We start from the raw sequence: 288,358 nt of genomic DNA, 5'->3' as shown, positions 1-288,358 counted from the left end.
AATCCTTAAATCCTGATTTGAAACATATTGCAGGTAGAGATAATCCAGTTGCTGATATGCTTTCACGTGCCACATATATGGATGAAGAAGAATCAGAGTTTATAAATGATGCTGTTAATGCAGGTACAATAAAAATTACAGCAAGAACAACAGGTTCAACTGTTAAAACATCTTTTACATCAACAAGGAAGGATGAATCAACCAAAGAAGGATAATGGACAGCCAGTAAACAACATATTCAATGTTTTGTTATGGTTTGCTCACACTTTAAAGAAGAATATTATGCAGATGATTGGCTAAAAATTGGCCAATTTTTGAGCACTATGACAAAGAAGGAAGATTGGACTAATGAAGAGTTCAAGAGAATTAAGAGAAAAGCTATGGTTTTTTTCTTAAAGATGGTTAACTTTCGAGGCATGCAAAAAAAGGAAGGGCGCCTGTTTGTGTCTTAGAAGATCAAAAGACACAAAGACAGGTCATGCAAGAACTCCATGAAAGCCTATTGGCTGGTCATAGAGGCATATGGGGCACTTTTGCCAAAATAAAAGAGAAATTTTGGTGGCAAAACATGTATAAAGATATTGAGAATTTTGTTGAGTCTTGTCATGTTTGTCAAATGTATTCTATTGTAAAGCATAGAGATGGGCTTGAGCCTACCTATCCTTTATCCATTCACTATAGATGGGTTATTGATTTAGTAACCATGCCTACAGGAATTTGGAACATGAGATATCTAGTACTTGCTAGAGAAGATCTCACAAATCAAGTGGAAGGAAAGGCCTTGACAACAAAGTCCACTCATGCTGTTTGTAGATTTCTACTTGAAGAAGTATTTTGCAGGTATGGATGTGTTGCTAAAATAAATGTTGATAGAGTGGAATTGGATGCCCATGAGGCTTGCCATTTCTTTTCTCAATTGGGAATTAAGTTATCTCTTACTTCAACCTACAATCCTGAAGGCAACGGTAAGAGTGAAAGAGGCCATCAACCAATTCTTAAAGCCTTAGCAAAATCATGCAAAGGGAAGTTGAGGGAATGGCCTAAAATGCTACCACTTGCATTATGGGCTGATAGAACTACCCATAGTGCAGTGACAGGATATATGCCAGCTGAACTTATGTATGGACAACCACCCGTTATGCCTATTGAAGAATCCATTGTCACATGGAGTATCTTGCCTTGGGATGAGGCATGAATAGAGAAGAATTGCTGTTTTTACGCATAAGGCAACTTGAAAGAAGGCCAGAAGATGTCAAAAAAGCCATTGAAAGGCTAAAAACAACAAGACTAAAGAATAAGAAAAGGCTTGACAAGCATCATCGACTCCGTCCAAGAGCTATTCAAGAGAATGATTGGGTTCTTGTCTATGATAGCAGCCTGGACAATCAATATAGTGCTCATAAGAAGTTAGCCAAGCGATGGTTTGGACCATATGCTGTAAAAGTAGTACATAATACTGCTACTTACTCTTTGGCTGAAATTGATGGGACCATGATAAAGATTCCAATAGCTGGGAAACGAATCAAACTCTTCAAACGAAGAGAATCTTCAACTTATGAACTTGATGACTTAAATATAAGCCCTCTACTCGAAGACATGCAAGAAGAAAAAGACTTAGAGAATGAAGATGATGAAGAAGATCCTCCTTGACCTGTAATCTTATGAAATGGCACATGCCAGAGGATGTGCAGGTTAGGAGGGGGTGAATGTCAAAATGTTTACTATTCATAATATAAATCATGGGATTCTTATGAACACAGAAGAGCCTCACTAGAAGTAATATGAGAAATTTGCATACAAAACTCGGACATTGTTATCCAATATCCACCTTAGTTATACAAGTTCTTTTGTATTTAGCATATAACTTTCAGTTATACCATGTATACTTATGAAAAATAAGTCTATGGGAACCTGCAACTTGGTCATTTGGAAGAAATTGACAGTCTGCAGGATAAATCACATTAATTCAGGTACAAAAATATGGTCAGAGCCCAAGAAAGATGCCAAAAACTGCCAAAAGTCTACTAGGTCCACATGGGACCTAGATTAACAAGACTTAAGTGACCAGTAAGTGACCTAGGCTGGTCAAAAAGTGACCAGGGACTGAGCAGAGAGCAGCCCGCGTTTTTTGGTGCAAAATGCGAGCTGCACTGTCCGAGGCAAACTGGAGAGAGCTGGAGATATGGTGCATGAAATGGAGCATGCAAACTGAAGATCAACAAGCCCAACTACTGAAGATGTAAATATGGTGAGAGCTCCACTTCTCTGCCTCTTTGGTCTGACGAAAATGCATGCTGAAACAGTCTATAAAAGAGGAAAATTTGAGAGAAGAATATTCAGCCTACTCTTATGCACGACTTTTCTCATATTGTTTACCTTATTCTTGGTCCAATGAAGCCCGACTTGTACCCAAGTACTTGAGTGACTTTGGGGCAAGCAAAGGGTGAGGATATTGAAGACTTATGGGTTGTTATGGGCTAAAATAACGAGTCATAAACAGGGCAACCCACTGTTACGGCCTATTTATATGAGCAAAAATGGGATTTTTATGGTCATAATGGAAGGAAATGACCTCTTTACTCCAGGACATTGTTCATGAATGATTAGAAGTGCTTCCTCTTGAGTTTATGCACTCATTTTGAACTTGATTATCGGCTAGAATTTTTTGTTTTAAAACAGGGCTGAAGCTAAAATTATGCTTCTTCAGTTCATTTCATGTATCTTTAGCCCAAATCTTGGTTGCATTTGAGTCTATCAACAATATACTTATTCCAAAGGGTTGAAATCCATCTATGTACTTGAAATAAATGCCATTAGAACTTGCATTTGACATTCATAAATGAATTAAGAATCTGAAAATATCCTTTATGATATGATGTATGTATCCAAAGGAATCTGATGTAATCAAGATAGACTTATTCCTTCTGTTCATGTATGCTAAGTACATAGTGAAAAGGCTTGACTCTTCTTCCGTATCAAAATCATTTCTAAATCTCGGATCTTATTAAAACCCAATCTATTTTTCATTCCCGAATGTTGAATCCTAAACTCTTCTTCTGTACTAAAAGCCCCGGTGGTAGACCTTCAACTCTTAACACGACGACAACGCAGTATACATGCAAGATATTTCTTAGAAGACGACTGTGATATCAAATTTTGCATCCGCAAAGGAGAAATACTAAAAAAATCCATTTTTTAAAAAAAGAAATAAGCCTTGTAAACCCGACTTTGAGCTACGCTCATCCCGCTAACGAGATTTTGAGTGTGTGAGGTCTTTTGGAATTTTGTAGGATGTTCAATCAAACCATGGAAAATTTTATGGATGAAGGTGGCCTACCCAAACCAACAATGGAGCAAAAACTGGATTTGATTATGATGCAGCTTCAAGAGGAACGAAGAGCACGTCAAAATTCGCAAGCCCAATTGGCCAATCTACAATGATCTACCGTCGACTAAGATAGACCGCAATTTGAAAATCTTATACGATGTACGATCGATGTAACACTTGAAGCGAAATTTATTCGAAATTTTGTACTTTCAATGGGTCACGCGATGGAAATACTGTACTTGTTTTTATCAGTCAATTTGATGATTATTTCCATGAGGAACAGTATGTTGAGAAAGACAAAATCAAGTGTGTCACTAATCATCTAGTTGACCGAGCATCCCTACGATGGACTGTTGTCCATAAGAGCATTGATTGTCCTACTACTTGGGAGACTTTCCAAAAGAAAATTTTGTAGAATTTCCTTCCACCCCAATTCCACGAAAAAGCAATCAAACAATGGGATCTTCTGCAACAAAAGGATCGTGAGCCTATTTCACAATATACTGAGTGTTTTTGGAATGCTTTATTGCAACTATGAATGCTTGAAGATGTACCTAAGGCAACCCATAAACGCAAGTTTATGTCTAGCTTACTTGGACATTTTTATACGGAGGTCAACATGTTCAAGCCAACGACTCTCAAAGATGCAATTTCCTTGGCCTATGACACTGAAGAAAAAATTCGAGGACGAGAGAAGCGACCACAACAATTTCAAACTAATGGTAACTTTGGTTCAAAATAATTCAATTCAAATTATCAAAGATTCAATCAAAGTTGTTTCCTTCCATCTTCATTCCGTAAATCTTGGACATGACCACCTACTTTACCATCAAATACAAACCCAAACCCTAAGCCATTTTTCTAGCCAAATCCCAACATTCCTAAACTTCCTACTATTACCAACAATGTATCTAAAGTCAAACCCATAGTCTATTATAAATGTCATCAACCTGGACATCTAGTGGCCAATTGTTAATCCAAAAAGTCAATTATTCATATCATTTATTTGGGAGCGACAGAAGATGAAATTAACGATGAAATGTCTTATGCATGGTAAAAAAAAGACTGTTTTACATGATGATGGGAGCACACACGACTTTATTTCTGCAAAATTTATCAAAGAATTAAATTTATATACTATTTCTACACATTATTGCATTAAGGCTGCATTTTTAGGCACTAGATACAATGGAACACAAGAAGTGCATGACTTAGAAATTAAAATTGGTGATTATATTGAATGTAGAAATTTCTTAGTTGTGCCTTTGCAGTCTAGTGACATTATCTTAGGAATGCCTTTGCGTCATCAGTACAATCCTGATATAGATTATTCCACGTATTCAATGAAAATTCATTCTAATGGGAAACAAATCACATTGCATGGTATGCACACTTTTGATAATTTTCCATTGCTTAGTCATACTCAGGCTAAATGTGCATTACACAAAGGTAGAAAATCCTATTTAATATGGGTGAATGAAATCGAAGCTAAAGAAAATCAGATGCATCCTAGGCACACATAATTTCTTTCACAATTTCAAGATTGTTTTGCTGGTGACTTACCACCTAGATTACCATCTGTATGTCCCCAAGATCACAAGATAGACCTAATTCCTGGATCACAACCACCATGTAAAGCACTATATAGACATAACCAAATTGAACAGAAAGAAATTCAATCCCAAATTGAAGAATTATTAACTCAAGGACTCATTAGACCTAGTAGTTCTCCATTTGGTGCACCTATCTTATTAGTGAAGAAGAAAAATAATACCTATCGCATGTGTATTGATTATCGTGCCGTAAATAAAATCAATGTTAAGAGTAGATATCCGATTCCTAGGGTAGATGATCTTATGGACAAGCTACAAGGATCTGCATTATTTAGCAAGATAGATCTTAAATCTAGATACCATTAAGTAAGATTGGATACATATGATATATTCAAAATTGCATTTAGAACACAATTTGGATACTATGAGTTCCTGGTTATGCCTTTTGGTTTAACTAATGCACCAGCCACATTCAGTCGTATGATGAATCACATATTTTTGAAGCATCAGCATTGTGTCATTATTTTCTTTGATGACATATTGATTTTCGGTAAGAATGAGAATGAGCATTATGAATATTTATAGTTGGTTTTAAAATTATTAAAATAGAATCAATTATATACCAATCCAGAAAAGAGTGAAATTTTCCAAACACAAATTGAATATCTAGGACATATTGTTTCATCTGAAGGTATTAAAGTTGACCCTAAAAAGATAGAAGCAATTTCGAATTGGTCGATACCCAAAAATGTGCATGATTTACGTTCTTTCTTAGGTCTTGCTAGCTTTTACAGAAAATTTGTGAGAAATTTTTCATTGCTTGCATTAGCTTTGACAAAATTATTAAAGAAAGGCATTGTATATCATTGATCTGATAATCAACAAAAGTCCTTTCATTTATTGAAACATGCTTTAACTCATGCTCCTGTATTGCAATTACCTGACTTCAATAGATCATTTTTCCTAGTAGTTACTAATGCTAGTGGATCTGGAATAGGAGTAGTCTTTATGCAAGATTCTCATCCCATAGCCTACTCTAGCTGCAAACTTAAACCCTTTAAACTTAAGTATTCTACCTATGATAAGGAATTGCTAGCTGTAGTACAAGATTTACGTCAATGAAAACACTATTTAATGGGATCTGAATTCATGATTAAAACTGACCAACAAAGCATTAGAAATCTCCTTAGTCAACCACAAATATCTGACCGACACATTAAATGGACTGCTTTTATTTAAAGTTTTCATCCACTCATACAATATCAACCTGGAAAAGAGAATGTTGTTGCCGATGCTTTAAGTAGATGTCTGACTATTCATAATATTTATGTGATATCTTTTGACTCTCTTCTGCCTATGAAAGACACTTATGACCAAGATCCTACTTTTCAAGCTGATTGGAATAAACTAGTTGCAAATAATTGGATTCCCATTGATTCATTATCTTACACTGATGGATTTATGATTTATAAAAAAGATAATTTGTAACTGTTTCATTTCGAATATTTATTTTGCATGAAATTTATTGTCCTCCATACCAAGGCCATAGAGGAATTATTTCTACATTGCGTACATTGATTGAAGATTTTTATTGGCCACACATGGAATCTGATGTATCTAACTTTGTATCTGAATGCTTAATTTTTCAACGAGTTAAAATATACAATGGTAAACAATATGGTTTATTAATGCCTTCACCGATTCTAGAACGACCATGGGAACAGATTTCAATGGATTTTATCACTGTTTCGCCTAACACTAAAGCTAATCATGACATGATTTGGACTACTATGGATAGGTTTAGCAAACAAGCATATTTCATTCCATGCAAGAAAACATTAACTGTATCTCAAGCTACTTAATTGTTCTTGAAAACTATTTTCACTAGTCATGGTTTGCCAAAAGTTATTATTTCTAATCGTGATTCTAGATTCTACAATAATTTTTGTATTACTTTGTTTGCTAACTTAGGAAAAAAGATTGATTTTTCATCTACATTTCATCCTGAAACAAATGGTCAAACAGAAGCTACTAACAATACCATTTTAGATCTTTTGCGTGCATACACAATTTTAAAACCACAAACACGGGATACACATTTACATTTACTTCAGTTTACATAAAATAACACACCACATACAACTACACAGAAAGCACCATTTGAAATTATTTATGGATATAGATTACCTACACTTGTTACATCATTGTCAAACAAAGTTCAAGCTGCTAATGATATCGCTAACATGCATGCTACTATTTTTTATGAAGTTAAAGATATGATTGCCAAAGCCCAGTAATCATACATAAAACAAGCCAACAAGAAAAGAAAATCTATGAGTTTCAAAGGTGATGATTATGTTTGGTTCCGAATTGAAAAGCAAAGATTACTAAGTGTTGACAAACACCCTATTGTAAAATTAGCCCCTAGATTTTATGGACCTTTCAAGATCATTCACAAAATCAATGACAATGCATTTAAACTAGAATTACCACAACACTGGAAAATCCACAACACTTTTCATATCAGTTTATTACAACCTTTTAGAGGATAATTATACCCTATCTATGAAAACCCTCCTTTGCTAGAAGAAGAAACTGAAATCCTTGAGCCTGAAACTATTCTAGATACTGCCTTTATGACCACTAGAACTGGCTGTAGATATTCTAGATATTTGGTTAAGTTTAAAAATCATCATGTTGAAGAGGCCCAATGGATGCACGCTCGAGACCTAAGTGCTTACCCTTCACTGTTGGCTCCACATTGAGATAATAGCAATTGAGAACAACTGCTATCCCACCCCCGGGTATGATGCCAGGAGGCATATTCCATGGTGGATTCCATGAGGTTTTGCGGTGGATTCCATAAAATTTTATTTATTGCCAGGGCTCATACACAAGGTGGATTCCTTGTGTGAAAAGTCGATAGGGACACCTGTCATTTTCGGGTGTCTTGTTAATTTAATGTGCAAGTGGGTGATTCCATAGCGGGTGATTCTGCAAAATACATATTTAAATTAATAGACGTTTATAAGTTTAGAGTGCGCACTCGTAATAAATTAAGGTTAGGATTGAGTTCTAACCAATTTATTTATTTTGTAGCTGAAGACTACAAGGTATTTACTTTTGTCGATTTAATTTTATTATTTTCTAACAATTTTGAATGCTTCAATTAATGTGTAGAGCAGGCAGCGGTGGCGTTGGGAAGCATTGGACGATAGTGTGTATTCAAATTATTATCATTTTTTATGGGCGTGCATCTTAGGCGTGGTGCCAATATTTATTTTGACGTGCTTATTTATTGAAGCGCTTGACATTTATTTATTATTTTTGTATGCGCATGGGCACACGATTTAAATATTTGTATTGGACATTGTATTTGGGTACTGCTCAACTCCTTGGGCGCCCAATAGCTTTAATTCTTTAGTGGGACAAAAGCAAACACAAAAGCTAAAGCGTGCTAATTGTAAATTGGGCTATTTTTTAAGCTTGGAGATGAATAATATATCAAATACATGCTTTGTAGAGCGCTCACATAAGGCATGGGGGGAGATTATACCCAATTAGTCTCTTGCTTCATGTCGTGCAAGCTTTCTCTCTTCTTTTCTGTGCAAAAGTAGAGTTCTTTTGTTCTTGGGGACCTTCCGACACTCACTACGTGCGCATACAGCATCCGATCTGTGCACCAACTATGGTGGATGGAGCAAAAGATTAAGAGAGAGAGAAACAAGATGTGGAAACTCCAACTGTCATAATGTGTGATCAATCTTTCCTTATTCATTAATCACTAGAATAACAAAGAATGATGTGATAGTGATGGACACCCACCATTTGTAGCATATAGGTATGTCGTGTTGGAGAGGTTTTAGTCTAAAGATTGTATCCATCGAGGATTAGAGAGTGAAGAAAGTAGAGAATAAGAGATAGAAGAGAATAAAAAGAATAAATAAGAGGTACACAAGATAAAGACAAAGCTCAATGATTTAAAATACTATGTATTGATAGAGTGTGAGAAGATAAACTAAATCTTTGTTTGGGACTACTCGGAAGTAATCTCCAAGTACTAGATATCCTAGAGCTTCCCCATAGATAAAAAAATATGCACTAAATATTAGCTTTTTCTTTGCTACTCTTAGATCACAAATCTCATGGTTCGTTTGGCTTTGAGAGGGTGGTACAACCCCAAGACACCTGATTAGAATTCCCGTAGATCGCTCTTTCTTCTTCTTTCCAATCTAGAGTGCTATTTGTTGTCAAAAAACTATGATCGTGTGCCACCTAAATTTGGAAGCCCCTTCTTTTTTGCATGAGATCTTTCAAACTAGCTAAAAAGCAACTTGTTTTTTGTGTGTCACTCTATTCTAGAAGTTTAATATACCTTTTTTGGATATTTATAAGAAATAATATCCAAAATATCAAAATAGACTACACTTGGTCCAAAGATCTCGTACTTTTTAACCATCCATACTATGGACACTAACACTAATGACTAAGATCACATTGGCTCTCTAGATTCATAAGAAAGTTCAATGATGATGCGCTACGTCAGAGATTTTCACACTGTGTTCGCGTAGCGGCATGACATCCACCCCCTTTGAACCTACATATCCTTCAGTATGTACCATCAATGCAATACCCTCTTGGTTAAACACCCATAGTGTCAGAGAAAGATTGTATGTATCCAACTTGCCCAATGTTACCAACAAAAGAATTGATGTATCTAGTAATCCACTTGTTGTTCCCACTATTAGAGAAGATATATTAGATGAATTGGTTAAAGGCATGCGGAATCTTCAGGTTGAAGGTTGCGAAATTGGATGAGAAAGGATAAGAGGAAAAGGGATGGGAAAAAATCCCTAAACTAGGGAAAAGATGTATGGGTGTGATAGTCTGCAACATGAAAGGAAGGATTGTGTTGCTTATTAAGAGGTCTTGACATAAAAGCTCATCTTTTGGAAAGAATGCAAGATCCATGCACAAGAAATGGGATTGTCTCTTGCTTTGAATTTCGCAAAGTGAGATATGAAAAAGTTGTTGGAAGACTTGGCTATCCAAAATGTTTATATGGTTGTACATGCTTCTACTTTTAGTCTATAGTTGGATAGAATGCATGGCCAAGTGGTGGTTGGTTGGAAGGTTGAAATATGGACACATGCTTTGTATGCAGCTCAAAAGAGGAAAGTTCATGATAGTGAAATGTCTCATGCAGGGCAAGACATTCATGACATAATTATCTAGGAATCATTGGTAGATGCATATTCAGTGGATGCATATTTAGCAAAAGTGTAAAACACATATTGTGGGAGAGAAATGGAAGAGAGATAAAGATAATGTAGGGACATCTAAGAGAGTTACAAGAAGAAGTATGGATTATTCTAAAGCTGCAAATCATCGACCTCCTAACCATGTTATGGAAGAGGTGGGTAGAAGTAGAAACAGGATAGCAAGCAAGAGAGCATCAACTACTTTTCAAGGCATCCAAGTCATCATGAGTGCTTCTAGCAATCAACATATCGTCCACATTGAGTATTAGAGTCATAAAGCTCCCATCATCGGCCCTTGTTTATATAAACATGGATCCATATCATTGTAGGTATATCCCTGTGAATAGATGAAAGCATGAAACTTGTGGTACCATTCCTTAGGTGCCTAGTTCAGGCCATAAAGGATATTTCTCAACTTACACACTAGGTGTTTTTAAAGGTATTTCTTGCAATTTCTCTCAAAGCCCTTAAGATGTTGCATACAAATCTCACCATGCAAGTCCCCATGTAAGATCATCATATTTATATCCACTTGCTAAAAGTCTAGATCTAACTACACACAACACCAATCATAGGATAGTCATCTTGACTATAAGAGAGAAGAGTTTATGAAAGTCAATACCATACTCTTGCTTAAAATCCTTAACAACCAATCTAGTCTTATACACTATGTTGGGGTGTCCACTAGGGGTACTCTTTAACTTGTACACCCACTTCTATGGAAAAGTACACTTTTCGTTAGAAAAAGGAACCAAATCCTATGTATGATTTATTTGCAATGAGTTATAATCTACTTGCATGGCCCTCTCCCAAGCGTGATTATCACCTTTGTGCATGACCTCATCATAGGTAAGAGGCTCACCAACATCTGTCACCATAACATAATCCATGGAGAGTACAAACTAATCAAACTAACATCTATCTCCTAGTAGAACATTTTGCAAAATAGACTCTGAAGCCTATATATCTTGTTCAACATCATGATCATGGGCCACTACAACATTAGTTTTTGTAGGATATGTGGCTATGTGTACAATAACAAGAGGCTCCTCCTGAAATATTACCTTACATACCTCAACTACTTGCTTAGGCTTCTTATGTATTTTCTCTTCATGAAAAATAAGATCATGGTTTTGGATAAGCTTTTGAGCCTACAAATTTCATGGGTAATAGCCCATCTTACTTGGATCCCCATAACCAAGAAATATGTATTTCTTATTGCACTTGGTCCTTGGGAACATAACAAAAAGTCTCACAAATAAAGATAAGTAAATGATCATATGATGGAGGTTTTCCAAACTATACCTCCTCTACAACCTAATAGTCAAGAGCAATGCATGGAGATCCATTGATCAAGTGTATGGCAGTAGTAATTATCTAAGCCTAGAAATATTGTGGTAAGCCTACTTGGCAAATCGTACTACTGACTCTCTCTTCAATCATCATGTTTATATGCTTAGCCATACCATTTTAGGATGGGGTGTACAAGGTGGTCAATTGATAATTAATTCCATTCTCATCACAAAACTTTTCAAAGTCTTTAGAGACATACTCACTCCCATTGTCAAATCATAGACATTTTAGCCTATATACAAACTGATTTTCAGCAAGAGTAAGTGGCCGTTAAAAGGTAGCCAATAATTTTAAATTTTTTAAATGGGGTATGCCTAGATCTTTTGTAAGTTACCATCAATGAAAGTAACAAAAAACTTTATGCCACCTAATAGGGCATAGGTCTATAAACATCAAAATAAACAAGAGCCAAAGGCTCACCTATGCACATAATACTTGACTTTTTAGGTAAACTACATGTTTGCTTTCCATAAAAACAATGATCACAAGAATTAAACATTTATAGTTAAGGAATGAAAGGTTCTACAAATGGGTAAGCATTATTCGCTTTAATGACATGTATCCGAGGCTATGATGCTCTAATGATACATGTGGTAGCAAAACATGGTGGATAGACCCAGATACAAATAAGGGATAAAAAATACTAGATTTGGCACCTCATTCAAGGACAAGGTTCCCATGAGTAATCTTACATTAGGAACCACCAAAAGATACAAAGTAACCAGATCATCCAACTACCTAGTAGAGAGTAGGATTTTGATCAAAGCCGAAACATAGCATACATCATGCAAAGTAAAGATGTTGCCTAAAGCAAACCATAGTTGTACATCACCAGTACCAAAAATATCCAATTCCAAGTCATTACCCAATTTGAGAAATCATGTCATGCTATGATAGGAGTCGAACCAAAATCAATGAGAGATAATATGAAATGAAACCCCTAAATCAATCAATCAACATTGAGTATAGATAGATATGGGATCATCAATTACAAGACATCAAGAGAAGAAGCTGTAAGTATATAATTATCATCAGCATTAGTCTACACTATATTAATCTCTTCATTCTTGATACTAGATTTGCTAGGGGATCAATGCTGCAATCATCATGTTTTTCTTATATTTTTTCATTTTCCTTTTCCTTAGTCTTGTTATCATGCATTTTATGGAACTACGATCGAGTATAACCTTTCTTCCCACAATAATGATAAGCCAATGCAAACTTATGACCATTGGACTTATTGTGAGATTCTTCACGTGGCTAAGAATGAGATGTTTACATGACTAAGAACGAGATTTCTGTCAGTCATTTCCATGGTAGTCATTATTGATTATTGCCTCTGATTGTCAAATCATAAGAGTTACAAGAAGCATTAACATTCTTTTTGTTAAGTTCTTTATTCAATAATACACCCTCTACATCTTGAAATTCAACCCATTATAGTAGGCATATTTGCACATATAGCAATACAAAATGCGTCCAATGATTAAGATAATACAACTAGTAAGAACAATGGTGGAAGATTATTCTTGAACTCAATCCCTTGTAAACATAAGATGTCGATAATTGAATGAAAATCATTTAAGTGGATGGACACCGGTAGTGACTAGGAATGCAACGAGTACCATGATCTATCCCAATCTCAAAGTGTTAGTAAACCATACATCTAGTAGGCATAGACATCATGCATGTAGTAGGTCTCACAATGAATAAAAGAGAGCTACCAAATGCATAACTAACTGAGCAAGGATAACAAAGATCAGTACATAGCAAAGAAGTATGTATACATAATGGACATTACTTTGATGGAGACAAGGGCGCAACCAACACATGAATCAAATCAAACAACTAAAAGGTAACTACATCCAAGAAGCATCAAGAGAGAATATATATATCTCAATGAGTGCCATAGTCTGAGTGAAAGAAGCTCAAGCTTAATTGTGTAAATCCAAAGCTCTTTGCAAATAGATCATATACATGACATCCAAGCATCCATGATACATCAAGTACATAAAACCCAATAAGATCTTCAAGTGTGTAAGTGAATGACCATGGTAGCAACTCACAAAGCTCTAAGATATGTAACTAAGCTCAAATGCAAAGCTCAAGTGTCACCATAGACCTATCGTGATGCATACATAAATGATAGATATTAATACATCCAAGCGATGTACTTGTGTATCTTCAAATAAAAACATAACAGGCATAGCCATATCCTAGATAAGTGCTTACTTCTCAATATGTATAGCAATGAAATAACCTCTAAATTTGAGTTAAATTAGCACAATGCTTTCAAAAAACATTTTTAAGACATTTACAAAGATTTAGCACTGATCCCAACACTAATAGACATGAACTGAACCATAAGAAAGCTTTAGGCTTTGAGGAAAAGAGCCTTCACAATCAAATAGCTTCTTGGTTATTGTATTCTACTAGTGAAAACCCTACTAAAACTTAGCTAATATAAGGTCAAATCAATCCAATCTCACCCTTAGTACATACTCATAACTTCAATGTAAACGCCCCGAATGACGTAGTATGCTTAACAATTATGATATTCTCTTGTTTTCAAGATTTAATATAAAAGAGAATGAACACTTAAAGCTAAAAATGAAAAGTACTCACAAAATTATAGCCATGAAAATGTAAAAGTAATGGAGACAAGATTGAGGGTTGAAGATGGGCAACCCCCCCCCGAAGGAATGTATTTCTGCTCAACCCAAGTCCCTTAGGGAAGAGCTCAATTACAATCAACCTGAGAGTGAGAAAAAGGTAATTCTCACTCTCACAAGATCATGCAAAGATGTACAAACACACATGCATTATCTATTATGCAATGATAAGAACTGATTTCTTTACAGTATGAGAGAAGAAAAAGGGGAAATCAGCCTTTCTCCATCGTTGATCAGCAGTACATGGATAGGGCTTGCTTCTTGTTGCTAAAATGGAAGAAAGAGCTCAAGGAGGAGGTGTTGTAATGAATTTACAGGCTTGCTGTCCTGTAAAACAACAGTGATAGAAGAGGGAATATGGAGGAATTTGATAATGGAGAAGTGGGGGATGATGATGGGGATGGATGGGGCCAGTTTCTGGCTATCTGTGGGTGCTGTACATGAGTTTACAGCAAAGAAAAATGATGATCAATGAAGAAAAACGAGCTCTTATTTATAGGAGAGGGGAGAGCTAGTACAAAAGGGGAAAGTGGAGTAGCACAAGACAAGTGTCCAGCCACATGTCATGAGATGTGACAAGTGGTGGGACACTTGGAAACTTGTGTGACAAGTGTCTTGACACTTGTCTCTTCTCTATGGCCTTCCTTTTTGGGTTGAATACTGTCAAGAATAGAAACAACCAAATTTAGTAAGCACAGTCAGAGTACAGAACTTACTATTTTTAGAATGACATCCCTATTTTTTAGGACTAGCATTTTTAGGCTAATTCGAGGCTCCTAAAATTTAGGGACCTCCTAAAAATTAGGGATCTCCTAAAATTTAGGGACCCCCCAATATGGGTGTCATATGAAAGCTTTTTCCATGTACATCGCAAAAACAGTATCAGAATCTTCATGTGACTTTCCTATGCAAAGAAATGTGCATTTCAAGCTTTCAGCCCACACATGCACATTATACAAGCATTTCATGATCATGCCATCTTGTTGATTGTAACTGTTTGTTCTGGTGGATCTAGCCCACACTTCAAGGCATCAATCCTTTCTGTGTGCGAGTCTAACCCTGATATGCGTGAGTTCTAGTCACAGGCGCCCAATCGGGTCATATAGGTGGAAGTGTGAACTATCTTTTCTCTAACCCACCGCGTGGGTCCACCATAACCTGTGACCACTCATCAGTGGCCAGCTCCAATGCACTTTTCTTTATATCTAATTAGTGCAAAGGAAATAAATTTAATAAATCATTACATAGACAAATTAATGAAAAAGGATACAAATTCTGTCTCTATAGAGTTGTGACAGCCCTCTGGCTTTTTTTCAGCTGTCCTCAGCTAAAAAGCTTCTTGATATTGCTGTAGAATATTTGGGTAATCCTTCATGAATTTTTCATCTACCCACTGTGCATCTGTTGTGGGTAGATTCTTGAATTTTAGTAAGAATTTTCGTGTCACAAGCCCACTTCTCGTGGTTCGATCCTTGAGAAACAAAATCTTTTCAGGTTTCAAGAGTTGCTCTGTTTCTTCAACTTTTGGGGGATCTTCAGTAATGGGTTCGTTTGGTTCTGGTCCTATGTAAGGTTTTAGCAAACTTACATGAAAAGCGTTGTGTATTTTCCAATGAGCAGGAAGCTCAAGTCGATAAGAAACTTCATTTATTTTCTCAATCACTTTGAAGGGTCCAAAGTATCTACTGGAGAGCTTTGGAAAAGATAAATTTTGACCAGAACCTTGTTTGAGCCTGCTTTTATCAAACTTTAGCAAGACATATTGACCTTTTTCAAAAGCCAAAGGTCTTCTTCGTTTATCTGCTTGCTTCTTTTGTCGCTCTTGCGCAACTTTGATAGTGGCTCGAACTTGATCCATTGTTGTTTTTAAATCTCTGTTTGGCCGTCAGTTTGAGGATGAAAAGCTGAGGAGAACTTTAAAGTGGTTCCCAAATTCTCAAATAAAGCACGCCAAAAGTTACTTGTGAATTTGGAGTCTCTATCTGAAATGATCTCAGAAGGCATACCATGTAATCTGAAGATATGTTGAATGAAAAGTCTTGCAGCTTGTGCGGATTTCAATGTTTTATGACATGGAATAAAATGTGATTGTTTGCTGAATCTATCAATTATGACCCAAATCATATCATGACCTTGAGGTGTTTTTGGAATACCTGAGATGAAATCCATTGTGATAGATTCCCATGGATCTTTGGGCACTGGAAGAGGTTGCAACAATCCTGGAATCTTCTACCTATCATATTTGGATTTTTGGCATACCAGACAAGCCTCAATGAAGTTATGTGTATCTTTTCGTAATGTTGGCCAATAAAAGTAGCGCTCAATTGCACTTAGAGTGGCTGCCCTCCCTCTATGCCCTGCATAAGGGGGTTCATGACTTTCTTTAAGCACCTTTTGTCGAACAGGAAGAGTGACACAAAGGCGATTGTTCATGAGAAGGTAACCGTCCTTGATGGAATAATCTGGATGAGAACCTCCTTGCTGTAAATTTGACCAAATTGTTGCAAAATCAGTATCTTCATCATAAGTATTCTTCATCGTTTGAAAATCTTCATGATGAGCCACTGTAATAGTTGCAATGCGAGGCACTCTAGAAAGTGCATCAGCAACTACATTTTGTTTCCCTGGAGTGTACATAATTTGAAAATGAAACATAGACAAGAAATTTTCCCATCTTGCATGTTTCTCCTGCAAATGCTTTTGAGTCTTGAAATACTTCAAGCTTTGATGATCGGTTTTAATAAGGAATTCATTGCCTAAAAGATAATGTTTCCATATCTTTAAAGCATGAACCACTGCTAAGAGCTCCTTTTCATAAATGTCATACCTTTTCTCCACATCATTTAGACGGCGGCTTTCAAAGGCTACGGCATGGCCTTCTTGATTTAGCACTGCACCAATACAATCACCGCAAGCATCTGCTTCCACCACAAATGGTTTTACCAGATCTGGAATGATAAGAACAGGTCCAGAAGTAAGAGCTGTTTTCAGCCTTGTGAAGGCTGCATTCTCTTTTTCCTTCCATTGGAAAGAGATCTTCTTCTTTGTAAGGTCATGAAGTGGAGAAGCCATATGTGCAAAATGCTTGATGAAGCGGCGGTAATAAGAACATAAGCCAAGAAACGATCGCACCTCATGTACGTCACGAAGAGGAGGCCATTCTTGGATTATCCTGATCTTTTCAGGATCCATCTGAATCCCTTCAGAAGAGATGACATGCCCAAGGTAATTTATTTTATGCATGAAAAATTCACTCTTTTTACCATTTACCAAGAGTTGATTTTGTTGTAGTAATTGTAGAACAATTTCCAAGTGTTGATGATGCTCCTCTTCATTCTTGCTAAAGACAAGAATATCATCAAAGAAAGTACCGACATATTGTCGATGCTCTCTAAAGATGCGCTCCATCATTCGATTAAAGGTGGCTGGTGCATTGGTTAATCCGAAAGGAACCACCAAATAATTCAAGGAAAGAAGCCCATCTACTTCAAGAAGACAAAGCCATACCAATGAAAGGAGCCGATCAAGAAGTCCAACTACTTCTAAGAGGCAGTCCCATTCTACTTCAAGACAAAGAAAGAGATCGCGTCGAAGCTCATCCTCTTCTTCAAAGTCATCTGGCGCCTATTCTGATGGATCCTCTTCTAGTAATGAAGAGTCACACGCTTCTCGTGGAAGACCTCATCATCGTCAAAGGCGTTGACATTCTTCACTCTCGTCTCCATCTTCGTCCCCATCAAGCACTTCATCATCTTCAACCTCAAGATCCGAGCATGGACGAAGGCATAAGAAGAAGAAGAAGACTAAGTCACTATCTCAACTTGAAAAGAAGATCAAGTTCAGTATGTATGATGGTTCCCGAAATCCTGATCTTATTCTGAAGTTTATTCGTCAATTTCAAATTTTGTATGGTTGTGACAAGTATAAAGAAAAAGAAAAGATTAAGTTTGCAGCTTTACATTTAACCGACTTAGCCCATACTTGGTGGACGGGGTTGGAATATGATCATGCTGCCCCAAAATCATGGCGGTCCTTTGTTCGCCTAATACAAAGCCAATTTCTTCCTGTTCATTTCAAAAGAGATGTAAAAATGGAATGGGATCGGCTTTGGCAAAAGAAAAATGAGTCACTTGGTGACTATACCAAGAGATTTTGGGAGCTACTTTTGAAGGTCCAACATTTCAAGAAGATCAGCAGTTCGGAAAAGCTTAGGAAGTTTCAAGGAGGTTTGCATTTTAAACTTTGTACTGCTCTTAATCATTATCATTGTTCTAGTCTCAGGGAACTCATTGACCATGCTGAGACATGGGAAATGGAGGACAATGGCAACAAATCATTCCAAAATAATGATAAGAAGAGAGTAGTTGATGATGAGGAGTATTCAGCCCCAAATGAAGGACAAAAACAGTGGCAAAAGTAGCCATCAAATCAAAAGAAGATGAAGCCCTATGCACCTCCTAATGCTCCTCAATTTCGCTCCAACCTATACCCACAAGCAAAGCAACTTTCCAAAGAAGAAAAGCAACGCTTCATGAAAGAAGGAAAGTGCTTTAAATGTGGGCAAACAGGCCACATAGCGAAGCAATGTTCAAACAAGGGACAAAGCAAGGTTTTTGACAACAAGCCTAAGTTGCCAGTGAAAATCAATGCTATCAGTGATGTAGTTGCAAACACAACTCACACTCCAGAGACGCGCAAATTATTAAAAGCTTGGGGACAGTTGCAAGGTAAGCAAGCACTATTCTTGATAGATCTTGGGGCGAATGAAAATATCATTTCCTTGCAATTAGCTAAAGAGCTTGGATTAAAGAACGAAGAGATGGACACTCCGGCAGAAGTTCGCCAAGCTTTAAATGCTGATGAAGGTGACACAGTGAAGACTGTGATACCCTACATTGGCAAGCTCAAGTTTTAAATTCAAGGCTATAGTGATGAAGATACCTTCTGTATCGGAGACCTTGATGGTTGCGATGTGATTCTTGGCATGCCCTGGAATCATAGAGTAGATTCAACCATCTTCTCTCAGAAAAAGAAGGTAGAACTCACCAACAAAGGCAAGAAGTACGAGATCCAAGCTGGAGTTTCTGGAGACACCATACCTATGGTAAGCCATATGCAAGTCTCTAGAGCAATTAAGGATTGTGTTCAATGTTGTCTGCTTTATGTCACTGATGTAAAAGATAATATGAATGCTGAAAACCAAGAGCAACTTCAGCTCTTGGAAAAGTATAAAGATTGTTTTTCGGAAGATCTTCCTTATCAGCTTCCCCCAGAAAGGCCAGAAGACCATCATATTGATATTATCCCGGGCAGTTCTCCTCCTAATATAGCACCATACCGTGTGAGCCGTCCTCAACAAGAAGAAATCAGAAAGCAAGTCGTAGACCTACTCAACCGTGGGCTAATTAGGCCAAGTAGCTCACCATTTTGTTCACCGGTTCTTCTTGTTCAAAAGAAAGATGGCACATTCAGGATGTGCATTGATTATCGAGCCCTCAACAAAATCACTGTGAAGAATCGGTTTCCTATTCCCAGAATTGACGACATTTTGGATCGTCTAGGAGGCTCAAAGGTTTTCAGCCGCATTGATCTAAAGAGTGGTTATCATCAAATTAGGGTAATACCACAAGATGTACACAAAACTACTTTCCGCACTTCATACAACGAGCTCTTATTTATAGGAGAGGGGAGAGCTAGTACAAAAGGGGAAAGTGGAGTAGCACAAGACAAGTGTCCAGCCACATGTCATGAGATGTGACAAGTGGTGGGACACTTGGAAACTTGTGTGACAAGTGTCTTGACACTTGTCTCTTCTCTATGGCCTTCCTTTTTGGGTTGAATACTGTCAAGAATAGAAACAACCAAATTTAGTAAGCACAGTCAGAGTACAGAACTTACTATTTTTAGAATGACATCCCTATTTTTTAGGACTAGCATTTTTAGGCTAATTCGAGGCTCCTAAAATTTAGGGACCTCCTAAAATTTAGGGATCTCCTAAAATTTAGGGACCCCCCAATATGGGTGTCATATGAAAGCTTTTTCTGTGTACATCGCAAAAACAGTATCAGAATCTTCATGTGACTTTCCTATGCAAAGAAATGTGCATTTCAAGCTTTCAGCCCACACATGCACATTATACAAGCATTTCATGATCATGCCATCTTGTTGATTGTAACTGTTTGTTCTGGTGGATCTAGCCGACACTTCAAGGCATCAATCCTTTCTGTGTGCGAGTCTAACCCTGATATGCGTGAGTTCTAGTCATAGGCGCCCAATCGGGTCATATAGGTGGAAGTGTGAACTATCTTTTCTCTAACCCACCGCATGGGTCCACTATAACCTGTGACCACTCATCAGTGGCCAGCTCCAATGCACTTTTCTTTATATCTAATTAGTGCAAAGGAAATAAATTTAATAAATCATTACATAGACAAATTAATGAAAAAGGATACAAATTCTGTTTCTATAGAGTTGTGACATTCAAAGCATTAAGAGCATATCACATAAGCATGGTGTGAGCCATAGGCATTTAGAGATAGGCTATCATGGAGTAATATAGCAAACTTGTCTGCTTTATGGCCTGTAATGATTGATCAATGCCACATCCAATGAAGCTCAAACACTAGCTATGAGTGCTAGGAAGTTCTTAATGATCATCCAAGTGTGTTAAGAGCAACCAAAATGAGTAGTGAGCTACCAACATGAGTGAATTGTGCTATCGAGAGTACTTGAAGTAATAGCATAAACAACATGAATAGATGTTGATGGATTGGTGGTTATGTTGAGCACTATGGTGGTGATAACAATGCTCAATACACTCAAAATGATCCATTGGACAAGCCTTGATAATTTAGGAAGAAGTGAGAGATCAATGCTCACCTTGAATGGAAGAAACCATGGCTGCCATAAATCTGGAGATCATAGGTATTGTCATGGGCTAAAGTAATCATTGATGAAGCTCCTCGCTCAAGGGCTCTGATACCAATTGAAGGGAGAAGCCTAAGTAAGCATGAGCAAGAGGAAGCACTAGTGGTGTGACCTATAGCTAATGGAGAAAGAGAGCAAGCAAGAGAGAGAGACACAAGATGTGGGAGCTCCAACATCCACAATGTGTGACTAGCCTTCCCTTATTCATTAGCCAAACTTGTGATAAACAAATCCTTGCATCAACAAGCATAAGAGTTAAGGAGAAACACACATACATAAAGAAATTACAAAAAAAAACACAATATTAGTGAGTTTGGGAATCTCCCAATTCCCACTTTTTGAATACTAAAAAGGTGGCACCCGGATAACATGCCCATAAGTTTCTCAAAACCATATGATGTGACCCACCATTAGAAAGTGCTTGAAAAATGGAATCTATAGAGCTATAGGGCGCTCTATTTGGAGTTATAGTGTTCAAATTATGACAAATCCAAAGATTTGACCACATGTCCCAAACTTATGGGAAATTCCCATATTCCCCAATATGGTGTTAAAAATGACATCTTAACTTTATACCCTTACGTAGAATATTATTTGCTACTCTCTATATGGAGTGGTGCAAGCACAATGAAACACACACTTCCTAGATTGGGCCAACAAAATTATCATTACAAAAAACGTGACTACATGTGGTTCTACCTTTACAATTGGGGTACCCTTTAAAAGGGCTTCAATCAGCCATGAGAGGTATAGGGTGGTTGCATTGGCTACATATAGTGGTCGCAACTATTCTACCTACTCCAAAACTCCTCCTTGTTTCCATTCTTGGCTAGAGAGTAGGGATTTGCTTACAACAATAGAACAAAATTTCTTGCTCCTTTTTAGCTTGCTAGCAATCACTTCAAGTGTTTAATCTCAATTTTCTTCAACATCCTCTATCCTATTTATAGTACCCATAGAATTCCAAAAGAGACATGATCAAGAATGATTCTAGGAAAAACATGATGGCTACCACTTTACCAAATAAACAACTACCTAAAACCTCATTGGTAGAAAATTAATTCCGAATTATAGTCAATGGGCTCACATTGTTCTGCTGCATATGTACATTTGTTGGCTTCAAATCTTTTCCTAGGTGTTTTCTTTAAAAAATAGGTATGCCTGTAGGATTTGAAATACCATCAAGTGATAAATTACATCGATCAATTGAGCCAACTTGGAATAAATAGATCCTTACATTAACAAACATAAGAGTCAAGAAAAAAATCACATGTACAAAAAAATTACAAATAGAATGCCACTTTGAAGTTTATCCTTAGAATATATAAGCATCAATTGATGGAGATAGTATGCTTGACTCTTTAGGTGTAGAGACTAGAGATATGTGCACTAATGGACTGTCTTACAGAAAGCCATGTATGCCTCAATTATAGTTGGAATTAATTGGAGTTAGATAATTGATAGCCAATACTTACTTAGTCATGTATCCTATTAGCTAATTGGCAAGCTTCGTATTGAAATTAGTATGTAGACTTCAGATAACTAAAAGAACCTAGCCACTTTGTATCTAAACTAGATAATTTAACTAGTAAACAATAAGATAGGCAACCAACTAGATATACACACTCATGGTGGGAAGACCACCACTTACATAGCTAGGCACCTATTACCTAGCAAGCCAACCAGCTAGCTAGCCAATACATATTCTAGCTATTAAAATGTAAGCTAGTTAGTAGCTAGTTAACATTACAACAGCTAGCTAAAATGGTAGTAGCTAGCTAGAAAGATAGAAATCTAATATGATAGTAGCTACCTAACTACCTACCTTCTTTAACTAGATTAACTAGATAGGCTAGTTTGAATAGCTAGATTTTCCAACTAATTTAAGTACTGAACTTTTCTAGCAACCATGACTAGCAAACTTAGCTAACTAGCTTACGTAGTAACATATAAGCTAAGCTAGATGATTTGGCTAGCTTAGTTATATAATCTAGCTACTAAACATGTGGTTGTCTTACATGATACCATTGAGGCTAGTTACCCTGCCAATGCTATGCTAATTAGTACTTGCTAGCATAAAGCCCAATCAAACTAAAACAAATTCAGTAAGTAATCAATCACAAAACCATCAAGTAAGGTGTACCTTACTCTTGAGTTTTTTTAAATTACTACTTGGATGTGTCATCAAAGTGCCAAAAAAATATTTCTTTGCTTCTTTCGATATGTGCTTGTTGCAGCCTCCTGTAGTGCATTGGTCCCCCCCTCCAACACAACATACCAAAACAATACATATCATAAGGATTCCTACAAGGAAGCATGGATACTCCTACCATATCATGATTGGCAAACCCTTAACCACAAGTTGAGCATTTTGTAGCCTCAAATATCAACATTGTCTTATAGCCAGTTTTGGTGCAAGAGGGGTAATTGGTGTGGAGAATTATCCATAATCACTTAGATGGGTCAAGAAATGAGCTTGCCCTTTTAGCCTAACTAGCTCTTCCTTGTTATTTTTGAATTCATCCTACATAAAAGCCACTACCATATCAGGATCTGATTTGTACCTTCTTGACATGGATGTGCATGCATTGACATATTAACACTACGGGGTTGTATTTGGGCATTAGAAACATGTTGTCAAACCTTTTCATATTTGACATCCTCTTCAAGCTCACCAAGTTTCTCCTTGTGAGCTTCAATCTAGCACATGATTTTCAATCTCAATAACTAATATATTGTCATTTCTAAGGTCTCCTCAAAATTTGGTAGCTTTAATTTCCTTTAAGAGACCCTCCTTGACATACTAATTGTGCTATACTTTTTCATAAACTTATTTTGCCACCATGATTTGTTTTTGCACTAGTTGCATCCTCACCATTATCTTTTAAAAAAGGGACTCTACATTCGTTACCATAGAGTCAACATCATCTCCTACTAGCCAAGAACAACCCATGTCACATGTAGTGAACGTTAGTTCCTTTGTGTTATGTTGGTATTTGTTATTAGCATGCTCTAAGCTTGGCTCATCATGTGCAAGGCTTGGTAATAGCCATCTTCTCATTTTCTTTTCAAGTTCCCCTCATGTAGATGATATCTTCATGGCCTCCTTTGTTAATATTGCCCATACAACTCATTTCCCGGAGGCATTTCATCAACCCCAAAATGGAATGCTAATCCTTTTGCAAAGGCAATGCTCAACTCACCATTTGTAGTTTTCTCCTCCTAATAAATTTTCATGTGCAAAGCCCTCACTTCATCCTTGAGCTCATCAAGAACAAGTCTTGCTACGATCAACCCTTTCCCAAAGTGATCCTCCTTGAATATAGCAAGGCAAAGCTCTTTTAGAATATCTTTGTCTCCTCGGACTTGTCTTAAATTGGCATAGGTTTACCCCAACCATTGTTAGACCATGTATAACATGGAATTCCTCCTTCATGGTGCAAAATATAGGATGCTTGTCACTAGATGCCATTTCCTTACTCCTTTGCAAACTAGCTCGGCAATACTATAGATCACACATACATGTGTGTGTGCATGTGTGTGTGCTTGTGCATATGTGTGTGCATGTACGTGTGCATGTGCGAGAGAGAGAGAGAGCCCTATATGCAAGTTCTCCTTCACCTTTTTCTTTTGAAGCCTAATTGGAAAGTGGTAGGAGAGAAGGAAAAGCATCACCTTCACACACACACACACAGAGCATGGCTCACCAACATGGTAACCACATCATTACTACTTCATGATGACAAGTTATTCCCACATTTAAAAAGACAATTCTGTTCACCTTTTCAAAACCAAAAATCCTTTTTATAAAGCTAAAACAAGCTAGCTAGGAACTTACTCAATAGCTCACATATTACTATGCTACAACTCTCATATACATCCACATAGAATAGTTGGTTCTATCCAACAAGTTGTCCTCAACAATCAACATATGGAATAAATCAATGCTCCCAACCATGGCCATCGATTGCAGTTGATGCAAAAGTTGCATGTAGAGATAAAAATATACCCAAAATCAATCTATGCTAATAGCACATTACAAAGAAGATTATACAAGCCATTATCTATAGATATGATGGCTATAAAAAATTCTACACAAAAGGAAAAAATAGCCTATGTGGGACTAGCAATAGTGGAACGAAGGGCTAAAATGATCCCAAATAAAAAAGATATGACAAAATAGCCTACACACTACTGGCAATTTTATATTTGACTTGTAAATGTTCATCAAATCTCATCTTGATTGGAGGAAACCAAGTGGAGGACATTCATGACTCTACCCAAGAGAGTGAGTATGCCGTAGAGTTAATAGGCATATATACAAGGCCACAAATAAAAGACTTCCTAAGGAGCATAAAAAGTGCCTTGATGGTTGTAAGTCTATTCACATACATCACTAATGAAATATGATAACATGGGTCAACAAGAAGAACATTAATGAAATGATTAAAAGGGACAATTGCCCCTTATCTTAAATACAGAAAATGTTGAAACATGTAGTAGGTAAGACAACATGCAACATTTTAGACAAATCCTTAGGTTACAATCCAGTGCAAGTTTATCTAAAGGCCAAGAAGATAAAAAAGTGTGAATGTCTTGCAATAAGGAAACGTTGCCTTCTTTTCTAAGCTTTAATTGTTGCAATTGTCAACAATTTTTCAACTAATCCAAATTTAGAAACCATTGTGAAATCTCAATGCCATATGGATATGGAGTTGCATAGTAAAAAGCAAGTTATATATGATAGATTAAAGTTTTAGTTTTCTCTTATAGTTCTTTCTAACTTTCATTTTTAAAGTCGTGCTACTTTTTAGGATAACCATTGTAATAGAATTTTTAAAAAACTAGCACTTTTAATATGATTTTATGAGAACATTGTGATTTTAAAAAATTAGCCATTTTCATATGATTTTATGAGAGGCTAAATTCTGACAAATATAGGAAAAATATGACATTTTTGAGACAATATTCGAAAAGATTTCAAATGTTTCTCTTAAGATGGATTACTACCCAAAAGTTTTACAATTGTGTTTGAAAGAGAATTCAAATGATTTAAAATGAGAACATATGATTAAGAATTCCATGTATCTACACAACTTTGATATGGCAAATTATAGTCTAACATGCAAACATGTGCATGAGAGTTCATAGGAAATTTTGCACAAAATTGATCATGAGGTATGGTGTATCCCAACCACGTGCATGTCATTGTGCACCACATGTAGGCTTGCACATGTGTGCATTACTTGGACAGTCACGTTAAACCATTGGAAGTGTAAGTTCTCTTTACAAATGTAATCCAACTTCATTTCAAATTTAGTCTTAGCCTTATAATCATGTAGAGCCCTGATTGGAAATTACTTACATTGGAAGCAAACATGTTTGCACTCTCTCTTTAATAATTGATCTAACATTAAGGCTTGGTTTTGGCTCTTGTTCATGTGGACCGATGGTAAAGAACTTGCTTACATTGTTTTTACCAAATGGAATTAACCCATGGCCATGATGCAATTGTTGATTAGTTGAATGATGACCGGAGTGATGGGTGATGGTGTAGGCAGTTGTCCATTGAAGTGATATCTCTCCATGAATTATAATTCAATGTGTGACATCATAATGAACCAATCAAACCAATTACTCGGTAGTTGGGTAGATACGAATGGATGTTAAAGCTAGACCAACAATTGTCTAACGGTCGATGAACTTCAATTTCCTTGGACTAGACATGAGAAAGCTAGTCATCACTTGTCTTGCACTATTCTCCAATGAAGTGATGTCTCGCGATGAATCGAGATTGGATTGGATATGAGACATCATAATGAACCAATCAAACCAATTACTAGGCTCTTGGGTGGAGGTGAATGGATGTTAAAGCTAGAGCAGCAATTAAGATTGGATTGGATATGAGACATCATAATGAACCAATCAAACCAATTACTGGGCCCTTGGGTAGAGGTGAATGGATGTTAAAGCTGGATCAGCAATTGTGGAGAGCGTGGGCCTCCTCAAAAGGATTGATGAACTCCTTGGAGTCATGAGAAAGGCCAGTGGTCACTCGTCCTGATGAGCAAGTTGTGGTGGCCAATAGGAAGTTGACGATCAATGGAGGAGATGAGGTGGTGGAAAGAAGGGGGGTCGATGAGAAGTCGGAGGGGACCCGAGTAATCAGAGTAGCCAAACTGTTGGGCGGAGGCTCGTAGGAGGGAAGAGAGAAGGGCGTGCTGCAGGTGGGCAATGGAGATAAAGCGCTTTGTCGCGTAGCAATCCTTATAAGGACAATTATCTGCCTCTGCGCCTGATGACGATGGTAATGAATATGGTGATGATGATGAGTAAAGTAGCAACACAGGGATGCAGCCACGGTGTCGATGTTTTCTAAACGATTGGCGCATGCGATCGAATATGAGCCTGGATTTTATGATTGTTGCAGCCGCCATAGCTGCTGCTGCAAGAGCCGGTGAAGAGATGTGGAATTAGAAGGATCAAGTACTAGAAGACGGAGAGAGGCGTGTTGTCGATACGCGGGTATCTTCGATGTGGGACTATACTGTCACATGCGCTCAAATTTATATGTAGCAGCTGGGATGCACTTATAGCTGATTAGGACGTCATGTGTGAATTCATACGTGATATCGCCCTCCTTCGCAGTGCTGATTAGGACGTCATGTGTGAATTCATACCTGATATCTCCCTCCTTCGCAGTTTTCTCTTGAATTCATACGTGATATCGCCTGTTCGCAGAATGCATGATACTTTCTCTCATATTGGCTTTTGACTAATTACTGTGTGGTCGCTTTTGACCCAGGATCGTAATTGAGCGTTTTACTCTGGGTCACCTTTCATCGCTTGAGCAGCGTTATGCCACTTCCCGGACCGATTCAAGATGATGATAATAATAATAATATGAAGACTGCGCAGATGTGAAAATTCATCCCGGGACGACCTTATTTTTTGACACGGGCAACTCAAGTTTTATCATCCTTATTCGTAATTCGTGCATCAATTATAACTTTATAAGTAGAAAATCCTGACTCGTGAATCTCTCTCGAGTCCCTCACACACGTTTCACAGACTCACGGGTATGTACGTAAGCAGAGAAAAGGTCTCCTTCTTAATCAGAGTGAGCACACGTCTGCATATACGCACTGTATCTAGATTCTACCTCCCGTGCAGGTATTTGCAACTACAGGTGGCACTGCCACTGGCTTCCTCCTCTCTCTCTTTGTTGCCGATCCTACTACGCCTGGCCCAGCTTCCTAGGCAACTTCAGGTAAATATAGCAACATTCAGCTGCAGCATTCCCATCGAACCCCATCTTCATTCTCTGCTACCATCCATAGATGTTGATAGCAGAGCTCGGATTCTCTCGGCCGAGCGCCTCTAGGCAGATTCAGCTTGCAGTACATGGATGCTGCTTACCTCCGATTCAAGAATTACGGCCAGCGGCTATGCACTGGCCACATACTCATGCTTCCATGCTAGACACCATCTTCCCTTCACCGTTCCTGCTTTCTTTGTACATCTCATCCTGAACGGCTTGGCTCTTTAGTTCTAGATTGCATATGGTACTTGAATCTAGTTCTTCCTTGTTTCACCAACACTCCTATCATATATGGCATTGCTAATAAACGCCATTGTATACGTCATATAAGATATCAAATTTTAGTACTCTTGAATTGGAGTAAACAGACAATCCTCTTGTTCAGTTTAAAATAATGCGGTTAATAATATTATGAAGAAAACGAAATATTTACAAGAACTAGTGCCAACTTCAAGCTTACATAGTCTTATGCCTTAGAGAGACCCTTGACAAAAACTTGGAATACATTGTCTACCGTTTTGAAACCTTTCACAATACTGAAAATCTCACTCCTAGTCATGTCCCATCTATCCTTTGGGGAGACCTTATCATTCCTTAGCCTCCAAATTTCTTGCATAGTGACATCTCTTAGAACATTCTAGAGTTTCATTGACTACTCATCCAATGTGCTTTAGTGTCCAAAGAGAAATAGTTTGCTATTGATTCATTGACTACTCATCCACTGTGTTTTAGTGTCTAAAGAGAATTAGTTTGCTATTGATTCATTGACTCATCCAATCTGCTTTAGTATCCAAAGAGAATTAGTTTGTTATTGATTGCATCAACAAAACCAACTTTGCGAACCCATGGTTCAATATGCTTCCATAAGCTTCGACCTCTTTGAAAGACCCACATGAGGTGCTTGATAAATTCTTTCTTATACCTCCAATTAGGACAAGTGGTGAAATTCACATGAGCTTTTTCCATCTTCTTCTGTTGGAAGCTTCTTCATGACCACCTTTCATAACATGAAGTTTAGTTTCTTGGAGGGGATGGCTTGCTAAGCATTGCGAACTCTTCTTTGCCAAGTCCTATTCTTTGACATGGGGTGCCATCTTCTCAAGTATTTAGGAGCCAACAATATATGTTTCGGTTTCTTCCTTGCAAAGTCTTTTATGCTCTTACAGTACCAAAGATTCTTCCTAGTAGGAGAACTCATGTATTTACTCACATTGCCATAAAAAATCGGGTTTACTAAAGGCAATTCTTCCTTCCATTAGGAGAAATATGGACTCTCTTTTTTGCCCCTTAAGGGGTTTCTCTCACCTCTCTCTCTCTCTAAAAAGAGATTCCAAAATAATATTAGAATAAGAGATCTTCTACAATCAAGCAAATCTTGTATTTATATTTTCAAAAGATTTCACCTATTATTTTATTTTCAAATTGTAGGGTAAGGTCACTTTTTCTCAAAATCCTCATAACTAAAAAAATACCATTCTATTTTTTGTAAAAACAAAGCCAATAATTAATATACCACTCTTTAATGCCCTCATGACTTTTTAATATGCAAATATATTAAAATCATTCTCATTATTGCTTCTTAAAAAGGTGGAAGTTAAAAAACAATATAAAATTATGTACACATCATATTTTAAGATTATTTTTTACCCACAGACACCTTTTTGACTCGAGAGTTTCCTTGTAAATTTTTATTGTTTTTGGACAAGTATATATGCCTATCTCTATGCATTTCTTCATTCTCTCTCAAAGCTTTAGTTTTTGGATACACCTAGATAAAATAGGAACTCTCTTAAGTTGAGGTTTAGGGATGGTGATGCCAATACATTTAAAGAGGCAGTTGCTAAATTTCATAAGTCCATGATGGAGGCATAGACTACAAGTAGTATAACACACCATATGGTCAGTATTGTCACCATTACAAAAAAATATCATCATTTCGAATTATTTTAGGTTTCTAATTTCTCTTCTTATGCACCATATACTTGAAGCACATGGTCCATACTTTGCAAATCAAGGAATTTTGGCAGTATAGCCAACTCAAGGCATGGAACGATCTCATTGGCAAGCTCGTTGTGCTTTTCAAAAGGCAACTGATCATGGAGGTGGCATCAATGATTCCAATTTTATGAGGCAATTATTACAATGGTGGTATAGGAGATTAGAAGATATGATATGAGAAAAAAGAAAAGAAGTCCAAAAGCTCTCAAGCAGAATTTATAAGTAGGACAATATATGAAGTGAGAAAAGCAAGATATGAAAACATCATAGCTAGACAATGCCATGCAAAATGGTTGGCAACCCAAGTGAGAAATTGCAAGAAATGGAGACCTAAATAAAGATAATACTTTTGATGCATTTAGAGTCCACGAGAGAGTATAGGTACCCAGGATATGACACATCAATACTCCTACCTTTAACATGAGATGTCTTGCAAATTTTGTTTAAAATTTCGAAGGTTTGACACTATAGTTTTCAAAGTCGATTTTGAACTATGTATTTTAATTTTAAAGTTCATTTACACATAAGAAGCGAAGATGGAGGCCACACATAGCTGCGCTACATGAGATAAGGAAATTCTAGAAAAGTTCCAACTTGATTATTCCTAAGGCACCATTCTCTAGGTTCGTGCGAGAAATACTGCAAGATTTGTAGTTAGAGCATCATCACAAGTTCTTTTTAAGGAACAAGGCAAGGAATGTCAGGCGATGGTCAAGCCAAGCCTTGCTTGCTCTCCAAGAAGCAGCTGAAAGTTACTAGATTAATCTAATAGATGATTCTCAATTTTTAGCCATTCATGCCCGACGTATCACTGTTAAGCCCATAGATATGGTTCTTGTTTGTAGGATCCGCAACAACAAGGATGCATATCAGTGATCAGTTGTACATGGGCCGATGCACTATATCTTTACTGTATTTGGCGACTTGGCAATACTATATCCCATATGCGATATTCCATTTGACCCATGACTTATTTTCTGTAAACACATTCAATTTGCACTTGTGTATACTCAGTGCGGTGCACTACAAGATATAGGTCTTATACCGACGTTTAAAGCGACGAAAATACAAACAATAAAATTTGCCCCTGTCGTCGCAAAACGCGTCATTATTAACGACACCATAGCAACATCGGTATTGGTGTCACTATCAGCATCACTATTAGCGTTGCTATGCACGTCGCAAACCATCACTATCACGGATGGTGATAGTAACGCCAATATCGATGCTGATAGCGACGGTTTGCGATGTGCATAGCAATGCCAACAGCGACGCGAGCAATAAAACTTGTGACACTAATAGCGATGGTAACAGGGAAAAAAGAAATTATGACAGGGCAGCAAGCTGCCCTGCCACATATAGCACTGTGTGCTTTATGAGAGCCATACAAAATAGTTTCTGCACTACTATATACAATGCGCTTGCAAACAAAAATAATATATACTGAAATCATAAAACTGATACATGAAATAAATACATGATTGCATAAAAAGCGATTAGTACAATCATGACAGCATATCACTAATACATAGAACCTGTCTACATAGATCAGACGACTCAAAAATAAAGGTGTGTGAGCTCCAGGGATCCAATGGCGAGCTACGCATCCTCATTGCCCGAAAGCTCATCCCGCTGCAAAGGATCATTGAACGGACTCCATAGAAAAAAAAACAACATATCAGTCCACCATACAATAATGCATTCAAATATCTCATGGTAACTACAGACAAGAAAGATGAGTGAGTTACAGGGCCGCCGCGTCTATAGAATCGGTCAATCAATGCATTGAGACCGTGCTTCTCTGCATATCGAGTCTCAAGGCAAGACGGATCACGATTTGTAATGGAGTGCTGCAAAGAAAAAAAAATGCTAACTGTTAGAAACACGATTGTCAGTACAAAGAATATTTCAAAAAAATAAACAAGCAAAACAAAAGAAAAACTTACAAAGTCCTCCAAATATGTCCTGTGGCCACCACTCCCAAGATGATGGACCACTTTGGCCTCAAGTCGTGCCCTTGCCGTCTCACGCTGCTCACTCCAACGTCTTGGAGAATCTGTAGCCTCCTCCCTCAGTCGGTGCCAGTCTTCTGCATCTAACCACTCCGGCTTTGCAGCCCCACTCTTGATTACCTTGCGTGCGTCGGATCATCTATGTGACATGTATGTACGCATGCAATCCATCATCCAGCCCGTAGAGAATCTATCTACTGTGACTAGCACCGGAAACTCCTCGTGCAAGGATGCTACTACGTAGTCCTTGCTCCCCTCCGGTATATTCTTCCAACAATCCAAGACGTTGTGCCGAAAAACTTGTTCGCACAACTCTCTCATGCGAGCCATCACCCTCCTCCCCTCATCATTCATGATGATGGCTTCTGATCTACTATCGACCAGATATCCATAACCCCTAGGAGTATGCCTAAGATGGGTTCTCTCCCATCTGCGTCCACGCTCCTGGGCATATCCAGGAGACCCCTCTGCATCCTGTGTACCGACGGGGTAATCTCTCTCGGAGTGGCACCCAAAGGGGTGCCACCTTGCTGACGGCTGCACAAAAGCCGGAGTAACTGGAGTAGACGTCCCCACAGGTGTGATAAATCTTGGAGGTGACGCAGCTCCAGCTAAACGACGAGATGGAGACACCGCGTCTGTGTCTCCACAACATCCACCTAAGCTACGAGAGTGAGGAGTCCCATCTGTATCCCGTGTCGACCGCGGGCTCACTACCTTTGTATCTCTACAGCATCCCCCTGATCCCGATGCACTCCGTCCCTCTGGCCCAAGTTGTGAGTGTCAAGATCGTCTACTCGAAGCCGAAGCATCCAATTGCACTGAAGCAGATCTAGCAGAGCGCCTTGACGAAGAACGAGACAGCTCCTGCAGTTAGACGCTCAAAGTCGGGCGCATCTATCATTGCGTCTATAAGTGTATGTAAACGTGCGTGTAAATAGACGCAAATTTTACGTCTAAATATCTGCGCAAATAGACGCCAATATAGATGCGCCAGCAGACACACAATTATTTAACCACCTAAAATTGCAATTCACATAATGAAAAAACCAAAGTTAATAATTATTTAACTACCTGAAATTGATTCTTGAGCATGCATGTGTGTGCATGATAAAAACCATAGAATTAAGAATACACATTGAATCATTGAATTAAAAAAATAGAGTTAATAATTACTTTTTCATTGCTCTCTAATGAATGGCAGTTCCTACAAACAAGCTTGATATAAGTAATTAGCAGCAAGCGACAGAAACCTTACAATTAGTAGCAAGCATTGCAATATGTATCTCGTAATTTCTCTACTTGAAGATGATAAAAAATACTTCCTTTTTATTATGGAAAATTCAATGTAGCTTTAAACTTGACTATTGATTCTTGAGTATGCACATGTGCGCATGATAAAAACCATAGAATTAGGAATACACATTGAATCATTAAGCAAATTAAGTATGTTACAGTGAATGATCCATCTCATCTTCAATGAGATCAGCCCTTGCTAAACTATCTACTTCTAGGTCTATGTTACCAAGAGTTAACGAAACAAATAAGTCTATCCCACTATCAGATGTGTTGCTATATTGCTCAATAACTTCATCAATATCATCGACAATCACATTATTGTCTTCTTCTGCGTTTCCTTGAACATCCTCGCGAGGTTCATCTTGTACTATATCACGCATGTCATCCATTATGGTGTCATCATGCACATCATCATTAATTGTTGGATTGTCATCTGCTATCTCCATGTCGGTAGTATTACCATATATTGGTTTTGAACAATTAGATATAGGGATGACATACCACCATTGGTTATTGTTTACCATTGGATGATACACAACTTGTATTTGAAAAACAAAAGCAAGAAACTTAAGTACTTATTATATTGTGTATATGTATCACATGTATACATATAAAAAAATTAGCCTTTGCATATATACCTGCTCGTATTGTTGAGGTAGTACTAATGTGTCATTCTTGTTTTGGTGAAATTTTGTAGAGTCAAGGATTACAAAACCACTTGGATGACGTTTGATTGCGCAATGCTCACCATTTGTTACCACTTCTTTAAACCACTTTACATCCAGTACATATATAAAGAATCGTCTGAAGTCAAGCTTCAGAATATCTTGGATCAAGCCACAATAACCTTCCATGGTACCATTGGCATCCTCGAAGTGAGCAAGGACACCACAATCTTGGGTATTTCTCTTTTCATCTATACGTTGAGCTCGAAGATGTTTACCCTCACACCAAAGTGCATTGAATAATGTGCACTAGTAATAAAAGATAAAATATCAAACATTTCAATTATTTATATAAAATAAAACTTATAGAAACAAATTAATTGATAGTATGTCTTACCTTTGATAAGCAACCTCGTGAGTATTCCCACTCTTCTTGAGATATATTAATTTCCTCATATTTTTCCATTCTCTCCATTTCCTCATGTAACCAATCTATATCAATATGACGCGGGAGTGCATTTAGATGATCTGGAAATGAGACATTACGTCCATATCTAGTGCGAAATTCTTATATTTTGCTTTTTCTTCTTGCCCTTGCTTCATTATATAGTGTCACCCATTTGCTCATTACATCACTATTGAGCACACAAAAACTATTTAACTTACGAAGTTCTTCTTTTGTTAGCACTTTAATCATTCCTTTTCCTTGAGGTACTATAGAGGTCGTTCTCAAGTCTTCATCATCTTTCCATAGTCGTGGTTGAGAGGGATCCACTTCAGTAAGATATTCAGAGATATAAACAAGGGATGATTGCACTAACCAACCCTCAGCCATGCTTCCCTCAGGCCGTGCTTTTTGCCTCACAAAATCTTTCAAGGTTTTCATGAAGCGGCTCAAGAAAAAACATCCACCTTACATGAACTGCCCCACAAAGTGCGATCTCATCAATCAAATGCACGAGTAAATGTAATTGAGTAGTCAAAATGGATCGAGGAAAATTTTCCTCCACCAAACAAACCACCTCAATAGATAATACTCGAGCATCTTGCAATGTGTTTGGATCAATTTCCTTCGAGCTCACATATCTGTGAAGATGTATTTGAGAATTGTTCATTTTTGTGTAGAAATTCAAATATATATAATGAAAAATACAATGTATACACACCTCACAAGCTCTCCCATCTTGTGAATGATATCACGTACATCTTTGGATACACAATGGGATATGCTAGTAGGAAGTACAAACTGAATGTAAACAATATTCATAGATCAAATGATTAGTTGTGGAAAAAGTCATCATACCCCAAAGTTTACACATAGTTACTCCACTAATTACTATATTCATGGTTAGAGATACCCTTACTTGAATCATTTTGTGCCAATCGTTGGACTTCAAACAAGATAGTTGCTCCACACCTCTTTTCTTTTTCTTTATGAAGGCTCCCTTGAGACATCTCATACATCCTATGGGTGTTCGAAAGCTATATATTTGTTCCTTCACTATTTTTTCCTCGTTCTTTGACAACATCAAAGGTGCATGGGGTAGCTCAATCTTTCCTTTGGGTCCAATGCGTGGCCAGGCTCGTCTCATGCGACCAATGTTACGTAAATCCCCCCTTACATTAACAGAATCACGAGCCTCTATCAAGTGATCCCATAATGTAGATACAACATTTTTGAATCTGTGCATGGGGTCCAACAGGTGATTGACCTTGAGTTCAGTCTAGTACGAAAGACGAAAAAATATAGAGAACCTAACAAATAAAAAATATATTATGTAAACAATTCATCATGCTAAATACTTTAAAGTCAATCGAGAGAAATGCACTTCTTACCGACTCATGCCGAGTGGAGGGTGGCTGTCGGCATTAATCCATCTCTCCTTCCGATCTCGAATGGTTAGAGATTGTGAAGTCATTCCATTAGTAGCAAGAACATATTTGGGATGGTTAATAGGAAGAAATCGACGATGATTGTCGTAGATAACCTTCTTTAAACTTGCCGGCCTAGAGGAAACTAGAGAGGGACCGCAAATAGGACATGCATGATATCCTGACATGGTTAAACCTGAAAAAACAAGTGAATTAATAAAATGCAATTGATTCAAGTCTTGAATTTCAAATATAGAGTTATATACATGTACCTAAACACTCTCTGTATCCTAGAAAGTCATGCATGGTCCACAACAACATGGCCTTCAATGTGAAATCTCTAGAGGATGCAAATGCACTTGTATCTTGCACCTCAATACCTTCCCATAACATTTCTAACTCTTCAATCAAAGGCTCTAAGTAAATGTCCATGTTTTTTACCTTGTGTTTTCCAGGAATCAGAAGGGACAACATTACATGTCCCTTTTTAATTGCCATGGATGGAGGAATATTATAGTTCACCAATACCACTGGCCATACACTGTATGATGTGCTTTTGATGCCAAATGGATTGATTCCATCCATACCTAAACCAAAACTCAAATTTCTTGGCTCTTCTTTGAAAACTGGCCACAAATTATCTATATGTTGCCATACCGGTGTGTCTGTAGGGATCCTCCATTTTCCATCACTTGAACGATGACTAGTATGCCATGACATGAGCTTTCCAATAGACTTACACTTGAACATAAGTTTTATACGTGGAACAATCGAAAAATGTCGCAAAACCTTACGAGGCACATCCATTGACTTCATCTCCACTTCGTATCTTGATTTGCCACAAACAGGACACTCTCATACGAACTCATGAATCCCATGAAATAAGACACAATCATTGACACATGCATGGATCTTGACATAATCGAGGCCTCCCAGAGTTGGCAATTTGTTTCCTTTTGGAAGCATTTGTGATAATAACCTATATATATTTTCAAAAGTGAGTTAAAAAACCACCAACGTCATATATTTCTGTCTGATTTCAAAATAGAACAAGTAATATTATGATTCATAAGCCAAACGGAATTGATACCTACTTCAATAATGCATCCAAACTGACATTACTCCATCCATAAATTTTTTGCAAGTTAAGTATCTCGAGGGACACACGAAGAACGGAGTACGTACAACCTTCATACAACGAAGTAGATGATGCTACATATAGTGGATTATCTGGCTTCGTAGAGTGACCTCCCTGAACCGGTTGCGAAAATAGATGGTGTACCATGTTGTCCAAAATCTCATCCTCTACGATTTGCTGGGGCATTTCATGAGGGCTACTATCATGGTTATCAGTCTCTACTCTTCTTGAAGACTCTGCCTCCTCGCATCGACGTTTTGCAGCCTCTCGACGTCCGGGAGGGAGCATCTGAGGATGTGGCACCGCATCCTGCTCAACCACAAAAGGGAGTTTCATGTACGTTGATATATAATTATCGTAACATAGACTAGCAATCTTAGTGGTAAAAAAAAACAATGAATACCGGTGATTTTTCTTAGTCCCATTCTCCATACAAGCTGAGATGTGACATTGCAATTCGACGTGCTCAAAAAATACACCCTCGACAGCGATCACACATGCATTTAATTTTTTGTCGTAGCCATGCATCTTGATTATGAAGACGCAATGTTTCATCCTCACTTGAGGATGTGCTCATTGACTCATCAGCATGCATGCACCGCACTAGGTGATGACGACAAAATGATTAAATCTAATTCATGACAACATCAAATTAAAATATTTATCATTCATATGTTTACATAAGATCTCAATTATAAATACACAAAAATCATCATAAATACATTAAAACTTATGATAAAAATTTACTATTAAAACTTATATTAAAAACAAAAATTTATGATTAAGCCTAAATGTGCGTCTATATCCGCGTTTACATACGCATCTATATTAGCGTCTATTTCTGCGTCTATACTCACGTTTATCTGAACAATAGACGTGCATATACACGCAAAAATAGACGCACACGTCAAAATTCAAACCATACTTAAATCATTTCTTTTCAAACTATGCCTTTCCTTTCCTTTTCTACGTTTTTTGCGGTTCTGAAGCTCAAGTTTAGCCGACATGCAGTCTCTTCATGCCTCACCTCCTCATGACTCACCTCTTCTTTCATTTCAAACACACAAGAAGGGAAAAAGGAAAGCCAAGGAGAGGAAGAAAGAGAGAACAAGAGAGAGGAGAACAAGAAGAAGCAGCAAGCAAGCATCAAGAGAGGGTAACTTACCAAGGAGAGGAAGAAGGAGAAGGAAGAAGCGCCACCACCCGCCACACCAAACACCCAAGGTGAGTCTCTCTCTCTCTCTCTCTCTCTCTCTGTCTCTCTCTCTCTCTCTCTCTTTGTTTCTCTCTTTCTCTCTCTGCTCTGTCTCTGTATTTAGGATTTCTGATTCCATTATGTATTGCATTTTGTAAATCATCAATGGCGGTTGTCGGGCTAAAATCAACCGACCGAGTGCGTCTAATAGCGCATCTACATTTCAGTGTAGACGCAGATATAGATGCGAAAAGTGTTTCCTCTCATAGCATCTGAGGGTGCATCTTAGAGCGCGTGTGCTGGCACGTGTGCAGGTCAATCTATACGCGAGGATACACGCGCGTGCAGATTGACCTGGAATTTGCGTCTGACAGCACCTCTGTGCTGCATCTTAGATGTGAATATAGACGCACTAGACATAAGGTTGACTTTTGGAGCGTGTCTCAGGGCGTGTCTAACCTGCAATCTAGAGGCGGGGATACACGCGCCAGCTCTCCCAGCTCTGATAGTAAACAATATATTTTTTCAATGATGAATGTGATCAATCCCATGTTTGTGTTTATCAGTTTTCTTGTTTATGAGAAGCATTAGCATTTAAGTTTTATGCTCAATGTCTAAAGAAAGCTCTTTGAAAATGTAGGTAATATATGATTTTTTGTATGCAAATAAATTTATCTTTTTCCTGTGTTTTTTTGGTAGATGTCGTATCCTGGTTCATGTAGCAATGACCCGGATTTGGATTGCATGAATGCTACATTGGCCTCGTTTAGTAGGGGGGTCAATGCATTTTTTGGAGGTTTTCCTAGCAAGGAAGACTTCATGGGAGAGATGACTAGATACCTTGGCCGCTCTCCCACAGTGGATGAGGTGTTTAGTGTCATGTCTGGAACGCCTCTAATGTCTTTGCCTGGCACTACTTCCTAAACTCCACATGCAGGTACTCCATATGCAAGTACTCCACGTGAAGCACCTGTACGTGCATCGGCTGAAGCACAAGCATTTGCAGAAGCACGTGTGTCCAGTGAGGCAAAGGGTAGTCGACAGAGAGGGAGGAGGGAGAGTTGAGGGGGAGGACGAGGCTTGTGTGGGGGTTTCCTAGGAGGTGGCAAGCGATCACCCTCACCAATAGATCACGTAGAGGAAGTTGTACGCCACTACTATAGAGTTATAGATGCTGGTGGCATCTTTTATGATGATGAAGGAAGGGATGTAATGGCGTACATGAGGAGCGTCATGCATGTGACGTATAAAGATTGTTTCATTGTCTTCAAAAATCAGAAAAGCGGCTTGTGGCAGGAGGTGTTGAGGGCAGTCCATAGGAGGTACCCAAATCCTGAGGGTCAGTAATTCTCAGATGATTGGGGATGCATAAAAGTGAGGGATATGCTTCACAACAAAAGATCCCACCTCATGACACGGGCCAGGGACTCACTGCGGAGGCAGGAGGAGGGGCGTGGAGCCTATAGCCAACCACCTATGTGCCACCGCATAGAGTGGAAGAAAGCCAAGAAGAAAGCAACAGAGAAAGTGAAGAGTCACCAGCACGCAGAGGCACGACAGATCCAAATGGAAACCATGGGATCGTCGAATTACGGATTGGGCGGCAGAGAGTCGTGGGAGACAGAGTTTGTAAGTATATTTTGATTTCTAGTTTTTTAAAATTTATATTTCTTTCAATTCTTTATATAATTTATTTTAATATATTGTGACTCATAATTGTTTGTATATATCATAATTGTTTTGCAGACTACTATCATTGGTAGGATACCTACTCCTAGAGAGATAGGTTACCATTGAGGCCATAACCGCGCAGCCACATGGCTTCACTTCTATGAGGAGGGTCTCATCACTAAGGACCAATACAACCAGGCCATGAGGATTCGACAGCCAGAGGAGGTATGTTTTTCTTACTTTCCTATTAAAAGTATAGCTAATTATAACTTTTTCTCCACCCTGTCTATGTAAGAAACCTTGATCTTTTGTGTGTGTAGGCAAACCCGGATGTGGAGCATAGCGAGGAGGGGGATAGCAACACTAGTAGCCATGGTGGTACTAGCGGAGATGTTTCTTCTTCAGATTCGTAGAGGAGCACCATACCTCCTCATGAGGCCTTGTTTTCTTGTATATATATGATCCATCTTTGAGCCTATTGCTTGCGGCCACGCTTTACCTCGCAAGCACTTAAACTTTCCATGTAAATGCTTTTGATCTATAATGAATACATGGACTTTTATTTTCAATTCTTATGCCCGTAAGATACATTGTCTTTTTCCCAAATGTACAATCGGATGTATGGGAGGGGGAAAAAAAAACCAGAGAGCATGTGGTTGCAAACCAGAGAGCATGTGCTCTCTGTTTTTTTTTTCCAGTTCTATTTTACGGTCTATCCGCGCGTCTAAATTACAGAAATTACGTGTTTATAGGCGCGTCTACAATGCAGATTACACGCGCTTATACACGCGCTTCATAATTCAAATTTTAAAAAAAATTAATATCTTTTTAAAAAAAGATATTTTTTGTTTTCCTTTCGCGTCTACCAGTCCTTGTAAAAGCACATCTACTAGCGTGTCTATATGCGCGTGTATATGTGTGTCGATTACGCGTCTATTTATACGTGTAAATTCGTTGATACATGCGATTATAGACACGAAATGGTAGACGCACAAACACACGGGTGGATAGACGTGCCTGTAAGATTTTCTCTATATTCAAAAATCACGTCTAAAAGTGCGTCTATGAGGCCTTTTTGTTGTAGTGCTGATCTGCCATCTCTCTGAATCGGGCGATCTGGTCTAGAGACATGCGTGCGAAGATGTCCTGTAACTCCTCATCTCTCATCCCTCGACTTATCCTGAAAATGTCACTTGTACAAATAAAAAATGATATTAGAATAATCAATTTAAATCATACAAAGCACAGTAATATAAATCATTTTAAAAAAATCTCACTTAAAATGCATATCTTATGTACCCTTATAAGCGATTGGTCAACAAATTGAGTAAGTGGATGCTCCAAGTATGAAGTATCCTATGGTCCCATATTAATCTCCTAACACAACTCCGCATACATTGGAAGGTCGATAGACATGTCACTACAAAAGAATGAGTTTGCCTCGTTCTCAAAGAATTCTTGGACTCCTATATTTCCATCATTGTTAGCCAATGCTGGCTCCAAGCTTTCGACGGCCTCCACCCCTTGCAATATCGACCCCTCTATTTGCATAATATCTTCGTCTATGCTCGGAACATCTCTTTGATAATATACTCTTGTACTTCGAGGAGTTGAAGGTATAACATACCACCATCGAGGTTGTCGGGGGTTTGGATAGAAGATTACCTATTCACAAACACGTACAAGAGAGTTCAAATCATTGTGACATAAACCATGTTGTAATACAATTAGCAAGCAAATGACTCCATGCACCTGTTCACAATGGGCCGGCAACACAAAGGTGTCGCGCAAATCTGTCCATTTTTTTTCAGAATCTATTCTGAGAAATCCGGATGGACCTCATTGAACTGTTGCTCCAGCTCCTCCAAGTACCACTTTGAACCACTACAGATCGAATAGTATCATGGAGAAGCTACAGTAATCCACCGTAATAATACTTTGCAAGTTCCCAAAACACTCCATCTCATCCACAACCGTGTTTGGATACGTTGCTCGTCGCCGACTCTCTTCCTCAAACCTCGCCATGACACCACAGTCCATTGTGGAGCACATTTTGTCAATACGCTCCACGCGAAAATGCTGTCTGCGTGACCACACTGCACTATATATTTTGTACTATACATTGAAACACTCAAATTAGATGTCGCATATAAAATTTTGATACGACAGATTCTAAACCCCTCATCACCTTTGGACTACGTCCCCTCGAGAATTTCCACTCCTCCATTGAGACCTTTGTCCCTTCGCGAGATGCTGCGATCAAGGCTCCATGCAACCATCGCGTTGACATAAACCGCGGCATCTCCTCTATGCCTTGGGGATATCGAATTGATCGATGATGCGTACTACGTCGAAATTCAGCTCGCGCTTCCTCTCGATCTTGCCTAGCGATCTAGTACTTGGCGAGCCACGTCTCCATAGAGGCATGGTGCAACATACAAAAGCGATTCACCTAGTCTTCCATTGAGGAATCTATTCTTTTTTCTACCCCATTTCCAACCACCACATCTCTAGTCAGTCTATCATTGTCCTTTAGCGACCATAGCATTTCATTGTCTGGATCCACCGGTGGTAGCCATTGTGAAATATGCACTAGCACCTCAGACACCAACCAACCTTTGGCCATGCTACCTTCTAGCCGAGCTCATTGTCGTACAAAGCCTTTCAAGGTTTTCATGAAGTGCTTCAAGAAGAACATCCATTGCGTATGGACAGGTCCAGCAATCTCCACTTCATCCATAAGATGCACAAGAAGTTGGATTTGTATCGTGAGCATGCTGGTGGGCAGGTATTTCTCAAAGAGACAGACCGTCTCCATTGCTTCCCACCTCGCGGATTCAATAGAGGACATCTTAATCTACTTACGTGAGATCCATTGCACCAAAGTCCACAATCTGTAAATGGCCCCATGAATTTCTGGAGTAAGACATCCTGCGATCGCGATCGGTAGTACAAATTTCCATAAATGAGAAAGCATTATGAATAATGGCCACATTCCAAATAGCAAAATGCCCATGCTAATTACAATCCATTCGTAGTACAAACCTGACATATCCTATGCCAATCATGGGATTCTAGCCTCGATAATTGGTCGTCTTTGGAAAATGCGGACCTGAGAGAACACATCATACCCATCGGAGTGCGGATAGACTTGATTACTTGCTTCACAATGCGCTCTTCTTTAGTGGAAAAAACCCAAGGAGAGAGAGGAAGTTGCAGGGATCATCAGCACTCGACTGCAGCCAAAGCACCTCCATCTTACCTACCTCCTTTAAATCCATTTGTGCCCCTATAGTGTCTCTCTTTCCTGTGATGTGGTCCCATAACAAGCTGCCCACATTCTTGAAAATATGCATGGGATCCAACAAGTGGTTGACCTTTAAGTGGGTCCAATATGGCAACTCGTAGAAAACTGAGAACCACCGCATTCCATTTGGATGTGATTCCACGTGGACCATTTTCAGCTCGTACTAGCTTGCGACATTCATACGTGTTGGAGGTCGTCCAAGGAAACCTTCCCTGAGTTCATGATCCTCCGGCAAGAAAGCAGGTGTCCTTGATATACCATCTTCTTCATGGTTCATGACCTTCGAGAGTCTAACTCTGGCCCGCACAATGGACATGCATGATAACTTGAGGTAACCAGACCTATTCCAACACCATGACCTAGTGAATACTTGATTGAATGAGATAAAATATAGATATTACTAGCGAGGACAGAGGCCTCCTCACCTGAGCACTCTCCTAATCCCAGAAAGTCATGCATCGTCCACATGAGGATGGTTGGAATACTGGCTGACCGCCAACCATTGCGCCCGCTCATATCTTGCACAGTGACCCCCTCCTCCCACAAAATCTTAAGCTCATGGACTAATGGACGAAGATACATGTCCATATTTTTTACGTTGTAGCAGCTTGGGACGAGCAAGCTAAGGATAAGATGTCCGTTCTTCATAGAACGCCATGGAGGGATGTTGTAGTTGACAAGGACTATAGGCCCCATACTGTAAGAATTAGTTGAGCGAAGATCGAATGGGTTAACGCCATCCATTGCGAGATTGAGCGAAGATTCCTTAGCTCTCGCACAAAGCCTGGGAAGGTAGAGTCAATGTGGCTCCATGCGTGCGAATCCGCTGATATTCGTTGAACTCCATCCGTGGACCTATTCTGCGCATGCCACGTTGTCAAGCTCGCCATGCGGGACGTACGAAACATGTGGTTTATGCGGGGGATGAGCGAAAAGTGACTGAGAACTTTTTGAGGGATGGTTTGCCCTTACAAGTCCTGTCGATACCTGTGAGCACCACACTTTAGACATGTCTCCATAGTCTCATATTCTCCTCGAAATAGACAACAATCGTTGATACATGCATGGATGTTATTGTAGTCCATGCCAAGCTTCTGTAAAATATGTCGTGCATCATCACTAGACTCAGGCATGGTATTTGTAGGTGGTAATATATGATATTTCGATAACCTGAAAAAAATCATAAAACACCCTGAAAAAGCACAAATGTTTGTAATAATAGTGTCAAAAAAAAATTTCAATGAAGCGTATGTACAAGGTACTTGAACAACTCGGTCGCACTCGTATCGCTCCACCCGTATTTTGCTTGCACACTTAAAGAGTGCAAATAGTGTCTTCAGCCGAGATACTCGGCACCCATCATATAATGGTATGGATGCTTCCTCTCTAAGCAGATCAAAAGTCTCGACATCCATGGGAATCAATGCATCGATCATTGCCTCCATCTCAGGCTCCAAGATTGTAGGTAGGTCTTGAAGGTTGCCTGTCTCCTCTGGCATTGATGGTATAGATTGGCCTTGCGAGTGGTGGATTGGCTCCTACACTCCATCCATCGCACGCCCACGAACTCTTCTAATTGGCCGCAAAGGGTGCACTCCCCTTTGGCGAGACATTACCTTCCTGGATAGAAAATTTGCCAACAAGACCCAATCTTATTGTATATGGTATTCAATTAGCTTGCGAGTACAATGCATGATTGATATTAACTTCAAATTACCGTTTGTTGAAAATCCGTAATCGCCTGATCAATGATCTCAGATTGAAACTCGCCAAATTGTCGTACGTGTTCTATAGACAATCGGTGTTTTTGTCTAATTGCCAACTTGCATTGAGAGCAAGGACATGGGACACACTGATTAAGATACGCCTCGCGATCTTGAACAACAGGACCTTCTTCATTTTCCATCTTGTCTACGTTACAACAAAAAATTTAATGACTTGTAATACAATTTGGGAAAACGAGGCTCAAATGGATAGCTTTATGGAGATATATGTCAAGTTGCAAGTTGACCATAAGCTCTTGCTCGAGAGGTTTTAGCCTCTGCAAGAGGTTGAGAAGAAAATTTTGAAAAACATTGAGGTTGATATTGATGCATCCATGGTGTTGAAATCTCAACTTCAAGATATAAGAAATGCTTTACTGAGTGATATAAAAAATGCATGGGACATAGTAGTTGAGAGATTTATTGATGTTATATCTCAGCCATATACCATGGTCAAGGATTTGTTTGTCCCGGTAGATAATTATTCATTATTGTAGAAAAAAAAGGCATTGGTTCATAAGGTTCATGAGTTGGAGACTAGATGTTGTATAAGTAATCCTAGGTTCATGAATTGGAGACTAAATGTCTCGGTAGATAAGGTTCATGAGTTGGAGACTAAATGTTGTATAAGTAATCCTAGGTGCCATTGATGAATATCACTTTCCACTTTGTTTCATCATAGTTCTTTCTTAGTCTCATTTTGTTGACACCTAGGATTACTTATACAACTGCACTAGAGGGCTTTGAGTATCTTAGAGGGACTCTACTCAATGTTGCTTGTTCAGTGTGGTTTATTAAGGGATGCAAGGCCTTAAGCAAGGTATAACTATGTTCTATGTCTTAGTCTTCATGCTACTTAGTTTTCATGCTATATACTACTTAATTGCATACTAGTGGGTTTTGAGTCCTGACTATCCCACTAATACATTGGGTTGTGCCATGTGTTAGGGCTCAAATTGCATCATCTACCTTAGTACTTGTAAGCATGTAGGTGCATGAAATCAATATAAGTATCTTTTCAGTCATGACGAATGAAAGATCTTTAGGGCAGTGCCCGTATAGGGTCGATGATGCTTGATTCTACTACTCTGTTCTTGTTTCCTAGAAATTAGTCATATCTATAATAAGTTATTTATTCAAGAACGGTCGTGCTAAGAGTATTTTGATTCATAATTTTTAGGTGAGCAGTGCTTTGTAAATGATTATGATATATATCTTATGTCTACATATTAGTCCTAAAGAATTAATGTTCAATATGTATGTAAATCAATTCAAGAAGTTATATGCAGTAGTAGGAATATTTTAGGCAAAACTAGTGTTTCTGTGTTTCTATTATGATCTATTGAGGCCATAAAATAAACTAAAGAAAATAATCATCAATTAAAGAGAAATACAATAGGGAACATTCATACTCATCCCTCAAATGTTACATATATATCATAATATGCATTAATCATGCGTGTGTGTGTGTGTGTGTGTGTGTGCGTGTGCGCGTGCGTGTGCATGTGCATATACATGTGCGTGTGTGAAGCAATATCATGAAGTAGCGATATGTGTCAGCGTACACCCTAGTTATGGGATATCAAGATGTCAAGTAAATTCTATATGCTTATGTACACTTACCCATATATTCATATATTCTTTCTATTTCAACATCAACATTGATGGTATAGAAAATTTATGAGTATCATTGAGGATCTCTTAGTCTAATAATAAACCAATCTCAACAAAAAACATCTTAGTAATGTGGTTTTTTTGTCCTAGGTCCATGTATAAAAATTAATGCCATCTATGAAATCTATCTTTTATTGTAATGATTGGAAGACATCAAATGCAACAATGTAATACAAGGTTACCATGTCAAAGACAATATCAAATAGTAAAAATGTTTGTGCTTGTGTGGGGGTGTGTGTGTGTGTACCATGGTTATAAAATTTGTTCCAATCAATTATACTCATAGTCATAACCTTTGAAGAAAATATCCTATGCTCAATTTAAGGGATTCTTCTTCTATGACAACACTTTTGGGTTCATTTTGATGAAGTGCCATAATGATCATTAGCTAGGGGATCATTTTCTTTTAGTCCTTTGGTTGACTAGTTGGCATGATTACTAATTTGTTATGCCTATAAAGTTAATACAAAAACAAGGAATTATGCATATCACAATTAGATCCCCTACTTGGACATTATGAAGGATATGACCAATTTTAAGCCATCTTAAAGAGTCACCAATGTACGTGGCCCATGGTAAAGCACATTGCATACCATTATCGATAAGTCCATTATCGTGCATCTTAAATCTCCTAATTAGACTTTATAAAGTGTATGACCAATTTTTAGCCCTCTTAAGGAGTCATTGATGTAATGGTACCCATAAAAAAAGCAAAGTGCATACCATTACCATAATCATGGATATGTTATCATTCCAATGTATACACACACAGGTGGACTACATCTTGAGTAGACAAAAGCTATCCATTTGAGTAGACATACATCTCCATAAAGCTATCCATTTGAGTATACATCTCTTTCTCTTTCTCTCCCTCTCTCATTTCCTCCCCCTCTCTCTCTCTCTTTCCCTCTCTTTCTCTCTTTTCTTTTTCCTCCACCCTCTTTTGACTTTTGGATTTTTAATTATTAAATTTTAAATGCGTTTTCGGGTGTATTTTTGGTGTTTTTTGCATGTGAACCCCTCCTACTTCTGCCGGAACTGTGATTTAACCTAACAACCTTGTGTCACCCCTTCCTGCGGCCATTTTTTCTTTTTCCTGCATGTCATTCCGGCAAGCAATTCATCCAATATTGTTTTCTAATTCCCTTTTCGGGTCTATTTTTTGGGTTTTCCCCTGTGAAGGCGTCTTATCTCAGTCAGAACCATGTTTTGACGTGATAGGATTGTTAGGCCTGTGCTTCTACACATTTTTCCTTTTTCCTGCACCTCGTTCCGATGCACAGATCTTCCGATATTAATTTTCGTTTGCGTTTTGCACCCGTTTTTACGTTTTTTGCATGTGAACGCCGTGTCTTCCCCTCAGAACCCCCGTTGCCTGTTTCCTCTGTCTTCCCCCTGCCGTCTTGCACAATTTTTGTTTTTACGGTATTTCATTTCGATGCCCGGATTGGGAGATATTAAATTTTCCTTGTTTATACGTGTTTCGCGCACCTCGTCCCACGCGTGAACGTGCCCGTTTTTGATTTCACGCATTTCCACATGCCCCGGTCACGTCCGCGCGCCCCGTGTTGACGTCGCGACGCCATTCCGATCCCATCACGGTAAATTTTTTTACCCCGCCCCATGCACGCACGCGAGATGAGGGCACGCCTTTCGTTTTTCTTTTCTCTTTTTTAATTTCTTCCTTACTTTATTTCTTAATTAATTTAAACACTATTATTACCCCCCTCCCGCGTCTTTTGTAACTTCCCGGACTCCTCCTCCTCATCTCCTTTCTCCTCCTTCCTCCCTCCTCCCTCCCACCACCAATCTTTCTCTCCTCCCTACCTCCTCTCCTTCCGCCTGGGCTCCCCGCCCCCGGACGCAGACGACGTTGTCTGCCTCGTCGCCCCCCACAAGTCGTTGCCCGCCTACCAGGTCGCTGAAGCTCCCTTCGTCGGAGAAGACCAGCCCCGCCACTCTCCTCGCCGTCCCCTCCCTGCCACCCGCCCTTCACGGCAGCCTCCGCTCGTGGGCCCAGTGCCTTGCCCGCCGCCAGTCCGCTTGGTCCCTCTGCCGCCTGACACCAGCCCGTCGCCTGCCTGGCTACTAAACGCCGCCCACTGCCGCCATTCAGCCCTCTGCCGCCCGCCGCCCTACAGGCCCCATCCCCACCGCTGTGCCTAGTCTCCCTCCTCTATCCCTGCCTCGGACGCTGCGCCATTTGCCGCCCGCCTGACGTCTCCCAACCGCCGCCACCTGGAACGTGCCTCGCCCGTTGGCCGCGCCCGCCACATATCCTGTCGGGCCTCCGCTCCCTAGCCACGCCGTTCCCTTAGTTCCCACCCACCTCCCAACCCCCCATAAGCCCCCCTTCACACCCCAGTTCCCACCCACGTCCCAACCCCCCTATAAGCCCCCCTTCACACCCCAGTTCCCACCCACCTCCCAACCCCCCATAAGCCCCCCTTCACACCCCAGTTCCCACCCATCTCCCAGCCCCCCATAAGCCCCCCTTCACACCCCAGTTCCCACCCACCGCACAACCCCCCATAGGCCCCCGTTCCCCCCAGTCCCTATTACGCCCCGTACCCGACGTCGAAGACCTCCAAACCACAGAAACCCTTCTCAGCCCCCTATCACCCACAAGATGTGTGCGCGCGGAGTCGTATGTGCGTTGTTCGTGCGAGAGTCCGTTAGCGGCCGTTTACACGCGGGGATGCGCGTTCGTTTGTCCGTGCGATGGTGTGCACCAGCCAACTGTTCACACGCAGCTGACACGCAGTCCATTCCTAGGTATATATTCCCGAGTTTTTAATTTCCAAACCCGAAAAACCCTAAAATTACATTTAAATTTTCAAAACTTCATTAAAAATCAATTCAAATCCAAAAAAATATACAAAAAATTCCTAAAAAATAAAAAAAACAATTTCTAATATTTTTGCAGTCAATTGAAATATTTTTTCACACTCAAAATCTCAGAAAAATTTTCAAAAAAATTTAAAATTTAAAATTCTTTCAAAAATACATGTAAAATGAGCAAAATTTCATTAAAATTGGTAAACATACCAATTTAATTGTAAAAAAATTCATAAATATTTCATCAACTTTTTTTCTTATTTTTGGAATATTTCTTAAGTTGAAAATGCTGTGCCAATTTATTTCATTATTATTTTATGGCAAAAATGCTTCATTAAATGCTTAAATTCATGAAAAATCCTCTTTAATTCCAAACACAAGCTGAAAAGTATTGAAAAATCCAGATACCTTGGTCACACGTGGTGGATTGATGCTGAAAATCTTCAACATTTTTATATGTGTTTCATTGTCAAAATTTTACCACAACGATAAACAACAACACGAAAAAAACATTACAACAAACAAAAACACATAAAAACCAAAATACACAATCAACAATATACAACATTTAAAATTTAAAAAAAACAACAACAATATATAAGCCATCAGTCGTCCAAAAAAATTCATATACACTAATCTTGCTATGTCGTGTGTCCAATTATTTTCAGTCCGTGGTTTTCCTTTTTGGATTGCTGACCTACATTTTGGGATTGAGATGTGCGCATTCATTGCATACACATACACCCACTTCCAGGTATTTTTCCTTTTATATTTTTTATTTTTTTCGCTACCCCAAAATTCATGCTTAATTTTTAATATGAATCCTAAACACCACCATGGTACACGCGCTCATGTCAAACACATCTTTTTCTAATTAAAATCAACCCGCCATTCACTTAGCATGCGCTATGTGCACTTCAGAGATATCTTAATATTTTTAATAAAAATGAACCAGCCCTCACCAAAGTACGTGCTAGCAAAAAATCCCTCCACATCACCTTAATTTTTAATAAATGAATTTGCATTTAGAGACCTCAGTCTGGTATCAAAGTCCGGGTTGCGTTAATGCATCGCTCCAATCTAATAATTTGTAATTAAAATTTTAAGAAGGAACCATCGTTTTCTTATTATGGTTTATCACTTAATTAAAAATTCACCCATTTCTTAATAATTCATAAAATGAACCCTTCATTAAATTAATTCCCCCTCACTGCACTTATTTCCCCTTTCTAATGAACTCGCTTCGTGGGATGGGCGCGTACAAATCTATTAGTTGACACTAATGGTCAAGTTATGGTCCAGTCTTAATGTCCATTTTTTTTTGTAGTCTGATTTGTCCATGTGCTATGATTACGGATACAATGTGTAGTTTTTTTTTCTTTATTGCCTGATATGGGGATTTGGGTGTTTGCATGTTGCATTGCATGAAGCTTCCAGTCGCATATGTGTAGAGGTCATGTCCAATTTTTTCTAGGCTGTGGTTTGCTTGGGGATAGTTGGTCGAGTCATGTTTTACCACCTTGGTTGATATCTTATCCTTGGTTTTCATCTGTTGCTTTGTAGGCATTCTCTTTGTTTGTCTGTGTTTGTGGCGTGTGTGTGTAACCATCTGAATGGCACCCTCTCGTACTCCTCCCCCGATCCAGTATGTTCCTTTGGCTTTACATGATTATTCTTTGTTACTGGATTCGGACGTTGTCGCTAAAGCGGGTTTGTCCAAGTTCGTGAGCCTTTCTTTTCCACTGGTTCCAGATGATCCTACCATTTGTGACGAGCTTTTAACCTCTTACAGTAAGAGGTCTGGTCCAGTCTGTGGCACTACTATTCTTCTGACACCGAAGAGTCTAGGCAAGGCTCTTGGTCTGCCGTATCGTGGGGAGTCTATCCCTGCTGCCAGACAGTTGTTCGCCAATGATGATATTTTGAAGCTGTTGCAGAAGTAAACTCAAGATGTTCTTGATCCGAAGAAGGTCATTACCACGTCAAGAGTCGGTGTCTCCATGATTTCCAATCCCCTATGGAAACAACTATGCCAATTCCTTCAAGATAGGTTCATGCCTGCAAAATCCCCATCTCATTATCTTTCCAAGGATTTGTTTACAGCTTCACGAATGATTTTGAAAGGCATAACTATTGATCGGAGTACCTATCTCCTCTCCAAGATGGATCACCACTTTGTCCGAGCTACTTGAGGAAATGTGACTAATGTTACATTTGGGTCCTTCCTCTATATCTTCTTGCTACATGCCACCTATACACAGGAAGTTCATTTAGCTCCAATTGATCCTCTAGAAGTTCCTCCTCCGCCTCATAATGCAGATGATGATGTGATCATTGAGGATGATGGTTCTCCTCCTCCCCTTGTCATTCAGAGAAAATGTCTCAAGAGGTTGGCTGAGTCAGTGCCTATTCCTTCTCCAGTTCCAGTGACAGTTCCTGCCCAGTCTTGCAGCACCTTGCCTGCATTTCGTCAGATGCCAAATCTTTTCAAAGCCCATAGAGACGGGATGCTAGAACTTACTATTCCTTCTATTCACCGCCTGGTAACAGGAGATGCTATTCCGTTCCTGTGCAAGGATATCCAGAGTTCTATTGAACTTTCGATGACTGCCTGTATCCAGCAATTATATTCTTCATTTTATGATGAAGTTCAGCAATCTAAGGAGGAACTGAATAAGACAAGTACTGAGTTAGCCTATGCTCAGGAGAAATTCTCTGACCTTTGTATGCAAATGGAGTAGCAGAGTAAGCTCATGGATACTCAGAAAGCTGAAAATCTCTAAGTTGAAAGCTGAGTTGGCAGAAGTTAGGTCTCAAGTGGTTACTGTAACAAAGGAGAGGGATAAGTTACAGAAGGAGAGTCAAGAGATGAAGGAGGTGATAGCTGCCCAAGTAGACAAGTTTAAATCCACCACAGCTATCTTAGACCACAGAAATGCTCAAATCCAGCAACTCAAAGATTAGTTGGCTCAGTCTCGGTCTAATACACAGAGTCCTGTGCAACCAATTTCTCTTTTATCCCATGCAGACTTGGTAGCTCTTCAGAGACAGGCTACATTATGTCCCTTATTTCAGGCCAAGGTGAAAAGATTGAAATCTCGCATGGATTTATTATGGTCTTCTTTTGAGCAGTATCAAGAATATGTTCCACCAGATCATTCCTTTTTTGTCCATTATCAATAATAGAAGTTGGCCTTCTATATAAAACTTTCCACGATGGATTTACCTATTCCAGAGGATGGATGGAGTGGGGCCTGGTCATCAGATTTGTTGGTAGAAGTAGTGAGGATGGTTTTTGAAGACTCTGTCACTCCAGATACGATGCTTTTGTCCTATATGTATTTGAGGGGTGATTTACTGATTCCAGATGATGAAGATCTGGCTTGGTATGTTGGAGATGTGGTATTACAAGCTTCTTTGTATGTCCCCGACATTTGGAGTTGAGGATTAATGAGATGTTCCAGGGATATTCTTCAAAGGTGGCTGAGTGTCCTAAGTTTTCATGGCACACTATGGTTGATGCTGTCATTTTGAATCCCTGTTAGGTCAAAGCTTCAGCTCATGCCCAGAACATTAACCAACTGAGGGTCGATCTTTTAGCCTATCTCTCCAACCAACCCCCATTTGATACTTCTTTCTTTGAAGCCTATCATCGTAGATCAGCTTTAGGTCCGTCCTTACCATGCCTAACTCATTATCAACAAATGGCTCATAGGTATAATGCTTATATTTCCCTTTTTTAATCTAACCCAAAGGTCATTTTACCCCTTCTTTTCCAACCTCAAGGATCTCCTCAAATTCCTATATTTACCCATTGTTCTTTTATTGAAGATCGAGTTTTTCTACCTCCTGATCCTTGTCCTTCCCCATCCCCTGACATTCTATCAACTTTTCCTGCTTATCTTTTAACGCCTTTCTTAACCAAATCTCCTCAATTTTCAGAAAATCCATCTATAATCCATTCATCTTTAATCCATCTTTAATCCATTTCAAAGTTGTGCATGAATGTCAATGTGAGCATTGATTCCCAGCAACTGGATGTCTTGTACTTTCATGCCCTCTGTTTGCCTAGCAGATACCTTGTCTTGTTGGAAAGGATGTGCTACCTTCAATTTTTTCAGAATCCTCCCAAGACATTTGTAGATGAATCCTTGTCCATGGATCGTTTTCGAAATCACCAAGCTTTTAAAAGGGATCATCTTCATTGATACCTTTGCAATGTATTGTGGATGATTTTTAATTATAAATCTCTCTTTTTGGAGGAGTCATTTAGATGGTTGTATTGTGCGTAGTGTTTGTCTTGTGGGTTAATTTATGTGATAATATCGTGCTGGTTGCCTATTCGATTTGCTTTCGTGCGAGCTACATTTTTGGAGAATTGCGGTAATGGTATTCCTCGTTGGATAGTTGAAGATGCTGATGCAGAAGAAGAAACCTCTTATATCCTTTACAAGTTTGTTGTGATTTCCAGTTTGATGAGAAGAGTTAATGTATAAAGGGTTTTCCTTTCGTTGTATTCTTTATATTAGATATACAGGTTCTAAGTTGGGGTTGTGGTTGGATGGACTGTTTTTGAAGATTTATTGAAGATCAAAGTCGAGCTCTTGAATGAACTTGTATTCCCTTTTTCCTGGGTCATGAGGATGCTTCCTTATTAAGTGTGGGGATATGTCGAGTGTTAAAATGACCTATTTTTTGGCTGATTTTTGTTGTTTTTGAGAGCTGAATGGTTGATTTTATGAGGTGATTGATTGATTTGGAAGTGGTTTAAGAGTGTTTTGGATAGGTTGGAATGGTTTTATTAGTAGAGATGTGAAGTTTTGTTGATGTTCTGATATGTTCTGTTTGGTCCTGATAGCTTCTATTGAGCTTCTGTTTTGTTATGCTTTCTCTCTGTATGGAAGGATGGAGTATTGATTGATAGGGTTTGAGATTGTTTGAAAGCTTATTGAGTGATTTTTGATGGTTTGGAATGGTTTTGGTATGAGTTATGTGGTTCTGATACTTTCTGTTGACCTTCTGTAACTCTCTGTTGAGCTTCTGTGAGCCTCTGTAGACCTTATGTATGTGTTCTGTTGGATGAGAGTGTAGCTTGGGAAAGTTTTCTAGTCTTGGAAAGAGGTGAATACAAGTGCAAAAGAGCTAAAAGAAGTCAAAGAAGTAGCTGCTGAAGACTCAAGTAAAGACTGGAGTGAAGTGACAGTGGTGAGCTATGAAGAGTCACTGTAGTTGCTCTGGTGCCTCTTCATATCAGACATACCTCTTGGGAGGTGTATCCACAACCTAAGAAGGATTATTGAGGGATATTATGAGAGTATTGTAGTGGGGATATGATGTACTATTGATGGAGAGAGAGAGAGAGAGAGTCATAGATAGTCAAATCTATCAAAACAGTGTAATTGTATTTGAGAGATTGAGAGAGAGAACTATGAAGACATTGAAGATGAATAATATGTGATTGATTTACATTCAAAGATTGTGTATTCCTTTGTGTTCTTTGTTCTATTGATTGATTTTGTGAAGATGTTAGAGAATATGGTTGATTCTATCAAATCCGTGGGAGATATCTACTATAATGCTACGTGAAGAATTGCTGTTTTCTTTGTTTTGATGATCAAAAGAATGAAATAAAAGCTTGTTGATGTTACAAGATAGATTTTCTTGCAAGACAAATCCCTTTTCCTTGGTGTTCCTCTTGGGGCTCCATTAATGGATCGAAAAAGGAAGGAAGGAGAATGCATAACCCGCTAGTGAGGGGTTAAATCACGGAGTAGCTAGGTTTTCAACCCACTTGAAAGATATTACGAATGGGCACGAGAAGGGGCTTCGAATCCCAAGGGAGAGAAAGGGGGCTTATAGGGCCCTTAGGAGGGCCTCTCGTGTGTGGGGGCAGGAAAAGTAGGGGGTGTTATAGGAAAGGGTATGAAAGGGCTAAAAAGTGAATTTTTGCATGGGGGAAAAAGGGCCAAAGGGGGCCCTTAGGAGGGAATTGTTTTTGAGATGGGGGGGGGGGGGGGGGTATATGGAAGGGTTAATAGGACACATGAAGGGGGGCTTAGGAAGGGCTTTAGAAGCTTCCCCAAAAAGCTTCCAAAGCTTCTAGGGAGTATTGTGGAGCCACGTGGAGGGAGCCCAAGGCAATTTGATCAGTGGCAGTGGCGACATGTTGAATGGTTGGTGGCAGGGCGGCTCCTCCTCGATAGCAACGCAGCGCCCCTTCTTGCTGTATAGCAGCACACGGCATGGCGATGTCATCAATCTCTCCCTCCCTCACGATTTTTGCACCCAGAGCCTCTCTCTCTCCCTTTATGGCATTCGACAACCTCCCCTTATGCTCTCACAGCAGCACCTCCGTCGTATCTCCTCAGCCTACACACCCTCCATTTATATAGGTGGGGGGGAGGGGGATTCTCCCTCCCCTGTGTGGCATCATGCATGAGCCTCCTCCCTCCAGAGCATCCAACTAGGATGCTTAGTCATCCACCCTTCAACCTGAACTAAATCCTAAGAGGGTAATCCGAGAAGATTATTGGAAGAAATTACTACTTACGCTAAGTTTTGCCTTGATATTATTATTTTAGAAAAGAAAATATTTTTTTAAAGTTTATGTATAATGCATTCAAAAATTATGTTTGTGATTGTGAGTTAGGTACTGATCTTTCCTAAAATAACTAGGCTAAACGATGGATAATCGGGTACAGACCACCAACCAAGGTAGTATTTCGATGAGCACTGAATGCTACACGACTGAGACAGTAGTATTTGATGGTGTTAGACCTCCTCAAGACCAGCCTGGATAAAACCTCCTTCAAGGGGTTTCTTTTTGTTTTCGCATCAGTGAGCATAGACCAATAATTGCACAAAAGGTCTTATCATAGGGAAGTCTAGTTTTCACGAGGAGGTGAGAATACTAGGGGGCTCTAGTCATAAACTCCTTAGACTCTCGCAAACTGCCAACTACCCTTCGAATTCTAGGTAGTATCTTGGAAGTTCTAGTACTAGTCTATGAACTGAACTTGGAGAGAATAATACCTTCGGGTTGACATCATATCTAGCTAGAACAGAAAACATTGTAAAAAGTTATTTTTCTTAAAGGAACGATTGAGAAGGAATTACTTTACTCTATCTTCTGTCATGAAATAAAGGCATATAACAAATTTGTATTAGGAGATAATCAAAGAAGTTGTTTTTATATGTTGAATCTAAGGTGGTAGGTAATTAAGTAATTAAAAATACTCTTTTGAGGGAAGCAAGAGAATGGATCCCTGATGGATCCAAACCTATGATTGAGTGGACTCGCTAAGTCAAGACCTTTCCTAAAAAGGAAAATAATTACATTTTTTATAGATAAATGTATGACCATTAGAGATCAGGAACCCTGACTTGCATCGTTTTAGCGCTTGGGATGGGATTTTGCACCATGGACTGAAGAGATCGAAGTGCCACACTCCCCTTCGTCTCCCATTCTCTTTAGACCAAGCGTGATGCAAGTTCGTTTCAATCAGGTAAATCTATAAGAAGTGGAAACTTGAATTGCTGACACTTATAAACCATTAGTAGTTAATTCGACTCATAATAGGAACCAAAAACTCATGTCAATCCTTGTGGGAATGGTTTGAACTTCCATTGCTGTGGGGTAGACTCAAGCAAGCCTAGATAGCAAAGTGCGAGGTATTTCATCAAATCCTGAACAACATTTTCTAGGAAATCTCTTGATGGGCTACTAAGAATGTACCGACAAGGAAGCGGCTTGGGCAGACATGTTACACCTTGCCAATTAAATTCTATTTTCTTTTGTTCCAAATCCAAAGTAAATTTACAAAGAGTTTTCAACCAGTTATAGTCAATAACAATAACAATTGACTCTATATCCAAAGTGATTAAATCCCTTTTTATTGTGCTAGTAGGAGGCAATTCAATAGAAGTTCATGGGCACACTTCTTTACTAGACTCATAAGTACCATTTGCAACTTATGCACACAAGGATAATTCCAAATCAATGGGTAGCAACTTTAGCTTACTCAAGGAGTTGGTATTGATGAAGGTGTGAGTGTTACTTGTATCCATAAGAATATGTGTGATCTTTACATTAGTAATACCTTTGAGTCAAAGTGTATTTTCTCCTTTGTAGCCCATCCATATATAATGTGAAATAGCACATAAGGAAGAATGTGTAACGTGTCCTTTTAGTATCATCTAGGACATGTCTTAGCAGTCCGTCGGAAAGGATGTCTAGAAAGCTCCGCCTGGCACTCCCATAGAATGTTACGGGATTTGCGATCTAGGTCTTCCCGCATCTGCCACGTAGCGGAAGTATCCTGGCCGTTCCCACTTAGGATCGACCGGAATTAGGGTTTTCCTGACTGGTCATTAACTAACAGCAACTAGCGTCGAACCCGAGCGAACTACTTTACGCAAAAATGCCAAGTCCGAAGCAGATTCACGTTGCACTTGGTTCAAGGAGAATGGGAAACGAGAGGGATGCAAAGCTCAACCTCTCTGCCATAAGGCATAGTCCCATTCCGTTCCCCTAAAACAGCGTAAATCGGGTAAGACATAACTCTAGGTCATTGCTTTCGTTATTCATTTTGATGATCATCCCGCTGTTCTTCGAGATTTTTGAGAAAAGTTCCCGGCTAACTGGGACCACCCAATTGTAGGACGGACCCATGGCCCATCCTCCGCACTTTCCTCGGTTTGTTTTTAGTTATGTAATTATCTAACACATTGATTTGACATATAACAATCAGTTTCTTTAATTAATCCATTAAGCACTGGTTCCTTCACGTAATCTTATCACGTGACATAGAAAAACAATATCAAGCAAGTTCTTTATTAACATTTTATCATTTTATCTTTGAAATACAATGAGTTCCGCCTGTAGGCTTGTCCATAATCTGCCCGAAGGCTATCCAGTAATCTGCAGGGATTACTATTCCAAGCTTCCGCCCGTAAACTAGTATGCGGGCCTTGAGATCCAATCCCGAGTCATGTTAGCCTCTTGCGCAGGACCCGGAAGGTGAGGGATTTACGGCCAAAGCCCCCCCTGGCACCAAGAGTCCTCCTGCTCCAAGTAGAGCTCAACGGAGAGACCTCTCACGACGGGTTTGGTCCACGTTCCCGGCGCGGTCAACAACCCCCTTGGTTAGGGTTAGGCAGGCAGTCGGGGGTAACTGAAACTGCCTCTTCCTTCAGGCCTTTAACCTGAAGTATAGGTATTCATTTAATTTGTAATTCATAATTCAAACAGAGCTCTAAAATCTCTAGCAAGCACAAACATTTCCATTAATCAACCGTGTTGTTTGGTAAATTGCTAAGGAAGTGTTCTTTCTTTTTGAGTGTATCAGCACTCGTTCCCAAGGTGGCTTGTAAATTGGCAAGATCCTTTACGTTCCGGTGTAGGGCGTACCTTATTAACCCAACTTGTTCAACCCTAAAGTTCCTTAGATACTCTAGTTTCCGGTTTACAACTTTCCTTATTTAGAAGGATATCCAAAAATACGTCCTTTTGCAAGATAACTTGCGTAGGGATTTGCCATCCTTGTTGAGGGTATTTACCCTTTCTCCTTGTGCATCAATCACAAGACTAAATGGTTTCGTACTTGCTCCGCAAGTCCTGCGATGGAATAATCCGTTTTAGATCCTTTAAGCTGGCGTATGTCAGACCTAGGGTTTCTTTTTAAGAATCTCGGGGACAACCTTAGTTCTTTAACTTTACGAATTTTTTTGACCCTACAATAAGGAAAGTAGTCAAGTGCTTAGGGTATGAATATTTCTTTGGTCTTTAAATCATTTCCAAGGCATATTTTACTCTTCCGCATGGTATTTCTATGTTTAGATTGGTTTGGTTATCTTTTGAAAGGTAATATTGATCGCCTTGTCACGGTTTTGCTATCCTTGTGACAATTTACTTTTCAGTCAATACAATTCAATTTAATCTTCCTTTTTCCTTGCAGACGAACTCATACCAAATAATAATCATTTCCCTTGCTAAGATGTGCAATTAGCAATGATAACTTCCTAGTAATTTGAGCAACGAAAGAAACCTTTCATGAATTTAATCATTTACAATGATTCGTTGCGAAAAGGAATATGACTAATGGTGCAAGATACAATTTCTATACCTTTAGGATTTAACTAAAATATACTACTATAGTAAATAGATAATCTTGCTCGTAATTTATAATGCATGATGCTATTCGAAGGAAACTACTTTCTATATAATATCATTCATTCAAATAAGCTAAAATCCTTCATTACAAATAACTCGGACCAATATATCCTATCCCTAACAATTTCTCTTTGCATGATTGATTTAAAACCGAATTAAAGCCAAGAAGAAAAACCTGGTTTTGGGGTGAGATATCCACATGGATACCAGGAGATGACCCTCCCGCAGCTACACCTTGGACTTTCTTAGGTGGCATCGTAGTTCGAATGTGAGGTAGCCTTTTTCTCTTTCTTCTGGAATTCCACGTCTCTCTTTCGAGGCAAGGTGTTGTTAAAACGGTTGGTCACGAGAAGGAATGATAGGACCTGGAAAAAAGTTTATGGGTGAGTGTGGTTTTGCAACCACAAGAACCCTTGGAGAACTTTGACTTGGGGTAAAAGGTATAGAAGGCACTTCTTCTCCTTCCTTGCACTTCCTCTATTCCTTCTCTTCTCCTTCCCTACTCCTCCTTCCCTACTCCTCCTCCTCCACTCCTCTTTTTTTTTCCTCCCTTTTTATCCTTCTACCTCCCTCTATTCCTTCTCTACTCTACCTCTTTTACTCCTTTCTTACTCTTCTTTATCTTTTCCTCACCCTCTACTTCTTTCATACTACTCCTTTCTCCTTCACTCCTCCCTACTTCCCTTCCTTATATTTTACTTCCCTTCCTTATCCTCTACTTTCCTTCCCTATCTTTTATCTTTTTCCCACTCTTCCTCCTTCACTCCTTCTTTTCTTTATCTTTTCCCTACTCTTCCTCTTTTACTCCACTCCTTCTTTTCACTCCCTCTACTTTCCCTCTTTTATTCTTCCTCACGGCTACTTTTTCCTCACGGGATATCATCCGGGCTCATGATGATGGTTTGGATTTGGGGTCCAGGGGGGAAAAGAAAGAAGTAATGGGGACACGAGAAATTAAGAAAAAAGCTTAGGAGGTTTGTGAGGAAAAAAAAAAAAGAGTTATGAGGGGGGTGAAAAGGGTTAAAAGGTTATAAGGGGGGTGAAAGGGTTAAAAGGCTATAAGGGGGGTGAAAGGGGGCTTGTTTAGCCCCCTTAGAAGCTTCTAACGCTTAGGGGCCTGCAGCACATGGTGAACAGGCGCTTGACGATGGCGGCCAACCCTCCCAGAAGCAGGTGGCGTTTGGGCTCGGGGTAGATGTCGCAACGCAGCTCCCTCCTCCTTCACTCCACTCAATGGACCTCCCAGAGTCGCCATCCAATAGCCTCACAAGCTCCTCACGGCAAAATCTGATAATCCTAGCCTTTTTCCTCCCCTCCTTCTTTATCCGAGCAGCCCTCCCTCTTTAAATAGGGGAGGGGACGGAATCCTCCCCCCCTTGCCTGTCAGTCGGCATGGAGAGGGCCCTGAGCAAGCTCCAGCGAGGAGCTTGCTGGCCCCCCCTCCCCTCATTCCAAATCGATACATGCGGTGTCCGGCACAGCACACGCGCCACCATGAGGGCGGAGAAAAAAAAAATCCTAGGAGGAGGAGTAGGGAAGGAGAAGAGAAGGAATAGAGGAAGTGCAAGGAAGGAGAATAAGTGCCTTCTATACCTTTTACCCCAAGTCAAAGTTCTCCAAGGATTCTTGTGATTGCAAAACCACACTCACAGGGAAAACCACCCCTCAAAAAGTTCTCAGACACTTTTCGCTTATCCCTCGCATAAACCACATGTTTCATACATCCGGCATGGGGAGCTTGACAATGTGGCATGTGCAGAATAGATCCACGGATGGAGTTCAATGAATATCAGTGGATTCGCGCACATGGAGCCACATTGACTCTACCTTCCCATGCTTTGCCCGAGAGCCAAGGAATCTTCGGCTCGGTCTTGCAATGGATGGCGTGAATCCATTCGGTCTGTGCTCAACTTCTTACAGTGTGTGGCCTATAGTCCTTGTAAACTACAATATCCCTCCATGGCTTTCTACGAAGAAAGGACATCTCTACCTTAGCTTGCTCATCCCAGGCTGCTACAAAGTAAAAAATATGGACGTGTATCTTCGTCCATTAGTCGATGAGCTTAAGATTTTGTGGGAGGAGGGGGTCACTGTGCAAGATATGAGCAGGCCTGATGGTCAGTGGTCAGCCAATATTTGAGCCATTCTCATATGGATGATGCATGACTTTCTGGGATTGGGAGAGTGCTCAGGTGAGCAGGCCTGCGTTCTCGCTGGTAATATCTATATTTTATCTTGTTCAATCAAGTATTCACTAGGTTGTGGTGTTGGAATAGGTATAGTTACCTCAGGTTATCATGCATGTCCATTGTGCAGGCCACAGTTAGACTCTCGAAGGTCATGAACCATGAATAAGATGGTATATCAAGGACACGCTACTTTCTTGCTGGAGGATCATGAACTCAGGGAAGGTTTCCTTGGACGACCTCCAACATGTATGAACACCGCAAGCTGGTACGAGTTGAAAATGGTCCACGCGGAATCACATCCAAATGGAATGCGGCGGTTCTCAGTTTTCTACGAGTTGCCATATTGGACCCACTTACAGGTCAACCACTTGTTGGATCCTATGCATATTTTCAAGAATGTGGGCAGCTTCTTATGGGACCACATCACAAGAAAGAGAGACACTATAGGGGCACGAATGAATTTGAAGGAGGTAGGTAAGATGGAGGCGCTTTGGCCGCAGTCGAGTGCTGATGGTCGCGTGTAGCTTCATCGTGCTCCTTGGGTTTTGTTCACTAAAGAAGAGCGCATTGTGAAGCAAGTAATGAAGTCTATCTGCACTCCGATGGGTATGATGCATTCTCTCAGGTCTGCATTTTCTAAAGATGACCAATTATCAGGGCTAAAGTCCCATGACTGGCATAAGATATGTCATGTTTGTACTACGAATGAATTGTAATTAGTGTGGGCATTTTGCTATTTGGAATGTAGCCATTATTCATAATGCTTTCTCATTTGTGGCAGTTTATACTACGGATCGTGATGACAGGATGTCTTACTCCAGAAATACGCAGGGCTATTTACAGGTTGTCGACTTTGGTGCAATGGATCTCACAGAAGGAGATTAAGACGTCCTCTATTGAATCCGCGAGGCAGGGAGCAATGGAGACGGTCTATCTCTTTGAGAAATACCTGCCCACTAGCATGCTCACGATACAAATCCACCTTCTTGTGCATCTTGTTTATGAAGTGGAGATTGCTGGACTTGTCCATACGTGATGGATGTTATTCTTGGAGCAGTTGATGAAAACCCTGAAAGGATTTGTGCAACAACGAGCTCCGGCCAGAAGGTAGCATGGCCGAAGGTTGGTTGGTGTTTGAGGCGCTAGTGCATATTTCACAATGGCTACCAACGATGAAACCAGACAATGAAATGCTATGGTTGCTGAAGGACAATGATAGACTGACTGGAGATGTGGTGGTTGGAAATGGGGTAGAAAAAATAATGGATGCCTCAATGCAAGAGAAAGTGAATCGCTTTTGTATGTTGCACCATGCCTCTATGGAGACGTGGCTTGCCAAGTTCCAAATCGCTAGGCAAGATCGAGAGGAAGCGCGAGATGAATTCCAACGTAGTACGCATCATCGACCGATTCAATATCCCGAAGGCATGGAGGAGATGCCGCGATTTATGTCAACGCGATGGTTGCATGGAGCTTTGACCGCAGCGTCTCGCGAAGGGATAGAGGTCTCAATGGAGGAGTGGGAATTCTCAAGGGGATGTAGTCCAAAGGTGATGAGGGGTTTAGAATCTGTTGTATCTAAATTTTATATGCAATATCTAATTCGAGTGTTTCAATGTACAATACAAAATATATAGTGCAGCGTGGTCGCGCGGATGGCATTTTCGTGTGGAGTGTATTAAAAAAATGCGTTCCACAATGGATTGTGGTATCATGGCAAGGTTCGACCAAGAGAGCCGGCGACGAGCAATGGATCCAAACATGGTTTTGGATGAGATGGAGTATTTTGGGAACTTGCAAAGTATTGTTACGGTGGATTATCATAGCTTCTCCATGATACTATTCGATGTGCAGTGGTTCAAAGTGGTACTTAAAGGAGTTGGAGCAACAGTTCGACGAGGTCCTTCTGGATTTCGTGAAATAGATTTCGAAAAAAAATGGATGGATTTGCACGACACCTTTGTGTTGCCGGCCCATTGTGAACAGGTGTATGGACTCATTTGCTTGCTAATTGTATTACGACATGGTTTATGTTACAATGGTTTGAACTCTCTTGTACGTGTTTATGAACAGGTAATCTTCTATCCAAACCCCTGACAACCTCGATGGTGGTATGTTATACCTTCAACTCCCCGAAGTGCGAGAGTATATGATCAATCAACGTGTCTCCTAAGCTGATAGTGCTTGAGGTCATGTGATCACTGATTTTGGCTCTGTCTCGCGTCGTTACGATTGCGGCCCTTTGCTTAAAGTTGCTGGTTTGAATTACTGGTACGGCGCGAGTACGAACGTCCGCGTTTAGCGTTTGAGTCTTGTCGCGACGTATCAAGCACAAGTTGGAAAAATTTCTGAACCCACAGATTTTCTAGGCTCCAAGGTTTTGCAAGGAACTGGTAAAAGAAGAAGTCTTTCAAAAGGCTCAAGAGCTTCAACATGTGATGAGCCTGTGCATTCTGTTTCTTCTCCATGCTCTGCCACCAGTGTCAGAATGACAAGCACATCTCTAGGGAAGCAAAAGTCCGCAATGAGAGGTCTTGGAGTATCAGAGCTTACTGATGTCACTCCATCAGAGAGGCTTCTTGATTTTATCCTTCAGAATGGGATGGATCTCTCTTTCTATGGAGTTGTGAAGAATGTCTTTAATCCTGATTGGGACCTTGATAGTGTTTTGAAATCTTGTAAAAATATATTTTGGAGGACTTTTTGGAGTTTGAAAATCTAGCAGGTCCTTCTATTGAAGTTGGTACAAATGAATATGTCCATGTTCCCATTGGGTCAACAGGAAATGAAAAGTCAGTGTTTACTAAGAAGTGTGGTGCCCACTCTCTACACAGGTTTTATGCAAGAGACATATTGTGCTCCACTCATTCCAAAAACTGCATGATGATGACAAAATCAGCAGCTTTTATTGTTTTCACCCTTGTCAAATATCCTCTGAAAGCTGATGAGCAACAGTTGGAAGGAGCAAAGTGTGCTAGGTTTTGCATGTTAGATGATTTGGCAGATCAAAAGGAAACATAGGAGGTTGTAGATGCAGATTTTGAGGCTTAGTATTGCTGAGAATTTGGATGTTGCTCACTTCAAAGCTGAGACTATCATTGAGGAGAGCCAAGGAGATACAAACCCTCCAACTGATGAGAGTTCTCACCATACTGTTCCTTCTCTACCATCTATACCTTTCAAGGAAGAGTACATTTTACTGTCAGATATTCAAAAACTTTTCAATATCAGGGAAGATTATTGTCTAGCAATTATTGCAGAGGCTTCTGATGCTGCAAATGGGATAATTGACACAAAGAATGAATCAAAGGAAGAGATACTCAAACTTGATAAAGAAACTCTAGACGATAAGTTTATTGATGCTAGTGAGGCCCTCTCTCTTTGTTTTGAAAAGGCCAAAGAAGCTGATAAAGAGTTGAGTATTAGTGATGAGGACTTCGATCGCATTCAAAGCCAACTTGGGATTTCCAATTTTGAAAGAGAGGAGTCTCAATATGTTAAAGAATTGATTAACACCAATGAGACATCATCATCAATAAATTTATGGAATCCAGTTAAATTGGAGTACGATGAAAACCAAGTGGTAAGATAATTTTGAATTTGCTTTTACACATTGGTAGGTTTGCATTTCACGCTCATTCAGTATGGGTTTTATTTGCAGTTGGAGATTGCTGATACAGATAACTTCTTGGGACGTGGCAAAGGATCGAGAGCTGGTTGTAGTACATTGAAAGACATTCACTCGGCCACTACTTGGCTAGGATTGACCCTGATTCCTTTTTAGTACTTCATAGTAGTTTCTCAGAGGATGTAGTATGGCCCATACTTTGTATTAAAGCTCTTACAAGGCTTCTAGGTTTCTCAAGATTACAATATAATGCCCACAAAGTAATGTTTTTGCAAAAGACTGCAGCAATTAGGATTTTTGGCTATGGTCCAGGTTAATCTGCTTCTAGAGCAAGATACTTTTTAGCGTTCACATCCTGCACCTTGGCTACAAACCGAACTGATGTAAAATCTATAGCTGGCTACAAGAGAAAAAAAATTCTACGTTATAGAGGAAAGATTCTTGAGGAGGAAGAGAATTTGAGAGTTTTGGAAAGCTAGCTTTGTATATATTCTTTCTTATATATAAAAGTGCGACTGCTCATGTGTCATTGCCGTCTTTTATCTGCATTCTTTGAAGTTGTCGTCAAAAAAACCAATTGCATAGCTCCTCCAAAGCATTGCTTTTTGTAACTCCTCCCCCATGCCTTGTGCTTCGAAAATAACTTGTGCGTGCTTGATAGTGGGATTTTTCCATGCCTTGATTACTATAAGTTACTAAGGGGCCATGCTCCTCCACAAAGTAAGGCCCATGAATATGAAGAATATGTTGCAATACAAAGTAACACTAATTTTATACCAATTGAAAAACATGTCAAAATAAACCCATATTAAATAATTGTTACTTTACCATATAAAAAGTGATATCTTTTTCTCCCCATTCCTCTTTTATCGCCTGAATAAGATTTGTGATTGATCTTTTGAACTCTTCCGCATATGTATATGTTGTCTTATGTTGCCTGAGGAGTTTCAGAAAAACATCAAGGTGTATCCAGACCTCCATTCTAAGAAATGCAAGCCTCGGTATGCTTGCAACATTTGTTGTGGTCTCACATAGCTCTCTCCAACACTCCCAAGCCGCATTCACTTGCTTTTGAGCCTCCCATAGAGATATCGGCCAAGATATCTCTTATTTTTCCTGAAAGTATTGGATCCTTTCTCAAGTGAACTTGGCCCCCATGAAATCCCATTTTCGATAGTAATGCCTCGCATTTATCAATACACTCATCTGATAAAGCTAATGGCTTAATGGAATATGCGTAGTCAAGATGCAACCTGAGAAGCTTATGGATTATTCTAATCTCTACATGCAAAGTACAAATATGAACATTCTTAAGAGAGATTGAAAGAATGGGATCCCAGATGTCTTCTATATTTTTAAATTTACTCAAATCTATAGAGTCTCTATTTGGGGCTCTTCTTACTGGTCGCAAACTACTCCAATCTTTGGATCCAATACTTTCCATGGAATAAATGCAAGGATATTTTGCATTTGCACCATTACATATTCCAAGCATACATTTGATAGTTTTTAAATCAGCACTCATATACCATTCCACATTAAAATTACCAACCCCATCAACTACCAACATTTCGCCTTCACTTTGAGACTTAATGATATTTGGAATACCTATATGGTTGAACAACCATTTCAACATTTGATGATTTTCAATTGGTACTTGGGCTGCACCAATCCACCAAATCTCCATCTCGGATTGGATCTTATGCAATGGAGCTTGGCCCTCACCATTGCTATGGTCCAATGCCATGTTCATGAGGAAAATGCTAATTCTTTCCATCTTCTATCCCTTTCGAACCTGTGCTTCATCCAACTTCAAGGCAAACTTTAGAACACCATAACTTTCTTCTACTGTGATTTTATACATGTGAACCATTGCAATTTGCACCTTTTTTAGATCAACCCATATATTGTTAAACGCATTATAATAAAAAATTGCCTGTTTTTTTTATTTTTCATAGGACATAGACCTTTTGATGTGAATGTAATCTCCAAAAACATGTGGAATCTTGCTATTCATGGCAATTCTTGCAGTTGAAACTGCAAGGGCTCGGGGCAATCCAAATATAGTTACCCTATTGCGTTTAAGATTTTTAAACCATAATCCAAAGATAGCACGATAACCTTTTCGACTTATACCCACAGTATCACATGTCTCTACAATTTCATTTGCTTTCACTGTGTCTTTTAAGTCCTTCACTAACTCTTTGAGAGTTGGACCTCTCAAATCTGCATTTTCGAGTGACTTAAGAATCCTCAAAATATCTTTCTTATTCATGGTTTCTTCAAAAGTTTGATTCTTTCCTCATTCTCTCGGATATTGATGCCTAATATGTTAGAGACATATTTCTTTGTAAGATTTAGTCTCCTTTTCTTTGCTCTCTCACACAAGTTGGTTATATTTTTTAATGGTCTCTTCCTCTCTCTAAATCCTACTGGAGTTTCTCTCAAGCGTGTTAGCTTATCCTGCAACGACTTATTAACATTTTTCAAACCATCAATCTGACTTATCAACTCTAAAATATTTGTTTGTGTAGTTTCTAATGCTTTTTTCATTTCATGCATTTGAGCTATATATGTGTAAGATGCATAGTATAACCTCATATAGTAGCCAAGCATCCCATTGTAACCTTCTCCAACATATCTTATATAGTCATGGACATTGAAAAAAGGAGGTGGTTTACGTGTAGAAGGATCCCTGGGATAAATATTTCCATCCACCCACAAATCTATATGATTCATTCCTTGTGTTCGCAACCTGTTGGCTTCGATCTCATCTATCAATACTCGATGATGTATACTTCTCCAAGATGTGTAAATCAGATCTAGCTGAACAGTTAGCTTGTATTTACGTGTGCTTGCGCCCATGTTATTTGAAGAGGTATTGCTAGACATTCTAGCAAATGAACCGAGCAAGAATCTCACAGTGATAGGAAGCAAGTGCAACAAAAAGAATGGCAAAAGATAATAGTATGTAAAAGGAAAACGTGGGAGTAAACAAATGCGAATTTCATACAAAAATCTCAAAAACACAAAATCTCTCGAGTTTCAAGACAAAAACAGTCGAAAAGGTGACCCTTGACCTGGATTAAAAGATGAGGGCAATTAATGGCCGATCTCTTCAATGAATCAAATATTCTCTCATCAATCACATCTGGACAACCAAATTTAGAGGTTTTATTCTTCCTAAATCTCAACTAATTAGCAACTTAATCACTTTCTTACAAGTGCCATTTTTGAAGCATTTTTGGCCCTAATGACATAGACGATCCGATGCACGCAAGGCAATCAAGAGTGGGGCTGCAAAACCCGAGTGGTTAGATGCAGACGACTGGCGCAGACTGAGGGAGGAGGCTACAAATTCTCCAAGACATTGGAATCAGCAACGTGAGGCGGCGAGGGCACGACTCGAGGCCGGAGTGGTCCATCATCTTGGGAGTGGCGGCCACAGGACATATATGGGGGACTTTGTAAGTTTTTCTTTTCTTTTGCTTGTTTATTTTTTTGAAATATTCTTTGTACTGACAATCATGTTTCTAACAGTCAGCATTTTGTTTTCTTTGCAGCACTCCATTACAAATCGCGATCCCCGACTAGCCTTGAGACTCGATATGCAGAGAGGCATGGTCTCAGGGCATTGATCGACCAATTGTATAGACGCAGCGGCCTTGTAAGTCACTCATCTTTCTTGTCCATAGTTACCATGAGATATTTGAATGCATTATTGTAGGGTGGACTGATGTGTTGTTTCTTTTTTTGTAGAGTCCGTTCGATGCTCCTTTGCGGCGAGACGAGCTTTCGGGGGATGAGGATGCGTAGCTTGCCCTTGGATCCCTGGAGCTCACACACCTTTATTTTTGAGTCGCCTGATCTATGTAGACATTTTCTATGTATTAGTGATATTTTGTCATGATTGTACCAATCGCTTTTTATGCGATCATGTATTTATTTCATATATTAGTTTTATGATTTCAGTATACATTGTTTTTGTTTGCAAGCGCATTGTACACAGTAGTGTAGAAACAATTTTGTATGGCTCTCATAAAGCACACAAATTTTTTTTCCCTATTATCATCGCTATTAGCATCACAAATTTTACTGCTCGCATCGCTATGGGCGTTGTTATGCACGTCGCAAACCGTCGCTATAAGCGTCGGTATTGGCGTCGTTGTCACCGACGCTTATAGCAACGGTTTGCGACGTGCATAGCGACTCCAATACCGACGTTGATAGTGACACCAATACCGACTGTTCTATGGCATCGTTAATAACAACGCTTTTTGCGACGACGGGGGAAAATTTTGTTGTTTGTATTTTCGTCACTTTAAACATCGGTATAAATCCTATATCTTGTAGTGACATTGATATAGAATATGATGCAAGTAAATAAAACTAGTTATAAGTACATCATAAGATATATTTTCCTTAAGTTGTGAAAATCTTGTCAATATATGTCCTTGATTTTTGGTAGAGGGACACACCTTTGGAATGATTCTTGATTTTTTAAGTTATGTTTATGTTAGCAAAGCACTCCTCTAGTTTCAGCTGGAGAAACCAAATAATGTAGATATTAGATTGAATATACAATCCATTGCCAGGCTTGTATTATGAAAGACGATGGATGTGAAGTAGAGGGTATTGTTACATTAACACAAATTGTCTTGCTTGCCTCCAAAATAATTTAAAGAAGATAAGATGGATGGAAACCCTTAAGGTTTCCAAGATTTATCTCTTCTATGAGGCTAGAGTAAACTCAAACATGTTCATTGGAGGATGACAAGTCCAATTAAATCGATACGTCTATGAGGATTTTGCAAAGGTTATATTAGCTAACTGAGTCATGGTTGTAGGATGCTCCAGCTGTTGAAACTACAAGAAAGATGGATTATCTAATCTTTCCCTAAAATATAGATTTTTAAATATCCATTTTCAAAATCCTAATTACTATGTAATGGATGTATTGCAATGCCATGCCTAGGTTATAATAGGGAATCCACTTCCAAGAAGAATATGAGCTTCCGAACTACTCGAATAATGTATTCCCTTCCTATTGATGTAAAGAATTATTTTTGTCCACCCTTGTAATGAAAATTGGTTGTCTCCTTAGTAATTGGGAAGAGTGGGAAGATATTATCCGTTTGATGAAAATTTTAAACCCTAGTAGAAATAAAGTTAACTAATAGAGCTGATAAATTAAAAAAAAAATCCTTGCATTTCAAGCCATGTATATATCCGCCAAGCACTCAAACGGTGAAATAATTTTTGACTATTTTGTAATGAGTATACGGTTCTTATCTCTCTTATCAAGAATTGCAATATGGGGCGGATTGATTCATTGAAGCTAACTGCCCCAACTATATCATAGATCAATCTTAGGTAAACACAATGGATGGAGGACTCAAAGGCTCGTTGAGCTATCCTTCCTTAACAGGACCCCATTCTTCATACTAACAACCAACTAGATCACAAAATCATCACGTATGCAGAAAATAAACTAAGTTTGTCTTAGTTGATGGTATTGGCTATTTTAGAGAGTAACCCTCATCATAATGATATAGAATTACTTGTTGTAATTCATGCCTTTAAACTATGGATATGTTACATACTTGATAGTAAGCTTTCTCTAGTCATTGATCATAAAAGCCTGAAGTGGATTTTTACTCAACCAGACCTCAATATGAGACAGTGCTGATGGATTGAGATATTGTAGGAATTTGACTTTGAAGTCAAATATAGACTAAGTAAGGAGAATGTGATTGTCGATGCCCTAAGCCATAAATCATTTCTTAATACTCTAATCCTAGAGGAACCCTCTAGAGCAGGAACTCTTGCTACAATGATTTCAATGCCCAATAACCCTCTCATAGAAATGGCTAAAGAAGAAGCAATGAAGGATCCAAGCTATCAGAGAATGTTCCAAGAGATTTCCGTTAAGGATTCAAGTCCAAAAATCAAGTGTAAGTGTCAAGATTTTTCCATAAACGAGGAGCTTGCCTATTTTAAGACAATACTATGTATTCTTGCAAGCTAGGAACTAAAGAAGAAAATACTATGGGAAGCTCACGATTCTCCATTTTTAGGTCATCTTGGATATGCTAAGACTCTTAATACAGTCAAAAGAAGTTTCCATTGGGAAAGACTCAAGGGTGATGTAGTCAAGTATGTAACTCAATGCCTAAAGTGCCAACCTTCACGAAAATCACCATATGCATGGTAATCATTGCCTGTAGGTCAGAACTCACTAAGCACATTTTAAATTTAAAGTAAGAGAAAGCTTAAATCTTTAAAGTTTAAGCTTTAAAAAAGAAAGCTTATGGGAAGGTGAAGTCGACGAACATACCCCCCCCCCCTTTTTTAACGGAAAAAAAGGGCACCAAATTACTCTCCCTCCTCCCAAATTAGGAGATGTTGAAAGCACAAAGCAAAGCTTGAATTCTCCTCCTCAATTTGCGCAGAAGACTTCAACAATCTCCTCCTTTTCTCAATTAGAGGCCTAGATTGGAGCAAGATCATTTGAGAGCCAGGAGAATCAGTCATGGCATCTTTGGCAGCCTCTCTGGACCTCAAAGATAAAATCACTAGTATCAAATTGCATCTTGAAAGCTTCCAGATTACTCAATTGCCAAGATACCCTTCACAACGAGCTCCTTTTCTTGGCCACAATCCATAAACCATTGGAGGAGTAGCTTGATCAAAGAGAAGAGGCTCTTCTCAAACCAAGAGTATGGAGCAAGAGGGAGTGAGGCAAGAGGAGTGTGAGGACAAAAATTCTTGTCATGAAGACAAGGAGGATACTCTGCCAGCTCTTGGAATCGAATCCCCCATTTCTTTTACCTGCACTTCCCTATGGAATCAAGAATGTACTTGATATTTCTCAATTCCTAGTGATTGCCATTCTCCATCAACTTGATTGTGACAACTTGAAGCTCTATTGCTAAAACTCCTCTACAATTTCATGATTAAAGACCGTGGCCTCGAAGAAGAAAATTATAAAGGCCGTAGAGACACGAGCTGCCAATAATGCTATGCGTGCGACCACTACAAATGGAATGGTGAGTTTGGGATTACAAATAAAGCTACAAACACCATCAACCAAGCATTCGTCATAAATGCTCGGGTACCATATTTTGATATTAAAAGCATCTAGTAGATCATCATCCTATGGGTTGATAATGAGAAGCTGCATTTGTAGAATAGGACTTTTAAAAAAAGGTCTCCTACATAAAATTTCATAGAGAAATTCTTAACTGCAAATTTCAAGGGATAATCTGGGTTTGTACGAGATGTACCAAGGAGAAGTACAAGGAAGATATTGCACTTCCTTAAAAGACATTTTTTTATAAATTATATTGAACTAATGGAATCTCTGATGGATAAAGATGAATGCTAATTCTCAATATATATGAAAGGTCTTGACATGAAATTGTTAAAAGAATACTTTTCATGATAAAACTAACCAATATTTGTTTTTTGGAATCATCATGGGGCAAGGACCCACAAAACCCCATTGAGAAAAGACCATCATGGAAATTATTCTCAAAATTAGAATTCTTATTTAGATTCAACCTGAAATAAATCCTAAGAGGGTAATCCGAGAAGATTATTGGAAGATATTGCCACTTACGCTGAGTTTTGCCTTGATATTATTATTTTACGAAAGAAAAGATTTTTTTACAGTTTATGTAGAATGCATTTGGAAATTATGTTTGTGATTGTGAGTTAGGTACTAATTTTTCCTAAAATCACTAAGCTAAAAGATGGATAATCGGGTACAAATCGCCAACCAAGACAATATTTCGATGAGCACTAAACGCTGCATGACTAAGGCAGTATTCTTTGATGGTAACAGACCTCCTCAAGGCCAGCGTGCATAAACCCTACTCCAAGGGGTTTCTTTTTGTTTTTGCATCAGTGAGCATAGACCAATCATGGCACAAAATGCCTTATCATAGGGAACTCTAGTTTGTATGAGGATGTGAGAATACTAGGGGGCTTTAGTCATAAACTCCTTAGGCTCTCACAAACTGCCAACTACCATTCAAATTCCAGGTAGTATCCTGGAAGTTCCAATACTAGTTTAGGAATTGAACTTGAAGAGAATAATATCTTCGGGTTGACATCATATCTAGCTAGAATAGAAAACATTGTAAAAAGTTATTTTTCTTAAAGGAATGGTTGAGAAGGAATTACTTTACTTTGTCTTTGTGTCGTGAAATAAAGGCGTATAAAGAATTTGTATTAGGAGATAATCAAAGAAGTTATTTTTATATGTTGAATCTAAGGTGGTAAGTAATTAGGTAATTAAAAATACTCTTTCGAGAGAAGTAGGAGAATGGATCCCTGATGGATTCAAACCTACGATTGAGTGGACTCACTAAGTTGAGACATTTCATAAAAATGAAAAAATTTACATTTTTGATAGATAAATCTATGACCATTAGAGATCAGGAAGTCTAACTTGCATTGTTTTAGGGCCCGGGATGGGATTTTGCACCATGGACTGAATGGATCGAAGTGTCATACTCCCCTTCATCTCCCATTCTCTTTGGACCAAGTGTAATGCAAGTCTGTTTCAGTCAGGTAATTCTATAAGAAGTGGAAACTCGAATTGCTGACACTAATCAACCATTAGTAGTTAATTCGACTCATAATAGGAACCAAAAACTCATGTTGATCCTCGTGGGGACAGTTTAAACTTCCACTGTTGCGGGGTAGACTCAAGCAAGCCTAGATAGCAAAGTGCGAGGTATTTCATCAAATCCCGGACATATAACATTTTCTAGGACATCTCTTAATGGGCTACTAAGAACGTACCAACGCGAGGAAGCGGCTTGGGCGGGCATGTTACACCTTGCCAATTAAATTCTATTTTATTTTTTTCCAAATATAAAGTAAATTTACAAAGAGTTTTCAACCAATTATAGTCAATAACAACACCAATTGACTCTATATCCAAAGTGATTAAATCTGCTTTTATTGTGCTAATAGGAGGCAATTCAATAGAAGTACATGGACACACTTCTTTACTAGACTCATAAGTACCATTTGCAACTTATGCGCATAAGGATGATTCCATATCAATGGGTAGCAACTTTAGCCTAATCAAGGAGTTGGTATTGATGAAGCTATGAGTGTTGCTTGTATCCAAAAGAATATGTGTGAACTTGCCATTAATAATACCTTTGAGTCAAAGTGTATTTTCTCCTTTGTAGCCCATCCATATATCATGTGAAATAGCACAAAAGCAAGAATGAGAATCATTGGTGCCATCAGATCAAATGGAAACCCATCCATAAGATCATAAAAATCCTCATTAATGACATCCTCTTCTTCATGCATTTGCTCCACCATCAGATAAGCACAAACCTGTAGTACTTCACCATCTTGTTCCTCTTCTTCTTCAACTTCCACATCTTGAGTAGTCACCATGTTGATTCTAGAATTTTTGGCTATACACTTCAACTTATGATCTTGGGACCACTTCTCTCCACATTTAAAGCACAATCCTTTGGTGTGCATTTTCTTTACCTTGTTATGAGGAAGAAAGTTAATGTTAGAACTATTTTGGGTAAAATTTAGAGCACTTTTATGCTTGAAATTTTCCCTTTTTCCTTAGCCATAGTTTTAAATTTTGCCCCTATTTTGGAGCATAATATCCACCTTGTTTTGAAGTATAATTACTATTAATGAGTGCTTTAGGTTAAATGGAAAAAGTCTCATTTCCAACATGTCCAATTATTTTTAGATTTATTTAACCCCTTTCTGTCACTTGGCTATTTGTAACCCTTTTTTGGCACTTGACCTAGATTTTGAGTCATTATGAAAATCTTTTTGCTATTTATCATTCTCAATATATGAGCAGTACTTGGCCATGTCACCAAGCAGATTGGATAGAGTTGAAGGTGTCAAATTTTAGGATCATTCGTTATTTTTGTATTGTAAAATTTAGCTCAAACTTTATTTGTTAGAATCTTGAAAAGATAAAGGATTGATTCTTATGATTAATAATAAGTTACAATGAGCTTATGGGGCCTTAATGTCAATGGTTTTGGCTTTTGTGTTCCCCTTGGACTTTGAGTTTTCAACAAAAATTTGAGACCTTAGCTTGGGCATGTAGACATCCACCTTATTAAGTATTAAAGTTGAAGAGTATTCTACTCTTATTAATTAGATTTTGTGCCTTTGTTTTAGCTAAGATTGTAATCTCTTTGTCCACTTAGTAATTACATTTTGTGCCCATGCTTGGCAATGGGTACATCCATCATGGAATGTATTTAGGTTAAAGAATAGACTTTGAGAATTTTAAGTTTGCCCAATGGCATTGAATTAAATTTAGTAAATAATAGTTTAAAACTCTATTCTTTTGACTTTGAGAATTTTAAGTTTGTCCATCACTCTATTTTTTCAACATTCACAACCAAAAGGGTTTGTTTCTTTTCAAAAACATGAGACATAAAATTTGGACCTCGTTGTGTAAGAATTTGTACATATAATACATATATCAACCTCCTCATTATAAAAACATGATACAAAGTGATTTGTAACTCAACTTTGTTTTTTACATATTAATATGATATGCACATCAATATGATTACATCTTTTAAAGTCTATAAGTTACCCTTTTATATATAAAAAGCAAGGTTGTGCTCTCCACCTTGTATATCAATATATGTAATAAGAGTTTAGGATCACGAATCTATTGATTTTTTTTAATAAACTCATTCAATCAAGTATAATGTGAGTATCACTTTGATGAGAAAGAAGTTTGATGCAATAACTTACTTCAAATTGCCTTTCTTAAAATATTTTAGGATATACTTTTATATCATTTTGTTATTATCTTTCAGTTTGACATAAAAAACGTTACTCTAACACTATACTTGGAATCTTATCAAGCCATGTGCTTAGACCTAGGTGTAGTTTAACTTGATTCACATCAAGTCTCCTTAGAATAGGATACACTTTTACGTGTATTGAAAAATACTAAAGCACAGCATTTATGCAATTGTGCTCTCTTTCAACATTTTATTGATATCAAGATTAAGATTTGTTGTATGCTCTAAAGCTAACCTCAATCTCATAAAGTATATCATTGAGCCTATCCACAAGGCTATGCTCAACTTAAAGAGAGTTTGATTGTATTATTGAGCTTTGTCCATGCTACCAAGTATTCCTACTACATTAGTATTGCCAACCCATCATTTTTATCCAAGAATAGAGGCATAGGGGATGGTCTTTGTATTACAAGTCTTCAATATAGAAGCAATGACTCATGGCCATGAAGGAATGAATTCATCTCAATACTACATAAATATATAAGGTTAGTCTCCGGGAGCCCATACACATTATCAATGTATATACAAGCTTAGAGCTCAACCAAAACATACATCACCGATATATACATGGCTCCACTATTTTCATGTATTGATTTGGTATGATTATGAGGTGTCTTTGGGAGAGAGCTTGAGGATGTTCTCAAGCTCATACCAAACCTCTCCGATAACGAGAGAAGTTTGTTAAGATAATTTTCCCATGTCCCCTTGAGGGAATCGAACACTACAAGATACAGGCCTCATACTGATGTTGAAAGTGAAGAAAATGTTCGCAAAAAAACCCTATCGTATTAGCGTCTCCATAGAACCACAACTATTAGCGTTTCTATTGGCATTTTTATTTATGTAGTTACACAAATAACAACACAAATAGTCATGCTAATAGTGATGGTTTGCGACGCAAATTGCGATACCAATAGCGACATGTGCAGTAAATTTACAACGCTCATAGCGACGATTACAGAGAAAAAAAAATTGTGGTAGGGTAGCAAGTTTCCCTGCCACATGTAGCACTATGTGTTGTATTTACATTCTACAAATGGATTACATGTAAAGTGTACAATGGTTGTCAAAGTGAAGGTAAAATATACTTGAACCCACTAAATTGATACATAAAATAAATACAAGATTGCTTAATGAGAGTGCTCATGGAATCATGGCAAGATACAAAGGATGATAATAATATAGTGCATAGAAAATGCCTATATAAAATCACATGACCAAAAAAGAAGAGGATGTGCGCTCCACAAATCCAAGTGCGAGCTGTAGATCCCTGCCATCCAAAAGCTCGTCCCGATGCAAAGGAGCATCGAACGGACTCTACTAAAATAATGCATTTTAATTAAAAATAGTAACTATGGATGAGAAAGATGAGTGACTTACTGGGCCATCGTGTTGTTGGAGGGGCTTTTGTCGAAAGGTTGAATCCACCGGGGATTAGAGGTAGAAGAAAGTAGAGATAGAAGATGGAAGAGAAGAAAAAGAATAGATCAAAGGTAAACACGATAAAGAAAAATCACAATGAATTGAATCAATATGCATTGACAGAGCCTAAAATCCTTTGTCTTGTAGTACTCAGAAGCAATCTCCAAGCATTAGATCTCCTGGAGCCTCTTCGTAGACCAAAAACGTGCATCAAAATAATAGCTTCTTCTATGCTTCTCGGAACCCAAATCTGATAGCTCTGATGGCTTTGAAAGGGGGGTAAAACGTTGGGACACCTACTTAGGGATCTTCTATTTCACTCCTTCTTCTTCTTCCAACAAAGTGCAATTTTCACCTTGTCAATAGCGATCATGACCCGCGTGATTTCGCCAATCTTTCTTTTTTATGAAAAATCCCATAACTGGCTTTAAAAAAAACTTTCTTTTTTCATGCCATCCTAATCTAGAAGCTTTTCTAAAAATTTTGGGATTTTTACAATAAGTAATTATAAAAAACTAAAATTATCCAAAAATCTAATATTTTTGGACAATCCATGCCATGGACACTAGCACTAATGACTTAAATGTCATTCACTCTCTTAATCAATAAAAAAAATCAGATGATGATACACTCTAGAGTTTTTTACATTGTGTCCACATAGTGACACAATAGCCTGTATATAGTCTATCAATCAATGCAGTGAGACTGTGTCTCTCTGCATATCGAGTCTCTAGGCCGGTGGGATCATGGTTTTTAATGGAGTATTGCAAAGAAAACAAAATACAACTGTTAGAAACAGGATTATTAGTACAAGGGATATTGCAAAAAAAAAAGCAAGAAGAACAAAAGAAAAATTTACAAAGTCCTCCAGAGAAGTCCTATGGCCACCACTCCCAGGATGATGGACCACTCTTGCCTCTAGTTGTACCCTCACTACCTCGCATTGTTGTTTTAAACATCCTGGAGAATATGTAGCCTCCTCCTTGAGTCAATGCCAGTCATCTACACCTACCCACTCAGGCTTTGAGGCCCCACTCTTAAGTGCATTGCATGTGTTCAATCGTTTGTGTGACATGTGCGTATGCATGCACTCCATCATCCAGCCTGTGGAAAACCTATATGCTACGGTGAGTACCAGAAACTCATTGTGCAAGGATGCTACTATATAGTCCTTGCTCCCCTCGGGTATGTTCTTCCAATGATCCAAGATGTTGTGTCGAAAAACTTAATGGCACAATTCTCTCATATGAGCCATCACCTTGCTCTCCTTATTATTCATGATGACAGCTCCCCTCCTATCATCTACAAGATATCTAGACCCCTACAGGGTATGTCTAAGATGTGTCCTCTCCTACCTAGGACCGTGCTCTTGGGCATATCCAGGAGACCCTTGTACATCTTGTGTACCGAGAGGGGTGGTATCTCTTAGAGTAGAACCCATAGGGGTGCCACCTGCACACGACTGGAGTCATTGGAGTAGACGTCCCCACAGGTATGACAAATCCTATAGGTGATGCAGCTCCACTAGAATGACAAGACAGAGACCACCTAAGCCACCCTCTCTTGAACTTGCACGAGACTGTGGAGTAGCACTTGTATCTTGAGCCAACCATGGGCTCACTGCATCCATGTTTCCATAGCATCCCCAAAACCACTCTCTCCATCCAGCCCAATTCTAGAGCGTCAACCTCATCTACTTGAAACCAAACCATCATAGTGTGCCAAAGGAGATCTAATAGAACAGCCTGATGGTGTCCAAGATAGCTGATGGTCTGCCATATCTCTAAATCAAGCCATTTGATTTGGAGACATACGTATGAAGATCTCTTGTAGCTCCTTGTCACTCATCCCTCAAATTATCATGCTCTCTAAATATCGCCAAAGGTTACTTGCATAGACAAAAATTAATGTTAACATAATCAATATAAAGATTCAAGAAAAGCATGGTAACATAACTCTGAAAAAAAATGATATTACTTAAAATGCATATTCTAGAGCACCCTTATAAGCGATTCAACGAATTGAGTAGGTGGATCCTATAAGAATGACGTAGCCTATGGTCCCATGTCAATCTCCTGACACAACTCTACATACATTGGATGGTTGATAGAAAGGTCACCACAAAAGGATGAATCCACCTCGTTCTCAAAGAATTCTTGGTCTCCTATCTTTCGATCATCGGTACCTGATTCTGCCTCCTCTACATGCTCCAAGCTTTGGGCATCTATCCCTTGTAATATTGACCCCTCTATCTGCATATTGTCCTCATCTATGCTGGGAACGTTTCTTTCATCATATACTCTCGCACTTTGGGGAGCTGAAGGCATAACATACCACCATCGAGGTTATCAAGGGTTTGGATAGAAAATTACATATTCAAAATCACATACAAGAGAGATTTAACATTTGTGAAATATACCATGTCGTAATAAAATTTCAAAAAATAATTCATGCACATGTTCACAATGGGCCGGCAAGACAAACATGTTACGCAAATTCGTCCATCTCTTTTTGGAATCTATTTCGAGAAATCCAGATGGACGTCGTCAAACCATTGTCCCAACTCCTTCCAATACCACTTTGAACCATTGCACATCGAATATGATCATGGAGAAGCTACAATAATCCATCGTGATAATACTTTACAAGTTCCCAAAATACTCCATCTCATCTATAATGGTGTTTGGATCCGTGACTCATCGTCGACTATCTTGCTCGAACTTTGCCATGACACCACAATCCATTATGGATCGCATTTTGTCGATACGCTTCATGCGAAAATGTCGTCCGTATGACCACGCCGCACTATATATTTTGTACTGTACATTGAAATGATTAATTAGTTGTCACATATAAAATCAAGATACGATAGCTTATAAAACATGTGGTCACCTTTGGACTGCATCTCCTCGAGAATTCCCACTCCTCAATAGAGACCTCCACCCCTTCACGAGAGGCTGCAATCAAAGCTCCATGTAACCATCGCATAGACATAAACCATGGCATCTCCTCCATGCTCTAGGGATATGGAATTGGTCGATGGTGTGTACTACGTTGAAAGTTGGATTGTGCTTTTTCCTGATCTTTCTTGGCTTGTTCATACCTAGCCACAAGGGATTTTTAATCAATTCCTATATAGGAAATCTTGTGAAATGTGTGAAATTTTGCAATATTTCCTATGTGTGTATGCATGTATTCCCTCTATATAAGTAGGTAATCACATTCCCCACATCTTATAGTAGGGAATTAAAGGTCAATATACACTATTTCCTACCTTCTTTTAAAACATCCTATGTAAGAGAATACAAAAATGCAATTCCCTACTTCTACTTGTAGGGAATCATAGGTCTATAAAGAATTTGTTTGTTCTCTCAAAATTCCCTATATAACATAACTTTTTAAGAATGCCATCCCCTAATTGTAATAGAATTTTGGCTATATGAGGTTGTTCTAACTAGTAAGGACCTTTTTCTAGTTATTATCTAGAAAATCAAAGCCCTATCTAGTCATGTTATATAGTACTTTGGTATGTAACTAGTAACAATATTTAGTAACTAGAAAATTTCAAGTTTTACAAATTATAACTAGTAATTTACTATTCTTTAGCTTGAAAATTATATGTAGTCTTCCTAGTTAATTATGAACTCAAGATTTTCCTTGTTATAATTAGTAAATTAATGTCCTTTTGCTTGATTTTTTTTCTTCATATAATACTTGGTAAATGCAAAATCTATATATTGTGAATTTTCTACATTGCATATGGGTGACAAGGGGTTGCTCAAGCAACACGGCCTTACTCTTATACTTTACATTTACAGATGTATACACATCTATACACTTCCACTCGTACATGTCTACACACATGATGCACATATATACACACATTATCCAACACATATTGGGGACATATATATATGCATATATATATATATCTTTATATCAAATATCATTTCACATGCAAGTACATTTAGACCTAAAACACAACACACATACACACACAACCCCAAACCAATAGTGACAATCTTTGCATGGTGTGGACATAGATCAATATATGTATGTACAATGTGTATGTATGTGGGTTTGTACACATGAGACACATATATGCACATACATCATGTGTATCTTTGTGATTTTTTTGTGTATCTACACCTCAATCCACACTAGTTTAATAGAGTATACACAACACATACACACATATGTATATGTTCAATTCTATAAAAACATGAGTATACACAAAATTACATACCAACACATATACATTGAGACACCCCATCATTTTCATATAGATACACAATTTCAAAGAAATGTATCAATGCTTATGTATGTGCACATATGTATCACACACACACACACACACACACACACACACACACAAAGGCATGTAACATACACATAGGGTAATACAAAAGTAAAAACATAGATCACACAATACTAGCTACATACCATTGATATGCACTAACTTTTTTGCACATGCTCCTTTTTAAATGGTAAATATTGCATACACTCATTACGTTACAAAATACATTGTTATCTTTTTTATATGTGCTCCTTTTTAAATGGTAAACATTACATATATTACAAAGTACATTTTAAGAATGTGAAGAGTAGACCACTATTATTGTTCACCACCTCCTACACGATCAAGAATAGGAAGTATTTATAGTAATAAATTTTTCCAAATATACTTCGCAATTTTGTAAGTAATAAATATTCAAAACTCTAGTAGTAAATCAATTTTGTGTGTGTGTGTGTGTGTGTGTGTTTGTTTGTTTGTTGAAAAGTATGTCAAAAGCAAATGTGCATAGTTTTCAAGCATAGCTACATAAGGGGGACAAGAAAGTGTTATGGTTTCTCCCTTTTTTCATGCTAAAGGTATTGAAGGAAGTGTTATAATATGAATGCCTAGATGGAAGTCTAAGAAGCATGAAGACAACCTTGACATTAGGGTAATACTTTCCTTCGAGTTTGATGCATGAAGCCTAAATACATATGTTTATAAGAACACACACACACACACACACACACATTGTGAGTAGATTGTGTGTGTGTGGTACAAATCTGGTTGGAGTGAGAGAGCATGATCTATTGAGAACATTAGAAAGATGGCATAGTGAATGCTCTATAACTAGATTGTATGGTGGAGCAATTCATGAGTGACATGTATCGGTAATCTTGGTGCTATTTTTCGTGAAGCCAGTTGGCATAAATCTATACAAAAAGGTGGGTTATAAATAGCTATGGAAGTTTGGGGTATAGTTATAGGTCAATCTCTAGATATGTTTTTGTATCAAAGGCTCCAAAGTGGGCAAGGAGGAGGGGGAGAAATAGAAGGAATTTTAGCTCAAATATATGGTCCATTGACATGTACTATGAGGTGGAAAAGTTGGCCTCTCTTTCAAGGTGCCTATATTTACCTGTGCCTTTGAGTTTGAAGAAAATGTTTATTGTGCAGGATTGCAATAGTTGCTTGTAGAGGTGAGATTTTGCTTGAAAGCTCAACATGTAGGGATAATTTCCTTTGGATTGCTTCTATAGCTACAAGGATCCACAATTATTTTAAGCTTTAAGTGGATGATTCTTACAAGTACCTTTACTCAAGGAAGTTAGTTTCTAGGGTGGCATTTGACTAGTGTGAATTGACTCACAAGCACAATGTATGTCCATGACTCGCAGTTTATGGAGGGTTCATGTCCAAGAGGCACGGATTCCATACGTGGGTGTGTATCAAACATGGAAAAAGATGATTGACATTGAATAAAGTAAAATGTACATTAGACACATTTGCCACTTTGATGCTAGCTAACAAATTGGATAGACATTGTGAGTGTGAAAAAAAGTATTGAGTCATCAATACATATTGAAGCATCTAAGTGGCCAATTGAATTGGCTTACAATCATTTTTTCAAACATGATGCCAAAAAATAAAAAGTGACCTTGATTGGTCTATGTGTAAACATAATAGGCCTAAAATCATTTGTCGAACATGATGCCAAGAAATAAAAATTGACCTTGTCCATCGGTTCGATGTGAACCTACCCTGAGACAGTCGAAAAGGCAATCGACCCCCCTTATGTCTGCACACCATCGCGGCACCAAAAAAGATTCATGACTCTTCTTTCTCAATCCTCATCACCATGGCAGGAAACTATCAAGATATGGACACTATCTACTTCGCATGGCGACAGCTACTGTGGCCAGTTTCGATGATGATGCTCGGCTATGAAGAAGTCTGGTAAGCCTGAGTGTTGAAGGAAAGCATTAGAAAAGGGGGCTTACTACTTATCAAAGCTTAGCAAAAATAGACGAATTCATCGACTATGGGGCAGATTCAATTAATGGGGAGCAGGTCAGGCTAGCATAGAATAGGCCCTTAAAGGATATCGGGTAGTCAGGCAACCCAACCGGGCCAGTCGGGATGCCGCCTTCATTAGGGAAGCCTCTACCTTTGCATACATGTGGATGTAGCTCCTCATCTCCCCGTGGATTAGGCATGTCTTGTCCATGTACTCATGGAAATTATTGGGATAGTAATCTAGTAGAGATAATCTGCAGATGTTCAAGAGCTTCAACCTTTGAATAGGTATTTCTTCTCCTATTATCATTACTCCTATTTCCTTATTGAAGAAAGTGCCATATAAGAAAACAATTGAGAAAATATACCTGGTAATTGTTCTAAGAATGGTACTAAAATAGTAGCAGAGCGTATCAAAACTATTACTCAGATTTGGAGCTAACTTGAATGTCCTTGAAATGTATGGAAGATATCGTGTAGATGTTCTTTGAAGTATGTCCTCAATTTGTATGCTTCTATTCAGACATAACATCAATCAAAAGTGTGGAAGTGACAGAAGCACTGCCCTTCATTATGATGCTGCTAGTGGATCCATAGTATCTGGAACAAACTCTCTAATGCTTTTGACACATCCAGATGCTATTAGGTATGGGGCTGATAACAATGTAGAACAGCATCTCATCTTCCATGCTATCTCCTTGCACTTAGCAGATTGGCCTAGCAGTGAGTTTGATTTTGAGACTAGAAGTGAAGAAGACCCAATAACGTCCCCTCTAGCGGGTTCATGAAGATAGTAAAAAATTAATGTCATACACAAATGTGGCTTTGTGGTACTTTTAAGATTCTACTGTGGCACTAGAGCGGAGTTTCAAAAATCCAATGGCTGCTGAATTTGCAGGATATGGATAAAATATGCATTGTTTGGTTTGGCCTTGAGGGACCCTATTGCATCTAGCCAAATTTGAGTTTGGTTCCTATCATTTTAATGGACATTACAATTTGGTAGAAACTATTATGTTGCATTGTTGTTTGTATTTTGGTGGACTGAAAAAATGATGAGGTTGGACATTGTGTCTTATTTTTGTAGGATTCCATGGAATGGTAAACAAAAAAACATTATCGATAGGTTTGAGCATCTATCTTGTACATTTTATTCATGAGAACTGTTGATAAGATAGGACTTGATATGTATATAGCTGCTTTGTTTGCTATGTGACAGATTTGATGGTAGAGCTCTCCTTGATTTCATTCGTGAGAATGATGGGAGATATCGCATCCCAATAGAAAAAACAGAGAAGGAGGAAGAGCTATAGGAACTTGGGAATTTTGAACATTATCAAGATTTGATTAAACACAAATGATATGGATGTCTGTCATCTCTTACATCTTAATAATAACAATGATATAGCTGTGTCCTTTATTGCAAGTACATTTATGATTTCAAAATTTGATAAGGTTAAGGTCTGGTCTGGTCTACATTTGTGTTTATATTTATGTTGTATGTTTTTTTGTTCATTCAACGATGAACAAGGTTTGGAGGCTGTTGATGAGCAGGAAGTGGAGGCGAAGGATGTAGCACCTTTTGTGTGAGATAGGTGAGATGCCTCCATTTACGTGTTTGTTTTATTGTATTAATTAGAGCATGGTTTTTCGGTAAGGATCAGTGCTTCAATTAAGAGAGAGATTATACTTGTTGTAGTTGTAGACAACGGGCTACACACAGGCTATCCGACCTGCTACAAGTACAAATGCATAGGTGGGCTTTGCGTATGATGGCAAGAGTTGAGACGAGTATGCACTCTCTAACAATGATGGGTATGATCCTACCATGGTGAGAGTAAGATCACTCATTGTTTTGGTGATCATCGTTTTGAAGAGGTTTTCTAAGACAATATGCTGTCTTCTTTGATTGGTTAAGTGTCAACAAGGGTGGTGAACTAGAGAAACATAATGATAGTGAATTTTCAGATAGGAAAGGAGAAGAAGATGCTAATATTTTTCATTCAAGGATAGGGAGTAATACCTCTGCATTGGAAGGAATGATCTCTTTTCCTCTTGTGCCTTCATTAGAAGTCTACAAATGTAGCTGCCCCTTTCAAGTTTTAGTTTTGTGTTTGGTTTGCAGATGCAGTTGCCCCTTTCAAAATCCAAACAATTTTCCTTTTTGAGGTGAAAGAAGGCCATGTAACATGTGTTGGTTTACTGCTATGTGTACAGTCACATACACTGCAAACTTATGGAAATAGGTAAAACTTTATGGTAGTACATCCCAATTTACCAGCCCTTGCAATATTGGATTTTGAGAAGCAGTAGCTTTGGTAAAGGATGCATTTTTATTCCATTCTAATGACCTGACCATGTATAAACTTTGACATGCAGTTACTCATTGATGGTGTACACATAGCAAGATGCATCTCTACAGTACGCCCTTGTCTATGTCAAGAAAGGAAAGAAAATTTGAAGGCTCCAAGGTAAGTGGAATGGAGGTTTCTTGTTCTTTCAATAAAAAGCTTTTTGGGTTATGGGTTGAGGGTTGTTATAGGAAAAATTAAAAAAAGATATGATAGGGAAAGGAGGAAGCTTATCCTTCTTTTGATGCATCTTTTTATTGGCTTACAGGGTCTGCCATGAGGAAGGTGGATACAAACTGTATATCATGTTCTTATTTCTAATTGAAGCCACAATTAGATCCCCAATGTATCATGAAGGTATTGCCCATAGTATATGAAGGATCCTTCTCTAACACACTTAGTAAAATGAAAAGGATATTCATAATCTCATGCTGCTTGTTTGTCATCATAGGGCTAGTCTTCACTTTTTTTCTTGTTGCCTCAAGTGTCTATTTTGTAGAAAGGTGGGATTGCCAATTGTGTTACTTTGTTTAGTCTTGCTACAATGGTTATTGTCCATTATTTATTTGGGATGTACTTGCACAGGCTGATGCAAGGATTTGGAGAGCAGGGTATAGAGCTTGAACATCTCTCATGGATGGGAACAATAATCACTAAGAGCATATGCATGTTGGATATACAACTACTAAAATCCAAGCACCTCTTTGCATCATTTGATGTGCAGGATTAGTCGAACTATGTTGATATAGAATAGATTTCAGATGCAACTGCTTCTCTAATTGTCAATTCTGAAAGTTCTTTCCCTTCCCTTCAAAAGTAGATCAGATTTGGAGTGGAGTATTTGATGAGCAAATGAAAGTCCACTTCAAACCACTGACTAAGTACTTTTTTCGTTCTTGAATCATTGTATGGCATAGCAAGCCATGGCATGTCATTGAAGTAGTTGTCAAAAGATTCTTGGTCTTCATTAGATGAGATAAACACAACCTCAAATTCCTTGCTCTTTTCCTTCAACTGATTATAAATGGATGCGAACATTGGTGTGAATCTGTGACGCAGTGGGCACCAATGTGCTGAAAAGTACAACACAACAATTTTGCCTTCTAGATCTGCAACTTTGACCTGTTCTCCATTCTTTCCAATCACATAATCTTGTTCAGCATGCACTAAAAGGATTTGCAGATTCTGATTCTTCAATCTTTCCTTTGCAGCTTTATGTAGAGCATTTATCTACTCATCATTTGTAGCTTTATGTAGAGCATTGATCTGCTCATCATTGAAAGGGAACGCCTCTACTCCCCATTTCTCCAACAAATGCATGCCATCCTTGGCATGCAAAGATTTCCCATAGGCTTTGTGCATTATTTACATTGGCAAAATATCTCCAATGGAAAACCTACATCTGAAATGAGTTGTTTTAGTCAAAACAGTAACATTAATGTTGAAAACTACTGCTTAGTTAATGTTTAGCACAGTGATAATTGTGAGAAGTGGAACTTACAGATGAATGTTCATAAAATAGTTAACACATTATGTGATAGAATCATTGATGCATAGAACAATGGTGCTACCATGCCCAAGAATAAGACATTGGTGGAGCCTGGATCATACTCTTATATTGACTATCAACATGAAGGGTCAAAACCAAAGATGACCTATGATGACTTTTGCCTTGTTTGTCCAAATTCAAAGACTCTTAGTCAGGATAGGTCATATAGGCCCAAAGATAATAGGTACCAAAACAGTAGTCTCTGCCTAACAACCACCCACAGCTTCAGATCAGTCAGGTTCTTGATCAGTCCATTCTTGTCTGTATCAATTGCATTGAACTGGTCTCTGCATCTTTGATGCCAAGTGGAAATATAACCATCCACTTGACTAGTGAGCTGGCACCGTCAACAAGTTGGATCAGGGGTGACTATCCCTAGAGGATTGACCAGCCAATGCCTATACTATCTAAGAACATGTGCCTGTAAGTTTGGAGCAACGTGTAGATACCATCACCCTCGTAAGAAAGTTGGAAGGTCAGGCCCCGTTTAGTTGAATGTTATGAGTCTACCATTATGACTTGGTGAAAAGGACTGTGCATTTGACCTATGGATAGTGCATTGAAAATATGGAGCCACCTGCAAGTTCAATCACCCCACCCTCACATATTACCCCTATTCTTTTACCCTACCCCCAGGGGGTTGTTCCTATGCCACCATGGAGTCCTTACCAGCAAGCTCCACTTTCATTGCATGAGGGACAGTAGCAAGCAAGCTACATGTATGGGTGAGCCCTGCCAAATCTTGTTACCATGGGAATGTTACTCCGTTCATTCCTAGCTCCCCATCAATTAGATTACCAACTCCACCATCTCCTTCAACTTTTGGACCTCGAGAAGCTCTGTATCCAGAGAGGCATGGTCAACCGGAATGCCAATACTATATGAAGACAGGGGAATGCAGGTTTGGTTTACAATGCAAGTTTTATCATCCAGCTAACCGAACCATCTCCGAGCATGGAAGTATGTTGAGTCCTATTCGTCTTCCACTGAGATCGAGAGCACTTTCTACAGCTGATTTGGTTACTGCATGTTTGGACCTACATGCAAATTTGATCATTCCATCCAATCTGCATACTCTCCATTGGGAGCATCTACTGCAGTTGCTCACAATTTGATGGCTTTCTTTGTTGTTCCCTTCGCTTGATGGCATGCAAGGCAACCAAGGCATCCACCCTTCTAGGTTCTCATGCCCGATCCTTATGGAAAGCTATAAGGAAAAACCCTTTCTTTAGCAGATTGCTCATTCCAACAAACTTTACTTGATCATCACAAGTGACTTAGCTGCAATGAAGTTTGAGAAAGTTAAATAAACACAAAATGGAAAGGTCTTATGCCTGCTCTAGGTGCGTTGTCCATCTCTAGCCTGCAATATTGTGTGTCTTCATTGTTGCCTACCATGTCTATACTTGTGTACATGAACTTCTTGGATTTGTGTGACTGAAAAGGGAAAACTAAACAAAATATGACTAACTGGATCAAGAACCTAAGAAACTCTGATACCACTTATCAAGGGGTCGACTGGAGAGGAAGAAAGAGAAGAGAGAGTATAGAAAAGAGAGAAAATTAGGTGCGGAATATAGAGAAAGAGAGTGACGAGGAGAAATACTAAAAAAGGAGAGAGAAAGATAGAAAGAGAGAGAAGGCAGCCATGAGAGCTAAGAAAGAGAGAAGATGGAGACTTGCATTATAATAATGATCATCCAAAAAATCAAGTGCCTTACACCTTTTATATTAGTGAGTGTAGCTGGTATTTTATCCCCATTATTTTATTTTCCCTCTCTTACACATTTCCTCTTGCAAATCTCCGTTAAGGAAAGAAGACTTCACATCAATTTAATAAATGGCCAACTTCTATGGCTGGCTAAGGCACAACTGGCTCTAATAGTAGCCATTCGAGCTATATGTGCAATGGTGTCATGGAAATCCACCCTCCCATTTCTGATAGGGAATGTAGCAAGGAACATGCCTCCTACTATGTTTCTTATTAGGAACGTGGACATGAAACACCACGTGGCACCAACTTGCCCATATTGATTGCTCGCCCGATTTGCACTGGCTTGCAGTTACTTTTGCCTGCCTCAATTCTCATTGATTGTTGTGCTCTTGCTTCGTGATCGTATAGTAGGTTAATAAAAGTACATATATACAAGCTTTTTCGTGACATATGAAAAAAATCGTGTATAAGAAAATATTATCTATTTAGGAACTTTTTCTTAACATAGGAAAAAAAGCCTATATAGTGAAAAATTCTTACCTAATATATTAGATATGTATTATATCCTATTTGAAATTAACTAAATAATGTCTATATAATTTTCTAGTTGAATAGTTGCTATATAATTTTCTACTTAGAACTTCATATGACTAGGAATATGCAAACTAAGGAAAATGCAATATTTTTAAGTTATAGAAAAATTAAAATTACATAAGAAATGTCATATACAGGAAAATTACCATATGTAGGAAAATTTCCCTATGTAGGGAAACATAGGAAAATTCCTACATAGAAAAGGAAAAAGAAAGGGATTTTCTATTAATTCCCTAGTTAAAATTACACATAAGTAGAAAAAGTAAATAATAGGGAAAATGGAACATTCCCTAGTTTCTCTAACTAGGGAATCGCATATGGAATTCCCTACATAGGAAATTCCTATGTAGGGAAAATTCCTATATAGGAAACTCCATATGCGATTCCCTAGTTTCTCTAACTAGGGAATGTTCCATTTTTCCTATTATTTACTTTTCCTACTTATGTGTAATTTTAACTAGGGAATTGATAGGAAATCCCCTTTTTTTCCTATGTAAAAAATGATTAAAAGTTCCTTGTGATGAGCAAGCCACATCTCCATGGAGGCATGGTGTAACAAACAAAAACAATTCACTTTCTTCTCCATTATAGCATCCATCCTTTTTTCTATCCCATTTCCAACCACCACATCTCCGATTAGTCTATGGTTGACCTTCAGCGACCATAGCATAGTGTTGTTTGAATCCATTGTTGGTAGCCACTGTGAAATATGCACTAATGCCTTAGACACCAGCCAACCTTTAGCCATGCTACCTTTTCCATACACGATGGATGTTCTTCTTGGAGCCTTTCAAGGTTTTCATGAAGTGCTCCAAGAAGAACATCCATCGCGTATGGAAAAGTCCAGCAATCTCCACTTCGTTTTCAAGATACACTAGGAGGTGGATTTGTATCGTGAGCATACTGGTGGGCATATACTTCTCAAAGAGATAGATTGTCTCCACTGCTCCCTGCCTTGCTGATTCAATAGAGGATGTCTTTATCTCCTTTTGTGAGATCCATCCATCACACTAAATTTGACAACCTATAAATTGCTCCACGTATTTCTGGAGTAAGGCATCTTGCGATCACGATTGGTACCACAAACTGTCACAAATGAAGAAGTATTATGAACAATGACTATACTCTGAATAGCAAAATACGCAGGCCACTTACAATCCATTTGTAGTACAAACCTGAGATATCTTATGCCAATCATGAGATTTTAGTCCTAATAGTTGGTCATCTTTAGAAAATGTAGATCTAAGAGAATGCATCATACCCATTGGAGTGCCGATAGACCTGATAATTTGCTTCAGAATGTGGTCTTCTATAGTGGACAAAACCCAAGGAGCACGTGGTAGTTGGAAGCAACCATAAGCACTTGACTGTGACCAATCAACTGTGGCCAAATCGCCTGATCCATCTTACCTACCTCCTTCAAATCCATTCGTGCCCTTGCAATGTCTGTCTTTCCTATGACGTGGTCCCATAGTAAGCTGCCCACATTCTTGAAAATATGCATGGGATCCAAAAAGTGGTTGATCTATAAGTGGATCCAATACGGCAACCCGTAGAAAACTGAGAACTGTCACATTTGGCTTGGATGCAACTTTGTGTGGACCATTTTCAACTCGTACCAGCTTTGGGCATTCATTCATGCTGGAGCTCGTCCAAGAAAACCTTCCCTCAGTTCATGACCTTCTGGCAAGAAAGGAGCATGTCCTTGATATACCATCTTCTCCATGGTTCATGACCTTCCGGGGTCTAACTATGGCCCACACAATGGACATGCATGACTGAGGTAAACAAACCTGCCCCAATACCTCTATCCTGTGAATACAAACTTGAGAGAGCTATGATATATATGACCAATGAGAATGGAAGCATATCTACTTGAGCACTCCCCAAATCCCAAAAAGTCATGCATGGTTCTCATGAGAATGGCTCATATATTGGCATACTGTCAACCATCACACTTGCTCATATCTTCCACGGTGACCCCCTCGTCCCACAAAATCTTAAGCTCATGGAAAAATGGATAGAAATAGACATCCATATTCTTGACTTTGTAGCGACTAGGAATGGGCAAGCTAAGGATCAAGCGTCCTTTCTTTGTAGAAAGCCATGGTGGGATGCTTTAGTTAACAAGGACTATAGGCCACACACTGTAAGAACTTGAGCAGAGACTGAATGGGTTCACACCATCCATAGCAAGATCAAGCTGAAGATTCCTTGGCTCTCGTGCAAAGCCTAGAAAGGTAGAGTCAATTTGGCTCCATGCACGTGAAATGGCTGATATTCATTAGACTCCATCTATGGATCTATTCTGCACATGCCATGCTGTCAAGCTCACTACGCTTGATGTATGAAACATGTGATGTACACAAGGGATAAGTGAAACATGTATAAGAACTTTCTGATGGATGGTTTACCCTTGCAAGTCCTGTCGATACCTGTGAGCAATTGTAAGCAATATGTAGCATTGATGCATAGGGGTGATGACTTGTCTTTCGGTACATGCTATTGAACTCCTATATGGAGTTCAAGCTGCTTTGGATTGAAGCTCATACATTCTCATCAAGAGAACCTCTCCTATCATTAAAGAATTTGAATTTTTAAAAATAAATTGTTGAAGTATGGATTCAAGGATGCAAAGTGTATGTTCATGCTTTGATTTGATTAATCTTTGAATTTGTAATAGAAACTCCCATCTTGCAAATCTTCCCTGCGACCACGAGCGACTTTCACAAACTCTTGTTGGGTTAAAAGGCCCTTGGGCATACCCCTGTACAGTGACTGCCCATATTCTTTATTCATATATATGAGATAGTGTAATAAGGCTATAATATTATTCTTGATAGCACCTACATTGTGTGTGCTCTAGTCTCTTGCATCTTCCTGTTCTCCTTCTCCATTGCCATTGCATCCCCTTCAATTGATATCAGAGCAGGTCCTTCGTGAGCACTTGCCAGCCTCTTCTCAACCTTTCCCGCACGAGGTATGAGATCTTCACTTCAATCATTTTCATGGACAACAGGGTTTTGAAGAGGGCAGCCATTGTTGAGCTTGCCCATGAAGCTTGAAGCTTCCCCTCCACCTTTGCCTTCATTAGTGGCCTTCCTTGGCCCCTTGGAGAACCCCCACACCACTCGCAACCTTTGTAGCAGCCCCCCAATCCCATATCTACAGCTAGTGCAATCATGCCATGCTCACATACATTTTTGCAGCATGATAGAGATCTATAGCATCTCCTCACCCACTTGGCACTTGTTTATTGTCTATTGAGACCCCCCCGTCAGAGTTGGTATTGAGCTTGGGCACTTACATTTGACTTGGGGCTTTGATCTTGAGCTCCTCTTGGTTGTATAAATAGTAATAGGCTTGATTTCAGTTTATCCTAGACATTTACAGTAGCTCCCTACTCATTTACTTTATTTGGCACTTGGTTATGGCTTGTTGAAGCTGCGCGACACTTGGCTTTGGGTTTGGGCACTCATATTTATGGTTGGCATTAAGCTTGGAGCTGATTTAGCTCAACCATGGATCGTTTGAACAGTCCGAGGATTGGTCCAAAACAGGGAAGCAACCAACATTTCATGCCTATACTTATTTACCCATATCATTTGATACCCAATCATGCCCAGATGGTGCCTACATATTAGCAAATGTATGCCTATGATGTGAGATGCTTTCAGGGCTGAACTTGCTCAGCCATTGATTGTTTTATATAGTCTAGAGGTAGTGCAAAATAGGGCAGCCCCTATCATTACATATTATGCTTATGCTACATGGTCATTTGATGCCCGATTATGCTTGATTGGTGCCTATACATATGGGTATACATGCCTATGGTTTGCCTATTGATTTGAGCTTGGTTTGAGCACTGATTTGCTTAGTTTACAGAGGTTATTTACTACTGAAATATTCAAGGCTGAAGCTATTTATGTTATAGTTGGGTTATGCCTATTGGTCTAGGGGGCTCTCGGATATTTGGGTTTATGTGCCGAAGTATTTGGATGATGCCACATGGTTATTTTTGCTCCCGGAATGATTTTAAGAAAGAAGTAAACATCAATTTTATGGTTCATTGTCATTTTTTATTTATAGCTACCATTCCACTGATGACTGCTTATGCCTAGGCTACCCATGTGGGTTTTTGTCTTAGTGCATGCTTTTGGGTTCTTGCAATATGGCGGATGTTTGGGCTTGACAAGACTTGCATTTGAGGACTTTTGTGGAGTAGTTGGACATTGATTTGGATTTTTCCATTATGACCTTGGATACTACTTGGCCTTATGCTCCGATGGATTGGATCCATGGATGTTTGGTTTATGCAAACATGTATTGAGCAATATTTCTTCCTTGTCTTGGAACTTGGTTATTGAGCAGTGATTGCTCATTGATACTTGGATTTATTGCGGGTTATTTGGTCGATTAGTGGAATTTAATGTGCTTGGGATTAGCTACAGTTATGGATTTCTTGCTCCTTCGTTGTCTAGCTTTCATGCTAGTTGGGCTACTATTGCATGTCCATGTTAGAGAGCAGATACTATGTATGCTTACCTGTCTATGCACAGGGTCTATTGTTGTATACCTTACAGATCCACTTGTATGGATGATGTTGTACAAGTATTTTGGCTTCTCCTAGAGCTTGACTCTTGCAAGATGCTTTGCCACTTGTCGCTCTTTACTTGACTTGGATGTTCCTAGATGGCATGATCTACTGCAGAGCTATGTGTATGTGTATGGTTATGGGCTGATTTCATGGTTGAATATCGTATGCTCTTGTGACAGATGTCTTATGCTTTATCGTATTGTGGTTGGTTATGTCATGCAGATGGCTACGACTCTTCTTCATGTGGGAGCTTTTGTATCCTTGGTCGATGCCTTTATGTCCTCCCATCCGTTGAGGTTTCATGAGTCTTTGTAGCATGCTTCTACAACTGATGTACTTGCAAATGATTGTCTTTATGAGAAAGTTCCCTTTGTTGGAATAGCCCTTGACTCCTTGAGCTTTGTGGATGCTATGGATAGCCCTATTCATGATGACTTGGATTCCTTTTCATCTTCTACAGGTTCTTCATTTACAGATGTTGTATGCTTCCATTGTGAAAAGCTTGGGCATGTTAAAAGAAAAAAATTTAGATGGATTAGAGAGCAGCAGAGACAAAGACGGACTCAACATGAGTAGAGAGTCAGCGATGCCGCAGGTGATACTACTCTTTCTAGTGGTGAGGTACATGTGGTTACCCATGATGATGCAGTAGAGCATGTACTCTTGTCATCTTATTTTCCTACAACTTACTTGCTCAGTGATCATGCCTATGCCTTTTGATTGGCTTTTAGACTCTATGGCATCTTGTCATGTTACCCCTCATAGAGCATGGTTGTCTTCTTACAGGGAGGTTGACATATGTATTGATTTGGGCCTTGAGCAGACTTATGCTATTGTTGATATAGGGGACATATACCTAGCTTTGCCTAATGGGACTTCTCTTAGCTCAGGGATGTTCTACATGTTCCCATGCTCAATAAGAGCCTGATTTCTATCAGTCAGTTGCATGATGTAGATTACTCTATTTCTCTTCAGCATAGGTCATGGAAGATGTATTGTGGTTGCTTGGTTTTGGCCAGAGGTTCTAGAGTTAGTTCTCATTACCTACTGCATGTCTCTCATGTGGGAGATTCTATGGTTGCAGTTATCCCAATACCACATGCATTGTTATGGCATTATTTCCTAGGCCATATGCACCATAGAGAGAGGGAGATCTTGTCTTGTTTAGAGTCCTTGTTGTCTCCTTTGTCACATGTAGATCTTGATGCTTGCCCTGATTGTACTTATGGTCCTTGTAGAGCCCCTTTAGCTCATGGCAATCGTGAGAGGCATGATCCTCTACATCTTGTCCATTGTGCAATCTATGGACATATGCCTTCCTAGTCACTTGGTGGAGCATTGTACTTTATGACCTTTGTGGATCATGCTACCCACTATGTTTAGGCTTTTCCCTTGGTACAGATTGAGGATGCCGTAGTTATGCTTGACAAGTTATTGGATTCTGTTTGTTGCAGGCTAAGTGCTTACAGATGGATTATGAGAGTCATGCTATCTCTCCTAGCTTTCAATCTTATTGTCACCAATCTGGCATTGATTTCCTATGCCCACGGTATTAGGAGATTGCTCATGGCATGTGCCTAACTCTACAGGAAAAGGTTGCTTCTATGTTTACCAGAGCTGGGTTATCTTATGGCTTTTGGGTTGAGGCCCTTATGACGGCAATCTACTTGCTTAATAGAATGCCGTGTCTGACTTTGGACAGTATTACACCACATGAGACATGGAGTGGCATGAAACCCTCCTATGATTACTTGAGGATGTTTGGCTGCCAAGCATTTGTATGCATGCCAAATATGCCTATGTCATGCAGATATATCCTCCTTGGTTATGGAGATGGTGACATGCTTACAGGTTATGAGATTTGGATGCCCAACAGGTTATACACCATCATCATCCTGTCTTTTATGAGATACATGTATCTCTCAAGCCTCTTGATGCGTGTTTAGTGCGCTTTATGGTTGATTCTATAGCCCTATTTCAGTCTTCCGCTTCACTATCTTCAGAGTTTATAAATGATGTTGTTAATGCAAGTACAATAAAAATTACAGCAAGAACAATAGGTTCAGCTGTTAAAACATCTTTTACATTAGCAAGGAAGGATGAATCAACCAAAGAAGGACAATGGACAGCCATTAAACAACATATTCAATGTTTTGTTATGGTTTGCTCACACTTTAAAGAAGAATATTATGCAGATGATTGGCTAAAAATTGGCCAATTTTTGAGCACTATGACAAAGAAGGAAGATTGGACTAATGAAGAGTTCAAGAGAATTAAGAGAAAAGCTTATGGTTTTTTTCTTAAAGATGGTTACCTTTGGAGGCATGCAAAAAAAGGAAGGGCGCCTGTTCGTGTCTTAGGAGATAAAAAGACACAAAGATAGGTCATGCGAGAATTCCATGAAAGCCTATTGGTTGGTCATAGAGGCATATGGGGCACTTTTGCCAAAATAAAATAGAAATTTTGGTGGCAAAACATGTATAAAGATATTGAGAATTTTGTTGTCTTGTCATGTTTGTCAAATATATTCTATTGTAAAGCATAGAGATGGGCTTGAGCCTACCTATCCTTTATCCATTTACTATAGATGGGTTATTGATTTAGTAACCATGCCTACAGGAATTTGGAACATGAGATATCTAGTACTTGCTAGAGAAGATCTCACAAATCAAGTGGAAGGAAAGGCCTTGACAACAAAGTCCACTCATGCTGTTTGTAGATTTCTACTTGAAGAAGTATTTTGCAGGTATGGATGTGTTGCTAAAATAACTGTTGATAGAGCGGAATTGGATGTCCATGAGGCTCACCATTTCTTTTCTCAATTGGGAATTAAGTTATTTCTTACTTCAACCTACAATCCTGAAGACAACGATAAGAGTGAAAGAGGCCATCGACCAATTCTTAAAGCCTTAGCAAAATCATGGAAAGGGAAGTTGAGGGAATGGCCTAAAATGCTACCATTCGCATTATGGGCTGATAGAACTACCCATAGTGCAGTGATAGGATATATGCCAGCTGAACTTATGTATGGACAGCTACCCATTATGCCTATTGAAGAATCCATTGTCACATGGAGTATCTTGCCTTGGGATGAAGGCATGAATAGAGAAGAATTGTTGTTTTTACGCATAAGGCAACTTGAAAGAAGGCCAGAAGATGTCAAAAAAGCCATTGAAAGGCTAAAAATAGCAAGACTAAAGAATAAGAAAAGGTTTGACGCATCATCGACTCCGTCCAAGAGTTATTCAAGAGAATGATTGGGTTCTTGTCTATGATAGCAGCCTGGACAATCAATATAGTGCTCATAAGAAGTTAGCCAAGCGATGGTTTGGACCATATGTTGTAAAAGTAGTACATAATAATGCTACTTTCTCTTCGGCTGAAATGGATGGGACCATGATAAAGATTCGAATAGCTGGGAAACGAATCAAACTCTTCAAACGAAGAGAATCTTCAACTTATGAACTTGATGACTTAAATATAAGCCCTCTACTTGAAGACATGCAAGAAGAAAAAGACTTAGAGAATGAAGATGATGAAGAAGATCTTCCTTGACTTGTAATCTTATGAAATGGCACATGCCGCAGGATGTGCAGGTTAGGAGGGGGTGAATGTCAAAATGTTTACTGTTCATAATATAAATCATGGGATTCTTATGAACACAGAAGAGCCTCACTGGAAGTAATATGAGAAATTTGCATACAAAACTCAAACATTGTTATCCAATATCCACCTTAGTTATACAAGTTCTTTTGTATTTAGCATATAACTTTCAGTTATACCATGTATACTTATGAAAAATAAGTCTATGGGAACCTACAACTTGGTCATCTGGAAGAAATTGACAGCCTGCAGGATAAATCACATTAATTCAGGTATAAAAATATGGTCAGAGCCCAAGAAAGATGCCAAAAACTGCCAAAAGTCTACTAGGTCCACATGGGACCTGGAGTAACAAGACTTAAGTGACCAGCAAGTGACCTAGGGTGGTCAAAAAGTGACCAGGGACTGAGCAGAGAGCAGCCCGCGTTTTTCGGTGCAAAATGCGGGCTGCACTGTCTGAGGCAAACTAGAGAGAGCTGGAGCTATGGTGCATGAAATGGAGCATGCAAACTGAAGATCAACAGGCCCAACTACTGAAGATGTAAATATGGTGAGAGCTCCACTTCTCTGCCTCTTTGGTTTGACGAAAATGCATGCTGAAACAGTCTATAAAAGAGGAAAATCAGAGAGAAGAATATTCAGCCTGCTCTTATGCACGACTTCTCTCATCTTGTTTACCTTATTCTTGGTCCAATGAAGCGACTTGTACCCAAGTACTTGAGTGACTTTGGGGCAAGCAAAGGGTGAGGATATTGAAGACTTATGGGCTGTTATGGGCTGAAATAACCAGTCATAAAGAGGGCAGCCCACTGTTACGGTCCATTTATATGAGCAAAAATGGGATTTTTATGGTCGCAATGGAAGGAAATGACCTCTTTACTCCAGGACATTGTTCATGAATGATTAGAAGTGCTTCCTCTTGAGTTTATGCACTCATTTTGAACTTGATTATGGGCTAGAGTTTTCTGTTTTAAAACAGGGCTAAAGCTAAAATTATGCTTCTTTAGTTCATTTCATGTATCTTTAGCCCAAATCTTGGTTGCATTTGAGTCTATCAACAATATACTTATTCCAAAGGGTTGAAATCCATCTATGTACTTGAAATAAATGCCATTAGAACTTGCATTTGACATTCATAAATGAATTAAGAAGCTGAAAATATCCTTTATGATATGATGTATGTATCCAAAGGAATCTGATGTAATCAAGATAGACTTATTCCTTGTGTTCATGTATGCTAAGTACATAGTGAAAAGGCTTGACTCTTCTTCCGTATCAAAATCATTTCTAAATCCCGGATCTTATTAAAACCCAATCTATTTTTCCTTCCCGAATCTTGAATCCTAAACTCTTCTTCTGTACTAAAGGCCCTGGTGGTAGACCTTCAACTCTTAACGCAACGACAACGCAGTATACATGCAATATATTTCTTAGAAGACGACTGTGATATCAAATTTTGCATCCACAAAGGAGAAATACTACAAAAATCCATTAAAAAAAAAAAGAAATAAGCCTTGTAAACCCGACTTTAAGCTACGCTCATCCGGCTAACGAGATTTTAAGTGTGTGAGGTCTTTTGGAATTTTGTAGGATGTCCAATCAAACCATGGAAAATTTTATGGCTGAAGGTGACCTACCCAAACCAACAATGGAGCAAAAACTGGATTTGATTATGATGCAGCTTCAAGAGGAACGAAGAGCACGTCAAAATTTGCAAGCTCAATTGGCCAATCTACAATGATCTACCGTCGACTAAGATGGACCGCAATTTGAAAATCTTATACGATGTACGATCGATGCAACACTTGAAGCGAAATTTATTCGAAAAGAAACAAAGATAAGTAAAAGAAATTTCAAATTTTGTACTTTCAATGGGTCACACGATGGAAAGACTGTACTTGCTTTTATCAGTCAATTTGATGATTATTTCCATGAGGAACAGTATGTTGAGAAAGACAAAATCAAGTGTGTCACTAATCATCTAGTTGACCGAGCATCCCTACGGTGGACTGTTGTCCATAAGAGAATTGATTGTTCTACTACTTGGGAGACTTTCCAAAAGAAATTTTTGTAGAATTTTCTTCCACCCCAATTCCACGAAAAAGTAATCAAACAATGGAATCTTCTGCAATAGAAGGATCGTGAGCCTATTTCACAATATACTGAGTGTTTTTGGAATGTTTTATTGCAACTATGAATGCTTGAAGATGTACCTAAGGCAACCCATAAACGCAAGTTTATGTCTGGCTTACTTGGACATTTTTATACGGAGGTCAACATGTTCAAGCCAACGACTCTCGAAGATGCAATTTCCTTGGCCCATGACACTGAAGAAAAAATTCGAGGACGAGAGAAGCGACCACAACAATTTCAAACTAATGGTAACTTTGGTTCAAAATAATTCAATTCAAATTTTTGAAGATTCAATCAAAGTTGTTTCCTTTCATCTTCATTCCGTAAATCTTGGACATGACCACTTGCTTTACCATCAAATACAAACCCAAACCCTAAGCCATTTTTCTAGCCAAATCCCAACATTCCTAAACTTCCTACTATTACCAACAATGTATCTAAAGCCAAACCCATAGTCTATTACAAATGTCATCAACCTGGACATCTAGTGGCCAATTGTTAATCCAAAAAGCCAATTGTTCATATAATTTATTTGGGAGCAACAGAAGATGAAGAACATAAAGAATCCGGCACGGAAGATGACGATGACATTGGTACTACTTCAGATACTTTACCAGGTATGCCAAATCCCCATTCTTTATTAACGATGAAATGTCTTATGCATGGTAAAAAAAAACTATTTTACATGACGATGGGAGCACACACGACTTTATTTTTGCAAAATTTATCAAAGAATTAAATTTATATACTATTTCTACACATTATTGCATTAAGGCTGCATTTTTAGGCACTAGATACAATGGAACACAAGAAGTGCATGACTTAGAAATTAAAAGTGGTGATTATATTGAATGTAGAAATTTCTTAGTTGTGCCTTTGCAGTCTAGTGACATTATCTTAGGAATGCCTTGGCATCATCAGTACAATCCTGATATAGATTATTCCACGCATTCAATGAAAATTCATTCTAATGGGAAATAAATCACATTGCATGGTATGCACACTTTTGATAATTTTCCATTGCTTAGTTATACTCAGGCTAAACGTGCATTACGCAAAGGTAGAAAATCCTATTTAATATGGGTGAATGAAATTGAAGCTAATGAAAATCAGATGCATCCTAGGCACACATAATTTCTTTCACAATTTCAAGATTGTTTTGCTGTTGACTTACCACCTAGATTACCACATGTATGTCCCAAAGATTACAAGATGGACCTAATTCCTGGATCACAACCACCATGTAAAGCACTATATAGACATAACCAAATTGAACAGAAAGAAATCCAATCCCAAATTGAAGAATTGTTAACCCGAGGACTCATTAGACCTAGTAGTTCTCCATTTGGTGCACCTGTCTTATTAGTGAAGAAGAAAAATAATACCTATCGCATGTATATTGATTATCGTGCCGTAAATAAAATCACTGTTAAGAATAGATATCTGATTCCTAGGGTAGATGATCTTATGGACAAGCTACAAGGATCTACAATATTTAGCAAGATAGATCTTAAATCTGGATACCATCAAGTAAGATTGGACACATATGATATATTCAAAACTGCATTTAGAACACAATTTGGACACTATGAATTCCTGGTTATGCATTTTGGTTTAACTAATGCACCAGCCACATTCAATCATATGATAAATCACATATTTTTGAAGCATCAGCATTGTGTCATTATTTTCTTTGATGACATATTGATTTTCGGTAAGAATGAGAATGAGCATTATGAACATTTATATTTGGTTTTAAAATTATTAAAATAGAATCAATTATATACCAATCCAGAAAATAATGAATTTTTCCAAACACAAATTGAATATCTAGGACATATTGTTTCATCTGAAGGTATTAAAGTTGACCCTAAAAAGATAGAAGCAATTTTGAATTGGTCGATATCCAAAAATGTGCATGATTTACGTTCTTTCTTAGGTCTTGCTAGCTTTTACAAAAAAATTGTGAGAAATTTTACATTGCTTGCATTAGCTTTGACAAAATTATTAAAGAAAGGCATTGTGTATCATTGGTTTGATAATCAACAAAAGTCCTTTGATTTATTGAAACATGCTTTAACTCATGCTCCTGTATTGCAATTACCTGACTTCAATAGATCATTTTTCCTAGTAGTTAGTAATGCTAGTGGATCTGGAATAGGAGTAGTCCTTATGCAAGATTCTCATCCCATAGCCTACTCTAGATGCAAACATAAACCCTTTGAACTTAAGTATTCTACCTATGATAAGGAATTGCTAGCTATAGTACAAGATTTACGTCAATGAAAACACTATTTAATGGGATCTGAATTCATGATTAAAACTGACCAACAAAGCATTAGAAATCTAGGAGATTAGTCAACCACAAATATCTGATCGACACATTAAATGGGCTGCTTTTATTTAAAGTTTTCATCCACTCATACAATATCAACCCGGAAAAGAGAATGTTGTTGCCAATGCTTTAAGTAGATGTCTGACTTTTCATAATATTTATGTGATATCTTTTAACTCTCTTCTCCCTATGAAAGACACTTATGACCAAGATCCTACTTTTCAAGCTGATTGGAATAAACTAGTTGCAAATAATTGGATTCCCATTGATTCATTATCTTACACTGATGGATTTATGCTTTATAAAAAATATAATTTGTAACTGCTCCATTTCGAATATTTATTTTGCATGAAATTTATTGTCCTCCATACCAAGGCCATAGAGGAATTATTTCTACATTGCATACATTGATTGAAGATTTTTATTGGCCACACATGGAATCTGATGTATCTAAATTTGTATATGAATGCTTAATTTTTCAACGAGTTAAAAGACACAATGGTAAACAATATGGTTTATTAATGCCTTCACCGATTCCAGAACGACCATGGGAACAGATTTCAATGGATTTTATCACTGTTTCACCTAACACTAAAGCTAATCATGACATGATTTGGACTATTGTGGATAGGTTTAGCAAACAAGCATATTTCATTCCATGCAAGAAAACATTAACTGTATCTCAAGCTGCTTAATTGTTCTTGAAAACTATTTTCACTAGTCATGGTTTGCCAAAAGTTATTATTTCTAATCGTGATTCTAGATTTTGCAATAATTTTTGGATTACTTTGTTTGCTAACTTAGGAAAAAAGATTTATTTTTCATCTACATTTCATCCTGAAACAAATGGTCAAACAGAAGCTACTAACAATACCATTTTAGATCTTTTGCGTGCATACACAATTTTAAAACCACAAACATGGGATACACATTTACATTTACTTCAGTTTACATACAATAACACACCACATACAGCTACACAGAAAGCACCATTTGAAATTATTTATGGATATAGATTACCTACACTTGTTACATCATTGTCAAACAAAGTTCAAGCTGTTAATGATATCGCTAACATGCATGCTACTATTTTTGATGAAGTTAAAGATATGATTGTCAAAGCCCAGTAATCATACACAAAACAAGCCAACAAGAAAAGAAAAGCTATGAGTTTCAAAGGTGATGATTATGTTTGGTTCCGAATTGAAAAGCAAAGATTACCAAGTGTTGACAAACACCCTGTTGTAAAATTAGCCCCTAGATTTTATGGACCTTTCAAGATCATTCACAAAATCAATAACAATGCATTTAAACTAGAATTACCACAACACTGAAAAATCCACAACACTTTTCATATCAGTTTATTACAACCTTTTAGAGGATAATTACACCCTATCTATGAAAACCCTCCTTTGCTAGAAGAAGAAACTGAAATCCTTGAGCCTGAAAATATTCTAGCTACTGACTTTATGACCACTAGAACTGGCCGTAGATATTCTAGATATTTGGTTAAGTTTAAAAATCATCATGTTGAAGAGGCCCAATGGATGCACGCTCGAGACCTAAGTGCTTACCCTTCACTGTTGGCTCCACATTGAGCTAATAGCAATTGAGAACAACTGCTATCCCACCCCCGGGGTATGATGCCAGGAGGCATATTCCATGGTGGATTCCGTGAGGTTTTGTGGTGGATTCCATAAAATTTTATTTATTGCCAGGGCTCATACACAAGGTGGATTTCTTGTGTGAAAAGTCGATGGGGATGCCTGTCCTTTTTGGGTGTCTTGTTAATTTAATGTGCAAGTGGGTGATTCTATAGTGGGTGATTCTGCAAAATACATATTTAAATTAATAGACGTTTATGAGTTTAGAGTGCGCACTCGTAATAAATTAAGGTTAGGATTGAGTTCTAACCAATTTATTTATTTTGTAGCTAAAGACTACTAGGTATTTACTTTTGTCGATTTAATTTTATTATTTTCTAACAATTGTGAATGCTTCAATTGACATGTAGAGCAGGCAACGATGGCGTTGGGAAGCATTGGGCGATAGCGTGTATTCAAATTATTATCATTTTTTATGGGCGCATTTTTTATTATCATTTTTTATGGGCGATAGTGTGTATTTATTAAAGTGCTTGATATTTATTTATTATTTTTGTATGCGCATGGGCACACGATTTAAATATTTGTATTGGACATTGTATTTGGATACTGCTCAACTCCTTGGGCGCCCAATAGCTTTAATTCTTTAGTGGGACAAAAGCAAACACAAAAGCTAAAGCGTGCTAATTGTAAATTGGGCTATTGTTTAAGCTTGGAGATGAATAATATATCAAATACATGCTTTGTAGAGCGCTCACATAAGGCATGGGGGGAGATTATACCCAATTAGTCTCTTGCTTCATGTCGTGCAAGCTTTCTCTCTTGTTTTCTGTGCAAAAGTAGAGTTCTTTTGTTCTTGGAGAGCTTTCGACACTCACTACGTGCGCATACAGCATCCGATCTGTGCACCAACTATGGTGGATGGAGCAAAAGATTAAAAGAGAGAGACACAAGATGTGGAAACTCCAACAGTCATAATGTGTGATCAATCTTTCCGTATTCATTAATCACTAGAATAACAAAGAATGATATGATAGTGATGGGCACCCACCATTTGTAGCATATAGGTATGTCGTGTTGGAGAGGTTTTAGTCTAAAGATTGTATCCATTGAGGATTAGAGAGTGAAGAAAGTAGAGAATAAGAGATAGAAGAGAATAAAAAGAATAAATAAGAGGTACACAAGATAAAGACAAAGCTCAATGATTTAAAGTGTTATGTATTGATAGAGTGTGAGAAGATAAACTAAATCTTTGTTTGGGACTACTCGGAAGTAATCTCCAAGCATTAGATCTCCTAGAGCTTCCTCATAGATAAAAAATATGCACTAAATATTAGCTTTTTCTTTGCTACTCTTAGATCACAAATCTCATGGTTCTTTTGGCTTTGAGAGGGTGGTACAACCCCAAGACGCCTGATTAGAATTCCCGTAGATCGCTCTTTCTTCTTCTTTCCAATCTAGAGTGCTATTTGTTGCCAAAAAACTACGATCATGTGCCACCTAAATTTGAAAGCCCCTTCTTTTTTGCATGAGATCTTTCAAACTAGCTAAAAAGCAACTTGTTTTTTGTGTGTCACTCTATTCTAGAAGTTTAATATACCTTTTTTGGATATTTATAAGAAATAATATCCAAAATATCAAAATAGATGCACTTGGTCCAAAGATCTCGTGCTTTTTAACCATCCATACTATGGACACTAACACTAATGATTAAGATCACATTGGCTCTCTAGATTCATAAGAAAGTTCGATGATGATACGCTACATCAGAAATTTTCACACTGTGTTCGCGTAGCAGCATGACATCCACCCCCTTTGAACCTACACATCCTTCAGTATGTACCATCGATGCAATACCCTCTTGGTTAAACACCCATAGTGTCAGAGAAAGATTGTATGTATCCAACTTGCCCAATGTTACCAACAAAACAATTGATGTATCTAGTAATCCACTTGTTGTTCCCACTATTAGGGAAGATATATTAGATGAATTGGTTAAAGGCATGCAGAATCTTCAGGTTGAAGGTTGCGAAATTGGATGAGAAAAGACAAGAGGAAAAGGGATGGGAAAAAATCCCTAAACTAGGGAAAAGATGTATGGGTGTGATAGTCTGCAACATGAAAGGAAGGATTGTGTTGCTTATTAAGAGGTCTTGACATGAAAGCTCATCTTTTGGAAAGAATGCAAGATCCATGCACAAGAAATGGGATTGTCTCTTGCTTTGAATTTCGCAAAGTGAGATATGAAAAAGTTGTTGGAAGACTTGGCTATCCAAAATGCTTATATGGTTGTACATGCTTCTACTTTTAGTCTATAGTTGGATAGAATGCATGGCCAAGTGGTGGTTGGTTGGAAGGTTGAAATATGGACACATGCTTTGTATGCATCTCAAAAGAGGAAAGTTCATGATAGTGAAATGTCTCATGCAGGGCAAGACATTCATGACATAATTACCTAGGAATCATTGGTAGATGCATATTCAGTGGATGCATATTTACCAAAAGTGTAAAACACATATTGTGGGAGAGAAATGGAAGAGAGATAAAGATAATGTAGGGACATCTAAGAGAGTTATAAGAAGAAGTATGGATTATTCTAAAGCTGCAAATCATCGACCTCCTGACCATGTTATGGAAGAGGTGGGCAGAAGTAGAAATAGGATAGCAAGCAAGAGAGCATCAGCTAACTTTTCAAGGCAGCCAAGTCATCATGAGTGCTTCTAGCAATCAACATATCATCCACATTGAGTATTAGAGTCATAAAGCTCCCATCATCGGCCTTTGTTTATATAAACATGGATCCATATCATTGTAGGTATATCCCTGTGAATAGATGAAAGCATGTAACTTGTGGTACCATTCCTTAGGTGCCTAGTTCAGGCCATAAAGGATATTTCTCAACTTACACACTAGGTGTTTTTAAAGGTATTTCTTGCAATTTCTCTCAAAGCCCTTAAGATGTTGCATACAAATCTCACCATGCAAGTCCCCATGTAAGATCATCATCTTTATATCCACTTGCTAAAAGTCTAGATCTAACTACACACAACACCAATCATAGGATAGTCATCTTGACTATAAGAGAGAAGAGTTTATGAAATTCAATACCATACTCTTGCTTAAAATCCTTAACAACCAATCTAGTCTTATACGCTATGTTGGGGTGTCCACTAGGGGTACTCTTTAACTTGTACACCCACTTCTATGGAAAAGTACACTTTTCGTTAGAAAAAGGAACCAAATCCTATGTATGATTTATTTGCAATGAGTTATAATCTACTTGCATGGCCATAGTACTTGCTAGCATAAAGCCCAATCAAACTAAAACAAATTCAGTAAGTAATCAATCATAAAACCATCAAGTAAGGTGTACCTTACTCTTGAGTTTTTTTAAAGTACTACTTGGATGTGTCACAAAGTGCCAAAAAAATATTTCTTTGCTTCTTTCGATATGTGCTTGTTGCAGCCTCGTGTAGTGCATTGGTCCCCCCCTCCAACACAACATACCAAAACAATACATATCATAAGGATTCCTACAAGGAAGCATGGATACTCCTACCATATCATGATTGGCAAACCCTTAACCACAAGTTGAGCATTTTGTAGCCTCAAATATCAACATTGTCTTGTAGCCAGTTTTGGTGCAAGAGGGGTAATTGGTGTGGATAATTATCCATAGTCACTTAGATGGGTCAAGAAATGAGCTTGCCCTTTTAGCCTAACTAGCTCTTCCTTGTTATTTTTGAATTCATCCTATATAAAAGCCACTACCATATCGGGATCCGATTTGTACCTTCTTGACATGGATGTGCATGCATTGACATATTAACACTACGGGGTTGTATTTGGGCATTAGAAACATGTTGTCAAACCTTTTCATATTTGACATCCTCTTCAATCTCACCAAGTTTCTCCTTGTGAGCTTCAATCTAGCACATGATTTTCAATCTCAATAACTAATATATTGTCATTTCTAAGGTCTCCTCAAAATTTGGTAGCTTTAATTTCCTTTAAGAGACCCTGCTTGACATACTAATTGTGCTATACTTTTTCATAAACTTCTTTTGCCACCATGATTTGTTTTTGCACTAGTTGCATCCTCACCATTATCTTTTAAAAAAGGGACTCTACATTCGTTACCATAGAGTCAACATCATCTCCTACTAGCCAAGAACAACCCATGTCACATGTAGTGAAGGTTAGTTCCTTTGACTTATGTTGGTATTTGTTATTAGCATGCTCTAAGCTTGGCTCATCATGTGCAAGGCTTGCTAATAGCCATCTTCTCATTTTCTTTTCAAGTTCCCCTCATGTAGATGATATCTTCATGGCCTCCTTTGTTAATATTTCCCATACAACTCATTTCCCAGAGGCATTTCATCAACCCCAAAATGGAATGCTAATCCTTTTGCAAAGGCAATGCTCCTCACCATTTGTAGTTTTCTCCTCCTAATAAATTTTCATGTGCAAAGGCCTCACTTCATCCTTGTGCTCATCAAGAACAAGTCTTGCTACGATCGACCCTTTCCCAAAGTGATGCTCCTTGAATATAGCAAGGCAAAGCTCTTTTAGAATATCTTTGTCTCCTCGGACTCGTCTTAAATTGGCATAGGTTTACCCCAACCATTGTTAGACCATGTATAACATGGAATTCCTCCTTCATGGTGCAAAATATAGGATGCTTGTCACTAGATGCCATTTCCTTACTCCTTTGCAAACTAGCTCGGCAATACTATAGATCACACATACATGTGTGTGTGCATGTGTGTGTGCGTGTGCATATGTGTGTGCATGTGTGTGTGCATGTGCGTGAGAGAGAAAGAGAGAGAGAGAGAGAGAGAGAGAGAGAGAGGGAGAGAGAGAGAGAGAGAGAGGGAGAGAGAGGGAGAGAGAGAGAGAGAGAGAGAGAGAGAGAGAGAGAGAGAGACAAAGAGAGAGAGAGAGCCCTATATGCAAGTTCTCCTTCACCTTTTTCTTTTGAAGCCTAATTGGAAAGTGGTAGGAGAGAAGGAAAAGCATCACCTTCACACACACACAGAGCATGGCTCACCAACGTGGTAACCACATCATTACTACTTCATGATGACAAGTTATTCCCACATTTAAAAAGACAATTCTGTTCACCTTTTCAAAACCAAAAATCCTTTCTATAAAGCTAAAACAAGCTAGCTAGGAACTTACTCAATAGCTCACATATTACTACGCTACAACTCTCATATACATCCACATAGAATAGTTGGTTCTATCCAACAAGTTGTCCTCAACAATCAACATATGGAATAAATCAATGCTCCCAGCCATGGCCATCAATTGCAGTTAATGCAAAAGTTGCATGTAGAGATAAAAATATACCCAAAATCAATCTATGCTAATAGCACATTACAAAGAAGATTATACAAGCCATTATCTATAGATATGATGGCTATAAAAAATTCTACACAAAAGGAAAAAATAGCCTATGTGGTACTAGCAATAGTGGAACGAAGGGCTAAAATGATCCCAAATAAAAAAGATATGACAAAATAGCCTACACACTACTGGGAATTTTATATTTGACTTGTAAATGTTCATCAAATCTCATCTTGATTGGAGGAAACCAAGTGGAGGACATTCATGACTCTACCCAAGAGAGTGAGTATGCCGTAGAGTTAATAGGCATATATACAAGGCCACGAATAAAAGACTTCCTAAGGAGCATAAAAAGTGCCTTGATGGTTGTAAGTCTATTCACATACATCACTAATGAAATATGATAACATGGGTCAACAAGAAGAACATTAATGAAATGATTAAAAGGGACAATTGCCCCTTATCTTAAATACAGAAAATGTTGAAACATGTAGTAGGTAAGACAACATGCAACATTTTAGACAAGTCCTTAGGTTACAATCCAGTGCAAGTTTATCTAAAGGCCAAGAAGATAAAAAAGTGTGAATGTCTTGCAATAAGGAAACCTTGCCTTCTTTTCTAAGCTTTAATTGTTGCAATTGTCAACAATTTTTCAACTAATCCAAATTTAGAAACCATTGTGAAATCTCAATGCCATATGGATGTGGAGTTGCATAGTAAAAAGCAAGTTATATATGATAGATTAAAGTTTTAGTTTTCTCTTATAGTTCTTTCTAACTTTCCTTTTTAAAGTCGTGCTACTTTTTAGGATAACCGTTGTAATAGAATTTTTAAAAAACTAGCACTTTTAATATGATTTTATGAGAACATTGTGATTTTAAAAAATTAGCCATTTTCATATGATTTTATGAGAGCCTAAATTCTGACAAATATAGGAAAAATATGACATTTTTGAGACAATATTCGAAAAGATTTTAAATGTTTCTCTTAAGATGAATTACTACCCAAAAGTTTTACAATTGTGTTTGAAAGAGAATTCAAATGATTTAAAATGAGAACATATGATTAAGAATTCCATGTATCTACACAACTTTGATATGGCAAATTATAGTCTAACATGCAAACATGTGCATGAGAGTTCATAGGAAATTTTGCACAAAATTGATCATGAGGTATGGTGTATCCCAACCACGTGCATGTCATTGTGCACCACATGTAGGCTTGCACATGTGTGCATTACTTGGACAGTCATGTTAAACCATTGGAAGTGTAAGTTCTCTTTACAAATGTAATCCAACTTCATTTCAAATTTAGTCTTAGCCTTATAATCATGTAGAGCCCTGATTGGAAATTACTTACATTGGAAGCAAACATGTTTGCACTCTCTCTTTGATAATTGATCTAACATTAAGGTTTGGTTTTGGCTCTTGTTCATGTGGACCCATGGTAAAGAACTTGCTTACATTGTTTTTACCAAATGGAATTAACCCATGGCCATGATGCAATTGTTGATTAGTTGAATGATGACCGGAGTGATGGCTGATGGTGTAGGCAGTTGTCCACTGAAGTGATATCTCTCCATGAATTATAATTCAATGTGAGACATCATAATGAACCAATCAAACCAATTACTTGGTAGTTGGGTAGATGCGAATGGATGTTAAAGCTAGACCAACAATTGTCTAACAGTTGATGAACTTCAATTTCCTTGGACTAGACATGAGAAAGCTAGTCATCATTTGTCTTGCACTATTCTCCAATGAAGTGATGTCTGGCGATGAATTGAGATTGGATTGGATACGAGACATCATAATGAACCAATCAAACCAATTACTAGGCTCTTGGGTGGAGGTGAATGGATGTTAAAGCTAGAGCAGCAATTAAGATTGGATTGGATATGAGACATCATAATGAACCAATCAAACCAATTACTGGGCCCTTGGGTAGAGGTGAATGGATGTTAAAGCCGGGCCCTTGGGTAGAGGTGAATGGATGTTAAAGCTGGATCAGCAATTGTGGAGAGCGTGGGCCTCCTCAAAAGGATTGATGAACTCCTTGGAGTCATGAGAAAGGCCAGTGGTCACTCGTCCTGATGAGCAAGTTGTGGTGGCCAATAGGAAGTTGACGATCAATGGAGGAGATGAGGTGGTGGAAAGAAGGGGGGTCGATGAGAAGTCGGAGGGGACCCGAGTAATCAGAGTAGCCAAACTGTTGGGCGGAGGCTCGTAGGAGGGAAGAGAGAAGGGCGTGCTGCAGGTGGGCAATGGAGATAAAGCGCTTTGTCGCGTAACAATCCTTATAAGGACAATTATCTGCCTCTGCGCCTGATGACGATGGTAATGAATATGGTGATGATGATGAGTAAAGTAGCAACACAGGGATGCAGCCACGGTGTCGATGTTTTCTAAACGATTGGCGCATGCGATCGAATATGAGCCTGGATTTTATGATTATTGCAGCCGCCATAGCTGCTGCTGCAAGAGCCGGTGAAGGGATGTGGAATTAGAAGGATCAAGTACTAGAAGACGGAGAGAGGCGTGTTGTCGATACGCGGGTATCTTCGATGTGGGACTATACTGTCACATGCGCTCAAATTTATATGTAGCAGCTGGGATGCACTTATAGCTGATTAGGACGTCATGTGTGAATTCATACGTGATATCGCCCTCCTTCGCAGTGCTGATTAGGACGTCATGTGTGAATTCATACGTGATATCGCCTGTTCGCAGAATGGATGATACTTTCTCTCATATTGGCTTTTGACTAATTACTGTGTGGTCGCTTTTGACCCAGGATCGTAATTGAGTGTTTTACTCTGGGTCACCTTTCATCGCTTGAGCAGCGTTATGCCACTTCCCGGACCGATTCAAGATGATGATAACAATAATAATATGAAGACTGCGCAGATGTGAAAATTCATCCCGGGACGACCTTATTTTTTGACACGGGCAACTCAAGTTTTATCATCCTTATTCGTAATTCGTGCATCAATTATAACTTTATAAGTAGAAAATCCTGACTCGTGAATCTCTCTCGAGTCCCTCACACACGTTTAACAGACTCACGGGTATGTACGTAAGCAGAGAAAAGGTCTCCTTCTTAATCAGAGTGAGCACACGTCTGCATATACGCACTGTATCTAGATTCTACCTCCCGTGCAGGTATTTGCAACTACAGGTGGCACTGCCACTGGCTTCCTCCTCTCTCTCTTTGTTGCCGATCCTACTACGCCTGGCCCAGCTTCCTAGGCAACTTCAGGTAAATATAGCAACATTCAGCTGCAGCATTCCCATCGAACCCCATCTTCATTCTCTGCTACCATCCATAGATGTTGATAGCAGAGCTCGGATTCTCTCGGCCGAGCGCCTCTAGGCAGATTCAGCTTGCAGTACATGGATGCTGCTTACCTCCGATTCAAGAATTACGGCCAGCGGCTGTGCACTGGCCGCATACTCATGCTTCCATGCTCGACACCATCTTCCCTTCACCGTTCCTGCTTTCTTTGTACATCTCATCCTGAACGGCTTGGCTCTTTAGTCCTAGATTGCATATGGTACTTGAATCTAGTTCTTCCTTGTTTCACCAACACTCCTATCATATATGCCATTGCTAATAAATGCCATTGTATACGTCATATAAGATATCAAATTTTCGTACTCTTGAATTGGAGTAAACAGATAAACCGCTTGTTCAGTTTAAAATAATGCGGTTAATAATATTATGAAGAAAACGAAAAATTTACAAGAACTAGTGCCAACTTCAAGCTTACATAGTCTTATGCCTTAGAGAGACCCTTGACAAAAACTTGGAATACATTGTCTACCGTTTTGAAACCTTTCACAATACTGAAAATCTCACTCCTAGTCATGTCCCATCTATCCTTTGGGGAGACCTTATCATTCCTTAGCCTCCAAATTTCTTGCATAGTGACATCTCTTAGAACATTCTAGAGTTTCATTGACTACTCATCCAATGTGCTTTAGTGTCCAAAGAGAATTAGTTTGCTATTGATTCATTGACTACTCATCCACTGTGTTTTAGTGTCTAAAGAGAATTAGTTTGCTATTGATTCATTGACTCATCCAATCTGCTTTAGTATCCAAAGAGAATTAGTTTGTTATTGATTGCATCAACAAAACCAACTTTGCGAACCCATGGTTCAATATGCTTCCATAAGCTTCGACCTCTTTGAAAGACCCACGTGAGGTGCTTGATAAATTCTTTCTTATACCTCCAATTAGGACAAGTGGTGAAATTCACATGAGCTTTTTCCATCTTCTTCTGTTTGGAAGCTTCTTCATGACCACCTTCCATAACATGAAGTTTAGTTTCTTGGAGGGGATGGCTTGCTAAGCATTGCGAACTCTTCTTTGCCAAGTCCTATTCTTTGACATGGGGTGCCATCTTCTCAAGTATTTAGCAGCCAACAATATATGTTTCGGTTTCTTCCTTGCAAAGTCTTTTATGCTCTTACAGTACCAAAGATTCTTCCTAGTAGGAGAACTCATGTATTTACTCAGATTGCCATAAAAAATCGAGTTTACTAAAGGCAATTCTTCCTTCCATTAGGAGAAATATGGACTCTCTTTTTTGCCCCTTAAGGGGGTTTCTCTCACCTCTCTCTCTCTAAAAAGAGATTCCAAAATAATATTAGAATAAGAGATCTTCTACAATCAAGCAAATCTTGTATTTATATTTTCAAAAGATTTCACCTATTATTTTATTTTCAAATTGTAGGGTAAGGTCACTTTTTCTCAAAATCCTCATAACTAAAAAAATACAATTCTATTTTTTGTAAAAACAAAGCCAATCATTAATATACCACTCTTTAATGTCCTCATGACTTTTTAATATGCAAATATATTAAAATCATTCTCATTATTGCTTCTTAAAAGGGCGGAAGTTAAAAAATAATATAAAATTACGTACACATCATATTTTAAGATTATTTTTTACCCAGAGACACCTTTCTGACTCGAGAGTTTCCTTGTAAATTTTTATTGTTTTTGGACAAGTATATATGCCTATCTCTATGCATTTCTTCATTCTCTCTCAAAGCTTTAGTTTTTGGATACACCTAGATAAATTAGGAACTCTCTTACAAAAGTTGAGGTTTAGGGGTGGTGATGCCAATACATTTAAAGAGGCAGTTGCTAAATTTCATAAGTCCATGGTGGAGGCATGGACTACAAGTAGTATAACACACCACATGGTCAGTATTGTCACCATTACAAAAAAATATCATCATTTCGAATTATTTTAGGTTTCTAATATCTCTTCTTATTCACTATATACTTGAAGCACATGGTCCATACTTTGCAAATCAAGGAATTTTGGCAGTATAGCCAACTCAAGGCATGGAACGATCTCATTGGCAAGCTTGCTGTGCTTTTCAAAAGGCAACTGATCATGGAGGTGGCATCAATGATTCCAATTTTATGAGGCAATTATTACAATGGTGGTATAGAAGATTAGAGATATGATATGAGAAAAAAGAAAAGAAGTCCAAAAGCTCTCAAGCAGAATTTATAAGTAGGATAATATATGAAGTGAGAAAAGCAAGATATGAAAACATCACAGCTAGACAATGCCACGCAAAATGGTTGGCAACCCAAGTGAGAAATTGCAAGAAATGGAGACCTAAATAAAGATAATACTTTTGATGCATTTAGAGTCCACGAGAGAGTATAGGTACCCAGGATATGACACATCAATACTCCTACCTTTAACATGAGATGTCTTGCAAATTTTATTTAAAATTTCGAAGGTTTGACACTATATTTTTCAAAGTCGATTTTGAACTATGTATTTTAATTTTAAAGTTCATTTACACATAAGAAGTGAAGATGGAGGCCACACATAGCTGCGCTACATGAGATAAGGAAATTCTAGAATAGTTCCAACTTGATTATTCCTAAGGCACCATTCTCTACGTTCGTGCGAGAAATACTGCAAGATTTGTAGTTAGAGAATCATCACAAGTTCTTTTTAAGGAACGAGGCGAGGAATGTCAGGCGATGGTCAAGCCAAGCCTTGCTTGCTCTCCAAGAAGTAGCTAAAAGTTACTAGATTGATCTAATAGATGATTCTCAATTTTTAGCCATTCATGCCCGATGTATCACTATTAAGCCCATAGATATGGTTCTTGTTCGTAGGATCCGCAACAACAAGGATGCATATCAGTGATCAGTTGTACATGGGCCGATGCACTATATCTTTACTGTATTTGGCGACTTGGCAATACTATATCTGATATGCGATATTCCATTTGACCCATGACTTATTTTTTGTGAACACATTTAATTTGCACTTGTGTATACTCGGTGCGGTGCACTACAAGATATAGGTCTTATACCGACGTTTAAAGCGACGAAAACACAAACAACAAAATTTTTCCCCGTCGTCGCAAAAAGCATCGTTATTAACGACGCCATAGAAACATCGGTATTGGTGTCACTATCAGCATCGCTATTAGCATTGCTATGCACGTCGCAAACCGTCGCTATCAGCGATGCTGATAGTAACGCCAATACCGACGCTGATAGCGACGGTTTGCAACGTGCATAGCAATGCTAACAGCGACGCGAGCAATAAAACTTGCGATACTAATAGCGACGGTAACAGGGAAAAAAAAATTATGACAGGGCAACAAGCTGCCCTGCCACATATAGCACTGTGTGCTTTATAAGAGCCATACAAAATAGTTTCTGCACTACTGTGTACAATGCGCTTGCAAACAAAAACAATATATACTGAAATCATAAAACTGATACATGAAATAAATACATGATTGCATAAAAAGCGATTGGTACAATCATGACAGGATATCATTAATACATAGAACATGTCTACATAGATCAGGCGACTCAAAAATAAAGGTGTGTGAGCTCCAGGGATCCAAGGGCGAGCTACGCATCCTCATTCCCTGAAAGCTCATCCCGCCGCAAAGGAGCATCAAACAGACTCTGTAGAAAAAAAAACAACACATCAGTCCACCATACGAGCCATCACCCTCCTCCCCTCATCATTCATGATGATGGCTCCTGACTTACTATCGACCAGATATCCATAACCCCTAGGAGTATGCCTAAGATGGGTTCTCTCCCATCTGCGTCCACGCTCCTGGGTATATCCAAGATACCCCTCTGCATCCAGTGTACCGACGGGGGTAATCTCTCTCAGAGTGGCACCCAAAGGGGTGCCACCTGCTGACGGCTGCGCAAAAGCCGGAGTAACAAGAGTAGACATCCCCGCAGGTGTGATAAATCTTGGAGGTGACGCACCTCCAGCTGAACGACGAGATGGAGACACGGCGTCTATGTCTCCACAGCATCCACCTAAGCCACGAGAGCGAGGAGTTGCACCTGTATCTTGTGTCGACCGCGAGCTTACTACCTCTGTATCTCTGCAGCATCCCCCTGATCCCGATGCACTCCCTCCCTCTGGCCCAAGTCGTGAGCGTCGAGATCATCTACTCGAAGCCGAAGCATCCGATCGCACTGAAGCAGATCTAGCAGAGCGCCTTGACGAAGAACGAGATAGCTCCTGCAGTTAGACGCGCAAAGTCGGGCGCGTCTATCATTGCGTCTATAAGTGTGTGTAAACGTGCGTGTAAATAGACATGAATTTTGCGTCTATATATCCGCGCAAATAGATGCCAATATAGACGCGCCAGCAGACGCACAATTATTTAACCACCTAAAATTGCAATTCACATAATTAAAAAACCAAAGTTAATAATTATTTAACCCCCTGAAATTGATTCTTGAGCATGCATGTGTGTGCATGATAAAAACCACAGAATTAAGAATACACATTAAATCATTGAATTAAAAAAATAGAGTTAATAATTACTTTTTCATTGCTCTCTAATGAATGGCAGTTCCTCCAAACAAGCTTGATATAAGTCGTAATTTCTCTACTTGAAGATGATAAAAAAATAATTCCTTTTTATTATGGAAAATTCAATTTAGCTTTAAACTTGACTATTGATTCTTGAGTATGCACGTGTGTGCTCGATAAAAACCATAGAATTAGGAATATACATTGAATCATTAAGCAAATTAAGTATGTTATACTGAATGATCCATCTCATCTTCAATGAGATCAGCCCTTGCTAAACTATCTACTTCTAGGTCTATGTTACCAAGAGTTAACGAAACAAATAAGTCTATCCCACTATCAGATGTGTTGCTATATTGCTCAATAACTTCATCAATATCATCGACAATCACATTATTATCTTCTTCTGCGTTTCCTTGAACATCCTCGCAAGGTTCATCTTGTAATATATCACGCATATCATCCATTATGGTGTCATCATGCACATCATCATTAATTGTTGGATTGTCATATGCTATCTCCATGTCGGTAATATTACCATATATTGGTTTTGAACGATTAGATATAGGGATGACATACCACCATCGGTTATTGTTTACCATTGGATGATACACAACCTGTATTTGAAAAACAAAAGCAAGAAACTTAAGTACTTATTATATTGTGTATATGTATCACATATATACATATTAAAAAATTAGCCTTTGCATATATACCTGCTCGTATTGTTGAGGTAGTACTAATGTGTCATTCTTGTTTTGGTGAAATTTTGTAGAGTCAATGATTACAAAACCACTTGGATGACGTCTGATTGTGCAATGCTCACCATTTGTTACCACTTCTTTAAACCACTTCGCATCCAGTACATATATAAAGAATCGTCTGAAGTCAAGCTTCAGAATATCTTGGATCAAGCCACAATAACCTTCCATGGTACCATTGGCATCCTCGAAGTGAGCAAGGACACCACAATCTTGGGTATTTCTCTTTTCATCTATACGTTGAGTTCGAAGATGTTTACCCTTACACCAAAGTGCATTAAATAATGTGCACTAGTAATAAAAGATAAAATATCAAACATGTCAATTATTTATATAAAATAAAACTTATAGAAAAAAATTAATTGATAGTATGGCTTACCTTTGATAAGCAACCTCGTGAGTATTCCCACTCTTCTTGAGATATATTAATTTCCTCCTATTTTTCCATTCTCTCCATTTCCTCATGTAACCAATCTATATCAATATGACGTGGGAGCGCATTTAGATGATCTGGAAATGAGACATTACGTCCATATCTAGTGCGAAATTCTTGTCTTTCGCTTTTTCTTCTTGCCCTTGCTTCATTATATAGTGTCACCCATTTGCTCATTACATCACTATTGAGCACACAAAAACTATTTAACTTACGAAGTTCTTCTTTTGTTAGCACTTTAATCATTCCTTTTCCTTGAGGTACTATAGAGGTCATTCTCAAGTCTTCATCATCTTTCCATAGTCGTGGTTGAGAGGGATCCACTTCAGCAAGATATTTAGAGATATAAACAAGGGATGATTGCACTAACCAACCCTCAGGCCGTGCTTTTTGCCTCACAAAATCTTTCAAGGTTTTCATGAAGCCCTCAAGAAAAAACATCCATCTTACATGAACTGCCCCACAAAGTGCGATCTCATCAATCAAATGTACGAGTAAATATAATTGAGTAGTCAGAATGGATCGATGAAAAATTTCCTCTACCAAACAAACCACCTCAACAGATAATACTCGAGCATCTTGCAATGTGTTTGGATCAATTTCCTTCGAGCTCACGTATCTGTCAAGATGTATTTGAGAATTGTCTATTTTTTTGTAGAAATTCAAAGATATATAATGAAAAATACAATGTATACACACCTCACAAGCTCTCCCATCTTTTGAATGATATCACGTACATCTTTGGATACACAATGGGATATGCTAGTAGGAAGTACGAATTGAATGTAAATAATATTCATAGATCAAATGATTAGTTGAGGAAAAAGTCATCATACCCCAAAGTTTAGAGATAGTTACTCCACTAATTACTATATTCATGGTTAGAGATACCCTTACTTGAATCATTTTGTGCCAATCGTGGGACTTCAAACCAGATAGTTGCTCCACACCTCTTTTCTTTTTCTTTATGAAGGCTCCCTTGAGACATCTCATACATCCTGTGGGTGTTCGAAAGCTATATATTTGTTCCTTCACTATTTTTTCCTCGTTCTTTGACAACATCCAAGGTGCATGGGGTAGCTCAATCTTGCCTCTGGGTCCAACCAATGCATGGCCAGGCTCGTCTCATGCGACCAATTTTACGTAAATCCTCCCTTACATTAACTGAATCACGATGTCGTATTGCTATGCATTCGAGGCGTGAAAACCACCCAAAAGTTGTGTATGGGATTTGATACTTTGTACATATTTAGTTGTTGTGTTTATACTTTTGTTCTACGTGTAAGAGGGTTTGGAGCAAGAGAAATTAATCAATAATGCTTTGATTGACATGTATGCAAAATCTAGTATGCTTGGAAAAGCCCAAGAAGTATTTGACAATATGTCAGATCAAGATGTCGTATCTTGGACGACACTTATGACAGGATATGCAGAACATGGACCATTTGTCAAGGCACTTGCTTTTTATCATCACATGCAATTAGAGGGTGTCTGTCCAGTTGTTGTCACTATTGCTTGTGCCTTGAAAGCTTCTATGTGCATGAAAGATTTGAGATATGTTAAACATGGATTTCACTAAAAAGCTCAAAAAGGGCAACCCATTATCCAAATCCTCCTAATCCTAACAAAGTTTTATATCTTAACAAGATTGAGGCTCCTGTGCTGAAAGACGTTGAAAGAGGAGTACCAGTTACATTCTCCATCCAAGCAGGACATGATGTAGCTTTTTGCATCACCAGTGACCCTGTTGGAGGTCCATCTGTTGCAAATGCAACCCTGTTTGCAGGAGGACCAGATGCACATGGAGTACCTACAAGCCCATATGAACTAAAGTGGCAGCCTGATCGCCTGACGCCTGATGAGGTCTTTTATTAGTCCTACTTTCATAAGAAGATGGGCTGGAAGGTCCAGGCTGTAGATGGGGGCTTAGCTGATATGTATAACAATAGTGCTTTTCTTGCTGATCACATGGTAGCCTTGTTCTGGATGTTGAGAGACTCAGGGATCTCATTTGCAGTACAAGCACAGAAGAAAAGTGGTTATGTTGCAATAGGATTTGGAGAAAAAAAATGGTAAATACATTTGCATATGTGGGTTGGCTGGAAACGGATGTTTGCCATGTCTCTACATACTGGATAGATGGTAGAGAACCATCTAGCATTCATCCCACGGGAGAAAATCTGACAGATGTCACATTCATGCAGCAAAATGGTGTGCTGATATTTCAATTCAGCAGGCCAATAGACCCTAATTGTAGTGGACGTTCAGAATGTAGGAACATCATAGACCCATTGATTCCACTCAAAGTAGTATGGGCCTTGGGAACACAATGGAAAGCTGATCAGCTCACAGACAGGAACATGCATTCATTGAACAGCAGCAAGTACATGTCTATCTATTTGACGAAGGGGTTAGCTGAAGCAGAACACGAGTTAAGAACTGTATTGGTAGTCCATGGATTCATCATGTTTTTGGCCTGGGCTCTACTATTTCCAGGTGGAGTCTTGGCTGCAAGGTATCTGAAACATCTAAAGGATGATGGTTGGTACCAGATCCACGTTTATTCACAGTATTCAGGGGTTGCAGTGATGCTGCTAGGTGCTATTCGCTGTAGCTAAGCTTCATGATTTCCATCTTCATTCTTGGCACGTGAAATTTGGCTTATCAGCAATTATTCTTGCCTGTTAACAACCTCTGAATGCATTTTTCCATTAAAAAAAAATCAGCCAACAGCAGTGAACGAACATCAAGGAAAAGGCTCATCTGGATGTGGGAGGCGTATGCATGAATGACGTCCCTAGCATGAGGATAGATTCTCAGCCTTATGGTGGCGTCAAGGAATCTGGGCGAGGCCACTTTTTTGGTGGGGAGAAAAGCCAATTTGGGGGCCGCTTTATTAGTCTGAAGGGGGGAAGTTGAAAAAGAAGAGGAAAATCGTAAGAGAAAGGAAAAGCTATGGAACCGGAGAATTTTGACGAAGGAAAAATAGCCCATGGAGTTAATGTCAGGACGTTGCTTTTTTTTCTTTGGCGGATTGATCAGTTGAGGACGGACGTTCGATGGACTAAGAGGGAGGCTATGCTCGGCTGTCCTGATCCTGACCTTTGAAATTGCTACAACGCGACTTTACTTCTGTGGCAAAGCGAACGGCACAAAGAGACAGTGAAGGGGGAATTGTGCTCTTGGAATGCACGCCCATGGCTGCTGCTGACCCCTGCTGATGCTTCTCTATCCTTTGTATGCATCAGTCTAGGCCATCGAAAGCGAAACGGAAGAGGATGTCGTCGATCGGAAGGGGGGGCTTCTATTCCCTTACAGGCCACTGGTTTCTGTGCGACTGAAATCCTTCAACAAGTTGAGCTGAAAATCAAAGAGCTGTTCAATCTTTCCCCTACTCGCCACTGGTTTCTATGCGACTGAAATCCTTCGACAAGTTGAGCTGAAAATCAAAGAGCTGTTCAATCTTTCCCCTACTACAGGGCTCACCATCAGATGGTGTCGGTGTCATAGAACCATTCTGTAGGCGGGTCTTTCATATCCTCCTCTTAGTCAAAGTTGAGACTGCATCCTGGGCATCCTGCCAATCCGTTTTAAGTCCCATAGGCTTCGTGCGATCCTCAAGAAGCTCTCCCAATTCTTCCTGAAGAGCAGGATCTGCAGCTTGCAAGAAAAGCTCAACTTTTTCAACATCCAATGCTCTTTTTTCAATGGCATCAAGCTGACTATACCTCTCTTCAAATTCTCGAATCAACTTTGAAGCAGCTAGTCTTGCTGAATTGAAAATTGGAAATGGTGATTTTTTGCTATCCATAGAGAAGCAATGCTTTCAGGAGATGCTTGAGCGGCATGGAAGGGGGTTTGTTTTTTTCCCGCATGAGATTGGATGTGTGAATCTTGATATTGTTGCTCCTATGGTGATCTTTACTATTCCTCATATTCCATGGAATCTCCGACCTATTCTAGTGCCTAAAGCACACCTGCCAAAGCTGATTGATTTATTGAATGAGAAAATCAGGATGGGAATTCTTGAGCCTTCATCTGCACTATACTCAAACAGGTGGTTTACGGTTCCAAAGAAGAATGGTACTCTCCGATTTACACAAGACATGCAGCCAGTAAACAGAGTTACTATCAGGAATGTTGGTATAGGTCCAGTTGTGGATGAGTTTGCAGTAGCATTTGCTGGATGTGCCATCTATTCTTTAGGTGACTTGTATTCAGGATATGATCAGTTTCAGCTGGCTTTGGAAAGCAGGGACATAACCACCATGAGAACTCCTATTGGGCTTGTTAGGATGTGTACCTTGCCTCAAGGTGCCACTAATTCTATTGCGCATATGATGAATGCCATGCATAAGGTCCTTCGTGATTATATACCTCAGCTTACCATACCTTTCTTGGATGATGTGCCCATTAAGGGGTGTGCAGAAGAAGAGAAGAATGAGAGTCTAAATGAGCAGGGATGCAGATACTTTGTGGCTGATCATATTTCAGCTTGTGAGAAGATTTTGGCCAGGTTAGAAGAAGCGAACTTGACACTATCAGGGCAAAAATCTGTTTTTGGAGTGAGTGAGGTTGTCATTGTTGGACATATGTGTGGATATTATGGTAGGAAACCCTCACCTAATAAGGTGGATGCTATAGGCAAGATTGCGGAGTATTGTTCTACCACTTCAGAGGTATGGAGATTCATTGGAGCTTGTGTGTTTTATATGATTTGGATACCTCATTTTGCACACATAGCAGATTGTTTATATCAGCTGCTTCGAAAGGGGCAGAAATTCTATTGGGATGAGAGCCAGACTAGAGCCATGCGGAAATTGAAGAAGTTATTGCAGATTGCTCCTACTCTCAGGAAAGCGGATTATAATTGCGGAAGGCCTATTGTATTGATAGTTGACACTAGTCCAATTGGCATAGGTTGGGCTATGGGTCAAGATGATGCAGATGGAAACAGGTATGCTATTCGGTTTGGGGCGAAAGTCCTAAACGAGAGACAGAGGAGATATCTGCAAATCAAGAGGGAGTTACTAGGGATTGTTACGGCTCTCAAATGTGACAAGGAGTACTTTATTGGAGCTTCAGTTGTGTGGTGGAGACAGATTGTTTGCCATTGATTGGTATGATTACGAGTTGCTCAACTCCGGATATAGCCATGTTGAGATGGATTGCATACATCAAGTCATTAAATCCAGAATTTAAACACATAGCAGGGAAGGATAATCCAGTGGCAAATATGCTGTCTTGAGCTAGATATGATGATGAGGAGATGCTATTTGCAGAAGAGGATGATGCAGAAATTTCAGTCCACTATGATTGATCATGTTTGCCATGTCTATGATATTGTGGCTTTCATAGAAGAACTTTATGTTGGAGATTGGTTGCAGATTGGCAAGTACCTTAGTACACTAAGCAAAAGAGATGAATGGACAGATGAAGAGTTCAAGAAGATCAGAAGGAAAGCCTATGGTTATTTTCTCAAGGACGGATTTCTTTGGAAGCATTCGAAGAAAAGAGGTGGATTACCTTTGCGGGTTGTCTGCGATAGAGGGACACAGTTACAGGTGATGAGGGAGTTTCATGAGAGTCCTTGGGCTGGTCATAGAGAAGTGTGGGCTACTTATGAGAAAATCAAGGAGAAATATTGGTGGAAAGGAATGTATAGAGATGTTTCTCACTTTGTTGAGACTTGCAGGGACTGTCAGATATATTCGGTAGTGCGTCATCGAGATGAGCTTCATCCGACCTATCCACTATGCATTCATTATAAGTGGGTAGTTGACTTGGTTACTATGCCTATGGGTCTATGGCAGATGAGATATATTGTTTTGGCTAGAGAGGATCTTACCAATGATGTTGAGGGCAAATCTTTGAGAACGAAGACCACTAGTGCAGTGTGTAAGTTCTTATTGGAAGAAATTTTCTGCAGGTATGGTTGTGTGGGTAAGATCACTGCGGATCGCGGTGAATTGGATGCAGATGAAGCTAGGGAGTTTTTCTCTCAGCTAGGAATCAAGTTGGCTCTAACCACAGCATACAATCCTGAGGGAAATGAGAAGAGTGAAAGAGGACATCCGCCGATAGTGAAAGCATTAGCCAAAGCATGCAAAGGACGAATTGGAGAATGGCCGAGACTTCTACCATTTGCTTTGTGGGCTGATCGTACGACTCATAGTGTTACCACAGGATATATGCCTGCAGATTTGATTTATGGTCAGAAACCGGTTATGCCGATTGAGACTTGTGCTTTGACTTGGTCAGTTTTACCTTGGCAAGAGGATTTGACGAGAGAGGAGCTCTTAGTTCTTCGGATTCAATAGTTGGAGAGAAGACCAGAGGATATTCAGCTAGCTATTGACAGGTTGAAGGTTGCTAGGCTAAGAAATAAGGACAGGTTTGACAGCAGGCATCGCTTGCGACCTAGAGCAATAGAAGAGGGAGACTGGGTATTAGTCTTTGATAGCAGCCTTGAAAATCAGCATACTGCACTTCGAAAGATGGTGAAAAGATGGTTTGGGCCGTACATAGTCAAACATGTCTTTGATAATGCAACATATGATTGACAGAATTGGATGGGACAATGCTTAGAGTGCCTATTGCTGGAAAAAGAATCAAGATTTTCAAGAAAAGAGATTATGAAGATTATGCATTGAAAGAATTTTCAAGAGAAGAGCAACGAGAAGAAACTCCAATGGAAGAGACAGATGATATGACAGATAATCTTGTTGATATACCAGAAATGCATAATGAAGAGATTGATCTGTTTGTGGATCTTGATGATAACGATCATGGGTAGTTGGCCCATCCAGAGGATGCGCATGATTAGAGGGGGTGGATGTCTTATTGCTACGAATTCGAGGTGTGAAAACCACCCAAAAGTTGTGTATGGGATTTGATACTTTTTACATATTTAGTTGTTGTGTTTATACTTTTGTTCTACGTGGAAGAGGGTTTGGAGCAAGAGAAATTAATCAATAATGCTCTGATTGACATGTATGCAAAATCTGGTATGCTTAGAAAAGCCCAAGAAGTATTTGACAATATGTCAGATCAAGATGTCGTATCTTGGACGACACTTATGACAGGATATGCAAAACATGGACCATTTGTCAAGGCACTTGCTTTTTATCATCACATGCAATTAGAGGGTGTCTGTCCAGTTGTTGTCACTATTGCTTGTGCCTTGAAAGCTTCTATGTGCATGAAAGATTTGAGATATGTTAAACATGGATTTCACTAAAAAGCTCAAAAAGGGCAACCCATTATCCAAATCCTCCTAATCCTGACAAAGTTTTATATCTTAACAAGATTGAGGCTCCTATGCTGAAAGTTGAAAGAGGAGTACCAGTTACATTCTCCATCCAAGCAGGACATGATGTAGCTTTTTTGCATCACCAGTGACCCTGTTGGAGGTCCATCTGTTGCAAATGCAACCCTGTTTGCAGGAGGACCAGATGCACATGGAGTACCTACAAGCCCATATGAACTAAAGTGGCAGCCTGATCGCCTGACGCCTGATGAGGTCTTTTATCAGTCCTACTTTCATAAGAAGATGGGCTGGAAGGTCCAGGCTGTAGATGGGGGCTTATCTGATATGTATAACAGTAGTGCTTTTCTTGCTGATCACATGGTAGTCTTGTTCAAGATGTTGACAGACTCAGGGATCTCATTTGCAGTACAAGCACAGAAGAAAAGTGGTTATGTTGCAATAGGATTTGGAGAAAAAAAAATGGTAAATACATTTGCATATGTGGGTTGGCTAGAAACGGATGTTTGCCATGTCTCTACATACTGGATAGATGGTAGAGAACCATCTAGCATTCATCCCACGTAAGAAAATCTGATGGATGTCACATGTATGCAGTAAAATGGTGTGCTGACATTTCAATTCAGCAGGCCAATAGACCCTAATTGTAGTGGACGTTCAGAATGTAGGAACATCATAGACCCATTGATTCCACTCAAAGTAGTATGGGCCTTGGGAACACAATGGAAAGCTGATCAGCTCATAGACAGGAACATGCATTCATTGAGCAGCAGCAAGTACATGTCTATCTATTTGACGAAGGGGTTAGATGAAGTAGAACAGGAGTTAAGACCTATATTGGCAGTCCATGGATTCATCATGTTTTTGGCCTGGGCTCTACTATTTCCAGGTGGAGTCTTGGCTGCAAGGTATCTGAAACATCTAAAGGATGATGGTTGGTACCAAATCCACGTTTATTCACAGTATTCAGGGGTTGCAGTGATGCTGCTAGGTGTGCTATTCGCTGTAGCTGAGCTTCGTGATTTCCATCTTCATTCTTGGCACGTGAAATTTGGCTTATCAGCAATTATTCTTGCATGGTAACAACCTCTCAATGCATTTTTCTGTTTAAAAAAAATCAGCCAACAGCAGTGAACGAACATCAAGGAAAAGGCTCATCTGGATGTGGGAGGCGTATGCATCAATGACGTCCCTAGCATGAGGATAGATTCTCAGCCTTATGGTGGCGTCAAGGTATTTGGGCGAGGCCACTTTTTTGGTGGGGAGAAAAGCCAATTTGGGGGCCGCTTTATTAGTCTGAAGGGGGGAAGCTGAAAAAGAAGAGGAAAATCGTAAGAGAAAGGAAAAGCTATGGAACCAGAGAATCTTGACGAAGGAAAAATAGCCTATGGAGTTAATGTCAGGGCGTTGCTTTTTTTTCTCTGGCGGATTGATCAGTTGAGGATGGACGTTTGATGGAGTGAGAGGGAGGCTATGCTCGACTCTCCTGATCATGACCTTTGAAATTGCTACAACGGGACTTTACTTCTGTGGCAAAGCGAACGTCACAAAGAGACAATGAAGGGGGAATTGTGCTCTTGGAACGCACGCCCGTGGCTGCTGCTGACCCCTGCTGATGCTTCTCTATCCTTTGTATGCATCAGTCTAGGCCATCGAAAGCGAAACGGAAGAGGATGTCGTCGATCGGAAGGGGGGGCTTCTATTCCCTTACAAGCCACTGGTTTCTGTGCGACTAAAATCCTTCGACAAGTTGAGTTGAAAATCAAAGAGCTGTTCAATCTTTCCCCTACTCGCCACTGGTTTCTGTGCGACTGAAATCCTTCGACAAGTTGAGCTGAAAATCAAAGAGCTGTTCAATCTTTCCCCTACTGCAGGGCTCACCATCACATATGTTGACAAAGAAAATGGCATCGTTACCTTGGTAGATGACAAAGATTTGACAGATGCTTGCCTTGTGCAGCGTCTCAATCCACTTCGATTGGAAGTACAAGTTTGTGATGATGTCCCTGAATCGTCCTCTCGCAAACCATCTGAAGCCAATCCAAAAGCCCAGAGACCAATCCAAAACCAACAGGGGATCTCAATTTTGAGACATATTTGACTGCCATTTTCCATGAGGTAATGTAATAGCTTTTGACTGGAATCTTTCGGGTATTGGAGTTGTTACCAGATATAACAGTTGTGGGAAATTGCTGCCAATTTGGGTACTGTGCTTACAGGCTGGACATGCATATTGAAGAACATTCCAGACATAGAGATGTCTAAAACAAAACTGCTTGTATGAAGAAAAATCCAGTCATAGAAGTGACTGAAACAAAGCTATCTGTATGACATGGTGAAGCCTAAGCAGATAAGAAATTACTTTATACTTTCCCAAGAAGAAGAAGTATGCTTAAAATGTATTTACACAGATGGATAGGTATCCTGAAATTGGAAAGCCTCTTGTCATAGCTCCTATAACAAAATCCTGTGTATTAGTCTTTTGATACGACCTTGTATCAATTTTGTACTTATCAAGAAAGCTTTAAATCCATTTTATTATTATCCTTTCAAAGGCGTTTCCTACGCAATCCAGAGGCTGCTCGGGTTTCTTCTTCTTGTACCTTGTATTTATTATTGGCAGAAATAAAACAGAGTCTTGGCATCATTTTCTCATCTTGCTTATTCACTTGTTTGATTGGATGCCCTGGCCTCTCTAGGGTGATCACATGGGTTCCCTTTGTAAGATTACCATCGCCTTTGTAGACTTGGGAGGTCATTGGGCAACCGACATGCACCCTTTGCTTGATGCTCTGGTTGCTTTGGGTTGGGATGCCGTGGGGCAAAAGAAACTAAATACCAAGAGCTTATTTCTCATGGCTCAATTTTAGATGTGAGAGGGGGTGTTGAGCTAAAAATGCATTAGTGTGACTTAAATTGTCTATTCCTTGTACACATAATGGCACGTAACAAGCTTAGTAGATGATAGTTGCAATGACTCATTTATTACCACTCCAACTTGTTTATGTTATTTAGTATACTTGAGACGAGACATGTATATAAATCATGCCTAGTGACTACAGTCATGACTCATGCCTCAGTGTATTATAATCTTATTTACAATGTTTAGCATCTTGTCGGCCTAGAGGAAACTAGAGAGGGACCACAAATAGGACATGCATGATATCCTGACGTGGTTAAACCTGAAAAAACAAGTGAATTAATAAAATGCAATTGATTCAAGTCTTGAATTTCAAATATAGAGTTATATACATGTACCTAAACACTCTCCTTATCCTAGAAAGTCATGCATGGTCCACAACAACATGGCCTTCAATGTGAAATCTCTAGAGGATGCAAATGCAATTGTATCTTGCACCTCAATACCTTCCCATAACATTTCTAACTCTTCAATCAAAGGCTCTAAGTAAATGTACATGTTTTTTACCTTGTGCTTTCCATGAATCAGAAGGGACAACATTACATGTCCCTTTTTAATTGCCATGGATGGAGGAATATTATAGTTCACCAATACCACTGGCCATACACTGTATGATGTGCTTTTGATGCCAAATGGATTGATTCCATCCATACCTAAACCAAATCTCAAATTTCTTGGCTCTTCTTTGAAAACCGGCCACAAATTATCTATATGTTGCCATACCGGTGTGTCTGCCAGGGATCCTCCATTTTCCATCACTTGAACGATGACTAGCATGCCATGACATGAGCTTTCCAATAGACTTACACTTGAACATAAATTTTATATGTGGAACAATCGGAAAATGTTGCAAAACCTTACGAGGCACATCCATTGACTTCATCTCCACTTTGTATCTTGATTCGCCACAAACAGGACACTCTCATGCGAACTCATGAATCCCATGAAATAAGATACAATCATTGACACATGCATGGATCTTGACATAATCGAGGCTTCCCAGAGATGTCAAGTTATGTCTTGCTTGCTCTCTCTTAGTTGGCAATTTGTTTCCTTTTGGAAGCATTTGTGATAATAACCTATATATATTTTTAAAAGTGAGTTAAAAAACCACCAACGTCATATATTTCTGTCTGATTTCAAAATAGAACAATTAATATTATGATTCATAAGCCAAACGGAATTGATACATACTTCAATAACGCATCCAAACTGACATTACTCCATCCATAAATTGTTTGCAAGTTAAGTATCTCGAGGGACACACGAAGAATGGAGTACGTACAACCTTCATACAACGAAGTAGATGATGCTACATATAGTGGATCATCTGGCTTCGTAGAGTGACCTTCTCCTTGAACCGGTTGCGAAAATAGATGGTGTACCATGTTGTCCAAAATCTCATCCTCTACGATTTGCTGGGGCATTTCATGAGGGCTACTATCATGGTCGTCAATCTCTACTCTTCTTGAAGACTCTGCCTCCTCGCGTTGACGTTTTGCAGCCTCTCGATGCCCGGGAGGGAGCATCTGAGGATGTGGCACCGCATCCTGCTCAACCACAAAAGGGAGTTTCATGTACGTTGATATATAATTCCCGTAACATAGACTAGCAATCTTAGTTGTAAAAAAAAAACAATGAATACCGGTGATTTTTCTCAGTCCCATTCTCCATACGAGCTGAGGTGTGACATTGCAATTTGACGTGCTCGAAAAATACACCCTCAACAACGATCACACATGCATTTAATTTTTTGTCGTAGCCATGCATCTCGATTATGAAGACGCAATGTTTCATCCTCACTTGAGGATGTGCTTATTGACTCATCAGCATGCATGCACTGCACTAGGTGATGATGACGACATGATTAAATCTAATTCATGACAACATCAAATTAAAATATTTGTCATTCATATGTTTACATAAGATCTCAATTATAAATACACAAAAATCATCATAAATACATTAAAACTTATGATAAGAATTCACTATTAAAACTTATATTAAAAACAAAAAATTATGATTAAGCCTAAATGTACGTCTATATCCGTGTTTACATACGCATCTATATTAGCGTCTATTTTCGCGTTTATACTCGCGTCTATCTTAACAATAGACGCGCATATACACGCAAAAATAGACGCACATGTCAAAATTCAAACCATACTTAAATCATTTCTTTTCAAACTGTGCCTTTCCTTTTCTACATTTTTTGCGGTTCTGAAGCTTGAGTTTAGCCGACATGCAGTCTCTTCATGCCTCACCTCCTCATGACTCACCTCTTCTTTCATTTCAAACACACAAGAAGGGAAAAACGAAAGCCAAGGAGAGGAAGAAAGAGAGAACAAGAGAGAGGAGAACAAGAAGAAGTAGCAAGCAAGCATCAAGAGAGGGTAACTTACCAAGGAGAGGAAGAAGGAGAAGGAAGAAGCGCCACTACCCGCCACACCAAACACCCAAGGTGAGTCTCTCTCTCTCTCTCTCTCTCTCTCTCTCTTTATTTCTCTCTTTCTCTCTCTGCTCTGTCTGTGTATTTAGAATTTTTGATTCCATTATGTATTGCATTTTGTAAATCATCAATGGCGATCGTCGGGCTAAAATCAGCCGACCAAGTGTGTCTAATAGCGCGTCTACATTTCAGTGTAGACGCAGATATAGATGCGAAAAGTGTTTCCTCTCATAGCGTCTGAGGGTGCGTCTTAGAGTACGTGTGCTGGTTCGTGTGCAGGTCAATCTACACGCAAGGATACACGCGCGAGCAGATTGACCTGGAATTTGCGTCTGACAGCACCTCTGTGTTGCATCTTAGATGGGAATATAGACGCACTAGACAGAAGGTTGACTTTTGGAGCGTGTCTGAGGGAGTGTCTAACCTGCAATTTAGACGCGAGGATACACGCGCCAACTCTCCCAGCTCTAATAGTAAACAATATATTTTTGCAATGATGAATGTGATCGATCCCATGTTTGTGTTTATCAATTTTCTTGTTTATGAGAAGCATTAGCACTTAAGTTTTATGCTCAATGTCTAAAGAAAGCTCTTTGAAAATGTAGGTAATATATGATTTTTTGTATGCAAATAAATTTATCTTTTTCCTGTGTTTTTTTTGTAGATGTCGTATCCTGGTTCATCTAGCAATGACCCGGATTTGGATCGCATGAATGCTACATTGGTCTTGTTTGGCAGGGGGGTCAATGCATTTTTTGGAGGTTTTCCTAGTAGGGAAGACTTCAGGGGAGAGATGACCAGACACCTTGGCCGCTCTCCCACAGTGGACGAGGTGTTCAGTGTCATGTCTGGAACGCCTCTGATGTCTTTGCCTGGCACTACTTCCCAAACTCCACATGCAGGTACTCCACATGCAAGTACTCCATATGCAAGTACTCCACGTGCAGCACCTGTACGTGCATCGGCTGAAGCACAAGCATCTGCAGAAGCACGTGCGTCCAGCGAGGCAAAGGGTAGTCAACAGAGAGGGAGGAGGGAGAGTCAAGGGGGAGGACGAGGCTTGTGTGGGGGTTTCCTAGGAGGTGGCAAGCGATCACCCTCACCAATATATCACGTAGAGGAAGTTGTACACCAGTACTATAGAGTTACAGATGTTGGTGGCATCTTTCATGATGATGAAGGAAGGGATGTAATGGCGTACATGAGGAACGTCATGCATGCGACGTATAAAGATTGTTTCATTGCCTTCAAAAATCAGAAAAGTGGCTTGTGGTAGGAGGTGTTGAGGGCAGTCCATAGGAGGTACCCAAATCCTGAGGATCAGCAATTCTCGGATGATTGTGGACACAGAAAAGTGAGGGATATGCTTCACAACAAAAGATCCCACCTCATGACACGGGCCAGGGACTCACTGCGGAGGTAGGAGGAGAGGCGTAGAGCCTATAGCCAACCACCTATGTACCACCGCATAGTGTGGAAGAAAGCCAAGAAGAAAGCAGCACAGAAAGTGAAGAGTCGCCAGCACGCAGAGGCGCGACGGATCCAAATGGAAACCATGGGATCATCGCATTACGGATCGGGCGGTAGAGAGTCGTGGGAGACAGAGTTTATAAGTATATTTTGATTTCTAGTTTTTTAAAATTTAGATTTCTTTCAAATTTTTATATAATTTATTCTAATATATTGTGACTCATAATTGTTTGTATATATCATAATTGTTTTGCAGACTACTATCGTTGGTGGTAGGATACCTACTCCTAGAGAGGTAGGTTAGGAGGCCATAACCGCGCAGCCACATGGCTTCACTTCTATGAGGAGGGTCTCATCACTGAGGACCAATACAACCGGGCCATGAGGATTCGACAGCCAGAGGAGGTATGTTTTTCTTACTTTCCTATTAAAAGTATAGCTAATTATAACTTTTTCTCCACCCTGTCTATGTAAGAAACCTTGATCTTTTGTGTGTGTAGGCGAACCCGGATGTTGAGCATAGCGAGGAGGGGGATAGTGACACTAGTAGCCATGGTGGTACTAGCGAAGATGTTTCTTCTTCAGATTCGTAGAGGAGCACCATACCTCCTCATGAGGCCTTGTTTTCTTGTATATGTATGATCCATCTTTGAGCCTATTGCTTGCGGCCACGCTTTAGCTCGCAAGAACTTAAACTTCCCATGTAAATGCTTTTGATCTATAATGAATACATGGACTTTTATTTTCAATTCTCGTGCCCGTAAGATATATTGTCTTTTTCCCAAATATACAATCGGATGTATGGGAGGGGGAAAAAAAAAACCCAGAGAGCATGTGGTTGCAAACCAGAGAGCATATGCTCTCTGTTTTTTTTTTCCAGTTCTGTTTTACGCGTCTATCCGCGCGTCTAAATTGCAGAAAATACGCGCTTATACACGCGTCTACAGTGCAGATTACATGCGCTTATACACGCGCTCCATAATTCAAATTTAAAAAAGAAATTAAATATTTTAAAAAAAGATATTTTTTGTTTTCCGTTCGCATCTACTAGCTTGTAAAAGCGCGTCTACTAGTGTGTCTATATGCACGTGTATATATGCATCTATTATGCGTCTATTTTTACGTGTAAATTTGTTGATACATGCAATTATAGATGCGAAATGGTAGACGCGCAAATAGACGGGTGGATAGACGCGCCTGTAAGATTTTCTCTATATTCAAAAATCGCGTCTAAAAGTGCGTCTATGAGGCCTTTTTGTTGTAGTGTTGATCTGCCATCTCTCTGAATCTGGCGATCTGGTCTGGAGACATGCGTGCGAAGATGTCATGTAACTCCTCATCGCTCATCCCTCGACTCATCTTGAAAATGTCACTTATACAGACAAAAAATGATGTTATAATAATCAATTTAAATCATACAAAGCACAGTAATATAAATCATTTAAAAAAATCTCACTTAAAATGCATATCTTATGTATCCTTATAAGCGATTGGTCAACGAATTGAGTAAGTGGATGCTCCAAGTATGAAGTATCCTATGGTCCCATGTTAATCTCCTAACACAACTCCGCATACATTGGAAGGTCGATAGACATGTCACTACAAAAGAATGAGTTTGCCTCGTTCTCAAAGAATTCTTGGACTCCTGTATTTCCATCATTGTTAGCCAATGCTGGCTCCAAGCTTTCGACGGCCTCCACCCCTTGCAATATCGACCACTCTATTTGCATAATATCTTCATCTATGCTCGGAACATCTCTTTGATCATATACTCTCGCACTTCGGGGAGTTGAAGGTATAACATACCACCATCGAGGTTGTCGGGGGTTTGGATAGAAGATTACATATTCACAAATACGTACAAGAGAGTTCAAACCATTGTGACATAAACCATGTTGTAATACAATTAGCAAGCAAATGACTCTATGCACATGTTTACAATGGGCCGGCAACACAAAGGTGTCGTGCAAATCCGTCTATTTTTTTCAGAATCTGTTCTGAGAAATCCAGATGGACCTCATTGAACTGTTGGTCCAGCTCCTCCAAGTACCACTTTGAACCACTACAGATCGAATAGTATCATGGAGAAGCTACGGTAATCCACCGTAATAGTACTTTGCAAGTTTCCAAAATACTCCATCTCATCCACAACCATGTTGCTCGTCATCGGCTCTCTTGCTCGAACCTTGCCATGACACCACAGTCCATTGTGGAGCGCATTTTGTCAATATGATCCATGCGAAAATGCCGTCCGCATGACCATGCTGCACTATATATTTTGTACTATATATTAAAACACTCAAATTAGATGTCGCATATAAAATTTAGATACGACACATTCTAAACCCCTCATCACCTTTAAACTACATTCCCTCGAGAATTCCCACTCCTCCATTGAGACCTCTGTCCCTTCGCGAGATGCTACGGTCAAGGCTCCATGCAACCATCGCGTTGACATAAACCGCGGCATCTCCTCCATGCCTTGGGGATATCGAATCGATTGATGATGCGTACTACGTCGAAATTCAGCTCGCGCTTCCTCTCGATCTTGCCTAGCGATCTAGTACTTGGCGAGTCACGTCTCCATAGAGGCATGGTGCAACATACAAAAGCGATTCACCTAGTCTTCCATTGAGGCATCTATTCTTTTTTCTACCCCATTTCCAACCACCACATCTCTAGTTAGTATATCATCATCCTTCAGCGACCATAGCATTTCATTGTCTAGATCCACCAGTGGTAGCCATTGTGAAATATGCACGAGCGCCTCAGATACCAACCAACCTTTGGCCATGCTACCTTCTGGCCGAGCTCATTGTCGCACAAAGCCTTTCAGGGTTTTCATGAAGTGCTCCAAGAAGAACATCCATCGTGTATGGACAGGTCCAGCAATCTCCACTTCATTCGCAAGATGCACAATAAGTTGGATTTTTATCGTGAGCATGCTGGTGGGCAGGTATTTCTTAAAGAGACAGACCGTCTCCATTGCTTCCCGCCTCGCAGATTCAATAGAGGACATCTTAATCTGCTTCTGTGAGATCCATTGTATCAAAGTCGACAATCTATAAATGGCCCCGTGAATTTCTGGAGTAAGACATCCTGCGATCGCGATCGATAGTACAAATTGCCACAAATGAGAAAGCATTATGAATAATGGCTACATTCCAAATAGCAAAATGCCCACGCTAATTACAATCCATTCGTAGTACAAACCTGACATATCCTATGCCAATCATGGGATTCTAGCCCTGATAATTCGTCGTCTTTGGAAAATGCAAACCTGAGAGAACACATCATACCCATCAGAGTGTGGATAGACTTGATTACTTGCTTCACAATGCGCTCTTCTTTAGTGGAAAAAACCCAAGGAGCGCGAGGAAGCTGCACGGGACTATCAGCACTTGACTGCAGCCAAAGCACCTCCATATTACCTACCTCCTTTAAAGCCATTCGTGCCCCTATAGTGTCTCTCTTTCCTGTGATGTGGTCCCATAACAAGCTGCCCACATTCTTGAAAATATGCATAGGATCCAACAAGTCGTTGACTTGTAAGTGGGTCCAATATGGCAGCTCGTAGAAAACTAAGAATCGCCACATTCCATTTGGATGTGATTCCATGTGGACCATTTTCAGCTCATACCAGCTTGCGACGTTCATACGTGTTGGAGGTCGTCCAAGGAAACCTTCCCTGAGTTCATGATCCTCCGGCAAGAAAGCAACATGTCCTTAATATACCATCTTCTTCATGGTTCGTGACCTTCGAGAGTCTAACTCTGGCCCGCACAATGGACATCATGATAACTTGAGGTAACCAGACCTATTCCAACACCATGACCTAGTGAATACTTGATAGAATAAGATAAAATATAGATATTACTAGCGAGGACGGAGGCCTACTCACCTGAGCACTCTCCCAATCCCAGAAAGTCATGCATCGTCCACATGAGAATGGCTGGAATATTGGCTGACCGCCGACCATCGCGCCTGCTCATATCTTGCACAGTGACCCCCTCCTCCCACAAAATCTTAAGCTCATGGACTAATGGATGAAGATACACGTCCATATTTTTTACTTTGTAGCGGCTTGGGACGAGAAAGCTAAGGATGAGACGTCCTTTCTTCATAGAACTCCATGGAGGGATGTTGTAGTTGACAAGGACTATAGGCCACACACAGTAAGAATTAGTTGAGCACAGATCGAATGGGTTCACGCCATCCATTGCGAGATCGAGCGAAGATTCCTTAGCTCTCCCGCAAAGCCTGGGAAGGTAGAGTCAATGTGGCTCCATGCGTGCGAATCCGCTGATATTCGTTGAACTCCATCCGTGGACCTATTCTGCGCATGCCACGTTGTCAAGCTCACCATGCCGGACGTACGAAACATGTGGTTTATGCGGGGGATGAGCGGAAAGTGTCTAAGAACTTTTTGAGGGATGGTTTGCATAGTCTCATATTCTCCTCGAAATAGACAACAATCGTTGATACATGCATGGATGTTATTGTAGTCCATGCCAAGCTTTCGTAAAACATGTTGTGCATCATCATGAGACTCAGGCATGGTATTTGCAGGTGATAATATATGATATTTCGATAACCTGAAAAAAAATCATAAAACGCCTTGAAAAAGCACAAATGTTTGTAATAATAGTGCTGAAAAAAAAAATCAATGAAGCGTATGTACAAGGTACTTGAACAACTCAGTCACACTCGTATCGCTCCACCCGTATTTTGCTTGCACACTTAAGAGTGCAAGTAGTGTCTTCAGCTGAGATACTCGGCACCCATCATATAATGGTATGGATGCTTCCTCTCTAAGCGGATCAAAAGTCTCGACATCCATGGAAATCAATGCATCGATCATTGCCTCCATCTCAGGCTCCAAGATTGTAGGTAGGTCTTGAAAGTTGCATGTCTCCTTTGGCATTGATGGTATAGATTGGCCTTGCGAGTGGTGGATTGGCTCCTACACTCCATCCATCGCACGCCCACAAACTCTTCTAATTGGCCGCAAAGGGTGCACTCCCCTTTGGGACGAGACATTACCTCCCTAGATAGAAAATTTGCCAGCAAGACCCAATCTTATTGTATATGGTATTCAATTAGCTTGCAAGTACAATGCATGATTGATATTAACTTCAAATTACCGTTTGTTGAAAATCCGCAATCGCCTGATCAATGATCTCAGATTGAAACTCGCCAAATTATCGTACGTGTTCTATAGACAATCGGTGTTTTTGTCTAATTGCCAACTTGCATTGAGAGTAAGGACATGGGACACACTGATTAAGATACGCCTCACGATCTTGAACAATAGGACCTTCTTCATTTTCCATCTTGTCTATGTTACAACAAACAATTTAATGCCTTGTAATACAATTTGGGAAAACGAGGCTCAAATGGATAGCTTTATGGAGATATATGTCAAGTTACAAGTTGACCATAAGGTCTTGCTCGAGAGGTTTTAGCCTCTGCAAGAGGTTGAGAAGCAAATTTTGAAAAACATTGAGGTTGATATTGATGCATCCATGGTGTTGAAATCTCAACTTCAAGATATAAGAAATGCTTTACTGAGTGATGTAAAAAATGCATGGGACATAGTAGTTGAGAGATTTATTGATGTTATATCTCAGCCATATACCATGGTCAAGGATTTGTTTGTCCCGGTAGATAATTATTCATTATTGTAGAAAAAAAAGGCATTGGTTCATAAGGTTCATGAGTTGGAGACTAGATGTTGTATAAGTAATCCTAGGTTCATGAATTGGAGACTAAATGTCTCGGTAGATAAGGTTCATGAGTTGGAAACTAAATGTTGTATAAGTAATCCTAGGTGCCATTGATGAATATCACTTTCCACTTTGTTTCATCATAGTTTTTTCTTAGTCTCATTTTGTTGACACCTAGGATTACTTATACAACTGCACTAGAGGGCTTTGAGTATCTTAGAGGGGCTCTACTCAATGTTGCTTGCTCAGTGTGGTTTATTAAGGGATGCAAGGCCTTTAGCAAGGTATAACTATGTTCTATGTGTTAGTCTCATGCTACTTAGTTTTCATGCTATATACTACTTAATTGCATACTAGTGGGTTTTGAGTCCTGACTATCCCACTAATACATTGGGTTGTGCCATGTGTTAGGGCCCAAATTGCATCATCTACCTTAGTACTTGTAAGCATGTAGGTGCATGAAATCAATATAAGTATCTTTTCAGTCATGACGAATGAAAGATCTTTAGGGCAGTGCCCGTATAGGGTCGATGATGCTTGATTCTACTACTCTGTTCTTGTTTCCTAGAAATTAGTCATATCTATAATAAGTTATTTGTTCAAGAACGGTCGTGCTAAGAGTATTTTGATTCATAATTTTTAGGTGAGCAGTGCTTTGTAAATGATTATGATGTATATCTTATGTCTACATATTAGTCCTAAAGAATTAATGATCAATATGTATGTAAATCAATTCAAGAAGTTATATGCAGTAGTAGGAATATTTTAGGCAAAACTAGTGTTTCTGTGTTTCTATTATGATCTATTGAGGCCATAAAATAAACTAAAGAAAATAATCATCAATTAAAGAGAAATACAATAGGAAACATTCATACTCATCCCTCAAATGTTACATATATATCATAATATGCATTAATCATGCGTGTGTGTGTGTGTGTGTGTGTGTGTGTGTGTGTGTGTGCATGCGCATGCGTGTGCGTGTGCGAGTGCGCGTGCGGGTGCGTGTGCGTGTGTGAAGTAATATCATGAAGTAGCGATATGTGTCAGCGTACACCCTAGTTATGGGATATCAAGATGTCAAGTAAATTCTATATGCTTATGTGCACTTACCCATATATTCATATATTCTTTCTAGCACAACATCAACATTGATGGTATAAAAAATTTATGAGTATCATCGAGGATCTCTTAGTCTAATAATAAACCAATCTCAACAAAAAGCATCTTAGTAATGTGGTTTTTTTGTCCTAGGTCCATGTATAAAAATTAATGCCATCTATGAAATTTATCAACTTTTATTGTAATGATTGGAAGACATCAAATGCAACAATGTAATACAAGGTTACCATGTCAAAGACAATATCAAATAGTAAAAATGTTTGTGCCTGTGTGGGGGTGTATGTGTGTGTACCATGGTTATAAAATTTGTTCCAATCAATTATACTCATAGTCATAACCTTTGAGGAAAATATCCTATGCTCAATTTAAGGGATTCTTCTTCTATGGCAACACTTTTGGGTTCATTTTGATGAAGTACCATAATGACCATTAGCTAGGGGATCATTTTCTTTTAGTCCTTCAGTTGACTAGTTGGCATGATTACTAATTTGTTATGCCTATAAAGTTAATACAAAAACAAGGAATTATGCATATCACAATTAGATCCCCTACTTGGACATTATGAAGGATATGACTAATTTTAAGCCATCTTAAAGAGTCACCAATGTACGTGGCCCATGGTAAAGCACATTGCATACCATTATCGATAAGTCCATTATCGTGCATCTTAAATCTCCTAATTAGACTTTATAAAGTGTATGACCAATTTTTAGCCCTCTTAAGGAGTCATTGATGTAATGGTACCCATAAAAAAAGCAAAGTGCATACCATTACCATAATCATGGATATGTTATCGTTCCAATATATACACACACAGGTGGACTACATCTTGAGTAGACAAAAGCTATCCATTTGAGTAGACATACATCTCCATAAAGCTATCCATTTGAGTATACATCTCTTTCTCTTTCTCTCCCTCTCTCATTTCCTCCCCCTCTCTCTCTCTCTCCCTCTCTTTCTCTCTCATTCCTATATGCACCATGTTGATGCTATGTGCTACTCTGATGCTTATGCATTATAGCCTTGCACTCATGAGTTGTGCTTGCTTCGTGAGAAGCATTCTTGGACTGATCCATTGTATGGAGATGTAGGATCGCTTGTCTCCTGGATGTCATGGCCTCGAGGATGCTTGACTCTTCTTTCGTAGAGGTTCCCGCTTGTTGCACACCTTGCTTTTCGATTTGGTGTTGGGTGAGATGTCATGATTCCTCACCTTTTCTGCTTTTGTTTTCTCTATTTTTTCACTCCCCAGCCCATTGGCCTTTTAGTGGGAGGTTGTTGGGGTAGAAGGCCCTTGGGCCTCCCCATGTACAATGACCACACATATTCTTTATTCATACGTATGAGATAGTGGAATAAGGCTGTAATATTATTCTTGACAACACCTACATTGTGTATGCTCTTCTCTCTTGCATCTTTCTCTTCTCCTTCTCCATTGCCATTGCATCCCCTTCAACTCTTGTGTGCATTTCGTATAATAGCACATCAACAAGATAGATTGGTGGGCTAGAGAGGGCCAACACTACAATTTTCAGCAAGTGGGTATAAGCAAGTGTGATCTAGCCGAGATAGGCTATTTCCTTCTTGGTGCACAGATCGGATGCCGTATGCTTGCATAGTGAATGTCCAAATGTCCCCAAGAACAAAAGAACTCTACTTTTTGCACAAAACTCAAGGTAAAAAGCATGCACAACATAAACAAGAGACCAATTGGGTGCAATCTCCCCCCATGCCTTGTGTGAGCGCTCCACAAAGCATGTATTTATGTATTAATCATCTTCAAGCTCAAATAATAGCCCAAATTACAAAATAGCAAGCTTTTAGCTTTTGAGTTTTCTTTAGCACAAAATAGGAATAAAGCTAATAGGCGGCGCCCAAAGTGTCTGGCATGCCCAATACAATGTCCAAGTACCAATAACATAATCATGCGCCCATGCGCATACAAAATAATAAATAAATATCCAACGCCTCAATAAATATGTGCGACAAAATATAGGCGCCATGCCTAAGGTATGCGCCCATCAAAATATAAATGATAAATCGAATACTCGCTATCCTTCAATGCTTTCCTCTGCCACTGCTACTATCTCTACACATCAGCTGAAGCATTCACAATCGTTAGTAAAATAATACAATTAAACGACAAAAGTGAATACCTAGCAGTCTTTCAGCTACATAAATAAATCAATTGGTTAGAAATCAATCCTAACCTTAATTTATTATGAGTGCGCACTCTAAACTCATAAACGTTTATTAATTTAATATGCATTTTGCGAAATCACCCGCTATGGAATCACCCATGTACACACTAAATTAATGAAACGCCCGAAAAGGATAGGCATCCCCATCAACTTCTCACACAAAGAATCCACTTTGTGTATGAGCCCCGGTCATCAAAATTTATGGAATCCACCGTAAAACCTCACGGAATCCACCGTGGCACGGAATCCACCGTGAAATATGCCTCCTGGCATCATACCCCCGAGGTGGGATAGCAATTGACCTCAATTGCTATTAGCTCAATGTGGAGCTAACAAAGTGGAGAAAGCATTTAAGTCTCCAGCGTGCATCCATTGGGCTTCTTCTAGAGGATGGTTCTTAAATTTAACTAGATATCTAGAATATCTTCGACCAGTTTTAGTGGTCATAAAATCAGTATCTATGATAGCTTCAGGTTCAAGTATTTCAGTGTCTTCCTCTAACAAAGGTGGGTTTTCATAAACAGGGTGTACAGGTAATTGGCCTCTAAATGGTATTAATAAACTAATATGAAATGTGTTGTGAATTTTCCAGTGAGGTGGTAATTCTAACTTGAATGCATTGTCATTAATTTTATGAATGATCCTAAATGGTCCATAGAATCTAGGGACTAATTTAATAACTGGGTGTCTTTCTACACTTTGTAATCTATGTTTTTCTATTCTCAACCAAACATAGTCATCAACTTTGAAATTCATTGCTTGTCTTTTCTTATTGGCTTGTTTGGTATATGATTGCTGGGCTTTGGCAATCATGTCTTTAACCTCATCAAAAATAGTATTATGCATACTAGCAATATAATCAGTACTCTGAATTCTATTTGATAAAGATGCAACAGGTGTAGACAATCTATAACCATAAATCACTTCAAACGGTGCTTTCTTAGTAGATGTGTGTGGTGTATTGTTATATGTAAACTGTAATAAATGCAAATGTGTATCCCATGTCTGTGGTTTAGAAATAGTATAAGCACGTAAAAGATCTAGTATAGTACTGTTAGTGGCTTCTGTTTGTCCATTAGTTTCAGGATGAAATGTAGATGAGAAATCAATTTTTGCGCCCTGGTTAGCAAACAAAGTAATCCAAAAGTTGTTACAAAATCTAGAATCACGGTCAGAAATAATAACTTTTGGTAATCCATGATTAGTGAAAACAGTTTTCAAAAACAATTATGCCGTCTGTGATGCTGTTAAAGTTTTTTTACATGGAATGAAATATGCTTGTTTACTAAACCTATCTACTACTGTCCAAATCATATCATGGTTAGATTTAGTATTAGGTAAACCAATAATAAAATCCATAGAAATTTGTTCCCAAGGCTCTTGATGGAATAGACAAAGGCATAAGTAATCCATACTATTTACCATGATGTCTCTTAACTCTTTGACAAATCAAACATTCAGAAACAAAGTTAGATACATCATTGTCCATATGCGGCCAATAAAAATCTTCAGTTAATGTACGTAAAGTAGATATGATACCTCTATGACCTTGATATGGAGGACAATGAATCTCATTCAAAACAAAAGATCTGAATGGAACTGTAACACATAATCTCTTTTCATAAGACATAAATCCATCATTATAAGATAATGAATCAATAGGAATCAAGTAATTTTGAGCTAATTTATTCCAATCAGCTTGAAAAGTAATATATTGATGATAAGTATCTTTCATAGCAATCAAATAATCAAATGATATAACAGAAATATTATGAATGACATGTCTTCTACTTAATGCATCAGCCACTACATTTTCTTTACCGGGTTGATATTGAATGATAGGATGAAAACTCTGAATAAAGGAGGCCCATTTGATATGTCGGTCAGATATTTGAGGTTGGCTAAGTAAATGTCTAATACTTTGTTGATCGGTCTTAATCATAAATTCAGAGCCCATTAAGTAATGTTTCCACTATCTTAAGGCTTATACTACAACTAATAATTCTTTATCATATGTGGAATATTTCAGTTTAGAAGACTTCAGCTTACAAATAGAATAGGCTATGGGATGATTGTCTTGCATAAGTACGGCTCCTATTCCTGATCTGCTAGCATCGGTCACTACTAAAAAGAATGGTCTATTAAAATCAGGCAGTTGTAAAACAGGAGCATGGGTTAATGCATGTTTCAATAAGTCAAAGTATTTCTGTTGATTATCGGACCAATGATAAACAATACCTTTCTTCAGAAGTTTAGTCAATGGTAAAGCAAGTAATGAAAAATTACGCACAAACTTCCTATAGAAACTAGCAAGACCTAAGAATGATTGTAACTCGTGCACATTTTTAGGTATAGGCCAGTTCAATATTGCTTCTATTTTCTTAGGGTCAACCTTAATTCCATCAGATGATACGATATGACCTAAATATTTAATTTCTGTTTTAAAGAACTTACTCTTTTTCGAATTGGCATACAATTAATTATCTTTTAATAACTGAAAAACCAAGGACAAATGCTCATAATGTTCTTTCTCATTTTGACTAAACACCAAAATATCATCAAAGAATACAATTACACAATGCTGATATTTCAAAAATATACGATTCATCATTCTACTAAATGTAGCAGGTGCATTAGTCAATCCGAAAGGCATCACTAAAAATTCATAATGACCAAACTGTGTCCTAAATGCAGTCTTGAATATGTCTGACTTATCTAGTCTTACCTGATGATAACCAGATTTAAGGTCTATTTTACTAAATATGGCAGAACCTTGCAGTTTATCCATAAGATCATCGACTCTAGGAATTGGATATATACCTATTCTTTACAGTGATCTTATTTAAAGCACGATAGTCAATGCACATACGATAGGTATTATTATTTTTCTTTACTAACAGAACAGGTGCACCAAATGGAGAACTACTAGGTCTAATCAATCCTCTATTTAGTAATTTCTCAACTTGACTTTGAATTTCTTTTTGCTCTATCTGGTTATGCCTATATGGTGCTTTACAAGGTGGTTGTGTACCAGGAATCAAATCTATCTTATGGTCTTTTGGACGTGAAGGAGGTAAACCAGGTGGTAGATCTTCGGCAAAATAGTCTTTAAAATGTGTAAGAAATTCTTTATGCCTAGGGTGCATATGATTTTCTTTAACTTGCAGTTCATTCACCCAAATGAGATAGGATTTACTACTTTTGCGTAATGCACGTTTAGCTTGAGTATGCGAAAGCAGTGGAAAAGCGTTAGATGCATGCATACCATACAATGTAATATGTTTTCCTTGAAAATTAATATTAATTGAATGTGTGGAATAATCTATATCAGGGTTATGCTGATGACGCCAAGGCATACCTAAAATAATGTCATTGGACTGTAATGGTACAACTAGAAAATTTATTCTTTCAATGTATTCACCAATTTGAATTTCTAAGTCATGCACTTCCTGTGTACAATTATACCTAGTACCTAAGAATGCTGCTTTAATGCGATAATGTGTAGGTACAGTCTGTAACTTCAATTCTTTTACTAGTTTTGCAGAAATAAAATCATGAGTACTACCATCATCATGCAAAATAATCTTTTCCTTTCCATGTACTAAACATCTCATTGTCAATAAAGAATGTGGAGTTGGCATACCTGGTAAAGTATCCGAAGGAGTAATAATGTCGTCTTCATCTTCCGTGAAATCAAGCATTTCTTCATGTTCATCATCTTCCATTTGCTCCAAGGTAGTTGATATGGACTGGTGGCTTCTTCGAGTGGCAATTTGCTGCTAGATGTCCAGGTTGGTGGCATTTTTAACACACTATAGGCTTGGCTTTGGTTACATTGTTTGCGATGGCAAGAAGTCTAGGGATATTAGGATTTGGCTGTGGAATAGGCTTAGGGTTTTGGTTGGCATTGGATGATAAAGCAGGTGGTTTTGCCCAATTCTTACGGAAAGATGATGAAGGAAAATGACCTTGATTAAATCTTCTAAAATTTGAGTTGAATTGCTTAGATCCATAGTTACCATTGGCTTGGAATTGCTGTGGACGCTTGTCTCTTCCTCGCAGCTTGTCTTCAATGTCATGCACTAATGAAATTGCGTCTTCAAGAGTTGCAGGCTTGAACATATTAACTTCAGCGTAGTAATGCCCAAGTAGTCCAAACATATACTTGCGTCTGTGTGTCGCTTCAGGTACGTCTTCAAGCATGCGTAACTGGAGTAATGCATTCCAAAAGTGTTCAGTGTACTAAGGAATAGGCTCACGATCTCGTTGCTGAAGAAGATCCCATTGCTTTATAGCTTTTTCATGAAATTGTGGAGGAAGGAAATTCTGCATAAACTTCTTCTTGAAATTCTTCCAAGTAGTGGGACAATCTATACTTTTACGAACTATGGTCCACCAAAGAGATGCTCTATCCACTAAATGATTAGTGATACACTTGATTTTATCTTTTTCTGCATAGGTTTCCTCATGAAAGTAGTCATCAAACTGACTAATGAATGCAAGAACAGTTTTTCCCTCTCGAGTGCCATTGAAAGTACGGAATTTGAAATTTCTTTTACTTATCGAATAAGATCTTCAGATTGAGGTTCCTCTTTGTCGGTAGTCAATCTTTGTAAATTTGCCAATTGAACTTGCAATGCTTGCCTAGCTCGTCGTTCTTCATCCAACTGCATCATAATTAAGTCCAGCTTTTGTTCCATCGTAGGTTCAGGTAGGTCGCCTTCAGCCACCATTGAATCATCCATATGGGATTCCGTCATCCTGTAAAACTCAAAAGACCTCTCACTCTCAAAATCAAGTTAGCGGGATGAGCGTAGCTCAAGATCGGGTATACAAGGCTTATATATTTTTGGGTGTGGCTTTCACAATCTTCGTCTTCGACTATTGCGGGATTTGAAATCTTTGAAAAATCTGTGTTTTATCCTTCTACATATGCTGAAGATACTTCAGCAAACCTACGTATGCGTAGAGTACCTTCCAATGAACAACTTTGCAGTTCGGAGTTTCTGCGCATGAACAGCCCTTCTATGAGTTTTGAACAGAAGTCCGTTTTGACTTCAGGTGACTTGTATGACTTGCAAAGTTGCAGACTTATGTGACTTGCAGAGTTCCAGGACTTGCAGAACTTAGTTGCTTTATCTGATTTGCAGAATTTCGACTTGATAGACTTGCAAAACTTGATTGCTTGTGTGTGACTTGCAGATTTGATATGACTTATTTAATTGAAAGCTTAAGTGATTGAGCTTTAAGCTTAATCTTATTGAAAACGACGAATCCTGGGGGGGGGCCATTTTTGCAACGCGGCAAAAAATTCGCGGCACATTCTGATACCTCACAATGAGATTTTTAGAAGCTTAAAGCTTCTCTAAGATTTCTAAGCTTTAATTTTTAAAGCTTTGAAAATATCAAGATTGAAACTTATCTCTACAACTCCACGACTTCTATGTGAGGATATAGGAGTGGTCCTCCGCTGCTACAGGCCGGTCCTTCGCGATCTGATGATGGAAACAGAGGTTCTTGATCGCCAAGAATCCACCCGTATCGACCGTTTGTGACGAGATTAACCGTAGAGTTCGATCGTTCCAAGAGCTCCGCCTTCACACAAGATGGGTAGCGATTGGAAGCTCTTGATCTCAGCTTCGCTCTGATACCACTGGTGCGCAGATCGGATGCCATATGCTTGCAAAGTGAATGCCGGAATGTCTCCAAGAACAAAAGAACTCTACTTTTTGCACAAAACTCAAGGTAAAAAGCATGCACGACATGAACAAGAGACCAGTTGGGTGCAATCTTCCCCCATGCCTTGTGTGAGCGCTCCACAAAGCATGTATTTATGTATTAATCATCTTCAAGCTCAAATAATAGCCCAAATTACAAAATAGCAAGCTTTTAGCTTTTGAGTTTGCTTTAGCACAAAATAGGAATAAAGCCAATAGGCGGTGCCCAAAGAGTCTGGCATGCCCAATACAATGTCCAAGTACCAATAACATAATCGTGCGCCCATGCGCATACAAAATAATAAATAAATATCCAACGCCTCAATAAATAGGCGCGACAAAATATAGGCACCATGCCTAAGGTATGCGCCCATCAAAATATAAATGATAAATCGAATAGTCGTTATCCTTCAATGCTTTCCTCCGCCACTGCTACTATCTCTACACATCAACTGAAGCATTCACAATCATTAGTAAAATAATACAATTAAACCGACAAAAGTGAATACCCAGTAGTCTTTCAGCTACATAAATAAATCAATCCTAACCTTAATTTATTATGAGTGTGCACTCTAAACTCATAAACGTTTATTAATTTAATATGTATTTTACGGAATCACCCGCTATGGAATCACCCATGTACACACTAAATTAATGAAACGCCCGAAAAGGATAGGCGTCCCCATCAACTTCTCGCACAAAGAATCCACTTTGTGTATGAGCCCCGGTCATTAAAGTTTACGGAATCCACCGTGAAATATGCCTCCTCGCATCACTTCTCCACACCCCTTCCATGAGGAATGGTGAAAAATGGAGGAGTATAACACACAAGAGGACAATGGTCCTCTCAAGGGGGGCATGTCAGCATGTGGCTACAAAAGCAGCTAGCGAGCACTTTATTAGGACAGCCTCGAAGATCCATGTCAGTCAATAGGGCACTTCAAGAAGAAGGTGAATTATACATGCGTGGACAATGGACCTCACAAGGAGGGCGCATCAGCATGAAACTTCAAAAGGAGTTGGCGTGTACTTCACAAAGGTATCCCCGAAGATCCATGCCCATGCAAGGTAGTTACAAAAGAAGATGGAGAACCAAGGATGGTGTGGCTAAATGGGATCGCACCTTTCGCGCCAGGCGGCATACGGCCTTCATGGAGAGATGATCTATCATAGAGGGAGTTGCCACCTCAAACCCCCGGATGTGAGCAGATCCACACACGTCTAAAGCAACAAAGTTGCGATGTGGGGGAATTCTCGATGTGGGTGCCATGGATAGGATAGGGAGGGCAGAGCGATACATGGTTATTTGGCACATAGCCACATCTTCTTCCAATGAGGCATCAAAGGACAAACCGGCTACCAAAAGCCTAATAGGTGAAGTAGGTTGCGATGCTGACACCATGTTTTATCATTGGTACATCTAACAGGGTGGCGGCATTGCGGCGTGATTTGTACATATACGAGTGCATAACTAAGTAGAGCTGCGCATATAGTTACATTCATTTTTCTGAATCTAGGTATGAGTATTTGGGCTTCTCCTTGTATATAAGAAACTCTTAATAGTGCCACAACTAGAAGTGGGCTTTGGGTTTTTTGTAGGGGTGGTGGGCATAGTGGAGACACCTTTCTCTCTAGGCCTGTGGCTCTCTAGAGCACATGCCATAGCATGGGGTTGTAGTGCGTGTTACTTGGGCATGGTTAGGTGGCTCGGGGCTTCCACTCGAAATAAGTGAGTGGGGATAATGAGAGGGATGGGTTGTCTTTTTGTGGGGTGAGAGGTGAGTGGGGTATTGACCCATAGTGAAGGGTTTCAAGGGTGCACCCTTGCATAAGCACCAAGAAAGTTTAACTGCCATGGGAAAATCCTTGCCTGTTGGGGGGAGATGATATGGTGGACTCTTGAGATGCGTCGGTACCATGCCACGTAGCAATACCATGTCGTGTTGACCTTCCTGTCGTGTTACCATGTCATATTGGGTTCCTAGCCTCAAGGGGGGGCCCTGAGGTGTTGTGATGTGCCGTGTTGAGGTGTCGTGTCAAGTCGGGGTGTCATGTTGAGATGGTTTGCAGTGTAATGTATATGATTGGGTCGAAGGGGGATCCATAACTATAATTTTAAAAAAGTTTTATTAAAACATTTTATTAATTTTTTTAAATAAATATGATGAATTAAAAAACAATTAATTAAAACATTTTATTAAAAAATAAAAATTAAAATGATAATTAATTAAAATATTTTAGTAAAATGATTAACATTCGAATGACGATTAACACTAAACTATTTTAATAATTAAAATATTTTATTAAAATGATTAATATTAAATATAATAATAATTATTAATCGTGATTTTATTAATAAAACAATTAACATTAATAGTAAAATGTAATATTGATCATTTTATTAAATTTTAATCGTCATTTTATTATTTGTTAATCATCGTTTAATGTTAGTTGTCGTTTTATAAATTGTTAATCGTAATTATATTATTCATAAATAATATTTTAAAATTAATATCTAATTAAGATGATTTGTCGATATGATGAGATTTATGATTCAAAAGATTTAATATCACCATCGTTTTGTTATTAAAAAAACGAGAAAATGGCTTGTAGGGCATCGGACGCTTAAAAAAATCCTTTGAAATAAAAACCTTTTTGTCTCGTCATTTTTCCTTCTCTTCTTCTCCACTCCGCCGCTGCAGAGAGAGAGCTCCTCTCAATCTTCTTCATAACTCAGAAAAATCTACTTTGAGCTCCTCTTAGTTGTTGTCACCAATCTTTAGCAAGGTTTCATTAGTCCCATATCTTCTCTCTGACAATGTATGTATTTCTCGCTATCTCTTTTTACCAAAGAAAAACTACTATCTCTCTCTCTCTCTCTCTCTCTCTCTCTCTCTCTCTCTCTCTCTCTCTCTCTCTCTCTCTTTCTCTCTCTCTCTCTATCTCTCTCTCTCTCTCCCTCTCTCTCTCTCTCTCTCTCTCTCTCTCTCTCTCTCTCTTTAACCCTACCAATACACACAGTCCCTCTACTATGGATTCTCCTCCCCCACACAAACTCTCTCTCTCTCTCTAGTATAAGCTCTCTATGTCCCGTGAACTCTTTCTCCCTTCTCCTTGAACGCCCACACTTAGTCTTCTTTGTACTCCCTCTCTATCCATCACACACACACACACTCTCTCTCTCTCTCTCTCTCTCTCTCTCTCTCTCTCTCTCCCCCCCCCATGGAATCACATTATATTTTCATTTTGGCTCATGAATTGACTGCTCTCTCTCCCTCTGCCCCCCTCTCTCTCTTAGGATTAAGATTTGAGCACAATGATTAAGCTCTAATTAACATATTGTGTGATTTTATGCAGGTTTGCAAATAACTAAGCCGCCTTCAATATCTAGTCAACAACAAGCAACACTATTGAACTATTATCGAAATAGGAAATCCAACATACACAAGGTAACCAACTAGTCATTACAGTTATTATTTCAAGTACACCAATCAATCCAATGGGTCTCTTGTTTTTTAAAGTAGACTAGTAAAAATCAATAGTTCAAATTTAAAGATTCAATTTATAGTGTTCACCTAGTTCTATTTGCATGGTTTCCTACCCTTGTGTCAAAATTCGAATCCTAGTTCAAGCTTGTAGAAGAGGGAGGTGACAACTCTAATGTTTGAAAATGAAAAATCAATTTGCTAGAGATATACCTCTTTATAGTTAAGATGTAAATTCAAAATTCAAAATTTTAAGGTATTTAATATTATAACCAAGAGATTTGGAATTGAGTAAAGCTTAAATGCAATCACTGTGATGTTATATACTTTACAAAATAAAGTTAGAATCTTGAAAGCATAAAACATTGGATTTGCACATGTGTAGTCAAACCTTCTCTCAAGCTTCGTGGTTCTTTAAATTGTCTTTTACATAGAAGCTTGGTCCTATATAGAAGCACATGGACAAGCTCTACCTACTTAATGAGAGCCCATTAATAGAAGAGGTGTTGTACACTTGAGCACATAGCCAAGCTCTACCTCAAGGAGGAAAGAGAGTCAAACCCTATCTTTGTCTTTGAGACATCTTAGGAGATAGAGCTTGATCACACACTAAGGCCCATATTGACCATATTTTCTTAACACACCTTTGAGGCATCTCTAGGATAGGGCTTCAGCATGTGATTAAGCTTGGATAAAAATCTCTTCCTTTTGGGGAAGGGGAGAGGGGGGAGGGGGAGAGCTTGGTAAGAGAGAGCTTGTGGGCACATGACCAAGCTACTAGTAATTCCCTCCTTTCTTATATGGCTTTAAGATGCCTTTGTGCCACTACTTGTTGACCACATGCTCAAGCTTTCCTGACCCTTGTGTCAAAATTCAAATCCTAGTTGAAGCCTATAGAAGAGGGAGGTGACAATTCTAATGCTCGAAAATGAAAAAGTAGTTTGTTAGAGATATACGTCTTTATAGTTAAGATCTAAATTTGAAATTCAAAATCTTGTGGTATTTAATAGTACAACTAAGAGACTTGGAATTGATTGAAGTTCAAATGCAATCATTGTGAGGTTAAATACTTTACACCATAATATTAGAATATCGAAAGCATAAAACATTGGGTTTGCACATGTGTTGTCAAACCTTCTCTCAAGCTTCACCATGTGCTTGTACCTCTTCAAACTATCTTTCAGATAGAAGCTTGGTCCTACATAGAAGCACATGGATAAGAGCTACCTTCTTTAAGAAAGCTCACTAATAGAAGAGGTGCTACAGGCTTGAGCACATAGACAAGCTCTACCTCAAGGAGGAAGGAGAGTCAAACCCTACCTTTTTCTTTGAGATGTCTTAGGAGATAGAGCTTGAACACACACTAAGACCCATACTAACCATCTCTTTTTAACACACCTTTGAGGCATCTCTAGGATAGGGCTTGAGAATGTGATCAAGCTTAGGTAAACCTCTCTTCCTTTTAGGGAGGGTGAGAGGGGGGAGGGGGAGAGCTTAGTAGCAAGAGAGAGCTTAGGCACATGACCAAGCTAGTGGTAATCCCCTCCTTTATTATGTGGCTTTAAGATGTCCTTGTGTCACAGCTTGTGGACCACATGCTCAAGGGCCCTTATGCTCTCTATTTGATAATTGATCTAACATTAAGGTTCCATTTGGGCTCTTACTCATGTGGACCCATGGAAAAGAACTTGCTTACAATTTTTTTACCAAATGGAGTTAACCCATGGCCATGATGATCATAGTGATGGGCGATGGTGTAGGCAGTTGTCCACTAAAGTGATATCTCTCCATGAATTATAATTCGATATGTGACATCATAATGAACGAATCAAACCAGTTAGGGTAGATGCGAATGGATATTAAAGCCATACCAACAATTGTGTAAAAGGGTTGATGAACTTCAATTTCCTTGGACTAGACATGAGAAAGCTAGTCATCACTTGTCTTGCCCTATTCTTCAGTGAAGTGATGTCTCTTGATGAATTGAGATTGGATTGGATATGAGACATCATAATGAACCAATCAAAACCAATTACTAGGCCCTTGGGTGGAGGTGAATGGATGTTAAAGCTAGAGCAGCAATTAAGATTAGATTGGATATGAGACATCATAATGAACCAATCAAACCAATTTCTAGGCCCTTGGGTAGAGGTGAATGGATGTTAAAGCTGGAGCAGCAATTGTGGAGAGCGTGGGCCTCCGCAAAAGGATTGATGAACTTCAATTTCCTTGGAGTCATGAGAAAGGCAGTGGTCACTCGTCCTAATGGGCAAGTTGTGGTGGCCAATAGGAAGTTGACTATCAATGGAGGAGATGAGGTGGTGGAAAGAAGGGGGGTCGATGAGAAGGCGGAGGAGACCCGAGTAATCAGAGTAGCCAAACTGTTGTCGCGTAGTAATCCTTATAAGGACAATTATCTGCCTCTGCGCCTGATGACGATGATAATGAATATGGTGATGATGATGAGTAAAGCAGCAACACAGGGATGCAGCCGCGGTGTCGATGTTTTCTAAACGATTGGCGCATGCGACAGAATATGAGCCTGGCTTTTATGATTATTGCAGCCACCATAGCTGCTGCAAGAGCCGGTGAAGAGATGTGGAATTAGAAGGATCAAGGACTAAAAGACGGAGAGATTCGTCTTGTCGATACGCGGGTATCTTCGATGTGCGACTATACTGTCACATGAGCTCTAATTTATATGTAGCAGCTGGGATGCACTTATAGCTGATTAGGACGTCATGTGTGAATTCATACCCTCCTTCGCAGTTTTCTCTCGACTCGCAGCACTGCCTGTTCCCTGAAATGCACGATACGTTCTAACTTCTCTGATATTGGCTTTTGACTAATTACTGTCTGGTCGCTTTTGACCCAGGATCGTAATTGAGTGTTATGCCACTTTCCGGACTGATTCAAGATTATGATAATAATAATAATATCAAGACTGCGCAGATGTGAAAATTCATCCCGGGACGACCTTATTTTTTGACACCGGCAACTCAAGTCTTATCATCCGTCTTCGTAATTCGTGCATCAATTATAACTTTATAAGTAGAAAATCCTGACTCATGAATCTCTTTTGAGTCCCTCACACACACGGTGACACGTTTCACAGACTCACGGGTGTGCACGTGTGCAGAGAAAATGTCTCCTTCTTAATCAGAGTGAGCACACGTCTGCATATACGCACTGTAACTCACAAACAACTTTCCCCTTGTATCTACCTCCCGCGCAGGTATTTGCAACTACAGATGGCACTGCCACTGGCTTCCGCCTCTCTCTCTTTGTTGCCCATCCTAAGCAACTTCAGGTAAATATAGCAACATTCAGCTCCAGCATTCCCGTCGAACCCCATCTTCATTCTCTGCCACCATCCATAGATGTTGATAGCAGTGCTCGGATTCTCTCGGCCGAGCGCCTCTAGGCAGCTTCAGCTTGCAGTACATGGATGCTGCTTACCTCAGATTCCAGAATTATGGCCAGCGGCTATGCACTGGCCGCATACTCATGATTCCATGCTAGACACCATCTTTCCTTCACCGTTCCTGCTTTCCTTGTATATCTCATCCTGAACAGCTTGGCTCTTTAGTCCTAGATTGCATATGGTACTTCCTTGTTTCACCAACACTCCTTTCGTATATGCCATTGTTAATAAACGCCATTGTATACGTCATATAAGATATCAAATTTTAGTACTTTTGAATTGGAGTAAACAGGCAATCCTCATGTTCTGCTTGAAATAATGCGGTTAATAATATTATGAAGAAAACGAAATATTTACAAGAACTAGTGCCAACTTCAAGGTTACTGTCTTATGCCTTAGAGAGACCCTTGATGAAAACTTGGAATACATTATACATTGTCTACCGTTTTGAAACCTTTTACAGAAGTCAAAATCTCACTCCTAGTCATATCCCACCTATCCTTTGGGGAGACCTTATCATTTCTTAGCCTCCAAATTTCTTGCATAGTGACAACTCTTAGAACATTCTCGAGTTCATTGACTACTCATCCAATGTGCTTTAGTGTCCAAAAATAATTAGTTTGCTATTGATTGCATCAACAAAACCAACTTTACAAACCCATGGTTAGATATGTTTCCATAAGCTTTAACCTCTTTGTAGTCCCACATGAGGTGCTTGATAAATTCTTTCTCACACCCCCAATTAGGACAAGTTATTAAATTTGCATGAGCTTTTTCAATCTTGCTATGGTTGGAAGCTTCTTCATGACTACCTTCAATAACAAGAAGTTTCTTGGAGCACTACAAGATATAGGCCTTATACCGACATTAAAAGCGACGAAAACGTAAATAAAGAAATTTATCCCTCATCCTCGCAAAAAGTGTTGTTATTGGCAACACCATAGAATAGTCGGTATTAGTGTCATTATCAGTGTCACTATTTGCATCGGTATCAGCGATAACGACGCTTTGCGATGCTAATAATGACCTCAATAACGATGTGCGCAGTAAATTTACGACACTAATAGCGACGGTAACAAGGAAAAAAATTTGTGGCAGGGCAGCTTGAAATCAATACATGATCGCATAATGAAAACGACTCGTACAATCATGGCAAGATATCACTATTTCATAGAAAATGTCTACACAGATCACGTGATCAAAAAAGAAGGGTGTGTGAGCTCCAAGGATCCAAGGGCAAGCTATAGATCATTGCCATTCGAAAGCTCGTCCCGCCTCAAAGGAGCATCGAACTGACTCTGCAAAAAAGGAAACAACTACACATTAGTCCACCATATAATAATGCATTCTAATTAAACATGGTAACTACGAACAAGAAAGATGAGTGACTTAGAGAACCGTCACCTCTATACAATCGGTCCATCAACGCAATGAGACTGAGTCTCTTTTCATATCGAGTCTCAAGGCCAGTGGGATCACGATTTGTAATGGAGTGCTGCAAAGGAAACAAAATACTAGCTGTTAGAAATACGATTGTCAGTACAAAGGATATTACAAAAACTTAAGTAAGAAAAACAAAAGTAAAACTTACAAAGTCCTCCAGATATGTCCTATGGCTGCCACTCCCAAGATGATGGACCACTCCGGCCTCTAGTCATACCCTTGCTGCCTCGCGCTCCTGACTCCAACATCCTGGAGAATCTGTAGCCTCCTCCCTCAGTCGGCGCCAGTCATCTGCGTCTAGCCACTCGGGCTTTGCAACCCCACTCTTGAGTTTCTTGTGTGCGTCCGATCGTCGATGTGACATATATGCATGCATGCACTCCATTATCCAGCTTGTAGAAAACCTATCTGTTGTGGCTGGTACCAGAAACTCCTCATGCAAGGATGCTACTATGTAGTCCTTGCTCCTCTCCAATATGTATTTCCAATTATCCAAGACGTTGTGCCGAAAAACTTGTTAGCACAACTCTCTCATGCGAGCCATCACCCTTCTCCCCTCATCATTCATGATTATGGCTCCCGACCTATCATCTACAAGATAGGCATATCCCTCTAGGGTATACCTAAGATGGGTCCTCTCCCACCTGCGACCATGCTCCTCGGCATATTGAGGAGACCCTTGTACATCTGGTATATCGATCAGGGTAGTATCTATCGGAGTAGCACCCATAGAGATGCCACCTGCGGATGGCTGAGCAAAAGCCGGAGTGACTAGAGTAGATGTCCCCACAGATGTGACAAATCCGGAAGATGATGCAACTCCAATAGAATGACGAGGCGGAGACACCGTGTCCATGCATCCACCTCAACACCACACTCTCTGAAACCGCCACGAGAGTGAGGAGTAGCACCTATATCCCGAGCCGACCACGGGCTTACTGCATCTGTATCTCTACAGCATCCCCCTGACCCTGAAGCACTCCCTCCGTCTAGCCCAAGTTTGGAGCGTCAACCTCGTCTGCTCGAAATTGAAGCATCTGATCGCGTCGAAGTAGATCTAATAGAGTGGCTTGACGATGTCCGAGACAGCCCATCTATCATCATCCTTCAACGACCATAACATAATGTTGTCTAGATCCATCGTTGGTAGACATTATGAAATAAGCACTAGCGCCTCATACACCAATCAACCTTCAGCCATGCTACCTTCTGAAGCTCATTGTTGCACAAAGCCTTTCATGGTTTTCATGAAGCACTCCAAGAAGAACATCCATCGCATATGGAGAGGTCGAGCAATCTCCACTTCATCTACAAGATGCACAAGAAGGTGGATTTGTATCATAAGCATGCTGGTAGACAAGTATTTCTCAAAGAGACAGACTGTCTCCACTGCTCCACGCCTTGCAGATTCAATAGAAGATGTCTTAATCTCCTTCTATGATATCCATTGCACTAAAGTCAACAACCTATAAATGGCCCCATGTATTTCTGGAGTAAGTCATCTTGTGATTGCGATCCGTAGTACAAACTGCCACAAATGAGAAAGCATTATGAACAATGACTACATCATCTACAAGATGCAAAAGAAGGTGGATTTGTATCATGAGCATGTTGGTAGGTAGGTATTTCTCAAAGAGACAGACCATCTCCACTGCTCCCTGCCTTGCAGATTCAATAGAGGACGTCTTAATCTCCTTCTGTGAGATCCATTGCACTAAAGTCAACAACCTGTAAATGGCCCAACGTATTTCTGGAGTAAGGCATCATATGATCGCGATCGGTAGTACAAACTGCCACAAATGAGAAAACATTATGAACAATGACTACACTTTAAATAGTAAAATACGCAGGTTACTTACAATCCATTCGTAGTACAAACCAGATATATCTTATGCCAATCATTGGATTTTAGCCCTAATAAATGGTCGTCTTTAGAAAAAGCATACTTGAGAAGACGCATCATACCCGTCGGAGTGCAGATAGACGTGAATATTTTCTTTACAATGCGCTCTTCTTTAGTGGATAAAACCCAAGGAGCGCGAGGTAGCTGCACACGACTATCAGCACTCGACTGTGGCCAAAGCACCTCCATCTTGCCTACCTCCTTCAAATCCATTCGTGCCCTTATAGTGTCTCTCTTTCCTATGATATGGTCCTATAGTAAGCTGCCCACATTCTTGAAAATATGCATGGGATCCAACAAGTGGTTGATCTGTAAGTGGGTCCAATATGGCAACTCGTAGAAAACTGAGAACTATCGCATTCCGTTTGGATGTGACTCCGTTTGGACCATTTTCAGCTCGTACCAACTTTGCGCATTCATATGTGTTGGAGGTCGTCCAAGAAAACCTTCCCTGAGTTCATGACCCTCTGATAAGAAAGCGGTGCGTCCTTGATTTACCATCTTCTTCATGGTTCGTGACCTTTGGGAGTCTAACTGTGGCCTACACAATGGACATGCATGATAACCTGAGGTAACTATACCTATCCCAACACCTCTATCCAATGAATACAAACTTGAACGAGCTATGAAAGATATTGCTAATGAGAACGGAAGCCTATTTATCTGAGTACTCTCCGAATCCCAGAAAGTCATGCATTGTCCACATGAGATGGCTCGAATATTGGAGGACCATCGACCATCGCGCTTGCTTATATCTTACATAGCGACCCCCTCCTCCCACAAAATCTTAAGCTCATCAACTAATGGACGAAGATACACGTCCATATTTTTGACTTTGTAGCGGTCAAGGATGACTACGATGACGACAATGTTGATGATGACCATGACCATGACCATGATCACGACTACCACTACCACTCCCACTATAGTAAACAAGAAAAGAATGAAAAACAACAACAATAACAACAATAACTACTACTACTTCAATAACCACAACCATAACCACAACTACGACTACCACTACCACTTATACGACCACTACAATAGAAATGAGGCATAGACGCGCAAAGTCGAGCACATCTATCATTGCGTCTACATGTGCGTGTAAATAGATGCGAATTTTGCGTCTATATATGCGCGCAAATAGACGCCAATATAGATGCGCCGGCAGACGCACAATTATTTAACCACCTAAAATTGGAATTAATATAATTAAAAAACAAAAAGTAATAATTATTTAACCACCTGAAATTGATTCTTAAGCATGCACGTGTGCGCATGATAAAAACCATAGAATTAAGAATACACATTGAATCATTGAATTAAAAAAATAGAGTTAATAATTACTTTTTCATTGCTCTCTAATGAATGGCAGTTCCTCCAGTTGACAAGCCTGATATAAGTAATTAGCGACAAGCGACAGAAACCTTACAATTAGTAGCAAGCATTGCAATATGTATCTCGTAATTTCTCTACTTGAAGATGATAAAAAATACTTCCTTTTTATTATGAAAAATTCAATTTATCTTTAAACTTGACTATTGATTCTTGAGTATGCACCTGTGCGCATGATAAAGACCATAGAATTAAGAATACACATTGAATCATTAAGAAAATTAAGTATGTTACAGTGAATGATCCATCTCATCTTCAATGAGATCAGCCCTTGCTAAACTATCTACTTCTAGGTCTATGTTACCAAGACGTAACGAAACAAATAAGTCTATCCTACTATCAGATGTGTTGCTATATTGCTCAATAACTTCATCAATATCATCGACAATCACATTATTGTCTTCTTCTGCATTTCCTTGAACATCCTCGCGAGGTTCATCTTGTATTGTATCACGCATAACATCCATTATGGTGTCATCATGCACATCATCATTAATTGTTGGATTGTCATCTGCTATCTCCATGTTGGTAATATTACCATATATTAGTTTTGAACGATTAGATATAGGGATGACATACCACCATCGGTTATTGTTTACCATTGGATAATACACAACCTATATTTGAAAAACAAAAGCAAGAAACTTAAATGCTTATTATATTGTGTATATGTATCACATGTATACATATTTAAAAATTAGCATTTACATAATACCTGCTCACATTGTTGAGGTAGTACTAATGTGTCATTCTTATTTTGGTGAAATTTTGTAGAGTCAATGATTACAAAACCACTTGGATGATGTCTGATTGTGCAATGCTCACCATTTGTTACCACTTCTTTAAACCACTTCACATCCAGTACATATATAAAGAATCCTCTGAAGTCAAGGTTCAGAATATCTTGGATCAAGCCACAATAACCTTCCATGGTACCATTGGCATCCTCGAAGTGAGCACGGACACCACAATCTTGGGAATTTCTCTTTTTATCTATACGTTGAGTTCGAAGATGTTTACCCTCACACCAAAGTGCATTGAATAATGTGCACTAGTAGTAAAAGATAAAAGATCAAACATGTCAATTATTTATATAAAATAAAACTTATAGAAATAAATTAATTGATAGTATGTCTCACCTTTGATAAGCAGCCTCGTGCGTATTCCCACTCTTTTTGAGATATATTAATTTCCTCCTCTTTTTCCATTCTCTCCATTTCCTCATGTAACCAATCTATATCAATATGACGTGGGAGCACATTTAGATGATCTGAAAATGAGACATTACGTCCATATCTAGTGCGAAATTCTTGTCTTTCACTTTTTCTTCTTGCCCTTGCTTCATTATATAGTGTCACCCATTTGCTCATTACATCACTATTGAGCACACAAAAACTATTTAACTTACGAAGTTCTTCTTTTGTTAGCACTTTACGCATTCCTTTTCCTTGAGGTACTATAGAGGTCATCCTCAAGTCTTCATCATCTTTCCATAGTCGTGGTTGAGAGGGATCCACTTTAGCAAGATATTCAGAGATATAAACAAGGGATGATTGCATTAACCAACCCTCAACCATGCTTCCCTCAGGCCGTGCTTTTTGCCTCACAAAATCTTTCAAGGTTTTCATGAAGCGCTCAAGAAAAAGCATCCACCTTACATGAATTGCCCCACAAAGTGCGATCTCATCAATCAAATGTACGATTAAATGTAATTGAGTAGTCAAAATGGATCGAGGAAAAATTTCCTCCACCAAACAAACCACCTCAGTAGATAATACTCGAGCATCTTGCAATGTGTTTGGATCAATTTCCTTCGAGCTCACGTATCTGTCAGGATGTATTTGAGAATTGTTTATTTTTATGTAGAAATTCAAATATATATAATGAAAAAATACAATGTATATATACCTCACAAGCTCTCCCATCTTGTAGATGATATCACGTACATCTTTGGATACACAATGGGATATGCTAGTAGGAAGTACGAACTGAATGTAAAAAATATTCATAGATCAAATGATTAGTTGAGAAAAAAGTCATCATATCCCAAAGTTTACACATAGTTACTCCACTAATTACTATATTCATGGTTAGAGATACCCTTACTTGAATCATTTTGTGCCAATCGTGGGACTTCAAACCAGATAGTTGTTCCACACCTCTTTTCTTTTTCTTTATGAAGGCTCCCTTGAGACATCTCATACATCCTGTGGGTGTTTGAAAGCTATATATTTGTTCCTTCACTATTTTTCCTCGTTCTTTGACAATATCCAAGGTGCATGGGGTAGCTCAATCTTTCCTCTGGGTCCAATGTGTGGCCAGTCTCGTCTCATGCAACCAATGTTACATAAATCCTCCCTTACATTAACTGAATCACGAGCCCCTATCAAGTGATCCCATAATGTAGATACAACATTTTTTAATATGTGCATGGGGTCCAACAAGTGATTGATCTTGAGTTCAGTCCAGTACGGAAGACGAACAAATATAGAGAATCTAACAAACAAACAATATATTATGTAAACAATTCATCATGCTAAATACTTTAAAGTCAATCGAGAGAAATGCACTTCTTACCAACTCATGCCGAGTGGAGGGTGGCTGTCGGCATTAATCCATCTCTCCTTCCAATCTCGAATGGTTAGAGATTGTGGAGTCATTCCATTAGTAGGGAGAACATATTTGGGATGGTCAATAGGAAGAAATCGATAATGATTGTCGTAGATAATCTTCTTTAAACGTGCCGGCCTAGAGGAAACTAGAGAGGGACTGCAAATAGGACATGCATGATATCCTGATGTGGTTAAACTTGAAAAAACAAGTGAATTAATAAAATGAAATTGATTCAAGTCTTGAATTTCAAATATAGAGTTATATACATGTACCTGAACACTCTCCGTATACTGGAAAGTCATGCATGGTCCACAACAACATTGTCCAAATCCCAGAAGGTCAGTGGATTACAAGCCCTTATGCAATCGATGCAAAGGATAAGGCCACACTGCAAAAGACTGTCCAAGCCCAGCCCTAGTGAAAAATAGTGCTACTGATAATCTAGCCAAGGCCCAAGAGCCTACCTCCAATTTAGTGGAATTGGAAGTTGCTGCCATCACGCGTGCAAAGAAGAAGGAACCATCTATCCAGAAAGAAAATAATCCTCCTACCAGAATAGTGAAGTTCAATCTTCCACCAGAAGAACAGAACAGAACAGAGCCTTATAGTGCCGTACAGAGCACTATAGTGCCACAGAGAGTCACAGAGACAATTCCAGAGACAGGACCAGAGGTTCAGGAGATAGAAGAGGAGAAAGTGCCACAAGTGGCAAAAGAAGGCCCCATGATGCCCCTGTTGGAAGAAAAAAGGAAAATGAAAATGGGTGTTGCCCATTTCCTAACCGGTTAGAGAAGCTAGTGGATCCTATTAAGGAATATGATTTGGTCAGAGATCTAGATACCTTTAAAACAAACCTCACATTTCGACAATTATTGATGTTGTCTCCCAGTTGCCGAAAAATATTCAAAAGTATACTGACAAGAAGACGTGGCTTAAGGATTGCTCCCTCAAGAGCAACAAAGTCCAACAAAGCTCTAGAGCCTGTAAAAGAAGTGGACGTGGCTAACGCCTTCCTAGATCGGGGTACGCCAGAGACTGGTGTGTGGATAGAAGATTGCCTTATTACAAATGCACTGATTGATGGTGGCTCATCAGTGAACATTATGACGGATGTGACAATGAAGGATCTAGGCCTACAAGGTGTGCAACCAACCCAATGGCTCATCAGAATAGCGGATCAAAGCAGAATCAAGCCTTTGGGCATTCTCCCATATGTGAAGACTACAATGGCTTGAAAAGATTATTGGCTAACCTATCTGGTGGTGAAGCCAAACTCTTATGATACATCCTACCCTCTATTACTGAGGAGACCATGGCTTTTTGAAGCCAGAGTAAGGACGGATTGGTTTAAAGGAACCTTGACCTTGAGTAGAGGACCCAATAAAGTGGTGTTGAAGCTATATGGTGCTCAAAAAGGACATGGATCCACCTCCTTGGAATTATCTTTTGACTCCCCTAATGAGGCTACAGATGGAACATTAGTAGATGAAGATGGTGTTAAACATATCCTTCCCAAGAAAATAGAGGCGCGTCCCTTAACAGTGGATACGATAGGCCAACTCCTAAAAGATGCAAAGCCATTATCAATGGGTGAATACTTCCTGCCTGAACCAGGAATGACTTCTGAAATCACTTCTGACAGTGAGATAGAAGCATGGATGTACTGCTCTCCCTGTTACATGGCCATAGCAGAGCCAGAGATAGAGGCAGAAGATGAAACAGAGAACCTGTTCTTCTCTTACAAAGCTCCTACAGAGACAGACAGAGACAGAGACAGAGGCAGAGACCGAAGAGGATGGAGATGATATTAAAGAAGAAGGTTATGAAAGCAAGATGGAAGAATCTATCCCACCTGAAGAGGATACATATGAAGAAAAAGTTTCAGAAGCATCGGAAGCAGACGAGCTCATGCTGTGGGATAGAATGGCGATGGTACCATTTAGTCTGGTAAATGGATTTTCTCATATGCAAAATCCTTATAAGAAATAGTTGATGAAGACCAAGCCGTCTTTTAGCAGTGGCTCATACTGCCCTCACCCACCTTTGCCAAGAAAAGATGATGATGATACACCGTGCCAACAAGCACCAGTCTCACGATTCCAACAGGCATCAGAGAGTCCCTGTTATGTGATGTTCCTAGACGTGTCATCAGAAGACGAGTCTTCAAGCCAAGAGGTAACTAATCATGAAACCAAACCCGAAATGGCTCTAATCCCATTTCAACATCTCAAGGAGCAACCTAAGTCTCCTCCAAAAGAAGAAGTTGGTTCTAGTGGGACATCAAAATAGGATAGCACCCCCTTGAAGGAGTCGAATTTGTATCCAGAAGCAGTCCGTGGGACCTTCATCCGTGAAGTAGAGGTGAAAGGCAGTTGACCTTTGTGGATGCAGATGGCATTGAACGCCATTTGAAGGTGGGTAGCAGCCTATCAGAAGAGGAGTTGTCAACTTTGTACAACTTGTTGAAAGAGAATTTGGACGTGTTTGTGTGGTCCCACAAAGACCTAAAGGGGATTGATTCCAAAATATGTCAACATCATATTGACTTGGAGCCTGATGCCAAACCAATACGGCAACAACATAGGCGAATGAATCCAAATTATTCGACCTTGGTGAAAGCAGAGCTGCTGAAGCTTTTGAAAGCCGAGTTTATCTATCCAGTGGCAAATAGTGAATGGGTCTCACCCATCGCGGTTGTACCCAAGAAGAATGACAAGCTTCGTATATGTGTGGATTTCCGCAAGTTGAATTCCAAGACCAAGAAGGATCATTTTCCTATCCCTTTCACAGACCAACTGTTGGACACAGTGGCAGGACATGAGCTTTATTCCCTTCTGGATGGATTCAGTGGATATAACCAAGTGCAGATAGAAAAAGAAGACCAATCCAAAACAACCTTCACCACGGAATGGGGGACCTACGCTTACCGAGTGATGTCGTTTGGGCTCTACAATGCCCATGTTACTTTCCAGCAAGTCATGATGGCCGCATTCCAAAATCATCTGCACGACTTTATTGAGGTATATTTGGATGACTTCTGTGTCTATAGTTTGATCTGTGAACACTGGGGACATTTGGAACAATGTTTTGACCGATGCCGGGAGTTTGGGATCTTCGTCAACCTCAACAAATGCATCTTTGGGGTCTCTTCTGGAGTTCTGTTGGGCCACATTGTCTCTGCACAAGGGATATCAATAGACCCTACAAAGATTGAAAAGATTGCAGCTTTGACAGCACCCACCAATCTCAAATAGTTGAGGGGATTCCTAGGCCACGTAGGTTATTACAGAAGGTTCATAGCCCATTTTGCAACAAAGGCAACCTCCTTGCACAAGCTTCTGAGGAAAGATGCAGAGTTTATTTGGACGGAAGAATGTGACACAGCCTTCAATACTCTGAAGCAGTGTCTGATTGTTGACGAACCCATTTTGCAACCTCCTGATTGGACGAAGGAGTTTCATGTACACACTGATGCATCAGTTGAAGGGCTAGGTGTCCTATGTCAAAAGGGCCCCTCGAAATTAGATCAACCAATCTACTACGCAAGTGAAAAAGTCACTAATAGGGAATGAAACTATACAGTGACAGAGTTGGAGTGCTTGGCAATGGTGTTTGCCCTAGAGAAGTTTCGCCACTATTTGCTGTCTACCCACTTTAAATTTTATATGGATCATGAGGCCCTGTCCTTCCTGATGAACAAAGTAGACGTGAAAGGACGACTGATGAGATGGCTCCTTCTATTCCAGGAGTTCGACTTTGAGGTAATTATCAAACCTGGTCGTTTCCATGTTCTGGCTGATCATCTGTCGCGTATCCCACAGACTGTAGAAGAGGAGCAGGATGATCCAGACCTCCCAGACGCTTCCCTATTCCTGGTAGAAACTATAACCCCCTGGTATGCAGACATTGTCAATCTGCTGGCAACCCAACAGTACCCTCCTGGTATTTCTAGTTGGGAATGGAAGAAGCTTATGTTAGAATCATCCCCCTGCACCGTGTTAGGTGGTGCACTATACAAGAAAGGCAAAGATGATGTGCTCAGAAGATGTGTTGCAGGAGATGAGATTGGGATTGTTTTGAAGGCTTGCCATGACGAGCCGTGTGGAGGCCACTTTGTAGAAGAAGCCACAGCCAGGAAGGCTCTATTAGTAGGTTATTGGTGGTCGACCCTCCACAAGGATGCTTATGATTACTGCAAGAGATGTGATGCTTGTCAGCGAATGGGGAAACCCACCAAAACAAGCGCCATACCATTGCAACCTATCCTTCCTTTGAAGCCGTTTGAGAAGTGTGGGATTGATTTCGTGGGTCCCATTGATCCTCCCACCAGAAGGAAACAGAACAGATACATCTTGGTATGTACGGATTATGTCACAAAGTGGTGTGAAGCTAAAGCCCTAAAGCGGGACGATGGTAACAGCGTGGCCTTGTTCATGTACGAGAATATCATCACCCGTTTTGGCAGTCTCCTAGAGCTGGTAAGTGACAGAGGCACTCATTTCATTAATAAAGTCATGAAAGAGTTGACAGAGCTGTATAAGATCCGCCATCGCAAGTCCACTCCTTACTACCCTAGAGCCAATGGCCAAGTCGAAGTCACCAATTGCATCCTCTGCTCGATTCTAACAAGAATGATTGCTGCACATTGTCGTGATTGGGATGATCGACTTACATAGGCCCTCTGGGTGTACAGAACCTCCCATAAAGTAGCAACAGGATAGACACCCTTCCAGCTGGTGTATGGTACAGAAGCTGTTTTCCCTGTTGAACTGGAATTGCCCTCTTTGCGAGTGGCTATCAAAGAGCATTTGGGGGACGATGATTCATTGCAACGCCGTCTCTTGCACTTGGAATGTTTGGACGAAACTCCCAGGATGGCTCTACAGCGCATGGAAGCTACGCAAGCTCGACATAAGGCTTACCATGATAGCTTAATCAAGCATAAGGAGTTCAAGGAAGGTGATTTGGTCCTAGCCTATGATTCACGATTTGGCAAGTTTCCTGCGAAGCTCCAACAGCGGTGGATGGGCCCATATAAGGTGCTTGCTGCCAACCCTAATGGCTCTGTCCAAGTGCAGACCGTTGATGCCTCTGATGATCCCTTCCTGATCAATGGATATCGCCTGAAGAAGTACTTCCCTCCTTGGGGATCTTGACAATCACGGTCACCTGATTGTTTCCCTTGTTGGCGTGGCACTGTAATTCTTATGATGCTACTTTCTAATAGCCATTCTTCAGCCATTCCTGATGAGGTGGACACAACCCTCTGTCCCCTCAGCCCCACCTTCCAGCCCTGATATCTTATCCTCTATTTTCCACCGGCGGTAGTGGCGAGAATGGTGCTGACACATGGTATTTCTACCATTCTCCTTGTTACTAGAAAGAAAAAGAAAAGAGATATACATATCGGTCATGGGAGAAAAGGACTTCGGTCCCTGTCATGCTGACCTATTCTTCGAGAAAAGGTGGAGACACCCTCGGGAATAGGGAAAAACAAGAAAAAAGAAAGAAAGAAAGAAAAATGTTATGGGAGAAAAGGAAGCAATTCCCTATCATAGTAGGCCTCATTCCAAAAAAAGGTGTTTAACACCCTTGGGCAGGAAGCTGGCTGTGGAAAAGGTGGCAACACCCAGCAGTCCAGAAAGTGGATTCATTAGTTGACATCCCCAGGATCCAGTTCCGAAGCTGCCTCCCTGGTACGCTGTGTCCTGTGTCTCTCTGCAGAGCGTTTAACAGTCCTCTAGCAAACGCCATGTTCCTATCCAACACAACGTTCGATCTGATGCTACCTCACTGGGTATGCCTCTTCAACAACCGACGACGCGATCTTCATCGACAAACAATCGAGTGACGTGAGCTTTCATCCTAACCAGATGGGGAAGTGAGTATGGTTGCCCTCTGTAACTATCAAACGAGTGTGAGACAGAGGGTAGGGCGAGAGACCAGTCTTTTCCCTTTAAATCAAATGAGAGGTGAGAAGTGTGAATGAAGTGTTGCACTCACGGGATGGGCCTCTCAATGCACAAAGCACGATCTATTTTTGTGCATTGCACCATAAGGCTCCCTGGCCTTCCTTCTCGCACCGTATGCCGGCATAGGGTGGGATGCACAGTTGCACTATCAAATGCGCACAAGGCATACAACCTTTGCACAAGTAACCATGAGGATTACATCAATGGGTTTCAGGAAATGGCTGCCCTTCTGTATCTTTCAGCAGAGCGTGAGACAAAGGGTGGGCTGAGTGTGACTGGAGTTTCTTCAATCAATTACCGAGAGGTGAGTTTGAGGGACGTTACGACACTTGGAGTCAGGTATGTTCATGTTTCTCTATGCACCCACAGGGTGGGTCTCTATCATCATCACACGACACGTCACCCTGTTCTGTACACTGCACTACAAGGCTCCCTGGCCTTCCTACTTGCACCTATGCTAGACGGGTTGGATGCACTAATGCACCATCAATTGTGCACCCTGGCGTACTCCCTCTGCACCATTTTCTTGTCACTTTCCTAAACCGGGTGTGAGATATGGGTTTTAATCATTATTTCTGGAGTGATATTAGTCATGGGGTGAGTGACTGCTCTTTCATTCCATTTGAGTGATTGTGCGTTGAGTGCAACATTCCTCATCATCGACGCATTTCCTGCGATTCCTTCAACTAGATACCTCCCTGGGTCTGCCATGTGGTCCCTGCCACGAAGAATGTGTGCTGTGAAGATACCTTGGTACCTCCTGCAGCAGCCAACAACGACAGTAGACGTGCCATCGACAGTCAACCTTGATTCTCTATCATATGGGCCAAGTTTTTCTAACCCTACACCTTCTGTTGTCAGTGATGTTCATGTTTTAAGTGTGGGGACGTTCGTGGATGGTTTGTTGAGTGGTAGTAGGTCCCTGTTGCATGGTCAACCCTATCGGTTCAGGTTTTAAGTGTGGGGACACATCCCTGCGCGTCTACCTTGCATACTGTTTTGTATATGCCTCACTTTGCTCATGCATGTATTCCATGACTTGCTTTTATCCTGCTGGGGTCCTTTCCCCACTCACCCATCTCGTGTCACCCCTCCCGTGGGGCTGTTCCTCCTTCATTTTTCTTTTTCCTTTATTTTGTTGTGTTTCTATGTGAACGCATCCTACGTTCAGTGGACTTCCAATCTGACTTTACAAACCGATTTGTCCCTTTGAACTGTCCAATTTTCCTTTTTACCCACCCCTGTTCCGATGCACGGTTTTTGAGTTATTAATTTTTAACGGATTTTGTGTAAATTAGCCGGCTTTCCATGTGAACACGTCTTGCTTGCATCGGACCGGTGATATGACATCATAGCCCTTCCAACCACTTTTCCCCTACTATTTTCCTTTTTACTCTGTGTTCTTCTGATGCCCGGTTTGTCCAATATTAATTTTTGCGGTTTCTCAAGACTTTTTTGTGCGTCTTTTTGACATTTTTTCATGTGAACCTGCACTGTTTGCATCGGAATTTCACTTTGCTTTGATAGCCATGTCCACCGTGACTTTCCCTACATTTTTTCTTTTTCCTCCACTCTCTTTTGACTTCTAGATTTTTAATTATTAAATTTTAAATGTGTTTTCAGGTGTATTTTTGGTGTTTTTTGCATGTGAACCCCTCCTACTTCCGCCGGAACTGCGATTTAACCTGGCAACCTTGTGTCACCCCTTCATGCGGCCATTTTTTCTTTTTACTGCAAGTCATTCCGGTAAGCAATTCATCCAATATTATTTTCTGATTCCCTTTTCGGGTCTGTTTTTTGGGTTTTCCCCTGTGAACATGTCTTATCTCAATCGGAACCATGTTTTGACGTGATAGGATTGTCGGGCTTGTGCTTCTGCACATTTTTTCTTCTTCCTGCACCTTGTTCCGATGCACGGATCTTCCGATATTAATTTTCGTTTGCGTTTTGCACCCGTTTTTATGTTTTTTGCGTGTGAATGCCCTGTCTTTCCCTCAGAACCCCCATTGCCCGTTTCCCCTGTCTTTCCCCTGCCGTCTTGCATAATTTTTGTTTTTACGGCATTTCGTTTCGATGCCCGGATTGGGAGATATTAATTTTTCCTTGTTTATACGTATTTCGCACGCCTCGTCCCACGCGTGAACGTGCCCGTTTTCGATTTCATGTGTTTCCACACGCCCCGTGCTGACGTCGCGACGCCATTCCGATCCCATCACGGCAAATTTTTTTACCCCGCCCCACGTCTTTCGTTTTTCTTTTCTCTTTTTTAATTTCTTCCTTACTTTATTTCTTAATTAATTTAAACACTATTATTACCCCCCTCCCGCATCTTTTGTAACTTCCCGGACTCCTCCTCCTCATCTCCTTTCTCCTCCTTCCTCCCTCCTCCCTCCCACCACCAATCTCTCTCTCCTCCCTACCTCCTCTTCTTCCGCCTGGGCCCCACGCCCCCGGACGCAGACGACGTTGCTTGCCTCGTCGCCCCCCACAGGTCGTTGCCCGCCTACCAGGTCGCCTGGGCCCTCCACCGCCGCCTCCTCGCTGAAGCTCCCTTCGTCCGAGAAGATCAGCCGCGCCACTCTCCTCACCGTCGCCTCCCTGCCACCTGCCCTTCATGGCAGCCTCCGCCCGTCGGCCCAGTGCCTTGCCCGCCGCCAGTCCGCTTGGTCCCTCTGCCGCCTGACACCAGCCCGCCGCGTGCCTGGCTACTAAACGCCGCGTGTTGCCACCGTGCAGCCCTCTGCCCCCCGTCGCCCTAAAGGCCCCACCCTTGCCACTGCGCCTGGTCTCCCTCCTCTTCCCATGCCTCGGACGCTACGCCATTCGCCGCCCGCTTGACGTCTCCCAGCCACCGCCACCTGGAACGTGCCCCGCCCATTGGCCACGCCTGCCGCGTGCCCTTCAGGCCTCTGCCCCCAGCCACACCATTCCCCCAGTTCCCACCCACCTCCCAACCCCCCCATAAGCCCCCCTTCACACCCCAGTTCCCACCCACCTCCCAACCCCCCATAAGCCCCCCTTCCCACCCCAGTTCCAACCCATCTCCCAACCCCCCCATAAGCCCCCCTTCACACCCCAGTTCCCACCCACCGCACAACCCCCTACAGGCCCCCGTTTCCCCCAGTCCCTCTTACGCCCCGTACCCGATGCCGAAGACCTCCAAACCGCAGAAACCGGATGAAACCCTTCTCAGCCCCCTGTCACCCACAAGGTGTGTGCGCGCGGAGTCGTATATGCGTTGTTCGTGCGAGAGTCTGTTAGCAGCCGTTTAGGCGCGGGGACGTGTGTTTGTTTGTCTGTGCGGTGGTGTGCACCAGCCAGTTGTTCACACGCAGCTGACACGCAGTCCATTCCTAGGTATATATTCTCAAATTTTTAATTTCCAAACCCGAAAAACCCTAAAATTACATTTAAAAATTCAAAACTTCATTAAAAATCAATTAAAATCCTCCTAAAAAACAAAAACCAATTTCTAATATTTCTGCAGTCAATTGAAATATTTTTTCAAACTCAAAATCTCAGAAAAATTTTCAAAAATTTTTAAAATTAAAAATTCTTGCCAAAATACATACAAAATGAGCAAATTTTCATTAAAATTGGTAAAAATACCAATTTAATTGTAAAAAAATTCATGAATATTTCATCAAATTTTTTGCTTATTTTTGGAATATTTCATAAGTTGAAAATGTTGTGTCAATTTATTCCATTATTATTTTATGGCAAAAATGCTTCATTAAATGTTTAAATTTATAAAAAATCCTCTTTAATTCCAAATACAAGCTGAAAAATATTGAAAAATCCAGATACCTTGGTCACACGTGGGGGATTGATGCTAAAAATCTTCAACATTTTTATATGTGTTGCATTGTCAAAATTTTGCCACAACGATCAACAACAACACGAAAAAAACATTACAACAAACAAAAACACATAAAAACCAAAATACACAATCAACAATACACAACATTTAATTTTTTTTTAAAAATAACAACATATAAGCCATCAGTCATCCAAATAAATTCATATACACTAATCTTGCTATGTTGTGTATCCAATTATTTTCAGTTCGTGGTTTTCTTTTTTGGATTGCTGACCTACATTTTGGGGATTGAGATGTACGCATTCATTGCATACACATACATCCACTTCCAGGTATTTTTTCTTTTATATTTTTTATTTTTTTCGCTACTCCAAACTTCATGCTTAATTTTTAACATGAATCCTAAACACCACCATGGTACGCGTGCTCACGCCAAACACACATTTTTCTAATTAAAATCAACCCGCTGTTCACTTAGCATGCACTATGTGTGCTTTAGAGGTATCTTAATATTTTTAATAAAAATGAACCAGTCTTCACAAAAGCACGCGCTGGCAAAAAAGCGCTTCACATCACCTTAATTTTTAATAAATGAATTTGCATTTAGAGACCTCAGTCTGGTATCGAAGTCCGGGTTGCATTAATGCACCGCTCCAACCTAATAATTTGTAATTAAAATTTTAAGAAGGAACCGTCGTTTTCTTATTATGGTTTATCATTTAATTAAAAATTCACCCATTTCTTAATAATTCATAAAATGAACCCTTCATTAAATTAATTCCCCCTCACTACACTTATTTCCCATTTTTAATGAACTCGCTTTGTGGGATGGGCGCGTACAAATCTATTAGTTGACACTAATGGGTCAAGTTATGGTCCAGTCTTAATGTCCATTTTTTTTGTAGTCTGATTTGTCCATGTGCTACAATTACGGGTACGATGTGTAGTTTTTTTTTCTTTATTGCCTGATATGGGGATTTGGGTGTTTGCATGTTGCATCGCATGAAGCTTCCAGTCGCATATGTATAGAGGTCATGTCTAATTTTTTCTAGGCTGTGGTTTGCTTGGGGATAGTTGGTCGAGTCACGTTTTACCACCTTGGTTGATATCTTATCCTTGGTTTTCGTCTATTGCTTTGCAGACATTCTCTTTTTTTGTCTGTGTTTGTGGCGTGTGTGTGTAACCATCTGAATGGCACCCTCTCGTACTCCTCCCCCGATCCAGTATGTTCCTTTGGCTTTACATGATTATTCTTTGTTACTGGATTCGGACGTTGTCGCTAAAGTGGGCTTGTCCAAGTTCGTGAGCCTTTCTTTCCCACTGGTTCTAGATGATCCTACCATTTGTGACGAGATTTTAACCTCTTACAGTAAGAGGTCTGGTCCAGTCTGTGGCACTACTGTTCTTCTGACACTGAAGAGTCTAGGCAAGGCTCTTGGTCTGCCGTATCGTGGGGAGTCTGTCCCTGCTGCCAGACAGTTGTTTACCAATGACGATATTTTGAAGCTGTTGCAGAAGCAAACTCAAGATGTTCTTGATCCGAAGAAGGTCATTACCACGTAAAGAGTCGGTGTCTCCATGATTTCCAATCCCCTATGGAAACAGCTATGCCAATTCCTTCAGAATAGGTTCATGCTTGCAAAATCCCCATCTCATTATCTTTCCAAGGAGTTGTTTACAGCTTCACGAATGATTTTGAAAGGCATAACTATTGATTGGAGTACCTACCTCCTCTCCAAGATGGATCACCACTTTGTCCGAGCTACTCGAGGAAATGTCACTAATGTTATATTTGGGTCCTTCCTCTATGTCTTCTTGCTACATGCTGCCCCTGCACAGGAAGTTCATTTAGCTCCAATTGATCCTCCAGAAGTTCCTCCTCCGCCTCATAATGAAGATGATGATGTGATCATTGAGGATGATGGTTCTCCTCCTCCCCTTGTCATTCAGAGAAAATGTCTCAAGAGGGTGGCTGAGTCAGTGCCTATTCCTCCTCCAGTTCCAGTGACAGTTCTTGCCCAGTCTTGCAGCACCTTGCCTGCATTCCGTCAGACGCCAAATCTTTTCAGAGCCCATAGAGACGGGATGCTAGAACTTACTATTCCTTCTATTCACCGCCTGGTAACAGGAGATGCTATTCCGTTCCTGTGCAAGGATATCCAGAGTTCTATTGAACTTTCGATGTCTGCCTATATCTAGCAATTATATTCTTTATTTTATGATGAAGTTCAACAATCTAAGAAGGAAGTGAATAAGACAAGTACTGAGTTAGCCTCTGCTCAGGAGAAATTCTCTGACCTTTGTTTGCAAATGGAGCAACAGAGTAAGCTCATGGATACTCAGAAAGCTGAAATCTCTAAGTTGAAAGCTGAGTTGGAAGAAGTTAGGTCTCAAGTGGTTACTGTAACAGAGGAGAGGGATAAGTTACAGAAGGAGAGACAAGAGATGAAGGAGGTAATAGCTGCCCAAGTAGAGAAGTTTAAATCCACCACAGCTATCTTAGACCAAAGAAATGCTCAAATCCTGCAACTCAAGGATCAGTTGGCTCAGTCTCGGTCTAATACACAGAGTCTTGTGCAACCAGTTTCTCTTTTATCCCCTGCAGACTTGGCATCTCTTCAGAGACAGGCTACATTATGTCCCTTATTTCAGGCCAAGGTGGAAAGATTACAATCTCGCATGGATTTATAATGGTCTTCTTTTGAGCAGTATCAAGAATATGTTCCACCAGATCATTCCTTTTTTGTCCATTATCAACAACAGAAGTTGGCCTTCTATATAAAACTTTTCACGATGGATTTACCTATTCCAGAGGATGGATGGAGTGGGGCATGGTCCTATATGTATTTGAGGGGTGATTTACTGATTCCAGATGATGAAGATCTGGCTTGGTATGTCGGAGATGTGGTATTGCAAGCTTCTTTGTATGTCCCCGACATTTGGAGTTGAGGATTGATGAGATGTTCCAGGGATATTCTTCAAAGGTGGTTGAGGGTCCTGAGTTTTCATGGCACACTATGGTTGATGCTGTCATTTTGAATCACCGTCAGGTCAAAGCTTCAGCTCATGCCCAGAACATTAACCAACTAAGGGTGGATCTTTTAGCCTATCTCTCCAACCAACCCCCATTTGATACTTCTTTCTTTGAAGCGTATCATCGTAGATCAGCTTTAGGTCCGTCCTTACCATGCCTAACTCATTATCAACAAATGGCTCATAGGTATAATGCTTATATTTCCCTTTTTCAATCTAACCCAAAGGTCATTTTACCCCTTCTTTTCCAGCCTCAAGGATCTCCTCAAATTCCTATACTTACCCATTGTTCTTTTATTGAAGATCAAGTTTTTCTACTTCCTGATCCTTGTCCTTCCCCATCCCCTGACATTCTATCAACTTTTCCTGCTTATCTTTTAACGCCTTTCTTAACCGAATCTCCTCAATTTTCAGCAAATCCATGTTTCATCCATTCATCATTTTATGATTTTTCCTATCCATCACTTCATCCTCTTCCATTAGTCCCTCTTCCATCTCCCAACACTTCTATTCCTAAACCTCCTTAGTTGATTAGTGGGTATCAAGGTTTTGATCAGAAGATTCTTCGAAGAAGAGGCGGGAGTCTAAATGATTCCCTTACTCAGTAATATTCTCAGTCTACAGATCCTTCTGTGCGCTTAACTGCTCATTTTACTTGGTACCTGGTGTATATGCATAGGCATTCCCATAATGATTCAAAACCTATTCCAAAGTTGTGCATGAATGTCAATGTGAGCATTGATTCCCAACAACTAGATGTCTTGTACTTTCATGCCCTCTGTTTGCCTAGCAGATACCTTGTCTTGTTGGAAAGGATGTGCTGCCTTCAATTTTTTCAGAATCCTCTGAAGACATTTGTAGATGAATCCTTGTCCATGGATCATTTTCAAAATCACCAAGCTTTTAAAAGGGATCATCTTCATTGATACCTTTGCAATGTATTGTGGATGATTTTTAATGATAAATCTCTCTTTTTGGAGGAGTCATTCAGATGGTTGTGTTGTGTGTAGTGTTTGTATTGTGGGTTAATTTATGTGATAATATCGTGGTGGTTGCCTATTCGATTTGCTCTCGTGCGAGCTACATTTTTGGAGAATTGCGGTGATGGTGTTGCTGGTTGGATAGTTGAAGATGCTGATGCAGAAGAAGAAACCTCTTATATCCTTTACAAGTTTGTTGTGATTTCTAGTTTGATAAGAAGAGTTAATGTATAAAGGGTTTTCCTTTCGTTGTATTCTTTATATCAGATATACAGGTTCTAAGTTGGGGTCGTGGTTGGATGGACTGTTTTTGAAGATTTATTGAAGATCAAAGTTGAGCTCTTGAATAAACTTGTATTCCCTTTTTCCTGGGTCGTGAGAATGCTTCCTTATTAAGTGTGGGGATATGTCGAGTGTTGAAATGACCTATTTTTTGACTGATTTTTGTTGTTTTTGAGAGTTGAATGGTTGATTTTATGAGGTGATTGAGTGGTTTGGAAGTGGTTTAAGAGTGTTTTGGAGAGGTTGGAATGGTTTTATTAAGCTCATGATGTTTATTAGTAGAGATGTGAAGTTTTGTTGATGTTCTGATATGTCCTGTTTGGTCCTAATAGCTTCTATTGAGCTTCTGTTTTGTTCTGTTTTCTCTTTGTATGGAAGGATGGAGTATTGATTGATAGGGTTTGAGATTTTTTGAAAGCTTATTGAGTGATTTTTGATGGTTTGGAATGGTTTTGGTATGAGTTATGTGATTCTGATACTTTCTGTTGACCTTCTATAACTCTCTGTTGAGCTTCTGTGAGCCTCTGTAGACCTTCTGTATGTGTTCTGTTGGATGAGAGTGTAGCTTGGGAAAGTTTTCTAGTCTTGAAAAGAGGTGAATACAAGTGTAAAAGAGCTAAAAGAAGTCAAAGAAGTAGCTGCTGAAGACTCAAGTAAAGACTGGAGTGAAGTGACAATGGTGAGCTATGAAGAGTCACTGTAGTGGCTCGGGTGCCCCTTCATATCAGACATACCTCTTGGGAGGTGTATCCACGACCTAAGAAGGATTATTGAGGGATATTATGAGAGTATTGTAGTAGGGATATGATGTACTATTGATGGAGAGAGAGAGAGAGAGTCATAGATAGTCAAATCTATCAAAACAGTGTAATTGTATGTGAGAGATTGAGAGAGAGAACTATGAAGACATTGAAGATGAATAATATCTGATTGATTTCCATTCAAAGATGGTGTATTCCTTTGTGTTCTTTTTTCTATTGATGTATTTTGTGAAGATGTTGGAGAATATGGTTTATTCTATCAAATCGGTGGGAGATATCTCCTATAAGGCTGAGTGAAGAATTGCTATTTTCTTTGTTTTGATGATCAAAAGAATGAAATAAAAGCTTGTTGATGTTACAAGATAGATTTTCTTGCAAGAGAATTCCCTTTTCCTTGGTGTTCCTCTTGGGGCTCCATTAATGGATCGGAAAAGGAAGGAAGGAGAATGCATAACCCGCTAGTGAGGGGTTAAATCACGGAGTAGCTAGGTTTTCAACCCACTTGAAAGATATTACGAATGGGCACGAGAAGGGGCTTCGAATCCCAAGGGGGAGAAAGGGGGCTTATAGGGCCCTTAGGAGGGCCTCTTGTGTGTGGAGGCGGGAAAAGTAGGGGGTGTTATAGGAAAGGGTATTAAAGGGCTAAAAAGTGAATTTTTGCATGGGGGAAAAAGGGCCTAAGTGGGCCCTTAGGAGGGAATTGTTTTTGAGATTGGGGGGGAAGGGGTTATATGGAAGGGTTAATAGGCCACATGAAGGGGGGCTTACGAAGGGCTTTAGAAGCTTCCCCAAAAAGCTTCCAAAGCTTCTAGGAGTACTGTGGAGCCACATGGAGGGAGCCCAAGGCAATTTGATCAGCGGCAGTGGCGACGTGTTGAATGGTTGGTGGCAGGGCGGCTCCTCCTCGACAGCAGCGCGGCGCCCCTTCTTGCTCTATAGCAACACACGGCATGGCGATGTCGTCAATCTCTCCCTCCCTCACGATTTTTGCACCCAAAGCCTCTCTCTCTCCCTTTATGGTGTTCAACAGCCTCCCCTTATGCTCTCACAGCAGCCATATCTCCTCAGCCTACACACCCTCCATTTATATAGGTGGGGGGGGGAGGGGGATTCTCCCTCCCCTGTGTGGTATCACACATGAGCCTCCTCCCTCCAGAGCATCCAACAAGGATGCTTAGTCATCCACCCTTCCCTCCCTCTCCCCAGCACGACAGTCGGCTGGGGGAAGGAGGGAATTAAAATAAAAATTGTCTAACAAAAAAAGTATTATCCCTATGACCCCTTCCTAAGAGGGAGTTCATGCAAAATGGGTATTTCTATTTTGGAGTTGTTACATATGAAGGTCGCAGAGGCAAGAGTTGCTAATAACGTTGCAGGTGCAACCACTACAAATAGAATGGCGAGTATTGGGATTACAAATGAAGTTGTGAATACCATCAATCAAGCAATCTTCATACATCCCTAGTACCGTATTTTAATATTAAAAGTAACTAGTAGATCATCATTCTATGGGTTGATAATTAGAAGTTGTATTCGTAGAATATGACTTGTTTTCAAAAAAAGTCTCATGCATACAATTTCTTAGAGAAATTCCTAACCACAAATTTCAAGGGATAATCTGTGTTTGTACAATATGTATCAAGGAGAAGTACAAGGAAGATACTGCGCTTCCTTGAATGACTGAATTTTTTTTATTTGTATTGAACTAACAAAACCTCAAATGAATAAATACAGACGCTAATTCTCAGTATACATAAAAGATCTTGAGATGAAATTGCTATAAGAATGTTTTGCGTTATAAAACTAGCCTTTTTTTTTTGGAATTATCACGGGGCAAGGACTCATGAAACTCCATTGAGAAAGGACCATCACAGAAGTTGTTCTCAAAAGTAGAATTCTTGTTTAGATTTAACTTGAACTAGATCCAAAGGGGAGGATAATTTGAGAAGATTACTGGAAGATATTGCCACTTAAATTGAGTTTTGCATTGATATTATTATTTTAGAAAATAAAAGATTTTTTAAAAGTTTATGTAAAATGCATTTGAAAATTATGTATGTGATTATGAGTTAGATATTAATCTTTCCTAAAATCCCTAGGCTAAAAGATGGATAATTAGGTATAGACCGCCAACCAAGGCAATATTCCAATCAGCACAGAATGCTACACAATTGAGGCTGTATTCTTTGATGGCACTAGACCTCCCCAATGCTAGTGTGGATAAAACCTACTCTAAACAGTTTCTTTTTATTTTTGCATTAGTAAATTATAGACAAATCATGGCGCAAAAGGTCTTATCGTAGGGAACTCTAGTTGGCACAAGCTGGTGAGGATATTAGGGGGCTCTAATCATTAACTCCTTAGACTCTTACAAACTACCGGCTACCCTTCAAATTCCAAGTAGTATCCTAGAAGTTCCAATACTAGTCTAGGAACTAAACTTGGAGAGAATAATACCTTTGGGTTAGGTAGAATAGAAAACATTGTAAAAGGTTATTTTTCCTAAAGGACCTATTGAAAAGGAATTACTTTTCTTTGTCTTTATGTCATGAAATAAAGGGGCATAACGAGTTTGTATCAGGAGATAATCAAAGAAGCTGTCTTTATATGTTGAATCTAAGGTGGTAGATAATTAGGTAATTAAAATAACTCTTTCAAGGAAAGGAGGAGGATTGATCCCCAACATATCCAGAACTACGGTTGGGTAGACTCGGTAATCCGAGATCTTTCCTAAAAAGAAAAGAAAAATACATTTTTAATAGGTAAATGTATGACCATTAGAGATCAGAAAGCGTGACTTGCATTGTTTTAGGGCCCAGGATGGGATTTTACACAATGGGCAGAAGGGATCGAAGTGCCACACTCCCTTTCATCTCCCATTATCTTCGAATCAAGCATAATGCAAGTCCGTTTCAGTTGGGTAATTCTATAAGAAGTGAAAACTCAAACTACTGACACTAATCAATCATTAATAATTGATGTGACTCATAATAGGAACCAAAAACTCATGTGAATCTCATGGGGACGACCAAAACTTCCACTATGGGGTAGAATCAAGCAAGTCTACATAGCAAACTTTGAGGTATTTCATTAGATTGCGAATGGCATTTTCTAGGACATCTCTTGATGGGCTACTAAGAATGTGCCGGTGAGGAAGCGGCTCATGCAAGCATGTTACAGTGGGTATCAGAGGCCATGTTGATATAGGATATGGCATAAGTAAATAAAAATAGCTATAAGTACATAAGATATTTTTTCCTTAAGTTGTGAAAATCTTCTCTTGTATGTATCTTTGATTTCTGGTAGAGGGACAAACCTTTGGAACGATTCTTGATTTTCCAAGTTATGTTTATGTCAGCAGTGCACTCCTCGAGTTTCAGCTGAACAAACTAGATGATGCAAATATTAGATTGGATATACAATCCTTTGCCCTTGTATTACGAAAGACGATGGATGTGAATCGGAGGGTATTGTTACATTGACACAAATCGTCTTGCTTGCCTCTAGAATAATTTAAAGAATATAAGATGGATGGAAACCCTAAAGGTTTCCAAGATTTATCTCTTCTATGAGGCTAGAGTAAACTCAAACATGTTCATTGGACGACGACAAGTCAAATTAAATGGATACATCTATGAGGAGTTTACAAAGGTTATACCGGCTAACTCAGTCATGGTTGTAGGATGCTCTAGTTGTTGCAACTACAAGAAATATGGATTACCTGATCTTCCCCTAAAATATAGATTTTTGAATATCCATTTCCAAAATCCTAATTACTATGTAATGGATGTATTGCAATGTCATGCCTAGGTTGTAGTAGGGAATCCTCTTCCAAGAAGAACATGAGATTCGAAACAACTCGAATAATGTATTCCCTTCCTATTTGATGTAAAAAATTATTTTTGTCCACTCTTGTAATCAAAACTGGTTGTCTCCCTAGTAATTGGGAATACTGGGAAGAGATCTTTCCTAAAAAGAAAAAAAAATTACATTTTTTATAGATAAATGTATGACCATTAGAGGTCGAAAAGCTTGACTTGTATTGTTTTAGGGCGCAGGATGGGATTTTACACCATGGGCAGAAGGGATCGAAGTGCCACACTCCCTTTCGTCTCCCATTATCTTTGGACCAAGCATAATGCAAGTTTGTTTTAGTCGGGTAATTCTATAAGAAGTGAAAACTCAAAATACTGACACTTATCAACCATTAGTAGTTGATTTGAATCATAATAGGAACCAAAAACTCAAGTGAATCTCATGGGGACGGCCAGAACTTCCACCGTGGGGTAGAATCAAGCAAGCCTACATAGCAAACTTTAAGGTATTTCATCAAATTGTGGATGGCATTTTCTAGGACATCTCTTGGTGGGCTATTAAGAATGTGATGATGAGGAAGGGGCTCATACAGACACGTTATAGTTGGTATCAGAGGCCACATTGATATAGGATATAATGCAAGTAAATAAAACTAGCTATAAGTACATCATAAGATATCTTTCCCTTAGGTTGTGAAAATCTTGTGAATATGTGTTCTTGATTTTTGGTAGAGGGACACACCTTTGAAACGATTCTCGATTTTCCAAGTTATGTTTATGTCAGCAAAGCAATCCTCTAGTTTCAGCTGGAGAAACCAAATAATGTAGATATTAGATTGAATATACAGTCCTTTGCCAGGCTTGTATTATGAAAGACGACGGATGTGAAGTAGAGGGTATTGTTACATTGTTGCAAATCGTCTTGCTTGCCTCCAAAATAATTTAAAGAAGATAAGATGGATGGAAACCCTTAAGGTTTCCAAGATTTATCTCTTCTATGAGGCTAGAGTAAACTCAAGCATGTTCATTGGAGGATGACAAGTCAAATTAAATCGATACATCTATGAGGATTTTACAAAGGTTATACCGGCTAACTGAGTCATGGTTGTAGGATGCTCCACTTGTTGCAACTATAAGAAAGATGGATTACTTGATCTTCCCCTAAAACATAGATTTTTAAATATCCATTTTCAAAATCCTAATTACTATGTAATGGATGTATTGCAATGTCATGTCTAGGTTGTAGTAGGGAATCCACTTCCAAGAAGAATATGAGCTTCCGAACTACTCGAATAATGTATTCCCTTCCTATTGATGTAAATAATTATTTTTGTCCACCCTTGTAATCAAAACTGGTTGTCTCCCTAGTAATTGGGAATAGTGGGAAGACATTATTCCTTTGATGAAAATTTTAAACCCTAGTAGAAATAGAGTTAACTAATATAGGTGATAAATTCAAAAAAAATTCATTGCATTTCAAGCCATGTATATATACACCAAGCATTCAAACGGCGAAATAAATTTTGACTATTTTGTAATGAATATACGGTTCTTATCTCTCCTATCAAGAATTGCAATATGGGGCGGATTGATTCATTGAAGCTAACTGCCCCAACTATATCATAGATCAACCTTAGGTAGACACAATGGATGGAGGACTCAAAGGCTCGTTGAGCTATCCTTCCTTAACAGGATCCCATTCTTCATACTAACGACCAACTAGATCACAAAATCATCACGTATGCAGAAAATCAACTAAGTTCGTCTTAGTCAATGGAATTGTTATTTTAGGGAGTAACCCTCATCATAATTATCTAGAATTACTTGTTGTAATTCATGCCTTTAAACTATGGATAGATTACATCCTCAATAGTAGGCTTTCTCTGGTCATTAATCATATAAGCTTGAAGTGGATTTTTACTCAATCAGACCTCAATATGAGACAATGTCAATGGATTGAGACCTTGTAGGAATTTGACTTTGAAGTCAAATATAGACTAAGCAAGGAGAATGTGATTGTGGATGCCCTAAGCCATAAGTTATTTCTTAATACTCTAATCCTAGAGGAACCCTCTAGAGTAGGAACTCTTGCTACAATGATTTCAATGCCCAACAACCCTCTCATAGAAATGGCTAAAGCAGAAGCACTGAAGGATCCAAGCTTTCAAAGAATGTTCCAAGAGATTTTCGTTAAGGATTCAAGTCAAAAAATCAAGTCTAAGTGTCAAGATTATTCCATAAACCCAGAGCTTGCCTATTTTAAGACAAGACTATGTATTCTTGCAAGCCAACTCACAAAGAAAATACTCTGGGAAGCTCACGATTATCCATTTTCAAGTCATCTTGGATATGCTAAGACTCTTAATATAGCCAGAAGAAGCTTCATTTGGGAAAGACTCAAGGGTGATGTACTGAAGTATGTTACTCAATTCCTAAAGCGCCAACCTTCACGAAAATCGTCATATGCATGGTAGTCATTGCCCGTAAGTCAAAACTCACTAAGCACATTTAAAATTATAAAGTAAGAGAGCTTAAATATTTAAACATTAAGCTTTAAGAAAGAAAGCTTGTGGGAAGGTGAAGTCGACGAACATGCCGTCGCTTCCCCTCCTTTTTTAAAGAAAGAAAAGGGCGTCAAATTACTCTCTCTCCTCCCAAATTAGGAGATGCTGAAAGCACAAAGAAAAGCTTGAATTCTCCTCGTCAATCTCAACAGAAAACTTCAATAATCTGCCCCTTTTCTTAGTTTGGAGGCCTAGATTGGAGCAAGATCATTCAAGAGCTAGGCAAATTAGTCATGGCATCTTTGGCAGCCTCTCTGGACCTCAAAGATCAGATCACCAGCATCAGATTGCATCTTGAAAGTTTCCAGATTGCTCAATTGCCAAGATACCCTTCAGAAATAGCTCCTCTTCTTAGCCATAACCCATAAACCCTTTCTTCTTCAATTTAACTATAAATATGGGGCATGAGGAGCCGTTGGAGGGGCAGCGTGATCGAAGAGAAGAGGATATTCTCAAACCAAGAGTATGGAGCAAGAGGGAGTGTGAGGACGAAAATTCTTGTCATGAAGACACAGAGGATACTTCGCCGGCTCTTGGAATCGAATCCCCCATTTTTTTTACCTTCACTTCCCTATGGAATTAAGAATCTACTAGATGTTTCTCAATTCCTAGTGATCGCCATTCTGCATCAATCTGATTGTGACAACCTCAAGCTCTATTGCTAAAATCTCCTCTACAATCTCGTGATTAAAGACCTTGGCCCCGAAGAAGAAAATTATAAAGGTCGCGGAGACACGAGCTGCCAATAATGCTATGTATGCAACCACTACAAATGGAATGGCGAGTATTGGGATTACAAAGGAAGATGCAAACACCATCAACCAAGCACTTGTCATAAATGCTTGGGTACCATATTTTGATATTAAAAGCAGCTAGTAGATCATCATCCTATGGGTTGATAATGAGAAGTTGCATTCTTAGAATATGACTTTTAAAAAAAAAGGTCTCATGCATAAAATTTATTAGAGAAATTCTTAACCGCAAATTTCAAGGGATAATCTAGGTTTATACGATATGTACCAAGGAGAAGTACAAGGAGATATTGCACTTCCTTAAAATAATTAAAAAATTTTAAATTGAACTAATGGAATCTTTAATGGATAAAGACGAATGCTAATTCTCAGTATATATGAAAGGTCTTGAGATAAAATTATTAAAAGAATACTTTTCGTAATAAAACTAACCAAGATTTTTTTTGTGGAATTATCATGGGGCAAGGACCCACGAAGCTCCATTGAGAAAATCACATCATGGAAATGATCAAAATTAGAATTATTATTTAGATTTAACATGAACTAAATCCTAAGAGGGTAATCCGAGAAGATTATTGGAAGTAATTGCTACTTACGCTAAGTTTTGCCTTGATATTATTATTTTAGAAAATAAAATATTTTTTTAAAGTTTATGTATAATGCATTCAAAAATTATATTTGTGATTGTGAGTTAGGTACTGATCTTTCCTAAAATAACTAGGCTAAACGATGGATAATCGGGTACAGACCACCAACCAAGGCAGTATTCCGATGAGCATTGAATGCTACAGGACTGAGACAGTAGTATTTGATGGTGCTAGACCTTCTCAAGACCAGTGTGGATAAAACCTCCTTCAAGGGGTTTCTTTTTGTTTTCGCATCAATGAGCATAGACCAATAATTGCACAAAAGGTCTTATCATAGGGAAGTCTAGTTTTCACGAGGAGGTGAGAATACTAGGGGGCTCTAGTCATAAACTCCTTAGACTCTCACAAACTGCCAACTACCCTTCGAATTCTAGGTAGTATCTTCGAAGTTCCAATACTAGTCTATGAACTGAACTTGGAGAGAATAATACCTTCGGGTCGACATCATATCTAGCTAGAACAGAAAACATTGTAAAAAGTTATTTTTCTTAAAGGAATGATTGAGAAGGAATTACTTTACTCTATCTTTGTGTCATGAAATAAAGGCATATAAAAAATTTGTATTAGGAGATAATCAAAGAAGTTGTTTTTATATGCTGAATCTAAGGTGGTAGGTAATTAAGTAATTAAAAATACTCTTTTGAGGGAAGCAAGAGAATGGATCCCTGATGGATCCAAACCTACGATTGAGTGGACTCATTAAGTCAAGACCTTTCCTAAAAAGGAAAATAATTACATTTTTTATAGATAAATGTATGACCATTAGAGATCAGGAAGCTTGACTTGCATCGTTTTAGGGCTTGGGATGGGATTTTGCACCATAGACTGAAGAGATCGAAGTGCCACACTCCCCTTCATCTCCCATTCTCTTTAGACCAAGCGTGATGCAAGTTCGTTTCAGTCAGGTAAATCTATAAGAAGTGGAAACTTGAATTGCTGACACTTATCAGCCATTAGTAGTTAATTCAACTCATAATAGGAACCAAAAACTCATGTCAATCCTTGTGGGAATGGTTCGAACTTCCATTGCTATGGGGTAGACTCAAGCAAGCCTAGATAGCAAAGTGCGAGGTATTTCATCAAATCCTGAACAACATTTTCTAGGAAATCTCTTGATGGGCTACTAAGAATGTACCGACAAGGAAGCAGCTTGGGCAGACATGTTACACCTTGCCAATTAAATTCTATTTTCTTTTGTTCCAAATCCAAAGTAAATTTACAAAGAGTTTTCAACCAGTTATAGTCAATAACAACATCAATTGACTCTATATCCAAAGTGATTAAATCCTTTTTTATTGTGCTAGTAGGAGGCAATTCAATAGAAGTTCATGGGCACACTTCTTTACTAGACTCATAAGTACCATTTGCAACTTATGCACACAAGGATAATTCCATATCAATGGGTAGCAACTTTAGCTTACTCAAGGAGTTGGTATTGATGAAGGTGTGAGTGTTACTTGTATCCATAAGAATATGTGTGATCTTTACATTAATAATACCTTTGAGTCAAAGTGTATTTTCTCCTTTGTAGCCCATCCATATATAATGTGAAATAGCACATAAGGAAGAATGAGAATCATTGGTGCCATTAGATCAAATGGAAACCCATCCATCGGATCATAAAATTCCTCATTAATGACATCCTCTTCTTCATGCATTTGCTCCACCATCGGATAAGCATAAACATGTAGTTAATCACCATCTTGTTCCTCTTCTTCTTCAACTTCCACATCTTGAGTAGTCACCATGTTGATTCTAGAATTTTTTGCTATACACTTCAACTTATGATCTTGGGACCACTTCTCTCCACATTTAACGAACAATCCTTTGGCGTGCATTTCCTTTACCTTGTTATAAGGAAGAAAGCTGATGTTAGAACTATTTTGGGTAAATTTTAGAGCAATTTTAGGCTTGAAATTTTCCCTTTTGCCTTAGCCATATTTTTAAAAATTTGTCCCTATTTTGGAGCATAACATCCACCTTGTTTTGAAGTATAATTACTATTAATGATTTTAGGTAAAATGGAAAAATTTTCATTCCCAATATGTCCAATTATTTTTAGATTTATTTAAACCCTTTTTGTCACTTGGCTGTTTCTAACCCTTTTTTGGAACTTGGCCTAGATTTTGAGTCATTACGGAAATATTTTTTCTATTTATTATTCTCAATATATGAGTAGGGCATTGCCATGTGACCAAGTAGATTGCATAGAGTTGAAGGTGTCAAAATTTAGGATCATTCATTATTTTTGCATTGTGAAATTTAGCTCAAACTTTATTTGCTAGAAGCTTGACAAGATAAAGGATTGACAAGATAATAAGTTATGAGCTTATGGGGCTTTAATGTCAATGGTTTTTGTTTTTGTGTTCCCCTTGGACTATGGATTTTCAACAAAAAATTGAGACCTTAGCTTGGGCGTGTAGACATCCACCTTATTAAGTGTTCAAGTTGAAGAGTATTCTACTCTTATTAATTACATTTTGTGTCTATGCTTTAGCTAAGATTGTAATCTCTTTTTTCCACTTAGTAACTACATTTTTTTGTGCCCATGCTTGGCAATGGACACATCCATCAGGGCATATATTTAGGTTGAAGAATGGACTTTGAGAATTTTAAGTTTGCCCAATGGCATTGAATTAAATTTAGTAAAGGATAGCTCAAAACTCTATTCTTTCGACTTTGTGAATTTTAAGGTCTATCCATCACTCTATTTTTTAAACATTCACAACAAAAAGGGTCAATTATAATTTTATGGGCAGCTAGTGGGCTTAGTGGGACCTAGTTTACCTTGAATTTTTTTCTTTCAGAAACATGAGAAAAAAAAATTGAACCTCTTTGTGTAAGAATTTATACATATAATACATACATCAAGCTCCTCATTATAAAAACATGATATAAAGTGATTTGTAACTTACCTATGTTTTTTGCATATTAATATGGTATGAATATCAATATGATTACATATTTTAAACTCTATAATTTTCCCTTTGATATATAAAAAGCAAGGTTGTGCTCTCCACCTTGTATACCAATATATGTAATAAGAGTCTAGGATCATGAATCTATTAAGTTTTTTAATAAACTCATTCAATTAGGTATAATGTGACTATCACTTTGATGACAAAGAAGTTTGATGCAATAACTTACTTCAAATTTCCTTTCTTAAAATATTTTAGGATATACTTTGATATCATTTTGTTATCATCTTTCAGTTTGACATTAGAAAAGTTACTCTAACACTATACTTGGAATCTTATCAAGCCATGTGCTTAGACCTAGGTGTAGTTTAACTTGATTCACATCAAGTCTCCTTAGAATAGGATACACTTTTACGTGTATTGAAAAATACTGAAGCACAACATTTATGAAATTGTGCTCTCTTTCAACATTTTATTGGTCTCAGGATTAAGATTCTCTGTATGCTCTAAAGCTAACCTCAATCTCATAGAGTATATCATTGAGCCTATCCACAAGGCTATGCTCAACTTGAAGAGAGTTTGATTGTATTATTGAGCTTTATCCATGCTACCAAGTATTCCTACTACATTAGTATTAACAACCCATCATTTTAATCCAAGCATAGAGGCATAGGGCATCAATGGTCTTTGTATTACAAGTCTTCAATATGGAACCAATGACTCATGGCCATGAAGAAATGAATTCATGTTAATACTACATAAATATAGTTTAGTCTCCAGGCACCTATACACATTATCAATGTATATACAAGTTTAAAGCTCAACAAAAACATACATCACGGATATATACATGGCTCCACTATTTTCATGTATTGATTTGGTATGATTATGAGGTGTCTTTGGGAAAGAGCTTGAGCATGTTCTCAAACTCATACCAAACCTCTCTCATAAGGAGAGGAGTTTGTTAAGATGATTTTCCCATGTCCCCTTGAGGGCATCGAACACTACAAGATATAGGCCTCATATTGACGTTCAAAGTGAAGAAAATGTTCACACAAAATTTTCCCCCGTCTTATTGGCATCTCCATAGGACCATCGCTATTGGCATCACTATTGGCATTGCTATTTACATCATTACGCAAATAACGACACAAATAGTGATGCCAATAGCGATGGTTTGTGATGCAAATTGCGATGCCAATAGCGATATGTGTAGTAAATTTGTGATGCTAATAGCGACAATTATAGAGAAAAAAAATTGTTATAGGATAGCAAGTTGCCCTGCCACATGTAGCACATGTGCTGCATTTACATACTACAAATGGATTACATGTAAAGTATACAATGGTAGTCAAAATGAAGGCAAAATGTACTTTAACCCACAAAACTGATACATAAAATAATACAAGATCTCTTAATGAGAGCACTCATGGAATCATGGCAAGATACAAAGGATGATTATAACATAGTGCATAGAAAATGCCTACATAAATCACAGGACAAAAAAAGAAGAGGATGTGCACTCCACGAATCCAAGCACGAGCTATAGATCCTCCCCATCCAAAATCTCGTCCCGATGCAAAGGAGCATTGAACAGACTCTGGTACAATAATGCATTTTAATTAAAAATAGTAACTATAGACAAGAAAGTGAGTGACTTATTAGGCCGCCGCGTTGTTGGAGGGGCTTTTTTCAAAAGGTTGAATACGCCGAGGATCAGAGGTAGAAGGAAGTAGAGATAGAAGGTGGAAGAGAAGAAAAAGAATAAGCAAGAGAAAACCACGATAAAGACAAAGGACACTGAATTGAATCAATGTATTGAAAGAACCTAAAATCCTTTGTCTAGCACTACTCATAAGCAGTCTCCAAGCATTAGATTTTATTGAGCCTCTTCGTAGGCCAAAAACGTGCATCAAAATAACAACTTCTTCTCTACCACTCGGAACCCAAATCTAATGGCTGCAATGGCTTCGAAAGGGAGTAAAACTGCACGACACTTGCTCATGGATCTTCTAGTTTACTCACTCTTCTTCTTCTTCCAGCAAAGTGCAATTTTCAATATGTCAACAGGGATCGTGACCCGCGTGATTTCACCAATCTTTCTTTTTTATGAAAAATCCCATAACTAGCTAAAAAAGCAACTTGCTTTTTGCATGCTATCCTAATCTAGAAGCTTTCCTAAATTTTTGGGATTTTTATAATAAATAATATAAAAAATAGGTTAAAATTATCCAAAAATCTAGTATTTTTGGACAATCCATGCCACGGACACTAGCACTAATGACTCAAATGTCATTGACTCTCTTGATCACTTTTACTATTGTATTTTTTAAGCAATCAATTTGGGCAATATTGGATAGATACTCATTGCTTTCTCTCTCCCATTCACACACACACTCTCTCGCTTTCTTTCTCTCTATTTTTTTCCTTTTTTACTATCTTTATAATAGGGTTTGATGCTAGTTTTAACTTTGGATCAATTGTTATTGCAGCAATCAATACAAGGTAGAGAAAAGACTTTGTAGCTCTAGGTTTTGATCAACAATGATTCATTATTATATTCAATATATCAACTTATAGGTAAATTCTCCCAATTTTTTATTATTTTTATTCATGAAAATATATGTATAATTTTTGTTAAAAGAGATTCATCAATTAAATAATATACTCACAATTTTCTCATGTCTATACTTTCAATAGGTTTTGATGATCATAAGTTTCTAATCTATTGTTGTTACTACAATCAACGCAGTAGTATAGATATAATATCTCGTAGAAAAATTCTCTCTTTTATATTGCAAGAACTCATGAATAATTAGTTATTTTGGTTATTATTAAATTTCTATCTTTCTGTGAAATTTAGGTCTTGTGTAAAATTTAGGTAAAGCACAAAACCCTTGATCAATTATTTTACTGCGGTAAGTGATTTGTTTGTACTGGATTATCACGTGCGTTCAAGGCCTATTTATAAATATCCTTATCTATGAATTTTTTCTAAATAGAACATATAACCCTCTTCTATTCAATCTGTAATAACCCCTTTATATTATACCCTTCTATATGTAAAATAATATTAAAAAATGGTATTTTAAAAATACCTTATTTTGAACCCACGGGATGCACACATATATTCATGAGTAACTTATCTGAGTCTAATACATGGTCTGGAAAGTGCCATCAAGCAGGACATTTAGCCACTAAATGTACAAAAAAAACAACTTGCAGTCTAACATAGAGATCGCAATGGATCTTCAACGAATCCTAGAAGAAAGGATTCTTGGAAGTAGAATTGAATTTACATTAGGTGAAATTCTCGGTATTGCAAAACGAGGATTTCATGATGTAATAATTGATGTAATTAAACGAAAAAGACAATATGTTGGTGAGGAAACTGAAGAATCTGTACATGCTTTTTTGCAAGTACTTCATGTATATTTGCAGGATGAAGAGAAGCTGAAAACTCAAGGGATTCAATTGGAGGCAATCAAAGAATTGATTGCAGCCATAGAAGCCAAAGATGACGATATTTATGAAGCAGAAGCTGAAGAAGCCATAATGGTGGAAACTTCTCAATCTAAAGTGCAGCCCATGCATAATAAAGAGACTTTTCTTCACAACATGCAAGAAGAAAGTGAAACTCACTTTATTCCTAGTAGTCACTATTCCCGTACCCATTGGGCAAGGGCGACTACTGAAACTGTTGTTAAAATTGGTGAGAAAGAAACTCCATGCATTGCCCTTATAGACCATGGTTTGGAAATTAATTTTATGTCAAGAAGTCTCTATGAGAATGGTGGATGGCCCATTGATGTGGACCCAGGATGGCGCATGAAGGCAGCCAATAACTCTTCTGGCGATCTTTATGCAGCGTGTCCTTATGTACAAGTTACTATTGGTAATGTAAAAGATGAATTTCATTTCTTTGTTCAAGATTCCTGCAGTTATCCTATTATTCTTGGACAACCATTTATTTTCGAGTCTCCTTTAGACACAAAGGCTCTTGATGATGGTTCATCATATGCTCGGATAAGAAGCAAGGATAATGATAAAGCTGTTCAATTCCTAACTGTCTGTGTTAATCACCATCGGAATAGGGATCGATTGAGAGATCATCTTGTTCCTCCTAATGCCCGATAATTTAAGGATTTTCGGGTAGCACTGCTATAAGTGGAGGCTATGGCAGTGCATCATATTACAAAAAATTGCCTCCACATATGAAGGAGGCAAGGCCAAAAGATGATTTGCAGGTTTTTTCAGCCAATGGTGTGGGCTGTTATAAACAGTTTTCAGCCATGAACAGGGCTGAAAGAAAGTATTTAAGTCATATGGAACAAGAGCTGAAGCAAATTGATATTTTACCTAAAGATGAAGAAATTTCAAAAGTATTTTATGGGCTGAATTATAATGATACAATGGCTAAATTTTATACAGCCGTTCATGCACAAAATCAAGTTGAAAATTAGTCCATACAGGTATGTACATTGGATATGTATGACATAATTCAAGAATTTGCAGATTATGAAGCTTTCGGACAGCCAAACAAGGATGAAGCAAGAGTAGAAACAAAGTATAAAACAGTTGATAAGAAGTTCAAGCCGGTAGCTACTCCTCTACCACCTGAAAGCGAAGGACTGACAGAAGGGTATCGAAACAACCAAGCCTTCGTGATCCGAAAGATATTGGTCACCAATTTTCAACAGAAAGTCTACAAAAACTGAAAATTGGTGAAGACTCTTTCCTCTTGCCAACTGAAAAGCAAGTCTTCATGCAAATGATAAAGAACCATGGTAAAGCCTTTTTATTTCAGCCACATGAAATTGGCTGTGTGGATCCAAGCATTGTGGCACCGATGGTAATTTTTACGGTCCCACATGTGCCTTGGAATCTTAAACCAATTCCGGTTCTAAGGGCTCATTTGCCTAAATTATTGGAGCTTTTAAATGAAAACATAAAAATGTGAATATTGGAGCCATCTTCAGCTCTATATTCCAACCGATGGTTTACCATACCTAAGAAGAATGGATCTTTACGATTCATTCAAGATTTGCAACCTATCAATAAAGTCACTATAAGAAATGTTGGATCAGGACCAATTGTGGATGAGTTCACTGAAGCATTTGCAGGAAGGACAATCTATTCCATGGGAGACTTATATTCAGGCTACGATCAATTTCAGCTTGCTTTGGAAAGCCGGGACATTACCACAATGAAGACACCTCTTGGCCTAGTCCGCATGTGTACTCTACCTCAAGGGGCTACGAATTCTGTAGCTCACATGATGAATGTTATGCATAAAGTATTGAGGGATTATATTCCCCAATCGACTCTTCCTTTTCTTGATGATGTTCCAATCAAAGGATGTGAAGTTCATGAGAAAAATGAAGAACTCAATGATCTTGGATGTCGAAAGTTTGTTTTTGATCATATTAATGATTGTGCTCAAATTGTGTTGAAATTAGAAGAAGTTCATCTTACTCTTTCAGGAGCTAAATCTGTTTTTGGAGTTGAAGAAGTCCTTGTGGTCGGTCATATGTGTGGTCCATATGGCCGAAAGCCTTCTCCATCTAAAATAAATGCAATCAGCAAAATGCTAGAAGAATGTACAAATGTTTCAAAAGTGAGAAGATTTCTTGGTGCATGTGTCTTCTACCTTATTTGGATACCACATTTTTCCCATGTTGTTGAAAGTCTTTATCAGCTTTTAAGAAAGGGCCAAAGGTTTTTATGGACAAAAGAACACACTCAAGCTATTCGGAAACTCAAGAAAATGTTGATTTCAGCCCCCACTTTAAAGAGGGCTAATTACTCTAATGGAGAGCCCATTATACTCACAGTGAACACAAGTCCTATTAGAATAGGATGGGCAGTTGGACAAGACAACCTTGAAGGCAACAGATATGTAGTCCGCTTTGGAGCGAAGGTTCTTAATGAACGACAAAGAAGGTATGCTCAAATTAAAAGAGAGCTTTGGGGAGTAGTAACTGCATTAAAATGTGACAGGGAGTACTTCATGGGTGCACATGTTATAGTTGAGACAGATTGCCTTCCACTCTTGGGCATGATCGCCAACTGTTCCACTCCTGACATAGCCATGCTAAGATGGATAGCCTATATTAAATCCTTAAATCCTGATTTGAAACATATTGCAGGTAGAGATAATCCAGTTGCTGATTTGCTTTCACGTGCCAGATATATGGATGAAGAAGAAATGATGGATGAAGTAACTGGGATGTTTGCTTTTTCTTTTTCCTTCTGTCTTCTTTGCTTGAGGGGCATCTCCCATGTCAAATTCTGGTGGCGCTGATTTTCAGCAGCCTTCTGTTGGTTTGGTTTACTTCTTGTTATGCGTTTAGTTGGTCCTGAAGAAGAAGGATCGGAAACATCTTCTTCCCTTCTTCTCTTTTCTTCTATCATGGCTTCTTGATTATTAATTTCAGCTAACCGAGCAAAAGCTGAAAATGAATCCACAAGCTCAGACCATCCAGTTCTCCCTCGAATACATTGACTGGTAGTGGTTAAATCATCCTTAGTTGCCTTGCCTTGCTCCATGCATTCCAAGGCCTGCGTCCACACTTTAGATTTTGCATTAGTTTTACATGTTTTAACAATTTCATTAGTTGGCTCAATTTGCAACCCATAAGACCCTTATTGGGCCTTTCGACCCATTCGGTGAAGATTTTCTTTGTCATAAGGCCAGAATCTTCAAGGAAAAATTCTTCTCAAAGAGCCTTCTTGAACACACTCCATCCAGCATCGAAAAGACCATGAATTCGGTCCTAGAGACCATACACAGCCAGTCAGGCAAAGTAACGGCTCCAAGCATGTTGAGAAACTACAAAGAAGACCATCTTGTCAGTGTAGAGGCAGATAAAACATGACACATTTTGCCCATTAAATTGCTTCCAACTACTTCTAATGCCTTAATGGCAGCAGCATCAATCCACTCTTCTTCTTGTCTCCGTTGTTGTTGCAATTGCAACTGCTGCTAAAATTGCAGCTGTTGTTGTTGGCTCTCTTGCATTAGACAAACCAACTGTTGCAAAGCATCTCCTCCCGAACTTGAAGATTCTCCCATTGGACTTCTTCTTCCGCAGCGGACCTTCACATCGGGTTCACCACTGTCGCCGCGTTAAGAGTTGAAGGTCTACCACCGGGGCTTTTAGTACAAAAGAAGAGTTTAGGATTCAAGATTTGAGAAGGGAAAATAGATTGGGTTTTAATAAGATCCGGGATTTAGAAATGATTTTGATACGGAAGAATAGTTCAAGCCTTTTCACTATGTACTTAGCATACATGAACAGAAGGAATAAGTCTATCTTGATTACATTAGATGCCTTTGGATACATACATCATATCATAAAGGATATTTTCAGATTCTTAATTCATTTATGAATGTCAAATGCAAGTTCTAATGGCATTTATTTCAAGTACATAGATGGATTTCAACCCTTTGGAATAAGTATATTATTGATAGACTCAAATGCAACCAAGATTTGGGCTAAAGATACATGAAATGAATTGAAGAAGCATAATTTTAGCTTCAGCCCTGTTTTAAGACAGAAAATTCCAGCCCATAATCAAGTTCAAAATGAGTGCATAAACTCAAGAGGAAGCACTTCTAATCATTCATGAACAATGTCCTGGAGTAAAGAGGTCATTTCGTTCCATTACGACCATAAAAATCCCATATTTGCTCATATAAGTGGACTGTAACAATGGGCTGCCCTGTTTATGACTAGTTATTTCAGCCCATAACAGCCCATAAGTCTTCAATATCCTCACCCTTTGCTTGCCCCAAAGTCACTCAAGTACTTGGGTACAAGTCGGGCTTCATTGGACCAAGAATAAGGTAAACAAGATGAGAGAAGTCATGCATAAGAGCAGGCTGAATATTCTTCTCTCAGATTTCCCTCTTTTATAGACTGTTTCACCATGCATTTTCGTCAGACCAAAGAGGCAGAGAAGTGGAGCTCTCACCATATTTACATCTTCAGTAGTTGGGCCTGTTGATCTTCAGTTTTCATGCTCCATTTCATGCACCATAGCTCCAGCTCTCTCCAGTTTGCCTCAGACAGTGCAGCCCGCATTTTGCACCGAAAAATGCGGGCTGCTCTCTGCTCAGTCCCCCCTGGTCACTTTTTGACCAGCCTAGGTCACTTGCTGGTCACTTAAGTCTTGTTACTCCAGGTCCCATGTGAACCTAGTGGACTTTTGGCAGTTTTTAGCATCTTTATTGGGGCTGTGACCATATTTTTGTACCTGAATTAATGTAATTTATCCTGCATACTGTCAATTTCTTCCTAATGACCAAGTTGTAGGTTCCCATAGACTTATTTTTCATAAGTATACATGGTATAACTGAAAGTTATATGCTAAATACAAAAGAACTTGTATAACTAAGGTGGATATTGGATAACAATGTCTGAGTTTTGTATGCAAATTTCTCATATTACTTGCAGTGAGGCTCTTCTGTGTTCATAAGAATCCCATGATTTATATTATGAACAGTAAACATTTTGACAGTGTATTGCAAACTATTTTGCTAGAATCTGGTTCTCTCAGTCCACAGGTGTGAACAGGGGCTTCCAAAGAGTTGAGGATAGGTTCGTGCATTTAGCCCAGTGGGAATTGCCGCTATGGAAGAGAGTTGAAATTGAAACTTGAGACTGTAGAAAGCTTTGGATTTTGAAGCTTTAGGATTATAAAGCTTATGGAATTTTTGTAAATCATGAGGACAAAAGGACATTGTTGGTAGTTTCGGCCATGTGTAGTACAGCATACTGCCATCGTCGATGAAAAAATTAAGGGCTTTAAGCTTTATAAAAGCTTTTTATAAAGCTTAATAAGCTTCTAATCCAAACTTAATGAAGAATTGCTTATCTGCTCTCTCAGAGAAAGAACGTCTTGTTGAAAAAGCTTCCCACATGGTCCTCCACCTGTGCAGAAGCCGGTCCTTCGCGACCTAAGTGCGTAGCAGGGGGTTCTTGACTTCCAAGAACACGCTAGTATTGATGGATTGCCAGAGACTAATTGTAGAGCTAGATCGTTCCAAGAGCTCTACCTTTGTGCGAGATGGTAAGCAATTGGAAGTTGTCGATCTCAACTTCACTCTGATACCATTGGTGCACAGATCGAATGATCTATGCGCGTGTAGTGAGCGTCGGAAGGTCCCCAAGAACAAAATAACTCTACTTTTGCACAAAAAAATAAGAGAGAAAGCTTACACGACATGAAGCAAGAGACTAATTGGATACAACTCCCCCCATGCCTTGTGTGAGTGCTCCACAAAGCATGTATTTGATATATTATTCATCTCCAAGCTCAAAAAAATAGCCCAATTTATAATTAGCACTCTTTAGCTTTTGTGTTTGCTTTTGTTCCACTACAGAATTAAAGCTATTGGGCGCCCAAGGAGTCGGGTGGTACCCAAATACAATGTCCAATACAAATATTTAAATCATGCACCCATGTGTATACAAAAATAATAAATAAATGTCAAGCGCTTCAATAAATAAGCGCGTCAAAATAAATATCGGCGCCACATCTAAGATACACGGCCATAAAAAATGATAATAATTTGAATATACGCTATCATCCAGTGCTTCCCGACGCCACCGCTGCCTGCTCTACACATAAACTAAAGTATTCAAAATTATTAGAAAATAATAAAATTAAACCAACAAAAGTGAATACCTAGCAGTCTTCAGCTACAAAATAAATAAATTGGTTAGAACTCAATCCTAACCTTAACTTATTACGAGTACGCACTCTAAACTCATAAACATCTATTAATTTAAATATGTACTTTGCAGAATCACTCGCTATGGAATCACCCACTTTCACATTAAATTAACAAGACACCTAAAAAGGACAGGTGTCCCCATCAACTTTTCGCATCACGAATCCACCTTGTGTATGAGTCCTTGCAATAAATAAAATTTTACGGAATCCACCACAACACCTCATGGAATCCACTATGGAATATGCCTCCTGGCATCAATAGCTCACACCTCTATTTCTTCCACTTGATCATGCTCTCACCCAAGCTTCTCCCTTCACACCAAACCCAAAAAAAACCTAGAAAAAGATGTGGAGCTATCAAATGTAGAGATGTAGTAGAACATTGAGAGTCCACCCATCAAAATAGTTGACAAGGATTCTTATGCCAAGGAGATCTATAGTCATTTATTTGGTAAAATAGTAGTCATCATGTTTTCTTCAAGGGTATCTTTGATAATATCTCTTTTGGAATTATATAGGAATTATAAATAGCATAGAAGAAGTTGAAGAAGATTAAGATTCCACACTTGAAGTGATGGCTAGCACAAAAATGAAAATGAGAAAGAAAATTATTGTTATGTTGTTGCAAAGGCCCTACTCTTCATCTAAGAATGAAAATAAGGAAGACTATGAGGGTAAGTACATGACTCCCCCTCAATGTCCACCCATAGGTGAACTATCTCCTCGGCCCAATGCCGAGTCTCTGAAGATGAACTTGAAGCAGATCCTTCGTAAGTGCTTTGGTGAAGATATCTGCTCCATTCTCCACTATTGGACAGTAGACCAATTCCACTATCCCATCCTCCATCAAATCACAAACATAGTGATACTGGATCTCTATATATTTGGTGCGTTCATGAAACACTAGATTTTTGGCAATGGCGATGCAACTGTGATTGTCACATCTCAGCACAGTTGGTTCTTCATCCTACACTCCCATATGCCATAGAATCCTTCTCAACCATACTGCTTCACATGCAGTAAAACAAGCTGCCTTGTACTCTGCTTCAGTAGAAGACAATGCCACTGTTGGCTGCTTCTTACTAATCCAAGAGAAATTTCCTGAACCCAAAGAGAAACAATAACCAGAAAGTAACTTCCTGGAATCACTGTCTCCTGCCCAATCTGAGTCACAGATTCCCATAAGAGAAGTTTCGAAACTGTATGTGATATCATAGTCAAGAGTTTTCTTCAAGTATTTGAGCACCCGCATCCCAACCTTCCAATGACTCTCATGAGGTTTGTTTGAGAACCTGCTCAAAACACCAACATCAAAACTGATGTCTGGTCTGGTGTTACACAAGTGGATCAGAACCTCCTATACCTCCCAATGTCTGTTAGTGCTGATGTATCCTCGACGCATAACTTTGCATTCACCTCCATAGGTGTAGTTATCTCCTTGCACTCAGTCATGCCAAATGCCTTGAAGATCTCCCATGCATACTTCTTCTGAGAGATGAAGATCTTTTCTGGCTCTTGCCAGATCCCCAAACAATAGTGCAACAAGCCCAAGTCTGTCATTTCAAACTCAAAACTCAAAGCCTTTCTAGTTTGGTTGATCATATCTTCATAGTCACCTGTAATAAGAAGGTCATCCACATATAGGACAATCACTACAGACTTTTTACCATCCCTATAAACATAAAAGTTAGCATCTGAGGCACATCTTTTGAAGTTTAGGTTTAAAAAGAACTTATCTATCCGTTGGTACCATGCTTTGGGGGCTTATTTCAGCCCATATAATGTCTTCTTCAGCTTACACACTTTGTTCTTAGAATGGGGGGCCTCAAACCTTGGTGGCTGAGCCACGTACACCTCCTCCTTGATGTCACCATTTAAGAATGCTGACTTAATATCCATTTGGTACATTGGCCACTTCTTGTGGGAAGCCACTGCAAGTACCGTGCGAATAGTGGTCATTCTCGCAGTTGGGGAAAATGACTCTTGAAAATCAAACCCTTCAACTTGTGAAAATCCTTGGGCAACCTGTCTAGCTTTGTACTTTTCTAAGGTAGCATCAGCCTTGTACTTTACCTTCTAGATCCAATAACCTTCCACTTTGCTGGTCGATCCACTAGCTCCCAAGTGTCATTCTTCATTATGCTGTCATACTCTGCTTGCATAGCAGCCTTCCATGATGGATCTACAAGTGCTTCTTCTAAGTCAGTTGGCTCCTTTACTTCTCTCATAATCTCAACCATCAAGGCCATATGACTATGTGAGCAGAAGCCCTCCTTTGCTCCTCTATTCTCTGAGACCTCCTTGGTCCTTCTGCCTTCTCCTCAACAAATACAGGTATAGGATTATTGTGGTCATAGAGCTACTTCACCCAGCGCGGCAATGGCTTTTCCGATGGGGTGATGTTAGGTTGGTGAACTTTTTCCTCATCATCTGAAGATGATGCTTCCTCCTCCTTAAGGATAGGGATAGCTCTCGGGATAGGTTCATAGTGGACTACTTCTTCACTTGATGATAAAGTGGAAGAACTTGCCTTCTCCTCCTCCACTGTATGCGGCTCCTCCTTAAACACCACATCACAGCTTGCGATGATCTTCTTTGCCTCTTGGTCATATAATTTGTAAGCCTTCTGCTCATCACTATAACCCAAGAAGATACATTTTCTACTTTTTGGTTTTAACTTGTTTCTCTTCTCATCTGGAACATGTGCATAACATTCATATCCAAAAAATCTGAAATGTGAGACAGATGGTTTCTTACTAGTGTATACCTCATGAGGTGTTTTTCTCTTGAGAGCCTTTGTGTAGCTCCGATTTAGAATATAGACTACAGTATTAACAGCTTCTTTGAGTTCAAACTGCAAAAGCGTTCAAACTCCTTTGAGTTGAACTCACCACCACCATCTGTTCTAAATTTCTTCACACTTTTTCCTGTTTCATTCTCAACAAGTTTTAGCCATTCTTTAAACTTACCAAAAGCTTGAGCCTTATCACGAAGGAAGTACACCCGCATCTTCCTACTGTAGTCATCGACAATCAACATAAAATAATAAGATCCCCCCAAGGCCTGTGTAGGCATCTTACCATACAAGTCAGCATGTACTAACTCTAGAGGAGCCTGTGCTCTATTCTTGCTTTCTTGTGGAAATGCCTTTCTCTGTTGCTTGCCCATCATACAAGCTTCACATGGTTCCTTCAATTCAGTTATTGTAGGTAGGTGAGCAACCATACCTTACTTTTGCATCTCCTTTAACACTACAAATCCGATGTGTCTAGACCTTTCATGCCAAAGCTTACTTGTGCTTACTCCAGCGGTGGCTGTAAGAGTACTTAGCTCATACAGGTTATTCCTTCTTTCTCCTTTGCTAACAATTGTACCAGCACTATCAAGAATTTCTGCACATGTCTTCTTGAATCTCACTTCATGACCAAGATTAATTATGGCAGCAAACTGATAAGAGATTTCTCCAGATCTCGGGAACATACAACACATTTGAAAGCTTTTTGACTTCACCATTTGCAGTAACAAAAGAAATAGTACATGTGCCCGCAATAGGGCATTTAGCATCATTTCCAACCGTCACAGTGATGGATTCTTGTAGAGGCTGCATAGAACTGTATAGACCTTTCTTGTTGGTCATGTAACAGGGGGCCCACTATCCAACTCCAAGAGTCAGTGGTAGATTCTTCTTGCGCCGAGGAGCACACTTCCTCAATGGTTGCCATGAATAATTCTAGCTCTACTTCAGCCATATTGGCTATCTCTTTCCCTTTACTTTTAAGGGTACCATTCTTTTCATCTGCCTTCTTGACATGACAATCTGCAATTGCATGTCCTTTCTTCTTGTAGTGAAAGCACTCTCCTTAAAACTTCTTCTTTCCGCCCTTCTTCTTTTTGTCACCATCATTTTTGGTAGAGGAACCACCTTTTTCTTTTGCATTTACAGAGAATGCAGCATCTCCATTGTTGCTTCCTTCTCGGGCTTTCAGCCTCAAATCCTCCAACATTAATAATGCACAAAACTCCTCAAAAGTCAAAGCTTGAGGTGTCATGTGAGTATTAAGGGCAGTTACTAGTCCATCAAACTTTTGTGGACAAATTCGAAGACACCTCCGAGCTAGCTCTTCGCTAATCTTTTGTATCCCAGCGTCGGCCATCTGGTCGCGCAAATTCTTAATCCGAGTGATGAATGCTTCAACCGTCTCTCCTTCAGCAAACTTCTCCGCTACTAGTTGATTCTCCAATTTTTGAATCCTTGTTTGGTTTCGTGTTTCATACTGACTCCTTAGTACATTCCAAGCCTCTCACGCTTTGGTTGTATGCTGAATCAAAGTCAAAAAACTGTTAGAACAACTTGTAACTAAGGCACACAATGCATCTGCATTCCTTTGTTTTCAAGCTTGTAGAAGATCTGCATTTGGAGGAATCATCACACTAGGATTTGATGGGTCAGGGGTAGGTTGTGGTTCTGCGTTAGTCTTGCACTACAAGGGACTGGGGCAATAGCGACGCCGATTAGCGACGGCGTTTATCGGCGTCGCTATTGGCGTCGCTATACGCGTCGCTATTTGCGTCGCATTTGCGACGCAAATAGCGACGCAAATAGCGACGCATATAGCGACGCCGCAGGGAAAAAAAAGCGCGGCCGAAACCAGAGCGCCGTTTTCATTTTGTTTTCTTCGCCTTTTGAGAGCGAGAGCGAGGGAGAGAGCCAAGGCTTTGTGAAAGAAGAGGAGGAAGAGACTTGTTGCCGCCGCCGCCGCCACCGCCACCGTCGTTGTTTGCGAAGGAGAGGAGGAGCCCTCGTTGCAAAGAGAAGCCGCCCACGCTCGCCATATCTCATTGGTGAGTCTCCCTCTCTCTTTCTTTTACTTGTTGAAGGTTTAAATCGTTCTCTTTTGTTTATTTAGGAGAGGAAAAGAAAGAGAAGGAGAGGGAGAGGGAGAGAGAGGGAGAGAAAGAGAGGGAGAGGGAGAGAAAGAGAGTGAGAGTGCATTCTCTCTCTCTCTCTCTCCCTTTTGCTTGTTTAATGTTTAAATTACTTTCTTCTTTGCTTGTTTAGGAGAGGAAACGAGAGAGTAAGAGAGAAAGAGAGGGAGAGGGAGAGGGAAAGGGAAAGAAAGAGAAAGAGAAATAGAGGGAGAGGGAGAGGGAGGGGGAGGAAATAGGAGAGGGAGAGAAAGAAAAAGAGAGGGAGAAGGAGGGAGAGTGCATTCTCTCTCTCCCTCCCTCTCCCTTTTGCTTGTTTAATGTTTGAATCACTTTATTTTTTTCTTGTTTAGGAGAGGAAATGAGAGAGAAAGAGAGTGAGAGGGATAGGAAGGGGAAGGAAATGAGAGAGGGATAGAAAGAGAAAGAGAGGGAGAGTGCATTGTATCTCTCCCTCTCCCTTTTGCTTGGAGGATGTTTAAATCACTTTATTTTTTGCTTGTTTAGGAAATGAGAGAGAAAGAGAGATAGAGAGGGAGAGGGAGAAAAAGAGAGGGAGAGGGAGAGGGAGAGGGAGGGGGAGGGGAAGGAAATGAGAGAGGGAGAGAAAGAGGGAGGGGGAGGGAGAGGGAGCGAGGGAGCGAGGGAGAGGGAGAGGGAGAAAGAGGGAGAAAGAGGGAGGGAGAGGGAGAGGGAGGAGGAGGGAGGAAATGAGAGAGGGAGAGAAAGAGAACGAGAGGGTGAGGGAGAGGGTGAGAGAAAGAGAGGGAGAGGGTGAGGGAGAGGGAGAGGGAGAGGGAAGGGAATGAAATTTAAGATAATATACGTATCGATAATGGTATGCAATGTGCTTTGCATACGGCCACGTACTTCATCAAAATTAACCCAAAATTATTGTTATAGAAGTGGAGATCCCTTAAATTGAGTATAGGATAATTTCTCTCAGGTCTTATGACTATGAGTAGAATTGATTGAAATAAATTTTATTACTATAGTTGTAAAATTTCATAGATGGCGCGCATTAATTTTAAAATGGATTACTTATACTCAAAGCCGAGATATAACAAAAAATTATCTACCGGGACAAACAAATCGTTGAGCATGATACAAGGCCGAGATATAACATCGGAAAATCTCTCGACTACTATATACAATGCAAGGTTTATGGTCAACTTGCAAGTTGACGTACATCTCCAAAAAGCTATCCATTTAAGCCTCGTTTGCTGTAATGTAGATAAGATGGCAAACGAAGAAGGTCCTATTGTTCAAGACCGCGAGTCGTATCTTAATCAGCGTGTCCCATGTCCTTGCTCTCAATGCAAGTTGGCAATTAGACGAAAACGTCGATTGTCTATAGAACACGTACGACGATTTGGCGAGTTTCAACCTGAGATTATTGATCAGGCGATTGCAGATTTTCAGCAAACGGTATTTTCAAGTTAGCATTTTTCATGCATTGTACTCTCAAGCTAATTGAAAACCATACACAATAAGATTGGGTCTTGTTGGCAAATTTTGTGTCCAGGGGGGTGATGTCTCGACCCAAGGGGGAGAGCACCCTTTGCGGCCAATTAGAAGAGTTCGTGGACGTGAGATGGATGGATGGCAGGAGCCAATAGACCACTCGCAAGGCCCATCTATATCGTCAATGCTAGAGGAGACAGACAACCTTCCCGACTTGCCTACAATCTTGGAGCCTGAGATGGAGGCAATGATCGATGCATTGATTCCCATGGATGTTGAGACATCTGACCCGCTTAGAGAGGAAGCATCCATACCATTATATGATGGGTGCCGAGTATCTCGGTTGAAGACATTGCTTGCACTCTTAAGTGTGCAAGCGAAATACGGTTGGAGCGATACGAGTGTGACTGAGTTATTCAGGTACCTTGCATACAGACTTCATTGTTTTTTTTTAAAACAGTATTATTGTAAATATGGATGGATTTTTCAAGGTGTTTTATGATGTTTTCAGGTTATTGAAATATCATATATTGCCACCTGCAAACACCATGCCTGAGTCTCGTGATGATGCACGACATGTTTTACGGAAGCTTGGCATGGACTACAATAACATCCATGCATGTATCAACGACTGCATATTGTTTCGAGATGAATACGAGACTATGGAGACATGTCCAAAGTGTGGTGCTCACAGGTATCGACAGGACTTGCAAGGGCAGACCATCCCTCAAAAAGTCCTCAGACACTTTCCGCTCATCCCCCGCATAAACCACATGTTTCGCACGTCTGCCATGGCAAGCTTGACAACGTGGCATGTGCAGAATAGGTCTACGGATGGAGTGCAACGAATATCAGCAGATTCGCGCGCATGGAGCCACATTGACTCTACCTTCCCAGGCTTTGCGCGAGAGCCAAGGAATCTTCGGCTCGGTCTCGCCATGGATGGTGTGAACCCATTCGGTCTGCGCTCGACTTCTTACAGTGTGTGGCCTATAGTGCTTGTCAACTACAACATTCCTCCATGGCTTTCTACGAAGAAAGGACATCTCATCCTTAGCTTGCTCGTCCCAGGCCGCTACAAAGTAAAAAATATGGACGTGTATCTTCGTCCATTAGTCGATGAGCTTAAGATTTTGTGGGAGGAGGGGGTCACGGTGCAAGATATGAGCAGGCGCGATGGTCGGCGGTCAGCCAACATTCGAGCCATTCTCATGTGGACGATGCATGACTTTCCGGGATTGGGAGAGTGCTCAGGTGAGCAGACATTTGTTCACGCCGGTAATATCTATATTTTATTTCATTCAATCAAGTATTCACTAGGTCGTGGATCGCCTTGCAGGTCTCGTTACCTCAGGTTATCATGCATGTCCATTGTGTGGGCCACAGTTAGACTCCCGAAGGTCACGAACCATGAAGAAGATGGTATATCAAGGACACGCCACTTTCTTGCCGGAGGATCATGAACTCAGGGAAGGTTTTCTTGGACGACCTCCAGCACGTATGAACGCTGCAAGCTGGTACGAGCTGAAAATGGTAAACCCGGAATCACATCCAAATGGAATGCGACGGTTCTCAGTTTTCTACGAGTTGCCATATTGGACCCACTTACAGGTCAACCACTTGTTGGATCCCATGCATATTTTCAAAAATGTGGGCAGCTTGCTATGGGACCACATCACAGGAAAGAGAGACACTATAGGGTCACGAATGGATTTAAAGGAGGTAGGTAAGATGGAGGCGCTTTGGCCGCAGTCGAGTGCTGAAGGGGGAGTGCAGCTTCCTCGCGCTCCCTGGGTTTTGTCTACCAAAGAAGAGCGCATTGTGAAGCAAGTAATCAAGTCTATCCGCACTCCGACGGGTATGATGCGTTCTCTCAGGTCCGCATTTTCTAAAGATGACCAAATGTCTGGGCTAAAATCCCATGATTGGCATAAGATATGTCAGGTTTGTGAACAGAATGGATTTTAATAAGCGTGGACATTTTGAAATTTGAAAAGTGACCATTATTCTTAATGCTTTCTCATTTGTGGCAGTTTGTCCTACCGATCGCGATCGCGGGATGCCTAACTCCAGAAATTCGTGGGGCCATTTACAAGCTGTCGACTTTGGTGCAATGGATCTCACAGAAAGAGATTAAGACGTCCTCTATTGAATCCGCAAGGCGGGGAGCAGTTGAGATGGTCTGTCTCTTTGAGAAATACCTGCCCACTAGCATGCTCACGATACAAGTTCACCTTCTTGTGCATCTTGTGGACGAAGTGGAGATTGCCGGACCTGTCCATACGCGATGGATGTTCTTCCTGGAGCGCTTCATGAAAACCCTGAAAGGCTTTGTGCGACAACGAGCTCGTCCGGAAGGTAGCATGGCGGAGGGTTGGTTGGTGTCAGAGGCATTAGTGCATATCTCACAATGGCTACCAACGGTGGAACCAGACAATGAAATGCTATGGACGCTCAAGGACGATGACAGGCTGACTGGAGATGTGGTGGTTGGAAATGGGGTAGAAAAAAGAATGGATGCCTCAATGGAAGAGAAAGTGAATCGCTTTTGTATGTTGCACCATGCCTCCATGGAGACGTGGCTCGCCAAGTACCAGATTGCAAGGCAAGATCGAGAGGAAGCGCGAGCTGAATTCCGACGCAGTACGCGTCACCGACCGATTCGATATCCCGAAGGCATGGAGGAGATGCCGCGGTTTATGTCAACACGATGGTTGCATGGAGCCTTGATCGCAGCATCCAGCGAAGGGGCAGAGGTCTCAATGGAGGAGTGGGAGTTCTCGAGGGGATGTAGTCCAAAGGTAATGAGGGGTTTAGAATGTGTCGTATCTGAATTTGTTTGCTACATCTAATTTGAGTGTTTCAATGTGCAGTACAAAATATATAGTGCAGCGTGGTCGCGCGGACGGCATTTTCGGGTGGAGCGTATTGACAAAATGCGCTCCACAATGGACTGTGGTGTCATGGCAAGGTTTGAGCAAGAGAGCCGGCGACGAGCAACGGATCCGAACACGGTTGTGGATGAGATGGAGTATTTTGGGAATTTGCAAAGTATTATTACGGTGGATTACCGTAGCTTCTCCATGATAATATTCGATGTGCAGTGGTTCAAAGTGGTACTTGGAGGAGCTGGCGCAACGGTTCGACGAGGTCCATCTGGATTTCTCGAAATAGATTCCGAAAAAAAATGGATGGATTTGCGCGACACCTTTGTGTTGCCGGCACATTGTGAACAGGTAATCTTCTAGTCATTTGCTTGCTAATTGTAATACGACATGCTTTATGTCACAATGGTTTGAAGACAGTTTGTAAGTGTTTGTGAACAGGTAATCTTCTATCCAAATCCCCGACAACCTCGATGGTGGTATGTTATACCTTCAACTCCTAGAGGTGCGAGAGTATACGATCAAAGCGATGTTCCAGGCATAGATGAAGAATATATGCAAATAGAGGGATCGAAATTACAAGGGGTGGAGGCCACCGCAAGCTTGGAGCCCGCATCGGCTAACAATGATGGAAATACAGAAGTCGTAGAATTTTTTGAGAACGAGGCAGACTCGTTCTTTTGTGGTGACATGTCTATCGACCTTCCAGTGTATGCAGAGTTATGTCAGGAGATTAACATGGGACCATAGAATACTTCATTCTTGGAGAATTGTATTACTCAATTCGTTGTTTAGATCTTCCATAAAGGTAGATAAGATATGCATTTTAAGATGGATTTTTCAAAAATGATTTATATTAATGCGCTTTGTATAGTTTCAATTGATTATTCTAACATTATTTTTTATCTCTGCAGGTATCTTTATTTTCAGGATGAGTCGAGGGATGAGCGATGAGGAGTTTCAGGAGATGATGGCACGTATGTCTCCAGATCAGCTCGCGAGATTCAGAGAGATAGCAGATCAGGAGCTGTCTCGTTCTTCGTCAGGGCGCTCTGCTAGATCAGCTTCAGTGCGATCAGATGCTTCAGCTTCGAGCAGACGATCTCGACGCTCGCGACTTGGGCCAGAGGGAGGGACTGCGACTGCAGGAGGATCAGGGGGGTGCTGCTGTGGAGACACGGACGCGGTGTCTCCGTCTCGTCGTTCAGCTAGAGCTCGGTCACCTCCAGGATTTGTCACACCTGTGGGGACGTCCACTCCAGTTACTCCGGCTTTTGCGCAGCCGTCGGCAGATGTCACGCCTTTTGGTGGCACTCCTTTTGGTGGCACCCCCTCTGGTGGCACTCCTTTTGGTGGCACCCCCTCTGGTGGCACCCCTTTCAGTGGCACTCCGGGAGAGGGTACCCCCGTCGGTACACCGGATGTTCAGGGGTCTCCTGGATATGCCCAGGAGCGTGGACGGAGATGGGAGAGGGCCCATACGAGGCACACTCCTAGGGATTATGGATACCTAGTGGATGGCAGGTCAGGAGCTATCATCATGAATGATGAGGGGAGGAGGGTGATAGCTCGCATGAGGGAGTTGTGCCAACAAGTTTTTCGGCACAACGTCCTGGATCATTGGAGGAACATACCGGAGGGGAGCAAGGAGTACATAGTAGCATCCTTGCATGAGGAGTTCCCGGTGCCAGCCGCAGTGGATAGATTCTCTACGGGCTGGATGATGGATTGCATGCGTGCATACATGTCACATAGACGATCCGACGCACGCAAGGCAATCAAGAGTGGGGCTCCAAAGCCCGAGTGGTTAGATGCAGAGGACTGGCGCCGACTGAGGGAGGAGGCTACAAATTCGCCAGGACGTTGGAGTCAGCAGCGGGAGGCGGCGAGGGCACGAATCGAGGCCGGATCGGTACATCATCTTGGGAGTGGCGGCCACAGGACATATTTGGAGGACTTTGTAAGTTTCTCTTTTGTTTTGCTTATTTGTTTTTTTGAGATATTATTTGTACTGACAATCATATTTCTAACAGTTAGCATTTTGTTTTCTTTGCAGCACTCCATTACAAATCGTGATCCGCAAGGCCTTGAGACTCAATATGCAGAGAGGCACGGTCTCAGATCATTGATCGACCGATTGTACAGATGCGGCGGCCCAGTAAGTCTCTCATCTTTCATGTCCGTAGTTACCATGAGATATTTGAATGCATTATTGTATGGTGGATTGATATGTTGTTTCTTTTTCTGCAGAATCCGTTTGATGCTCCTTTGCAGAGGGACGAGCTTTCGGGGGACGACGATTTGTAGCTCGCCCTCGGATCCTTAGCGCTCACATACCTTTAGTTTTTAGTCGCCCGATCTATGTAGACATTTTCTATGTATTAGTGATATTGTTTTATGATTGTACCAATCGCATTTTATGCGATATCATGTATTTATTTCATCTATCAGTTTTATGATTTCAGTATAGATTCTTTTTGTTTGCAAACGCTTTGTATGCAGCAGTGCAGAAACTATTTTGTATGGCTCTCATACAGCACACAGTGCTATATGTGGCAGGGCAGCAAGCTGCCCTGCCACAAAATTTTTTTTTCCTCTGTTACCGTCGCTATTTGCGTCGCAAATTTACTGCAGACGTCGCTATTGTCGTCGCTATCAGCGTCGCAAATTCTCTGCAACCGTCGCTATATGCGTCGCTATTTGCGTCGCTATATGCGTCGCTATATAGCGACGCATATAGCGACGCAAATAGCGACGCATATAGCGACGCAAATAGCGACGATTCCATGGCGTCGTCAATAACGACGCTTTTTCCGACGACGGGGGCAAATTTTGTTGTTTGTATTTTCGTCGCTTTAAACGTCGCTATAAGGTCTATATCTTGTAGTGTTGTAACGTGTCCACTAGAATCATCTAGGACACGTCTTAGCAGTCCATCGGAAAGGATGTCTAGAAAGCTCCGCCCGGCATTCCCATGGAATGTTACGGGACTTGCGATCTAGGTCTTCCCGCGTCTGCCACGTAGCAGAAGTATCCTGGCCATTCCCACTTAGGATCGACCTGAATTAGGGTTTTCCTGATTTGGTCATTAGCTAGCAGCAACTAGCGTCAGAACCGAGCGAACTACTTTACGCAGAAACGCCAGGTCCAAAGTAGATTCACATTGCACTTGGTTCAAGGAGAATGGAAAACGAGAGGGATGCAAGGCTCAACCTCTATGACATAAGGCATAGTCCCATTCCGTTCCCCTAAAACAGCGTAAATAGGGTAAGACGTAACTCTAGGTCATCGCTCTCGTTATTCGTTTTGATGTTGATGATCATCCTGCTGTTCTTCGAGATTTTTGAGAAAAGTTCCCGGCTAACCGGGACCACCCAACCGTAGGACGGACCCATGGTCCATCCTCCGCACTTTCCTCGGTTTGTTTTAGTTATGTAATTATCTAACACATTAATTTGACATATAACAATCAGCTTCTTTAATTACTAGGTCAAGTCCTTAACGTGCTAAACCCTAGTTAGCACTTGGAGTATATTGTATCGATTTAATCATTTCTAAGTGAATCCTTTGTGGTTTAGGTGTCTTGGGTAATCCAATTTACTTGTCTTATGATAATGACGAACTATTCCTAAAGATATTGTCTTGATCGAAGAGGGGAAAAATTAGTAGTAATACATCATAATTCATGTAAACATGCGATTCATATCCTCTAGATTCGTAATTCCTAACTATTCTTATTAAGACCAAGCACATGTTAAAATTCGCATAACTTCCATTGATCCTACTAGGATATGCATTCACAACTTATGCTTCTAAGCTTTTAAGGTTTTATGTTAAACAAACCATGCAACATTTTCCTAACTTCATTTCTGAATGAAATATTTGTACGTTGATTGAGAAATATGCAAGTGCAGTGTGAATCCGCTTCAGACCTGGCGTTTGTGCGTAAAGTAGTTCGCTTGGGTCCGACGCTAGTTGCTGTTAGGAAATGACCAATAAGAAGAACCCTAATTTAGGTCGATCCTAAGTGGGAACGGCTGAAATACTTTTGCTACGTGGCAGACGCCGAAAGCCCTAGATCACAAACCCCGTAACATTCCGTGGGAGTGACGGGCGGAGCTTTCTAGACATTCTTTCCGATGGACTGCTAAGACGTGTCTTGAAGCTACAAGTGGACACGTTACAGTTGGTATCAGAGCCAACCAACAATGGAATTGTTTTTATGAAATCTTAATAAGAAGAAGTAAAGCAAATGTTGATGTTCCAAACATTTCCTTACCTTTAATGTTGTCTTGCATAATTACGAAGCGTGAAACACGTTCTTAGTATTTCGAATCATGTTTATGACTACAATGCATTCTCCGCATTATCGACAAAGGGTTGAGATGATGAACATCCTAGAGCAAATCTATAATCCATCACCTTTGTACAGGGAATGAAGATGGACGGGTGCCTTAGGAATCTACTATATAGCCGCCCACACCGGTTTGCGTATCTACAAACCAACCTAAAAAGGATCAAGTGGTTGGAAGAATTGAAAGTCGTGAAGCTATTTATTTTTGTGGAAGCTCATGTAAACTCAACTTTACATATTCGAGGTCGAAGGGTTGAGATGAACTCATATGTGTATGAGGAAGTAACCCGTGTGATCCCCGGTGATAGGATTAAAGTGTTGGGCCGCCATGAGAAGAATGGGTTCCAAAGGAAAGGATACCCTGAACTTCTAATGACTTACTGATTCGTGCAGATCCATGACCCAAAACCATACTATTATACAATTCCTGTAGATAAATGTAATACAACATTGTTCTCCCCAAAATAAATGTAACAGTTGGCTTATCATCGCGAGAAATGTTGTATTCCGAAAGAGCTATGCCCATATAAATACAAATAAGACTTCTTTTTATCAATGTCTGATTGTGCATTAGAATTGATAAAAAGTTAAGTGGTTAGATTGCCTAGGTGATAGCGGAATTGAAGATGTAATATAAATCAATAACATTTATCGTATAATGACGTTAAGAAACCTTGATCCAGGCACAACCCCAGGTACAGGTTTCTAGTTCGCCTCCTATATCAAGTACTGCTGTAATCCAAGAGAAGAAGTTTCTTCTCAAGCAGATTAAGCCACCCAAGGTTGACGGGAGAGGCAGGTTTGTCCAAGTAGATGCTGAAAATTTAGATTGAATCCATGGAGGATTACTTTGAAGCAGCCAATACTGCACCTGCCAATCAGGCTATGCTCGCCAAGCTAAAGCTCACCGGCAAAGCCAGGCTTTGGTGGAAGCAATGGTGCAGGGATCGAGGGATCGCGGAGGGATCCATTACCTGGGAGAAGCTAAAGAAAGACATGCAGTGAAGATACTTACCACCTGCATATCGCACATAGAAAATGAATGAGTTCTACGAGCTAAAACAGTTGGGACTCACTCTTGACACATACTTCTCTAAATTCGTCTCAGTTTTAAAGTATGTGCAACAGATGGACATGACACAGTAGGTGTCCAAATTTTGTGCTGGTTTAAATCCACCAGTAAACACCCATCTCGAATCTATGCGTCCATCAAATCTTTAGGACGCACTTATTCGAGCTACGCCTATAATTCAAGAGGTGCAGTTTAGACCAAGGGGTAACAAAACTTGGTCTTATAATGACCCGAACAAAGGAGCATTCAAACCTGAAATGAAGAGAGTTCAAGGTCATAATCAGGGACAAAGAAAGAAAGCAAGGGCTAATAGCATCAACAACTTTGTTCCTACTCAAAACAATGGTTGAAACCTCCATTGTTTCCATTGCAATGAGCCCGGTCATTTCAAGAAGCAATGTCCCAAACTTGGAGGAGGACATCGCTAAGCACATTTCCAAGGAACGGGCCATGGTCAAGGAGCCGCTACCTAAGGCAGAGGAAGAACCGCCTGCATTGCCAATAGGCAATTGTACAAAGAAGAAGAAGAAGAAGAACATCCGACCATGGAAACAGAGTTTGAAAGGGCGACAGTCCATGCCACTCTACACAAGAAAGGGCCGAATTGCCAGTTCTCGGTGATTCAGACACCGTCGGACTATCAAGGTAAAAGTTTCAAGACCTTGATTGATTGTGGCAGTACACATTCCTTTATCTCACCAGCATGTGCAAAAAGATTAGGAATAACCAAAGTAGAAGCACCTACCTTGCTTGTGGAATTGGCAAATGGTCATGAGGTTACTTGTACCAGGAAAACTGCTAAGGTGGAATTCTTTCTGGGAGGAAAGAAGACTTCTGTCAAATTCAGAGTCATAAATTTAGGTATCCATGAGTGTCTAATCGGAATGGATTGGCTTAAGCCTAATCACACCCACATTCATTGTGGAAATGGCCAAGTTTCCTTTCGAAACTCTGAAAGGGAATTAGTCACAACTCAAGGTGAGGCTGGAGTGCCAAAAATTCAATTGGCCAAAGCATCTCAGATCATAAAAGGAGTCAAAAAAGGATTACCTATCTACTTGATCAAACTCAACAAGTTATATCAGAAGCAAGAGTCTAGTGAAGGACCTTCTTGGCTAAAAGAATACACGGACGTATTCCCTGAAGAGTTGACAGAACTCCCGCCTCAAAGAGAAGTGGATCATGAGATTAAGTTAGTACCAGGAGTTGTGCCAATTGCAAAGAGACCTTATAGAATGTCCATATCAGAAGCAATTGAGCTGAAGGAACAACTCAAGCAACTGCTAGAACACGTCCTAGCAGCTCACCATGGGGAGCTTTAGTATTGTTCCAAAAAAAGAAAGATGGAACACTTCAACTATGTATTGATTACCAAGGGTTGAATCAATCAACGGTCAAGAACAAGTACCCTATTCCTAGAATAGATGAGCTTCTTGATCGTCTTTAGGATGCAAAGATCTTCTCCAAGATTGATCTCAGGTCAGGTTACTATTAGATAAGGATCAAGGAAGAAGATATCCCCAATATAGCCTTCAATACAAGATATGGGAACTTTGAGTTCCTAGTTATGTCATTCGGGCTTACGAATGCACCTGCCACTTTCAACAAGTTAATGCAAGATATCTTTAGGCCATATCTTGATGACTTCGTGCTCGTCTTCTTCAACAACACTTTAGTCTATTCCAAACAGGAAAAAGATTATGAACCCCAACTTCGGATTGCCCTAGAGACAATGAGATCACATAAACTGTATGCTAAGATGAAGAAGTGTGCATTCTTCAAACGTCAGATTGAATATTTGGGATTCATAGTATCTACGGAAGGAATCTCAATGGACCCAGCCAAGGTGAGAGATGTTCTCGAATGGCCAATACTAACATCTGTCAAATAAATATGCAGCTTTATTGGATTGACAGGATGGTATAGGGTCTTCATAAAAAACTATGCTTTGATTGCAGCACCTCTGATGAACTTACTGAAGAAGCAAACTTCCATTACATGGTCAACTCCTGAACAAAATTGCTTCGACAGATTGAAGCAAAGTTTGATATCAGCACCTATTCTAAAACTTTCAGACCTCAATAAAGAGTTCGAGGTAATAACTTATGCTAGAACACTTGCCTTAGGATGTGTGCTCATGCAGGAAGGTCATCCTGTAGCATACTCTTCAAGGAAATTGAAGAGTCATGAGAAGAATTATGCTACGCATGACGTGGAATTACTAGCTGTTATCCATGCTCTAAAGCTTTGGAGACACTACCTATTGGGTAACAAGTTTACTCTAGTAACTGACCATAAGAGTCTCAAATGGATCTTTACCCAGAACGAGCTCAACATGAGGCAACGTCGGTGGATTGAAGTACTGGAGGAATAAGACTCTGAAATCAATTACCGACCAGGGAAAGAGAATGTAGTTGCCGATGCACTTAGTCGCAAGGCATTCCTTAATTCTCTAATCCTACAGAATCCATCAACAGCCAGATCTCTAGCTACAAAAGTATCTATGCCAAATAACCCAATACTTGAGTTAGCTAGAGAGGATGCATGCCATGATCCAGCCTACCAAACAATGCTAAGGGAGATCTCTATCAAAGATCAGAACTAGAAGCTGCAGGTTAAGTATCATGAGTTTTCTATTAATAGTGGACTTGTCTACTATAGAACAAGGCTGTGTATACCAGCAAGCCAGTCACTTAAGCATAAAATATTGTGGGAAGCTCATGATTCCCCTTTCGTAGGACATCCTGGCTATGCCAAGACTCTTAATGTAGTTAGGAAGAGCTACCATTGGGAGAGGCTTAAAGGTGACGTTCTCAAATATGTCACCGAGTGTTTATCTTGTCAACATATCAAAGCCGAACATGTCAAGATGCCAAGGAAGCTGCAACCGCTTGACATTCCCCAAATGAAATGGGAATTCATCAGTATGGATTTTGTTGTAGGCCTACCCCAAGTCCAGGGAGGATACAACTCCATCATGGTTATGGTTGACATGCTTACTAAGGTTGCACACCTTATTCCAGTAAAGACAAACTATAAAGCCTCAGACATTGCAAGATTGTTTATCAAGGAGATATTCAAGCTACATGGTTTACCCAGAAGAATCATTAGTGATCGTGATTCTCTCTTCACATCACACTTCTGGAGAGCTATCTTTGAAGCTATTGGGACTCAACTGTGCAAGATTGTAAGAAGCTAAGTTCCCTATCCTTAGAAGATTGTAAGAAGCTAAGTCCAAGGTATTGTGGACCGTACAAGATCCTCAAATGCCTAGGACCTAATGCTTATAGATTGCAACTCCGTGAGAACCTAAAGGTTCACAATGTATTCCATATCAGCCTATTGAAGAAGTATGTACCTAATCCTAACCATGTACTTGATGACCAACAAATTGTAATGCCTAGTCAAGGAGTCCTTGAACTAAGGCCTCACAGAATCTTAGATGTTAGGGAGAGACAATTGAGATCCAGAACCTTGAGAGAATGCCTCGTCCAGTGGAAAGATTATCCTAAAGAGGATGCCACTTGGATAGATGAAGGCACTCTCAACCATCAATATCCCAAGTTTATCTCGAGATGAGGACATCTCGATTTCTCTAAGGGGGAGAGAATGTAATATACCGAATACTACACACATGAACCCCCTTTTTAAGTAGTGGGGATAATAATATAGCATTTTGATAAATTACTAGGATAATGGCAAATTTTTTTTCCTTATTCCCCTCCCTAGCCTACTGTCATGCTGAAGGGGGAGGGGAATAGAATGCATGGAAAAAGCTCCTCGGTGGAGCTTGCTAGCTACAAGCCGCCATGGCACGACCATGTAGGGGAGGAAGGATCCCCCTCCCCTTACCTATATAAATGGGGTTGTAAGAGGATAAATAATCATCCTAATTTAGTATCTTTCTTGAGTAAAGAAGATTGATTGGAAACTAAAGACCAGCCGATAAACTGAAATAACCGATGAACTTAAGGTGTGACCAAGTCGGCTTAATAGGGTACCCCCTAACCCAGGATATAGGAGATCTTGCCAAGTTGCAAGTCATCCCGGATCGAGTGCTGGATGCATTCGAAAAGAAGGATTCATTCCTTAGCAATTCGCCAACAAAAACGATCAATGGAAATGTTTGTGCTTGCTACAGATTTTAGAGCATTGTTTAGATTTGTTTGATCAATGAATTAAAAGATAAATGGATATCTTACTTCAGGTTGAAGGCATGAAGGGAGAGGCAGCTTTAGTTACCCCCAACTGCCTGCCTGACCCTAACCAAGGGGATTGTTAACCACGCCGGGCAAGTGGACCGAACCCGCCACGAGAGGTCTCTCCGTTGAGTGCTACTTGAAGCAGGAGGACGCTTAGGTGCCAGAGAGGGATTTGGCCGTAAATCCCTTGCCTTTTGGACCCCGCACAAGAGGCTAATGTGACTTAGGATTGGATCTCGAGGCCTAGTCCTATTGTTCAAGATCGCGAGGCGTATCTTAATCAGCATGTCCCATGTCCTTGTTCTCAATGTAAGTTGGCAATTAGACGAAAACGTCGATTGTCTATAGAAAACGTATGACGATTTGGCGAGTTTCAATCTGAGATCATTGATCGGGCAATTGCGAATTTTCAGCAAACGGTAATTTCAAGTTAATATCAATCATGCATTGTACTCGCAAGCTAATTGAATACCATATACAATAAGATTGGGTCTTGCTGGCAAATTTTCTATCCAGGGAGGTGATGTCTCGTCCCAAGGGGGAGTGCACCCTTTGCGGCCAATTAGAAGAGTACGTGGACGTGCGATGGATGGAGTGCAGGAGTCAATCCACCACTCACAAGGCCAATCTATACCGTCAATGCCAGAGGAGACATGCAACCTTCCAGACCTACCTACAATCTTGGAGCCTGAGATGGAGGCAATGATCGATGTATTGAGTCCCATGGATGTCGAGACTTCGGATCTGCTTAGAGAGGAAGCATCCATACCATTATATGATGGGTGCCGAGTATCTTGGCTGAAGACACTGCTTGCACTCTGAAGTTTACAAGTAAAATTCGGGTGGAGCGATACAAGTGTGACCGAGTTGTTCAGGTACCTTGTACATACACTTCATTGATTTTTTTTTTGGCACTATTATTACAAACATTTGTGCTTTTTCAAGGTGTTTTATGATTTTTTTCAGGTTATTGAAATATCATATATTACCACCTGCAAATACCATGCCTGAGTCTTGTGATGATGCATGACATGTTTTACGGAAGCTTGGTATGGACTACAATAACATCCATGCATATATCAACGATTGCTGTCTGTTTCGAGAAGAATATGAGACTATGGAGCAATGGAGACGGTCTATCTCTTTGAGAAATACATGCCCACTAGCATGCTCACAATACAAATCCACCTTCTTGTGCATCTTGTGGATGAAGTGGAGATTGCTGGACCTGTCCATACGTGATGGATGTTCTTCTTGGAGCACTTCATGAAAACCCTGAAAGGCTTTGTGTGACAATGAGCTCGGCCAGAAGGTAGCATGGCCGAAGGTTGGTTGGTGTCTGAGGCGCTAGTGCATATTTACAATGGCTACCAACGGTGGAACCAGACAATGAAATGCTATGGTCGTCGCTGAAGGACAATGATAGACTGGCTGGAGATGTGGTGGTTGGAAATGGAGTAGAAAAAATAATGGATGCCTCAAGGGAAGAGAAAGTGAATCGCTTTTGTATGTTGCACCATGCCTCTATGGAGACGTGGCTCGCCAAGTACCAGATCACTAGGCAAGATCGAGAGGAAGCGCAAGCTGAATTCCAACGTAGTACGCATCATCGACCGATTCGATATCCCAAAGGCATGGAGGAGATGCCGCGGTTTATATCAACGCGATGGTTGCATGGAGCTTTGACCGCAGCGTCTCGCGAAGGGATAGAGGTCTCAATGGAGGAGTGGGAATTCTCAAGGGGATGTAGTCCAAAGGTGATGAGGGGTTTAGAATCTGTCGTATCTAAATTTTATATGCGACATCTAATTTGAGTGTTTCAATGTACAGTACAAAATATATAGTGCAGCGTGGTCGCGCGGACGGCATTTTCGCGTGGAGCGAATTGACAAAATGTGCTCCACAATGGGCTGTGGTATCATGGCAAGGTTCGAGCAAGAGAGCTGGCGATGAGCAACAGATCCAAACACGGTTGTGGATGAGATGGAGTATTTTGGGAACTTGCAAAGTATTGTTACGATGGATTACCGTAGCTTCTCCATGATACTATTCGATGTGCAGTGGTTCAAAGTGGTACTTGGAGGAGCTGGAGCAACAGTTCGACGAGGTCCATCTGGATTTCTTGAAATAGATTTTGAAAAAAAATGGACGGATTTGCACGACACCTTTGTGTTGCCGGGCCATTGTGAACAGGTGCATAGACTCATTTTCTTGCTAATTGTATTACGACATGATTTATGTCACAATGGTTTGAACTCTCTTGTACGTGTTTGTGAACATGTAATCTTCTATCCAAACCCCCGACAACCTCGATGGTGGTATGTTATACCTTCAACTCCCCGAAGTGCGAGAGTATATGATCAAAGAAATGTTCTGAGCATTGATGAAGATAATATGCAAATAGAGGGGTCAATATTGCAAGGGGTGGAGGCCGTCGAAAGCTTGGAGCCAGCATCGGCTAACAATGATGGAAATACAGGAGTCCAAGAATTCTTTGAGAACGAGACGGAATCATTCTTTTGTGGTGACATGTCTATCGACCTTCCAGTGTATGCGGAGTTGTGTTACGAGATTAACATGGGACCATAGGATACTTCATACTTGGAGCATCCACTTACTCAATTCGTTGACCAATCGCTTATAAGGGTACATAAGATATGCATTTTAAGTGAGATTTTTTTTAAATGATTTATATTACTGTGCTTTGTATGATTTAAATTGATTATTCTAACATCATTTTTTGTTTGTGCAGGTGACATTTTCAAGGTGAGTCGAGGGATGAGCAAAGAGGAGTTACAGGACATCTTCGCACGCATGTCTCTAGAGCAGATCGCCATATTCAGAGAGATGGCAGACCAAGAGCTCTTTGGGTCTTCGTCAGGGCGCTCTGCTAGATCTGCTTCAGCGCAATCGGATGCTTCAGCTTTGAGTAGATGATCTCGATACTCACGACTTGGGCCAGAGAGAGGGAGTGCATTGGGATCAGGGGGATGCTGCAGAGATACAGAGGTAGTGAGCTCGCGGTCGACATGGGATACAGGTGCGATTCCTCGCTCTTGTGGATCAGGTGGATGCTGTGGAGACACGGACGCGGTGTCACCGTCTCGTCGTTCAACTGGAGCTGTGTCACCTCCAAGATTTGTCACACCTGTGGGGATGTCTACTCTAGTTAGTCCGGATTTTGTGCAGCCATCAGCAGGTGGCACCCCTGTGGGTGCCACTTTGAGAGAGATTATCCCCGTCGGTACACCGGATGCAGAGGGGTCTCCTGGATATGGCCAGAAGCGTGGACATAGATGGGAGAGGATCCATCTTAGGCAAACTCCTAGGGGTTATGGATATCTAGTCAATAGTAGGTCAGGAGCCATCATCATGAATTATGAGGGAAGGAGGGTGATGGCTCGCATGAGAGAGTTGTGCCAACAAGTTTTTCGACACAACGTCTTGGATCATTGGAAGAACATATGGGAGGGGAGCAAGGACTACATAGTAGCAGCCTTGCACGAGGAGTTTCTGGTGCCATCCACAGTAGATAGATTCTCTACGGGCTAGATGATGGATTACATGCATGCATACATGTCACATTAGGGCCAAAAACGCTTCAAAAAATGCACTTTTGTTAATTACGGGATTAAGGAAAGGGCCAAAGAGAGTTCGCCACGTGTGTAAGAATATGGTATTCTTGTCTCCTCTTTTTTAGAGATAGTGGAGTCCATTTCGTGATTATCTCTTCTTTTTTAGCCAAAATCCCTAAAGTCTGACATGTTTTGGAGTCCCAAAGACGTTATTTACTTACAAATCTGACAAAATATGTGACAGAGATGTGATGAAATTAATAATGAGTTTTTTAAAAGTCGAGAGATCTTTCAATATTCTTTTTGACACCCAATACATACTCATTTGTGTTCTTGGCGCTACTTTTTAGTTCATTCACCCCTCTTTGAGCTTCTTTCTCTGCGCTTTCATTCTTTTCATGGCTTCCTCTAGGTGCCCTTCTCGTTTAATACACTCTTACACAGTCTATAGCCAGGGTACAGATGGAAATTGGGAGCCCAAAACCTTTACTGTAAATGATTGGGTTACCATGCTGCCATCTTGCAAGGGCTCTCATAAGGTGAAAAGAAGAAAATGAGATGATATAAAACATCACTGGAAGGGGTGTATCATTGCCTTCAAAATTATGCCTGTTTGTCAAGGTGCAACATGTTTACATAGCCAAGGATATGCACTTGCCTCCAAACGAATGTGTTCCCCAACAGACACATTGTAAGTTATTAGTTGAATAACGTATATAATTCTTTTCCATTTAGGCAAGTTTTAACAAAGGGTTCGTCATTGAAGATATCTTTCCGTCAACAAGTATTGAATGGCAACCTGTGGAAAGCCTAAGTGGGACTTTCCATGTCATTCATAAGGTATTGGCAGACATTATTTATGCCGATCAAACTGTGTCTTTTTTTAGTGAATGCAAGGTTTTTATATATTATGCACAGTATGTGGTTCCCTCTAAAGCGGATAGGTATGGGAATATCGAAGATTTGCCATTGCCAAGCCTTTCATCTCGAAACTGGGAGATTCCTGACAAGGTAACGGTGCAGAGTTTCAAATTCAAAATATCTTAGGATATTCAAAAGTCCATGACAGCTGGAAGGATCTCAAGAAGAATACGTTTATCATGGTTTGTAGCCCTCCATATCATCGTGGCTTGCTTCAAAAGAGCAAATTTACAAAGAACGAAGGTATCCTGGCTAAGTAGAAACTTTTCGGAAGAGAATTTGGACAACACTATAAGGACGCTTTGGAAATCTAGAGAGTGTGACCATAAGGGTGATATGTTGAGGTGCAATGCATGCCCTCAATCCTTGGCTTTGGCTTACAGTATCCCTCGCCAAACTCTTGCTTTGGGCTTTGATTACAGGAGATACAAACTAAGATTGGGTATTTGGGTTCCCTTGGATTCTGATACAAATTGCACACCATATAAACTTGTGGTGCACGTTTTGCCACACGAAGAAGTAAAGAAGGTGAATGTTACTTCCAATTTGAGTCTGAAAGATGTGAGGGATACCTTGGAATTGCTAGACAATACATCCCCTAGATATAAGTTCAAAGTGAATGGCGTAACAATTGGTAAAAGAGCCGAGCGCTCTTTCTCTTCTACGAGTTGTTTGTCTCCCACAATTGTGAGTTTTGAGCCTTGAGAATGAAAACTTTACATGAATTTATCTTAATAGACTGTCCTTAAGATATTTTTTAGTGGGAACTCATAAGCTATCATGAAGCTAGTTGCCTTTCGAATGTATATAAATAAATGTATATTACATTCGATTTATAATTGAAAAATTTCATTACATCATGAGATACAAAAATGTCATATAAATGTACAAAGCCAAAATAATAAGGCTTGTATATGTTTATGTTTGCTCTTTTGATTCTTTATCTGTTGCCTTCACCTTTGTTGGCTTTGTGGCTTCTTTATCGATTTCTTCAAAGATGTTTTTTCTCACAGGGCCTTTCTTTAATTGTTGTAAGAATTTCACCTTTATAGGTAGTCTCTTTTCTTCGGGTTTAAGAGGGGATGGATCAAATTTCAGAGGAGAAAGCATTGTCATTCCTTTTTTTTTAGACTCTACAGTAGTGGTTCCATTGCCATTGCCTTTGCCCTTGCCCTTGCCCTTGCCCTTGCCCTTGCCCTTGCCATTGCCATTGCCCTTACCATTGCCTTTACCCTTTCCCTTGTCCTTTCCCTTGCTTGTGCCCTTGGCCATTGAAGTTTTGGGAGGAAGAGGGGAGTCATGATCATATGGTGTGATTGCCTTGTCCAAAATCATCTCAATGTATCTCTCCCTTATCCACCAAACATATGAATCAGGATAGTCTCTACACTGTAAGAATAAATGTTATAAGTTAGTGAAAAGAAATCATCATAAGGGTTACACAAAAATCAAATGAAATTAACTTACATTCACTCCTTCTATTTGTAACAACTTTGAATCCAGTGTTCTGCAAATATTTGATATAACTCTCCATCCACAAGAATGTGCATTGCTTTGCAATGGAACTTCTTGTAGAAGAAACATATAAGGCTTTTGAGGATCAGCAAGATCCTCATATGTAGTATCCAAAAATGTACAAACAAGTCTACCAGCACTACAAAAGGAAGCTTTGTAAGTTCAAAATATTTTTTGTAAATATAATCAAAGCAAGTAATTTTCTTTCAACATACATTCGTGCTTGGCTATGAACACCGCTGAGAGAGTTCATAAAGATAATTTCTCTAGTAAGAAAATTAATATAGATGAGACTCCAATGCCCTCTGCAAATTCAAATTAGAGATGAGCAGAAGGGTGAAAGCAAATGAATATAAATTTTCCTCTACAGAAAAGAAAAATACATTTCTACATAAGGGAAAAAGATGTGGTAATTTGTCACACTATCGAAAGTACAAAAGAATGGGGCAATATTAGACCCAGATCTTGCAAATAGTTGCACAGAGAGAAGTGGATCAACAATATATATGGTTCTACGGATATCGAGAGTGAGAGAGGAGACGAATGCCCTGCAGTCAATAGCAAAAGCTATTTAAATTGATCAAAATCAATACAAATTACATATAAAATATAATTGAACCTATAAGCCTTACCTTATGCAAAAAAAAATAAAAAATATAAGCCTTACCTTATGCAACAAAAAACAACGGAGTCAGATAGTTGGACATCCCTTTTCTCCAACATGGGCTTATCCTCGGGAGATATACTAAGGTATTCCTCCTCAGGTTCCGCAGAAACATTCACAAGTATTTGCCCATACACTTTACCCATCCTCTCATTGTTGACAGGAGCAAGTGATGCAGCTTTCCTCTTGTAAACTTCGTCTTCAGTTTCCAACACCTCCTAAAATTTTTCACTCAAGAAAGACTCCTGCTGGGTGGCACCCCTTGTAGAGTAAAGGTGAGTTACATCCTTAACCTTAAGCTTTTTCCCTTTCCTAGACAATTTCGGGGGAATGTTAAAGGATTTCAAGGGCTTTTTGATCATTGGAGGGCAAGGGCCTCAACACTTTATCGAACCTATACCTGATTCTACTGATGATGCTGAAATCTTTATTCATAAGGGTAATTCTATGAGCATGCACAGCAGCAATGTAAGCATCGTTCATGAAATCAATAACAAAATCTTCTACGGCCTCTTGTAGAGCAAGAATGGCTGAGAGTTGCCACTTCTTATTTAGACCAGAGACAGTTGCCACTTGAGACAATCTATCAGAGATCTCTTTAACAATGCTTATGAAAGCTACCTTTGGAATCACGTGCTCTATAGCTCTCTGGGCTTTTCTAATCTCACTAAAACACCTCTGCATGTAGAAGAACCGGGACTTTCTCTTTCTCTTTTGTGGCTTGGGAGGCTCAGTGGCTTCAACAGATGTAGACTTAGGTACAATTGGAGGGGATGAATCTTTCACAGGGCAAGTCTCACCCTTTGCTTCCTCAACATCAGGAGATGAAACATTCACTGCACTGAAATGCTTTAACTCCATGGAAGATGTTAGGCCAACACCTGGTGTAGGTGGGATTTCTGTGGCAAAATGCTCTAGGGCCTCTGATGGCCCAGCTTCAGCAATATTTGAAGAGGGCTCCTCCTCAGATTCATCAAATTGTAACTTTCTTCTACCCCCACTGTCCTTCCTATCCACATACACTTTTCTTGCAGTTTGCTTTGTCCTTGCCATACAGAGAAGAAAATAGAAGAGCTAGAAAGACAAAAAGTGACATAGGAAATTTCTCAAAAATCTGACAATGCAACAAGCCCAATATGGCGCGAGAAGGAACAAACAAAACAAATGAATCGTCACATTCACGGTGTATCAGAGACGAGAACAAAAATGCCGATATGGTGCGAGACGGAAATTCGGAAGACTATGAAAGGATGCATATGGAGCGATATGCGTCCTTTCATAGTTTTCGAAATTTCCATCTCGCACCATAGAAGGCCGATATGGTGCGAGATGGAGGTTACGATGACTAGGGAATGACGTATTCGCTCTGTATCGGTGCATTGACTGAAGACCAAAGAAGTAAAATCAGTAAAGAGACGGTAACCGATACGACGCGAGAGAATAAAAACGCAGTAGACGCAACACTTGGATCGCACCGTATCGGCAAGCAAGGCGCGAGAGCTCGAGAAATGTAAAGTATACACGTAAGAAAAATAACCCCTTATATTCCCTCGTCAATCATGACACATGTCAGACACATGTCTCGCACTGATTGTGCCACATATCCGCCTATTGTCCATATGCTACGTGTCAACTAATGATCGGTCCACATGTTTTCCACGTGTTTGTTGGCCACATGTTGGCCAAGGGCTAGTGCCACGTGTCGAAGCCCAACGGCTACTGCCACGTGTCGAAGCCCAATGACTAGTGCCAAGTGGCATTATTGCGCGCCTACATAAGGGGGTGTCCCTCATTCGTACGGCTTTTTTTTCTTTCTTTATGGACCTCTGTTTCTTCTCCTGATACGGTGCAAGAGCGAGTATTTCTCTTTTGGTGCTTTCATCTGTTCGCGTCGTTTTGGGATTTCTTGTTCTCCAAAGTCTTCCTTCGGCGTGTCTCCTAAGCTGATAGTGCTTGAGGTCATGTGATCCCTGATTTTGGCTCTGCCTTCTCGCGTCGTTACGGTTGCGGCCCTTTGCTTAAAGTTGCTAGTTTGAATTACCGATACGGTGCGAGTACGAACGTCCGAGTTTAGCATTTGAGTCTTGTCGTGCTGTATCAAGCACATGTTGGAAAAATGTCTGAACCCACAGATTTTCTAGGCTCCAAGCTTTTGCCAGGAACTAGTAAAAGAATAAGTCTTTCAAAAGGCTCAAGGGCTTCAACATGTGATGAGCCTGTGCATTCTGTTTCTTCTCCATGCTCTGCCACCAGTGTCAGAATGCCAAGCACATCTCCAGGGAAGCAAAAGTCGGCAATGAGAGGTCTTGGAGTATCAGAGCTTACTGATGTCACTCCATCAGAGAGGCTTCTTGATTTTATCCTTCAGAATGGCATGGATCTCGCTTTCTATGGAGTTGTGAAGAGTGTCTTTAATCCTGATTGGGACCTTGATAGTGTTTTGAAATCTTGTAAAAAGTATATTTTGGAGGACTTTTTGGAGTTTGAAAATCTAGCAGGTCCTTCTATTGAAGTTGGTACAAATGAATATGTCCATGTTCCCATTGGGTCAACAGGAAATGAAAAGTCAGTGTTTACTAAGAAGTGTGTGGTGCCCACTCTCTGGACAGGTTTTATGCAAGAGACAAATTGTGCTCCACTCATTCCAAAAACTGCAAGATGATGACAAAATCAGCAGCTTTTATTGTTTTCACCCTTGTCAAATATCCTCTGAAAGCTGATGAGCAACAGTTGGAAGAAGCAAAGAGTGCTAGCTTTTGCATGTTAGATGATCTGGCAGATGAAAAGGAAACAGAGGAGGTTGTAGATGCAGATATTGAGGCTTAGTATTGCTGAGAATTTGGATGTTGCTCACTTCAAAGCTGAGACTATCATTGAGGAGAGCCAAGGAGATACAAACCCTCCAACTGATGAGAGTTCTCACCATACTGTTCCTTCTCTACCATCTATACCTTTCAAGGAGGAGTACATTTTACTGTCAGATATTCAAAAACTTTTCAATCTCAGGGAAGATTATTGTCTAGCAATTATTGCAGAGGCTTGTGATGCTGCAAATGGGATAATTGACACAGAGAATGAATCAAAGGAAGAGATACTCAAACTTGATAAAGAAACTCTAGACGATAAGTTTATTGATGCTGGTGAGGCCCTCTCTGTTTATTTTGAAAAGGCCAAAGAAGCTGAGAAAGAGTTGAGTATTACTGATGAGGACTTCGATCGCATTCAAAGCCGACTTGGGATTTCCAATTTTGGAAGAGAGGAGCCTGAATATGTTAAAGAATTGATTAACACCAATGAGACATCATCATCAATAAATTTATGGAATCCAATTAAATTGGAGTACGATGAAAACCAAGTGGTAAGATAATTTTGAATTTACTTTTACACATTGGTAGGTTTGCATTTCACGCTCATTCAGTATGGGTTTTATTTGCAATTGGAGATTGCTGATACAGATAACTTCTTGGGATGTGGCAAAGGATCGAGAGCTGGTGGTAGTACATTGAAAGACATTGCACTCGGCCACTACTTGGCTAGGATTGACCTTGATTCCTTTTTAGTACTTCATAGTAGTTTCTCAGAGGATGTAGCATGGCCCATACTTTGTATTAAAGCTCTTACAAGGCTTCTAGGTTTCTCATGATTACAATATAATGCCCACAAAGTAATGTTTTTGGAAAAGACTGCAGCAATTAGGATTTTTGGCTACGGTCCAGGTTACTCAGCTTCTAGAGCAAGATACTTTTTAGCATTCACATCCTATACCTTGGCTGCAAACCGAACTGATGTAAAATCTATAGCTGGCTACAAGAGAAAAAAAATTCTACATTATAGAGGAAAGATTCCTGAGGAGGAAGAGAATGTGAGAGTTTTGGAAAGCTAGCTTTGTATATATTCTTTCTTATATATAAAAGTGCGATTGCTTATGTGTCATTGCCGTCTTTTATCTGCATTCTTTGAAGTTGTCATCGAAAAAACCAATTGAATAGCTCCTCCAAAGCATTGCTTTTTGTAACTCCTCCCCCATGCCTTGTGCTTCGAAAATAACTTGTGTGTGCTTGATAGTGGGATTTTTCCATACCTTGATTACTATAAGTTGCTAAGGGGCCATGCTCCTCCACGAAGTAAGGCCCATGAATATGAAGAATATGCTGCAATACAAAGTACCACTAATTTTATACCAATTGAAAAACCTGTCAAAATAAACCCATATTAAATAATTGTTACTTTACCAGATAAAAAGTGATATCTTTTTCTCCCCATGCCTCTTTTATCGCCTGAACAAGATTTGTGATTGATCTTTTGAACTCTTCCGCATATGTATATGTTGTCTTATGTTGCTTGAGGAGTTTCAGAAAAACATCAAGGTGTATCCAGAGCTCCATTCTAAGAAATGCAAGCCTTGGCATGCTTGCAACGTTTGTTGTGATCACACATAGCTCTCTTCAACACTCCCAAGCCGCATTCACTTGCTTTTGAGCCTCCCATAGAGACATCGGCCAAGATATCTCTTATTTTTCCTGAAAGTATTGGATCCTTTCTCAAGTGAACTTGGCTGCCATGAAATCCCATTTTTGATAGTAATGCCTCGCATTTATCAATACACTCATCTGATAAAGCTAATGGCTTAATGGAATATGCGTAATCAAGATGCAACCTGAGAAGCTTATCGATTATTCTAATCTCTACATGCAAAGTACAAATATGAACATTCTTAAGAGAGATTGAAAGAATGGGATCCCAGATGTCTTCTATATTTTTAAATTTACTCAAATCTATAGAGTCTCTATTTGGGGCTCTTCTTACTGGTCGCAAACTACTCCAATCTTTGGATCCAATACTTTCCATGCAATAAATGCAAGGATATTTTGCATTTGCACCATTACATATTCCAAGTATACATTTGATAGTTTTTAAATCAGCACTCATATGCCATTCCACATTAAAATTACCAACCCCATCAACTACCAACATTTCGCCTTCACTTTGAGACTTAATGATATTTGGAATCCCTGTATGGTTGAACAACCATTTCAACGTTTGATGATTTTTAATTGGTACTTGGGCTGCACCAATCCACCAAATCTCCATCTCGGATTGGATCTTATGCAATGGAGCTTGGCCCTCACCATTGCTATGGTCCAATACCATGTTCATGAGGCAAATGCTAATTCTTTCCATCTTCTGTCCCTTTTGAATCTGTGCTTCATCCAACTTCAAGGCAAACTTTAGAATACCATAACTTTCTTCTACTGTGATTTTATACATGTGAACCATTGCAATTTGCACATTTTTTAGATCAACCCATATATATATGTGTAAGATGCATAGTATAACCTCATACAGTAGCCAAGCATCCCATTGTAACCTTCTCCAACATATCTTACATAGTCATGGACATTGAAAAAGGGAGGTGGTTTACCTGTAGAAGGATCCCTCGGATAAATATTTCCGTCCACCCACAAATCTATATGCTTCATTCTTTGTGGTCGCAACCTATTGGCTTCGATCTCATCTATCAATACTCGATGATGTATACTTCTCCAAGATGTGTAAATCGGATCTAACTGAACAGTTAGCTTGTATTTACGTGTGCTTGCGCTCGTGTTATTTGAAGAGGTATTGCCAGACATTCTAGCAAATGAACCGAGCAAGAATCTCACAGTGATAGGAAGCAAGTGCAACAAAAAGAATGGCAAAAGAGAATAGTGTGTAAAAGGAAAACGTGGGAGTAAAGAAATGTGAATTTCATACAAAAATCTCGAAAACACAAAATCTCTCGAGTTTCAAGACAAAAACGGCCAAAAAGGTGACCCTTGACCTAGATTAAAAGATGAGGGCAATTAATGGCCGACCTCTTCAATGAATCAAATATTCTCTCATCAATCACATCTGGACAACCAAATTTAGAGGTTTTATTCTTCCTAAACCTCAACTAATTAGCAACTTAATCACTTTCTTACAAGTGCCGTTTTTGAAGCATTTTTAGCCCTAATGACATAGACGATCCGACGCACGCAAGGCAATCAAGAGTGGGGCTACAAAACTGGAGTGGTTAGATGTAGACGACTGGCGCGGACTGAGGGAGGAGGCTACAGATTCTCCAAGACGTTGGAGTCAGCAGCGTGAGGCGGCGACGGCACGACTCGAGGCCGGAGTGGTCCATCATCTTGGGAGTGGCCGCCACAGGACATATTTGGAGGACTTTGTAAGTTTTTCTTTTGTTTTGCTTGTTTATTTTTTTGAAATATTCTTTGTACTGACAATCATGTTTCTAACAGTTAGCATTTTGTTTTCTTTGCAGCACTCCATTACAAATCGCGATCCCCGACTGGCCTTGAGACTCGATATGCAAAGAGGCACGGTCTCAGGGCCTTGATCGACCGATTGTATAGATGCGGCGGCCTTGTAAGTCACTCATCTTTCTTGTCTATAGTTACCATGAGATATTTGAATGCATTATTGTATGGTGGACTGATGTGTTGTTTCTTTTTCTGCATAATCTATTTGATGCTCCTTTGCGGCGGGACGAGCTTTCGGGGGACGAGGATGCGTAGCTCGCCCTTGGATCCCTGGAGCTCACACACCTTTATTTTTGAGTCGCCTGATCTATGTAGACATTTTCTATGTATTAGTGATATTCTATCATGATTGTACCAATCGCTTTTTATGCGATCATGTATTTATTTAATGTATCAGTTTTATGATTTCAGTACATATTGTTTTTGTTTGCAAGCGCATTGTACACAGTAGTGCAGAAACTATTTTGTATGGCTCTCATAAAGCACACAATTTTTTTTCCCTATTACTGTCGCTATTAGCGTCACAAATTTTACTGCTCGCGTCGTTATTGGCGTCGCTATGCACGTCGCAAACCATCGCTATAAGCGTCGATATTGGCGTCGCTATCACAGACACTTATAGCGACGATTTGAGACGTGCATAGCCATGCCAATACCGACGTTCATAGCGACGCTGATACGGACTGTTCTATGGCATCATTAATAACAACGCTTTTTGCGACAACGGGGAAAAATTTTGTTGTTTGTATTTTTGTCACTTTAAACATCGGTATAAAGCCTATATCTTATAGTGACATTGATATAGAATATGATGCAAGTAAATAAAACTAGTTATAAGTACATCATAAGATATATTTTCCTTAAGTTGTGAAAATCTTGTCAATATATGTCCTTGATTTTTGGTACAGGGACACACCTTTGGAATGATTCTTGATTTTTTAAGTTATGTTTATGTTAGCAAAGCACTCCTCTAGTTTCAGCTGGAGAAACCAAATGATGTAGATATTAGATTGAATATACAATCCTTTGCCAGGCTTGTATTATGAAAGACAATGGATGTGAAGTAGAGGGTATTGTTACATTGACACAAATTGTCTTGCTTGCCTCCAAAATAATTTAAAGAAGATAAGATGGATGGAAACCCTTAAGGTTTCCAAGATTTATCTCTTCTATGAGGCTAGAGTAAACTCAAACATGTTCATTGGAGGATGACAAGTCCAATTAAATCAATACGTCTATGAGGATTTTACAAAGGTTATATCGGCTAACTGAGTCATGGTTGTAGGATGCTCCAACTGTTGAAACTACAAGAAAGATGGATTATCTGATCTTCCCCTAAAATATAGATTTTTAAATATCCATTTTCAAAATCCTAATTACTATGTAATGGATGTATTGCAATGCCATGCCTAGGTTATAATAGGGAATCTACTTCCAAGAAGAATATGAGCTTCCGAACTACTCGAATAATGTATTTCCTTCCTATTGATGTAAAGAATTATTTTTGTCCACCCTTGTAATGAAAATTGGTTGTCTCCCTAGTAATTGGGAATAGTGGGAAGATATTATCCGTTTGATGAAAATTTTAAACCCTAGTAGAAATAAAGTTAACTAATAGAGCTTTTTTAAATTTAAAAAAAATCCTTGCATTTCAAGCCATGTATATATCAGCCAAGCACTCAAACGGCAAAATAACTTTTGACTATTTTGTAATGAGTATACGGTTCTTATCTCTCTTATCAGGAATTGCAATATGGGGTAGATTGATTCATTGAAGCTAACTGCCCCAACTATATCATAGATCAACCTTAGGTAAACACAATGGATGGAGGACTCAAAGACTCGTTGAGCTATCCTTCCTTAACAGGACCCCATTCTTCATGCTAACGACCAACTAGATCACAAAATCATCACGTATGCAAAAAATAAACTAAGTTTGTCTTAGTCGATGGTATTGGCTATTTTAGGGAGTAACCCTCATGATAATGATATAGAATTACTTGTTGTAATTCATGCCTTTAAACTATGGATATGTTACATACTTGATAGTAAGCTTTCTCTAGTCATTGATCATAAAAGCCTGAAGTGGATTTTTACTCAACCAGACCTCAATATGAGACAGTGCTGATGGATTGAGATATTGTAGGAATTTGACTTTGAAGTCAAATATAGACTAAGCAAGGAGAATGTGATTGTGGATGCCCTAAGCCATAAATTATTTCTTAATACTCTAATCCTAGAGGAACCCTCTAGAGCAGGAACTCTTGCTACAATGATTTCAATGCCTAAGAACCCTCTCATAGAAATAGCTAAAGAAGAAGCAATGAAGGATCCAAGCTATTAGAGAATGTTCCAAGAGATCTCCGTTAAGGATTCAAGTCCAAAAATCAAGCCTAAGTGTCAAGATTTTTCCATAAACGAGGAGCTTGCCTATTTTAAGACAAGACTATGTATTCCTGTATTCCATAAACAAGGAGCTTGCCTATTTTAAGGCAAGACTATGTACTCCTGCAAGCTAGGAACTTAAGAAGAAAATACTTTGGGAAGCTCACGATTCTCCATTTTTAGGTCATCTTGGATATGCTAAGACTCTTAATACAGTCAAAAGAAGCTTCTATTGGGAAAGACTCAAGGGTGATGTAGTCAAGTATGTAACTCAATGCCTAAAGTGCCAACTTTCATGAAAATCACCATATGCATGGTAATCATTGCCTGTAGGTCAGAACTCACTAAGCACATTTAAAATTTTAAAGTAAGAGAAAGCTTAAATCTTTAAAGTTTAAGCTTTAAAAAAGAAAGCTTATGGGAAGGTGAAGTCGACGAACATATTGTCGCTCCCCCCCCCCTTTTTTAACGAAAAAAAGGCCACCAAATTACTCGCCCTCCTCCCAAATTAGGAGATGTTGAAAGCACAAAGCAAAGCTTAAATTCTCCTCCTCAATCTGAGCAGAAGACTTCAACAATCTCCTCCTTTTCTCAATTAGAGGCCTAGATTGGAGCAAGTTCATTTGAGAGCCAGGAGAATCAGTCATGGCATCTTTGGCAGCCTCTCTGGACCTCAAAGATAAAATCACTAGTATCAAATTGCATCTTGAAAGCTTCTAGATTACTCAATTGCCAAGATACCCTTCACAACGAGCTCCTCTTCTTGGCCACAACCCATAAACCATTGGAGGAGTAGCTTGATCAAAGAGAAGAGGCTCTTCTCAAACCAAGAGTATGGAGCAAGAGGGAGTAAGGCAAGAGGAGTGTGAGGACAAAAATTCTTGTCATGAAGACAAGGAGGATACTCTGCCGGCTCTTGGAATCGAATCCCCCATTTCTTTTACCTTCACTTCCCTATGGAATCAAGAATCTACTTGATATTTCTCAATTCCTAGTGATTGCCATTCTCTATCAACCTGATTGTGACAACTTGAAGCTCTATTGCTAAAACTCCTCTACAATCTCATGATTAAAGACCCTGGCCCCGAAGAAGAAAATTATAAAGGCCGCGTGCGACCACTACAAACAGAATGGTGAGTTTGGGATTACAAATAAAGCTACAAACACCATCAACCAAGCACTCGTCATAAATGCCCGGGTACCATATTTTGATATTAAAAGCAGCTAGTAGATCATCATCCTATGGGTTGATAATGAGAAGCTGCATTCGTAGAATAGGACTTTAAAAAAAATGTCTCCTACATAAAATTTCATAGAGAAATTCTTAACCGCAAATTTCAAGGGATAATCTAGGTTTGTACGAGATGTACCAAGGAGAAGTACAAGGAAGATATTGCGCTTCCTTAAAAGACATTTTTTTTATAAATTATATTGAACTAATGGAATCTCTAATGGATAAAGATGAATGCTAATTCTCAATATATATGAAAGGACTTGACATGAAATTGTTAAAAGAATACTTTTCATGATAAAACTAACCAATATTTGTGTTTTGGAATCATCGTGGGGCAAGGACCAACAAAACCCCATTGAGAAAAGACCATCATGGAAATTAATCTCAAAATTAGAATTCTTATTTAGATTCAATCTGAAATAAATCCTAAGAGGGTAATCCGAAAAGATTATTGGAAGATATTGCCACTTACGTTGAGTTTTGCCTTGATATTATTATTTTACGAAAGAAAATATTTTTTTACAGTTTATGTAGAATGCATTTGGAAATTATGTTTGTGATTGTGAGTTAGGTACTAATTTTTCCTAAAATCACTAAGCTAAAAGATGGATAATCGGGTAGTACAGATCGCCAACCAAGACAATATTTCGATGAGTACTAAACGCTGCATGACTAAGGCAGTATTCTTTGATGGTAATAGACCTCCTCAAGGCCAGCGTGGATAAACCCTACTCCAAGGGGTTTCTTTTTTTTTTTGCATCAGTGAGCATAGACCAATCATGGCACGAAAGGTCTTATCATAGGGAACTCCAGTTTGTACGAGGATGTGAGAATACTAGGGGGCTTTAGTCATAAACTCCTTAGGCTCTCACAAACTGCCAACTACCATTCAAATTCCAGGTAGTATCCTGGAAGTTCCAATACTAGTCTAGGAATTGAACTTGGAGAGAATAATACCTTCCGGTTGACATCATATCTAGCTAGAATAGAAAACATTGTAAAAAGTTATTTTTCTTAAAGGAACGGTTGAGAAGGAATTACTTTACTTTGTCTTTGTGTCGTGAAATAAAGGCGTATAAAGAATTTGTATTAGGAGATAATCAAAGAAGTTGTTTTTATACGTTAAATCTAAGGTGGTAAGTAATTAGGTAATTAAAAATACTCTTTCGAGAGAAGTAGGAGAATGGATCCCTGATGGATTCAAACCTACGATTGAGTGGACTCACTAAGTCGAGACATTTCATAAAAATGAAAAAATTTACATTTTTGATAGATAAATGTATGACCATTAGAGATCAGGAAGTCTAACTTGCATCATTTTAGGGCCCGGGATGGGATTTTGCACCATGGACTGAATGGATCGAAGTGTCATACTCCCCTTCATCTCCCATTATCTTTGGACCAAGCGTAATGCAAGTTTGTTTCAATCAGGTAATTCTATAAGAAGTGGAAACTCGAATTACTAACACTAATCAACCATTAGTAGTTAATTCGACTCATAATAGGAACCAAAAACTCATGTTGATCCTCGTGGGAACAGTTTAAACTTCCACTGCTGCGGGGTAGACTCAAGCAAGCCTAGATAGCAAAGTGCGAGGTATTTCATCAAATCCCGGACATATAACATTTTCTAGGACATCTCTTAATGGGCTACTAAGAACGTACCGACACGAGGAAGCGGCTTGGGCGGACACGTTACACCTTGCCAATTAAATTCTATTTTATTTTGTTCCAAATATAAAGTAAATTTACAAAGAGTTTTCAACCAATTATAGTCAATAACAACATCAATTGACTCTATATCCAAAGTGATTAGATCCGCTTTTATTGTGCTAATAGGAGGCAATTCAATAGAAGTACATGGACACACTTCTTTACTAGACTCGTAAGTACCATTTGCAACTTATGCGCACAAGGATAATTCCATATCAATGGGTAGCAACTTTAGCCTAATCAAGAAGTTGGTATTGATGAAGCTATGAGTGTTGCTTGTATCCATAATAATATGTGTGATCTTGCCATTAATAATACCTTTGAGTCAAAGTGTATTTTCTCCTTTGTAGCCCATCCATATATCGTGTGAAATAGCACATAAGCAAGAATGAGAATCATTGGTGCCATCAGATTAAATGGAAACCCATCCATAGGATCATAAAAATCCTCATTAATGACATCCTCTTCTTCATGCATTTGCTCTACCATCAGATAAGCACAAACCTGTAGTACTTCACCATCTTGTTCCTCTTCTTCTTCAACTTCCACATCTTGAGTAGTCACCATGTTGATTCTAGAATTTTTGGCTATACACTTCAACTTATGATCTTGGGACCACTTCTCTCCACATTTAAAGCACAATCCTTTGGTGTGCATTTTCTTTACCTTGTTATGAGGAAGAAAGTTGATGTTAGAACTATTTTGGGTAAAATTTAGAGCACTTTTATGCTTGAAAATTTCCCTTTTTCCTTAGCCATAGTTTTAAATTTTGCCCCTATTTTGGAGCATAATATCCACTTTGTTTTGAAGTATAATTACTATTAATGAGTGCTTTAGGTTAAATGGAAAATGTTTCATTTCCAACATGTCCAATTATTTTAAGATTTATTTAACCCCTTTCTGTCACTTGGCTATTTGTAACCCTTTTTTGGCACTTGACCTAGCTTTTGAGTCATTATGAAAATCTTTTTGCTATTTATCATTCTCAATATATGAGCAGCACTTGGCCATGTGACCAAGCAGATTGGATAGAGTTGAAGGTGTCAAATTTTAGGATCATTCATTATTTTTGTATTGTAAAATTTAGCTCAAACTTTATTTGCTAGAATCTTGAAAAGATAAAGGATTGATTCTTATGATTAATAATAAGTTACAATGAGCTTATGGGGCCTTAATGTCAATGGTTTTGGCTTTTGTGTTCCCCTTGGACTTTGAGTTTTCAACAAAAATTTGAGACCTTAGCTTGGGCATATAGACATCCACCTTATTAAGTATTAAAGTTGAAGAGTATTCTACTCTTATTAATTAGATTTTGTGCCTTTGTTTTAGCTAAGATTGTAATCTCTTTGTCCACTTAGTAATTACATTTTGTGCCCATGCTTGGCAATGGGTACATCCATCATGGAATGTATTTAGGTTAAAGAAAAGACTTTGAGAATTTCAAGTTTGCCCAAAGGCATTGAATTAAATTTAGTAAAGAATAGTTTAAAACTCTATTCTTTCGACTTTGAGAATTTTAAGTTTGTCCATCACTCTATTTTTTCAACATTCACAACCAAAAGGGTTTGTTTCTTTTCAGAAACATGAGACATAAAATTTGGACCTCTTTGTGTAAGAATTTGTAGATATAATACATATATCAACCTCCTCATTATAAAAACATGATACAAAGTGATTTGTAACTTAACTTTGTTTTTTACATATTAATATGATATGCACATCAATATGATTACATCTTTTAAACTCTATAAGTTACCCTTTTATATATAAAAAGCAAGGTTGTGCTCTCCACCTTGTATATCAATATATGTAATAAGAGTTTAGGATCACGAATCTATTGATTTTTTTTAATAAACTCATTCAATCAAGTATAATGTGAGTATCACTTTGATGAGAAAGAAGTTTGATGCAATAACTTACTTCAACTTGCCTTTCTTAAAATATTTTAGGATATACTTTTATATCATTTTGTTATTATCTTTCAGTTTGACATCAAAAAAGTTACTCTAACACTATACTTGGAATCTTATCAAGCCATGTGCTTAGACCTAGGTGTAGTTTAACTTGATTCACATCAAATCTCCTTAGCATAGGATACACTTTTACGTGTATTGAAAAATACTAAAGCACACCATTTATGCAATTGTGCTCTCTTTCAACATTTTATTGATATCAGGATTAAGATTTTTTGTACGCTCTAAAGCTAACCTCAATCTCATAAAGTATATCATTGAGCCTATCCACAAGGCTATGCTCAACTTAAAGAGAGTTTGATTGTATTATTGAGCTTTATCCATGCTACCAAGTATTCCTACTACATTAGTATTACCAACCCATCATTTTAATCCAAGAATAGAGGCATAGGGGATGGTCTTTGTATTACAAGTCTTCAATATAGAAGCAATGACTCATGGCCATGAAGGAATGAATTCATCTCAATACTACATAAATATATAAGTTTAGTCTCCAGGAGCCCATACACATTATCAATGTATATACAAGCTTAGAGCTCAACCAAAACATACATCACGGATATATACATGGCTCCACTATATTTTTCATGTATTGATTTGGTATGATTATGAGGTGTCTTTGGGAGAGAGCTTGAGGATGTTCTCAAGCTCATACCAAACCTCTTCGATAACGAGAGGAGTTTGTTAAGATGATTTTCCCATGTCCCCTTGAGGGCATTGAACACTACAAGATACAGGCCTCATATTGATGTTGAAAGTGAAGAAAATGTTCACAAAAAAAACCTATCGTATTAGCGTCTCCATAGAACCACAGCTATTGGCGTTTCTATTTGCATTTTTATTTATGTCTTTACACAAATAACAACACAAATAGTAATGCCAATAGTGATGGTTTGCGACGCAAATTGCGATACCAATAGCGACATGTGCAATAAATTTACAACGCTCATAGCAACGATTACAGAGAAAAAAAATTTGTGGTAGGGTAGCAAGTTGCCCTGCCACATGTAGCACTATGTGTTGTATTTACATTCTACAAATGGATTACATGTAAAGTGTACAATGGTTGTCAAAATGAAGGTAAAATGTACTTGAACCCACAAAACTGATACATAAAATAAATACAAGATTGCTTAATGAGAGTGCTCATGGAATCATGGCAAGATACAAAGGATGATAATAACATAGTGCATAGAAAATGCCTATATAAATCACATGACCAAAAAAGAAGAGGATGTGCACTCCACGAATCCAAGTGCGAGCTGTAGATCCCTGCCATCCAAAAGCTCGTCCCGATACAAAGGAGCATCGAACGGACTCTACTAAAATAATGCATTTTAATTAAAAATAGTAACTACAGACAAGAAAGATGAGTAACTTACTGGGCCATCGTGTTGTTGGAGGGGCTTTTGTCGAAAGGTTGAATCCACCGGGGATTAGAGGTAGAAGAAAGTAGAGATAGAAGATGGAAGAGAAGAAAAAGAATAGATCAGAGGTAAACACGATAAAGAAAAAGCACAATGAATTGAATCAATATGCATTGACAGAGCCTAAAATCCTTTGTCTTATACTACTCAAAAGCAATCTCCAAGCATTAGATCTCCTGGAGTCTCTTCGTAGACCAAAAACGTGCATCAAAATAATAGCTTCTTCTATGCTTCTCAGAATCCAAATCTGATAGCTTTGATGGCTTTGAAAGGGGGGTAGAACGTTGGGACACCTGCTTAGGGATGTTTTATTTCAGTCCTTCTTCTTCTTCCAACAAAGTGTAATTTTCATCATGTCAATAGCGATCATGACCCGCGTGATTTCGCCAATCTTTCTTTTTTATGAAAAATCCCATAACTGGCTAAAAAAGAAACTTTCTTTTTTCATGCCATCCTAATCTAGAAGCTTTTCTAAAATTTTTGGGATTTTTACAATAAGTAATATAAAAAAACTAAAATTATCCAAAAATCTAGTATTTTTGGACAATCCATGCCATGGACACTAGCACTTATGACTTAAATGTCATTCACTCTCTTGATCAATAAAAAAATCGGATGATGATGCACTCTAGAGTTTTTTACACTATGTCCACATAGTGGCACGATAGTGTGTATATAGTCTATCAATCAATGCAATGAGACTGTGTCTCTCTACATATCGAGTCTCTAGGCTGGTGGGATCATGGTTTTTAATGGAGTATTGCAAAGAAAACAAAATACAACTGTTAGAAACATGATTATTAGTACAAGTGGGTATTGCAAAAAAAAAGCAAGAAGAACATAAGAAAAGTTTACAAAGTCCTCTAGAGAAGTCCTATGGCCACCACTCCCAGGATGATGGACCACTCTTGCCTCTAATTGTACCCTCACTACCTCGCGTTGTTGTTTTAAACATCCTGGAGAATATGTAGCCTCCTCCTTGAGTCAACGCCAGTCATCTACACCTATCCACTCAAGCTTTGAGGCCCCACTCTTAAGTGCATTGCATGTGTTCAATCGTATGTGTGACATGTACGTATGCATGCACTCCATCATCTAGCCTGTGGAAAACCTATCTGCTACGGTGAGTACCAGAAACTCCTTGTGCAAGGATGCTACTATATAGTCCTTGGTCCCCTCGGGTATGTTCTTCCAATGATCCAAGATGTTGTGTCAAAAAACTTAATCGCACAATTCTCTCATATGAGCCATCACCTTGCTCCCCTTATTATTCATGATGACAGCTCCCCTCCTATCATCTACAAGATATCTAGACCCCTGCAGGGTATGTCTAATATGTGTCCTCTCCTACCTAGGACCGTGCTCTTGGGCATATCCAGGAACCCTTGTACATCTTGTGTACCAAGAGGGGTGGTATCTCTCAGAGTAGAACCCATAGGGGTGCCACCTGCACACGGCTGGAGTCATTGGAGAAGACGTCCCCACAGGTATGACAAATCCTATAGGTGATGCAACTCCACTAGAATGACGAGACAGAGACCACCTAAGCCACCCTCTCTTGAACTTGCACGAGATTGTGGAGTAGCACTTGTATCTTGAGCCAACCATGGGCTCACTGTATCCATGTCTCCATAGCATCCCCAAAACCACTCTCTCCATCCGGCCCAATTCTAGAGTGTCAACCTCATCTACTTGAAACCGAACCATCACAGTGTGCCAAAGTAGATCTAATAGAATGGCCTGATGGTGTCCAAGATAGCTCCTGGTCCGCCATATCTCTAAATCAAGCCATTTGATTTGGAGATATACGTATGAAGATCTCTTGTAGATCCTTGTCACTCATCCCTCAAATTATCATGCTCTCTAAATATCACCAAAGGTTACTTGCATAGACAAAAATTAATGTTAACATAATCAATATAAAGATTCAAGAAAAGCATGGTAACATAACTCTGAAAAAAAATGATATTACTTAAAATGCATATTCTAGAGTACCCTTATAAGCGATTCAACGAATTGAGTAGGTGGATCCTATAAGAATGACGTAGCCTATGGTTCCATGTCAATCTCCTGACACAACTCTGCATACATTGGATGGTTGATAGAAAGGTCACCACAAAAGGATGAGTCCACCTCGTTCTCAAAGAATTCTTGGTCTCCTATCTTTCGATCATCGGTACCTGATTCTGCCTCCTCTACATGCTCCAAGCTTTGGGCATCTACCCCTTGTAATATCGACCCCTCTATCTGCATACTGTCCTCATCTATGCTGGGAACATTTCTTTCATCATATACTCTTGCACTTTGGGGAGCTGAAGGCATAACATACCACCATCGAGGTAATTTCAAAAAATAATTCATGCACATGTTCACAATGGGCCGGCAAGACAAACATGTTACGCAAATTCGTCCATCTCTTTTTGGAATCTATTTCGAGAAATCCAGATGGACGACGTCAAACCATTGTCCCAACTCCTTTCAATACCACTTTGAACCATTGCATATCGAATATGATCATGGAGAAGCTACAATAATCCATCGTGATAATACTTTACAAGTTCTCAAAATACTCCATCTCATCTATAATGGTGTTTGGATCCGTGACTCACCGTCGACTATCTTGCTCAAACTTTGCCATGACAACACAATCCATTATGGATCGCATTTTGTCGATACGCTCCACGCGAAAATGTCGTCCATATGACCATACCGCACTGTATATTTTGTACTGTACATTGAAATGATTAATTAGTTGTCACATATAAAATCAAGATACGATAGCTTATAAAACATGTGGTCACCTTTGGACTGCATCTCCTCGAAAATTCCCACTCCTCAATAGAGACCTCCACCCCTTCACGAGAGGCTGCAATCAAAGCTCCATGTAACCATCGCATAGACATAAACCATGGCATCTCCTCCATGCTCTCGGGATATGGAATCGGTCGATGGTGTGTACTACTTCGAAATTTGGATTGCGCTTTTTCCTGATCTTTCTTGGCTTGTTCATACCTAGCCACAAGGGAATTTTAATCAATTCCTATATAGGAAATCTTGTGAAATGTGTGAAATTTTGCAATATTTCCTATGTGTGTATGCATGTATTCCCTCTATATAAGTAGGTAATCACATTCCCCACATCTTATAGTAGGGAATTAAAGGTCAAAATACACTATTTCCTACCTTCTTTTAAAACATCCTATGTAAGAGAATACAAAAATGCAATTCCCTACTTCTACTTGTAGGGAATCATAGGTCTATAAAGAATTTGTTTGTTCACTAAAAATTCCCTATATAACATAACTTTTTAAGAATGTCATCCCCCAATTGTAATAGTAGGGAATTATAAGTACTTAGAGAATTTCCTACCTTCTCTCAAGTTTTCCTTGATACGAGATTATAAGAAATTCAAGCTTTGATCTAGCTATAATTTAGGATCTAGCTTGTAAACACAATCTCAAAATTAGGGAAATTTCAAGTAGCCATATAGAGGTGAACTTAGATAATTTAAGAACCCATCCACCTCCAAACACACACATATATGAACATGTTGCATACACATGCACCAGTGCGTGCACGCACACACACACACACACACACACTTCACTCCTAGTTAAAGGCATGCAGAAGGAACTCTAACCAACTTCCTATATAGCAAATTCATATGAAAACTAGTAAGAACATCAATCAAACTAGTAAGAATGCAACATTTCCAAGTTATAACTTGAGAATTTTGGCTATATGAGGTTGTTCTAACTAGTAAGGACATTTTTCTAGTTATTATCTAGAAAATCAAAGCCCTATCTAGTCATGTTATATAGTACTTTGGTATATAACTAGTAACAATATTTAGTAACTAGAAAATTTCAAGTTTTACAAATTATAACTAGTAATTTACTATTCTTTAGCTTGAAAATTATATGTAGTCTTCCTAGTTAATTATGAACTCATGATTTTCCTTGTTATAATTAGTAAATTAATGTCCTTTTGCTAGAATTTTTTTCTTCATATAATACTTGGTAAATGCAAAATCTATATATTGTGAATTTTCTACATTGCATATGGGTGACAAGGGGTTGCTCAAGCAACATGGCCTTACTCTTATACTTTACATTTACAGATGTATACACATCTATACACTTCCACTCGTACATGTCTACACACATGATGCACATATATACACACATTATCCAACACATATTGGGGACATATATATATGCATATATATATCTTTATATCAAATATCATTTCACATGCAAGTACATTTAGACCTAAAACACAACACACATACACACACAACCCCAAACCAATAGTGACAATATTTGCATGGTGTGGACATAGATCAATATATGTATGTACAATGTGTATGTATGTGGGTTTGTACACATGAGACACATATATGCACATACATCATGTGTATCTTTGTGATTTTTTTGTGTATCTACACCTCAATCTACACTAGTTTAATAGAGTATACACAACACATACACACATATGCATATGTTCAATTCTATAAAAACATGAGTATACACAAAATTACATACCAACACATATACATTGAGACACCCCATCATTTTCATATAGATACACAATTTCAAAGAAATGTATCGATGCTTATGTATGTGCACATATGTATCACACACACACACGCACACACACACAAAGGCATGTAACATACACATAGGGTAATACAAAAGTAAAAACATAGATCACACAATACCAGCTACATACCATTGATATGCACTAACTTTTTTACACATGCTCCTTTTTGAATGGTAAATATTGCATACACTCATTACATTACAAAATACATTGTTATCTTTTTTATATGTGCTCCTTTTTAAATGGTAAACATTACATATATTACAAAGTACATTTTAAGAATGTGAAGAGTAGATCACTATTATCGTTCACCACCTCCTACACCATCAAGAATAGGAAGTATTTATAGTAATAAATTTGTCCAAATATACTTCGCAATTTTGTAAGTAATAAATATTCAAAGCTCTAGTAGTAAATCAATTTTGTGTGTGTGTGTGTGTGTGTGTGTGTGTTTGTTTGTTTGTTGAAAAGTATGTCAAAAGCAAATGTGCATAGTTTTCAAGCATAGCTACATAAGGGGGACAAGAAAGTGTTATGGTTTCTCCCTTGTTTCATGCTAAAGGTATTGAAGGAAGTGTTATAATATGAATGCCTAGATGGAAGTCTAAGAAGCATGAAGACAACCTTGACATTAGGGTAATACTTTCCTTTGAGTTTGATGCATGAAGCCTAAATACATATGTTTATAAGAACACACACACACACACACACACACACACACATTGTGAGTAAATTGTGTGTGTGTGGTACAAATCTGGTTGGAGTGAGAGAGCATGATCTATTGAGAACATTAGAAAGATGGCATAGTGAATGCTCTATAACTAGATTGTATGGTGGAGCAATTCATGAGTGACATGTATCGGTAATCTTGGTGCTATTTTTCTTGAAGCCAGTTGGCATAAATCTATACAAAAAGGTGGGTTATAAATAGCTATGGAAGTTTGGGGTATAGTTATAGGTCAATCTCTACATATGTTTTTGTATCAAAGGCTCCAAAGTGGGCAAGGAGGAGGGGGAGAAATAGAAGGAATTTTAGCTCAAAGATATGGTCCATTGACATGTACCATGAGGTGGAAAAGTTGGCCTCTCTTTCAAGGTGCCTATATTTACCTGTGCCTTTGAGTTTGAAGAAAATGTTTATTGTGCAGGATTGCAATAGTTGCTTGTAGAGGTGAGATTTTGCTTGAAAGCTCAACATGTAGGGATAATTTCCTTTGGATTGCTTCTATAGCTACAAGGATCCACAATTATTTTAAGCTTTAAGTGGATGATTCTTACAAGTACCTTTACTCAAGGAAGTTAGTTTCTAGGGTGGCATTTGACAAGTGTGAATTGACTCACAAGCACAATGCATGTCCATGACTCGCAGTTTATGGAGGGTTCATGTCCAAGAGGCACGGATTCCATACGTGGGTGTGTATCAAACATGGAAAAAGATGATTGACATTGAATAAAGTAAAATGTACATTAGACACATGTGCCACTTTGATGCTAGCTAACAAATTGGATAGACATTGTGAGTGTGAAAAAAAGTATTGAATCATCAATACATATTGAAGCATCTAAGTGGCCAATTGAATTGGCTTACAATCATTTTTTCAAACATGATGCCAAAAAATAAAAATTGACCTTGATTGGTCTATGTGTAAACATAATAGGCCTAAAATCATTTGTCGAACATGATGCCAAGAAATAAAAATTGACCTTGATTGGTCTATATGTATACAGAAGGAGAATGGACACATGTATCACACAGTCCATCGGTTCGATGTGAACCTACCCTGAGACAGTCGAAAAGGCAATCGACCCCCCTTATGTCTGCACACCATCGCGGCACTAAAAGAAATTCATGACTCTTCTTTCTCAATCCTCATCACCATGGCAGGAAACTATCAAGATATGGACACTATCTACTTCGCATGGCGACAGCTACTGTGGCCAGTTTCGATGATGATGCTCGGCTATGAAGAAGTCTGGTAAGCCTGAGTGTTGAAGGAAAGCATTAGAAAAGGGGGCTTACTACTTATCAAAGCTTAGCAAAAATAGACGAATTGATCGACTATGGGGCAGATTCAATTAATGGGGAGCAGGTCAGGCTAGCATAGAATAGGCCCTTAAAGGATATCGGGTAGTCAGGCAATCCAACCGGGCCAGTCGGGATGCCGCCTTCATTAGGGAAGCCTCTACCTTTGCATACATGTGGATGTAGCTCCTCATCTCCCCGTGGATTAGGCATGTCTTGTCCATGTACTCATGGAAATGATTGGGATAGTAATCTAGTAGAGATAATCTGCAGATGTTCAAGAGCTTCAACCTTTGAATAGGTATTTCTTCTCCTATTATCATTACTGCTATTTCCTTATTGAAGAAAGTGCCATATAAGAAAACAATTGAGAAAATATACCTGGTAATTGTTCTAAGAATGGTACTAAAATAGTAGCAGAGCGTATCAAAACTATTACTCAGATTTGAAGCTAACTTGAATGTCTTGGAAATGTATGGAGGATATCGTGTAGATGTTCTTTGAAGTATGTCCTCAATTTGTATGCTTCTATTCAGACATAACATCAATCAAAAGTGTGGAAGTGACAAAAGCACTGCCCTTCATTATGATGCTGCTAGTGGATCCATAGTATCTGGAACAAACTCTCTAATGCTTTTGACACATCCAGATGCTATTAGGTATGGGGCTGATAACAATGTAGAACAGCATCTCATCTTCCATGCTATCTCCTTGCACTTAGCAGATTGGCCTGGCAATGAGTTTGATTTTGAGACTAGAAGTGAAGAAGACCCAATGACGTCCCCTCTAGCGGGTTCATGAAGATAGTAAAAAATTAATGTCATACACAAATGTGGCTTTGTGGTACCTTTAAGGTTCTAGTGTGGCACTAGAGCGGAGTTTCAAAAATCCAATGGCTGTTGAATTTGCAGGATATGGATAAAATATGCATTGTTTGGTTTGACCTTGAGGGACCCTATTGCATCTAGCCAAATTTGAGTTTGGTTCCTATCATTTCACTGGACATTACAATTTGGTAGAAACTATTATGTTGCATTGTTGTTTGTATTTTGGTGGACTGAAATAATGATGAGGTTGGACATTGTGTCTTATTTTTGTAGGATTCCATGGAATGGTAAACAAAACAACATTATCGATAGGTTTGAACATTTATCTTGTACATTTTATTCATGAGAACTGTTGATAAGATAGGACTTGATATGTATATAGCTGCTTTGTTTGCTATGTGACAGATTTTGATGGTAGAGCTCTCCTTGATTTCATTCGTGAGAATGATGGGAGATATCGCATCCCAATAGAAAAAACAGAGAAGGAGGAAGAGCCAGAGGAACTTGGGAAATTTGAACATTATCAAGATTTGATTAAACACAAATGGTATGGATGTCTGTCATCTCTTACATCTTAATAATAACAATGATATAGTTGTGTCCTTTATTGCAAGTACATTTATGATTTCAAAATTTGATAAGGTTAAGGTCTGGTCTGGTCTACATTTGTGTTTATATTTATGTTGTATGTTTTTTTGTTCATTCAACGATGAACAAGGTTTGGAGGATGTTGATGAGCAGGAAGTGGAGGCGAAGGATGTAGCACCTTTTGTGTGAGATAGGTGAGATGCCTCCATTTACGTGTTTGTTTTATTGTATTAATTAGAACATGGTTTTTTGGTAAGGATCAGTGCTTCAATTAAGAGAGAGATTATACTTGTTGTAGTTGTAGACAATGGGCTACACACAGGCTATCCAACCTGCTACAAGTACAAATGCATAGGTGGGCTTTGCGTATGATGGCAAGAGTTGAGACGACTATGCACTCTCTGACAATGATGGGTATGATCCTACCATGGTGAGAGTAAGATCACTCATTGTTTTGGTGATCATCGTTTGGAAGAGGTTTTCTAAGACAATATGCTGTCTTCTTTGATTGGTTAAGTGTCAATAAGGGTGGTGAACTAGAGAAACATAATGATAGTGAATTTTCAGATAGGAAAGGAGAAGAAGATGCTAATATTTTTCATTCAAGGATAGGGAGTAATACCTTTGCATTTTAGAAGGAATGATCTCTTTTCCTCTTGTGCTTTCATTAGAAGTCTACAAATGTAGCTGCCCCTTTCAAGTTTTAGTTTTGTGTTTGGTTTGCAGATGCAGTTGCCCCTTTCAAAATCCAAACAATTTTCCTTTTTGAGGTGAAAGAAGGCCATGTAACATGTGTTGGTTTACTGCTATGTGTACAGTCACATACACTGCAAACTTATGGAAATAGGTAAAACTTTATGGTAGTACATCCCAATTTACCAGCCCTTGTAATATTGGATTCTGAGAAGCAGTAGCTTTGGTAAAGGATGCATTTTTATTCCATTCTAATGACCTGACCATGTATAATCTTTGACATGCAGTTACTCATTGATGGTGTACACATAGCAAGATGCATCTCTATAGTACACCCTTGTCTATGTCAAGAAAGGAAAGAAAAATTGAAGGCTCCAAGGTAAGTGGAATGGAGGTTTCTTGTTCTTTCAATAAAAAGCTTTTTGGGTTATGGGTTGAGGGTTGTTATAGGAAAAATTAAAAAAAGATATGATAGGGAAAGGAGGAAGCTTATCCTTCTTTTGATGCATCTTTTTATTGGCTTATAGGGTCTGCCATGAGGAAGGTGTATACAAACTGTATATCATGTTCTTATTTCTAATTGAAGCCACAATTAGATCCCCAATGTATCATGAAGGTATTGCCCATAGTATATGAAGGATCCTTCTCTAACACACTTAGTAAAATGAAAAGGATATTCATAATCTCATGCTGCTTGTTTGTCATCATAGGGCTAGTCTTCACTTTTTTTCTTGTTGCCTCAAGTGTCTATTTTGTAGAAAGGTGGGATTGCCAATTCTATTACTTTGTTTAGTCTTGCTACAATGGTTATTGTCCATTATTTATTTGGGATGTACTTGCACAGGCTGATGCAAGGATTTGGAGAGCAGGGTATAGAGCTTGAACATCTCTCATGGATGGGAACAATAATCACTAAGAGCATATGCATGTTGGATATACAACTACTAAAATCCAAGCACCTCTTTGCATCATTTGATGTGCAAGATTAGTTAAACTATGTTGATATAGAATAGATTTCAGATGCAACTACTTCTCTAATTGTCAATTCTGAAAGTTCTTTCCCTTCCCTTCAAAAGTAGATCAGATTTGGAGTGGAGTATTTGATGAGCAAATGAAAGTCCACTTCAAACCACTGACTAAGCACTTTTTTCGTTTTTGAATCATTGTATGGCATAGCAAGCCATGGCATGTCATTGAAGTAGTTGTCAAAAGATTCTTGGTCTTCATTAGATGAGATAAACACAACCTCAAATTCCTTGCTCTTTTCCTTCAATTGATTATAAATGGATGCGAACATTGGTGTGAATCTTTGACGCAGTGGGCACCAATGTGCCGAAAAGTACAACGCAACAATTTTGCCTTCTAGATCTGCAACTTTGACGTGTTCTCCATTCTTTCCAATCACATAATCCTGTTCATCATGGACTAAAAGGATTTGTAGATTCTGATTCTTCAATCTTTCCTTTGCAGCTTTATGTAGAGCATTGATCTGCTCATCATTTGTAGCTTTATGTAGAGCATCGATCTGCTCATCATTGAAAGGGAACGCCTCTACTCCCCATTTCTCCAACAAATGCATGCCATCCTTGGCATGCAAAGATTTCCCACAGGCTCTGTGCATTATTTACATTGGCAAAATATCTCCAATGGAAAACCTACATCTGAAATGAGTTGTTTTAGTCAAAACAGTAACATTAATGTTGAAAACTACTGCTTAGTTAATGTTGTGCACAGTGATAATTGTGAGAAGTGGAACTTACAGATGAATGTTCATGCAATAGTTAACACATTATGTGATAGCATCATTGATGCATAGAACAATGGTGCTACCATGCCCAAGAATAAGACATTGGTGGAGCCTAGATCATACTCTTCTATTGACTATCAGCATGAAGGGTCAAAACCAAAGATGAACTATGATGGATTTTGCCTTGTTTGTCCAAATTCAAAGACTCTTAGTCAGGATAGGTCATATAGGCCCAAAGATAATAGGTACCAAAACAGTAGTCTCTGCCTAACAACCACCCATAGCTTCAGATCAGTCAGCAGTCCATTCTTGTCTGTATCAATTGCATTGAACTGGTCTCTGCAGCTTTGATGCCAAGTGGAAATATAACCATCCACTTGACTAGTGAGCTGGCACCATCAACAAGTTGGATCAAGGGTGACTATCCCCAGAGGATTGACCAGCCAATGCCAATACTATCTAAGAACATGTGCCTGTAAGTTTGGAGCAACGTGTAGATACCATCACCCTCCTAAGAAAGTTGGAAGGTCAGGCCCCATTTAGCTGAATGTTATGAGTCTACCATTATGACTTGGTGAAAAGGACTGTGCATTTGACCTATGGATAGTGCATTGAAAATATGGAGCCACCTGCAAGTTCAATCACCCCACCCTCACATATTACCCCTATTCTTTTACCCTACCCCTAGGGGGTTGTTCCTATGCCACCATGGAGTCCTTACTAGCAAGCTCCACTTTCATTGCATGAGGGACAGTAGCAAGCAAGCTACATGTATGGGCGAGCCCTGCCAAATCTTGTTACCATGGGAATGTTACTCCCATTCATTCCTAGCTCCCCATCAATTAGATTACCAACTCCACCATCTCCTTCAACTTTTGGACCTCGAGAAGCTATGTATCCAGAGCTACATGTATGGGCGAGCCCTGCCAAATCTTGTTACCATGGGAATGTTACTCCCATTCATTCCTAGCTCCCCATCAATTAGATTACCAACTCCACCATCTCCTTCAACTTTTGGACCTCGAGAAGCTATGTATCCAGAGAGGCATGGTCAACCGGAATGCCAATACTATATGAAGACAGGGGAATGCAGGTTTGGTTTACAATGCAAGTTTTATCATCCAGCTAACCGAACCATCTCCCAGCATGGAAGTGTGTTGAGTCCTATTGGTCTTCCACTAAGATCGAGAGCTGCTCCCTGTACTTTCTACAGCTGATTTGGTTACTGCATGTTTGGACCTATATGCAAATTTGATCATTCCATCCAATCTGCATACTCTCCATTGGGAGCATCTACTGCACTTGCTCACAATTTGATGGCTTTCCCTTCGCTTGATGGCATGCAAGGCAACCAAGGCATCCACCCTTCTAGGTTCTCATGCCCGATCCTTATGGAAAGCTATAAGGAAAAACCCTTTCTTCAGCAGATTGCTCATTCCAACAAACTTTACTTGATCATCACAAGTGACTTAGCTGCAATGAAGTTTGAGAAAGTTAAATAAACACAAAATGGAAAGGTCTTATGCCTGCTCTAGGTGCGTTGTCCATCTCTAGCCTGCAATATTGTGTGTCTTCATTGTTGCCTGCCATGTCTATACTTGTGTACATGAACTTCTTGGATTTGTGTGGCTGAAAAGGGAAAACTAAACAAAATATGACTAACTGGATCAAGAACCTAAGAAACTCTAATACCACTTATCAAGGGGTCGATTGGAGAGGAAGAAAGAGAAGAGAGAGTATATAAAAGAGAGAAAATTAGGTGCAGAAGATAGAGAAAGATAGTGACGAGGAGAAATACTAAAAAAGGAGAGAGAAAGATAGAAAGAGAGAGAAGGCAGCCATGAGAGCTAAGAAAGAGAGAAGATGGAGACTTGCATTATAATAATGATCATCCAAAAAATCAAGTCCCTTACACCTTTTATATCAGTGAGTGTAGCTGGTATTTTATCCCCATTATTTTATTTTCCCTCTCTTATACATTTCCTCTTGCAAATCTCCATTAAGGAAAGAAGACTTCACATCAATTTAATAAATGGCCAACTTCTATGACTGGCTAAGGCACAACTGGCTCTAATAGTAGCCATTCGAGCTATATGTGCAATGGTGTCATGGAAATCCACCCTTCCATTTCTGATAGGGAATGTAGCAAGGAACATGCCTCCTACTATGTTTCTTATTAGGAATGTGGACATGAAATGCCACGTGGCACCAACTTTCCCATATTGATTGCTCGCCCGATTTGCACTTGCTTGCAGTTACTTTTGCATGCCTCAATTCTCATTGATTGTTGTGCTCTTGCTTCGTGATCGTATAGTAGGTTAATAAAAGTACATATATACAAGCTTTTTCGTGACATATGAAAAAAATCGTGTATAAGAAAATATTATCTATTTAGGAACTTTTTCTTAACATAGGAAAAAAAGCCTATATAGTGAAAAATTCTTACCTAATATATTAGATGTGTATTATATCCTATTTGAAATTAACTAAATAATCTCTATATAATTTTCTAGTTGAATAGTTGCTATATAATTTTCTACTTAGAACTTCATATAAGTAGGAATATGCAAACTAAGGAAAATGCAATATTTTCAAGTTATAGAAAAATTAAAATTACATAAGAAATGTCATATATAGGAAAATTTCCCTATGTAGGGAAACATAAGAAAATTCCTACATAGAAAAGGAAAAAGAAAGGGATTTTCTATTAATTCCCTAGTTAAAATTACACATAAGTAGAAAAAGTAAATAATAGGGAAAATGGAACATTCCCTAGTTTCTCTAACTAGAGAATCGCATATGGATTCCCTACATAGGAATTTAGGGAAAATTTCCTATGTAGGGAAATTCCTATGTAGGGAAAATTTCCTATATAGGGAATTCCATATGTGATTTCCTAGTTTCTCTAACTAGGGAATGCTCCATTTTTCCTATTATTTACTTTTCCTACTTATGTGTAATTTTAACTAGGGAATTGATAGGAAATCCCCTTTTTTTCCTATGTAAAAAATAATTAAAAGTTTCTTGTGATGAGCAATCCACGTCTCCATGGAGGCATGGTGTAACAAACAAAAACAATTCACTTTCTCCTCCATTATAGCATCCATCCTTTTTTCTATCCCATTTCTAACCACCAGATCTCCGATTAGTCTATCGTGGACCTTCAGCGACCATAGCATAGTGTTGTTTGAATCCACTGTTGGTAGCCACTGTGAAATATGCACTAATGCCTTAGACACCAACCAACCTTTAGCCATGCTACCTTTTCCATACATGATGGATGTTCTTCTTGGAGCCTTTCAAGGTTTTCATGAAGTGCTCCAAGAAGAACATCCATCGCATATGGAAAAGTCCAGCAATCTCCACTTCGTTTTCAAGATACACTAGGAGGTGGATTTGTATCGTGAGCATACTGGTGGGCATATACTTCTCAAAGAGATAGATTGTCTCCACTGCTCCCTGCCTTGCTGATTCAATAGAGGATGTCTTTATCTCCTTCTGTGAGATCCATCCATCACACTAAATTTGACAACCTATAAATTGCTCCACGTATTTCTGGAGTAAGGTATCTTGCGATCACGATTGGTACCACAAACTGTCACAAATGAAGAAGCATTATGAACAATGACTATACTCTGAATAGCAAAATACGCATGCCACTTACAATCCATTTGTAGTACAAACCTGGCATATCTTATGCCAACCATGAGATTTTAGTCCTAACAGTTGGTCGTCTTTAGAAAATGCAGATCTAAGAGAATGCATCATACCCATTGGAGTGTCGATAGACTTGATAATTTGCTTCAGAATGTGCTCTTCTATAGTGGACAAAACCCAAGGAGCACGTGGTAGTTGCAAGCAACCATAAGCATTTGACTATGATCAATCAACTGTGGCCAAATCGCCTGATCCATCTTACCTACCTCCTTCAAATCCATTCGTGCCCTTGTAGTGTCTCTCTTTCCTATGATGTGGTCCCATAGTATGCTGCCCACATTCTTGAAAATATGCATGGGATCCAAAAATTGGTTGATCTATAAGTGGATCCAATACGGCAACCCGTAGAAAACTGAGAACTGTTGCATTTGGTTTGGATGCAACTTTGTGTGGACCATTTTCAACTCGTACCAGCTTTGGGCATTCATTCATGCTGGAGCTCGTCCAAGAAAACCTTCCCTCAGTTCATGACCTTCTGGCAAGAAAGCAACATGTCCTTGATATATCATTTTCTCCATGGTTCATGACCTTCCGGGGTCTAACTATGGTCCACACAATGGACATGCACGACTGAGGTAACCAAACCTGCCCCAATACCTCTATCCTGTGAATACAAACTTGAGAGAGCTATGATATATATGACCAATGAGAATGGAAGCATATCTACTTGAGCACTCCCCAAATCCCGAAAAGTCATGCATGGTTCTCATGAGAATGGCTCGTATATTGGCATACCGTCGACCATCACACTTGCTCATATCTTCCACGGTGACCCCCTCGTCCCACAAAATCTTAAGCTCATGGAAAAATGGATAGAAATAGACATCCATATTCTTGTCTTTGTAGCGACTAGGAATGGGTAAGCTAAGGATCAAGCGTCCTTTCTTTGTAGAAAGCCATGGTGGGATGCTTTAGTTAACAAGGACTATAGGCCACACACTGTAAGAACTTGAGCAGAGACTGAATGGGTTCACACCATCCATAGCAAGATCGAGCTGAAGATTCCTTGGCTCTCGTGCAAAGCCTAGAAAGGTAGAGTCAATTTGGCTCCATGCACGTGAAATGGCTAATATTCATTAGACTCCATCTATGGATCTATTCTGCACATGCCATGCTGTCAAGCTCACTATGCCTGATGTATGAAACATGTGATGTATACAAGGGATAAGTGAAACATGTATAAGAACTTTCTGATGGATGGTTTACCCTTGCAAGTCCTGTCGATACCTGTGAGCAATGGTAAGCAATAGATAGCATTGATGCATAGGGGTGATGACTTGTCTTTCGGTACATGCTATTGAACTCCTATATGGAGTTCAAGCTGCTTTGGATTGAAGCTCATACATTCTCATCGAGAGAACCTCTCCTATCATTAAAGAATTTGAATTTTAAAAAATAAATTGTTGAAGTATGGATTCAAGGATGCAAAGTGTATGTTCATGCTTTGATTTGATTAATCTTTGAATTTGTAATAGAAACTCCCGTCTTGCAAATCTTCCCTGCGACCACGAGCGACTTTCACAAACTCTTGTTGGGTTAAAAGGCCCTTGGGTATACGTGTATGCAATGACCGCCCATATTCTTTATTCATATATGAGATAGTGTAATAAGGCTATAATATTATTCTTGATAGCACCTACATTGTGTGTGCTCTAGTCTCTTGCATCTTCATGTTCTCCTTCTCTATTGCCATTGCATCCCCTTCAATTGATATCAAGGCAGGTCCTTCGTGAGCACTTGCCGGCCTCTTCTCAACCTTTCCCGCACAAGGTATGAGATCTTCACTTCAATCATTTTCATGGACAACAAGGTTTTGAAGAGGGCAGCCATTGTTGAGCTTGCCCATGAAGCTTGAAGCTTCCCCTCCACCTTTGCCTTCATTAGTGGCCTTCCTTGGCCCCTTGGAGAACCCCCCCACCACTCGCAACCTTTGTAGAAGCCCCCCAATCCCATATCTACAGCTAGTGCAATCATGCCATGCTCACATACATTTTTGCAGCATGATAGAGATCTATAGCATCTCCTCACCCACTTGGCACTTGTTTATTGTCTATTGAGACCCCCCCCCCCCCCCCCCCCCGTCAGAGTTGGTATTGAGCTTGGGCACTTACATTTGACTTGGGGCTTTGATCTTGAGCTCCTCTTGGTTGTATAAATAGTAATAGGCTTGATTTCAGTCTATCCTAGACATTTACGGCAGCTCCCTGCTCATTTACTTTATTGGCACTTGGTTATGGCTTGTTGAAGATGCGCGACACTTGGCTTTGGGTTTGGGCACTCATATTTATGGTTGGCATTAAGCTTAGAGCTGTTTTAGCTCAACCATGGATCGTTTGAACAGTCTGAGGATCGGTCCAAAACAGGGAAGCAACCAACATTTCATGCCTATACTTATTTACCCATATCATTTGATACCCAATCATGCCCATATGGTGCCTACATATTAGCAAATGTATGCCTATGATGTGAGATGCTTTTAGGGCTGAACTTGCTCAGCCATTGATTGTTTTATATAGTCTAGAGGTAGTGCAAAATAGGGCAGCCCCTATCATTACATATTATGCTTATGCTACATGGTCATTTGATGCCCGATTATGCTTGATTGGTGCCTATACATATGGGTATACATGCCTATCGTTTGTCTATTGATTTGAGCTTGGTTTGAGCACTGATTTGCTCAGTTTACAGAGGTTATTTACTACTGAAATATTTAGGGCTGAAGCTATTTATGCTATAGTTAGGTTATGCCTATTGGTCCAGGGGGCTCCCGGATATTTGGGTTTATGTACTGAAGTATTTGGATGATGCCACATTGTTATTTTTGCTCCCAGAATGATTTTAAGAAAGAAGTAGAGATCAATTTTATGGTTCATTGTCATTTTTTATTTATAGCTACCATTTCACTGATGACTGCTTATGCCTAGGCTACCCATGCGGGTTTTTGTCTTAGTGCATGCTTTTGGGTTCTTGCAATATGGGAGATGTTTGGGCTTGACAAGACTTGCATTTGAGGACTTTTGTGGAGTAGTTGGACATTGATTTGGATTTTTCCATTATGACCTTGGATACTGCTTGGCCTTATGCTCCGATGGATTGGATCCATGGATGTTTGGTTTATGCAAACATGTATTGAGAAATATTTCTTCCTTGTCTTGGAACTTGGTTATTGAGCAGTGATTGCTCATTGATACTTGGATTTATTGCGGGTTATTTGGTCGATTAGTGGAATTTAATGTGCTTGGGATTAGCTATAGTTTATGGCTTTCTTGCTCCTTTGTTGTCTAGCTTTCATGCTAGTTGGGTTACTATTGCATGTCCATGTTAGAGAGCAGATACTATGTATTCTTACCTGTCTATGCACAGGGTCTACTGTTGTATACCTTATAGAGCCACTTGTATGGATGATGTTGTACAAGTATTTGGGCTTCTCCTAGAGCTTGACCCTTGCAAGATGCTTTGCCACTTGTCGCTCTTTACTTGACTTGGATGTTCCTAGATGGCATGATCTACTGCAGAGCTATGTGTATGTGTATGGTTATGGGCTGATTTCATGGTTGAATATCATATGCTCTTGTGACAGATGTCTTATGCTTTATCGTATTGTGGTTGGTTATGTCATGCAGATGGCTACGACTCTTCTTCATGTGGGAGCTTTTGTATCCTTGGTCGATGCCTTTATGTCCTCCCATCCGTTGAGGTTTCATGAGTCTTTGTAGCATGCTTCTCCAACTGATGTACTTGCAAATGATTGTCTTTATGAGAAAGTTCCCTTTGTTGGAATAGCCCTTGACTCCTTGAGCTTCGTAGATGCTATGGATAGCCCTATTCATGATGACTTGGATTCCTTTTCATCTTCTATAGGTACTTCATTTACAGATGTTGTATGCTTCCATTGTGGAAAGCTTGGGCATGTTAAAAGAATTTTTTTTAAATGGATTAGAGAGCAGCAGAGACAAAGACGGACTCAACATGAGTAGAGAGTCAGCGATGCCGCAGGTGATACTACTCTTTCTAGTGGTGAGGTACATGTGGTTACCCATGATGATGCAGTAGAGCATGTACTCTTGTCATCTTATTTTCCTACAACTTACTTGCTTAGTGATCATGCCTATGCCTTTTGATTGGCTTTTAGACTCTATGGCATCTTGTCATGTTACCCCTCATAGAGCATGGTTGTCTTCTTATAGGGAGGTTGACATATGTATTGATTTGGGCCTTGAGCAGACTTATGCTATTGTTGATATAGGGGACATACACCTAGCTTTGCCTAATGGGACTTCTCTTAGCTCAGGGATGTTCTACATGTTCCCATGCTCAGTAAGAGCCTGATTTCTATCAGTCAGTTGCATGATGTAGATTACTCTATTTCTCTTCAGCATAGGTCATGGAAGATCTATTGTGGTTGCTTGGTTTTGGCCAGAGGTTCTAGAGTTAGTTCTCATTACCTACTGCATGTCTCTCATGTGGGAGATTCTATGGTTGCAGTTATCCGGATACCACATGCATTGTTATGGCATTATTTCCTAGGCCATATGCACCATAGAGTTATGGAGATCTTGTCTTGTTTAGAGTCCTTGTTGTCTCCTTTGTCACATGTAGATCTTGATGCTTGCCCTGATTGTACTTATGGTCCTTGTAGATCCCCTTTAGCTCATGGCAATCGTGAGAGGCATGATCCTCTACATCTTGTCCATTGTGCAATCTACGGACATATGCCTTCCTAGTCACTTGGTGGAGCATCGTACTTTATGACCTTTGTGGATCATGCTACCCACTATGTTTAGGCTTTTCCCTTGGTACAGATTGAGGATGCCGCAGTTATGCTTGACAAGTTTTGGATTCTGTTTGTTGCAGGCTAAGTGCTTACTGATGGATTATGAGAGTCATGCTATCTCTCCCAGCTTTCAATCTTATTGTCACCAATCTGGCATTGATTTCCTATGCCCACGGTATTAGGGGATTGCTCATGGCATGTGCCTAACTCTATAGGAAAAGCTTGCTTCTATGTTTACCAGAGCTGGGTTATCTTATGACTTTTGGGCTGAGGCCCTTATGACGGCAGTCTACTTGCTTAATAGAATGTCGTGTCTGACTTTGGACGGTATTACACCACATGAGACATGGAGTGGCATGAGACCCTCCTATGATTACTTGAGGATGTTTGGCTGCCAAGTATTTGTATGCATGCCAAATATGCCTATGTCATGTAGATGTGTCCTCCTTGGTTATGGAGATGGTGACATGCTTACAGGTTATGAGATTTGGATGCCCAACAGGTTATACACCATCATCATCGTGTCTTTTATGAGACACATGTATCTCTCAAGCCTCTTGATGCGTGTTTAGTGCGCTTTATGGTTGATTCTATAGCCCTATTTCAGTCTTCCGCTTCACTAAGGCCGCATACTATCTTGAGACCTTGTCTGACATGTGCTCGAGATGTGGTTGACTTCAAAGAGTTTATGTGCTCCAGTTGTGTCCTATGCGCCATGTTGATGCTATGTGCTACTCTAATGCTTATGCATTATAGCCTTGCACTCATGAGTTGTGCTTGCTTCGTGAGAAGCATTCTTGGACTCATCCATTGTATGGAGATGTAGGATCGCTTGTCTCCTGGATGTCATGGCCTCGAGGATGCTTGACTCTTCTTTCACAGAGGTTCCCGCTTGTTGCACACCTTGCTTTTCGATTTGGTGTTGGGTGAGATGTCATGATTCCTCACCTTCTCTGCTTTTGTTTTATTTGTTTTTTCACTTCCCGGACCATTGGCCTTTTAGTGGGAGGTTGTTGGGGTAAAAGGCCCTTGGGCCTCCCCGTGTACAATGACCACACATATTCTTTATTCATACGTATGAGATAGTGGAATAAGACTGTAATATTATTCTTGACAACACCTACATTGTGTGTGCTTTTCTCTCTTGTATCTTTCTCTTCTCCTTATCCATTGCCATTGCATCCCCTTCAACTCTTGCGTGCATTTCATGTAATAGCACATCAATGAGATATATTGGTGGGCTAGAGAGGGCCAACACTACAATTTTCAGCAAGTGGGTGCAAGCAAGTGTGATCTAGCTGAGATAGGCTATTTCCTTCTTCGTGCGTAGATCGCATGCCGTATGCTTGCGTAGTGAATGCCGGAATGTCCCCAAGAACAAAAGAACTCTACTTTTTGCACAAAACTCAAGGTAAAAAGCATGCACGACATGAACAAGAGACCAATTGGGTGCAATCTCCCCCCATGCCTTGTGTGAGCGCTCCACAAAGCATGGCTTTATGTATTAATCATCTTCAAGCTCAAATAATAGCCCAAATTACAAAATAGCAAGCTTTTAGCTTTTGAGTTTGCTTTAGCACAAAATAGGAATAAAGCTAATAGGCGGCGCCTAAAGAGTCTGGCATGCCCAATACAATGTCCAAGTACCAATAACATAATCGTGCGCCCACGCGCATACAAAATAATAAATAAATATCCAACGCCTCAATAAATAGGCGCGACAAAATATAGGCGCCATGCCTAAGGTATGCGCCCATCAAAATATAAATGATAAATCGAATACTCGCTATCCTTCAATGCTTTCCTCCGCCACTGCTGCTATCTCTACACATCAACTGAAGCATTCACAATCGTTAGTAAAATAATACAATTAAACCGACAAAAGTGAATACCTAGCAGTCTTTCAGCTACATAAATAAATCAACTGATTAGAAATCAATCCTAACCTCAATTTATTACGAGTGCACACTCTAAACTCATAAATGTTTATTAAGTTAATATGCATTTTGCGGAATCACCCATGTACACACTAAATTAATGAAACGCCCGAAAAGGATAGGCGTCCCCATCAACTTCTCACACAAAGAATCCACCTTGTGTATGAGCCTCGGTCATCAAAGTTTACGGAATCCATCGTAAAACCTCACAGAATCCACCGTGAAATATGCCTCCTAGCATTATACCCCCGGGATGGGATAGCAATTGACCTCAATTGCTATTAGCTCAATGTGGAGCTAATAGAGTGGGGAAATCATTTAAGTCTCCAGCGTGCATCTATTGGGCTTCTTCTAGAGGATGGTTCTTAAATTTAACTAGATATCTAGAATATCTTCGGCCAGTTCTAGTAGTCATAAAATCAGTATCTATGATAGCTTCAGGTTCAAGTATTTCAGTCTCTTCCTCTAATAAAGGTGGGTTTTCATAAACAAGATGTACAGGTAATTGGCCTCTAAATGGTCTTAATAAACTAATATGAAATGTGTTGTGAATTTTCCAGTGAGGTGGTAATTCTAACTTGAATGCATTGTCATTAATTTTATGAATGATCCTAAATGGTCCATAATCTAGGGGCTAATTTAATAACTGGGTGTCTTTCTACACTTTATAATCTATGTTTTTCTATTCTCAACCAAACATAGTCATCAACTTTGAAATTCATTGCTTGTCTTTTCTTATTGGCTTGTTTGGTATATGATTGCTGGGCTTTGGCAATCATGCCTTTAACCTCATCAAAAATAGTATTATGCATACTAGCAATATCATCAGCACTCTGAATTCTATTTGATAAAGATGCAACAGGTGTAGACAATCTATAACCATAAATCACTTCAAATGGTGCTTTCTTAGTAGATGTGTGTGGTGTATTGTTATATGCAAACTGTAATAAATGTAAATGTGTATCCCAAGTGTGTGGTTTAGAAATAGTATAAGCATGTAAAAGATCTAGTATAGTACTGTTAGTGGCTTCTGTTTGTCCATTAGTTTCAGGATCAAATACAGATGAGAAATCAATTTTTGTGCCCTGGTTAGCAAACAAAGTAATCCAAAAGTTGTTACAAAATCTAGAATCACGGTCAGAAATAATAACTTTTGGTAATCCATGATTAGTGAAACCAATTTTCAAAAACAATTGTGCTGTCTATGATGCTGTTAAAGTTTTCTTACATGGAATGAAATATGCTTGTTTACTAAACCTATCTACTACTGTCCAAATCATATCATGGTTAGATTTAGTATTAGGTAAACCAGTAATAAAATCCATAGAAATTTGTTCCCAAGGTCTTGATGGAATAGACAAATGCATAAGTAATCCATACTGTTTACCATGATGTCTCTTAACTCTTTGACAAATCAAACATTCAGAAACAAAGTTAGATACATCATTGTCCATATGCGACCAATAAAAATCTTCAGTTAATGTACGTAAAGTAGATATGATACCTCTATGACCTTGATATGGAGGACAATGAATCTCGTTCAAAACAAAAGATCTGAATGGAACTGTAACACATAATCTCTTTTCATAAAACGTAAATCCATCATTTTAAGATAATGAATCAATAGGAATCAAGTTATTTTGAACTAATTTATTCCAATCAGCTTGAAAAGTAATATCTTGATGATAAGTATCTTTCATAGCAATCAAAGAATAAAATGATATAACAGAAATATTATGAATGGCAGGTCTTCTAACTACATTTTCTTTACCGGGTTGATATTGAATGATAGGATGAAAACTCTGAATAAAGGAGGCCCATTTGATATGTCGGTCAGATATTTGAGGTTGGCTAAGTAAATGTCTAATACTTTGTTGATCGGTCTTAATCATAAATTCAGAGCCCATTAAGTAATGTTTCCACTGTCTTAAGGCTTGTACTACAGCTAATAATTCTTTATCATGTGTGGAATATTTTAGTTCAGAAGGTTTCAGCTTACAACTAGAATAGGCTATGGGATGATTGTCCTGCATAAGTACGGCTCCTATTCCTGATCCGCTAGCATCGGTCACTACTAAAAAGAATGGTCTATTAAAATCAAGCAGTTGTAAAACAGGAGTATGGGTTAATGCATATTTCAATAAGTCAAAGTATTTCTATTGATTATCGGACCAATGATAAACAATATCTTTCTTCAGAAGTTTAGTCAATGGTAAAGCAAGTAATGAAAAATTACGCACAGACTTCCTATAGAAACTAGCAAGACCTAAGAATGATCGTAACTCATGCACATTTTTAGGTATAGGCCAGTTCAATATTGCTTCTATTTTCTTAGGGTCAACCTTAATTCCATCAGATGATACGATATGACCTAAATATTCAATTTTTGTTTTAAAGAACTCACTCTTTTCCGGATTGGCATACAATTGATTATCTTTTAATAACTGGAAAACCAAGGACAAATGCTCATAATGTTCTTTCTCATTTTGACTAAACACGAAAATATCATCAAATAATACAATTACACAATGTTGATATTTTAAAAATATACGATTCATCATTCTACTAAATGTAGCAGGTGCATTAGTCAATCCGAAAGGCATCACTAAAAATTCATAATGACCAAACTGTGTCCTAAATGCAGTCTTGAATATGTCTGACTTATCTAGTCTTACCTGATGATAACCAGATTTAAGATCTATTTTACTAAATATGGCAGAACCTTGCAGTTTATCCATAAGGTCATCGACTCTAGGAATTGGATACCTATTCTTTATAGTGATCTTATTTAAAGCACGATAGTCAATGCACATACGATAGGTATTATTCTTTTTCTTTACTAACAGAACAGGTGCACCAAATGAAGAACTACTAGGTCTAATCAATCCTCTATTTAGTAATTCCTCAACTTGACTTTGAATTTCGTTTTGCTCTATCTGGTTATGCCTATATGGTGCTTTACAAGGTGGTTGTGTACCAGGAATCCAATCTATCTTATGGTCTTCTGGACGTGAAGGAGGTAAACTAGGTGGTAGATCTTCGGCAAAACAGTCTTTAAAATGTGCAAGAAATTCTTTATGCCTAGGGTGCATATGATTTTCTTTAACTTGCAGTTCATTCACCCAAATGAGATAGGATTTACTACTTTTGCGTAATGCACATTTAGCTTGAGTATGCGAAAGCAATGGAAAAGCATTAGATGCATGCATACTAGACAATGTAATATGCTTTCCTTGAAAATTAATATTAATTGAATGTGTGAAATAATCTATATCAGGGTTATGCTAATGATGCCAAGGCATACCTAAAATAAAGTCACTGGACTGTAATGGTACAACTAGAAAATTTCTTCTTTCAATGTATTTACCAATTTGAATTTCTAAGTCATGCACTTCCTGTGTACCATTATACCTAGTACCTAAGAATGCTACTTTAATGCGATAATGCGTAGGTACAGTCTATAACTTCAATTCTTTTACTAGTTTTGCAGAAATAAAATCATGAGTACTACCATCATCATGCAAAATAATCTTTTCCTTTCCATGTACTAAACATTTCATTGTCAATAAAGAATGTGGAGTTGGCATACCTGGTAAAGTATCCGAAGGAGTAATAATGTCGTCTTCATCTTCCGTGAAATCAGGCATTTCTTCATGTTCGTCATCTTCCATTGCTCCAAGGTAGTTGATATGGACTGGTGGCTTCTTCGAGTGGCAATTTGCTGCTAGATGTCCAAGTTGGTGGCATTTATAAAACACTATAGGCTTGGCTTTGGTTACATTGTTTGCGATGGCAGGAAGTCTAGGGATATTAGGATTTGGTTGTGGAATAGGCTTAGGGTTTTGGTTGGCATTGGATGATAAAGCAGGTGGTTTTGCCCAATTCTTATGGAAAGATGATGAAGGAAAATGACCTTGATTAAATCTTCTAAAATTTGAGTTGAATTGCTTAGATCCATAGTTACCATTGGCTTGGAATTGCGGTGGACGCTTGTCTCTTCCTCGCAGCATGTCTTCAGTGTCATGCACTAATGAAATTGCGTCTTCAAGAGTTGCAGGCTTGAACATATTAACTTCAGCGTAGTAATGCCCAAGTAGTCCAGAGAAATATACTTGCGCTTGTGTGTCGCTTCAGGTACGTCTTCAAGCATGTGTAACTGGAGTAATGCATTCCAAAAGTGTTCAGTGTACTGAGGAATAGGCTCACGATCTCGTTGCTGAAGAAGATCCCATTGCTTTATGGCTTTTTCATGAAATTGTAGAGGAAGGAAATTCTGCATAAACTTCTTCTTGAAATTCTCCCAAGTAGTGGGACAATCTATACTTTTACGAATCACGGTCCACCAAAGAGATACTCTATCCACAAAATGATTAGTGATACACTTGATTTTATCTTTTTCTGCATAGGTTTTCTCATGAAAGTAGTCATCAAACTGACTAATGAATGCAAGAATAGTTTTTCCCTCTCGAGTGCCATTGAAAGTACGGAATTTGAAATTTCTTTTACTTATCTTTGCTTCCTTGCGGATGGATTGAGCTTCGAGAGTCGCGTCGATGGTACGTCGGATAAGATCTTCAGATTGAGGTTCCTCTTTGTCGGTAGTCGATCTTTGTAAATTTGCCAATTGAACTTGCAATGCTTACCTAGCTCGTCGTTCTTCATCCAACTGCATCATAATTAAGTCCAGCTTTTGTTCCATCATAGGTTCAGGTAGGTCGCCTTCAGCCATTAAATCATCCATATGGAATTCCGTCATCCTGTAAAACTCAAAAGACCTCTCACTCTCAAAATCAAGTTAGCAGGATGAGCGTAGCTCAAGATCGGGTATACAAGGCTTATATATTTTTGGGTGTGGCTTTCACAATCTTCGTCTTTGACTATTGCGGGATTTGAAATCTTTGAAAAATCTGTGTTTTATCCTTTTGCGTATGCTGAAGATGCTTCAGCAAACCTGCGTATGCGTAAAGTACCTTCCAATGAACAACTTTGCAGTTCGGAGTTTCTGTGCAGGAACAGCCCTTCTATGAGTTTTGAATAGAAGTCAGTTTTGACTTTAGGTGACTTGTATGACTTGCAGAGTTGCAAACTTATGTGACTTGCAGAGTTCCAAGACTTGTAGAACTTAGTTGCTTTATCTAATTTGTAAAATTTCGACTTGATAGACTTGCAGAACTTGATTGCTTGTGTGTGACTTGCAGATTTGATATGACTTATCTGATTGAAAGCTTAAGTGATTAAGCTTTAAGCTTAATCTTATTGAAAACGGCGAATCGTGGGGGGGGGGGGCGTTTTTGCAACGCGGCGAAAAATTCGCGGCACATTCTGATACCTCATGATGAGATTTTTAGAAGCTTAAAGCTTCTCTAAGCTTTCTAAGCTTTAATTTTTAAAGCTTTGAAAATATCAAGATTGAAACTTATCTCTGCAACTCCACGACTTCTATGTGAGGATGTAGGAGTGGTCCTCCGCTGCTGTAGGCCGGTCCTTCGCGATCTGATGATGGAAACAGAGGTTCTTGATCGCCAGGAATCCACCCGTATCGATCGTTCGTGACGAGATTGACCGTAGAGCTTGATCGTTCCAGGAACTCCGCCTTCACACAAGATGGGTAGCGATTGGAAGCTCTTGATCTCAGCTTCGCTCTGATACAACTAGTGCGCAGATCGGATGCTGTATGCTTGCGTAGTAAATGCCGGAATGTCCCCAAAAACAAAAGAACTCTACTTTTTGCACAAAACTCAAGGTAAAAAGCATGCACGACATGAACAAGAGACCAATTGGGTGCGATCTCCCCCCATGCATTGTGTGAGCGCTCCACAAAGCATGTATTTATGTATTAATCATCTTCAAGCTCAAATAATAACCCAAATTACAAAATAGCAAGCTTTTAGCTTTTGAGTTTGCTTTAGCACAAAATAGAAATAAAGCTAATAGGCGGTGCCCAAAGAGTCTGGCATGCCCAATACAATGTCCAAGTACCAATAACATAATCATGCGCCCATGCGCATACAAAATAATAAATAAATATCCAACGCCTCAATAAATAGGCGCGACAAAATATAGGCGCCATACCTAAGGTATGCGCCCATCAAAATATAAATGATAAATCGAATACTCGCTATCCTTCAATGCTTTCCTTCGCCACTGCTGCTATCTCTACACATCAACTGAAGCATTCACAATCGTTAGTAAAATAATACAATTAAACTGACAAAAGTGAATACATAGCAGTCTTTCAGCTACATAAATAAATCAACTGGTTAGAAATCAATCCTAACCTTAATTTATTATGAGTGTGCACTCTAAACTCATAAACGTTTATTAATTTAATATGCATTTTGCAGAATCACCCACTATGGAATCACCCATGTACACACTACATTAATGAAACGCCTGAAAAGGATAGGCGTCCCCATCAACTTCTCGCACAAAGAATCCACTTTGTGTATGAGCCTCGGTCATCAAAGTTTACGGAATCCACCGTAAAACCTCACGGAATCCACCGTGAAATATGCCTCCTTGCATCACTTCTCCACACCCCTTCCATGAGGAATGGTGAAAAATGGAGTATAACACACAAGAGGACAATGGCCCTCTCAAGGAGGGCATGTCAGCATGTGGCTACAAAAGCAGCTAGCGAGCACTTTATTAGGACAGCCTCGAAGGTCCATGCCAGTCAATAGGACACTTCAAGAAGAAGGTGAATTATACATGCGTGGACAATGGACCTCACAAGGAGGGCGCATCGGCATGAAACTTCAAAAGGAGTTGGCGTGTACTTCACAAAGGTATCCCCAAAGATCCATGCCCATGCAAGGTAGTTCCAAAAGAAGATGGAGAACCAAGGATGGTGTGGCTAAATGGGATCGCACTTTTCGCGCCAAGCGGCATGCGGCCTTCATGGAGAGATGATCTATCATAGAGGGAGTTGCCACCTCAAACCCTCGGATGCAAGCAGATCCACACATGTCTAAAGCAACAAAGTTGCGATGTGGGGGACTTCTCGATGTGGGTGCCATGGATAGGATAGGGAGGGCAGAGCGATACATGGCTATTTGGCACATAGCCACATCTTCTTCCAATGAGGCATCAAAGGACAAACCGGCTACCAAAAGCCTAATAGGTGAAGTAGATTGCGATGCTGAAACCATGTTTTATCATTGGTACACCTAATAGGGTGGCGGCATTGTGGCGTGATTTGTACATATATGAGTGCATAACTAAGTAGAGCTGCGCATATAGTTACATTCATTTTTCTGAATTTAGGTATGAGTATTGGGCTTCTCCTTGTATATAAGAAACTCTTAATAGTGCCACAACTAGAAGTGGGCTTTGGGTTTTTTGTAGGGGTGGTGGGCATAGTGGAGACACCTTTCTCTCTAGGCCTGTGGCTCTCTAGAGCGCGTGCCATAGCATGGGGTTGTAGTGCGTGTTGCTTGGGCATGGTTAGGTGGCTCGGGGCTTCCACTCAGAATAAGTGAGTGGGGATAATGAGAGGAATGGGTTGTCTTTTTGTGGGGTGAGAGGTGAGTGGGGTGTTGACCCATAGTGAAGGGTTTCAATGGTGCATCCTTGCATAAGCACCAAGAAAGTTTAAGTGCCATGGGAAAATCCTTGCCTATTGGGGGGAGATGATATGGTGGACTCTTGAGATGCGTCCGCACCATGCCAGGTAGCAATACCATGTCGTGTTGACCTTCTTGTCGTGTTACCATGTCGTGCTGGGTTCCTAGCCTGAAGGGGGGGCCCTGACGTGTTGTGATGTGTCGTGTTTAGGTGTCGTGTCAAGTCGGGGTGTCATGTTGAGATGGTTTGCAGTGTAATGTATATGATCGGGTCGAAGGGGGATCCATAACTATAATTTTAAAAAAGTTTTATTAAAACATTTTATTAAACTTTTTTAATAAAAATGATGAATTAAAAAACAATTTTTAAAATTTTTAATAAAAATTTTAAATTAAATGTTTTATTAAAATGATTTATATTTAAAAAACAATTAATTAAAATATTTTAGTAAAATGATTAACATTCGAATGACGATTAACACTAAACTATTTTAATAATTAAAATATTTTATTAAAATGATTAATATTAAATATAATAATAATTATTACTCATGATTTTATTAATAAAACAATTAACATTAATAGTAAAATGTAATATTGATCATTTTATTAAATTTTAATTGTCATTTTATTATTTGTTAATCATCGTTTAATGTTAGTTGTCGTTTTATTAATTGTTAATCATAATTATATTATTCATAAATAATATTTTTAAATTAATATCTAATTAAGATGATTTGTCAATATGATGAGATTTATGATTCAAAAGATTTAATATCACCATCGTTTTGTTATTAAAAAAATGAGAAAATGGCTTGTAGGGCATCGGACACTAAAAAAAATCCTTTGAAATAAAAACCTTTTTGTCTCGTCGTTTTTCCTTCTCTTCTTCTCCACTCCGCTGCAGAGAGAGAGCTCCTCTCAATCTTCTTCATAACTCAGAAAAATCTACTTTGAGCTCCTCTTAGTTGTTGTCACCAATCTTTAGCAAGGTTTCATTAGTCCCATATCTTCTCTCTGACAGTGTATGTATTTCTCGCTATCTCTTTTTACCAAAGACAAACTACTCTCTCTCTCTCTCTCTCTCTCTCTCTCTCTCTCTCTCTCTCTTTAACCCTACCAATACACATAGTCCCTCTACTATGGATTCTCCTCCCCCACACAAACTCTCTCTCTCTCTAGTATAAGCTCTCTATGTCCCATGAACTCTTTCTCTCTTCTCCTTGAATGCCCACACTTAGTCTTCTTTGTACTCCCTCTCTATCCATCACACACACACACACACACACACACACACACACTCTCTCTCTCTCTCTCTCTCTCTCTCTCTCTCTCTCTCTCCCATGGAATCACATTATATTTTCATTTTGGCTCATGAATTGACTGCTCTCTCTCCCTCTGCCCCCTCTCTCTCTTAGGATTAAGATTTGAGCACAATGATTAAGCTCTAATTAACATATTGTGTGATTTTATGCAGGTTTGCAAATAACTAAGCCGCCTTCAATATCTAGTCAACAACAAGCAACACTATTGAACTATTATCGAAATAGGAAATCCAACATACACAAGGTAACCAACTAGTCATTACAATTATTATTTCAAGTACACCAATCAATCCAATGGGTCTCTTTTTTTTAAAAGTAGACTAGTAAAAATCAATAGTTCAAATTTAAAGATTCAATTTATAGTGTTCACCTAGTTCTATTTGCATGGTTTCCTACCCTTGTGTCAAAATTCGAATTCTAGTTCAAGCTTGTAGAAGAGGGAGGTGACAACTCTAATGTTTGAAAATGAAAAATCAATTTGCTAGAGATATACCTCTTTATAGTTAAGATGTAAATTCAAAATTCAAAATTTTAAGGTATTTAATATTATAACCAAGAGATTTGGAATCGAGTAAAGCTTAAATGCAATCACTATGACGTTATATACTTTACAAAATAAAGTTAGGATCTTGAAAGCATAAAACATTGGATTTGCACATGCGTAGTCAAACCTTCTCTCAAGCTTTGTGGTTCTTTAAACTGTCTTTTAGATAGAAGCTTGGTCCTATATAGAAGCACATGGACAAGCTCTACCTACTTAATGAGAGCTCATTAATAGAAGAGGTGTTGTACACTTGAGCACATAGCCAAGCTCTACCTCAAGGAGGAAAGAGAGTCAAACCCTATCTTTGTCTTTGAGACATCTTAGGAGATAGAGCTTGATCACACACTAAGGTCCATATTGACCATATTTTCTTAACACACCTTTGAGGCATCTCTAGGATAGGGCTTCAACATGTGATTAAGCTTGGATAAAAATCTCTTCCTTTTGGGGAAGGGGAGAGGGGGGAGGGGGAGAGCTTGGTAAGAGAGAGCTTGTGGGCACATGACCAAGCTACTAGTAATTCCCTCCTTTGTTATATGGCTTTAAGATGCCTTTATGCCACTACTTGTTGACCACATGCTCAAGCTTTCCTGACCCTTGTGTCAAAATTCAAATCCTAGTTGAAGCCTGTAGAAGAGGGAGGTGACAATTCTAATGCTCGAAAATGAAAAAATAGTTTGTTAGAGATATACGTCTTTATAGTTAAGATGTAAATTTGAAATTCAAAATCTTGTGGTATTTAATAGTACAACTAGGAGACTTGGAATTGATTGAAGTTCAAATGCAATCATTGTGAGGTTAAATACTTTACACCATAATATTAGAATATTGAAAGCATAAAAGATTGGGTTTGCACATGTGTTGTCAAATCTTCTCTCAAGCTTCACCATGTGCTTGTACCTCTTCAAACTATCTTTCAGATAGAAGCTTGGTCCTACATAGAAGCACATGGATAAGAGCTACCTTCTTTAAGAAAGCTCACTAATAGAAGAGGTGCTACATGCTTGAGCACATAGACAAGCTCTACCTCAAGGAGGAAGGAGAGTCAAACCCTACCTTTTTCTTTGAGATGTCTTAGGAGATAGAGCTTGAGCACACACTAAGACCCATACTAACCATCTTTTTTAAACACACCTTTGAGGCATCTCTAGGATAGGGCTTGAGAATGTGATCAAGCTTAGATAAACCTCTCTTCCTTTTAGGGAGGGTGAGAGGGGGGAGGGGGAGAGCTTAGTAGCAAGAGAGAGCTTAGGCACATGACCAAGCTAGTGGTAATCCCCTCCTTTATTATGTGGCTTTAAGATGTTCTTGTGTCACAGCTTGTGGACCACATGCTCAAGGGCCCTTGTGCTCTCTATTTGATAATTGATCTAACATTAAGGTTCCATTTGGGCTCTTACTCATGTGGACCCATGGAAAAGAACTTGCTTACAATTTTTTTACCAAATGGAGTTAACCCATGGCCATGATGACCATAGTGATGGGCGATGGTGTAGGCAGTTGTCCACTAAAGTGATATCTCTCCATGAATTATAATTCGATATGTGACATCATAATGAACGAATCAAACCAGTTAGGGTAGATGCGAATGGATATTAAAGCCAGACCAACAATTGTGTAAAAGGATTGATGAACTTCAATTTCCTTGGACTAGACATGAGAAAGCTAGTCATCACTTGTCTTGCCCTATTCTTCAGTGAAGTGATGTCTCTTGCTGAATTGAGATTGGATTGGATATGAGACATCATAATGAACCAATCAAAACCAATTACTAGGCCCTTGGGTGGAGGTGAATGGATGTTAAAGCTAGAGCAGCAATTAAGATTAGATTGGATATAAGACATCATAATGAACCAATCAAACCAATTTCTAGGCCCTTGGGTAGAGGTGAATGGATGTTAAAGCTGGAGCAGCAATTGTGGAGAGCGTGGGCCTCCGCAAAAGGATTGATGAACTTCAATTTCCTTGGAGTCATGAGAAAGGCAGTGGTCACTCGTCCTAATGGGCAAGTTGTGGTGGCCAATAGGAAGTTGACTATCAATGGAGGAGATGAGGTGGTGGAAAGAAGGGGGGTCGATGAGAAGGCGCAGGAGACCCGAGTAATCAGAGTAGCCAAACTGTTGTCGCGTAGTAATCGTTATAAGGACAATTATCTGCCTCTGCGCCTGATGATGATGATAATGAATATGGTGATGATGATGAGTAAAGCAGCAACACAGGGATGCAGCCGCGGTGTCGATGTTTTCTAAACGATTGGCGCATGCGACAGAATATGAGCCTGGCTTTTATGATTATTGCAGCCACCATAGCTGCTGCAAGAGCCGGTGAAGAGATGTGGAATTAGAAGGATCAAGGACTAGAAGACGGAGAGATTCATCTTGTCGATACGCGGGTATCTTCGACGTGCGACTATACTGTCACATGAGCTCTAATTTATATGTAGCAGCTGGGATGCACTTATAGTTGATTAGGACGTCATGTGTGAATTCATACGTCATATCGCCCTCCTCCGCAGTTTTCTCTCGACTCGCAGCACTGCCTGTTCCCTGAAATGCACGATACGTTCTCTGATATTGGCTTTTGACTAATTACTGTCTGGTCGCTTTTGACCCAGGATCGTAATTGAGTGTTATGCCACTTTCTGGACTGATTCAAGATTATGATAATAATAATAATATCAAGACTGCGCAGATGTGAAAATTCATCCCGGGACGACCTTATTTTTTGACACCGGCAACTCAAGTCTTATCATCCGTCTTCGTAATTCGTGCATCAATTATAACTTTATAAGTAGAAAATCCTGACTCATGAATCTCTTTCGAGTCCCTCACACACACGGTGACACGTTTCACAGACTCACAGGTGTGCACGTGTGCAGAGAAAATGTCTCCTTCTTAATCAGAGTGAGCACACGTCTGCATATACGCACTGTAACTCACAAACAACTTTCCCCTTGTATCTACCTCCCGCGCAGGTATTTGCAACTACAGATGGCACTGCCACTGGCTTCCGCCTCTCTCTCTTTGTTGCCCATCCTAAGCAACTTCAGGTAAATATAGCAACATTCAGCTCCAGCATTTCCATCGAACCCCATCTTCATTCTCTGCCACCATCCATAGATCTTAATAGCAGTGCTCGGATTCTCTCGGCCGAGCGCCTCTAGGCAGCTTCAGCTTGCAGTACATGGATGCTGCTTACCTCAGATTCCAGAATTATGGCCAGCGGCTATGCACTGGCCGCATACTCATGATTCCATGCTAGACACCATCTTTACTTCACCGTTCCTGCTTTCCTTGTACATCTCATCCTGAACAGCTTGGCTCTTTAGTCCTAGATTGCATATGGTACTTCCTTGTTTCACCAACACTCCTTTCGTATATGCCATTGTTAATAAACGCCATTGTATACGTCATATAAGATATCAAATTTTAGTACTTTTGAATTGGAGTAAACAGGCAATCCTCATGTTCTGCTTGAAATAATGCGGTTAATAATATTATGAAGAAAACGAAATATTTACAAGAACTAGTGCCAACTTCAAGGTTACTGTCTTATGCCTTAGAGAGACCCTTGATGAAAACTTGGAATACATTATACATTGTCTACCGTTTACAGAAGTCAAAATCTCACTCCTAGTCATATTCCACCTATCCTTTGGGGAGACCTTATCATTCCTTAGCCTCCAAATTTCTTGCATAGTGACAACTCTTAGAACATTCTAGAGTTCATTGACTACTCATCCAATGTGCTTTAGTGTCCAAAAATAATTAGTTTGCTATTGATTGCATCAACAAAACCAACTTTACAAACCCATCGTTAGATATGTTTCCATAAGCTTCAACCTCTTTGTAGTCCCACATGACGTGCTTGATAAATTCTTTCTCACACCCCCAATTAGGACAAGTTGTTAAATTTGCATGAGCTTTTTTAATCTTGCTATGGTTGGAAGCTTCTTCATGACTACCTTCCATAACATGAAGTTTCTTGGAGCACTACAAGATATAGGCCTTATATCGATATTAAAAGCGACGAAAACGTAAATAAAGAAATTTGTCCCCCGTCCTCACAAAAAGCGTTGTTATTGACAACACCATAGAATAGTCGGTATTAGTGTCGTTATCAGTGTCACTATTTGCATCGGTATCAGCGATAACGACGCTTTGAGATGCTAATAACGACCTCAATAACGATGTGCGCAGTAAATTTACGACACTAATAGCAACGGTAACAGGAAAAAAAATTTGTGGCAGGGCAGCTTGAAATCAATACATGATCGCATAATGAAAACAACTCGTACAATCATGGGAAGATATCACTATTTCATAGAAAATGTCTACATAGATCACATGATGAAAAAAGAAGGGTGTGTGAGCTCCAAGGATCCAAGGGCAAGCTATAGATCATTGCCATTCGAAAGCTCGTCCCGCCTCAAAGGAGCATCGAACTGACTCTGCAAAAAAGGAAACAACTACACATTAGTCCACCATACAATAATACATTCTAATTAAACATGGTAACTACGAACAAGAAATATGAGTGACTTAGAGGACCGTCATGTCTATACAATCGGTCGATCAATGCAATGAGACCGTGTCTCTTTGCATATCGAGTCTCAAGGCCAGTGGGATCACGATTTGTAATGGAGTGTTGCAAAGGAAACAAAATACTAGCTGTTAGAAATACGATTGTCAGTACAAAGGATATTGCAAAAACATAAGTAAGAAAAACAAAAGAAAAACTTACAAAGTCCTTCAGATATGTCCTATGGCTGCCACTCCCAAGATGATGGACCACTCCGGCCTCTAGTCGTATCCTCGCTGCCTCGCGCTGCTGACTCCAACATCCTGGAGAATCTGTAGCCTCCTCCCTCAATCGGCGCCAGTCATCTACGTCTAGCCACTCACGCTTTGCAACCCCACTCTTGAGTTTCTTGTGTGCGTCCGATCGTCGGTGTGACATATATGCATGCATGCACTCCATTATCCAGCCCGTAGAAAACCTATCTGTTGTGGCTGGTACCGGAAACTCCTCATGCAAGGATGCTACTATGTAGTCCTTGCTCCTCTCCAATATGTATTTCCAATTATCCAAGACGTTGTGCTGAAAAACTTGTTAGCACAACTCTCTCATGCGAGCCATCACCCTTCTCCCCTCATCATTCATGATTATGGCTCCCGACCTATCATCTACAAGATAGGCATATCCCTTTGGGGTATGCCTAAGATGGGTCCTCTCCCACCTGCGACTATGCTTCTCGGCATATTCAGGAGACCCTTGTATATCTGGTATATCGATCGGGGTAGTATCTATCGGAGTAGCACCCATAGGGGTGCCGCCTGCGGATGGTTGAGCAAAAGCCGGAGTGACTAGAGTAGACGTCCCCACAAGTGTGACAAATCCGGAAGATGATGCAACTCCAATAGAATGACGAGACGGAGACACCGCGTCCATGCCTCCACCTCAACACCACACTCTCTGAAACTGCCACGAGAGTGAGGAGTAGCACCTATATCCCGAGCCAACCACGGGCTTACTGCATCTATATCTCTACAGCATCCCCCTGACCTTGAAGCACTCCCTCCGTCTAGCCCAAGTTTGGAGCGTTAACCTCGTCTGCTCGAAATTGAAGCATTTGATCACGCCGAAGTAGATCTAATAGAGTGGCTTGACGATGTCCGAGACAGCTCCTGGTTCACCATGTCTCTGAATCTCACCATTTGATCTGGAGACAAGCGCGTGAAGATATCCTGTAACTCCTCATCGCTCATCCCTCGACTCATCCTGATGATCTAAGTATCCACAAAGATCACCTGCATAGATTAAAAATGATGTTACCATAATCAATTTAAATGATACAAAGCACGTTAATATAAATCTTTAAAAAATGATCTTAAAATGTATATCTTATGTACCCTTATAAGTGATTAGTCAACGAATTGAGTAAGTGGATGCTCCAAGTATGAAGTATTCTATGGTCAATCTCCTGACACAACTTGGCATAAACTAGAAGGTCGATAGACATGTCACCACAAAAGGATGAGTCCACCTCGTTCTCAAAGAATTCTTGGATTCCTGTATTTCCATCATTGTTATCCGATGTTGGCTCCTCTACATGCTCCAAGATTTTGGTGCCCTCCATCCCCTGTAATATCGACCCCTTTATTTGCATATTGTCCTTATCTATGCTCGAAACATGGCTTTAATCATATACTCTCACACTTCGGAGAGCTGAAGGTATAACATACCACCATCCAGGTTGTTGGGGGTTTGGATAGAAGATTACATGTTTACAAACATGTACAAGAGAGATTTAACTATTGCGACATGTACCATGTCGTAATACAATTAAGAGTTCATGCACCTGTTCACAATGGGCCAGCCACACAAAGCTGCCGCGCAAATCGGTTCATTTTTTTCGGAATCTATTTCGAGAAATCCAGATGGACCTCGTCTGAACTGTTGCTCCAGCTCTTTCAAGTACCACTTTGAATCACTACACATCGAATAGTATCATGAATAAGCTACGGTAATATACCCTAACAATACTTTGCAAGTTTTCAAAATACTCCATCTCATCTATAACCGTGTTTGGATCCGTTGCCCATCGTCGGCTCTCTTGCTTGAACCTTGCCATGATACCACAGTTTGTTGTGGAGCACATTTTATCAATATGCTCCATGCAAAAATGCCATTCGTGCGACCACACTGCACTATATATTGTGTACTTACATTGAAACACTCAATTAGTTGTCGCATATAAAATATAGATACGAAAAATCCTAAACACGTCATCACCTGGACTACATCCCCTCAAGAATTCCAACTCCTCGGGTTGAGACCTCCGTCCCTTCGTGAAACGCTACGGTCAAAGCTCCATACAACCATCGCATTGACATAAACCACGACATCTCCTCCATGCCCTCGGGATATCAAATCAGTCGATGGCGCATACTACGTCAAAATTCAGATCACGCTTTCTCTCGATCGTGCCTTACTTACTGATACCTGGCGAGCCACATCTCCATAAAGGCATGGTACAACATACAAAAGCGGTTTACTTTCTCCTCCATTGTAATATCCATTATTTTTTCTACCCCATTTCCAACCACCACATCTCTAGTCCATCTATCATCATTCTTCAACGACCATAACATACTGTTGTCTAGATCCGCCATTGGTAGCCATTATGAAATAAGCACTAGCACCTCAGACACCAATCAACCTTCAGCCATGCTACCTTCTGAAGCTCGTTGTTGCACAAAGCCTTTCATGGTTTTCATGAAGCACTCCAAGAAGAACATCCATCGCATATGGAGAGGTCGAGCAATCTCCACTTCATCTACAAGATGCACAAGAAGGTGGATTTGTATCATAAGTATGTTGGTAGGCAGGTATTTCTCAAAGAGACAGACTGTCTCCACTGCTCCACGCCTTGCAGATTCAATAGAAGATGTCTTAATCTCCTTCTATGAGATCCATTGCACTAAAGTCGACAACCTATAAATGGCCCCGTGTATTTCTGGAGTAAGGCATCCTGTGATCGCGATCTGTAGTACAAACTGCCACAAATGAGTAAGCATTATGAACAATGACTACATCATCTACAAGATGCACAAGAAGGTGGATTTGTATCGTGAGTATGCTGGTAGGCAGGTATTTCTCAAAGAGATAGACCATCTCCACTGCTCCCTGCCTTGCGGATTCAATAGAGGACGTCTTAATCTCCTTCTGTGAGATCCATTGCATAAAGTCGACAACCTGTAAATGGCCCAACATATTTCTGGAGTAAGGCATCTTGTGATCATGATCGGTGGTACAAACTGCCACAAATGAGAAAGCATTATGAACAATGACTACACTTCAAATAGTAAAATACGCAGGTTACTTACAATCCATTCGTAGTACAAACCAGATATATCTTATGCCAATCATTGGATTTTAGCCCTAGTAAATGGTCGTCTTTAGAAAAAGCATACCTGAGAAGACGCATCATACCCATCAGAGTGCAGATAGACTTGACTATTTGCTTTACAATGTGCTCTTCTTTAGTGGACAAAACCCAAGGAGCGCAAGGTAGCTACACACGACCATCAGCACTCGACTGCGGCCAAAGCACCTCCATCTTGCCTACCTCCTTCAAATCCATTCGTGCCCTTATAGTGTCTCTCTTTCCTATGATATGGTCCTATAGCAAGCTGCCCACGTTCTTGAAAATATGCATGGGATCCAACAAGTGGTTGATTTGTAAGTGGGTCCAATATGGCAACTAGTAGAAAACTGAGAACTATCACATTCGGTTTGGATGTGACTCCGTTTGGACCATTTTCAGCTCGTACCAACTTTGCGCGTTTATATGTGTTGGAGGTCGTCCAAGAAAACCTTCCCTGAGTTCATGACCCTCTGGTAAGAAAGCGGTGTGTCCTTGATTTACCATCTTCTTCATGGTTCGTGACCTTTGGGAGTCTAACTGTGGCCTACACAATGGACATGCATGATAACCTGAGGTAACTATACCTATCCCAACACCTCTATCTAGTGAATACAAACTTGAACAAGCTATGATAGATATTTCCAATGAGAACGGAAGCCTATTTATCTGAGTACTCTCCGAATCCCAGAAAGTCATGCATTGTCCACATGAGATGGCTTGAATATTGGAGGACCATCGACCATCGCGCTTGCTCATATCTTGCATAGTGACCCCCTTCTCCCACAAAATCTTAAGCTCATCGACTAATGGACGAAGATACACGTCCATATTTTTGACTTTGTAGCGGTCAAGGATGACTACGATGACGACGATGTTGACGACGACCATGACCATGACCATGATCACGACTACCACTACCACTCCCACTATAGTAAACAAGAAAAGAATGAAAAACAACAACAATAACTACTACTACTTCAATAACCACAACCACAACCACAACTACGACTACCACTACCACTTATACGACCACTACAACAGAAACGAGGCATAGACGCGCAAAGTCGGGCGCGTCTATCATTGCATCTACATGTGCGTGTAAATAGACGCGAATTTTGCGTCTATATATCCGCACAAATAGATGCCAAAATAGATGCGCCAGCAGATGCACAATTATTTAACCACATAAAATTGGAATTAATATAATTAAAAAATAAAATATAATAATTATTTAACCACTTGAAATTGATTCTTGAGCATGCACGTGTGTGCATGATAAAAACCATAGAATTAAGAATACACATTGAATCATTGAATTTAAAAAATAGAGTTAATAATTACTTTTTCATTGCTCTCTAATGAATGGCAGTTCCTCCAGTTGACAAGCTTGATATAAGTAATTAGCGACAAGCGACAGAAACCTTACAATTAGTAGCAAGCATTGCAATATGTATCTCGTAATTTCTCTATTTGAAGATGATAAAAAATATTTCCTTTTTATTATGAAAAATTCAATTTATATTTAAACTTGAATATTGATTATTGAGTATGTACGTGTGTGCATGATAAAAACCATAGAATTAAGAATACACATTGAATCATTAAGCAAATTAAGTATGTTACAGTGAATGATCCATCTCATCTTCAATGAGATCAGCCCTTGCTAAACTATCTATTTCTAGGTCTATGTTACCAAGACGTAACGAAACAAATAAGTCTATCCCACTATTAGATGTGTTGCTATATTGCTCAATAACTTCATCAATATCATCGACAATCACATTATTGTCTTCTTCTGCATTTTTTAAACATCCTCGCGAGGTTCATCTTGTACTATATCACGCATATCATCCATTATGGTGTCATCATGCACATCATCATTAATTGTTGGATTGTCATCTGCTATCTCCATGTTGGTAATATTACCATATATTAGTTTTGAATGATTAGATATAGGGATGACATACCACCATCGGTTATTGTTTACCATTGGATGATACACAACCTGTATTTGAAAAACAAAAGCAAGAAACTTAAATACTTATTATATTGTGTATATGTATCACATGTATACATATTTAAAAATTAGCATTTACATAATACCTGCTCGCATTGTTGAGGTAGTACTAATGTGCCATTCTTGTTTTGGTGAAATTTTGTAGAGTCAATGATTACAAAACCACTTGGATGACGTCTGATTGTGCAATGCTCACCATTTGTTACCACTTCTTTAAACCACTTCACATCTAGTACATATATAAATAATCGTCTGAAGTCAAGGTTCAGAATATCTTGGATTAAGCCACAATAATCTTCCATGGTACCATTGGTATCCTCGAAGTGAGCACAAACACCACAATCTTGGGAATTTCTCTTTTCATCTATACGTTGAGTTCGAAGATGTTTATACTCACACCAAAGTGCATTGAATAATGTGCACTAGTAGTAAAAGATAAAAGATCAAACATATCAATTATTTATATAAAATAAAACTTATAGAAACAAATTAATTGATAGTATGTCTCACCTTTGATAAGCAACCTCGTGCGTATTCCCACTCTTTTTGAGATATATTAATTTCCTCCTATTTTTCCATTCTCTCCATTTCCTCATGTAACCAATCTATATCAATATGACGTGGGAGCGTATTTAGATGATCTAGAAATGAGACATTACGTCCATATCTAGTGCAAAATTCTTGTCTTTCGCTTTTTCTTCTTGCCCTTGCTTCATTATATAGTGTCACCCATTTGCTCATTACATCACTATTGAGCACACAAAAACTATTAACTTACGAAGTTCTTCTTTTGTTAGCACTTTACTCATTCCTTTTCCTTGAGGTACTATAGAGGTCATCCTCAAGTCTTCATCATCTTTCCATAGTCGTGGTTGAGAGGGATCCACTTCAGCAAGATATTCAGAGATATTAACAAGAGATGATTGCACTAACCAACCCTCAACCATGCTTCCCTCAGGCCGTGCTTTTTGCCTCACAAAATCTTTCAAGGTTTTCATGAAGCGCTCAAGAAAAAACATCCACCTTACATGAACTGCCCCACAAAGTGCGATCTCATCAATCAAATGTACGATTAAATGTAATTGAGTAGTCAAAATGGATCGAGGAAAAATTTCCTCCACCAAACAAACCACCTCAGCAGATAATACTCGAGCATCTTGCAATGTGTTTGGATCAATTTCCTTTGAGCTCACGTATCTGTCAGGATGTATTTGAGAATTGTTTATTTTTATGTAGAAATTCAAATATATATAATGAAAAAATACAATGTATACACACCTCACAAGCTCTCCCATCTTGTAGATGATATACATCTTTGGATACACAATGGGATATGCTAGTAGGAAGTACGAACTGAATGTAAAAAATATTCATAGATCAAATGATTAGTTGAGGAAAAAGTCATCATACCCCAAAGTTTACACATAGTTACTCCACTAATTACTATATTCATGGTTAGAGATACCCTTACTTGAATCATTTTGTGCCAATCGTGGGATTTCAAACCAGATAGTTATTCCACACCTCTTTTTTTTTCTTTATGAAGGCTCCCTTGAGACATCTCATACATCCTGTGGGTATTTGAAAGCTATATATTTGTTCCTTCACTATTTTTCCTCGTTCTTTGACAATATCCAAGGTGCATGGGGTAGCTCAATCTTTCCTCTGGGTCCAATGCGTGGTCAGGCTCGTCTCATACAACCAATGTTATGTAAATCCTCCCTTACATTAACTAAATCACGAGCCCCTATCAAGTGATCCCATAATGTAGATACAACATTTTTTAATATGTGCATGGGGTTGATTGATCTTGAGTTCAGTCTAGTATGGAAGACGAACAAACATAGAGAATCTAACAAACAAACAATATATTATATAAACAATTCATCATGCTAAATACTTTAAAGTCAATCGAGAGAAATGCACTTCTTACCAACTCATGCCGAGTGGAGGGTGGTTGTTGGCATTAATCTATCTCTCCTTCCAATCTCGAATGGTTAGAGATTGTGGAGTCATTCCATTAGTAGGGAGAACATATTTGGGATGGTCAATAGGAAGAAATCGATGATGATTGTCGTAGATAATCTTCTTTAAACGTGCCGGCCTAGAGGAAACTAGAGAGGGACTGCAAATAGAACATGCATGATATCTTGATGTGGTTAAACTTGAAAAAACAAGTGAATTAATAAAATGCAATTGATTCAAGTCTTGAATTTCAAATATAGAGTTATATACATGTACCTGAATACTCTCTGTATTCTGGAAAGTCATGCATGGTCCACAACAACATTGTCCAAATCCCAGAAGGTCAGTGGATTACAAGCCCTTATGCAGTCGATGTAAAGGATAAGGCCACACTGCAAAAGACTGTCCAAGCCCAGCCCCAGTGAAAAATAGTGCTACTGATAATCCGGCCAAGGCCCAAGAGCCTACCTCCAATTTAGTGGAATTGGAAGTTGCTGCCATCCCGCGTGCAAAGAAGAAGGAACCACCTATCCAGAAAGAAAATAATCCTCCTACCAGAACAATGAAGTTGAATCTTCCACCAGAAGAACAGAGCAGAACAGAGCCTTATAGTGCTATACAGAGCACTACAGTGCCACATAGAGTCACAGAGACAATTCCAGAGACAGGACCAGAGGTTCACGAGATAGAAGAGGAGAAAGTGCCACAAGTAGCAGAAGAAGGCCCCATGATGCCCCTGTTGGAAGAAAAAAGGAAAATGAAAATGGGTGTTGCCCCATTCCCTAACCGGTTAGAGAAGCCAGTGGATCCTATTAAGGAATATGATCTAGTCAGAGATCTAGATATCTTTAAACCAAACCTCAAATTCTGACAATTATTGATGTTGTCTCCCAGTTGCCGAAAAAGGTTTGAAAGTATACTAATAAGAAGACGTGGCTTAAGGATTGCTCCCTCAAGAGCAACAAAGTCCAAGAAAGCTCTAGAGCCTGTAAAAGAAGTGGACGTGGCTAACGCCTTCCTAGATCCGAGTATCCCAAAGACTGGCGTGTGGATAGAAGGCTACCTTATTACAAATGCACTGATTGATGGTGGCTCATCAGTGAACATTATGACGGATATGACAATGAAGGATCTAGGCCTACAAGGTGTGCAACCAACCCAATGGCTCATCAGACTAGCGGATCAAAGCAGAATCAAACCTTTGGGCATTCTCCCATATGTGAAGACTACAATGGCTCGAAAAGATTATTGGCTAACCTATCTGGTGGTGAAGCCAAACTCGTATGGTACATCCTACCCTATGTTACTGAGCAGACCATGGATTTTTGAAGCCAGAGCAAGGACGGATTGGTTTAAAGGAACCTTGACCTTGAGTAGAGGACCCAATAAAGTGGTGCTGAAGCTATATGGTGCTCAAAAAGGACATGGATCCACCTCCTTGGAATTATCTTCTGACTCCCCTAATGAGGCTACAGATGGAACATCAGCAGACGAAGATGCTGTTAAACAGATCCTTCCCAAGAAAATAGAGGCACGTGCCTTAACAGTGGATACAGTAGGCCAACTCCTAAAAGATGCAAAGCCATTATCAATGGGTGAATACTTCTTGCCTGAACCAGGAATGACTTCTGAAATCACTTTTGACAGTGAGATAGAAGCATGGATATACTGCTCTCCCTGTTACATGGCCATAGCAGAGCCAGAGACAGAGGCAGAAGATGAAATAGAGAACCTATTCTTCTCTTACAGAGCTCCTACAGAGACAGAGACAGAGACAGAGGCAGAGACCGAAGAGGATGGAGATGATATTGAAGAAGAACGTTATGAAAGCGAGATGGAAGAATCTATCCCGCCTGAAGAGGATACATATGAAGAAGGAGTTTCAAAAGCATCGGAAGCAGACAAGCTCATGCTATGGGACAGAATGGCGATGATACCATTTGGTCTGGTAAATGGATTTTCTCATATGCAAAATCCTTATAAGAAATGGTTGAAGAAGACCAAGCCGTCTTTCAGCAGTGGCTCATACTGCCCTCACCCACCTTTGCCAAGAAAAGATAATGATGATGCACCGTGCCAACAAGCACCAGTCTCACAATTCCAATAGGCATCAGAGGGTCCCTGTTATGTGATGTTCCTAGGCGTGTCATCAGAAGATGAGTCTTCAAGCCAAGAGGTAACTAATCGTGAAACCAAACCCAAAATGGCTCTAATCCCATTTCAACATCTCAAGGAGCAACCTAAGTCTCCTCCAAAAGAAGCAGTTGGTTCTAGTGGGACATCAAAAGAGGATACCACCCCCTTGAAGGAGTCGAATTTGTACCTAGAAGCAGTCCGTGGGACCTTCATCCGTGAAGTAGAAGGTGAAAGGTAGTTGACCTTTGTGGATGCAGATGGCATTGAACGCCATTTGAAGGTGGGTAGCAGCCTACCAGAAGAGGAGTTGTCAACTTTGTATAACTTGTTGAAAGAGAATTTGGATATCTTTGTGTGGTCCTACAAAGACCTAAAGGGGATTGATCCCACAATATGTCAACATCATATTGACTTGGAGCCTGATGCTAAGCCAGTACGGCAACGACATAGGCAAATGAATCCAAATTATTCGACCTTGGTGAAAGCAGAGCTGCTGAAGCTTCTGGAAGCCGAGTTCATCTATCCAGTGGCAAATAGTGAATGGGTCTCACCCATCGTTGTTGTACCCAAGAAGAATGACAAGCTTCGTATATGTGTGGATTTCCACAAGTTGAATTCTAAGACCAAGAAGGATCATTTTCCTATCCCTTTCATAGACCAACTGTTGGACACAAGGGTAGGACATGAGCTTGATGGATTCAGTGGATATAACCAAGTGCAGATAGCAAAAGAAGAACAATCCAAAACAACCTGCACCATGGAATGGGGGACCTACGCTTACCGAGTGATGTCATTTGGGCTTTGCAATGCCCTTGCTACTTTCCAGCGAGTCACGATGGCCGCATTCCAAAATCATCTGCACGACTTTATTGAGGTATATTTGGATGACTTCTGTGTCTATAGTTTGATCTGTGAACACTGGGGACATTTGGAACAATGTTTTGACCGATGCCGGGAGTCTCGGATCTCCCTCAACCCCGACAAATGCATATTTGGGGTCTCTTCTGGAGTTCTGTTAGGCCACATTGTCTCTGCACAAGGGATATCAATAGACCCTACAAAGATTGAAAAGATTGCAGCTTTGACAGCACCCACCAACCTCAAATAGTTGAGGGGATTCCTAGGCCACGTAGGTTATTACAGAAGGTTCGTAGCCCATTTTGCAACAAAGGAAACCTCCTTGCACAAGCTTCTGAGGAAAGATGCAGAGTTTATTTGGATGGAAGAATGTGACACAGCCTTCAATACTCTGAAGCAGTGTCTGATTGAGGCACCCATTTTGCAACCTCCTGATTGGACGAAGGAGTTTCATGTACACACTGATGCATCAGTTGAAGGGCTAGGTGCTGTCCTATGTCAAAAGGGCCCCTTGAAATTAGATCAACCGATCTATTACGCAAGCCGAAAAGTCACTGATAGGGAACGAAACTATACAATAACAGAGTTGGAGTGCTTGGCAATGGTATTTACCCTAGAGAAGTTTCGCCACTATCTGCTGTCTACCCACTTTAAATTTTATGTGGATCATGAGGCCCTGTCCTTCCTGATGAACAAAGTAGACGTGAAAGGACGACTGATGAGATGGCTCCTTCTATTCCAGGGGTTCGACTTTGAGGTAATTACCAAACCTGGTCATTTACATGTTCTGGCTGATCATCTGTCGTGCATCCCGCAGACTGCAGAGGTCTCAATGGAGGAGTGAGAGTTCTCGAGGGGATGTAGTCCAAAGGTAATGAGGGGTTTAGAATGTGTCGTATCTGAATTTGTTTGCTACATCTAATTTGAGTGTTTCAATGTGCAGTACAAAATATATAGTGCAGCGTGGTCGCGCGGACGGCATTTTCGGGTGGAGCGTATTGACAAAATGCGCTCCACAATGGACTGTGGTGTCATGGCAAGGTTTGAGCAAGAGAGCCGGCGATGAGCAACGGATCCGAACACGGTTGTGGATGAGATGGAGTATTTTGGGAATTTGCAAAGTATTATTACGGTGGATTACCGTAGCTTCTCCATGATAATATTCGATGTGCAGTGGTTCAAAGTGGTACTTGGAGGAGCTGGCGCAACGGTTCAACGAGGTCCATTTGGATTTCTCGAAATAGATTCCGAAAAAAAATGGATGGATTTGCGCGACACCTTTGTGTTGCCGGCACATTGTGAACAGGTAATCTTCTAGTCATTTGCTTGCTAATTGTAATACGACATGCTTTATGTCACAATGGTTTGAAGACGGTTTGTAAGTGTTTGTGAACAGGTAATCTTCTATCCAAATCCCCGACAACCTCGATGGTGGTATGTTATACCTTCAACTCCTCGAGGTGCGAGAGTATACGATCAAAGCGATGTTCCAGGCATAGATGAAGAATATATGCAAATAGAGGGATCGAAATTACAAGGGGTGGAGGCCACCGCAAGCTTGGAGCCCGCATCGGCTAACAATGATGGAAATACAGAAGTCGTAGAATTTTTTGAGAACGAGGCAGACTCGTTCTTTTGTAGTGACATGTCTATCGACCTTCCAGTGTATGCAGAGTTATGTCAGGAGATTAACATGGGACCATAGAATACTTCATTCTTGGAGAATTGTATTACTCAATTCGTTATTTAGATCTTCCATAAAGGTAGATAAGATATGCATTTTAAGATGGATTTTTCAAAAATGATTTATATTAATGCGCTTTGTATAGTTTCAATTGATTATTCTAACATTATTTTTTATCTCTGCACGTATCGATATTTTCAGGATGAGTCGAGGGATGAGCGATGAGGAGTTTCAGGAGATGATGGCACGTATGTCTCCAGATCAGCTCGCGAGATTCAGAGAGATAGCAGATCAGGAGCTGTCTCGTTCTTCGTCAGGGCGCTCTGCTAGATCAGCTTCAGTGCGATCAGATGCTTCAGCTTCGAGTAGATGATCTCGACGCTCGCGACTTGGGCCAGAGGGAGGGACTGCGACTGCAGGAGGATCAGGGGGGTGCTGCTGTGGAGACACGGACGCGGTGTCTCCGTCTCGTCGTTCAGCTAGAGCTCGGTCACCTCCAGGATTTGTCACACCTGTGGGGACGTCCACTCCAGTTACTCCGGCTTTTGCGCAGCCGTCGGCAGATGTCACGCCTTTTGGTGGCACTCCTTTTGGTGGCACCCCCTCTGGTGGCACCCCTTTTAGTGGCACTCCGGGAGAGGGTACCCCCGTCGGTACACCGGATGTTCAGGGGTCTCCTGGATATGCCCAGGAGCGTGGACGGAGATGGGAGAGGGCCCATACGAGGCACACTCCTAGGGATTATGGATACCTAGTGGATGGCAGGTCAGGAGCTATCATCATGAATGATGAGGGGAGGAGGGTGATGGCTCGCATGAGGGAGTTGTGCCAACAAGTTTTTCGGCACAACGTCCTGGATCATTGGAGGAACATACCGGAGGGGAGCAAGGAGTACATAGTAGCATCCTTGCACGAGGAGTTCCCGGTGCCAGCCGCAGTGGATAGATTCTCTACGGGCTGGATGATGGATTGCATGCGTGCATACATGTCACATAGACGATCCGACGCACGCAAGGCAATCAAGAGTGGGGCTCCAAAGCCTGAGTGGTTAGATGCAGAGGACTGGCGCCGACTGAGGGAGGAGGCTACAAATTCGCCAGGACGTTGGAGTCAGCAGCGGGAGGCGGCGAGGGCACGAATCGAGGCCGGATCAGTACATCATCTTGGGAGTGGCGGCCACATGACATATTTGGAGGACTTTGTAAGTTTCTATTTTGTTTTGCTTATTTGTTTTTTTGAGATGTTATTTGTACTGACAATCATGTTTCTAACAGTTAGCATTTTGTTTTCTTTGCAGCACTCCATTACAAATCGTGATCCGCAAGGCCTTGAGACTCAATATGCAGAGAGGCACGGTCTCAGATCATTGATCGACCGATTGTACAGACGCGGCGGCCCAGTAAGTCTCTCATCTTTCATGTCCGTAGTTACCATGAGATATTTGAATGCATTATTGTATGGTGGATTGATATGTTGTTTCTTTTTCTGCAGAATCCGTTTGATGCTCCTTTGCAGAGGGACGAGCTTTCGGGGGACGACGATTTGTAGCTCGCCCTCGGATCCTTAGCGCTCACATACCTTTAGTTTTTAGTCGCCCGATCTATATAGACATTTTCTATGTATTAGTGATATTGTTTTATGATTGTACCAATCGCATTTTATGCGATATCATGTATTTATTTCATCTATCAGTTTTATGATTTCAGTATAGATTCTTTTTGTTTGCAAACGCTTTGTATGCAGCAGTGCAGAAACTATTTTGTATGGCTCTCATACCTGCCCTGCCACAAATTTTTTTTTTCTCTGTTACCGTCGCTATTTGCGTCGCAAATTTACTGCAGGCGTCGCTATTATCGTCGCTATCAGCGTCGCAAAATCTCTGCAATCGTCGCTATATGCATCGCTAAATGCGACGCAAATAGCGACTCATATAGCGACGCAAATAGCGACGATTCTATGGCATCGTCAATAACGACGCTTTTTGCGACGACGGGGGCAAATTTTGTTGTTTGTATTTTCGTCGCTTTAAATGTCGCTATAAGGTCTATATCTTGTAGTGAACTAGATCACAAAATCATCACATATGCAGAAAATCAACTAAGTTCGTCTTAGTCAATGGAATTGCTATTTTAGGGAGTAACCCTCATCATAATGATCTAGAATTACTTGTTGTAATTCATGCCTTTAAACTATGGATAGATTACATCCTCAATAGTAGGCTTTCTTTGGTCATTGATCATATAAGCCTGAAGTGGATTTTTACTCAATCAGACCTCAATATGAGACAATGTCAATGGATTGAGACCTTGTAGGAATTTGACTTTGAAGTCAAATATAGACTAAGCAAGGAGAATGTGATTGTGGATGCCCTAAGCCATAAGTTACTTCTTAATACTCTAATCCTAGAGGAACCCTCTAGAGCAGGAACTCTTGCTACAATGATTTCAATGCCCAACAACCCTCCCATAGAAATGGCTAAAGTAGAAACACTAAAGGATCCAAGCTTTCAAAGAATGTTCCAAGAGATTTCCGTTAAGGATTCAAGTCAAAAAATCAAGTCTAAGTGTCAAGATTATTCCATAAACTCAGAGCTTGCCTATTTTAAGACAAGACTATGTATTCTTGCAAGCCAAGAACTCACAAAGAAAATACTCTGGGAAGCTCACGATTATCCATTTTCAGGTCATCTTGGATATGCTAAGACTCTTAATATAGCCAGAAGAAGCTTCATTTGGGAAAGACTCAAGGGTGATGTACTGAAGTATGTCACTCAATGCCTAAAGCGCCAACCTTCACGAAAATCGTCATATGCATGGTAGTCATTGCCCGTAAGTCAGAACTCACTAAGCACATTTAAAATTATAAAGTAAGAGAGCTTAAATCTTTAAAGCTTAAGCTTTAAGAAAGAAAGCTTGTGGGAAGGTGAAGTCAACGAACATGCCGTCGCTCCCCCTCCTTTTTTAAAGAAAGAAAAGGGCGTCAAATTGCTCTCTCCTCCCAAATTAGGAGATGCTGAAAGCACAAAGAAAAGCTTGAATTCTCATCGTCAATCTCAGCAGAAAGCTTCAACAATATGCCCCTTTTCTTAGTTTGGAGGCCTAGATTGGAGCAAGATCATTCAAGAGCTAGGCAAATCAGTCATGGCATCTTT

General features: G+C 39.5%; 1 protein-coding gene and 4 pseudogenes across 1 annotated transcript; 4 read left to right on the top strand and 1 right to left on the bottom strand.

The window, feature by feature from the left end:
- Window positions 1-87,542: 87,542 nt before the first annotated feature.
- Window positions 87,543-248,629, bottom strand: LOC148019617 (putative nucleoredoxin 1-2). The gene is made up of 5 exons (XM_087699606.1): window positions 248,132-248,629; window positions 226,141-226,147; window positions 101,803-101,829; window positions 87,967-88,084; window positions 87,543-87,930 (listed from the first exon to the last, which is right to left on the bottom strand). The coding sequence occupies exons 1-5, from the start codon at window positions 248,627-248,629 to the stop codon at window positions 87,543-87,545; spliced, it is 1,038 nt and encodes a 345-aa protein (XP_087555732.1).
- Window positions 88,580-89,425, top strand: LOC148019620 (zinc finger CCCH domain-containing protein 33-like; annotated as a pseudogene).
- On the top strand, window positions 120,628-122,034 carry LOC148019619 (cytochrome b561, DM13 and DOMON domain-containing protein At5g54830 pseudogene; annotated as a pseudogene).
- On the top strand, window positions 126,289-127,714 carry LOC148019618 (cytochrome b561, DM13 and DOMON domain-containing protein At5g54830 pseudogene; annotated as a pseudogene).
- A 476-nt stretch (window positions 248,630-249,105) lies between the features above and the next one.
- Window positions 249,106-250,257, top strand: LOC148019616 (zinc finger CCCH domain-containing protein 33-like; annotated as a pseudogene).
- Window positions 250,258-288,358: the final 38,101 nt, after the last annotated feature.

The sequence above is a fragment of the Lygodium microphyllum genome, chromosome 19 (genome assembly GCF_053477565.2).
Source record: "Lygodium microphyllum isolate KBCC chromosome 19, Lygodium_microphyllum_v1.1.10, whole genome shotgun sequence".
In the NCBI taxonomy this organism is placed as follows: domain Eukaryota; kingdom Viridiplantae; phylum Streptophyta; class Polypodiopsida; order Schizaeales; family Lygodiaceae; genus Lygodium; species Lygodium microphyllum.
Note: the sequence above shows the minus strand (reverse complement) of the source record. Positions and strands in the feature narration are given on the sequence as shown.

Bases quoted from the DNA above. Each gene is read 5' to 3' on its own strand.
- LOC148019617 (XM_087699606.1), bottom strand. From the start codon at position 248,629: ATGCACAGAGCCTGTGGGAAATCTTTGCATGCCAAGGATGGCATGCAT. The intron at 88,085-101,802 runs GCAAAGGCACAA...TAATGCACAAAG, and splicing joins TAAGATAATGTCACTAGACT to CCTATGGGAAATCTTTGCAT. The intron at 87,931-87,966 runs GTAGATAAATGC...TGCAAAGGAAAG, and splicing joins CATAAAGCTACAAATGATGA to ATTGAAGAATCAGAATCTGC.